The sequence below is a fragment of the Pristiophorus japonicus genome, unplaced genomic scaffold, assembly GCF_044704955.1.
Source record: "Pristiophorus japonicus isolate sPriJap1 unplaced genomic scaffold, sPriJap1.hap1 HAP1_SCAFFOLD_82, whole genome shotgun sequence".
Taxonomy (NCBI): domain Eukaryota; kingdom Metazoa; phylum Chordata; class Chondrichthyes; family Pristiophoridae; genus Pristiophorus; species Pristiophorus japonicus.
In genome coordinates this window covers 331,325-619,682 of record NW_027254740.1, presented here as the reverse complement: position 1 = coordinate 619,682, position 288,358 = coordinate 331,325, and the positions used below count along the sequence as shown (strand labels likewise).

The window sequence follows — 288,358 nt, the reverse complement described above, 5'->3', positions numbered from 1 at the left end:
TGACCTGGAGAGTACAATAAATCTTGACCTGGAGAGTACAATAAATACTGACCAGGAGAGTACAATAAAAACGGACCTGGAAAGTGCAATAAATACTGACATGGAGAGTACAATAGATATTGACCTGGAGAGTACAATACATATTGAATTGGTGAGCACAATAAATACTGACCTGGAGAGTACAATAAATACTGACCGGAAAGAGGGTAATAAAAACTTACCTGGAGAGTACAATAAATACTGCCCTGGAGAGCACAATAAATACTGACCTGGAGAGTACAATAAATACTGACCTGGAGAGCACAATAAATACTGACCTGGAGAGTACAACAAATACTGACGTGCAGAGGGTAATAAATACTGACCTGTAGAGTACAGTAAATACTAACCTGGAGTGTACAATAAATAGTGACCTGGAGATTACAATAAATAGTGACCTGGAGAGTACAATAAATACTGACCTGGAGATTGTAGTAAATACTGACCTGGAGAGTGCAATAAATACTGACCTGGAGAGTACAATAAATACTGACCTGGAGAGCACAATAAATACTGAACTGGAGAGTACAATAAAAACTGACCTGACGAGTACAGTAAATACTGACCTGGAGAGTATAATAAAAAGTGACCTGGAGAGGGTAATAAATACTTACCTGGAGAGGGCAATAAATACTGACCTGGAAAGTACAATAAATTCTGACCTGGAGAGTACAATATATACTGACCTGGACAGTACAATAAATACTTACCTGGAGAGGGTAATAAATACTGGCCTGGAGAGGGTAATAAATACAGACATGGCGAGTACAATAAATACTGACCTGGAGAGGACAATAAATAGTGACCTGGACAGTACAATAAATACGGACCTGGAGAGTACAATAAATACTGACCTGGAGAGTACAATAAAGACGGACCTGGAGAGTGCAATAAATACTGACCTGGAGAGTACAATAAATACTGACCTGGAGAGTACAATAAATACTGACCTGGAGTGTATAATAAATAATGACCTGGAGAGTACAATAAATACTAATCTGTAGAGTACTATTAATACTGACCTGCAGAGTACAATAAATAATGACCTGGAGAGGGCAATAAATATTGACCTGGAGAGTACAATAAATACTGACCAGGAGAGTACAATAAAAACTGACCTGGAAAGTGCAATAAATACTGACCTGGAGAGCACAATAAATACTGACCTGGAGAGTACAATAAATCTTGACCTGGAGAGTACAATAAATACTGACCAGGAGAGTACAATAAAAACGGACCTGGAAAGTGCAATAAATACTGACATGGAGAGTACAATAGATATTGACCTGGAGAGTACAATACATATTGAATTGGTGAGCACAATAAATACTGACCTGGAGAGTACAATAAATACTGACCGGAAAGAGGGTAATAAAAACTTACCTGGAGAGTACAATAAATACTGCCCTGGAGAGCACAATAAATACTGACCTGGAGAGTACAATAAATACTGACCTGGAGAGCACAATAAATACTGACCTGGAGAGTACAACAAATACTGACGTGCAGAGGGTAATAAATACTGACCTGTAGAGTACAGTAAATACTAACCTGGAGTGTACAATAAATAGTGACCTGGAGAGTACAATAAATAGTGACCTGGAGAGTACAATAAATACTGACCTGGAGATTGTAGTAAATACTGACCTGGAGAGTGCAATAAATACTGACCTGGAGAGTACAATAAATACTGACCTGGAGAGCACAATAAATACTGAACTGGAGAGTACAATAAAAACTGACCTGACGAGTACAGTAAATACTGACCTGGAGAGTATAATAAAAAGTGACCTGGAGAGGGTAATAAATACTTACCTGGAGAGGGCAATAAATACTGACCTGGAAAGTACAATAAATTATGACCTGGAGAGTACAATATATACTGACCTGGACAGTACAATAAATACTTACCTGGAGAGGGTAATAAATACTGGCCTGGAGAGGGTAATAAATACAGACATGGCGAGGACAATAAATACTGACCTGGAGAGGACAATAAATAGTGACCTGGACAGTACAATAAATACGGACCTGGAGAGTACAATAAATACTGACCTGGAGAGTACAATAAAGACGGACCTGGAGAGTGCAATAAATACTGACCTGGAGAGTACAATAAATACTGACCGGGGGACTACAATAAATACTGACATGGAGAATACAATAAATACTGACCTTGAGAGTACAATAAATACTGACCTGGAGTGTACAATAAATACTGACCTGGAGAGGACAGTAAATACTGACCTGGATAGTACAATAAACACTGACCTGGTGAGTACAATAAAAACTGACCTGGAGAGTACAATAAATATTGACCTTGAGAGTACAATAAATACTGACCTGGAGCGTACAATAAATACTGACCTGGAGAGGACAGTAAATACTGACCTGGATAGTACAATAAACACTGACCTGGTGAGTACAATAAAGACTGACCTGGAGAGTACAATAAATACTGACCTGGAGAGTACAATAAAGACTGACCTGGAGAGTACAATAAATACTGACCTGGAGAGTACAATAAATACTGACCTGGAGAGTACAATAAATACTGACCTGGAGATTACAATAAAAACTGACCTGGAGAGTACAATAAATACTGACCTTGAGAGTACAATAAATACTGACCTGGAGCGTACAATAAATACTGACCTGGAGAGGACAGTAAATACTGCCCTGGACTGTACAATAAACACTGAGCTGGAGAGTACAATAAATACTGACCTGGAGAGTACAATAAATACTGACCTGGAGTGTAGAATAAATAATGACCTGGAGAGTACAATAAATACTAATCAGTAGAGTACTAAAATAATGACCTGCAGAGTACAATAAATACTGACCTGGATAGGGCAATAAATATTGACCTGGAGAGTAAAATAAATACTGACCAGGAGAGTACAATAAAAACGGACCTGGAAAGTGCAATAAATACTGACCTGGAGAGTACAATTAATACTGACCTGGAGAGTACAATACATATTGACCTGGAGAGCACAATAAATACTGACCTGGAGAGTACATTAAATACTGACCGGAAAGAGGATAATAAAAATTGACCTGGAGAGTACAATAAATACTGACATGGAGAGCACAATAAATACTGACCTGGAGAGTACAATAAATACTGACTTGCAGAGGGTAATAAATACTGACCTGGAGAGTAGAGTAAATGCTGACCTGGAGTGTACAATAAATAGTGACCTGGAGAGTACAATAAATAGTGACCTGGAGAGTCCAATAAATACTGACCTGGAGAGTGTAATAAATACTGACCTGGAGAGGGTAATAAATACAGACATGGAGAGTACAATAAATACTGACCTGGTAAGGGTCATAAATACTGATCTGGAGAATACAATAAAAACTGACCAGGAGAGTGCAATAAATACTGAACTGGAGAGTGCAATAAATACTGACCTGGAGTGGCCAATAACAAATGACCTGGAAAGTACTACAAATACTGTCCTGGAGAGTACATTAAATGCTGACCTGGAGTGTACAATAAATACTGACGGAGAGTACAATAAATACAATAATTACTGACCTGGAGAGTACAATAAATACTGACCTGGAGAGTACCATAAAAAATGACCTGGAGAGGGTAATAAATAATGACCTGGAGAGTACAATAAAAACTGACCTGCAGAGTACAATAAATACATACCTGGAGAATATAATAAATACTGATTTGGAGAATACAATAAATACTGACCTGGAGAGTACAATAAATATAGACCTGGAGAGTATAATATATACTGACCTAAACAGGGCAATAAATACTGCCATAGAGAGGGCAATAAATACTGACCTGGAGAGTACAATAAAGACTGACCTGGAGAGTACAATAAATACTGACCTGGAGAGTACAATAAATACTGACCTGGAGAGTACAATAAATACTGACCTGGAGATTACAATAAATACTGATCTGGAGAATACAATAAATACTGACCTGGAGAGTACAATAAATACTAATCTGGAGAGGGCAATAAATACTGACCTGGAGAGGGCAATAAATATTGACCTTGTGAGTGCGATATATACAGACCTGGAGAGTACAATAAATACTGACCTGGAGAGTACAATAAATACTGACCTGGAGAGTACAATAAATACTGACCTGGAGAGGTTAATAAATACTGACCTGGAGAGGGCAATAAATACAGACCTGGAGAGTACAATAAATACAGACATGGAGAGGACAATAAATACTGTCCTGGATTGCACAATAAAAACTGAGCTGGAGAGTATAATAAATACTGACCTGGAGAGTACAATAAATACTGACCTGGAGAGTACAATAAATACTGACCTGGAGTGTACAATAAATAATGACCTGGAGAGTACAATAAATACTAATCTGTAGAGTACTATTAATACTGACCTGCAGAGTACAATAAATAATGACCTGGAGAGGGCAATAAATATTGACCTGGAGAGTACAATAAATACTGACCAGGAGAGTACAATAAAAACTGACCTGGAAAGTGCAATAAATACTGACCTGTAGAGCACAATAAATACTGACCTGGAGAGTACAATAAATCTAGACCTGGAGAGTACAATAAATAATGACCAGGAGAGTACAATAAAAACGGACCTGGAAAGTGCAATAAATACTGACCTGGAGAGTACAATAAATATTGACCTGGAGAGTACAATAAATATTGACCTGGTGAGCACAATAAATACTGACCTGGAGAGTACAATAAATACTGACCGGAAAGAGGGTAATAAAAACTTACCTGGAGAGTACAATAAATACTGCCCTGGAGAGCACAATAAATACTGACCTGGAGAGTACAATAAATACTGACCTGGAGAGCACAATAAATACTGACCTGGAGAGTACAACAAATACTGACGTGCAGAGGGTAATAAATACTGACCTGTAGAGTACAGTAAATACTAACCTGGAGTGCACAATAAATAGTGACCTGGAGAGTACAATAAATAGTGACCTGGAGAGTACAATAAATACTGACCTGGAGATTGTAGTAAATACTGACCTGGAGAGTGCAATAAATACCGACCTGGAGAGTACAATAAATACTGACCTGGAGAGCACAATAAATACTGAACTGGAGAGTACAATAAAAACTGACCTGACGAGTACAATAAATACTGACCTGGAGAGTATAATAAAAAGTGACCTGGAGAGGGTAATAAATACTTACCTGGAGAGGGCAATAAATACAGACCTGGAAAGTACAATAAATTCTGACCTGGAGAGTACAATATATACTGACCTGGACAGTACAATAAATACTGACCTGGAGAGGTTAATAAATACTGGCCTGGAGAGGGTAATAAATACAGACATGGAGAGTACAATAAATACTGACCTGGAGAGTACAGTAAATACTGACCTGGAGTGTACAATAAATAGTGACCTGGAGAGTACAATAAATAGTGACCTGGAGAGTACAATAAATACCGACCTGGAGAGTGTAGTAAATACTGACCTGGAGAGTACAATAAATACTGACCTGGAGAGTATAATAAATACTGACCTGGAGAGCACAATAAATACTGAACTGGAGAGTACAATAAAAACTGACCTGACGAGTACAGTAAATACTGACCTGGAGAGTATAATAAAAAGTGACCTGGAGAGGGTAATAAATACTTACCTGGAGAGGGCAATAAATACTGACCTGGAAAGTACAATAAATTCTGACCTGGAGAGTACAATATATACTGACCTGGACAGTACAATAAATACTTACCTGGAGAGGGTAATAAATACTGGCCTGGAGAGGGTAATAAATACAGACATGGCGAGTACAATAAATACTGACCTGGAGAGGACAATAAATAGTGACCTGGACAGTACAATAAATACGGACCTGGAGAGTACAATAAATACTGACCTGGAGAGTACAATAAAGACGGACCTGGAGAGTGCAATAAATACTGACCTGGAGAGTACAATAAATACTGACCGGGGGACTACAATAAATACTGACATGGAGAATACAATAAATACTGACCATGAGAGTACAATAAATACTGACCTGGAGTGTACAATAAATACTGACCTGGAGAGGACAGTAAATACTGACCTGGATAGTACAATAAACACTGACCTGGTGAGTACAATAAAAACTGACCTGGAGAGTACAATAAATACTGACCTTGAGAGTACAATAAATACTGACCTGGAGCGTACAATAAATACTGACCTGGAGAGGACAGTAAATACTGACCTGGATAGTACAATAAACACTGACCTGGTGAGTACAATAAAGACTGACTTGGAGAGTACAATAAATACTGACCTGGAGAGTACAATAAAGACTGACCTGGAGAGTACAATAAATACTGACCTGGAGAGTACAATAAATACTGACCTGGAGAGTACAATAAATACTGACCTGGAGATTACAATAAATACTGACCTGGAGCATACAATAAATACTGACCTGGAGAGTACAATAAATACTAATCTGGAGAGGGCAAAAAATACTGACCTGGAGAGGGCAATAAATATTGACCTTGTGAGTGCGATATATACTGACCTGGAGAGTACAATAAATACTGACCTGGAGAGTACAATAAATACTGACCTGGAGAGTACAATAAATACTGACCTGGAGAGGGTAATAAATACTGACCTGGAGAGGGCAATAAATACAGACCTGGAGAGTACAATAAATACTGACATGGAGAGGACAATAAATACTGCCCTGGGCTGTACAATAAACACTGAGCTGGAGAGTACAATAAATACTCATCTGGAGAGTACAATAAATACTGACCTGGAGTGTAGAATAAATAATGACCTGGAGAGTACAATAAATACTAATCAGTAGAGTACAAAAATACTGACCTGCAGAGTACAATAAATACTGACCTGGATAGGGCAATAAATATTGACCTGGAGAGTACAATAAATACTGACCAGGAGAGTACAATAAAAACGGACCTGGAAAGTGCAATAAATACTGACCTGGAGAGCACAATAAATACTGACCTGGAGAGTACATTAAATACTGACCGGAAAGAGGGTAATAAAAATTGACCTGGAGAGTACAATAAATACTGACATGGAGAGCACAATAAATACTGACCTGGAGAGTACAATAAATACTGACTTGCAGAGGGTAATAAATACTGACCTGGAGAGTAGAGTAAAAACTGACCTGGAGTGTACAATAAATAGTGACCTGGAGAGTACAATAAATAGTGACCTGGAGAGTCCAATAAATACTGACCTGGAGAGTGTAATAAATACTGACCTGGAGAGGGTAATAAATACAGACATGGAGAGTACAATAAATACTGACCTGGTAAGGGTCATAAATACTGACCTGGAGAATACAATAAAAACTGACCAGGAGAGTGCAATAAATACTGAACTGGAGAGTGCAATAAATACTGACCTGGAGTGGCCAATAACAAATGACCTGGAAAGTACTACAAATACTGTCCTGGAGAGTACATTAAATGCTGACCTGGAGAGTACAATAAATACTGACGGAGAGTACAATAAATACAATAATTACTGACCTGGAGTGTACAATAAATACTGACCTGGAGAGTACCATAAAAAATGACCTGGAGAGGGTAATAAATAATGACCTGGAGTGTACAATAAAAACTGACCTGCAGAGTACAATAAATACATACCTGGAGAATATAATAAATACTGATTTGGAGAATACAATAAATACAGACCTGGAGAGTACAATAAATAAAGACCTGGAGAGTATAATATATACTGACCTAAACAGGGCAATAAATACTGCCATAGAGAGGGCAATAAATGCTGACCTGGAGAGTACAATAAATACTGACCTGGAGAGTACAATAAATACTGACCTGGAGAGTACAATAAATACTGACCTGGAGTGTACAATAAATAATGACCTGGAGAGTACAATAAATACTAATCTGTAGAGTACTATTAATACTGACCTGCAGAGTACAATAAATAATGACCTGGAGAGGGCAATAAATATTGACCTGGAGAGTACAATAAATACTGACCAGGAGAGTACAATAAAAACTGACCTGGAAAGTGCAATAAATACTGACCTGGAGAGCACAATAAATACTGACCTGGAGAGTACAATAAATCTTGACCTGGAGAGTACAATAAATACTGACCAGGAGAGTACAATAAAAACGGACCTGGAAAGTGCAATAAATACTGACATGGAGAGTACAATAGATATTGACCTGGAGAGTACAATACATATTGAATTGGTGAGCACAATAAATACTGACCTGGAGAGTACAATAAATACTGACCGGAAAGAGGGTAATAAAAACTTACCTGGAGAGTACAATAAATACTGCCCTGGAGAGCACAATAAATACTGACCTGGAGAGTACAATAAATACTGACCTGGAGAGCACAATAAATACTGACCTGGAGAGTACAACAAATACTGACGTGCAGAGGGTAATAAATACTGACCTGTAGAGTACAGTAAATACTAACCTGGAGTGTACAATAAATAGTGACCTGGAGATTACAATAAATAGTGACCTGGAGAGTACAATAAATACTGACCTGGAGATTGTAGTAAATACTGACCTGGAGAGTGCAATAAATACTGACCTGGAGAGTACAATAAATACTGACCTGGAGAGCACAATAAATACTGAACTGGAGAGTACAATAAAAACTGACCTGACGAGTACAGTAAATACTGACCTGGAGAGTATAATAAAAAGTGACCTGGAGAGGGTAATAAATACTTACCTGGAGAGGGCAATAAATACTGACCTGGAAAGTACAATAAATTCTGACCTGGAGAGTACAATATATACTGACCTGGACAGTACAATAAATACTTACCTGGAGAGGGTAATAAATACTGGCCTGGAGAGGGTAATAAATACAGACATGGCGAGTACAATAAATACTGACCTGGAGAGGACAATAAATAGTGACCTGGACAGTACAATAAATACGGACCTGGAGAGTACAATAAATACTGACCTGGAGAGTACAATAAAGACGGACCTGGAGAGTGCAATAAATACTGACCTGGAGAGTACAATAAATACTGACCTGGAGAGTACAATAAATACTGACCTGGAGTGTATAATAAATAATGACCTGGAGAGTACAATAAATACTAATCTGTAGAGTACTATTAATACTGACCTGCAGAGTACAATAAATAATGACCTGGAGAGGGCAATAAATATTGACCTGGAGAGTACAATAAATACTGACCAGGAGAGTACAATAAAAACTGACCTGGAAAGTGCAATAAATACTGACCTGGAGAGCACAATAAATACTGACCTGGAGAGTACAATAAATCTTGACCTGGAGAGTACAATAAATACTGACCAGGAGAGTACAATAAAAACGGACCTGGAAAGTGCAATAAATACTGACATGGAGAGTACAATAGATATTGACCTGGAGAGTACAATACATATTGAATTGGTGAGCACAATAAATACTGACCTGGAGAGTACAATAAATACTGACCGGAAAGAGGGTAATAAAAACTTACCTGGAGAGTACAATAAATACTGCCCTGGAGAGCACAATAAATACTGACCTGGAGAGTACAATAAATACTGACCTGGAGAGCACAATAAATACTGACCTGGAGAGTACAACAAATACTGACGTGCAGAGGGTAATAAATACTGACCTGTAGAGTACAGTAAATACTAACCTGGAGTGTACAATAAATAGTGACCTGGAGAGTACAATAAATAGTGACCTGGAGAGTACAATAAATACTGACCTGGAGATTGTAGTAAATACTGACCTGGAGAGTGCAATAAATACTGACCTGGAGAGTACAATAAATACTGACCTGGAGAGCACAATAAATACTGAACTGGAGAGTACAATAAAAACTGACCTGACGAGTACAGTAAATACTGACCTGGAGAGTATAATAAAAAGTGACCTGGAGAGGGTAATAAATACTTACCTGGAGAGGGCAATAAATACTGACCTGGAAAGTACAATAAATTATGACCTGGAGAGTACAATATATACTGACCTGGACAGTACAATAAATACTTACCTGGAGAGGGTAATAAATACTGGCCTGGAGAGGGTAATAAATACAGACATGGCGAGGACAATAAATACTGACCTGGAGAGGACAATAAATAGTGACCTGGACAGTACAATAAATACGGACCTGGAGAGTACAATAAATACTGACCTGGAGAGTACAATAAAGACGGACCTGGAGAGTGCAATAAATACTGACCTGGAGAGTACAATAAATACTGACCGGGGGACTACAATAAATACTGACATGGAGAATACAATAAATACTGACCTTGAGAGTACAATAAATACTGACCTGGAGTGTACAATAAATACTGACCTGGAGAGGACAGTAAATACTGACCTGGATAGTACAATAAACACTGACCTGGTGAGTACAATAAAAACTGACCTGGAGAGTACAATAAATATTGACCTTGAGAGTACAATAAATACTGACCTGGAGCGTACAATAAATACTGACCTGGAGAGGACAGTAAATACTGACCTGGATAGTACAATAAACACTGACCTGGTGAGTACAATAAAGACTGACCTGGAGAGTACAATAAATACTGACCTGGAGAGTACAATAAAGACTGACCTGGAGAGTACAATAAATACTGACCTGGAGAGTACAATAAATACTGACCTGGAGAGTACAATAAATACTGACCTGGAGATTACAATAAAAACTGACCTGGAGAGTACAATAAATACTGACCTTGAGAGTACAATAAATACTGACCTGGAGCGTACAATAAATACTGACCTGGAGAGGACAGTAAATACTGCCCTGGACTGTACAATAAACACTGAGCTGGAGAGTACAATAAATACTGACCTGGAGAGTACAATAAATACTGACCTGGAGTGTAGAATAAATAATGACCTGGAGAGTACAATAAATACTAATCAGTAGAGTACTAAAATAATGACCTGCAGAGTACAATAAATACTGACCTGGATAGGGCAATAAATATTGACCTGGAGAGTAAAATAAATACTGACCAGGAGAGTACAATAAAAACGGACCTGGAAAGTGCAATAAATACTGACCTGGAGAGTACAATTAATACTGACCTGGAGAGTACAATACATATTGACCTGGAGAGCACAATAAATACTGACCTGGAGAGTACATTAAATACTGACCGGAAAGAGGATAATAAAAATTGACCTGGAGAGTACAATAAATACTGACATGGAGAGCACAATAAATACTGACCTGGAGAGTACAATAAATACTGACTTGCAGAGGGTAATAAATACTGACCTGGAGAGTAGAGTAAATGCTGACCTGGAGTGTACAATAAATAGTGACCTGGAGAGTACAATAAATAGTGACCTGGAGAGTCCAATAAATACTGACCTGGAGAGTGTAATAAATACTGACCTGGAGAGGGTAATAAATACAGACATGGAGAGTACAATAAATACTGACCTGGTAAGGGTCATAAATACTGATCTGGAGAATACAATAAAAACTGACCAGGAGAGTGCAATAAATACTGAACTGGAGAGTGCAATAAATACTGACCTGGAGTGGCCAATAACAAATGACCTGGAAAGTACTACAAATACTGTCCTGGAGAGTACATTAAATGCTGACCTGGAGTGTACAATAAATACTGACGGAGAGTACAATAAATACAATAATTACTGACCTGGAGAGTACAATAAATACTGACCTGGAGAGTACCATAAAAAATGACCTGGAGAGGGTAATAAATAATGACCTGGAGAGTACAATAAAAACTGACCTGCAGAGTACAATAAATACATACCTGGAGAATATAATAAATACTGATTTGGAGAATACAATAAATACTGACCTGGAGAGTACAATAAATATAGACCTGGAGAGTATAATATATACTGACCTAAACAGGGCAATAAATACTGCCATAGAGAGGGCAATAAATACTGACCTGGAGAGTACAATAAAGACTGACCTGGAGAGTACAATAAATACTGACCTGGAGAGTACAATAAATACTGACCTGGAGAGTACAATAAATACTGACCTGGAGATTACAATAAATACTGATCTGGAGAATACAATAAATACTGACCTGGAGAGTACAATAAATACTAATCTGGAGAGGGCAATAAATACTGACCTGGAGAGGGCAATAAATATTGACCTTGTGAGTGCGATATATACAGACCTGGAGAGTACAATAAATACTGACCTGGAGAGTACAATAAATACTGACCTGGAGAGTACAATAAATACTGACCTGGAGAGGTTAATAAATACTGACCTGGAGAGGGCAATAAATACAGACCTGGAGAGTACAATAAATACAGACATGGAGAGGACAATAAATACTGTCCTGGATTGCACAATAAAAACTGAGCTGGAGAGTATAATAAATACTGACCTGGAGAGTACAATAAATACTGACCTGGAGAGTACAATAAATACTGACCTGGAGTGTACAATAAATAATGACCTGGAGAGTACAATAAATACTAATCTGTAGAGTACTATTAATACTGACCTGCAGAGTACAATAAATAATGACCTGGAGAGGGCAATAAATATTGACCTGGAGAGTACAATAAATACTGACCAGGAGAGTACAATAAAAACTGACCTGGAAAGTGCAATAAATACTGACCTGTAGAGCACAATAAATACTGACCTGGAGAGTACAATAAATCTAGACCTGGAGAGTACAATAAATAATGACCAGGAGAGTACAATAAAAACGGACCTGGAAAGTGCAATAAATACTGACCTGGAGAGTACAATAAATATTGACCTGGAGAGTACAATAAATATTGACCTGGTGAGCACAATAAATACTGACCTGGAGAGTACAATAAATACTGACCGGAAAGAGGGTAATAAAAACTTACCTGGAGAGTACAATAAATACTGCCCTGGAGAGCACAATAAATACTGACCTGGAGAGTACAATAAATACTGACCTGGAGAGCACAATAAATACTGACCTGGAGAGTACAACAAATACTGACGTGCAGAGGGTAATAAATACTGACCTGTAGAGTACAGTAAATACTAACCTGGAGTGCACAATAAATAGTGACCTGGAGAGTACAATAAATAGTGACCTGGAGAGTACAATAAATACTGACCTGGAGATTGTAGTAAATACTGACCTGGAGAGTGCAATAAATACCGACCTGGAGAGTACAATAAATACTGACCTGGAGAGCACAATAAATACTGAACTGGAGAGTACAATAAAAACTGACCTGACGAGTACAATAAATACTGACCTGGAGAGTATAATAAAAAGTGACCTGGAGAGGGTAATAAATACTTACCTGGAGAGGGCAATAAATACAGACCTGGAAAGTACAATAAATTCTGACCTGGAGAGTACAATATATACTGACCTGGACAGTACAATAAATACTGACCTGGAGAGGTTAATAAATACTGGCCTGGAGAGGGTAATAAATACAGACATGGAGAGTACAATAAATACTGACCTGGAGAGTACAGTAAATACTGACCTGGAGTGTACAATAAATAGTGACCTGGAGAGTACAATAAATAGTGACCTGGAGAGTACAATAAATACCGACCTGGAGAGTGTAGTAAATACTGACCTGGAGAGTACAATAAATACTGACCTGGAGAGTATAATAAATACTGACCTGGAGAGCACAATAAATACTGAACTGGAGAGTACAATAAAAACTGACCTGACGAGTACAGTAAATACTGACCTGGAGAGTATCATAAAAAGTGACCTGGAGAGGGTAATAATTACTTACCTTGAGAGGGCAATAAATACTGACCTGGAGAATACAATATGTACTGACCTGGACAGTACAATAAATACTGACCTGGAGAGGGTAATAAATACTGGCCTGGAGAGGGTAATAAATACAGACATGGAGAGTACAATAAATACTGACCTGGAGAGGACAATAAATAGTGACCTGGACAGTGCAATAAATATGGACCTGGAGAGTACAATAAATACTGACCTGGAGAGTACAATAAAGACGGACCTGGAGAGTGCAATAAATACTGACCTTGAGAGTACAATAAATACTGACCTGGAGTGTACAATAAATACTGACCTGGAGAGGACAGTAAATACTGACCTGGATAGTACAATAATCACTGACCTGGTGAGTACAATAAAAACTGACCTGGAGAGTACAATAAATACTGACCTGCAGAGGGTAATAAATACTGACCTGGAGAGTGCAATATATACTGACCTGGAGAGCACAATAAATACTGACCTGGAGAGGGTAATAAATACTGGCCTGGAGAGGGTAATAAATACAGACATGGAGAGTACAATAAATACTGACCTGGAGAGTACAGTAAATACTGACCTGGAGTGTACAATAAATAGTGACCTGGAGAGTACAATAAATAGTGACCTGGAGAGTACAATAAATACTAACCTGGAGAGTGTAGTAAATACTGACCTGTAGAAGGTAATAAATACTTACCTGGAGAGGGCAATAAATTCTGACCTGGAGAATACAATATATACTGACCTGGACAGTACAATAAATACTGACCTGGAGAGGGTAATAAATACTGGCCTGGAGAGGGTAATAAATACTGACCTGGAGAGTACAATATATACTGACCTGGAGAGCACAATAAATACTGACCTGGAGAGGGTAATAAATACTGGCCTGGAGAGGGTAATAAATACAGACATGGACAGTACAATAAATACTGACCTGGAGAGTACAATAAAGACTGATCTGGAGAGCACAATAAATACTGAACTGGAGAGTACAATAAAAACTGACCTGACGAGTACAGTAAATACTGACCTGGAGAGTATAATAAAAATTGACCTGGAGAAGGTAATAAATACTTACCTGGAGAGGGCAATAAGTTCTGACCTGGAGAGTACATTAAATACTGACCTGGAGAGTACAATAATCACTGACCTGGTGAGTACAATAAAAACTGACCTGGAGAGTACAATAAATACTGACCTGCAGAGGGTAATAAATACTGACCTGGAGAGTGCAATATATACTGACCTGGAGAGCACAATAAATACTGACCTGGAGAGGGTAATAAATACTGGCCTGGAGAGGGTAATACATACTGACTTGGAGAGGACAATAAATAGTGACCTGGACAGTACAATAAATACGGACCTGGAGAGTACAATAAATACTGACCTGGAGAGTACAATAAAGACGGACCTGGAGATTGCAATAAATACTGACCTGGAGAGTACAAAAAATACTGACCGGGGGACTACAATAAATACAGACATGGAGAGTACAATAAATACTGACCTTGAGAGTACAATAAATGATGACCTGGAGTGTACAATAAATACTGACCTGGAGAGGACAGTAAATACTGACCTGGATAGTACAATAAACACTGACCTGGTGAGTACAATAAAAACTGACCTGGAGAGTACAATAAATACTGACCTGCAGAGGGTAATAAATACTGACCTGGAGAGTGCAATATATTCTGACCTGGAGAGTACAATAAATACTGACCTGGAGAGCACCATAAATACTGACCTGGAGAGTACAATGAATACTGACCTGGCGCGGGTAATAAATACTGACCTGGAAAGTACTATAAATACTGACCTGGAGAGTACATTAAATGCTGACCTGGAGAGTACAATAAATACTGACCAGGAGATTACAATAAATACTGACCTGGAGAGTACAATAAATACAATAATTACTGACCTGGAGAGTACAATAAATACTGACCTGGAGAGTACAATATATACTGACCTGGACAGTACAATAAATGCAGACCTGGAGAGTAAAATAAATACTGACGGAGAGTACAATCAATACAATAATTACTGACCTGGAGAGTACAATAAATACTGACCTGGAGAGTACCATAAAAAATGACCTGGAGAGGGTAATAAATAATGACCTGGAGAGTACAATTAAAACTGAAATGGAGAGTACAATAAATACTGACCTGCAGAGTACAATAAATAAAGACCTGGAGAGTATAATAAATACTGACCTAAACAGGGCAATAAATACTGCCCGAGAGAGGGCAATAAATACTGACCTGGAGAGTACAATAAATACTAATCTGGAGAGGGCAATAAATACTGACCTGGAGAGGGCATTAAATATTGACCTTGTGAGTGCGATATATACTGACCTGGAGAGTACAATAAATACTGACCTGGAGAGTACAATAACTACTGACCTGGAGAGTACAATAAATACTGACCTGGAGAGGGTAATAAATACTGACCTGGAGAGGGCAATAAATACAGACCTGGAGAGTACAATAAATACAGACATGGAGAGGACAATAAATACTGTCCTGGACTGTACAATAAACACTGAGCTGGAGAGTATAATAAATACTGACCTGGAGAGTACAATAAATACTGACCTGGAGAGTACAATAAATACTGACCTGGAGTGTACAATAAATAATGACCTGGAGAGTACAATAAATACTAATCTGTAGAGTACTATTAATACTGACATGCAGAGTACAATAAATAATGACCTGGAGAGGGCAATAAATATTGACCAGGAGAGTACAATAAATACTGACCAGGAGAGTACAATAAAAACGGACCTGGAAAGTGCAATAAATACTGACCTGGAGAGCACAATAAATACTGACCTGGAGAGTACAATAAATATTGACCTGGAGAGTACAATAAATACTGACCAGGAGAGTACAATAAAAACGGACCTGGAAATGCAATAAATACTGACCTGGAGAGTACAATAAATATTGACCTGGAGAGTACAATAAATATTGACCTGGTGAGCACAGTAAATACTGACCTGGAGAGTACAATAAATACTGACCGGAAAGAGGGTAATATAAATTTACCTGGAGAGTACAATAAATACTGACCTGAAGAGCACAATAAATACTGACCAGGAGAGTACAATAAAGACTGACCTGGAGAGCACAATAAATACTGACCTGGAGAGTACAACAAATACTGACTTGCAGAGGTAATAAATACTGACCTGGAGAGTACAGTAAATACTGACCTGGAGTGTACAATCAATAGTGACCTGGAGAGTACAATAAATAGTGACCTGGAGAGTACAATAAATACTGACCTGAAGAGTGTAGTAAATACTGACCTGGAGAGTGCAATAAATACTGACCTGGAGAGTACAATAAATACTGACCTGGAGAGCACAATAAATACTGAACTGGAGAGTACAATAAAAACTGACCTGACGAGTACAATAAATACTGACCTGGAGAGTATAATAAAAAGTGACCTAGAGAGGGTAATAAATACTTACCTGGTGAGGACAATAAATACAGACCTGGAAAGTACAATAAATTCTGACCTGGAGAGTACAATATATACTGACCTGGACAGTACAATAAATACTGACCTGGATAGGGTAATAAATACTGGCCTGGAGAGGGTAATAAATACAGACATGGAGAGTACAATAAATACTGACCTGGAGAGTACAGTAAATACTGACCTGGAGTGTACAATAAATAGTGACCTGGAGAGTACAATAAATAGTGACCTGGAGAGTACAATAAATACTGACCTGGAGAGTGTAGTAAATACTGACCTGGAGAGTACAAAAAATACTGACCTGGAGAGTACAATAAATACTGACCTGGAGAGCACAATAAATACGGAACTGGAGAGTACAATAAAAACTGACCTGACGAGCACAGTAAATAATGACCAGGAGAGTATAATAAAAAGTGACCTGGAGAGGGTAATAAATACTTACCTTGAGAGGGCAATAAATACTGACCTGGAGAATACAATATATACTGACCTGGACAGTACAATAAATACTGACCTGGAGAGGGTAATAAATACTGGCCTGGAGAGGGTAATAAATACAGACATGGAGAGTACAATAAATACTGACCTGGAGAGGACAATAAATAGTGACCTGGACAGTGCAATAAATACGGACCTGGAGAGCGCAATAAATACTCCCCTAGAGAGGGCAATGAATATTGACCTGGAGAGTACAATAAATAATGACCTGGAGAGTACAATAAATACTGACCTGGTGAGTACAATAAATACTGACCTGGAGAGTACATTAAATACTGACCTGGAGAGTACAATAAATACTGACCTGGAGAGGGCAATAAATACTGTCCTGGCGAGAGCAATACAGACTGACCTGGAGAGTAGGATAAATACTGACCTGGAGAGTACATTAAATACTGACCTGGAGAGTACAATAAATACTGACCTGGAGATTACAATAAATACTGACCTGGAGAGTACAATAAATACAAAGTTACTGACCTGGAGAGTACAATAAATACTGACCTGGACAGTACAATAAATACTGACCTGGACAGTACAATAAATACTGACCTGGATAGGGTAATAAATACTGACCTGGAGAGGGTAATAAATACAGACATGGAGAGTACAATAAATACTGACCTGGAGAGGACAATAAATAGTGACCTGGACAGTACAATAAATACGGACCTGGAGAGTACAATAAATACTGACCTGGAGAGTACAATAAAGACGGACCTGGAGAGTGCAATAAATATTGACCTGGAGATTACAATAAATACTGACCGGGGGACTACAATAAATACTGACATGGAGAGTACAATAAATACTGACCTTGAGAGTACAATAAATACTGACCTGGAGTGTACAATAAATACTGACCTGGAGAGGACAATAAATACTGACCTGGATAGTACAATAAACACTGACCTGGTGAGTACAATAAATACTGACCTGGAGAGTACAATAAATACTGACCCGGATAGGGTAATAAATACTGACCTGGAGAGTGCAATATATACTGACCTGGAGAGTACAATAAATACTGACCTGGAGAGCACAATAAATACTGACCTGGAGAGTACAATAATACTGACCTGGCGAGGGTAATAAATACTGACCTGGAGAGTACAAAAAAAACTGACCAGGAGAGTGCAATAAATACTGACCTGGAGAGGGCAATAACTAATGGCCTGGAAAGTACTATAAATACTGACCTGGAGAGTACATTAAATGCTGACCTGGAGAGTACAATAAATACTGATCTGGAGAGTACAATATATACAATAATTACTGACCTGGAGAGTACATTAAATACTGACCAGGAGAGTACCATAAAAAATGACCTGGAGAGGGTAATCAATAATGACCTGGAGAGTACAATAAACACTGATCTGGAGAGTACAAAAATACTGACCTGGCGAGTAAAATAAATACTGACCTGAAGAGGGTAATAAATACTGAACTGGAGAGTACAATAAAAACTGAAATGGAGAGTGAAATAAATGCTGACCTGCAGAGTACAATAAATAAAGACCTGGAGAGTATAATAAATACTGACCGAGAGACGGCAATAAATACTGCCCGAGAGAGGGCAATAAATACTGACCTGGAGAGTACGATAAATACTGACCTGGAGAGGGTAATAAATACTGACCTGGCGAGTGCAATAAATACTGACCTGGAGAGTACAATAAATACTGACCTGGAGAGCACAATAAATACTGACCTGGAGAGTACAATAAATACTGACCTGGAGAGGGAAATAAATACTGAACTGGAGACTGCAATAAATGGTGACCTGGAGACTGCAATAAACACTGAACTGGAGAGTACAATAAATACGGACCTGTAAAGTGCAATAAATACTGACCTGGAGAGTACAATAAATACTGACTTGGAGAGTACAATATATATTGACCTGGAGAGCACAATAAATACGGACCTGGAGAGTACACTAAATCCTGACCGGAAAGAATGTAATAAAAACTGACCAGGAGAGTACAATAAATACTGACCTGGAGAGCACAATAAATACTGACCTGGAGAGTACAATAAATACTGACCTGGATAGCACAATAAATACTGACCTGGAGAGTACAATAAATACTGACCTGGAGAGGGTAATAAATACTGACCTGGAGAGTACAGTAAATACTGACCTGGAGTGTACAATAAAAAATGACCTGGAGAGTACAATAAATAGTGACCTGGAGAGTACAATAAATACTGACCTGGAGAGTGTTGTAAATACTGACCTGGAGAGTGCAATAAATACTGGCCTGGATGGTACAATAAATGCTGACCTGGAGAGCACAATAAATACTGAACTGGAGAGTACAATAAATACTGACCTGACGAGTACAATAAATGCTGACCTGGAGAGAACAATAAAAAGTGACCTGGAGAGGGTAATAAATACTTACCTGGAGAAGGCAATAAATACTGACCTGGAAAGTACAATAAACTCTGACCTGGAGAGTACAATATATACTGACCTGGACAGTACAATAAATACTGACCTGGAGAGGGTAATAAATACTGACCTGGAGAGGGCAATAAATAGTGACTGGACAGTACAATAAATACTGACATGGAGAGTACAATAAATACTGACCTGGAGAGGACAATAAATAGTGACTGACAGTACAATAAATACGGACCTGGAGAGTACAATAAATACTGACCTGGAGAGTACAATAAAGACGGACCTGGAGAGTGCAATAAATACTGACCTGGAGAGTACAATAAATACTGACCGGGGGACTACAATAAATACTGACCTGGAGAGTACAATAAATACTGACCTTAAAAGTACATAAATACTGACCTGGATAGTGCAATAAACACTGACCTGGAGAGTACAATATATTGTGACCTGGAGAGTACAACAAATACTGACCTGGAGAGGGTAATATATACTGACCTGGAGAGTGCAATAAATACTGACCTGGAGAGTACAATAAATACTGACCTGCAGATTGCAATAAATACTGCGCTGGAGAGTGCAATAAATGCTGACCTGGAGACTGCAATAAATACTGACCTGGAGAGCACAATAAATACTGACCTGCAGTGTACAATAAATACTGACCTGCAGATTACAATAAATATTGACCTGGAGAGGGTAATAAATACAGACCTGGAGAGTACAATAAATACTGACCTGGAGAGGACAATAAAAACAATGGGCCTTCAAGGACAGCAGTTCCCTTTCAAAAGAATAAAGTGGGATTTCTATCATTCCTGAAGGCAATTGTTTTGTGCGTGAATGAGCGCGGGTCTCAGGACCATGCGGGGCTGGGACGGTTGTTGAAGCCACAGGTGATAGACAGGCAGGAAGGAGGGAGGGAAGTAAAACCAACCCAGAAAAAAAGACAATTTAAAACATATATATATTTTCATAATAAGAAAATAAATAAATTCACAATTTTATTGCAAAAAATTGTATTTGATTTGATTTAAATAAATAAATAATTGTTTCTTAATCTATATATTTTTGATTGACCAAAGGCTGTGTGACTGCATGAAATCCACTGGAAATCGGCGTGCATTCAGTAAATTCCCAAACACCGTAAGCCCATGGTGTAAGACAAGCCACGAGGGAAGATGTGGGCAACAAAGACGATCTTTAAAAGTCGCGCGTGCCTTTCTGCAGGATCAGACTGCAGCTGCGTGTGCTGTGAAAGAGGTCAAATGTAATAGAGCCAATGCAGGCAGAACAGAAAAAGCACATTTATTGTGAAGATTAAAAAGTCGGGAATGTATATAAATATACGCATATATAAATATTTATACATATATTTAGATAAACAAAGTCAGTCAGTCAGTCATGTCTTGTCTTGTATTGATTTGATTTGTATTTGAAAATAAGGCGGAAGGAGCTCATCATGTCACACAGTCCATCCGCAAGCTCTCGCTAAAATCGCTATGTTTCATAGAAACATAGAAAATAGGTGCAGGAGCAGGCCATTCAGCCCTTCTAGCCTGCACCGCCATTCAATGAGTTCATGGCTGAACATGAAACTTCAGTACTACCTTGTATAATTTGCCTTCATTCAGATGTGGAATAGCAAAATCTCACAGCAGATTCTTCTCCTGTCAGGCAGTCCTCGAATGCGTGTTGAATCAAATCAGTGTGGCTTCAAGTTGCATTTAATGCACTTTTTCGGCCATGACTTGAAATGCATAGTAAGATCGCGCAGTACGTTTGCACGTACTCCCTCGCTTACACAAACACACCAACAAACTAAAATTCCTTAACCCTCCAAAGGCAGTTTTTGAAATTTGAAATTTGAAATCCGGGACAGACAGCACATTTCTTTTAAACAGATACATAATGATCCGATACAGATAGCATACCATTTTGGAGAGACAGAGAATGACCCCGGGCAGACCAGCACATCACCTTAAAAGGGATACAGAAACACAATGAACAAAAACAAAGAATGCTGTAAAACTCAGCAGGTCGTGAACATTCTGTGGATGAAGAACCCGGGCTCACGTTCAGTCAGATGTTCATTCCGATATATTAAGTTAAATGTAAAGTTTACCGATTTTTTTCCACGAAAATAGCGCCTGGAAATAAATAGGCAGCGAGGAAGGACAAAAGGGAATGTCTGTGATACAGTGGAGCGTAGGAGTGATTGAATATAAATAGCACAATGCGAAAAGACAAAGTGGGTGGTAAGCTGGCAATAAATGACAAAGGATGGACCAGAGCAGGATTTAGTGGGAACAGCAGAACCATTAGCAGACAATGGGAGCGGTGCTTATGATCCGAATGTTGAGGCCAGAACACTATAACATGCCTGGAATGGAGGCTGTGAACGCCTTTTAATCAGAGCAGGCAGATTGGTCACGCCGGATTGATTTCCTGTACGGTTTAAATTCGGCAACCAAGGGACTAAATCCAAAGCCAGCTTCTCACATCTTTTCAGCGCTAGAGAAAGAGGACGCACACGAATTCAGATCATAGTCTGTTTCACGTTGAAGTGGAGATTGACGCTGAATGTATGCTTATCCCAATGGAGGTGAGCTCATGCGTGCAGAAAGGAAGATATACTGATCAAGTATTGGCCGGAATCAAACACGGGTTTCGGTTGTCCAATGAGACACAGAGCCGAGTGCATCTGAGATGCATGAACTTTACTCAGTTCGGTGAGTTTCACTTTGCTACTGGCAATCTCCAGGATTTTGAGACGCTGTGGGGATAACGGAGCGCAATCACACGTTTTAATTTGAAACATGTCAGTTTGCTCACATGTCGACCGGCTGAGAACTGGTATTTTGACTAAACGATGGCAAAGTTCGTCCAGGATTTGAACCACGGACCTCTCGCATTTCAATTATTAAAATCCCAAAGCCAGAATCATACCCCTAGACCAACGAGCCGCCGACAGTGCGGGACGTAGCTCTCAGATTCTGACGTTAGTTTGCTATTCGGCCCATCTTGCCTGTGCTGACTCTCAGGGGCGTATCTCATGAGTCCCCCTCTCCATAGTCCTGCTAATGTTTTCCCTTTGATGAATAGATTATTTTTTGAGACATCACTTCACCAACGAGCTGCATCCTTGTCAGTAAAAGGTGAATTTGGCAATGAGGTTCAATGTGTGACGAAATAAAACGAGGGGAAAATGTTTAACACAATAACGACGAAGCTGGGGGCATACTGGATCAGCAGTCCATTGCCTTAACCTCTCAGTCACCTTGTCTCCTATTTACTGCAACGTCAGACATCCATCCCCTTTTCTTTGCATTCAAACATAAATAATGTGCACGAAAGTCTACTTCACCGCTTTTTGTGCCCGTGCAACCAGATCGATAGTGATGAAAATTTACCATTATCTTCAAAAAGCAAACAGCCTTCCTTTACTTCAGGTGAGTAACTGTACGAGATGGTTGGTTTTGAGGCAGAATCAAAACAAAGACTATAAAATGTCAAGCTACGAGTTTGACTGCAGTAGGACTCGAACCTTTAATATTCTGATAACATCATGGTTATAATTGAAGTCAGACGCCTTGTCCATTAGGCCATTGGCACACATTTGTTGCTTTTTATATTGAGAGCAAATTTGGGATAAGGGTTATTTCAAGGAATGGATGTAGGAAAACATGAGCATATTTCGAGTAATGAATAGATGCTCTGCGATATGGATGCGCACGGGCACAGGCAACGTCAATGTAGCTTCAAACACAACAGTTTCACAATTCGGTCACCGCAGCTGAAAACACACACCTTTTAAAACTATACAGAATGATCCGGATTATGAGAAAATACGTCATATAGGGGCAAATTATGAACCGGAACTGACAATCATCCCGTTTAAGCAGACACCGAATGATCCTGAACAGCTGGCACATCCCAATTACAAAGATGTAGAAAGACCCTTGACTGACACAGTACGCTTTTAAAAGAATAACGTGGGATTTCTGTCATTCTTGAAAGCAATTGTGCTGTGCGTGAGTGAGCGTGGAGCTCAGGACCAGTCGGGGCTGGGACGGTTGTTGAAGACACAGATGATAGACAGGCAGGAAGGAGGGAGGGAAGTAAAACCAACCCAGACAAAAATACAATTTAAAACATATATATATTTATCATAGTAAGAAAATAATTAATTTTACAATTTTATTGCAAAAAATTGAATTTGATTTGATTTGAATAAATAAATAATTGTTTCATAATCTATATATTTTTTATTGAAGGAAGGCTGTGTGACTGGACGAATTCCACTGGAAATCAGGTGGTGCAGTCATTAAATACCCAAACTCAGTAAGCCCATGGTGGAAGACAAGCCACGATGGAAGATGTGGGCAACAAAGGTGATCTTTCATAATCGCGAGTGCCTTTTCGCTGGGTCTGACAGCAGCTGCGTGTGCTGTGAAAGAGGTCAAATGTAATAGAGCACAGTGCAGGCAGAACGGAAAATGTACATTTATTGTGAAAGTTAAAAAGTAGGGAACGTATATAAATACACGTACATATAAATATGTATATACATATATATAGAAACAAAGTCAGTCAGTCAGTCATGTCTTGTCTTGTCTTGATTTGATTTGTATTTGAAAATAAGGGTGAAGGAGGTCATCATGTCACACAGCCCATACGCAAGCTATCGCTAAAATCGCTATGTTTCTAACTTATGTCATTTGCCTTCTTTCAGATGTGGAATTGCAAAATAGCAAAGCAGATTCTGCTCCAGTTAGGCAGTCCTCGAATGTGTGTTCAATCAAATCAGAATGGCTTCAAGTTGCATGTGATGCCTTTTTTCTCACGTGACATGATTGCACAGTACGATCGCGCAGCACATTTGCACGCACTCTCTCGCTTACACAAACACACAAACAAACGAATATTCCTGCACCCTCCAAAAGCAGTTTTTGAAATTTGAAATTTGATATCTGGGAGAGTCAGCACAATCCCTTTCAAACAGGAAGGACAAAAGGGAATGTCTTTGATACAGTGGAGCTTAGGAGTGATTGAATAATAAATGGGACAATGCGAAAAGGTAAAGTGGGTAAAATGAAAAATATTGTATGTTACATTTTCCCAGGGTCTAGTTACTCTCTGCTGATGTTAAAATGGTAAGCGGGCAAAAAAGTAAAAAAGAATGGTATAGAGCAGGTGTTAGTGGGAACAGCAGAACCATTACCAGACAATGCGAGCGGTGCTTATGATCCGATAAGCTGGACGTAATGTTGAGGCCAGAAGACTATAACATGCCTGAAATATAGGGTTTGAACCCCTTTTAATCAAACCAGGCAGCTTGGCCACCCCGGATTGATTTCCTGTACGGTGTGAATACGGCAGCCAAGGGACTAATTCAAAAGCCAACTTCTCACGACTTTTCGGCACGAGAGAAACAGGATGCACTCATATTCAGGGCAGAGTATGTTTCACGTTGAAGTGGAGATTGACGCCGAATGTATGCTTATCCCAATGGAGGTGAGCTCATGCATGCAGAAATGAAGATATACTGATCAATTATTGGCCGGAACCAAACACGGGTTTAGTTTGTCCAATGAGACACAGAGCCGAGTACATCTGAGATAATTTAACTTTACTCAGTTAGGTGAGTTTCACTTTGCTCCTGGGAACCTCCAGGATTTGGACTCTGTGGGAACAACGGAGCGAAATCACACGTTTTAATTTGAAATATGTACATTTTCTCACATTTCGACCTGCTCAGAAGAAGTTATTTTACTAAAAGTTGGCAGGGCTCGTCGGGGATTTGAACACGGGACCTCTTGCATTTCAATTTTGAAAATCCCAAAGCGAGAATCATACCCTTGGACCAACGAGCCGCGTAGCCCTCAGATTCTGACGGTAGTTTACTATTCGGCCCATCGTGCCTGTGCTGAATCTCAGAGAGCTATCGAATGAGTCCCCCTATCCATCGTCCTGCTAATGTTTTCCCTTTGATGAATATATTATTAATTTGAGACATTACATCACCAAAGAGCTTCATCCTTGTCAGTAAAAGGTGAATTTGGCAATGTGGTTGACAAAAAAACCAGAGGGATCAAATTTTTAACGCAATAACGACGAGGGTGGGAGCACACTGGATCAGCAGTCCATCGCCTTAAGCTCTCGGCTACCTCGTCTCCTATTTACAGCAAGGTCAGACATCCATCCCCTACTTTTTGCATCCAAACAGAAATAATGTGCAAGGATGTCTACTTCACCACCTGTTCTGCCCGTGCAACCAGATCGGCAGTGATGAAAATGTGCCATTAGCTTCTGAAAGCAAACAAACTTCCTTTACTTCAGGTGAGTGACTGTCCGAGATGGTCGATTTTGAGGCACAATCAAAACAAAGAATATAACATTTCACGCAGCGAGTTAGTTGACCGGTGTAGGAGTCGAACCTGTAGTTTTCTGATAACATCGTGGTTACAATTGAAGTGAGGTGCCTTATCCATTAGGCCACGCAGCCGCTGCCATCAGCATAAAATTTGTTGTTTTTATATTGAGAGCAAACTTGGGACAAGGGTGATTTCAAGGAATGGATGCAGGAAAACATGAGCAGATATCGAGTAATGAATAGATGCGCTTCGATATGGATGTGCACGGGCATAGGCAACGTCAATGTAGCTTGAAACACAACAGTTTAACAATTCGGTCATCGTAGCTGAAATCACACTCCTTTTAGAACTATACAGAATGATCCGGATTATGAGAAAATACGTCATAAAGGAGCAAATTATGAACCGGAACTGACAACCATCCCGTTAAAGCAGACATCGAATGATCCTGAACTGCAAACACATCCCTATTACAAAGATATAGAATGACCCTTGACTGACAGCAGTTCGCTTTTAAAAGAATAAAGTAGTAATTCTATCAGTCTTGAAGGCAATTCTGCTGTGCGTGAGTGAGCGTGGGGCTCAGGACCAGTCGGGGCTGGGACGGTTGTTGAAGCCACAGGTGATAGACAGGCAGGAAGGAGGGAGGGAAGCAAAATCAACCCAGACAAAAAGACAAATTGAAAATTCTATATATTTATCATAATAAGAAAATAAATAAATACTTTTTCAATTTAATTGCAAAACGCTGAATTTGATTTGATTTAAATAAATAAATAATTGTTTCATAATCTATTTATTTTTTATTGAACGAAGGCTGTGTGACTGGATGAATTCCACTGGAAATCAGGGGGTGCAGTCACTAAATGCGGAAACTCAGTAAGCCCATGGTGGAAGACAAGCCACGATGGAAGATGTGGGCAACAAAGGCGATCTTTTAAAGTCGCGCGTGCCTTTCTGCTGCATCTGACAGCAGCTGCATGTGCTGTGAAAGAGGTCAAATGTAATAGAGCCAATGCAGGCAGAACAGAAAAAGCACATTTATCGTGAAAGTTAAAAAGTAGGGAATGTATATAAATATACGTATATATATAAATATTTATATACATATACATATTAACAAAGTCAGTCAGTCAGTCATGTCTTGTCTTGTCTAGATTTGATTTGTATTTGAAAATAACGGGGAAGGAGGTCATCATGTCACACAGCCCATACGCGAGCTCTCGCTAAAATCGCTATGTTTCGAACTTATGACATTTGCCTTCTTTCAGATATGGAAGAGCAAAATCCCACAGCTGATTCTTCTCCTGTCAGGCAGTCCTCGAATGCGTGTTCAATCAAATCAGTGTGGCTTCAAGTTGCATGTCATGCCTTTTTTCTCACGTGACATGAAATGCACAGTAAGATCGCGACGCACGTTTGCATGCACTCTCTCGCTTACACAAACACACAAACAAACTAACATTCCTGTACCCTCCAAAGGCAGTTTTTGAAATTTCAAATTTGAATTCCTGGACAAACAGCACAGCCCTTTTAAACAGACACAGAACGAATCGGGACTGATCGCACACCATTTTAGAGAGAGACAGAGAATGACCCGACCATCAGCACATCACCTTAAAAGGGATTCGGAACCAGAAGGAACAAAAACAGAGAATTCTGTGAAACTCAGCAGGTCGTGCATATTCTGTGGATGAAGATCCCGGGTTCACGTTTAATTAGATGATCATTCCGATATTTTGGGAAAAATGTTAAGTTTACAGATTTTTTCAACAAAAATAGCGCCTGGAAAAAAATAGGCAGCGAGGAAGGACAAAAGGGAATGTCTGTGATACAGTGGAGTGTACGAGTGATTGAATAATAAATGGCACAATGCGAAAAGGCAAAGTAGGTGGTAAGCGGGCAATAAAGTAACAAAGAATGGACCAGAGGACGTGTTAGTGGGAACAACAGCACCATTACCAGATAATGGGAGCGGTGCTTATGATCCGATACTCTGAACCTGATGTTGAGGCCAGAAGACTATAACATGCCTGAAATATAGGGTCTGAACGCCTTTATAATCAGACCAGGCAGCTTGGCCTCCCCGGATTGATTTCCTGTCCGGTTTGAATTCGGCAGCCAAGGTACTAATTCAAAAGCCAGCTTCTCACATCTTTTCAGCACAAGAGAAACAGGACGCAATCATATTCAGGGCAGAATATGTTTCACGTTGAAGTGGAGATCGACGCCGAATGTATGCTTATCCCAATGGAGGTGTGCTCATGCATGGAGAAATGAAGATACACTGGTCAAGTATTGGCCGGAACCAAACACATGTTTAGGTTGTCCAATGAGACACAGAGCCGAGTGCATCTGAGAAACTTTATAACTTTACAAAGTTCGGTGAGTTTCACTTTGCTCGTGGGAAACTCCAGGATTTGGACGCTGTGGGTTCAATGTAGCGAAATCACACGTTTTAATTTCAAATATTTCCGCTTTTTCATTGTCGACCGGCTCAGAAGCGGTTCCTTGACCTGAAATTGACAGGGCTCGTCCTGGTTTTGATCCCGGGTCTTCTAGCATTTCAATTTTGAAAATCCATAAGCCAGCATCGTACCACTAGACCACCTCGCCGCCGACAAGGAAGAGCGTAGCTCTCAGATTCTGATGGTCGTTTACTTTTCTGCCCATCGTGCCTGTGCCGACTCTCAGAGACCTATCGAATGAGTTACCCTATCCATAGTCGTGCTAATGTTTTCCATTTGATGTATATATTATTACTTTGAGACATTACATCATCAAAGAGCTGCATCCTTGTCAGTAAAAGGTGAATTTGGCAATGAGGTTAAATGTGATTGAAAATAAAACCTGAGGGATCACATTTTTAACACAATAACGACGAGGGTGGGAGCACAGTGGATTAGCAGTCCATCGCCTGACCCTTTTGGCCACCTTGTCTCCTATTTACAGCAACGTCAGACATCCACCCCCTACTTTTTCATCCAAACAGAAATAACGTGCAAGGAAGTCTACATCACCGCCTGTTCTGCCCGTGCAACCAGATCGAGATTGATGAAAATGTGCCATTAGCTTCTTAAAGCAAACAGCCTTCCTTCACATCAGGTGAGTGACTGGAAGAGATGGTTGATTTTGAGGCTAAATCAAAACAAAGAATATAACATTTCACGCAGCGAGTTAGTTGGCCGCGGTAGGACGCGAACATGTAATCTTCTGATAACATCAGAGTTACGACCTAAGTCAGATGCCTTATCCATTATGCCACGCAGCTGCTGCTAGCGGCACAAATGTTGTTGTTTTTTATATTGAGAGCAAATTTGGGACAAGGGTTATTTCAAATAATTGATGTCGGAAAACATGAGCATAATTCGAGTAATGAATAGATGCGCTGCGATATGGATGCGCACGGGCAAATGCAACGTCAATGTAGCTTGATCACAACAGTTTATCAATTCGGTCATCGCAGCTGACATCACACTCCTTTAAAAACTATACAGAATGATCCGGATTTTGAGAAAATACGTCATAAATGGGCAAATTATGAACCCGAACTAACAACCATCCCGTTTAAGCAGACACCGAATGATTCTGAACTGCAAACACATCCCTATTACAAAGATGTAGAATGACCCTTGACTGACAGCAGTTCGCTTTTAAAAGAATAAAGTGGGAATTCTATCATTCTTGAAGGTAATTGTGCTGTGCCTGAGTGAGTGTGGGGCTCAGGACCAGTCGGGGCTGGGACGGTTGTTGAAGCCAAAGGTGATAGACAGGCAGGAAGGAGGGAGGGAAGTAAAACCAACCCAGACAAAAAGACAATTTATAATATCTATATATTTATCATAATAAGAAAATAAATAAATTTGCAATTATATTGCAAAAAACTGAATTTGATTTGATTTGAATAAATAAATAATTGTTTCATAATCTATATATTTTTGATTGAGCGAAGGCTGTGTGATTGGATAAATTCCACTAGAAATCAGGTGGTGCAGTCAATAAATACCCAAACACAGTAATCCCATAGTGGAAGACAAGCCACGATGGAAGATGTGGGCAACAAAGGCGATGTTTTAAAGTCGCGAGTGCCTTTCTGCTGGATCTGACAGCAGCTGCGTGTGCTGTGAAAGAAGTCAAATGTAATAGAGCCCGGTGCAGGCATAACAGAAAAAGTACATTTATTGTAAAAGTTAAAAAGTAGGGAATGTATGTAAATATACGTATATATCAATATGTATATACATATATATATATACATATATATATGTACATATAAACAAAGTCAGTCAGTCAGTCATGTCTTGATTTGATTTGTATTTGAAAATAATGGGGAAGGAGGTCATCATGTCGCACAGCCCATACGCAAGCTCTCACTAAAATCGCTATGTTTCTAACGTATGTCATTTGCCTTCTTTCAGATGTGGAAGAGCAAAATCCCACAGCAGATTCTTCTCCAGTCAGGCAGTCCTCGAATGCGTGTTCAATCAAATCAGTATGGCTTCAAGTTGCATGTAATGCCTTTTTTCTCAGGTGACATGAAATGCACAGTTAGAAAGCGAAGCACGTTGGCCCGCACTCTCTCGCTTACACAAACACAGAAACAAGCTAACATTCCTGCACCCTCCAAAGGCAGTTTTTGAAATTTGAAATTTGAAATCCGGGACAGACAGCACATCCCTTTTAAACAGACACAGAACGAACCGGGACTGATAGCATACCATTTTAGAGAGGCATAGAATGACCACGGCGATCAGCATATCACCTTAAAAGGGATACGGAAACAGAATGAACAATAACAGAGAATTCTGTAAAACTCAACAGTCTTGCACATGCTGTGGATGAAGATCCCACGTTCACGTTCAGTCAGATGATCATTCCGATATTTTAGGAAAAATGTAAAGTTTACAGATTTTATCAACAAAAATAGCGCCTTGTAAAAAATAGGCAGGGAGGAAAGACAAAAGGGATTGTCTGTGATACAGTGGAGCTTAGGAATGATTGAATAATAAATGGCACAATGCGAAAAGGCAAAGTGGGCGGTAAGAGGGCAATAAAGTAACAATGGATGGTCCAGAGGAGGAACAGTAGAACCATTACCAGACAATGGGAGCGGTGCTTATGATCCGATAAGCTGGACCAAATGTTGTGGCCAGAAGACTATAACATGCTTGAAATATCGGGTGTGAACGCCTTTTAATCTGACCAGACAGTTTGGCTACCCCGGACTGATTTCCTGTACGGTTTGAATTCGGCAGCCAAGGGATGAATTTAAAAGCCAGCTTCTCACATCTTTTCGGCGCGAGAGAAACAGGACGCATTCATCTTCAGGGCAGAGTATGCTTGACGATGAAGTGGAGATTGACGCTGAATCTATGCTTATCCCAATGGAGTTGAGCTCATGCGTGGAGAAATGAAGATATACTGATCAACTATTGGCCGGAACCAAACACGGGTTTAGGTTGTCCAATGAGACACAGAGCCGAGTACATCTGAGATACTTTAACTTTACTCAGTTCGGTGAGTTTCACTTTGCTGCTGGGAAACTCCAGGATTTGGACGATGTGGGAACAACGGAACGAAATCACACGTTTCAATTTGAAATATGTCCGTTTTCTCACATGTGGACCGTCTCAGAAGTCGTTCTTTGACGAAAAGTTGGCAGGGCTCGTGCGGGATTTGAAAACGGGAACTCTCGCATTTCAATTTTGAAAATTTCTAAGCGAGAATCATACCCCTAGACCAACGAGCCTGAGACAGTAAGGGATATATCTCTCAGATTCTGACGGTAGTTTACTATTCGGCCCATCGTGCCTCTGATGACTCTCAGAGACCTATCGAATAAGTCCCCCTCCCCATTGTTCTGCTAATGTTTTCCCTTTGATGAATATATTATTAATTTGGGAAATTAATTTACCAAAGAGCTGCATCCTTGTCAGTCAAGGGTGAATTTGGCAATGGGGTTAAATGTGATTGACAAAAAAACCAGAGGGGTCAAATGTTTAACACAATAACGACGAGGGTGGGAGCACACTGGATTAGCAGGCCATCGCCTGAACCTCTCTGCCACCTCGTCTCCTATTTACAGCAAGGTCAGACAACCATCCCCTACTTTTTGCTTCCAAACAGAAATAATGTGCAAGAAAGTCAACTTCACCGCCTGTTCTGCCCGTGCAACCAGATGGGCAGTGAGGAAAATATGCCATTAGCTTCTTAAAGTAAACAACCTTCCTTTACTTCAGGTGAGTGACTGTTCGAGATAGTTGGGCTTGAGGCAGAATCAAAATAAAGAATATAAAATTTCACACGGCGAATAAGTTGACCGCGGCAAGACTCGAACCTGCAATCTTCTGATAACATCACAGTTACAATCGAAGTCAGGCGCCTTCGTTGACGCAACATTTGTTGTTTTTGACATTGAGAGGAAATTTGGGACAAGGTTTTTTCAAGGAATGGATGTAACATCGTGGTTACAATTGAAGTCAGTCGATTTGTCCATTAGGCCATTGGCACACATTTGTTGTTTCTCATATTGAGAGCAAATTTGGCATAAGGGTTATTGCAAGGAGTGGATGTAGTAAAACATGAGCATATTTCGAGTAATGAATAGATGCGCTGCGATATGGATGCGCACGGGCACAGGAAATGTCAATGTAGTTTGAAACACAACAGTTTAACAATTCGGTCATCGCAGCTGAAATCACACTTCTTTTAAAACTATACAGCATGATCCGAATTATGATAAAATACATATAAAAGGGCAAATCAATGAGACATTAGATCATCAAAGAGCAGCATCCTTGTCAGTAAAAGGTGCATTTTGCAATGAGGTTAAATGTGATTGACAAAAAAATCAGAGGGGTCAATTGTTTAACACAATAACGACGAGGGTGGAAGCATACTGGATTAGCAGTCCATCGATGAACCTCTCCGCCACCTCGTCTCCTACTTACAGCAATGTCAGACATCCATCCCCTACTATTTGCATCCAAACAGAAATAATGTGCAAGAAAGTCTACTTCACCGCCTGTTCTGCCATTGCAAACAGATCGGCAGTGAAGAAAATGTGCCATTAGCTTCTTAAATCAAACAGCCTTCCTTTACTTCAGGTGAGTGACTGTACGAGATGGATGGTTTTGAGGCAGAATCAAAATTTCACGCGACGAGTAAGTTGACCGAGGCAAGACTCGAAACTGCAATCTTCTGAAATCATTGCGGTTACAATCGAAGTCAGAGGCCTTATCCATTCGGGAAAGCGGCCGCTGCTGTTAACGCAACATTTGTTGTTTATTATATTGAGAGCAAATTTGGGACAAGGGTTATATCAAGGAATGGATTTAGAAAAACATGATCATATTTCGAGTAATGAATAGATGCGCTGCGATATGGATGCGGACGGGCACAGGCATCGTCAATGTAGCTTGAAACACAACAGTTTCACAATTCGGTCATCGCAGCTGAAATCACACTTCTTTTAAAACTATACAGAATGATCCGGCATTCTGAGAAAAAACGTCTTAAAAGGGCAATTTATGAACCGGAACTGACAACCGCCCCGTTTAAACAGACAACGAATGATCCGGGACTGCAAGTACATCCCTCTTTCAGATGTAGAATGACGCTTGACTGACAGCAGTTCCCTTTTAAAAGAATAAAGTGGGATTTCTATCATTCCTGAAGGCAATTGTTCTGTGCGTGAGTGAGCGTGGGGCTCAGGAGCACGCCTGGTTGGGACAGTAGTTGAAGCCACAGATGATAGACAGGCAGGAAGGAGGGAGGGAAATAAAACCAACGCAGACAAAAAGCCAATTTTCACGTTTTCACTTTCAGTCGGGTAATCATTCCGATGTTTTGGGGAAAAGTTAAAGATTACTGATTTTTTTCAACAAAAACAGCACCTGGAGAATATAGGCAACGAGAAACGACAAAAGGGAGCTTCTGTGATACAGTGGATCGCAGGAGTGATTAAATAATAAATGGCACAACGGGAAACAGCAAAGTGGGTGGTTATCGGGGAATAAGGTAACAAAGGATCGTCCAGGAACGGTGTTAGTGGGAACAGCAGAACCATTATCAGACAATGGGAGCGGTCCTTATGATCCGACATGTTCCAGCTAATGTTGAGGCTAGAAGTCTATAAAATGCCTAAAATATAGGGAGTAAACTCCTTTTAATCAGACCAGGCAGCTTGGCCTCCCCAGATTGATTTCCTGTACGTTTGGAATTCAGCAGCCAAGGGACTAAATCCAAAGCCAGCTTCTCACATCTTTTCAGCGCTAGAGAAACAGGACGCACTCATATTCAGGGCAGAGTATGTTTCACCTTGAAGTTAAGATTGACGCTGAATGTATGCTTATCCCTGTGGAGGGGAGCTCATGCGTGCAGAAAGGAAGATCTACTGATCAAGTATTGGCCTTAATGAAACACGGGTTTAGATTGTCCAATGAGACACAGAGCCGAGTATATCTGAGATACTTTAATTTTACTCAGTGAGTAAAATTCACTTTGCTCCTGGGAATCTCTGGGATTGGGACGCCGTGGGAACAGCTGCGCGAAATCACACGTTTTCATTCGAAATATTTCTGTTTTCGTACATGTCGACCGGCTGTGAGAAGCGGATCTTTGACTAAAAGATGGCAGAGTTTGTCCGGGATTTGAATCTGTGACCTCTTGCATTTCAATTATGAAAAATCCCGAAGCAAGAATCCTCAACCGAGACCAACGAGCCACGTAGGTCTTAACCTCTGACGGTAGTTCACTATTCGGCCCAAGCTGATGTGCTGTCTCTCAGAGAACTATCTAATTAGTCCCCATGACCATAGCCCTGCTTATGTTATCCCTTTGATCAATATACTATTAATTTGAAACATTACATGACCAAAGTGCAGCATCCTTGTCACTAAATGTTGAATTTAGTCATGAGATTAAATATGATTGAAAAAATAACCGAAGGGGTTAATTGCTTTACCTCATTACGACGAGGATGTGATTCGAACCCACGCATGCACAACACACTGGATCAACAGATCATCGCCTGAAGTTCTCGGCCATCTCGTCTCCTATTACTAGCTACATCAGCAATTGATTTTGCTGTTTGTTGCATCCAAACAGAAACAATGTTGAAGAAAGTCGACTTCACTGCTTGTTCTGCCCGTGCAACCAGATCGACAGTGAAAATGTGCCATTAGCTTCTTGAAGCATGCAGTCTTTCTTTTCTTCAGGTGAGTGATTGTACGAGATGGCTGGTTTTGCGGCAGAACGACAACAAAGAATATCACATTGCACACAGTGAGTTAATTTACGGCGGCAAGACACGAACCTGCAAATTTCTGATAATATTGCGGTTACAATCGAAGTCAGACGCCTTAACCATTACGCAACGCGGCTGCTGCCAGAAGGAAAAAAATTGTTGTTGTTTATATTAGGAGCAATTTCGGGGCAAAAGCTATGCCAAGGAGTGGGTTTTGGAAAAGATGATCATATTTCAAGTAAATGAACAGATGCGCTGCGATCTGGGTGCGCACCTTAGCTGGGCTTGAAACTTGGAACACAAAGCTTAATAATTCGGTCATCACAGCTGAAATCACACTCCTTTTCAAAATATACATGGTGATCCGGGACGATGAGAAAATCTGTCTTAAAGGGAAAGGTTATGAACCGGAACTGACAATCATCCCTTTTAAACAGACACAGAATAATCAGGGACTGCAAGCACATCCCTTTTTACACAGACGCAGAATGACGCTTGACTGACAGCAGTTCCCTTTTAAAAGAATAAAGTGAGATTTCTATCATCCCTGAAGGCAATTGTGCACTGAGTGAGCGTGGGGCTCAGGACCACGCGGGACTGGAACGGTGATTGAAGCCCCAGGTGATCGACAGGCAGGAAGGAGGGAGGGAAGTAAAATCAATCCAGACAAAAAGCCAATTTCATAAAATTTATATACTTAATTTTGTAAGGAATGTATACATGTGAAATGTATTAAACAAAAATTGAATTTGATTTGTTTTCATTAAATATATCATCAATTAATAATGTATTTCTTTTTTGATTGAACGATGGAGATAAGGGTGTGCATGCAGTAAATAACAACAGACACAGTCAGCCCATGGTGGTAGACAAGCCACGAGGGAAGATGTGGGATGTAATGGTGATCTTTTAAAGTGACGTGTGTCTGTCTGCTGTTTTTCAGATATGCAATGTCAGGATCCGACAGCAGCTGCTTGTGCTGTGAAAGTGGACAAAAGCAATAGAGCCCAGTGCAGGCAGATCAGTAAAAGCACATTTTTTGTGAAAGTTAAAAAGCGGGGAGGTATACATTGGACATAAGTATACACTCACACACACACACACACACACACACACACACACGTATATACTTATAAATATATATATAAATATATATATATATATATATATATATATAAACAAAGTCAGTCAGTCATGTCTTGACTTGTCTTGTCCTGTTTTGATTTGACTTGAATTTGAAAATAAGGTGGATGAACTCATCATGTCACAAAGCCCACACGCAAATCCTGGCTGGAATCCGTATGTTTCTAACTTGTGTTTTTTGCATTTTTTCAGATGTGGAATGGGAAAATCCTTCAGCAGATTCTTCTCCTGTACGATATTCCGCGAAGGAGTGTTCAAGCTAATCGGCATGGCTTCAAATTCCATGTAATGCCTTTTTTCACACATGTTATGAAATGCCAAGCACGATCGCACAACGCGTTTGCACTCTCTCCCTCTCTCTCTTACACAAACTCACAAACAAACTTAAATTCCTACACCCTCCAAAGACAGTTTTTGAATTTTGAAATTTGAAATCTGGAATAGACAGCACATCCCATTTAAACAGGCACAGAATGATCCGGGACTGATAGCATATCCCTTTTAAACAGACACATACATTTGCGGGACTGAATGCAAATCCCTGTGAAGCAGATATAGAATGTGCTTGAACTGAGAGATCTTTTATTTTAAACCGACCCAGAATGACCCGGGACTGAAAGCAAATCCTTTGAAAACAGACACAGATTGAGTCTGGACTGACAGCAAATCGGTTTAGACAGACACAAACTGATCTGTGACCTCTCGCATTTCCACTGTGAAAATCACAAAGAGAGATTCATATCCCTCGACCAAGGAGCAGCCGACATTAAAGTGCGTAACCCTTTCTATTTTAAAGCGGCATATTCTGACGGTAGTGAAGAAAGCTATTCGGCCCAACGTGGCTGTGCTGTGTCTCTGAGAGAGCGATCAGATTAGTTCCCCTCTCCATAGTCCTGCGAATAAGAATGTAAGAATGTAAATTTTACCTTTGATGAATATATTGGGCCTGAAGTCATTGTGCTGGGCTTCCCCCAGACGCTCGGCTGCAAATAGTGACAAAGTTCCACACCTACCTTTTGCTCCTGCACACTCCGCACCTGAGGCCTTCTCTTCGCGCGCTTCGCAGCGCATTCACGTCTTGCAGCTGCGGAGGGAGAAGTTGGATTCACCTGGCTCTGGATAGCCAATGAAGGTCATAATAGCATCTCCGTTAGTAGGGATTCTCAGTATTATGAATGAAAACGCCCCCATCACCCAAACACACATAAAATGTAAAAAAAAATAGTCACGTATTTAATATTAATTTAAATTAAAGTTAACAAATTTATAGAAAAAAATATATTGTTCGGATTTTTTTTAAAGTTTGATATTTAGGGTTTAAAATAAACCTTCCTTAATGGATAGAGTTTTTAAACATAAAAATGTTATTACATTTTATTTCTATATGTTTTTTTTAATATTTTTTACATGTTTTAAAACTCTTACGCTGAAAAAAGTAGGCTATGCACCTGCTTTTCCCAGGCCCAAGCAATTTAAGGACATTAGCTGGGCAATTGATGGACGAATGGCGCATAATCACGCGAATGTCCTTCTTCTGAAGAAGCGTTGGGTCTGTCAAGCAAGAATTTGACATTGGAAAACCTGGTTTTCAGTGCATGCGCCTCGCACCCCAAAAAAGGGCTTTTGTGGATCATTGCCGCTTGCGTACGTACTCCGTACAGACCCAGTGAGGCCGTAATTACAGGCCCTATATTCATTTGAGACATGACATGACCAAAGTACAGCATCCTTGAAAGTAAAAGGCAAATTTGGCCATGAGGTTTTATGTGATTGACAAAACAACAAGTGGCTTCAAACGTTTTACACAATAAGGACGATTATGGGATTCGGAGCCACGCATGCAGATCACAATGGATTAGTAGTTATTCGCGTTAAACTCTGGGCCAGCTCCTCTCCCGTTTGAAACAACGCTAGGCATTCAATTGCCTGCTTTTTGCATCCAAACAGAAATATTCTGCAAGAATGTCCAATTCACCGCTTGTCCTGCCTATGCAAGCAGATCGACAATGTTAAAAATGTGCCATCAGCTTATTTAAGCAAACTGCTTTCATTACTTCAGGTGGTGTACACACGTGGAATTAAATGCACCAGATACAGCAGAAGTAGGAGTTTCTGAAACAGCGGAGTTAGGATATTCATAAAAAGAATGAATTGGGATGGGGCAGCAGAAACAGGGGAACTAGGAGCTGCAGAAACAGGGGAATTAGGAGCTCCGGAAACAAGGAAATTAGGAGCTCCAGAAACATCAGCATTGGTTGATCTCCAGAAACAACGGAATGAGGGTGCCCTAGAATGACAGGAAATAGGATCAAGAAACATTTGAATTAGGATCTACAGAAATAGGAATAATTAGGAACAACAGAAAAAGTGGAATTCGGACCTCCAAGGTCGGGGGAATTAGGAGACCGTAACAGAAACCTGAAAATTAGTAGAGAGCTCCATAAACAGAGAAATTACGATACAGCTACAGTTACAATGAAATTCTTAGATCCAAATACTGGGAAGTTAGGAGAGGGCATCATAATCACGGAAAGTAGGAGCGCCATAAATAGGGTAATTAAGAATAGGAAAATTAAGAGCTCCAGCACTTTACCTTATAAAGCAGGGGAATTAGGAGCAGCAGAAAAGGAGAGTTAGCAGTTGAAGAAAGAGTTGAATTAGGATCACCTGATACAGGGGAATTATGAGCTCCAGTAACAGGGGCATTATTTACTACAAAACATGGGACAAAGATACTACTGAAACATTAGAGCAAGGAGCTACAGAAACAGTGTAATTTGAGCGCCAGAAAGAGGATAATCTAGATTTCCTGACACAGGGAAATGAGGAGCACCTGAAACTGGAGAATTAGAAGCTGCTGAAATAGAGAAATGAGGTGTGCAAGAAAATGGAGAATTCAGAGCTCCAGAAACATAGGGATAAGGAGCTCCTGAAACAGAGGGATAAGGAGCTCCAGAAACAGCTGAATTAGGAGTTCCTGAATCAGAGGGATAAGGAGCTCCAGAAACAGGAATTTGGAGCTCCTGAAACAGAGGGATGAGTAGCTCCTGAAACAGAGGAATTAGGAGCTATTGAAACATGAGGAATTCACTGCTCCGGGTACATGGAAATAAGGAGTTTCAGAAACAGGGGCATTTTGTGTTCAAAAGACAGGGAAATTATGACCACCAAAAACAGGGGGATTTGGAGAGATTTCAGTACTTGCACCGCTAAATATCATTCTCAGGCACAGTTTCTCAGTATAATATACTCTGATCCATCTTTCTTTGGTTCAATATCAAATAATTTACACTTCGTCACTGGGACCTATATCTGCATAGTTATTTTCACAAGCACTTAATAAGCGTCTCTTTGCAACATTATGTTCCACGACACTATTTACAGTGCCAGTTACATTTTTATTCACTAAAATTGGACGAGACCGGGACTGAAAAGAGTCTCCCCGTTTGTTTTTCTTTCTCTTTCTCCTCATGTCTGTCTTTCTTTCTGTCTCCCCATCTGTTTCCAAAACTCTCTTGCCCAACCTATCACTCCGCGGTCTTTCTCGCCACTTGTCTAACCCCCGTCTGTCTTTCTCTGTGCCCCTCCCGCCTTTCTCTCCGTCTGACTCCCACTGTCTTTTACTTTCCTCTGCTGTTATCTCTATTCTGTTTCCCCATCTGTGCCCATCAGTCTCTCCCCCTCCATCCCTCTGTCTCTGTCTCTCGAGTCTGTCCCTTGCACTTCTCGGTCCGTCTGGCCCCGCAGTCTGTCAACCTATCTCTCTCACTGTCTGTCTCTGTCGTTACCTCCCTGTCTCCCTCCTGTTTAACTCCCCCGTTTGTCACCCTCTCTGTCTCCCCAGTCTGGCCCTCTCTCTCCCTAACTTCTCTGTGTCTGTCTGATTCGTCTGTTCTATTTCTGTCTTCCTCGTTTCCATCAGGTGTATCTCTCTCCCCTTCTACATCCTCCCGTCTGTCTACCACCATCAGCCTCACACACTCTGTCTCCTTCTTTTACATTTCCAGTCGGTTATCTCCACCACACGGTCTGTCGCTCTCTCTCTATCACCTCCTGTAGGTCACTCTCTCCCTCTGCCCCCACCCCCCGCCACCCCCACCGCCCCTCTCTATCTCCTTCCTTTCTCTCACCTGTCTTTCTATCGCTCTCTCTGCCGCCCCTCTGGCTCACCAGTTTTCCTGTTCCCGTCGAGCACCGTCTCAGCTTTTGTCTTTGTAATATATCATCTATCTACCGCAGCCTGTCGCAATGCACCATTCTTCCAGTCAATCTCTATCACACCACATCCAATTTGTTGCTGCCTCTCTCTTTCTCTCGCTCCCCAAGCTCTTTTTCTTTGTCTACCACGTTTTCTCCCTGTTTTTCCGGGTCTGTTTTCTGCCCATTTCTCTCCTGCGTCTGTCCCACTCTAACCCTCCGCACGTGTATTCACTTCTGTCTATCCACAGCTGTATCCCCATCTTTCATTCTCGCTGTCACCCCCAAATGTTTATCTCTCTTTACTTCGCCGATCTGTCTATCTGACTCCGCCTTCTGATTCTCTCCCTCTTTCTCTCCATGTCTGCCTCCCTGCTGTCGCTTCATCTCTCTCACTCTGTTTGACCAATCGATTACCCCGCCGTCTGCCTCTGTCTCTATTTCACTCTCTGTCGGCCTCTTTCCCTATCTCCCATGTTTTTTAAAAAATTAATTCAGAAATGTGGGCGTAGCTACCAAGGCCTTCCTTCCTTTATTGCCCTTCTGAAACTGCCCCGGAGAAGGTGGTGCGGAGCTGAGTATTTGTAACCGCTGCAGTCCGTGTGGTGAAGAGACTCCCGCAGTGCCGACTTTGTCGCTGCAGTTTGCTTCAACTGAGTGTCTCGCTGGGCCATTGTAGAGGGCATTGAAGTGTCAACCACATTGCTCTGCGTCTGGAATCACGTATAGCCCAGACCAGGAAAGGACGGCATATTTCATCCCCGAAAGGACATTAGTGAACCAGATGGATTATTATGACAATCCAGTATTGTCATGATCATTTCCGATACTAGCTCTTTAAATCCAGATTCATGTAATTAACTCAATTTAAATTCTTCAGCTGCCGTGGCAGGATTTGAACTTACATCTCGGCGATCTTTAGACCAGGTCTCTAGATTAGTAGTTCAGTAACATTCCCACTCTGCTCCGTATGGTTTCTCTCTCGCTCTCTCTCGGTGTTTTCCCGGTCTGTCTCCTCCTTCTTGGTTGGCATGCAGGTACAGCAGGCGGTTAAGAAAGCAAATGGCATGTTGGCCTTCATAGCGAGGGGATTTGAGTACAGGGGCAGGGAGGTGTTGCTACAGTTGTACAGGGCCTTGGTGAGGCCACACCTGGAGTATTGTGTACAGTTTTGGTCTCCTAACTTGAGGAAGGACATACTTGCTGTTGAGGGAGTGCAGCGAAGATTCACCAGACTGATTCCCGGGATGGTGGGACTGACCTATCAAGAAAGACTGAATCAACTGGGCTTGTATTCACTGGAGTTCAGAAGAGTGAGAGGGGACCTCATAGAAACGTTTAAAATTCTGACGGGTTTGGACAGGTTGGATGCAGGAAGAATGTTCCCAATGTTGGGGAAGTCCAGAACCAGGGGTCACAGTCTAAGGATAAGGGGTAAGCCATTTAGGACCGAGATAAGGAGAAACTTCTTCACCCAGAGAGTGGTGAACCTGTGGAATTCTCTACCACAGGAAGTAGTTGAGGCCAATTCACTAAATATATTCAAAAGGGAGTTAGATGAAGTCCTTAGTACTCGGGGGATCAAGGGGTATGGCGTGAAAGCAGGAAGTGGGTACTGAAGTTTCATGTTCAGCCATGAACTCGTTGAATGGCGGTGCAGGCTAGAAGGGCTGAATGGCCTGCTCCTGCACCTATTTTCTATGTTTCTATGTTTCTATGTTTCTTTCTCCCCCACCTGCCTCTCTCTGTCTTGCCATCTGTATTTTTCCACCGCCTGTTTCCATCACTCTATCTCTCTCCCCACCCTCCTACCCGTGTCTGTCTCTCGGTCTGATCCGCCGTATATCTCTCTCATTCTGCCTCCTCGTATGTCTTTCTGGTCCTGTCTCTCCTGTATGCCTCTCTCTCTGTCTATATCTCCTCATCTGACTGCCGTTGCTGTCTGCCCCATCAGTATCTCTCGCCGTTTCGCCCTGTTTGCCCCGATTGTTTCACCACACTCTCTATTTATCTGTCTCTTACACGTTTGTCTCACCCCCTCTCTCTCACTCTCACTGCCTCACCCCGCCTTTTGTCTCTCTCTCTTTATCTCTATCTCAGCCCAGTGTGTTATCTTTCTGGCTAACCCCCGTCTGCCTCCCCTGTCTGTCAATTACTGTCCCCTTCCACCATTCAACCTTGTCTTCCCCTGTCTGTCGCTCTCTATCTGCCCTCCTTCAGTCTTCCCTTTCTGCCTCCCCTGTCTGTCACGCACTTCCCCCTTCCATCATTCTCCGCCGTCTCCCTCCTCCCTTCTGACTTCCACGTCTCCCTCTCTCTTTGTCACCCATCATATCGCTCACCCACCCAGTTTGTCTCCATCCGTTTCTCACCCTGTCAGTCGGTTTTGCCGCCCCTCCCCCCTCAGTATTGTCGCATTCTATAACCCCCACCATAATTAACTCAATCTGTCTCCCCTCCCCCTAGTCTGTCGCTCTCTCTCTCTCTCTCTTTCAAAATCTGTTTGTCTCGCTTTCTGTCTCTCCGGACTGTCTCCTCTCAATCACAACCCCCTGTCTGTCTCTCTCTTTCTGTGACATGCACGTAACTGTCTTCCCCTGCCTATCTATCTCTCTGTCACCCTTACGAGGCGTAAGATTTTGAAGGAGATCTTCTAGGCAAGAGTTGTGAAAATAGCGCAAATTTCCGACCGCAATGACCCTTCTCTCGGGGATGCTTTGGATCTGTCAAAAGCCATTTGGCTGTCCCAGTGCCAGTTTTCGGCGCTCGCACATCGCGCTCTGACAAGTGCACTTGAGGGGCTTCGACGGGTGCGTGCTGACATCATACTTGCCCTTAGAGACCGCAATTGTTGGAAGTTTGGCAGGCTCTCTGTTGCCATGTATTTCCCTCAGTCTGAAACAGAACGTGACAAGTTGTCAATGGCGATAGCAATAATTATTCATCTTTCACAGAATGTTATGTAATTAATTTAATAAGCTTCATTTTAATTTAATAAATCCCGGAATATGCATCGAACCTGTGCCGACGAGGAGAGAGCGCTGCATCCTTACCACTAGGTGGCGGTCACAGGAGTGAGTAAACGTTGATGTCGAGAACTCGTGAACCAGTCAGACGGCCTCTGTGAGAATATTTAAAGGGAGAATGTTCAAAGTAAACTAGTCGCAACAGCAATGAATTGCAATTAAAAAAAACAGCCAAAACCTGTGTTTTTCCCCGGCAGACATGGCGGAAATTAAACGGTGGAAGTTAACCGTTTTGAAGATTGAATGTCTTTTGGAACTGGCTCGTTTTATTAATTGTAAAACATATGATTTATCTTAAAGACTTGGATATTTCATTGCAGTCCTCTGCTATTGCGACTTTACCAGAACAACAACAACAATTTAGCTCCCAGATTAATGCGTGGTAGCCGGATTGGTTTCAATACCCACAAACTGGCGCTTGGGGATTACAATATCGGAACGTATCTGGATTCCATTGTTGACGCTTCACGTCAATGACATTTAATCACAACTCCGTCATCAGAAATATTTCCAGAGATGCTGCCTGACTGGCTGAGTATATCCAACATTTCCTGATTTCATTTCAGGCTTACAGGATTCGCAGTACTTTGCTTTTGAAACTAAAAAGTAAGATAAGATGACGTCATTGGCGATTCGAAAGTCAGTACCTTTCTGCAACGACAAACGTGAGTCATGCATGGTGTGTATCCTCCCTTCTGCCAGGTAAAGAACATCACTGAGTGGTTGCAGAACATTTTGAGGGGCGAAGGGGAGCAGCATAAGCCGTGATCTATGTGCTAACCAATGACATAAGGAAACAAGGGGATGAGTTCCTTCAATCAGAGTTTCAGGTCCAATTGAGGAAATTAACGAGCAGGACCACAAAGGTATTCTATGGATTATTCCCAGTGCCCCGCGCTATTGAGTTTAGAAATAGCAACGTATGTCTGGATAAATGGTGCACGAGTTTGGGCTACAGAATCCGGGGCATTGGGACCAGTTCTGGCGCAGGAGGGACCTGTTACAGTAGATCGGGTAGTACATCAATAGAGCTTGGACCAATGTCCTCGCGGGAAGTTTAACAACTGGGGCGGGTGAGCCGTTGAACTAATTTGGCAGTGGATTTGTGTACCAGGATGAAACATCTGTAGATGTTGTAATTATGCCTTTATACACAAGTCCAGACGATTATTATATATCAACTACAGCAGTGAACGTGGCCTCAGACAGCGCATTTCAGCCCATCCTTGGGAAAAGATATATCACGGCACAGCCAAACCTTCTCCGACACCGAGCACAAGCAGAGGAAATACAGGCACAGCAAAATTTGGTGAGGACCGTAGAGAGTAAAATGTTCTTTGATCAGTGATAGCTCTAAATATATGTTGGTGTCTCTGTGTTAAGTTGCAATATGTTCTGTGGGATATAAATATATTTTGTATATCTGTGTTCGTGTTTATGTATTTGAATGCAACAAAGTTATTTATAATAGTATTGTGGAGCATCTATGTTTGTTATAAATGTATTTTCTGTGTATACCTTTGTATCTATGCTAATTATAAACACCTCGCAAATAAACGTAAATACGATTATAAGCACAGAGATACTTAGAGATAAATTCATAACGGAAACAGACATAAAAACAAATAGATTTATAATAACACATATATGAACACATATAATTTGATTATCAATGTTCCACACTATTTAATTTACAACTCACAGATAGATGCACAAATATATTTATAAAGTTCCCGCACAGACATCCAAATTCATTACAAATAACAAAACATTGCACAAATAATAAAACACATCTATGGTGAAAATCTATGGAGTCTCAATAACTGAAGGCTTTTTGCAGAGAGCCGGCATCGACACGATGGGATGAAAAGCTTCCTTCTGTGTTGAATGATTCGATGAATCATTGTCTTCTTTCTTGTTAGACAGGTGGAAGAGGCAGCTGTGTGATGGGAGCACAAAGATCACAGGACATGCAGCTCTAGTGGCGCAATTGGTTAGCGCGGGGTACTTATGTGACAGTACAGGCTTGGGAAATGCCGAGGTTGTGAGTTCGAGCCTCACCTGGAGCAGCTGATGTTTTTGCATGTGATATTTGCACTTTTCAGAGTCTGAGGCCGTTTTCTGTTCATCCATCTCTCTTGTCGATTCCGCCATTTACCACGGTGCTGTCTGTCTCTCTCGCTGCGGTTATTCCTGTGTCAATCTGTGGGTTATTTCTGATTGAATACACGTGCCTGTTCCCCACATGAAATAAATGAGGGGATCAAACAATTCCTCATCTGGCACTAGGGCGCGAATGAACCAAAATTTATAAGACGATATAATTTATTGTAAATATAACATTCCCTCTTGAGTGATATAGGTTCAATTCTGTACAAAACCAAACTATGATCACAACGTGTTTCCAATAAGCCACCTTTTACTGTATTGTCGCAAGCGCTACCATTGTAGCTCAAGGAGATTCTTAATTAATAAGCGTAGAAATCAAGCAATGAAACGGTAGAGATTGTTCTGAGAATGTGGAATGCCCTCGCCCAGACCAACATTTAAAACAATGTTTAAAAACTGGCAGCGTGCAGGAGGAAGGGAAGAGAGGAAAGAGAGCGACAGAAAAGCCACGGGAGTTTCGGAAGCTCAGGGCGTTTTTCTCTGACCACAGCATAGTTGCACATGGCACGGATATTGTTGCTGTTAAATATGATTAAAATGCAACGCTTGTTTGCAGCTGTTTCTGTTTCTGTCCCTTTTAACTAATTCTTAATTTAATTTGCCTGCGATGATTCCATAAATCTTCGTAACCTTGCCGAACAAAAATCGATCAATGTGAAACTTGAAAATGTCGATTGCCCCAAACCTCGATAGATTTTTAGGGGAGGAATTATAAGACAGGTGGAATAGGCAGCTGTAACAAAAAGGGCCACTGAATATAAAGGGGCTGCAGGAGGGGTCAGAACTAAAAATCATTGTTTAAAAACTAGGATTAAAACACTCTACCTAAATGCACGCAGCATTCAAAATAAAGTAAATGAGTTGACGGCACAAATCATTACAAATGGGTATGATTTGGTGGCCATTACAGGAACGTGATTGCAGGGTGGCCAAGACTTAGAATTAAACATACAGGGGTATCTGACGATTTGGAAAGATAGACAAGAAGGGAAAGGAGGTCGGGGAGCTCTGTTAATAAAGGATGATGTCAGGGCAGTTGTGAGAGACGATATTGGCTCTAATGAACAAAATGTTGAATCATTGTGGGTGGAGATTAGAGATAGTAAGGGGAAAAAGTCACTGGTGGGCGAAGTTTATAGGCTCCCAAATAATAACTTCACGGTGGGGCGGGCAATACTCAAGGGAATAATGGAGGCATGCGAAAAAGGAACGGGCAGTAGTCATGGGCGATTTTAACCTATATATCGATTGGTCAACTCAAATCGCACGGGGTAGCCTGGAAAAGGAAGTCATAGAATGCATACGGGATTGTTTCTTAGAACAATATGTAACAGAAACTGCAAGGGAACAAGCTATCTTCGATCTGGTCCTGTGTAATGAGACAGGAAAAATAAACGATCTCTGAGTAAAAGATCATCTCGGAATGTGTGATCACAGTATGATTGAATTTGTAATACAGATTGAGGGTGAGGAGGTTGTGTCAGAAACGAGTGCACTATGCTTAAACAAAGGGGATTACTGTGGGATGAGGGCAGAGTTGGTAAAAGTAGATTGGAAACACAGACTAAACGGTGGCACAATTGAGGAACAGTGGAGGACTTTTAAGGAGCTCTTTCATAGTGCGCAACAAAAATATATTCCAGTGAAAAAGAAGGGCGGTAAGAGAATGGATAACCAGCCGTGGATAACCAAGGAAATAAAGGAGAGTATCAAATCAAAGATCAATGCGTATAAGTGGCCAAGGTTAGTGGGAAACTAGAGGATTGGGAACATTTTAAACAAAAGCAAAGAATGACTAAAAAAGCAATAGAGAAAGGAAAAATAGATTACGAAGGTAAACTTGCGCAAAACATAAAAACAGATAGTAAAAGCTTTTACAGATATATAAAACGGAAAAGAGTGACTAAAGTAAATGTTGGTCCCTTAGAAGATGAGAAGGGGGATTTAATAATGGGTAATGCGGAAATGGCTGAGACCTTAAAATTATTTTGCTTCGGTCTTCACAGTGGAAGACGAAAAAACCATGCCAAAAATTGCAGGTCACAGGAATGTGGGAAGGGAGGACCTTGAGACAATCACTATCACTAGGTGGGTAGTGCTAGACAGGCTAATGGGACTCAAGGTAGACAAGTCCCCTGGTCCTGATGAAATGCATCCCAGAGTATTAAAAGAGATGGCGGAAGTTATAGCAGATGCATTCGTTATAATCTAACAAAATTCTCTGGACTCTGGGAGATACCAGCGGATTGGAAAGCAGCTAATGTAACGCCTCTGTTTAAAAAAGGGGGCAGACAAAAGGCAGGCAACTACAGGCCGGTTAGTTTAACATCTGTAGTGGGGAAAATGCTTGAAACCATCATTAAGGAAGAAATAGCGGGATATCTAGATGGGAATAGTGCACCCAAGCAGACGCAGCATGGATTCATGAAAGGGAAATCATGTTTAACTAATTTACTGGAATTCTTTGAGGATATAACGAGCATGGTGGATAGAGGTGTACCGATGGATGTGGTGTATCTAGATTTCCAAAAGGCATTCGATAAGGTGCCAAATAAAAGATTACTGCAGAAGATAGAGGTACACGGAGTCAGAGGATATGTATTAGCATGGATAGAGAATTGGCTGGCGAACAGAAAACAGAGAGTCGGGATAAATGGGTCCTTTTCGGGTTGGAAATCGATGGTTAGTGGTGTGCTACAGGGATCAGTGCTGGGACCACAACTGTTTACAATATACATAGATGACCGGGAAGAGGGGACAGAGTGTAGTGTAACAAAATATGCAGATGACACAAAGATTAGTGGAAAAGCGGGTTGTGTAGAGGATACAGAGAGGCTGCAAGGTGATTTGGACAGGTTAAGCGAATGGGCTAAGGTTTGGCAGATCGAATACAATGTCGGAAAGTGTGAGGTCATCCACCTTGGGAAAAAAAACAGTAAAAGGGAATATTATTTGAATGGGGAGAAATTACAACATGCTGAGGTGCAGAGGGACCTGGGGGTTGTGCATGAATCCCAAAAAGTTAGTTTGCAGGTGCAGCAGGTAATCTGGAAGGCGAATGGAATGTTGGCCTTCATTGCGAGAGGGATGGAGTACAAAAGCAGGGAGGTCCTCCTGCAACTATATCGGGTATTGGTAAGGCCGCACCTGGAGTACTGAGTACAGTTTTGGTCACCTTACTGAAAAAAGTAGATACTGGCTTTGGAGGGGGCACAGAGACGTTTCACTCGGGTGATTCCGCAGATGAGGGGGTTGCCATATGATGATAGATTGAGTAGACTGGGTCTTGACTCGTTGGAGTTCACAAGGCTGACGGGTGATCTTTTGGAAACATTTAAAATTATGAAAGGGATAGACAAGATAGAGGCAGAGACGTTGTTTCCACTAGGGGAGACTAGAACTAGGGGGCACAGCCTCAAAATACGGGGTAGCCAATTTAAAACCGAGTTGAGAAGGAATTTCATCTCCCAGAGGGTTGTGAATTTGTGGAATTCTCTGCCCAAGGAAGCAGTTCAGGCTAGCTCATTGAATGTATTCAAGTCACAGATAGATAGATTTTTAACCAATAAGGGAATTAAGGGTTACGGGGAGAGGGCGGGTAAGTGGAACTGAGTCCACGGCCAGATCAGCCATGATCATATTGAATGACGGAGCAGGCTCGAGGGGCTAGATGGCCTACTCCTGTTCCTAATTCTTATGTTCTTATGTTCTTATGTATGATGGGAGCACGAATACCACACAGCATTCGCATCCAATTCCAGCGACGGAATCGGATAGACGCCGTACTTATATGACAGTGTAAGCACCCAGAAAGGCCGAGGTTGTGAGCTGGAGCCTCACCTAATACAGCTGATGGCTTTGCTTGTGACATTTCGACAGTATTCAAAGGTACAATTGATGTACCACCAAACGTTACCTATATATTCACTGTTTTATTCCAGCACACAATATTGCAATGGAGGATGAAAATTGTACGTACTTGTGAGATGGAGTGGAGGCGTTTTGACATTTAATCAATAACTCTGATGTAAATAATAATGTGCCGGAAACACACTCGATTTCAAAGAGAAGATATGTAAACACATTGGTTATCTCTACATAATTCCTGCACCACATTCAACAGAAACAAGGATTTTCCTGAACATTTCACTAAAAATGTTGTGCTCCGTGTTGCAATGGCTCTTGCATTGGACTTCTCGCTGATTCTGTTCTAAAGAAATATTCAAACTTGTCGATTCGAGTCCCATAAAAGTCCAAATGTAAATTAATAGAATGATTACCGCACAGCAGGAGGCCATTCGTCCCATCCAGAGCGTGCCAGCTCTCAGCGAGTCCCACTCCCTCGCCCTTTCCCCATAGCCCTGCAGGACAGGTTTGGCTGGTTCCGAGGCTGGAAATTAAAAGTTTGCAGCAAACCGCAACTGTCTGTGATAGCCGGAAGGTTTATTGTTTTGGGCCTGAAATCCACTCAGGTTTACATGCTCGCTGCTACAATGTTTAAAGCTCCATTCAGTGCTTGAATAGCTGGGAGCTGCAGGTGCCGGGCTGCCTTTACCTCTGTCAGAGCGTGAGCTCCGCCAGGGAGGGAGCACGTTTAAACTGTCGCCCAATTATCTTTTATGGTTTTACAACATTTCAAGAAAGCAAAAGGATTCCCCTCAAGCTGCAATGATCTTTTCTGTTACTGTCTTCGCATGCATCTTTCTAACTCTCCCTATCTCTGCCTCTTGTATTTCTTTGGTTTTCGCTGATTGACTTCTCAGGTTTAAATGGACGGCCTGGGTTGATCTAACCTGCAACAAGGAAAGCAATGTGCAAAGAAATACGTGGACTATAGCACAGCAATGTTGTAAATTCGGGCAAATATCTTCATCGATATGTTCCTTCGCGCTCGCAGTGAAATAAAGCAGCACCGATTACAGTTGTCTTAAGGTAGAGTGTACCTTATGTGGATGCCGACACAGACGACAATATAGAGTTATTAATGCTGTAAAATCTTACTTGATAAAACAGGTCACATATTCAAAACTAGTTATGTAAAGGCATTCTAATATTGTTGACGTGGAATAGTCAGCAATGCTCGCACGGCAATGGGATGCTTCTGCCCAGTTGGAAAGCTGTCTGAGCAATGCAGAACAATGAATTTGCTGAGCAGACCATGAGCCTACTTCTTGAAAATGGTTCTCCGGTCCCGCTAAGAGGGGATTAAGCACCATGAAAGTTGGATAGGACTGTGCCCACTTGTATAGCAGGACGTGTAGGGGGTATTTTCCCTTCCTTAAAGAACACTAATGACTCAGTTGCAGAATTTGCTCGCACCACTCGCAATTCGGCCCAAGGATGAGCCGTGCCGATCACGTGGAGTTAATACAATTCCTCCAGTCAGGAAATTCATTTGGGATATCAAGAAAAAATAAGAAATCGCCGTGACTTAGTCAGTGAGCGCGTAGCATAATGGATAAGGTGGTTATTTAAGGTAAGTACCATAATGTTATCAGGAAATTGCAGTTTTGCGGAGATTTTGATTCAAAGCCGAATTTATGTAAGATTCAGTCAAATGCTTGGAAGGTTTATCAGCAACAAACGCTTAACAAAGTAAATGAGCACAATCCATTAGCAGTCCATCGCCTTAACCTCTCGTCTGCCAACTAGCACAACTCAGCTATTCCATTTCAGGCTTTTTGCATCCATATAGAAATACGCTGCAAAAAGTCCCCATCACGACGTGTCCTGCCCGTGCAACCAGATCGACAATGTTGAAATTGTACAATCAGCTTCTGTAAGCAAACGGCCTTCAGTTACTACAGGATGGCTGTGAAATGTCTACTCAAATGATGAGGTGCGGGCCCGTTTTAGTTAGACCTGGCATCCTGGCCACGCCGGTTTCAAACCCGACCAATGCAGAACTCTCTACAGTTAGACCACATTAGGCGGACTGTGTGCAATTCTGGTCGCTATATTATAAAAGAAACTAGTGGGGCACTGGATCGGGTGCAGAGAAGATGGAACTCTATCAGGAAAGAATCGACAGGCTCAATTTATTTTGTCGTGAAACAAGAAGTTTGAGGGATAACCTAATCGAGCTCTTTAATATCTTGAAAGATTTTGATAGAGTTGATATAGTGTTTACACTTCTGGAGAAAGTATTACTAGAGACCATCAATATAAGGAAAATCAGCAACAAATCAAATTGGGAATTAAGAAGAATCTTCTTTACGCAGAGAGTGGTAAGGATGTAGAACTCACTACCACCAGAGAAGTTAATCAAGTATTATAGATGCATGTAAGGAGCGGTTTGATAAAAATATGAGGGAGAACTAAATGGAGGGCTATGCTGATAGTGCTGGATACGGAAAGAGGGGAGGATGGTCCAGTGGACCACAAACGTCGATATTGACAGGTTGGGCCGAATAGCCTGTTTTTGCATTCAATATCCTATGTAATCGTATGATGTCGACACCATGGGTCCAATTCAAAAGCCAACTTCTCACAACTTTCAGACCTAGAGGAAATAACACTGATTAATATTCCTGGTTGGGATGTTTCAAAAAGATGTCAAGATTGATGCACCTTAAAGCCTACCTCGTTGACCAAGCTTTGGGGCATCTGTCGTAAATTCTCTTTTATGCGGTTCGGTGTCAGCGTTGTTTGATTTGTCTTAAGCTTTCGTGGAGCGCCCTGTAGCGTCTTACTATGTTAAAGGCGCTACGTAAATGCAAGTTGTTGTTGTAATATTTACATTGTCTCCCTGTTTCAGGTTTCACAGAAAACGTGCTGGTTGAGAAGGCATTCGGCATACCTATCTTTATTAGCCGAGATATATAGTACAACAGCAGTGAAGTTATGCTTGAGCTATATAAAACATTATTTGGGCCACAGCTAGATTATTGCGTACACATCATTACAGGAAAGATGTAATTGCACGAGAGAGGGTGCAAAAGAGATTTAATAGGATGTTGCCTGGACTGGAGAATTTTGGATATGAGTAATGATTCGATAGGCTGGGTTTTTTTTCATTGGAACATAGGTAACTGAGGGAAAACAAAATTATGAGGGGCCTGGAGAGAGTGGATAGGAAGGGCCTATTTTTCTGAGCAGAATGGTAAACAACCAGGGGACATAGAATTAAAGTCATTGGTAGCAAGTTTAGAGGGGATTTGACGGGTAATGTTTTCACCCAGAGCAAGTTGGTAGGCTGGAACTCACTGCCTGAAAGGGTGGTAGAGGCAGAAACCCTCACCGCATTTAAAACACGCTTGGATATGCACTTGAAGTGCAATAACCTACAGGGCTATGGACCAAAAGCTGGAACATGGGATTCCGCTGGATAGCTCTTTGTTAGCCGGCGTTGACCGGATGGGCTGAAATATCCTTCTTCCGTGCTGTAAATAACTATGATTCTATGATTCAGTTCTAAGCGAGTATCTAACTACAGATAAGCCGGAGGTGGAGACTTTATGGTAAAATTAAGAGATAGGAAAGGATTTAAGACAATAGTGGGAGTTGTGTATAGGCCCCCTTGTCACAGCTGTGAAGTACTAGAATATATAAATTTAGAGATTAGACAAGCGGGCAGTGGTTTTAATAGGGGATTTAAATGTTCATATATATTGGGATAATCGGAATAACACCTGTCAGAAAGATTGTGTATTTCTTGAGTGTGTCCGGTCTAGTTCGACAACAATATGTTCCAGAACAAACAAGGGACATGCCAATTTACATTTAGTAATGAGTAACGAGCCGGGTTTATTCAAAGCCTAAGCGTAAGTGAACATGATCGACTTCAACGTAACGTTTGACAGGAAGAAACGAGAAAAAGCTACTACCATTCCAGATTTCGGTAAGACCGACTGCAAGGGGCTGAGGCAGAGGCTGTCCACAACAAACTGGAAAAATCTGTGAATTGGTAAAACGATCGGAGGTAGTAAAAATAATTCAATGTGATACAGAATCAGTGTATACCCCTGGGGGCCAAAAAAAACAGGCATGGGCGACTAAAGAGGTAAGGGACCACGTTAAACTAAAATTAAAAGCGTACACAAATTGAAAAAATAGCACAGATCCTAGTGAATGGGAAAGTTACAAAGAAAAGCTAAGGGGCACAAAGCAGATAGTAATTGCTACAAAGAGGGAGTAAGAAAATAACCGACTGGTGAAATGAACAGACACATAGCAGATGTAAGTTAACGCAGAGAATTGTGAAGTGATACATTTTGGTAGGATGAGGAGAGGCAATATGAAATAATGATACTATTTTAAAGGGGCCAGATTTATACATGAACAGTTAAATCCCCTATTAAGCATCCGCCTCTGGAGATCAATGATCCCGAAACCGGTCAGAATGCTCTCCCTGTATTGTATCAACCAGCTCTAAATCGTACAATTTTAAAGAGGGGGCAGGATCTGGAAGACATGAGGACTTTTCCTTTGTTAATAGACGAATAGGGTATAAAAACAAGGAAGTTATGCCAAACAATTATGTGGCCTTAGCTGCAATATTGCGTTCAGTTCGTGACAACACGCTTTAGGGAAGAAGTCAAGCCTTTGGCAGAATAGATTTACTAGAATACTGCCAGAGTTGGGGACCTCATTTATACGAAGAGACTGGTGAAGCTGGGATTTATCTCCTTAGAATAGAAAGTCGAACCCATGATCTTCGGTTTACGGGACCGACGCCTTACCACTTGGCCACCGCGCCTTGATAAGCTATGTGACTTGCGTTGAATTGCTACCGAATCCCACATCATTTCAATTCCGTTGTCGAAGCACAGACGCATATACAAAAAAATAAAGTGGATAGTGGAACGGGCAAATGACCGGCGTCATTTATATGAAACTATCATAAAACATTTCATTAAATCATACATTACCGATGGAGAACCAGTTGATGTGGTATATTTGGACTTTCAGAAGGCGTTCGACAAGGTCCCACACAAGAGATTGATGTGCAAAGTTAAAGCACATGGGATTGGGGGTAGTGTGCTGACATGGATTGAGAACTGGTTGTCAGACAGGAAGCAAAGAGTAGGAGTAAATGGGTACTTTTCAGAATGGCAGGCAGTGACTAGTGGGGTACTGCATTGTTCTGTGCTGGGGCCCCAGCTGTTTACACTGTACATTAATGATTTAGATGAGGGGATTAAATATAATATCTCCAAATTTGCGGATGACACTAAGTTGGGTGGCAGTGTGAGCTGCGAGGAGGATGCTGTGAGGCTGCAGAGCGACTTGGATAGGTTAGGTGAAGGGGCAAATGCATGGCACATGAAGTATAATGTGGATAAATGTGAGGTTATCCACTTTGGTGGTAAAAACAGAGAGACAGACTATTATCTGAATGGTGATAGATTAGGAAAAGGGGAGATGCAAAGAGACCTGGGTGTCATGGTACATCAGTCATTGAAGGTTGGCATGCAGGTGCAGCAGGCGATTAAGAAAGCAAATGGCATGTTGGCCTTCATAGCAAGGGGATTTGAGTACAGGGGCAGGGAGGTGTTGCTACAGTTGTACAGGGCCTTGGTGAGGCCACACCTGGAGTATTGTGTGCAGTTTTGGTCTCCTAACCTGAGGAAAGACATTCTTGCTATTGAGGGAGTGCAGCGAAGGTTCACCAGACTGATTCCCGGGATGGCGGGACTGACCTATCAAGAAAGACTGGATCAACTGGGCTTGTATTCACTGGAGTTCAGAAGAATGAGAGGGGACCTCATAGAAAATTCTGACGGGGTTATACAGGTTAGATGCAGGAAGAATGTTCCCAATGTTGGGGAAGTCCAGAACCAGAGGTCACAGTCTCAGGATAAGTGGTAAGCCATTTAGGACCGAGATGCGGAGGAACTTCTTCACCCAGAGAGTGGTGAACCTGTGGAATTCTCTAGCACAGAAAGTTGTTGAGGCCAATTCACTAAATATATTCAAAAAGGAGTGAGATGAGGTCCTTACTACTAGGGGCATCAAGGGGTATGGCGAGAAAGCAGGAATGGGGTACTGAAGTTGAATGTTCAGCCATGAACTCATTGAATGGCGGTGCAGGCTGGAAGGGCCGAATGGCCTACCTCTGCACCTATTTTCTATGTTTCTATGTTTCTATGTACTCTTGAACGAGCTATCCAATTAGACCCAGCTCTTTCCACAACGCCCTGCAAAATGTGCCTGTTCAAGCATTTATCCAATTCCATTTTGAGGGTTACAATTGAATCTGCAGTGCTACGGGGAAATGACAGGGGGTGAGAATAGCCGAGAGTCAGCACGGGCTCGACGGGCTGAATTGTCTTCTTCCGTGCTGTAACAATTCTAAGAATCGATGACTCTATGATTCACCACCGTTTCAGGCAGTGCTTTACAGATCACAACAACTCACAGTTTCAAAACAAACAATTCTCCTCCACTTCCATTTGTTTCCTCTGTTGTGCACTGGATGTTCACAGGACTGGATAGTTTTGTTTATGGGGAAAGATTGGGGTTGTTTTTTTTCGAACAGATGAGGATAAGGGGTGACATAATTGATGTGTATAACATTATGCGGGGCCGAGATAGTGTGTAGAAGAAACACCGATACCCCTGAGCAGAGAGTTCAATAACCACGGGGCATAGATTTAAAGAAATTGGTAAAAGGATTACACGAGAGTCGAGGAGAAATGTTTTCGGCCAGAATGAATTTGGGTCTGGAGCTCACTGACTGAAAAGTTTGTGGAGACACAATCCCTCATCACATTTAAGCAGTACTTGTATATGGATTGAATGACCCTAATCTGCAACGCTACAGATCAGGAGCTGGGAAATGCGATTAGGCTTGATAATTCTTTCGATTGGCCGAGACAGGATGGGCCGAATGCCCTCCTTCCCTGATGCAAACTTCTCCGATTCTATGATTTTATGAGGTGGGGAATGCTATTTTGTTTCATGCACATATCTGTATCGATGGCATCTTGCTGTGTGGTAATTGGCTGCCGTATTGCCCTACAGCACATCCAGTGACTACACTTCAAGAAGTGTTTCATTGTCTGTAAAGCACGTTTGAATAAAATATTAATTCAGTGGATGTGGGCGTAGCTAGGAAGGCTGATATTTATTGCTCATCCCGAATTGCGTTTAAGAAGGTAGTGATGTACAAACCTCGTGAACCACTGCCATACTTGGATATGCACTTGATGGCTATGGTCCAAGAGCTCGAAATTGGATTTGGCAGGATAGTGCTTTGTCCACCAGCAAGGACGCGATGGGCTAAATGGTTTCCTTTTGTGCTGTAAATTTCTATGGCTCTGTGGTTCAGTCACTGAGGTGATGGTACTGCCAATGTGCTGTTGTCGAAGGAGTTCCAAGATTTTCAACCCGCACAATAATGGAAAGGCGATATAATTCATGGTTCATTATCTGCGGAGTTGATACTCGAGTTGTAAAAAATCAATCTTTAGCGATCATGCCCACTTCTGACCTGATGATGGAGGGCAGGTCATTGATGAAGCAGGTGATGATGATATCCTGCAGCGATATCCTGGGCTGAGATGATTGGCGTCGAAAAACCACAACCATCTTCTTTTAGGCTAGGTATGTCTCCAGCAGTGAAGATTAACCACGCAATGACTTCAACGTTAGCAGGTTCCTTGATGAAACATTCGGTCAAATACTGCTTTGATGTCAAGGCCAATCACTCTCGCCTCATTTTAGAATTAATCACTTTTGGCATTATTTGGACCAAGGCTGTAATGATGTCTGGAGGCTGGTGGTCCTGTCGGAACTCAAACTGAGCAATGGCGGGCAATTGGGTCATTCTATGTTCGTGAAAGATGCTACGGGAATGCAAGCTCGTGCTGTTACTGTCTGAAAACAGCGCACAGTTGCATGATGTATATTTGTAGGATCAGATGGGTCATCGGCCTGAAATCTTACTCCTACCTTCCTCTTCCGACATACCCTACCAGGGCTTCAAAGCATGGCACATTTTAAAATGTCAGTGTTAAAAACATTGTTTCATTCTATATTTCTTAAACATTAAGACACAACTGGCAGCGAGATATCCAGTTTGCCGATAATGCAAATATTGGTGATATAGTAATTAGTGCAGATGTTAGCGTATACTTATAAAGATATATTGATAGATTAAATGAACGGACGATTCAGTGGCAGATAGATTCCAAACAGGTAATTGTGTGGTCATCCATTTTAGCTCACAAATATAAATCTGAGTACGAATTAAATGGAGCACAGCTCGGAGGGATGGAGTTCCAAAGTCGTTTTCAGTCCAAGTGCGCATACCACTAAAATGCAGTTGCAAGTTACAAATATATTCAAAACAACTAATGGCGTGTTAGGCTTTATAACTATGGGTTAGACTATAAAGCCATGGAAGTTTTTCTTCAACTGTACAGAGATGTAGTTAGGCTATATCTGGAGTACGCTAAGTTATAGAATATAATAGATTCATAGACGTTTACAGCACGGAAGGAGACAATTTCGGCCCATCCTGTCCATGCCACGGTTATCCAGCCTAATCCCACTTTTCAGCTCTAGGTCCATAACCCTGCACGTTACGGCCCTTCAGGTGCACATCCAAATACGTTTTAAATGTGCTAAAGGTTTCTGCCTCTACCAATCTTTCAGGCAGTGCGTTTTAGACAACCACAACTATCTGCGTGTGGAAATTTCCCATCACATCTCCTGTAAACCTTCTCTAATTACTATAAATTTATGCCCGCTTGTTGTTAAGCACACTGCTAAGGGCAATAAGCCGTTTCTACCCATTATATCTAGTCCCCTTATGGGCACAGCCCCTTGTAAACGATCGGCTGGATTGGAATGTTAGCTGTTCATGCTCACCAGAATGTTACCAGGATGCCACGGGTTAAATTATGAGGAGAAATTACATAAACTAGGCCTGTACTCCCTGGAATATAAAAGGTTAAGTGTCGATTTGATTGAGATTTTTAAGGTTTTGATACAAATTGATAAGATAGATAGAGATAAAGCTTTTTTCACCGTTCGTGGGAAAGTTTTTGACAAGAGGACATAATGTTAAAATCAGAGGCAGGACATTCGACAGGGAAGTTAGGAAAATCTTCTTCATGCAAAGGGTGAAGGATTTATCTTCTACAAAAGGCAGGATATACTAGCTCAATTAAAAATGTTAATTTTAGATTGATAGTTTTTGGTAGACACTGGTAAAAATGATGAGGAGCAAATGTAGAGTTAAGATAGAGCTCAGCCAAGAATTAACAGAATGGCGAATAGGCACAAGGAGCGGAATGGCCTAATGCTGTTCCTATGTTCAGTCAATTGGCAGAACGCCTATTATAAATAAAGAAACGTTGTCTTGAAGGGTGAATTAAAATATATTATTTGCAAAGATTATGGACCGCTTCCACGCTTTCATAACAAACAAGCATTAAGTCTAATTCTCAAATCAGTTGTTTGAATATTTACAAGGAGCAGAGACACGTCAGTTGAATTTTAATTCCAACGCATTAACATCTCGGCCATCCTGGTCATGGGCACGCTGCAGTGCAGTGCTTGGAAATTCGGCAAATCGCTTACAGACTCAAAATTTAGTTTTCAGCGCAGAGCAAACTACACGTCTGCATACTCTGCAAACGTGGGAGATTATATGCCTTGTTTCTAACTGTGGATGGTGAAAAGTTGAACCGCAAAAGCACAACAGTTAGGCAAATAACGCAATGAACTGACCGTCTGTAACTAGAAAAGAAACCCCATTGCTTTAACCCACAGAACATGTAATCTTCCCGTCAACACTGAACATCTTTGAATGAATAATGTTAAAATGCACGTCAACCACCCAGTATCAACAAGCTCAGACTGAACCAGCACTTAAAGTGATAACGCATAAGGTATGGAGAAAACTGAAGTGGGGAGCGATGGAGAGAGTGACAGAGAGAAAGTCATATTTGGACAGATATACCGATCCCCAATGAGAAAAGCGTACAGAAATTGACTGCAACTGAGATAGACATAAAGCGAGACTGACACAGAAAGAAAGTTAGAGTAATAGAGAAATAGAATAAATGATAGAGAGAGGAAAAGAGAACCAGCACATTAAATGTGAGAAAATACCTGCTGGCAGGGCCGGGAATTAAATCCGTGAACTGAGGTTTACAGGTAAAAATACAAGCTCACTGAGAGAGAGGATTGTAGCATCCCATGAGACACTTTCCCCAGAGCCCTGCAAACTGTTCGCCATCAACTATTTACCCAATTCCCTTTTAGAGGTGGTCACCCCGCTGCTTAAGAGGTAGAGAGGGAGTGGGTGATCAGCAGACAGAATAGGAGGACTAGGCAGGTAGTGCACGAGCCCCCGAGTCCATCTCGCTCGCCAACAGCGTGGAACCAGATCCAAATCCACGGCAACGAAGGTGGTTCAGCTGCACAGGGGAGGAGAGAGAACAATGGAAGAGCTATAATGGTAGGGGTTTCAATAATCAGGGGAGCAGATAGGCGTTTCTGCAGCCGCAGACGTGACACCAGAATGATATGTTGCCTTCCTGGAGGCAAGGATGTCACCAAACGGCTGCAGGACATTCTGATGGAGGAGGGTGATCAGTCAGCGGTCATTGTCCATATGTTACCAATGACATAGGTAGAAAGAGGGGTGAAGTCCTGCAGGCAGAGTTTGCGGAGCTATGAGAGAGGTTAAAAAACAGGAGCTGAAAGGTAGTAATCTCCGGAATACTCCAGGTGCCACGAACGAGTGAGTACAGAAATAGGAGGGTAGAGCACATGGATGCATGGCTGGAGAAATGGTGCAGGAGGGAGGGCTTTAGTTTCCTGAGACATTTGGACTGCTTTTGGCGGAGTTGGTACCTGTACAAGCCAGACGGGTTTCCCCTCAACAGAGCCTGGACCAATAACCTCGAGTGGCGGCGGGCTGGGGGGAGGCGGTGGTTCCTCGTGCTGTTGGGGAGGGTTTAAACTAGTTTGGCAGGGGGATGGGAACCTTAGAATAGATTCAATAGGGATGGGAGTAGAGTTGGAATTAAAAAGCAAAAAGGTAGATAGTTAGTTTGTAGGATAGAGGAAATAAGTGTAAAAAACAAATTTAAAAAGCTTTTTGTGTAAATGCACGTAGCATTCGTCAAAAAACAGATGAGTTGACGGAACAAATAAATACAAATGAGTACGATCTGATAGTAATTACAGAGACGTGGTTGCAAGGTGACCAGGACTGGAAACTAATTATTCAAGGGTATTTGACATTTCGGAAGGACAGACAAAAAGGGAAAGTAGGTCGGGTAACATTGTTAATAAAAGATGGGATTAGTGCGTTCATGAGAAACGACATTGGCTCAGATGGTCAAGAGGTTGAATCAGTTTGGGTGGAGATAAGAAACAATAACGGGAAAAAGTCGCGGCTGGGCATAGTCTATTGGCCCCCAAACAGTGGTTACACGTTTGGGTGGAGTATAAATCAAGAAATATTAGAGGCTTGGAAAAAAGGAACGGCAATAATGATAGGGGCTTTTAACCTTTATATTTACTGGATAAACCTAATTGACCTGGCTAGATTTGAGGAGGCGTTCATGGAGTGTATCCGGGAGACTTTATTTCTACAAGGAGCAGGCTATCTTAGATCTAGTACTGCGTAATGAGGCAGGATTAATAAATGGTCTCATAGTAAAAGATCGTATTGGATTGAGTGACCACAATATGGTTGAATTTCAAATTCAGTTGGAGGAATAGAAATTTGTTTCTCCAACCAGTGTCCCAAGGTTAAATAAAGGAGACTACAAAGGTATGATGACAGAGGTGGATAAAGTTGACTGGGAAAGTAACCTAAGGTGTGGGCGGTTGATGAGCAGTGGCAGACATTTAAGGAGATATTTTATAACACGGAACAAAAAATTACCCAATGAGAAGGAAAGGCTGTGAGAGAAGGGATAACCATCCGCATCTAACTAAGGAAATAACGGAGGGTATAATATTGAAATCAAAGGCATACAATGTGGCCAAGACTAGTGGGAGACGAGAGCAGCGCATTGGGAATTGTTTTAAGCCAGCAGAGAAAGATTAAAAACATTATTAAAGAGGGAAGATAGATTATGAAATTAAACTAGCACGAAATATAAAAACAGATAATAAGAGTTTCTACAAATACATAAAAAGGAAAAGATTTGCTCATGTGAATGTTGGCCCCCTGGAGGATGACACTGTGGAATTAATAATGGATAACAGGGAAATGGCAGAGACGTTGAACAAATATTTTGTATTGGTCTTTCAAGTAGATGACACTAATAAACAACCCAATAGTGGAAAATAAAGCGGGTATAGGCAGGGATGAATTAATACTATCACTATCACGAACGAAGTAGTACTAGTAAAATAACTGCCCTAAAGGCAGACAAGTCCCCTGGACCAGATGGCTTACATCCTAGGGTCTTAAGAGAAGTGGTTGCAGAGGTAGTGGATGTATTCGTTATAATTTCTCAAAATTCCCTGCATTCTGGAGCGGTCCCAGTGGATTGGAAAACTGCAAATGTAATGCCCCTTAAATACGAGTCAAGTAAAAAGCAGGAAACTATAGAACATGCTGGAGTCCATTATTAAGGAAGCAGTAGCGGGACATTTGGAAAAGCATGATTCAATCAAGCAGAATCAGCATTCATTTATAAAAAGGAAATCATGTTTAACAAATCTGCTGGAGTTTTTGAGGATGTAGCGTGTGGATAAGGGGAAACCAATAGATGTGGTGTATTTGGATTTCCAGAAGGCATTAGATAATGTGCCACATAAGAGGTTACTGCACAAGATAACAGCTCACGGGGTTGGGAGTAAATTATTAGCATGGAGATAGGCTTTGCTAAATAACAGAAAACAGAGCGTTGGGCTAAATGCGTAATTCTCCATTTGGCAAGCAGTGACTACTGGGGTGACTCAGGTATCGGTGCTGGGTCCACAACTATTAACAATCTATATTAATGACTTGCATGAAAGGACCGAGTGTAAAGAAGCTAAGTTTGCTGATGAGACAAAGATGGGTAGGAAAGCAAATTCTGAGGAGGACACAAGAAATCTGCAAAGGGATATAGACAGGCTAAATGAGTGGGCAACAATTTGGCAGTTGCAATAAAATGTGTGAAAATGTGACGATACCAACTGTGGCAGAAAGAATAGAAAAGCAAATTATAATTTAAATGGAGAAAAGTTGTAAAGTGCTGAAGTAGTGGGACACCTGGGGGTCCTTGTGCAAGAAACACAAAAATTAGTGTGCAGGTGCAGCACTTAATCAGGAAGACAAATGGAATATGCGTTTATTGCAAGTGAGATGGTTTATAAAGGCAGATTAGACCTGCTACAATTGTACCGCGTATTAGTGAGGCCACACCTGGTGTACGGCGTACAGTTTTAGTCTCCGTATTTAAGGAAGGATATACTTGGAGACTGTTCAGAGAGGGTTCACTAAGTTGATTTCGGAGATGGGGAGGGTTGACTTATGAAGATAGGTTAAGTAGGTTGGGACTATCCACACTGGAGTACAGAAGAATGAGAGGTAATCTTATCGAAACGTATAAGATAATGAGGACGCTCGACAAGGTGGATGCAGAGAGCATATTTGCACTCATACGGGAAACTAAAAATAGTGGACATAGACTTAGAATAAGGGACCGCCAATTTATAAGAACATTAGAACATGTGAAAAATGAGCAGCAATAAGCCATACGGCTCCTCGAGTCTGCACCGCCATTTAATACGATAATTGCTGATCGGATCATGGACTCAGGTCCACTTTCCTACCTGCTCCCCATAACTCCCTAATCCCTTATTGGTTAAGAAACTGTCTCTGACTTAAATTTATTCAATGTCCCGGCTCCCACGGCGCTCTGAGGCAGCCAAATCCACAGATGTACAACCCTCTGAAAGACGAAATTCCTCCTCCTCTCAGTTTTAAATGGGCGGCCTCTGTTTCTAAGATGTTGCCCCCGAGTTCTCGTCTCCCCTATCAATGGAAACCTCCTCTTTGCATCCACCTTGTCAAGCCCCCTCATAAACTTATACTTTTCGATAAGATCACCTCTCATTCTTCTGCATTCCAATGAGTAATGGCTGAACCTTCTCAATCTTTCATCATAGATCAACCCCCTCATCTCCGAATGAACCTAGTGAACCTTCTCTGAATTGCCCCCAAAGCAAGTATCCTTTCGTAAATATGGAAACCAAAACTATACACTGTATTTCAGGTGTGGCCTTACAATACCCGATATAGATGTAGCAAGACTTCCCTGCTGTTATACTCCATCTCCTTTTTAATAAACGCCATGATTCCATTGGCCTTCCTGATTATTTGCTGCAACTGCATACTAACCTTTTGTGTTTCATACACAACTACCCATAGTTCCTGCTGTATTGCAGCACGTTGCAATATTTCTTCATTTAAATAATAGCTTGCTCTTTTCTGTCAAAGTTTTTTTCTGTCAAATTTCATGACCTCACACTTTCCAACATTATACTCATACATTGCTTTTCATCACAACTTTTCATCGTCAGCAAACGTGGCTACGTTATACTCGCTCCCTTCTTCCCAGTCGTTTATGCAGATTTAAAACTGAGATGAGAAGAAACTTCTATTCTCAGTTCGTTTTAAATCTATGGAATTCTCTCCCCCAGAGAGCCGTGGAGGCTGGGTCAATGAATATATAAAATCGGAGATAGACACATTTTTGAACGATCAGGGAGTAAAGGTTTATTGGGAGCAGTCAGGGAAGTGGAGCTGAGTCCTTGATTAGATTATCCATGATCTTATTCAATGGCGGAGCAGGCTCGAGGGGCCTAATACTCCTGCCCCTAATTCTTATGTTCTTATATACTTAAGAAAGTTCTGATCGCATCTGTGCCAACCAACTGTTCAGGTAATGCATTCCAAACCTGAACTAATTGGAGAATAATTAAATAATCTCCATATCTCAACTCCGGTTCATTTGTCAAATAAATTGCTAATTTAAATCTGAGATTGATAGATTCTTACTGGATACTGGTAGGAATTGATTTGGAGTAAAAGCAGATGGATGAGTTTAAGTAATTTTCAAAAAGTATCTCACTGAACGACTCGAGGGTTCAACGACCCCTGCTCTTATTTTCCATCAATCGGCAGAGCACCTCTTGTAAATGTAGGATCGCTTCCTGGAAATGTAAAATATAAATACAGAACCTTCCTTTCCAATGATTATAATATTTTAACAAGTTATCGTAATAGACACCATCCGCTAGTACTGGAGCTCAAACTCATACCAACATTCGCACATTTGATGTTCAGTCCAAAACTTATTACTCACTCAGCCATCCTGACGATTGAAGCAAAAAATGCAATTTTCGACAATTCAGCAAATTCATTCCACACCAAATACCAATGCATTGATAATGCCAATGATTGGAAAGCTGCTGTAGAATAAAAGTAACATCAGTTACTTTTCAGTTTCCTGGCTCTCAATCTCCCTGTCACTATGGTCGTCCAATCACTCTGGTCATCCATTCCCCACCAGGACGGCTTGAGGCCCCTCCGCTTCTTCATTGAAAGGACGCTCAACCAATATCCATCCACCATCAATTCATCCGCCTGGCGGAACTTGATTTAAACTGGCATTGGACAACTTCTCCTTTGACTCCACACACTTACTCCAAATTAAATGTGTTGCTATGGTAACCCGCATGCGGCCTAGATATGCCTATATTTCAATGGTATAAGTGCAACATTCTTTGTTCTAGTCCTACTCAGGTCTCATCCATCACCTCGTTTTCTGGAACATTGATGATTTTATCTGTGCCATTGCCAGCTTTAGCAGTGAACAAGACGTTTAGTCAACTTTGCTTTAAATTTCCACCCTTCCCTGCCCTTCACATGGCCCATCTCAGACTTTTCCCTTCCCCTCCTGATTTCGCTACCTCCATTGCTGGGGAGAGTCGGCCGACCAATATCTACTATAACCCCATTGATTCCCACATCTACCTTAATTACACTTTATCCCACTCGCTTTCTATAAGGACTCTATTCCATTCTCCCAGTTTCTCCATCTCCATCGTATGTGTCCTGACGATGGCAAAGTCAATACCAGTACTACCGATATGTAGCTAAATGATTCTCCAGCAAGAAAAACCCTCAACCCGAGTGCACATGACCCTCGACCTTGCCCGGCACATTTCCCGCATTTCTGCACTCATCCCTTCTCCTCCCTTCGCATAACCACAATAGGGTTCCACTTGTGCTTAACATTTACCCCACGAACCGTCACATTCAATGGATCATCCTCCCCCATTGCTGACACATCCATCGTGGACCCACCATTAAATACTTCTTACCATCCCCTCTCTTTTCAGCAGTACAAAGGGACCAGTCTATCCGGCATGCCCTGGTCCACTATCCAATCACCACCAACAACGCTTTCCTTCCCACAGCACCTTCCCGTGCAAGCGCAGGAGAAGCAACACGTGGCCATTTCCTCCTCCCTTCCCACAGTCCAGGCCAGTATAGGTGAAATGACGTACTTGTACTTCTTTCAACATAGTATACTGTATCGACTGAAATCTCCTCTACATTGGGGCGACCAGACACATACTAGCTGAGCATTTTACCGAGCAGCTCATTCAGTCCGCAACGAGAACCCCAAGCTTTCGGTCACCTGTCTCGTCCTCCTATACTGTTCCTATGAAGCTCAACGTAAGATCGAGGAACAGCAGCTCATCTTTCCATTCGGCATTTTACAGCCTTCCGGGCTCAAAGTTGAATTCAACAATTTCAGATTCTAAACACTGCTCCCATTTTCTCTGACAGTAGCTGTTCGTAATGATTTTGCTATTCCCTCTTACCCTTTCTCTAAACGCATATTTGTTTCTTGCAATATCGCATTATCATGCACTTTTGCTTTTGTCATGAAATCTTTCCTGCTTTCCACCATGTCACAGGCCTTCCTTTTCGTTCCTTCCTCCCCTCCACCTTTCCCTGCTTAAGTATCTGCTTAAAATCTGTTACACCTCCAACTTCTGACAGTTTTGATGAAATATCTTCGACGTGAAACATTATCTCTGTTTCTCACTTCACTAATGCTGCTTGTCCTGCTGAATATGTTCAGCAATTTCTGTTGCATTTCCAATTCCCAGCATCCATAGTAAATTGCTTCAGAAAAAATAACATCAGTGCTATGGATGAGAAGGTTCGTTATCAAGTGGTGATGTCGCCGTCCTGTAAACCGGAAAATATGGGTTCAACTCCCGTCTGCGCTTTCATACAAGTGCCCGGAGGATCTCCTGTTGTTCCGAACAGCCCCTAATAATCTCAAATGTTAATAGCTCAGCAAGTCCACTGAACCGAGAGTTTGAAGAGCCATTGAATGTTTCTGAGTCCGTTAATGTTCCCAATCTTTTGCTAAATGTATTAATCTGAAGTCACATGCAAAACATTATTATCCGTTTCCCACAGGACTAAACGAATCAAACCGAGGTAGGCGATGAGTATCCGAGAGTGCCAGAACTGAAGGAGACTTTATGTACCATCATGACTCAGCCGGCTTTGTGAAAATGCTATCCAATTAGACCCACTCCCGACACTTTCAACACAGCCCTGCAATTGATTCCTATCAAATGTTATCCAATTCACGTTTGATGGCAAGCATTTCAAGAAAATGTGATAATTCGCTACAATGCACATTCCTTGAAGGAATAATAACACAAAACTAAAAATGTTCCAACGGTGGCTATCAAGAGAAATTAAAGATAGTATTAGATTCAAGGAAGAGATTAATAATATTGCCAAAAAGAGTAGTAAGCCTGAACATAAGGGGCTTTTTATAATTTAAAAAGCTGTATGCTTTCAGTCCCGGATCACGCTGTGTCTGTTTAAAAGGTATGTGCTCTCAGTGCCGGGTCATTCTGTGTCTGTTTAAAAGGGATGTGTTTTAAGTCCTGGGCCATTTTGTGTCTGTTAAAAAGGGATGTGCTGTCAGATCCGGATCATGCTGTGTCTGTTTAAAAGGGTTGTGCTCTCAGTCCCGGATCATTCTGTGTTTGTCGAAATGGGATATGCTATCTATCCTGGATCTTTCTTTGCCTGTTTAAAATGGATATTTTCTCTGTCCCGGGTCATTCTGTGCCTGTGTAAAAGGGAAGTGCTCTCAGTCTGGGATCATTCTGTGTGTATGTAAAAGGGACGGGCTATCAGTCCCGGATCATTCTGTGTGTGTGTAAAAGGGATATTCTCTCTGTCCCGGATCATTCTGTGCCTGTTTAAATGGGATATTTTTTCTGTGCCGGATCATTCTGTGTGTGTGTAAAAGTGATATTCTCTCAGTCCCGGATCATTCTGTGTATGTGTAAAACGGATGTGCTCTCTGTCCCAGATCATTCTCTGTGTGTGTAAAAGGGATATTCTCTCAGTTCGGGATCATTCTGTGTGTGTGTAAAAGGGATATTGTCTCAGTGCTGGATCATTCTGTGTGTGTGTCAAAGGGAAATCCTCTCAGTCCTGGATCATTCTGTGTTTGTGTAAAATTGATATGCTCTCAGTCCGGGACCATTCTATGTTTGTGTCTGTTTCAATGGAGCGCGATTACAGTTGTGATTACCGAATATTTAATGTGATGTAATCGAAAGCGCATTTGGTTTACCTGCGTATGTGCGGACCTACTTTGCAATGCTTCTGTTCAGTAATTCAATATATGTTTATCTTTACGTGAAACATATTTTTATCATAATAGTGGCCCTGAAAAAGTTCACAATTCTCTTCACACCAATGCATATCATCGAATCATTGCATTTTATAGTATGGAAGGAGGCCATTCCGGCCCATCGTGTCCACGTTTGCCGAACAGGAGCTATCTAGCCTCATCCCACTTTCCAGTACTTGTTCCGTACTCTTGTAGGTAACGACACTTTAAGTGCAAATCCAAGTACTTTTTTGAAACGTGGGCAGGGAATCTGCCTCGACCATCCTTTCAGCAGTGTGCTACAGAACCCTATGGGTGAATATTTGTCCCCATAAATCACCTCTAAGCCTCCTACCAATTACAATAAATTCATGCCTCCTCTTTGTTGACTGCTCTGCTAAGGGAAATAGGTCCGCCTTAACACCTCTACCTAGTCCACTTATATTTGTGCATGCCTGAATATCGTCTTTCCTCAGCCTCCTCTGTTCCACAGAAAACTAACACAGCCTATCTAATCGTTCCTCAAAGCTCAAGTTCTCTGTTCCAGGCAACATTCTCATAAATCTCCTCTGTATTCTCTCCAATGCAATTACATCTTTCCTGTAATGTGCTGAAACAGTACTCTAGTGGTGGCCTAACTAGTGTTGTATGCAGTTCAAGCATAACCCCTCTGCTCTTGAATACTATGTCTCCACTGGGAAAAGCAAGTATTCCATATTCTTTATCAACCACGTTATCTACCTCGCCTGCAACGTTAAGGGACCTGTGGACCTGCACTCCAAGGTCCATTTGTTTCACTACACTTCTTAATGTTCTACAATTTATTGTGTATTTTCTTGCCTTATTTTCCCATTAAAGTATATATTAATAATTTGAGACATGTCATGAGCTGAGTGTAGCAAGCTAGGGAAAAAAGGTGAATTTGGATAAGAATTTTCAGGTGATTGACAAAAGAACCACATGCATCAAATATTTAACACACTAACCACGAGGATGGGAATGGATCTACGTGTGCAGAATACAATGGATTCATAGTCCATCGCGTTATCAAGTCGGTCACCTAGTGTCGCAACACGATCAGCCATTCCGTTTATTTATTTTTGCATCCAAACAGAATTCGCCTGTGACAACGTGCCTTCGCCGCTTGTCCTGCCCGTGCACCCAAATCGACAATATTGAAAATCTACAATCAGCTTCTGTAAGCAAAGGGCCTTCCGTTACTTCAAGTGAGCGACTTTCAGAAATGGTCGGTTTTGAGACAGATTCAGAACGGAAAAAAAGATGTTTCGCCCGGTGAGTTAAATGACCATGACAAGACCTCCATAGCATTGAAGCAAATCACCTTCATCATTCAGCCTCGCACCAGTGCCATCACCAGACAAACTGTTGCGGGGAGAATTGTGAGCAAAGTAAAGGAGTGCGATTGATTGTGGGAGAAGAGGTGGGTTTGAAGGAGTAAATATGTTTCCACCGCTAAAAACGTAATATCTGTTTAATTTAGTAAGGATAGATGTTTGGCTGTGTTCTATCAGCAGGTGCTATAGTGAATAAAATAAATAAAGCGAGATGTGCCATGACTCGGATTCGAACCGAGGTTGCTGCGGCCACAACACAGAGTACTAACCACTGTACGATCACGGCGCCACACACCAGCTGTCACGGTTTTATTCTGATTGCAGCAAAGTTACTCACGGCGCTGGTCAGAAAATATATAGTTTTTTGATGAGGCCAAATTCGACCCCGCCAGAAATTATAGCAGCGGTGGTATGCGACCAAGGCCACGCACTGAATAGGGCCTTAATCCAGAATGGGAACTAGTGCAACCCCAGTTACGTTGAAAACGATTGCAGCTCTGTTCCATGGCAAAAAACTCACCCTTTGTGAATCATGAAGATAGTAAGTGCCAGCCCCGCTGTGAGTCAAACCGAGCATCTTTTTTACTAGATAGGCGCTTTGACTAGTTAAGCCACAGATTCAAACCACGCCTTTATTCTATCGCCTCCACTCACTCATATCTATCAGCCACCTGTCACTTCCATTTAGAGCTTGAGTCAATTTTGTATTTAAGCATCTCTCTTGTCTATTCCGCCATGTGTGCCAATGCTGCCTGTATCTCTCGCTGCATTTATCTCGATGTCAATCCGTGCGTTGATTCTGAATGGATACCTATGTTTGTCTCTAACGTGAAATAAATAAAGGACGCAGACAATTCCTCCTCTGACACCAGGGAAATGAGGAGCCAACATTTATAACAAGATATTGTTTATTGTGATCCAGAAAATACAATATTCCAACTTGAACGATTTAGATTCAGTTCTGTGCGAACCAGATTATGACCCTAACGTGTTTCCAATAAGCCATATTTTAAATCGATGTCCAAAGCAGTCCCATTTCACCTCAACGAGATTCATAACAATAAACATAGATGCAAGCAGTGAAACGATATTTGCAGAAAGAATTGTGAGACTGCAGAATGCACTGGCTCAGAGCAGCAGATTTAAAACAAGGTTTAAAAACATGCAGCGTGTGGGATCAAGGGGTGAGAGAGGCAAGCGAGCAACAGGAAAGTCGGGGGAGTTCTTCCCTGACAACAGCATCATTGCGCGTGGCATAGTTATTTTGCTGTTAAATATGAAAAAAATGCAACGTGTGTTTGCAGCTGTTTCTGTTTCTGTCCTGTTACGTTCATAGGAAAATAGAAACAGGAGGTGGCTATTCAGCCTCTCAAGCTTGCTCCGACATTTAATTAGATCAGGGCTGGCCTGTGCGATGATTCCATACACCTTCATAACCTTGTCTAACAACAATCTATCAATCACTAGTTTGAAATTGTCAATCAACCCCCAACATCAACCGATTTTTAGGGAAGGAAGTTCCACGATTTCCCTACCTTCTGTGAGCAAATCGATTCCTTTCATCATCCTTGGACAGGTTAGCTCTAATTTTACGTGTAGCTCCCATTGAACTGGACCCTCCCACTACGGAAAATATTTCTCTCTATCTTTCACCTATTTGTTTGCAGCCCTGACCGAATTCCATACCCCACAACATTACCTGTTCCCCTGATGCTGTCCCTCTAATTTGTATTTTGAGATCATGCCACTTTCTCTGATGATTCTCTGCGCCCTATCTCTACAATTGGATTAGTTGTCGATCATTGGCAGCAGGCGGCAGAAGTGAGCGGGATATGGAACCTGACAGAGAATGCTGCTTCACATGGTTGCCTTATACCCCGCGGAAGCTTGCGGGGATTGGAAAACCTTCATGTGTCACAAAGTTAGAATTAAGGAAGCGATGTCTCAAAGTGCCACTATGTAGAAGAAGCGCCTCATTGTATGGGGGTATTTGAGACACAACAGGATTGTATCCGTCTGACTCCAGATGATAAGACTGCGTGATCGTATCACACCTGTGTCGCGGCGGCCTTTACTCCAGATGTCTGTCCGAATAAATGAAATCTCTTCACAGTAAATACTGTCATCTTTTCACGTTTAGAGAACGGGTTTCTCGGAGCAATGTGCCTGTTCTCTCATTAATGCGTTGCTGAAAAGACAGAGGTTAAATGATTTGCAGAGATACCTTCAAAACATATAAAATCTTACATTCACTAACATGAAGCACAAAGTCACTAATTCAGAAATGTATTCTGTATTTGGCCCTGTGTCGCAATCTGTAGCACATTCGATTTCTAGGTAAACTTCAAACAATCATTCAAAGGTTGTGGGTTCGCGTTCCACCCGTGTTGTTACTTATTCAAGTTTCGGTGAGGAACTTTTGCAGCGCACCTACAACTCATTCATTACTGTGGGTCATTGAATTGTAATTGCCGGAATAGCGCAGTTGGCAGCGCGTTTTGCTGAAGACGTAAAGATTCCGGGCTTCGGAAGTTTTTAGTTATTTTGTGTCTCTTTCTTTGGTCCGATTCTCGAAATAGTGCGGCCGGAATGAAGACAGATGAGGTTTTGCTCCACATGTTCACTTCCGGTGTCCTGAACACCAAACCCTGCCTAATATTTGAGCCGATAACCTTTGAATGTGTCTGTATAATAGAATGATATAAATGGTCAATGCAATACCCATTGCGCCACAAAGCCGCTCCCGAGCCCTAACACCTCAACGGTCCGCTCCCGAGCCCTAACACCTCAACGGTTTTAATGTGTTTCTTGCAGCACCATTGCCAACATCTGCCTAATTGTTTAAATCAAAAAAACGCTGAAAATCCTATAAATGGCAGTGGTAGTCTGAGGAGTCGGGTTGCTCCCAGCGAGCGTGGCGGTTTGTCCGCTCCCGTCAAACTTCATTTCCCACCTCTAATTGATCGCTTGCAAACGTCGAACACATGTGATGATCTTTATCGAAATTCTCAACAAGTTGTTCAGCGGAATTCTTGCTTGTGTTGAATATTATGTCGGAAGCTTATACAGATACTCCGTGTGTTTACACATATTCCACTTTGTGCCAAAACCATTGTCAGAGCGTTAAATTAGAGTCTGTTTCTAGATATTTTTTCCTAACTTTGGAGTTACTGATTTATGAATGGAAACGGCCCCGCTCCCTCCTATAAATCTGTAATACAAAAACGCTATTGTAAAACTCTCACCTGCAATTGCAATATTGCGGCCCAGAGGAACTTAACTGCTCACATGGAAACTCTAATAAGTAGATAAAGTTTGGGAACCGACCAAGTGTACCTTCAACTCCGCTGCACATGTTACTAGCAAAACCATTGTCTGTTAGAGTTGAGGCATTTCGCGTGCCTGTACTGTCATATAAATACTGCGCACTAATCGATCATGCCACTAGAGCCACATGCAGATGCTGTGCGGTATCAGTGCTCCCAGCATACAGCTGCCTTTTCAGCTGTCTTATAAAAAATAAGACATAGAATCATCGAATCATTCAGCACAAAATGGGGCTGTCCATCCATCGCGTCTGTTCCGGCTCTGTAAATTACACGCATACCAATTATTTTTCGCCGTAGTACTGGTTTGTAATTGTGTTGTTTCTGTTCATTATTTATAATGCAGGAAATAAATATTCATATTTGAGTGAGTGCAATGTAATTCAAGAGGAATTAAACCCGGACTCGAGGAGAACTTACGAGGAGAGGATTACAAAAATAAGCGTTGTATGATATTGAATTTGTAAGATTAATTGTGATTTGATTGAAGTTGTCACGATATTAAGGGGAACTGATAGTATAACCAGAGAATCTGTTTATGCTGGTTGGATTTTCGCGGACTCCTGTCTCTGCGGTTTCCCTGTGCAGCTTTGATCCCTGCTCGCAGCGGGTACTTTCTCTATTGAAATCAATTATCCAAATCGTTTAATTTCTTCAATCGGAACCCTCTGGAGGGTTTTGGAGATTTAAAGACCTGTTCTGAGGAAACAAAAGGTTTCAGGAGAGACCTGGAATATTTACGTACTTCAAGAAGGCATGCTGTGACGGCTGACCTATTTCCAAAGTTATTCTGCAGATTGCCTGGAAGTTTCAGAAAAGGAGGCCTCGAGACAATGCGGATCACCATCACCTTCTCAAGGACAATGAGAGATGGGCAATAAGTGCTGGTGTTGGCCGCGATACCTACATCCCAGGAATGGCGGTGCAGGCTAGAAGGGCTGAATGGCCTGCTCCTGCACGTATTTTCTATGTTTCTATGTTTCTATGAATTAAAAAATCAATTTTGCGACGAACGACGCCGATTTAAAAAATATTTTTTTTTGTGAAGAGTTTGTCTCATTCGATATCTTACTAAAGTTTCCAGCAATTTTTATTTTTTGGTTTTAACATTGCAACTCTGAGTTCGTTTAAAAACACCAATATAAAGTAAACTATGACAGCGGTGGGTTTCTAACACAAACACTCTCGGGATCTGGAACATAAATCCAGCGCCTTAGATCGCTCAGCCACGCTACAATGCAAAAGGCAATTCATATGATGCTGGTGATAGATAATTGAAAGCTAGCTCTCCCGTTGCTTCATTTGAGTCCAGGCCTTTGCATTGAGAAAGAAGGAAATAAAAGAGCTTCCTGAGCTGTGTTCACGGGTCAAGGTGGTTGAGAGGTTTAAGTGATGGGCTGCTAATCGACTGTGTGTGGTTTCCAATTCTATTGTTTTTGCATTGAATAATATTATTATTTGCTTTTTTCTACTCATTCAAGACTCCTCCGTCTGAGTTCCATTCTTGCCCAAGCCGCAGTGGGGGAGTTTTATTTTGCTCCCTTAATCTCTTTGCTCAAAACAGCAAAGTCCGAATTCCATCCACAACTTTTGATTCCACGGAGTGGTTGGAATTGTAAGATATGAACTACGTGAAGTATAAATCAAAGTGGAAGTGAGGTCCTGGGAAAAGCAATATTTGTCCACCGATGATGCCTGAGCTGCTGAATGTTGCCAGCACTTTCTGTTTATAATTTTGTGCTTTCACTATAGCAGTTTACCAGACAACTCAAAACTTGCCGCAAGGGCGCAAGTCCTAGCTGAACGTTTCTGTGCTCTTCTCAAACACAAGTTCTAAATTAACGTTGCTACTCACCAGCTGTAAAGTCAGCCATTTCTCCTTGCATTAACCTTCACCCAGGCATTCAAAATAGACTTTGCTCATGGTATCGGGTAGTCTCAGAATTTCTTATTGGGGATTCTGAGAGCAAGGGGATCTCAGAGGATCTGTGGGAATTGAAGGGTTCCTGAAATTGTGTCATGTGATTATGAGGGTTCTCAGTAGATATCAGAGAGAGTAACTGACTCTCAAAATATTTTGGAGAAATTAAGGGACCTCAGAGGATATCAGAGCGGTTAATCAACGCTTAGTCGGTATCAAAGATAGTAAGGGAAGCTCAGGATTTATTAATAACGCTGAGGAGGTATTGGAGTGAGTCAGGCTAGCTCGGGATCTATCAGAGAGCGTATGCGAAACTTTTGATGCTTCAGAAAGTCTAATGTAACATGAGTAGTTATCTTCTGAACATCACATTTTATAAATATCAGCATGGCTAATTAAAGCAAACGTTGAAATCGAATGTCACAGATGGTTTGCCGTCTCCCAATTCGGGGATATGAGATGGTCGATTGAGGCCAGACTGAACATTTGAAGAGCTCAAAAATACATTGATAACTAACACAGATCCTCCACCCCAATGCATTAAATAACAATATAGTTACGGTTAATTACATTAGAATAATCAGAGACGCAAACACCGTTGCATTTAACACAATAACAACTCACAAAAAGATGTGTTCCTAACGTGGAGACACTCAAGTGTATTAACAAAAATCACAGGTAATTGATTGCTGTAAGAGAACTTTAATTGAGTTATTTTTTAACCATGCTGAAAATATGAAAGTTTATGTGAACTTTCTTCAAAAGCCGCTGTAGATTTCTGTGGAATGATTTAACTCCTATCCGATAATTAATGATGTTGATTACTGCAACATTTGAGACCAATGGATTGATTCTTAGCAGAATGATCTTAAATAAACTAGTTTCCAAAGCTATGCAGAGTTGGCTAAAGTTGATAGGTTAAATAGATTAAAGTGTAAGAATGTTGATGAGCAATGGCGGATATTTAAGTTGATATTTCCAAACTCTCCACAACAATATATTCCTGTCAGAAGGAAAGAAATTAAGAGAAGGGAGAACCAACCGTGGCTAACTAAGGCAGTAAAGGATGGTATCAAATTAAAAACAATGGCATACAATGTAGGCAAGATAAGTGGAAGGCCAGCGTATTTAAAAATAACAGCAAAGGACGACTGCAAAAATAATAGAGTGAACATGGATTATGAGAATAAAGAAACAAGAAATATATAAACAGATATTAAGAGGTTCTACAGGTATATAAAAGATGAAGAGAATTGCGCAAGAGGTTGAGACTAGGAAATAAATAATGGGGAGCAGAAAAATGGGAGAGACTTTGATCAGATATTTTGTACCAGTATTCTCGGTAGAAGATACTAAGAATATCCCAATAATAGATAATTAAGGGCCTATATTGAGGAGTCAATTAATACAATCACTATCACTAAAGAAAATGAGTTCAGTAAAATAATGGAACTAAAGCCAGCCACGCCTATTGGAGCTGATTGTCTGCAGCCTCGGGTCTTAAAAGAAGATGCTGCAGAGATATTGTTTGCAATCTACCAAAAATCACTGGAGTTTGGAGAGATCCCAGCTGATTGGAAACCTGAAAATGTTAAGTCCCCATATAAAAAAGAAGGGAGGCAGACAGCAGGAAACTGTAGACCAGTTAGCCTAATATCTGTTGTTTGGAAATTGATGGAATTCATTGTAAAGGAACCTGTACCAGCAGAGTTGCAAATTAATAATGCAGTCAAACAGAGTCAGCCTAGTTTTATGAAAGGGAAATCATGTTTGACAAATTTTCTGAGTTATCTGCGGATGTAACGAGCGGGTTGTTTCAGGGGAACCAGTGGTTGAGGTATATTTGGATTTACAGAAGGCATTCAATAAGATGCCAAGTAAAATGGTACTGCGAAAGATAATAGCTCACGTGTTGGAGGTAACATATTAGCATGGATAAAAGATTGCCTAAATAACAGAAACAGAGAGTGACGATAAATGAGTCACTATCCGCTTGCAAACAGTGACTAGTGAGGTGCCACAGGGATCAGTGCTGGGGCCTCAACTATTTACAATCTATATCAATGACTTGGATGAAGGGACCGAGTGTAATTTAGCCAAGTTTGCTGGTGAAGCACAGATGGATTGGAAAGCAATTTCTGAAAATTAAACAAGAAATCTACAAAGGCTTATACACAGGCTAAGTAAACATTTGGCAGAAGCAATATAATGCGTGAAATTGTGAAGTTATCCACTTGTCAGAAAACATAACAAAGCAAATTATTACTTAAATGGAGAGAGATTACAAAATGCTGCAGTACATAGGGACCTTAGGGTCCCTGTGCATGAAACATAACAAAACAGTATGCACAAGAGCAAGTAATCAGGAATGTTGTCCTTTATTGTAAGGGGGATGGAGTATAAAAGCAGAGAAGTCCTCTTACAACTGTACAGGATAGTGGTGAGACCGCACCTAGCAGAGTACTGCTTACAATTTTGTTCACCTTATTAAAACATTTCATAGAAGGTGCACTTGGTTGATTCCTGCAATAAAGGGGTTGGCTTATGATAAAAGGGTGAGCAGATTTCGCCTATTCTCATTGGAGTTTATAAGAAAGAGAGGTGATCCTATTTAAATAAATAAGATAATGAGGGGACTCACTCAATATGGTAGTTGCCGATAGGGCATTTCCACTAGTGGGGGAATCTAAAACTAGGGGGCATACTTTAAGAATAAGGATTCGCCCATTTAGAACAGATCAGCAGGAATTTCTTCTCTCAGATGGTCGGATATCTGTGGAATTAGCTAGCCCAGAGAGCTGTGGAGGCTGGGTCATTGAATAAATTTAAGTTGGAGATCGACAGACTTTTGGACGATAAGTTAGTGAAGCGTTACGGGCACACAGCAGGGAAGTGGAACTGAGTCCTAGATCTGATCAGCCTTGATCTTATTGAATGGCAGAGCAGGCTCCCAGGGGGCAAATGGCCTTATCCTGATCGTATTTCTTATGTTTTTATTCCACTGGCCCTATTCTGCTGACCCCAATACAATACATACTTACAACTAATAAAACAAACTTGCCGTGGATGCAAGGCGACATCGTTTCCTGGAAGGTATAAATCAACTGCGCCGAAAATGCAGAAACTACATAAAAAGATTCTGTACAAGGAAATGTTTATATGTCAAATGTAAGATTCGAAGCCACGTCTCCAGAAGAGACTGCAATCTGACTGGAGAGCATTAAACCGTTCGGCATTCCTGAGCTCATCATCCATACATCATTGTCCCTAGATTTACCCCCGAGGTTAATAAAACATATAATTCACTTCGCTAAATGTTGCTGGAAGGCCGAAGGGCCAGTACAGAATCTCCCTTGATTTTATGAACCGCAGTTGTCACAGCACAGATCGCTGTAGAACAGCACCTCCCATGGTTTACTACAATTACACCCTACTGTTTGTTTACTAATATATAACTAGCTGGTTATCCATTCTTCGATTTCCTTACTTTCTATCATAGTTTTGCTGCATCTGTCTTTAAAGGGACAACATTTTGTCTTGCCTCTCCTATTCTCTTAATATACTCAAATAAACATTTATTGCTAACTTGTATATTCTTTGCACGTTATTTGACATCTGCTTTTATTACATTTGGCATCCCTTCAGAATAGTCTTACTTTGAGTTGAAAACGTGGTTTCTGACTCCATTATGCCTCAGTAACAATTGTAATCATATTACCTACATCATTAGCAAGACGTTCAGTTGATAACTGATTCTGGTCGATTGTTCACCATTAAATCTAGTTTCACAGGTTCCTTTTACGGCTCCAATTTCTATTGTAGAAACTGTCCCATCGACATTAAGACATTCATTGCCTTTCCTGCTTAAACTTTTCTGCTTCTCTCAGGCTGTGAAATAAGCATCTCCCATTAACATGAAATAAATTTGTCGTGGAGCAAATGTAATATACATGTGCAACAGACTTAGCGATATTATGACGGATAAAGGAAATGTTTAGGTAATTGATTTAGGCTAAATGAAGACAAAGTGCCGGCATCTGAAAGGTTATATCCCAGGAATCTGAAGGAGATGAGGGAAGAAATTCCCACGGCCCCAGAAACTCTATCTCAGGAATCAAGAGTGTGTGGCTCTATGCTGGGTAACTCAAGTGTGGAAAATGTAGTAACAATGTTTTTACAGGCAGATAGAGCTAAGCTGGTTAATTACAGGACAGTTGCATTAACAACTGCAGTATGGAACCTTTCCGAATCTCTGTTTTAGAAAGAATTTTCCACTTGCCGAGATAAAGCGTTATAGGATAGAATTTGCCAATGCAAATTTCATAGGACGGTCATGCATTTTAAACCTCATATAATTCTTTGAGCAGGTTAAAAAAAAAAACACGGTAGCTGGGGAAATACAGTGGTTGTGTGATAATGGAGTTTAGAAAACAACTTTGACAAGGTATAACACGCGGGATAGTTGTCGACGATGGCGGGTTATGGAGTGAAGAACAGGTTAGAAAACTAGAGTAAAATTGGTTTTGAGGATACAAAGGAGAATTTAAGAGTTAAGGACAGTTTATCGGGGTGGTTGTGGCTAGTAGAGTCCCATGTTTTCAGTCCTGTTGACTGTGTATTGATGAATGGAATATAGACTGAATGTATCAAGATATAGAGCGGTTATCGCCGAAAATTGTAGTCAAAACCAAACTGTCAAACACGAAAACTGAGAGAGCAAAAAGTAACAATTTACCTTTATAATCAACAACGAATTTCTATCTTAGTTAAAAATTGTGAAAAATGTGACAAATATACATGTACACTTACACAATTTATATCTAAATAGTCCACTCATATTTACACACCGAATGTTTATAATACAACAGCGCACTCCTACATACCGACCTCGTTTATATCTAGCCCATGTTCTGGTTGCAGCTTTGACCCAAGGCCACACATTGACCTTTTGCAATTTCCAGATTCTGTCCGTCCTGTTTTGCATATTCACCATTGGATGTGCTACAGTCCATGAAATACTCAAAGTCTAAACAATGATCGTTTAACGGTTTCCAGATACGGTCGGTCCTGATTTGCATTGTAGGATCGGATATGCTGCAGCCCGCTGAAAACAGGCGGTTAAACCGAGCAAGATTTAGGCTCTGGTGGTGAATGCTGCTTCTGACGGATTTCTAGGTGTCCTGCCGGTGGTGGGGATTGGAAAGCTCTTGTGTCACACTGAGTAAAACTGGAAGTCACCAATATAAGGAAGTCGCTCATGAAGCCAATAGGGAGATCAGGAGAAAGAGAGGTTAAAATGTGGAGCTAGCTACCACAGGGAGTCGTTGAGGTGAATAGCAGATAGGCGTTTAAGGAGGAACTGGATACGAACATGAGCGACATGGCAATCGAAGGATATGCTGCTAGACTTAGATGAAGTAGAGTTGGAGAATGATCCTGTGGAGCAAAATAGCCTGAAAAGACCAATTGTGGCGAATGGCCTCTTCATGTCCTGTACAGCAGATGTAAAATATCTGAATGCTTCATAGATCCATAGCTGCTTTAGGCTCCAACCCATAATGCAATTATTTTCACGAAAGCCTGTTACCAACCTTATGTCCTTGACTTTCGACGTCTCAGGCGCAAGGAGCAACTGCCTCCACAACGCACCACCTCCCCGCCTCCCCCGCACCCCCGAGACTTCCAACATTTATCAATTCTACCGGAGCACTTATCGCGGGAGCAGCAATTCCTTCATTTTGCGATTTTGAAATAGGACAGTGACTCTAATCTGTTTCTTTCATTGACCATGTGGTTCGCTATTCTGTCGGTATTCGGGAGAGAGAGAGAGAGAAGGACGCAGGCGAAGAGGTAGTCCGTGGGGATGAGATGGACAAATAGAGAGGCAGAGACAGAAAGAGATTGGAACAAAGAGAGACAGAGAGAGCGAGAGAGAGGGGCAAAGACAGAGAAAGAAAAAAAAAGGGAGAGGGACAAGGAGAGACAGAGCGAGCGAGAGAGAGGACCAAAGGCAGAGACAGGGACAGAAAGGGAGACGGACAAGGAGAGACAGAGAGAGCGAGAGAGAGGGACAAAGGCAGAGGCAGAGACAGAAAGGGAGAGGGACAAGGAGAGACAGAGCGAGCGAGAGAGAGGGCGAAAGACAGTGACAGAGGCAGATAGAGAGAGGGAGAAGGAGATACAGAGAGAGCAAGAGAGAGGGCCAAAGGTAGAGACAGAGACAGAAAGGGAGAGGGACAACGAGAGACAGAGAGAGTGAGAGAGAGGGCCAAAGACAGAGTCAGAGACAGAAATGGAGCAGGGCAAGGAGAGACAGAGAGAGGGAGAGAGAGGGCCAAAGACAGAGACAGAGACAGAAAGGGAGAGGGACAAGGAGAGACAGAGGGAGCGAGAGAGAGGGCCAAAGACAGAGGCAGAGACAGAAAGGGAGAGGGACAAGGAGAGACAGAGTGAACGAGAGAGAGGGCCAAAGACAGAGACAGAGACAGAAAGGGAGTGGGACAAGGAGAGACAGAGAGAGCAAGAGAGAGGGCCAAAGATAGAGAAAGAGACAGAAAGCGAGAGGGACAAGGAGAGACAGAGAGAGCGAGAGAGAGGGCCAAAGATACAGACAGAGACAGAAAGGCAGACCGACAAGGAGAGTCAGTGAGAGCGAGAGAGAGGGCCAAAGATACAGACAGAGACAGAAAGGGAGAGGGACACGGAGAGTCAGAGAGAGCGAGAGAGAGGGCCAAAGACAGAGACTGAGACAGAAAGGGAGAGGGACAAAGAGATAGACAAACATCCTTATCAACCTGTTTAATTGTTATCCCTCGCAGTTTGTAAATATGATGAACCAAATGACTTACATTTTGTCGTGCCTTTCACGATTCGAAACGTGAAAAAACGGAATTGTGTTGGAACTTCGTGTTCCTGCCCTGGATTTGGTAAAATATAGCAAATTCGCGGCAGTTTCTTTCTGTCTATTTCTCTCTCTCTCCCTCACTCCCTCTCCCTCGGCCCCCACCCTCCCGCCTCCCTCGCTCGCTCTCGCTCTCTCTCGCTTTCTGTCCCTTTGTTTTTCTCTCACGCACCATCATTCTTTCTCTTTCTCTCCCTTCCCCTTTCTCTATCTCTCTCTCTCTCGCTCTATCCCTTTCCACCTCTCTGTCATCCTCACTCTCCCTTGCACTATCCCTCATCCCTCTCTCTATTTGTTTCCCTCTCACGCACCCTCATTCTCTCATTTTCTCTCATTCTATATCCCCCTCCATCACTATCTCTCTCTCTCGCTCTCTCACTCTTTATCTCTGTTTCTCTCTCTCTCTGTCTGTTTCGTGTCCTTCGTATCCCGGATAAACTCTATGAACGTCTCCTCAAGTCTATCCTGACCAATTAATTTTATCCAGAAGCTATGAAGGTAAAAGCCCCTATGATTATTGCCGTGCCTTTTTTACAAGCCTCCATTATTTCTTGATTTATACTCCGTCCAACCGTGCAGCTGTTCTTTGGGGGTCGATGGACTACGCCCAACAGCGACTTTTCCCCGTTATTGTTTCTTATTTCCACCCAAACTGATTCAATCTCTTGATCCTCTGAGCCAATATCGTTTCCCACTAACGCACTGATACCATGTTTTATTAACAGTGTTACCCCACCTCCTTTTCCTTTTTGTCTGTCCTTCCGAAATGTCAAACACCACTGAATATTTAGTTTCCAGTCCTGGTCACGTTGCAACTACGTCTATGTAATGACTATCAAATCATACTCGTTTGTATCTATTTGTGCCGTCTGTTTTGTTACGAATGGTAGGTTCATTTAGACAAAATTCTTTTACAATTTGTTTTTTTACACTTTTTTCCTGCTTGTTTCCTCTGTCCTACAAACTCACTTTATACATTTTTGCTTTTTAATTCAAACTCTACTCCCCTCCCTATTGAATCTATTCTAAGGTTCCCATCCCCCTGCCAAACTAGTTTAAACCCTCCCCAACAGCACGAGCAACCACCACCTCCCCCGGCCCACCGCAATGCGAGGTTATTAATTTTGGCTCTGTTGAGGTGCAACCCGTCCGGCTTGTACAGGTCCCAACTCCGCCAAAAGCAGTCCAAATGTCTCAGGAAATTAAACCCTTCCTCCTGCACCATCTCTCCAGCCATGCATTCACGTGCTCTTTCCTCCTATTACTCGACTCACTAGTTCGTATCAACTGGCGTATTCCGGACATAACTACCTTTCTGGTCCTACTTTTTAACTTCCCTCGTAGCTGCCCAAACTCTGCCTGCAGACCTCACCCCTCTTTCTCCCTATGTCATTGGTAATAGTATGGACAATGACCTCTGGCTGATGACCCTCCTCCATCAGAATGGCCTGCAGCCGCTCGGTGACATCCTTGCCTCCAGGAAGGCCAAATATTATTCTGGTGTCACATCTGCGGTGGCAGAAACGCCTGTCTTCTCCCCTGATTATTGAAACCCCTACCATTATAGCTCTTCCATTCTTCTCTCTCCTCCCCTGTGCAGCTGAACCACCTTCGGTGCCATGGATTTGGATCTGGCTGCACTCGATATAAGCACTATGTCCACACCGATGCTCAGAAGATAATATCTGCTTGCGAGCGAGATGGACTCGGGGGCTGGTCCTCCTATTCTGTCTGTTCATCACCCAATCCCTCTTTACCTGCTCTTAAGCTGCGGGATGACCACCTCTAGAAGGTAATTGGGTAAATAGTTGATGGTGAACAGTTTGCCGAGCTCTGGGGAAAGTGTCTCATTCCATGCTTCTGTGATGCTACAATCCTCTCTCTCAGTGAGCTTGTATTTTCACCTGTAAACCTCACGGATTTAATTCCAGGCCGTGCCGGCAGGGATTTTCTCACATTTAGTGTGCTGGTTCTCATTTTCTCTCGCTCTCATTCATTCTATTTTTCTCTGACTCTAACTTTCTTTCCGTGTGTCAGTGTCGCTTTATGTCTATCTCAATTGCAATCAATTTCTGTCCGCTTTTCTCATTGGGGATCTGTTTATCCGTCCAAATATGACTTTCTCTCTGTCACTCTCTCCATCGTCCCCCCATATCAGTTTACTCCATACCTTATGAGTTATCCCTTCGCTGCTGGTTCAGTCTGAGATTGCTGATACTGGGTGGTTGACGTGCATTTTAACATTATTCATTCAAAGATGTTCAGTGTTGACGGGAAGATTACATGTTCTGTGGTCAAACCAAGGGGGTTTGTTATCTCGTTACGGACGACCAGTTCAATGCGTTATTTGCCTAAGTGCTGTGTTTTGCAGTTCAGCTTTTCACCATCCACAGTTTTTACAAGATATATATCCTCCCATGTTTGCAGCGTAATCGGACGTGTAGTTTGCTCTGGGCTGAAAACTAAATTTTGAGTCTCCAAGCGATTTGCAGAATTTTCAAGCATTGCACTGCAGCGTACCCATGACAAGGATGGCCGAGTTGTTAAGGCGTTGGATTTAAAATCCAACTGATGTATGTCTGCGTGGGTTCCAACCCACTCCAAGTAAATGTTCAATCAACTGCTTTGACAAATAGACTTAATGCTTGATTGTTATTAAAGCGTGGAAGCGATCCATAATCTCTGCAAATGATATATTTGTAATTCTTCCTTCAAGACAACGTTTCTTTCTTTATAATAGGTGTTCTGCCAATTGACTGAACATAGGAACATGATTAGGCTATTTCGCCCCTCGTGCCTATTCGCTATTCTGTTAATTCTTGGCTGAGCTCTATCGTAACTCCATCCATCTGCTTTGGCTACACATCATTTTAACCAATGACTAGCAAAAACTATTAAACTAAAATTAAAATTTTTAACCGAGCTAGTATATCCTGCATTTTGTAGAAGATAAATCCATCACCCTTTTGTGTGAAGAAGATTTTCAGAACTTCTCTGCCGAATAGCCTGCCTCTGATTTTAACATTATGTCCTCTTGTCGTAAACTCCCCCACGAACGGTAAAAAAAAGCTTTAAATCTATCTATCTTATCAATTCGTTTCAAAACCTTAAAAATCTCAATAAAATCACCACATAACCTTCTATATTCCAGGGAGTACAGGTCTAGTTTATGTAATCTCTCCTCATAATTTAACCCGTGGCAGTCTGGTAAAATGCTGCTGAGTATGAACTGTACACATTCCAATCCAGCCTATCATTTCTAAGGGACCGTGCCCTTAAGGGGACTAGATATAACGGATAGAAACGGCTTATTTCGCTTAAAAGAGGGCTCAACAACCAGCGGGCATACATTTATAGTAATTGGAGAAGGTTTACAGGAGATGTGATGGGAAATTTCCACGCGTAGATAGTTGTGGTTGTGTAAAACGCACTGCCTAAAGAGTGGTAGAGGCAGAAACCTTTAGCACATTTGAAAATTATTTGGATGTGCACCTGAAGTGCCGTAACGTGCAGGGTTATGGAGCTTAAGGTGGAAAGTGGGATTAGGCTGGATAACAGTGGCGTAGACAGGATAGGCCGAAATTGCCTCTTCCCTGCTGTAAACTTCTATGAATCTCTTAAATTCTACAACTTAGAGTACTCCAGATATAGTCTAACTGCATCTCTGTGCAGTTGAAGAAAAACTTCAGTTGCTTTATAGTCTAACTCCTAGTTATAAAGCCTAACATGCCATTAGTTGTTTCGAATATATTTGTACCTTGCTACTGCATTTTAGCGGTATGCGCACTTGGACTGCAAACTACTTTGGAACTCCATCCCTCCGAGCTGTGCTCCATTTAATTAGTACTCGGATCTAAACTTTGTGATCTAAAATGGGTGACCACACAATTACCTGTTGGAATCTATCTGCCACTGAATCGTCCATTCATTCAATCTATCAGTATATATTTATAAGTATACGCTAACGTCTGCACTAATTACTATATCACCAATATTTGCATCATCGGCAAACTGGGATATATGGCTGCCTGTTGTGCCTTCTTAATCTTTAAGAAATATAGAATGAAACAATTTTCTTAACACTGATATTTTAAAACGTGCAAAGCTTTGAAGCCCTGATAGGGTCTGTGCGAAGAGTAAGGTAGGAGGAAGATTTTAGCTCGATGACCCATTTGATCCTACAAATACACATCATGCAAGTGTGCGCTGTTTTCAAACAGTAAAGGCACGAGCTTGCATTCCCGTAGCATCTTTCACGAACATAGCATGACCCGACTGCTCTCCGTTGCTCAGTTTGAGTTCCGACAGGACCGCCAGCCTTGGTCCAAATATGGCCAAAAGTGATTAATTGTAAAATGTGGCGAGAGTGATTGTCCTTGACATCAAAGCAGCATTTGGCCGAATGTTTCATCAAGGAGGCTTCTAACGTTAAAACATGGCGGGGTTAATCTCCACTGCTGGAGACATACCTAGCCTAAAATATGTTGGTTGTTGTTGTTCGACGCCAATCATCTCAGCCCAGGATATCTCTTCAGGAGTTCATCTTCACCTGCTTTATCAATGACCTGCCCTTCATCATAAGTTCAGAAGTGGGCATGATCGTTCAAGATTGATTTTTCCAACTCGAGTATCAACTCCGCAGATAATGAAACAGGAAATATATCGCCTTTCCATTATTGTGGTGTGGTGAAAATCTTGGAACTCCTTCTATAACAGCACATTGGTAGTAACATCACCTCAGTGACTGAACCATACAATCATAGAAATTTACAGTACAGAAGGAAACCATTTAGCCCACCATGTCCTTGCTAGTTGACAAAGCACTAGGTTTTCAGGGGTGCAGTGGCCAAGTGGTAAGGCGTCGGTATCATAAACCAAAGATGATGGGCTTGACCCCCATCTGCGCCTATCGAGTCTTTAACACATTAAATTACATTTTAAAGCTTTTTCCTTTTTAACCATCAAGATACTTCATAATTTCGAACTTATGTCATAAATCGCCTCTAAACGTTTTCTATTCGAAGGAGAAAAATCTTTCTGACAGGTTCTAGTCCGATTATCCCAATATATAGGAAAATGTAAATCTCCTATTAAAACCACACTGTCTTGACTACACGCTTTTCTAATCTCCACATTTATATATTCTAGTACTTCACAGCTGCGACTAGCGGGCCTATGCACAACTCCCACTGTTGTCTTAAATCCTTTGCTATCTCTTAATTCTACCCATAACGTCTCCACGTCCGGCTTATCTGTAGTTAGACCCTCGGTTAGAACTGAATCATAGAATCATAGTTATTTACAGCACGGAAGAAGGAGAGTTCGGCTCATCCGGTCAATGCCGGCCAGCAAAGAGCTATCCAGCGGAATCCCATGTTCCAGCTTTTGGTCCGTAACTCCGTAGGTTATTGCACTTCAGGTGCATATCCAAGCGCGTTTTAAATGTGGTGATGGTTTCTGTCTCATCCACCATTTCAGGCACTGAGTCCCAGACTCCCAACTTGCTCTGGGTGAAGAAATTTCACGTCAAATCCCCTCTAAACTTGCTACCAATGACTTTAAATCTATGTCCCCTGTTTGTTGCTCAGAAAAATAGGTCCTTTCTTTCCACTCTGTCTATACCCCTCATAATTTTGAACACATCAATTATGTTTCCCCTCAGCTTCCTATGTTCCAATGAAAACAAACCCAGCCTATCGAATCATTACTCATAGCTAAAATTCCCCAGTCCAGGCACATCCTCGTAAATCTCTTTTGCACCCTCTCTGGTGCAATTACGTCTTTCCTGTAATTACGTCTATTCTAGCTGTTACCCAAGTAATGTTTTATATAGTTCAAGCATAACTTCACTGCTCTTGTACAATATCTCTCGGCAAATAAAGGTAAGTATGCCGCATGCCTTCTCAACTAGCGCGTTTTCTTTGCAACGTGAAACAGGGAGACAATGATGTAAATACTACAACAACAGCTTGCATTTATGTAGCGCCTTTAACAGAGTAAGACGTCACACGGCGCTCCACAAAAGCTTCAGACAAATGAAATAACGCTGACACGGAGCCACATAAAAGAACAATTACGGCAGATGCCCCAAAGCTTTGTTTTAAGGAGCATCAATTTAGACATCGTTTTGAAATACCCTAGGCCAGGAATATTAATCAGTGTTATGTCCTCCAGGTCTGAAAGTTGTGAGAAGTTGAATTTTGAATTGGACCCATGGGTGTCGATTTCACACGATTACATTGGATATTCAATGCAAAAACAGGCTATTCAGCCCAACCTGTCAATATCGACGTTTGTGGTCCACTGGAGCATCCTCCCCTCTTTTCACATCCAGCACTTTCAGCATAGCCCTCCATTCAGTTCTCTCTCATAGATTTATCTAACCGCTACTTACATGCATCTATAATATTTGATTCAATCACTCTGGTGGTAGCGAGTTCTACATCCTTGCCACTCTCTGGCTAAAGAAGATTCTTCTTAATTCCCAATTTGATTTATTGCTGATTTTTCTTTTATTGATGGTCTCTAGTAATAAGAACATAGAACATAAAAATTAGGAACAGGAGTAGGTCATCTAGCCCCTCGAGCCTGCTCCGCCACTCAACAAGATCATGGCTGATCTGGCCGTGGACTCAGCTCCACTTACCCGCCCGCTCCCAATAACCCTTAATTCCCTTATTAGTTAAAAATCTATCTCTCTGTGATTTGAATACATTCAATCAGCTAGGCTCAGCTGCTTCCCTAGGCAGAGAATTGCACAGATTCACAACCCGCTGGGAGAAGAAATTTCTTCTCAACTCGGTTTTAAATTGGCTCCCCCGTATTTTGAGGCTGTGCTCCCTAGTTCTAGTCTCCCCGATCAGTGGAAACAACCTCTCTGCCTCTATCTTGTCTATCCCTTTCATTATTTTAAATGTTTCTATAAGATCACCACTCATCCTACTGAACTCCAACGAGTAAAGATCCAGTCTACTCAATTTATCATCATAAGGTAACCCCCTCCTCTCCGGAATCAGTCTAGTGAATCGTCTCTGTACCCCCTCCAAAGCTAGTATATCCTTCCTTAAGTAAGGTGACCACAACTGCACGCAGTACTCCAGGTGCGGCCTCACTAATATCCTGTACAGTTACAGCAGGACCTCCCTGCTTTTGTACTCCATCTCTCTCGCAATGAAGTCAACATTCCATTCACCTTCCTGATTATCTGCTGCACCTGCAAACTAACTCGGGGGCCGGCGCCTCACAACTTGAGCCGCCTCGAGGAAATCCCCTCCGTGCCTTTCAGTTCCGCGTGGAGGGGTTTCCTGTACGGGCTGCACCTGCACACTCTCAACATTGCCATCCTCGCCTGCCGTCCGGACACGCCATGGCGTACCATCTTGCTGTCTGCAGGAGGTGGGGGTCCCAGACGGAGGGCACTCTACACGGGGGTCCTCCCCCTGTTTATCGGGGACTTGGCCTGGAGGGTGGTGCACGGAGCAGTGCCGTGCAATAAATTTTTACGCCGGTTCACGGGCTCCCAAGCCGCCTGCAATTTCTGCGGCCTGGAAGATTCGTGTTCCATGTTTTTATTGAGTGCACGAGGTTGCAGCCCCTGTTTTGTTATTTAAAGGGGCTGCTCCTGAAATACTGGCTGCACTTCAGTCCCACACTCCTGATCTTTGGGCACCCTGTGCGGAGGGGAGCGGGTAGGTCCGAGGGCCACCTCGTAGGACTGCGCCTGGGCACGGCCAAGGGCGCCATCAGCCGGTCCAGGCAGCGGGCGGTCGAGGGGGTCGTTCAGCCGGACTGCCTGCCTCTCTTCCGCGTGTAAATCCGGTCCAGGGTGTCCTTGGAGTGGAGCACACGGTGTCCACCGGTAAGCTCGCTGCCTTCCGCGAGAGTTGGGCACCGGAGTGACTGGAGTGCATCATCACGCCCGGCAACCAAATTTTAATTTGAGTTTATGTTTTTAAGTTAATTTGTTTTAATTGCCGGTGCTGTTAGTGTCCCCGTCCCCTTTTATAGGGGGCACTTGGAGAAAAAATACGATTTTGTGCCCAAAAAAAAACATACAAAAAATAAAAGTGCCTTGTAAATGCTTGGTGTTTCCCCCAGATCGGGGGGCACGGTTTAATGTTTTTTGTTTGCTCCTAAAAGAGTTCATGCACAAGGACCCCCAGGTCCCTCTGCACCGAAGCATGTTGTAATGTCTCCCCATTCAAATAATATTCCCTTTTACTGTTTATTTTCCCAAGGTGGATGACCTCACATTTTCTGACATTGTATTCCATCTGCCTAACAATAGCCCATTCGCTTAACCTATCTAAATCTCGTTGCAGTTTCTCTGTGCCATCTACACAACCCGTTTTCCCACTAATCTTTGTGTCATACTTTCCCCACAAGTGGAAACACTCTGTATCTACTCTATCAAAATCTTTCAAGCTATTATCGAGCTCTATTAGTTCACCCCTCAGACTTCTCGTTTCGCGACACAATAAATTGAGCTTGTCGATTCTTTCCTGATAGTATACCATCTTCTCTGCACCCTATCCAGTGCCTCGCTAGTTTATTGTATAAGAAAGCGACCAGAATTGCACACAGTACTCCTAATGTGGTCTAACTGTAGAGAGTTCTATATTGGTCGGTTTTGGAACCGGCTTGGTCAGGCTGCCTGGTCTATTTAAAAGGGGCCCGCACCTCATCTTTTCAGGAAACAGTTCACAGGCATCCTGTAGTACCTGAAGGCCGTTTGCTTACAGAAGCTGATTGTCGATCTGGGTGCACGGGCAGGACACGTCGTGACGGGGACTTGTTGCAGCGTATTTCTGTACGGATGCAAAAAGCCTGAAATGGAATCGCTGAGTTGTGCTAGATTGCAGACGAGAGCTTAAGGCGATGGACTGCAAATCGATTGTGTTAATTTACTTTGTTAAGCGTTTGTTGCTGATAAACCTTCCAAGCATTTGACTGAATATTACATAAATTAAGCTTTGAATCCAAATCTCATCAAAACTGTAATTTCCTGGTAACGTTATGGTACATAGCATAAATAAACACCTTATCCATTATGCTGCGCGCTCACTGACTAAGTCACAGTGATTTCTTACGTTTTTCTTGATATGCCAACTGAATTTACTGACTGAAGGAATTGTATTAACTCCACGTGATCGGCTCGGCTCATCCTTGGGCCGAATTGCGAGTGGTGCGAGTAAATTCTGCAACTGAGTCATTACTGTTCTTTAAAGAAGGGAAAAAGCCCTTACACGTCCTGCTATACACGTGGGCACAGTCCCATCCAACTCTCATGATACTTAATCCCCTCTTAGCGGGACTGGAGAACCATTTTCAAGAAGTAGGCTCATGGTCTGCTCAGCAGAAAGTTAATGTTCTGCATCTTCTTTCAGACAGCTTTCCAACTGGCATCAAATTGCCGTGCGAGCATTGCTAACTATTCCAATTCAACAATATTGGAATGTCTTTACAAAACTAGTTTTGAATACGTGATCTGTATTATCAAATAAGCTTTTGAAGCATTAATAGCTCTATATTGTCGTCTGTGTCGGCATCCACTTAAGGTACACTCTACCGTAAGACAACTGTATTCGGTGCTGCTTTATTTCTCTGCGAGCGCGAAGGGACATATCTGTGAAGATATTTGCCCCTAATTTACACCATTCCTGTCCTATAGTCCACGTCTTTCTTTACCCATTGCTGTCCTTGTTGCAGGTTAGATCAGCCCAGGCCTTCCAATTAAACCTGAGAAGTCAATCAGCGAAAACCAGATAAATACAAGAGGCAGAGAAGGGGAGAGATAGAAAGATGCATGCGAAGTCAATAACAGAAAAGATCGTTGCAACTTGAGGGGAAATCCTTTTGCTCTCTTGAAATGTTGTAAAAGCGTAAAAGATAATTGGGCGACAGTTTAAACATGCATCCCGCCCTAGCGGATCTCTCAGGCTCTGAGAGAGGGAAATGCAGCACGTCAGCTACAGCTCTTAGTTATTCAAGCACTGAACGGAGCTTTAAACAGTGCAGCGGCGAACAGGTAAACCTGAGTAGATTTAAGGCCCAAAACATTAAACTTCCGGCTAATGCAGACAGTTGCGGTTTGCTGCAAACAATTACTTTCCAGCCTCGGAACCAGCCAACCCTGTCCTGCAGGGCTATGGGGAAAGGACGGCGAAGTGGGACTAGCTGAGAGCTAGCACACTCTCGATGGGACGAATGGCCTCCTGCTGTGCGGTAACCATTCCATTCATTTATATTTGATCTTTGATGGGACTCGAATCGATAAGTTTGAATGTTTCTCTCGAACAGAATCAGCGAGAACTCCAATGCACGAGCCATTGCAACACGGAGCACAACATTTTTAGCGAAATGTTCAGGAAAATACTCATTTCTTTTGAATGTGTTGTCGGAATTATGTCGAGATAAACAATGCGTTTACATATTTTCTCTTTGAAATCGAGTGTGTTTTCGGCACATTATTATTTACATCGGAGTTATTGATTAAATATCTAAACGCCTCCACTCCATCCCACAAATACGTACAATTTTCATCCTCCGTTGCAATATTTTGTGCTGGAATAAAACAGTGAACATGTAGGTAAGGTTTGTGGATACATCAATTGCACCTTCGATTACTGTCGCAATGTCACAAGCAAAGCCATCAGCTGTAACTAGGAGAGGATCGAGCTCACAACCTCGGCCTTCCAAGGTGCATGATACTATCATATAAGTACGGTGCTCTATCCGATTCCGTCGCTGGAATTGGATGCGAATGTTGTGTGGTATTTGTGCTCCCATCATACAGCTGCCAATTCCACCTGTCTTATAATTCCTCCCCTAAAAATCTATCGAGGTTGGGACAATTGACATTTTCAAGGTTCACATTGATCGATTTTTGTTACGCAAGGATACGAAGATTTATGGAATCATCGCAGGCAAATGGAATTAAGAATTAGGTAAAAGGGACAGAAACGGAAACAGCTGAAAACAAACGTTGCATTTTATTCATATTTAACAGCAACAATATCCGTGCCGTGCGCAACTATGCTGTGGTCAGAGACAAACGCCCTTAGCTTCCGAAACTCCCGTGGCTTTTCTGTGGCTCTGTTTCCTCTCTTCCCTTCCTCCTGCAAGCTGCCAGTTTTTAAACCTTGTTTTAAATGTTGCTCCGGGCGAGGGCATTCCACAGTCTCAGAACCATCTCTACCGTTTCATTGCTTGATTTCTATGTTTAGTAATTATGAAACTCCTTGAGCTACAATGGTAGCGCTTGCGACAATACATTAAAAGGCGGCTATTGGAAACCGTTGTGATCATAGTTTCGTTTTGTACAGAATTGAATCTATATCACTCAAGAGAGAATGTTATATTTACAATAAACTATATCTTCTTATAAATGTTGGTTCATTCGCTCCCTCGTGCCAGATGAGGAATTGTTTGATCACCTCATTTATTTAATGTGGGGAACAGGCACGGGTAACCCACAGATTCACATTGAGATAACTGCAACGAGAGAGACAGAGTGCAGCGTGGTACATGGCGGAATCGACAAGAGAAATGGATAAATAGAAAACGGCCTCAGACTCTGAAAAGTACAAACATCACGTGCAAAAGCATCGCCTGCTCCAGGTGAGGCTCGAACTCACAACCTCGGCATTTCCCAAGCAGTGTACTCTCATATAAGTACCATGCGATAACCGATTGCGCCACTAGAGCTGCATTTGTACGGCCTTATTGCTCCCGTCATACAGCTGACTGTCCTACCTGTGTTTCAAGGAAGAAGACAAAGAATCATCGAATCATTCAACACAGAAGGAAGCTTTTCATCCCATCGTGTCGATGCCGGCTCTCTGCAAGAAGCCTTCAGTTATTGAGACTCCATAGATTCTCGCCGTAGACGTGTTTTATTTTTTGTGTAATGTTTTGTTATTTCTAATGAATTTCGATGTCCATGCGGGAAATTTATAATTTATATTTGTGCATCTATCTGTGAGTTGTAAATTAAATTGTGTGGAACATTGATAATCAAATTATTTGTGTTCGTATATGTGTTATTATGAATTTATCTCTAAGTATCTCGGTGCTATAATTGTATTTGCGTTTATTTGCGAGGTGTTTACAAGTAACATAGATACAAAAATGTACACAGAAAATACATTTATAACAAACACAGATGCTCCACAATACTATTATAAATAACTATGTTGCATTCAAATACATAAACACTAACACAGATATACAAAATATATTTATAACACACAGAACAAATTGCAACTTAACACAGAGACACCAAAATATATTTGGAGCTATCACTGATCAAATAGCATTTTACTCTCTACGGTCCTCAGCAAAGTCTGCTGTGCCTGTGTTTCCTCTGCTTGTGCTCGGTGTAAGGGAAGGTTTTGCCGAGCCGTGGTATATCGTTTCCCAAGGATGGGCTGAAATGCGCTGTCTGAGGCCAAGTTCACTGCTATAGTTGATATTTAATAATCGTCTGGAATTGTGTATAATGCATAATTACAACATCTACAGATGCTTCATTCTGGTACACAAATCCACTGCCAAATCAGTGCAACTCCTCACCCGCCCCAGTTGTTAAACTTCCCGCGTGGACATTGGTCCAAGCTCTATTGATGTGCAACTCGACCGACTGCAAAGGGTCCCTCCTGCGCCAGAACTGGTCCCAATGCCCCGGATTCTGTAGCCCAACCTCGTGCACCTTTTATCCAGACACACGTTGCTTTTTCCAAACTCAATAGCGCTGGGCACTGGGACTAATCCATAGAATACCTTTGTGGTCCTGCTCATTAATTTCCTCAATTGCACCTGAAACTCTGACTGAAGGAACTCATCCCCTTGTTTCCTTAGTCATTGGTTAGCACATCGATCACGACTTATGCAGCTCCCCTTCGCCTCTCAAAATGTTCTGCACCCATTCAGTGATGTTCTTTACCTGGCAGAAGGGAGGATACACACCACGCATAACTCACGTTTGCCGTTGCAGAAAGGTACTGACTTTCGAATCCCCAATGACGTCAACTCATGTTACTTTTTAGTTTCAAAAGCAAAGCACTGCGAATCCTGTAAGCCTGAAATGAAATCAGGAAATGTTGGATATACTCAGCCAGTCAGGCAGCATCTCTGGAAAGATTTCTGATGAAGGGGTTGTGATTAAATGTCATTTACATGAAGCGTCAACAATGAAATCCAGATACGGTCCGATATTGTAATCCCAAAGCGCCATTTTGTGGGTATTGAAACCAATCCGGATACCACGCGTTAATCTGGTAGCTAAATTTTTGTTGTTGTTCTAGTAAAGTCGCAATAGCAGAGGACTGCAATGAAATATCCATGTCTTTAAGATAAATCATATGTTTTACAATTAATAAAACGAGCCTGTTCCAAATGACATTCAATCTTCAAAACGGTTAACTTCCGCCGTTTAATTTCCGCCATGTCTGCCGGGGAAAAACACAGGTTTTCGCTGTTTTTTTTGATTGCAGTTCATTGCTGTTGCGACTAGTTTACTTTGAACATTCTTCCTTTAAACATTCTCACAGAGGCCGCATAATTGGTTCACGAGTTCTTGACATCAACGTTTACTTACCCCTGTGACCCCCACCTAATGTTAGGATGCAGTGCTCTCTCCTCGTCAGTACAGGTTCGATGCCCATTCCGCGATTTATTAAATTAAAATGATGCTTATTCAATTAATTTTATAACATTCTGTGTAAGATTAATAATTATTGCAATCGCCATTGATAACTTGTCACGTTTGTTTCAGACTGAGGGACATACATGGTAACAGAGAGCCTGCCAAACTTCCAACAATTGCGGTCTCTAAGGGCACGTATGATGTCAGCACACACCCGTCGAGGCCTCTCAAGTGCGCTTCTCAGAGCGTGATGTGCGTGCGCTGAAAACCGGCACTGGGACAGTCAAAATGGCTTTTGACAGATCCAACGCACACCCGAGAGAAGGGTCATTGCGGTCGGAGATTTGCGCTATTTTACCAACTCTTGCCGAGAAGATCTCCTTCAAAATCTTACGCCTGGTAAAGGTGACAGAGAGATAGATCGGCAGGGGGAGACAGTTATGTGCATGTCACAGAAAGAGAGAGACAGACAGATGGTTTTGATGGAGAGGAGACAGTCCGGAGAGACAGAAAGCGAGGCAGACAGATTTTGAAAAAAAGAGAGAGAGAGCGACAGACTAGGGGGTGGGGAGACAGAGTGAGTTAATTATGGTGGGGGATATAGAGAGCGACAATACTGAGGCGAGGGGGCGGCAAGACCGACCGACAGGGTGAGAAACGGATGGAGACAAACTGGGTGGGTGGGAGATATGATGGGTGACAAAGAGAGAGATAGACGTGGAAGGCAGAAGGGCGGAGGCATACTGCGGAGAATGATGGAAGGGATAAGTGGGTGATAGACAGGGGAGGCAGAAAGGGAAGACTGACGGAAGGCAGATAGAGAGCGACAGACAGGGGCAGACGGGGTTGAATGGTGGAATGAGACAGTAATTGACAGACAGGAGAGGCAGACCGGGATTAGCCAGAAAGATAACACACTGGGCTGAGATAGAGAAAAAGAGAGAGAGACAGACGGTGGGGTGAGGCAGTGAGAGTGAGAGAGAGGGGGTGAGACAGACGTGTAAGAGACAGATAAATAGAGAGTTTGGTGAAACAATCGAGGCAAACAGGGCAAAACGGCGAGAGATACAGATGGGGCAGACAGCAACGGCAGACAGATGAGGAGATATAGACAGAGAGAGAGGCATATAGGAGAGACAGGACCAGAAAGACATACGAGGAGGCAGAATGAGAGAGACATACGACGGATCAGATTGAGAGACAGTCACGGGTAGGTGGGTGGGGAGAGAGATGGAGTGATGGAGACAGGCGGTGGAAAAAGACAGATGGCAAGACAGAGAGAGGCAGGTGGGGGAGAAAGAAGGAGGAGACAGACCGGGAAAATACCAAGAAAGAGAGCGAGAGAAACCATGCCATAGCAGAGTGGGAATGTTACTGAACTACCAATCCAGAGGCCATGTCTGAAGATCGCCGAGACGTTAGTCCAAATCCTGCCACGGCAGCTGAAGAATTTAAATTGAGTTAATTACATGAATCTTGATTTAAAGAGCTAGTATCAGAAATGACCATGGTAATACTGGATTGTCATAATAATCCATCTTGTTCACTAATGTCCTTTTGGGGATGAAATAAGCCGTCCTTTCCTGGTCTGGGCTGTCGGTGATTCCAGACGCAGAGCAATGTGGTTGACACTTTAATGCCCTCGACAATGGCCCAGCGAAACACTCAGTTGAATCAAACTGCAGCGACAAAATCGGCACTGTGGGAGTTCCTTCACCACACGGACTGCAGCGGTTACAAATAGTCGGCTCACCACCATCTTCTCCGGGGCAGTTTCAGAAGGGCAATAAAGGAAGGAAGGCCTTGGTAGCGACGCCCACGTTTCTGATTTAATTTTTTTAAAAACCTTGAAGACAGGGAAAGAGGCCGACAGAGAGAGATATAGAGACAGAGGCAGACGGCGGGTAATCGATGGGTCAAACAGAGTGAGAGTGATGAAGAGACAGCAGGGAGATAGACGTGGGGAGAAAGAGGGAGAGAACCAGATGGCGGAGTCAGATAGACAGATCGGCGATGTAAAGAGAGTTAACATTTGGCGGTGGCAGAGAGAATGAGAGATGGGGAGACAGCTGTGGATAGACAGAATTGAGTACACGTGCAGAGGGTTAGAGTGGGACAGAGGTGGGAGAGAAATGGGCAGAAAACAGACCCGGAAAGACAGGGAGAAAACGACGTGGTGGACGAAGAAAAAGAGCTGGGGGAGCGAGAGACAGAGTGAGAGAGAAAGAGCAACAAATTGGGTGTGATGGGATAGAGATTGACTGGACGAATAGTGCATTGCGACAGGCTGCGGTAGATAGATGATATGTTACAAAGACAAAGGCTGAGACGGTGCTAGACGGGAGCAGGCAAACTGGTGAGCCAGAGGGGCAACAGAGAGAGTGAGAGAAAGACAGGCGAGAGATAGGAAGGAGATAGATAGGGGCGGGGGACAGAGAGAGAGAGACCTACAGGAGGTGATAGAGCGAGAGCGGCAGACCGTGTGGTGGAGATAACCGACTGGAAATGTAAAAGAAGGAGACAGAGTGGGTGAGACTGATGGTTGTAGATAGACTGGAGGATGGAGAAGGGGCGAGAGATACAGCAGAGGGAAATGGGCAAGACAGAAATAGAACAGACGCATCAGACAGACACAGAAAAGTTAGGGAGAGAGAGAGCAAGACTGGGGCGACAGAGAGGATGACAAACGGGGGAGTTAAACAGGAGGGAGGCAGGGAGGTAACGACAGAGACAGACAGTGAGAGAAATAGGTTAACAGACTGCGGGGCCAGACGGAACGTGAAATGCAAGGGACAGACTCGAGAGGCAGACGGCATAGGGGTGGATGGGGAGAGACTGACGGGCACAGACGGGGAGACAGAAATAGAGATAACAGCAGAGGAAAGAAAAAGACAGTGGGAGTCAGACGGAGAGACAGGCGGCAGGGGCACAGAGAAAGACAGACGGGGGTTACACACGTGGCGAGAAAGACGGCGGAGTGATAGGTTGGGCAAGAGAGTGTTGGAAACAGATGGGGAGACAGAAAGAAAGACAGACGTGAGGAGAGAGAACACGAAAAACAAACGGCGAGGCACTTTCCAGTTCCGCACTCTCGTCCAATTTTAGTGAATAAAAATGTAATTGGCAGTGTAAATAGTATCGTGAAACCTAAAGTTGCAAAGAGACGCTTATTAGGTATGTGGGACAATAACTATGCAGATATTGGTCCCAGTGACGGAGTGTAAATTATTTCTTATTGAACCTACGAAAGATGGGTCAGAGTATATTATATTAGAAACTGTGCCTGACAATGATATTTAGGGGGGCAAGTAGTGAAATTTCTCCTAATCCCCCTGTTTTTGGTTGTCATAATTCCCGTCTTTTGAACACCAAATGCCCCTGTTTCTGAAACTCCTAATTTCCATGTACCCGGAGCTCTGAATTCCCCATGTTTCAAGAGCTCCTAATTCCTCTGTTTCAGGAGCTCCTTACGCCTCTGTTTCTGCATCTCCGAATTCTCCATTTTCTTGCATTCCTCATTTCTCTATTTCAGCAGCTTCTAATTCTCCAGTTTCAGGTGCTCCTCATTTCCCTGTGTCAAGAACTCCAGATTACCCTCTTTCTGGCGCTCCAATTACACTGTTTCTGCAGCTCTTCGTTCTAATGTTTCAGTAACATCTTTGTCCCATGTTTTGGAGTAAATAATGCCCCTCTCACTGGAGCTCATAATTCCCCTGTATCAGGTGAACCTAGTTCACCTCTTTCTTTAATGGCTAACTCTCCTTTTCTGCTGCTCCTAATTCCCCTGCTTTATAAGGTAAAGTGCTGGAGCTCTTAATTTTCCTCTTCCTAATAACCATACTTCTGGCGCTCCTACTTTCCCTGATTATGATGCCCTCTCCTAACGTCCCAGTTTTTGGAGTTAAGAATTACATTGTAACTGTAGCTGTTTCGTAATTTCCCTGTGTATTTAGCTCTCTACTAATTTTCAGGTTTCTGTTACGGTCTCCTAATTCCCCCATACCTTGAGGTCCTAATTCCTCTGTTTCTGTTGATCCTAATTCTCCGTATTTCTGGAGATCCTAATTCAACTGTTTCTTGATCCTTTTTCCCGTCATTCTCGGGCACTCTGATTCCGTTGTTTCTGGAGATCAAGCAATGCTGATGTTTCTGGAGCTCCTAATTTCCTTGTTTCCGGAGCTCCTAATTCCCGTTTCCGGAGCTCCTAGTTCCCCTGTTTCTGCTGCCCCATTCCAATTCATTCTTTTTATGAATATCCTAACACCGCTGTTTCAGCATTCCTACTTCTGCTGTATCTGGTGCATTTAATTCCACGTGTGAACACCACCTGAAGTAATGGAAAGCCCTTTGCTTTAAGAAGCTGATGGCACATTTTCAACATTGTCGATCTGCTTGCATAGGCAGGACAAGCGGTGAATTGGACATTCTTGCAGAATATTTCTGTTTGGATGCAAAAAGCAGGAAATTGAATGCCTAGCGTTGCTTCAAACGGGAGAGGAGGTGGCTCAGAGTTTAAGGCGAATACCTGCTAATCCATTGTGATCTGCATCCGTGGCTCCGAATCCCATACTCGTCCTTATTGTGTAAAACGTTTGAAGCCTCTTGTTGTTTTGTCAATCACATAAAAACTCGTGGCCAAATTTGCCTTTTACTGTCAAGGATGCTGTACTTTGGTCATGTCATGTCTCAAATTAATATAGGGCCTGTACTTCCGGCCTCACTGGGTCTGTACGGAGTACGTACGCAACCGGCAAGCACCCACAAAAGCCCTTCTTTGGCGTGCGAGGCGCATGCACTGAAAACCAGGTTTTCCAATGTCAAATTCTTGCTTGACAGACCCAACGCTTCTTCAGGAGAAGGACATTCGCGTGAGTATGCGCTATTCACCCATTAATTGCCCAGCTAATGTCCTTAATTGCTTGCGCCTGGGAAAAGCAGGTGCACAGCCTAATTTTATCAGCGTAAGAGTTTTTAAACATGTAAAAAATATAAAAACATATAGAAAGAAAATGTAATAACATTTTTATGTTAAAAAACTATGTCCACTAAGGAATGTTTATTTTAAAACGTAAATATCAAACTTAAAAAAAAATCCGAATAATATATTTTTTTCTAATATATTTGTTAACTTTAATTTAAATTAATATTACATACGTGAGGTGTTTTTTTTTTTACTTTTTATGTGTGTTTGGGTGAAGGTGGCGTTCTGATTCGTAATACTGAGAACCGCTGCTTACGGAGATGCTATTATTACGAATGATAATACTGTACCTTCATTGGCTGTCCAGAGCCAGGTGAATCCAGCTTCTCCCTCCGCAGCTCCAAGACGTGAACGCGCTGCGAAGCGCGGGAAGAGAAAGCCTCAGGTGCGGAGGGTGCAGGAGCAAAAGTTAGGTGTGGAACGTTATCACTATTTGCAGCCGAGCGCCTGGGGGAAGCCTAGCACAATGACTTCAGGCCCAATATATTCATAAAAGGTAAAATTTACGTTCTTATGTTGTTATTCGCAGGACTATGCAGAGGGGGACTAATTTGATCGCTCTCTTAGGGACACAGCACAGCCACGTTGGGCCGAATAGCTTTCTTCACTACCGTCAGAATATGCCGTTTTAATATAGAAAGGGTTACGCATTTTACTGTCGGCGGCACATTGGTCGAGGACTATGATACTCTCTTTGTCATTTTCACAGTGGAAATGCGAGAGGTCACGGATCAGTTAGTGTCAGTCTAAACCGATTTGCTGTCAGTCCAGGATCAATCTGTGCCTGTTTTCAAAGGGATTTGCTCTCAGTCCCGGATCATTCTGGGCCGGTTTAAAATTAAAGAACTTTCAGTCCAAGAATATTCTATATCTGCTTCACAGGGATTTGCTTTCAGCCACGCAAATCTCTGTGTCTGTTTAAAAGGGATATGCTATCAGTCCCGAATCATTCTGTGTCTGTTTAAAAGAGATGTGCTGTCTATTCCAGATTTAACATTTAAAATTTCAAAAATTGTCTTTGGAGGGTGTAGGAATTCAAGTTTGTTTGTGAGTTTGTGTAAGAGAGAGAGGGAGAGACTGCAAACGTGTTGTGCGATCTTGCTTGGCATTTCATATCATATGTGAAAAAACACTGTACATGGAATTTGAAGCCATGCGATTTGCTTGAACACTCCTTCGCGGAATATCTTACAGGAGAAGAATCTGCTGTGGTATCTTGACATTCCACATCTGAAAAAATGCAAAAAACACAAGTTAGAAACATACGGATTTCAGCCAGGGCTTGCGTGTGGGCTTTGTGTCAGGATGACCTTAACCACCTTATTTTCAAATTCAAATCAAATCAAAACAGGACAAGACAAGACATGACTGACTGACTGACTTTGTTTATATATATATATTTATATATATATTTATAAGTATATAAGTGTGTGTGTGTGAGTGTATACTTATATACAATGTATACCTCCCCGCTTTTTAAATTTCACAATAAATGTGCGTTTTTCTGATCTGCCTGCACTGGGCTCTATTGCTTTTGTCCACTTTCACAGCAGAAGCAGCTGCTGTCGGATCCTGACATTGCACATCTGAAAAACAGCAGACAGACACACGTCACTTTAAAAGATCGCCGTTGTCTCCCACATCTTCCCTCGTGGCTTGTCTTCCACCATGGGCTGACGGTGCGTGTCCGTATTTACTGCGTGCACATCCTTATCTCCAATAGTAAACATCCAGACACCCAGCCTTCGTTCAAGCAAAAAATAAATACATTATTAATTAATGATATATTTATTTAAAACAAATGAAATTCAATTTTTGTTTAATAAATTTCACATGTATACATTCCTTAAAAAATTTAGTATATAAATTTTATTAGATTGGCTTTTTGTCTGGGTTGGTTTTGCTTCCCTCCTTCCTTCCTGCCTGTTTATCACCTGGGGCTTCAATCACCGTCCCAGTCCCGCGTGGTCCTGAGCCCCACGCTCACTCACTGCCTTGAGGGATGATGGAAATCTCACTTTATTCTTTTAAAAGTGAACTGCTGTAAGTCAAGTGTCATTCTGCATCTGTGTAAAAACGGATGTGCTTGCTGTCCCGGATCATTCTGTGTCTGTTTAAAAGGGATGGTTGTCAGTTCCGGTTCATAATCTTTCCCTTTAAGACAGATTTTCTCATAGTCCCGGATCACCATGTATATTTTGAAAAGGAGTATGATTTCAGCTGTGATGACCGAATTGTTAAGCTTTGTGTTCCAAGTTTCAAACCCAGCTAAAGTGCGCACCCAGATCGCATCACATCTGTTCATTTACTTGAAATATGCTCACATTTTCCAAAACCCACTCCTAGGTATAGCTTTTGCCCCGAATTTGCTCCTAATATAAACGACAACAAATTGTTTTCCTCACGGCAGCAGCCGCGTGGTAGAATGATTGAGGTGTCTGACTTCGATTGTAACCGCGACGTTATCAGAAATTTGCAGGTTCGCGTCTTGCCGCCGTAAATTAACTCGTTAGGCGAAATGTGCTATTTTTTGCTGTAATTCTGCCACAAAACGAGCCATCTCGTACTGTCACTCATCTGAAGAAAAGAAATGCTGTTTGCTTTAAGAAGCTAATGGCACATTTTCACTGTCGATCTGATTGCACGGGCAGAGCAAGCAGTGAAGTCGACTTTCTTCAACTTTATTTCTGTTTGGATGCAAAAAGCAACAAATTCAATTGCTGACAGAGCTCGTAATAGGAGACGAGATGGCCGAGAACTTCAGGCGATGATCTGCTTATCCAATGTGTTGTGTATGCGTGGGTTCAAATCCCACTCTCGTCGTTATCAGGTTAAACAATTAACCCCTTCGGTTACTTTTTCAATCATATTTAATCTCATGGCTAAATTCAATATTTAGTGACAAGGATGCTGCACTTTGGTCATGTAATGTTTCAAATTAATAATATATTGATCAAAGGGAAAACATAAGCAGGGCTATTGTCATGGGGACGAATTAGGTAGGTCTCTGAGAGACAGCACATGCAGCATGGGCCGAATAGTGAACTACGGTCAGTGGCTGAGACCGACGTGGCTCGTTGGTCTAGGTTTAGAGATTCTTACTTCGGGATTTTCATAATTGAAATGCAAGAGGTCACGGGTTGAAATCCCCGACGAAATCCGCCGTCTTTTAGTCAAAGATCCGCTTCTCACAGCCGGTCGACATGTGCGAAAACAGAAATATTTCAAATGAAAACGTGTGATTTTGCGCAGCTGTTCCCACGGCGTCCCAATACCAGAGTTTCACAGGAGCAAAGTGAAATTTACTCACTGAGTAAAATTAAAGTATCACAGATGTATTCGGCTCTGTGTCTCATTGGACAACCTAAACCCGTGTTTAATTCCGGCCAATACTTGATCAGTATATCTTCCTCACTGCATGCTTGAGCTGACCTCCACTGGGATAAGCGTACATTCAGCGTCAATCTTAACTTCAACGTAAAACATACTCTGCCCTGAATATGAGTGCGTCCTGTTTCTCTTGCGTTGAAACGCTGTGAGAAGCTAGCTTTTGAATTAATCCCTTGGCTGTCGAATTCCAACCAGACAGGAAATCAATCCGGGGAGGCCAAGCTGCCTGGTCTGATTAAAAGGCGTTGACTCGCTATATTTTAGGCAGTTTATAGACTTCTAGCCTCAACATTAGCTGGAACATATCGGATCAAAAGGACCGCTCCCATTGTCTATTAATCGTTCTGCTGTTCCCAATAACGTCCTTCCTGGACCATCCTTTGTTACTTTATTCCCTGATTACCATCCACTTTGTCGTTTCCCGTTGTGCCATTTATTATTTAATCACTCCTGCGTTCCACTGTATCACAGACGCTCCCTTTTGTTTTTTCTCGCTGCCTAAATTTTCCAGGTGCTGTTTTTGTTGAAAAAATCAATAATCTTTAACTTTTCCTCAAAACATCGGAATGATTATCCGACTGAACGTGAAAACGTGAAAATTGGCTTTTTGTCTGGGTTGGTTTTACTTTCTTCCCTCATTCCTGCCTGTCTATCATCTGTGGCTTCAACAACCATCCCAACCCAGCGTGCTCCTGAGCCCCACGCTCACTCACGCACAGCACAATTGCCTTCAGGGATGATAGAAATCCCACTTTATGCTTTTAAAACGGAACTGCTGTCAGTCAGTGTCATTCTACATCTGTGAAAGACGGATGTGCCAACAGTCCCGAATCATTCGGTGTCTGTTAAACCGGACGGTTGTCAGTTCTGGTTCATAATTTGCCCCTTTAAGACGTATTTACTCAGAATGCCGGATCATTCTGTATAGTTTTAAAAGGAGTATCATTTCAGGTGCGAGGACCGAATTGTTAAACTCTTGTGTTTCAAGATACATTGAAGTTACCTGAGCCCGTGCGCACCCATATCGCAGCGCATCTATTCATTACTCGCAATATGCTCATCTTTTCCCAAATTCACGACATGATGAAAACCTTGTCCCAAATTTGCTCTCAATATAAACAACAACAAATACCATGCCGACTACAATGGCCGCGTGGCCAAATGATGAGGGCATCTAACTTCAGTTTTAACCGCAGTTTTATCAGAAGATTGCAGGTTCGAGTCCGGCCGCGGTCAACTAACTCGCCGTGTAGAATTTTATATTTTTTGTTTCGATTCTGCCTCAAAACCAACCATCTCGTACAGTCACTCACCTGAAGTAAAGGAGGGTTGTTTGCTTTCAAAAGCTAATGGCACATTTTCATCACTGTCGATCTCGTTGCACGGGCAGAACAAGCGCTGAAGTGGACTTTCTTGCGCGTTATTTCTGTTTGGATGCAAAATGTAGGGGATGTAAATAGGAGACGAGGTGGCCTAGAGGTTCAGACCATATATTGCCAAGCCAGTGTACTCCCACCCTCGTCGTTATTGTGTTAAACATTTCACCCCTCTGGTTTTTCTGGCAATCACATTTAACCTCATGGCAAAATTCAACCTTCACTGACAAGGATGCTGCAATTTGATAATATAATGTCTCAAATTAATAATATTTTCATCAAAGGGAAAACATTTGAAACATAGCAACATAGAAAATAAATGCAGGAGAAGGCCATTCGGCCCTTCGAGCCTGCACCGCCATTCAATGAGTTCATGGCTGAACATTCAGCTTCAGTTCCCCCTTCCTGCTTTCTCGCAATACCCCTTGATCCCCCGAGTAGTAAGGACTTCAGCTAGCTTTCTCTTAAATATATTTAGTGAATTGACCTCAACTACTTTCTGTGGTAGAGAATTCCACAGGTTCACCACTCTCTGGGTGAAGAGGTTTTTCCTCATCTCGGTCCTAAATGGCTTACCCCTTATCCTTAGACTGTGACCCCTGATTCTGGACTTCCCCAACATTGGGAACATTCTTCCTGCATCTAACCTGTCGAAATCCGTCAGAATGTTAAACGTTTATATGAGGTCCCCTCTAATTAATCTGAACTCCAGTGAATACAAGCCCAGTTGATCCAATCTTTCTTGATAGGTCAGTCCCACCATCCCGGGAATCAGTCTGGTGAATCTTCGCTGCACTCCCTCAATAGCAAGAATGTCCTTCCTCAAGTTAGGAGACCAAAACTGTACACAATACTCCAGGTGTGGCCTCACCAAGGCTCTGTACAACTGTAGCAACACCCCCCTGCCCTTGTACTCAAATCCCCTCGCTATGAAGGCCAACATGCCATTTGGTTTCTTAACCGCCTGCTGTACCTGCATGCCAACCTTCAATGACTGATGTACCATGACACCCAGGTCTCGTTGCACCTCTCCTTTTCCTAATCTGTCACCATTCAGATAATAGCCTGTCTCTAAGTTTTAACCACCAAAGTGGATAATCTCACATATATCCACATTATACTTCAGCGGCCATGCATTTACCCACTCACCTAACGTATCCAAGTCACACTGAAGCCTCATAGCATCATCCTCGCAGCTTACACTGCCACCCAACTTAGTGTCGTCCGCAAATTTGGAAATCCTGCATTTAATCCCTTCATCTAAATCATTAATGTACAATGCAAACAGCTGAGGCAGCAGCACAGAACCTTGCGGTACCCCACTAGTCACTGCCTGCCATTCTGAAAAGTCCCCATTTACTTCTACACTTTGCTTCCTGTCTGACAACCAGTTCTCAATCCATGTCAGCACACTACCCCCAATCCCATGTGCTTTAACTTTGCACGTTAATCTCTTGTGTGGGACCTTGTCGAAAGCTTTCTGAAAGTCCAATTATACCACACCAACTGGTTCTCCCTTGTCCACTCTACTGGAAACATCCTCAAAAAATTCCAGAAGATTTGTCAAGCACGATTTCCCTTTCACAAATCCATGCTGACTTGGACCTATCATGACACCTCTTTCCAAATGCGCTGCTATGACATCCTTAATAATTGGTTCCATCATTTTACCCACTACTGAGGTCAGGCTGACCGGTCTATCATTCCCTGTTTTCCCTCTCCCTCCTTTTTTAGAAAGTGGCGTTACATTGGCTACACTCCACTCCATAGGAGCTGATCCAGAGTCAATGGAATGTTGGAAAATGACTGTCAATGCATCCGCTATTTCCAAGGCCACCTTCTTATGTACTCTGAGATGCAGTCCATCAGGCCCTGGGGATTTATCGGCCTTCAATCCCATCAATTTCCCCAAGACAATTTCCCGACTAATAAGGATTTCCCACAGTTCCTCCTCCTTACTAGACCCTCTGACCACTTTTATATCCGGAAGGTTGTTTGTGTCCTCCTTAGTGAATACCGAACCAAAGTAATTGTTCAATTGTTCTGCCATTTCTTTGTTCCCCGTTATGACTTCCCCTGATTCTGACTGCACGGGACCTGCATTTGTCTTTACTAACCTTTTTCTCTTTACATATCTATAGAAACTTTTGCAATCAGCCTTAATGTTCCCTGCACGCTTCTTCTCGTACTCCATTTTCCCTGCCCTAATCAAACCCTTTGTCCTCCTCTGCTGAGTTCTTAATTTCTCCCAGTCACCGGGTTCGCTGCTATTTCTGGCCAATTTGTATGCCACTTCCTTGGCTTTAATACTATCCCTGATTTCCTTTGATAGCCACGTTTGAGCCACCTTCCCTTTTTTATTTTTTCCGCCAGACAGGAATGTACAATTGTTGTAGTTCATCCATGCGGTCTCGACATGTCTGCCATTGCCCATCCACAGTCAACCCCTTAAGTATCATTCGCCAATCTATCCTAGCCAATTCACGCCTCATACCTTCAAAGTTACCCTTCTTTAAGTTCTGGACCATGGTCTCTGAATTAACTGTTTCATTCTCCGTCCTAATGCAGAATTCCACCATATTATGGTCACTCTTCCCCAAGGGGTCTCGCACAACGAGATTGCTAATTAATCCTCTCTTATTACACAACACCCAGTCTAAGATGGCCTCCCCTCTAGTTGGTTCCTCGACATATTGGTCTAGAAAACCATCCCTTATGCAATCCAGGAAATCCTCCTCCACCGTATTGCTTCCAGTTTGGTTAGCCAAATCTATGTGAATATTAAAGTCAGCCATTATAACTTCTGCACCCTTATTGCATGGAACCCTAATTTCCTGTTTGATGCCCTCCCCAACATCACTACTACTGTTTGGAGGTCTGTACACAACTCCACTACTAACGTATTTTGCCCTTTGGTGTACTGCAGCTCTACCCATATAGATTCCACATCATCCAATCTAATGTCCTTCCTAACTATTGCATTAATCTCCTCCTTAACCAGCAATGCTGCCCTATCTCCTTTTCCTTTTATTCTATCCTTCTTGAATGTTGAATACCCCTGGATGTTGAGTTCCCAGCCCTGATCATCCTGGAGCCACGTCTCTGTAATCCCAATCACATCATATTTGTTAACATCTATTTGCACAGTTAATTAATCCACCTTATTGCGGATACTCCTTGCATTAAGACACAAAGCCTTCAGGCTTGTTTTTTTAAAACCCTTTGTCATTTTAGAAGTTTGCTGTACAGTGGCCCTTTTTGTTCTTTCCCTTAGGTTTCTCTGCCCTCCACTTTTCCTCATCTCCTTTCTGTCTTTTGCTTTTGTCTCCTTTGTGTTTCCCTCTGTCTCCCTGCATTGTTTCCCATCCCCCTGCCATATTAGTTTAACTCCTCCCCAACAGCACTAGCAAACACTCCCGCTAGGACATTGCTTCCGGTCCTGCCCAGGTGCAGACCGTCCGGTTTGTACTGGTCCCACCTCCCCCAGAACCGGTTCCAATGCCCCAGGAATTTGAATCCCTCCCTGCTGCATCACTGCTCAAGCCACGTATTCTTCTGCGCTATCCTGCGATTCCTACTCTGACGCGCACGTGGCACTGGTAGCAATCCCGAGATTACTACTTTTGAGGTCCTACGTTTTAATTTAGCTCCTCGCTCCTTAAATTCGTTTCGTAGGACCTCATCCCTTTTTTAACCATGTCGTTGGTACCAATGTGCACCACGACAACTGGCTGTTCTCCCTCCCTTTTTAGAATGTCCTGCACTCGCACCGAGACATCCTTGACCCTTGCACCAGGGAGGCAACATACCATCCTGGAGTCTTGGTTGCGGCCGCAGAAACGCCTATCTATTCCCCTTGCAATTGAATCCCCTATCACTATCGCTCTCCCACTATTTTTCCAGCCCTCTTGTGCAACAGAGCCAGCCACGGTGCCATGGACTTGGCTGCTGCTGCCCTCCCCTGATGAGTCATCCCCCTCAACAGTACTCTGAGCAGCGTATCTGTTTTGCAGGGGGATGATCACAGGGGACCCCTGCACTACCTTCCTTGCACTGCTCTTCCTGCTGGTCATCCATTCCATGACTGGCTGTGGACCCTTTACCTGCGATATGACCAACTCGCTGCACGTGCTACTCACCTCATTCTCAGCATCGTGGATGCTCCAGATTGAATCCACCCTCAGCTCCAACCCCGCAACGCGGTCCGCCAGGAGCTTGAGGCGGATACACTTCCCGCATACATAGTCGTCAGGAACACAGGTGTCGTCCCTGAGTTCCCACATGGATAAGGAGGAGCATAACACGCGACCGAGCTGTCCTGCCATGACTTAACCCTTAGATAGGCAACAACAATGCTAAAGTTTACTCACTGTTATCGAAGAGAAAAAAGAAAACTACTCACCAATCACCAGCCAATCACTTACCCCCTAGGCTGTGACGTCTCTTTTCTGTTTCTTTCTACTTCTCTTTTGCCTTCTCCCTGTAGCTGCACAAGTACGCCTTTTATAGACCTCTCCACGCACCTCTCGCCGATTTGTAAGTTTGACCCGAACACCCTACTCCCCTCTTTGGCCACGGCAGAGCCAGGAAGCAATTTTGGACCTTGTCCCTAGTTCTAAACAAATAAAGGATCACGTGACACATTTGCGCTACCATGATATGTACTTTGTTGAAGCCACCTGCTCTCCATCTGTTCATGTAGATCAGAATGGACTAACGAGAGCCTCGTCTTAAAAGCCCTTTTCATGAGCAGTTCAGCGGCTGGAAATCCAATGAGCGAGTGTGGTCTCGTGTGGTAACTAAGCAGGACTCGCGATAGGAGAGTCTGCAGTGAGCCTACAGTTACCCCTACAGCTCTATTTCATTGTTTGCACTACTCTCTCTGGCTGATAATTGAATGCTGGTTTGAACGGGGCAGATGTTATATGTTTGATTCCATTGCGCGTCATGATCTCTTTGAACTGGGCACTGGTGAAACACAGCCCGTTATCACTCACAAGAGCATCCGGCAGACCGTGCATGGCAAACATGGCCCGCAGGCTTTCAGTGGTGGCAGCGCCTACTCAGCCATCGACAGACTTGTGGATGCATAAGCAACCGGTTGCAATTTCCCAGATTCATTAGCTTATTGCATGACACACCCGACACCATATGAGGACGCATCACATGCTAGTACCAAACGCAGACATGGATCATACAACACAAGCAATTTGAGCATAATAGGTTTCTCGCTTTTACAAAGGCATTTTCTTAGCTTTTACCCCTAACCCATTCGTCTCCTTTACAGAGTAAGGCATGCAATGGTTCTGACTGTGTGCTGAGACCCGATAGAAAGTTACCAAAGTAGTTCAGGAGTACCAGAAACGACCGCAGCTCCGTCACGTTCTGTGGCCTTAGTGCGTTCTCGATTGCCTCCGTCTTCGAATCTGTTGGCGTGATGCCGTCCACTGAAATTCTTCTCCCCAGGAACTCCACTTTAGGTGCCAGGAAAATGCACTTCGATCGTTTTAACCTGAGCCCCACGTGATTAAACCGATTAAGAACCTCCTCCAGGTTCTGCAAATGCTCCATTGTGTCACAACCTGCAACCAAAATGTCATCCTGGATGACCACGGTGCTTGGGACCGACATCAGTAAACTTTCCATGTTTCTCTGGAATATCGCCGCAGCTGATCGACTCCCAAACGGGCATCTGTTGTAAATGAAGAGACCTTTGTGCGTGTTGACGCAGATAAGGCCCTTCGATAATTCTCCCAGCTCCTGTGTCATTTAGACCGAGATCGATTCCATCTTCATGAACATCTTTCCTCTTGCCAGCGTCAGAAAAAGTTCGTCTGCCTTTGGAAGTGGGTATTGATCCTGCAGGGAGAAACGATTGATAGCTACTTTGTAATCACCACAGATTCTGAGTGTGCCATCTCCCTTGAGGACTGGAATAATCGGACTGGCCCACTCATTGAAATCGATCCGAGAAATGATGCCTTCTCATTGCAGCCGGTCCAGCTCGATCTCCACCCTCATTCTCTCATCATGTTCAGTACTGCTCCCACCTTGTGGTGAAAGGGTCGCGCCACTGGAATTATGTGGATTTGCACTTTTGCTCCTTGGAACTTCCCGATGTCTGGTTCAAACAGCGAGAGGAACTTGTTTAAGACCTCGGCACATGAAGTGTTGTTGATGGACGAGAGCGCTCGGACGTCGTCCCAGTTCCAGCATATCGACCCCAGCCAGCTCCTGCTGAGCAGCTTGGGACCATCGCCCGGTAGCACCCAGACTGTAAACTTGTGTACCGCTCCATCGCAGGAGAGCTTTACAGTAGCACTGCCGATTATGAGAATCAGTTCCTTTGTGTAAGTTCTCAGTTTAGTGTGAATGGGTGTCAGGTCTGGCCTTGAGGCCTTGCTGCAGCTCAATTTATCGGAAGTCTTTTTGCTCATAATGGACTCGCTCGCGCCCGTGTCCAGCTCTATTGACACCAACAGTTCATTTAATTCAATCTTCAGCTTTATCGGGGACACTTTGTGGTAAATGTGTGCACCGCATATACCTCTGCCTCCTCAGTCTGAGGCTTTGGTACCTCATGATCCACCCTGGATCTGTCCTCCTCTGCAACATGGTGGTTTGCAGGATTAGTAGGGTTTGCAGCTCGCCTGCACATACGTTGGATGTGTACCATTGATCCACAGCCCTTGCAAACGTAGCCATTGAAGTGGCATGAATGGAAATGATGATCACAACCACAGCGCCAACAAGATGTTAATGGCCTAGCATTCATCACCCTTGATGGTGGACTTTGAGACATCTGCGGACGTGCAGCTGCATGCATATGGGGACTGCCCTGTGCGTTACGATTCAAAAACAACATACTTTGTTCACAGTACTTGTACCAACACGGTGAGATTTACTTGTTATCGTCACTGGTGGCGATGAACGCTATGGCTTTACTCCAGGTTAGGTTCTCTACAGTCCAAATTTTGTGAAGTATTATTTCATGGTCAATGTTCAGTAAGAAATCGTCCCTGAGCATGTGCCCCAATTGTCCTTCAAATTTGCAATGTCCTGCAAGACATCTTAGCTCGGCGACATAACTCGCCACTTCCTGACCTTCAGACCCTTTGTACGTATAGAACCAGTACCTCAGCATCAGAACGCTTTCCTTTGGATTAAGATGTTCTCGAACCAGTGTGCTCAATACATCACAGGATTTCTCTGTGGTTTTCGCTGGAACAAGTTGATTTTTCATGAGGCCATACGTTGGTGCCCCGTAAATGGTGAGGAGAATCGCCTTTTTTTGGCAGCATTTACTTCTCCTTCCAGCCATTGGCCACGAAGTATTGGTCGAGTCATTCCACGAAGGTTTCCCAATCATCTCCCATCCAAAAATTTCTCCTGGATGCCCACTGTTCTATGCATCATTGCGATGGGGTCCGTCATCTGTATCTCGTCGCCATTGTTATGTATGATAAAGAGTCAGACCAGATACTGTGAGCTCAAAGTAAAGTGTGACCTTCGTCTTTTATTGCTCGTCTCCAGAGTGCCTCTCAGCCTGTGAGTCCTTCTTAAGTACAGCTGCTCCCAAGGGATTGTGGAATCCCTTGGGATTCCAGGGGATGAGCCCTCTGGTGGTTGAATAAGGTATTTACAGGTTTACATACAGAACACAAACAAAGGCTAAGAACATAAGAAATACGAGCAGAAGTAGGCCATCTGGCCCCTTGAGCCCGCTCTGCCATTCAACAAGTTCATGGCTGATCTGATCATGGCCTCAATTCCACTTCCCTGCTATCTCCCCATAAGCCTTGACTCCCCTATTTTTCAAAAATAAGTATATCTGCAATTTAAACCTATTCAAGAGTGCAGCCTCCGCTGCTCTCTGGGGTAGAGAATTTCAAAAAATCACGATCCTGAGAAGAAATTCCTCTTAATTTCCATTTTCAATGGGCGACCCCTTATTCTCAGACTATGCCATCTAGTTCTATGTTCCCCGCAAGAGGAAGCAGAGATCAGTGGAGGAGCTAAAGACCTGATAATGGAAGCAGTTAAACAATTATTTTGGTGCAAGGAATACTGCAAGGTATGTTAGTAACAAGTAATTATAATCAACAAGCCCATCAAAATTAGCAAAGGCAATTACAAAGACCAGAACATTTCAAAGGCGATCTCATACAGTAAGTGTCGAGTTCTTCTAACTACTTTCAAAAATCGTTAAACAATACAGAAAATAACAGATTTCCAGTCTTAAGCAAGATAGTTCTTTCAAGGATTGGTTTAAAGGAACGTCAAATGAGTGTAAATTGAGGCACACCGGTTCAGTCAATGACACCCACAAGCCGTATACTCAAACAAAAAAAGCTTGGGATTTCATGTGGTAAAAGATGAACTTCGTGAGAAGTGAAGTAATCTCGAGTAAGAAAAGGCCCAAAATGGAAGGAAAGGGAACATTAATTAATCTCCTCATATTATGGAGAAATCAAATAATCAACACACGGTGTTTGAAATAAGCTGAAATATTCAATATTTATACAGAACAATAATCTCCAGCTCAGTTATGACGATCAGCAAAAACAAAATCTAACTGCCAGAATCAGTACCCAATGCAATCAGAGTCATCATTATAGGCAGTCCTTCGAAGCGAGGATGACTTGCTTCCACGCCAAAAAAGAATGAGTTCACAAGTGTTTCAATGAAGGACCTAATTTTCGAGATCTCAAACTACATTTTGGAGGGTGGAAGATGCCTTTGCTTGGAATTTGTTTCAACGTGTGGTGGCCGTTGCTCTTGGTCCAGTGGCAAGGGTTAACCAAGACGACTGGAGACCAGCTCTGCTGCACGGACGGAGTGCCATCCCCTAGTCTGGGCAAAAGACTCACGCCTTTCCTGGGCCCCAGTCACTTCCTTCTACAAACTCTTAGCGTTCCTGTTCCCCTCCTGCTGTAACTGCTCGCACTGCACTCAGCGATGTGACTTGGCAGCCATCGCCCTCCTGCAGTGGTATGGCGCCGCACGCTGCTCTCTCTGATGGCCCCGGCCTGCTGATGGTCTTGCAGGCCGGGACCGCGCCCATTTCCGGGCCGGGCCGCCGCACGCTGCTCCCTCTAATGCAGCCTTTCAATCACAGTAAATCATCGAATAGTCACTAACATGGCCTTTCAATGGCGGTTTATTTAACCAGCATTCCCCGCGGCGGTCAATGTGCCGCACCCGGACGACAGGCGTCCAGTGCGCATGCGCGGTAGCAAGCTGAGTTTGGAGCATGCGCAGTACGTGTAATGGCGGAGTGCATGCGGTGAACATCTGCTGCGTAAAAGAGCGCTTTTTCAGCGGGGCAGAGAGGAGTAATGGACCAGCCGGTAGCCGAGGAGTCTTCATAAATAACTGGTGCCCGTCGTAAGCCCGGAATAATAAGCGGAATATTGGCGGCGGCAGCCTCGAGGCTTTCTCCCGGTCACAGGCCCAGTGTAATGCCGGCCACCTTTGTACAGGAAGGTAAGTTCAGCGGCCGCCATCTTGATTCAGTGAGTAGCAACGCGCATGCGCGGCTATCTTGGTGCAGGAACAACGTGTCTTTCCCACCGGTCCTCCAGGGTAAAGCAACAATTAGTAATTTTATGCTCACTCCACACCTCGGATTTTTCACCATCTCCGAAAGGCGCTGCTCAGTGCTCAGCTTCCGGTTTACGTCCCAGACAATTGTAACAGGAATGCCCCAGAGCTGTTCACTCCCAGGGTTAGAGTCCCCATGTACAGTCCCAGGGTATGAATCCCTGTGCACAGTCCCAGGGTTGGAATCCCTGTGCACAGTCCCAGGGTTGGAATCCCTGTATACAGTCCCAGGGTTGGAATCCCTGTGCACAGTCCCAGGGTTAGAGTCCCCATGTACAGTCCCAGGGTTAGAATCCCCATGTACAGTCCCAGAGTTATTATCTCATAAGAACATAAGAAATTGGTGCAGGAGGAGGTCATCTGGCACCTCGAGCTTGCTCTGCCATTCAATAAGATCATGGCTGATCTGATCATGGACTCAGCTCCACATTCCCGCCCGCTCCCCATAACTCTTCATTCCCTTATCACTCAAAAATCTGTCTACCTCTGCCTTAAATATATTCAATGACCCAGCCTCCACAGCTCTCCGGGGAAGATAATTCCATAGATTAACACCGCTCTGAGTGAAGAAATTTCTCCTCATCTCAACTTTAAATGGGTGACCCCTTATCCTAAGATCATGCCCTCTAGTTCTAGTGTCCCCCACCATTGGAAATATCCTCTCTGCATCCATCTTGTCGAGGCTCCTCGTTATCTTATATGTTTTGATAAGATCACCTCTCATTCTTTTGAACTCCAATGTGAATGTGTATAGGTCCAACCTATTCAACCTATCCTCATAAGACAACCCTGTTCATCTCTGGAATCAACCTCTGAACAGCCTCCAATGCAAGGATATCCTTCCTTAAATACTGAGACCAAAATCACACACAATACTCCAGTTGTGGCCTCACCAATACCCTGCAAAGAAGTAGCTTACACTTCTGCTTTTATATTTCCTGATTACTTGCTGTACCTGCATACTAAATTTTTGTATTTTATGCACAAGGACCCCCAGGTCCCTCTGTACTCTGTACTTTGCAATTGTTCTCCATTTAAATTATAATTTGCTTTTCTATTATTTCTGCCAAAGTGGATAACTTCATGTTTTCCCACATTATACTCCATCTACCAAAGTTTTGCCCACTCATTTAGCCTGTTCATATTCCTTTTCAGATTTTATGTGTCCTGACAATTTTCTTTCCCACCCATCTATGTATCATCAGCAAACTTGGCGACATTACACTCGGTCCTTTAACCAATCATTAGTATAGATTGTAATTAGTTGAGGACCCAGCACCAATCCCTGCGGCAGCACACTAGTCAACATTTGCCAACCAGAAAATGACCCATTTATCCCGACTCTCTGTTTTCAGTTAGTTAATCAAACCTCAATCCATGCAAATATACTCCCCCCAACCCCATGAGCATTTACCTTGTGCCGTTAACCTCTTATGTGGCACCTTATCGAATGCCTTCTGGAAATCCAAATGCACCACATCAATTGGTCCCCCTTATCCACCCTGCTTCTTACATCGTCAAAAAACTCCAGTAAATTTGTCCAACATGATTTCCCCTTTCGTAAATCCATGCTGACTCTGCTTGATTGAATCATGCTTTTTCAAATATTCTGCTGCTGCTTCTTTAATAATGGACTCCAGCATTTTCCCAACGACAGATGTTAGGCTAACTGGTCTATAGTTTCCTGCTTTTTGTCTGTGTCCTTTTTTTAAATAGAAGCATTACATTTGCGGTTTTCCAATCTGCTGGGACTGCCCCAGAATCCAGGAAATTTTGCTAGATTACAACCAATGCATCCACTATTTCTACAGCCACTCCTCTTAAGACCCTAGGATGGAAGCCATCAGGTCCAGGTGAATTGTCCACCTTCATTCCCATTATATTACCGAGTACTACTTCATTAGGGATAGGGATTGTACTAAGTTCCTGCCTCCCTCGAGCCGCTTGATTATCCACTTAGAAATATAGAAACTTGGAAAATAGTTGCAGGAGTAGGCCCTTCGAGCCAGCACCACCATTCAATAAGATCATGGCTGATCATTCACCTCAGTATCCATTTCCTGCTTTCTCTCCATACCTCTTGATCACTTCAGCCATATGGACGATATCTAACTCCCTCTTGAATGTATCCAATGAACTGCCATCAACAAATCTCTGCGGTAGGCAGTTCCACAGGTTGACAACTCTGAGTAAAGAAATTTCTCCTCATCTCATTCATAAATGGTTTACCCCTTATCCTTAGACTATGTCCCCTGGTTCTGGACTTCCCCAACATCGGGAACATTCTTCCTGCATCTAACCTGTCCAGTCCTGTCAGAATTTTACATGTTTCTCTGAGATCCCATCTCATCCTTCTAAACTTCAATGAATACAGGCCCAATCAATCCAGTCACTCCTCAAACATCTGTCATGCCATCCCGGGAATCAATCTGGTGAACCTTCGCTGCACTCCCTAATAGCAAGAACGTCCTTCCTCAGATTAGGAGACCAAAACTGAACACAATATTCCAGGTGAGGCCTCACTAAGGCCCTGTACAACTGCAGTAAAACTTCCCTGCTCCTATACTCAAATCCCGTAGCTATGAAGGCCAACATAACATTTGCCATCTTCACTGCCTATTGTACCTGCATGCCAACTTTCAATGACTGATGTACCATGACACCCAGGTCTCGTTGCACCTCCCCTTTTCCAAATCTGCCGCCATTCAGATAATATTGTGCCTTCATGTTTTTGCCACCAAAGTGGATAACCTCACATTTATCCACATTATACTACATCTGCCATGCGTCTACACACTCACCTAACCTGTTCAAGTCACCCTGCAGCCTCTTAGCGTCCTCCTCACAGCTCACACCACCACCCAGATTCGTGCCATCTGCAGGCTTGGAGATATTGTACTCATTTCCTTCATCCAAATCATTGTAAAGAGCTGGGGTGTCAGCACTGGGCCCTGATGCACCCCACTAGTCACTGCCTAACATACTGAAAAGGACCCGTTTATCCTGACATTCCACTTCCTGTCTGCCAACCAGTTCTCTATCCACGTCAGTACATTAACCCCAATACCATGTGCTTAAATTTTACACACTAATCTCTTGAGTGGGACCTTGTCAAAAGCCTTTTGAAAGTCCAATACACCACATCCACTGATTCTGCCTTGTCCACTCTACTAGTTACATTTTCAAAAAATTCTAGAAGGTTTGTCAAGCAACCTTTCATAAATCCATGCTGACTTGGACTGATCCCATCACTGCTTTCCAAATGCGCTGCTATTTCATCTTTAATAATTGATTCCAACATTTTCCCCACTACTGATGTCAGACGTTTTCTCACTCCCTCCTTTCTTAAAAAGTGGTGTTACATTAGCTGCCCTCCAGTCCATAGGAACTGATCCAGAGTCGATACACTGTTGGAAAACGATCACCAATGTATCCACTATTTCTAGAGCTACTTGCTTAAGTACTCTGGGATGCAGACGATCAGGCCTTGGAGATTTAATGGCCTTTAATCCCATCAATATCCCTAACACAATTTCCTACCTAATAAGGATTTCCTTCAGTTCCTCCTTCTCACTAGACCCTCGGTCCCTTAGTACTTCCGGAAGGTTACTTGTTTCTTCCTTTGAAGCAAATATCCGTTTAACTGGTCCGCCATTTCTTTGTTCCCCATTATAAATTCACCTATATCTGATTGCAAGGGACCTAAATTTGTCTTCACTAATTTTTTTCTCTTCAAATAGATACAGAAGCTTTTGCAGTCAGTTATGTTCCCAGCAAGCTTCTCCTCATACTCTATTTTCCCCCTCCTAATTAAACCCTTTGTCCTCTTCTGCTGTATGATAAAATTCTTCCAGTTTTCCGGTTTGATGCTTTTTCTGGTCAATGTAAATGGCTCTTCCTTGGATTTAACACAATCCTTAATTTCCCTTGAGAGCCACAGTTGAGCCACCTTCCCCATTTTATTTTTACTCCAGACAGGGATGTACAATTGTTGAAGTTCATCCATGTGATCTTTAAATGTTTGCCATTGTGTATCCACCGTCAACCCTTTAAGTATCAGTCGCCAGTGTATTCTAGCCAATTCACGTCTCATACCTTCAAAGTTACCTTTCCTTAAGTTCAGGACTCTAGTCTCTGAATTAACTGCGTCACTCTCCTTAATAAAGAATTCTACCATATTATAGTCACTCTTCCCCAAGGGGCCTCGCACAACAAGATTGCTAATTAGTCCTTTCTCATTACACATCACCCAGTCTAGGATGGCCAGCCCTCTATGTTGATTCCTCGATATCCTGGAAAACCATCCCTAATACATTCCAGGAAATCTTCCTCCACCGCATTGCTACCAGTTTGGTGAGCCCAATCTATATGTAAATTAAAGTCGCCCATGATAACTGCTGTACCTTTATTGCACACATCTCTAAATTCTTGTTTGATGCTGTGCCCAACCTCACTACTACTGTTTGGTGGTCTGTACACAACTCCCACTAGCATTTTCTGCCCTTTGGTATTCCGTATTCCATAGCTCCACCCATACATAAGTATTACTCTCAGTGACCGAGTGTTTTACTCTAATTAAACTAATCACGGACTGTATCTGTCTAATATTAACTCCTGCACAGTCCTAGGAAACACTCCCACTCCCTCGTCCCTCCGATGTTTCTGCAGGATTGTTTTGTGAAGACGGGCTCATGGTGAGAAACACCCTGCATGGGATGATCCCAAATTGAGCATCTCCAAGGGACAAGACTCCCAGCTTTAATCATTCTCTGTCCTTCCCCCCACTCCCCAGGCCCAGTTCCTTTGCTCAGATTCTGATAAAAGTAAGTTGGGAAAAGTGTGCTTTGATTTTTACAGGCTGAATTATTGCAGAGAGCTGCGCATGTTCGGTTCAGCCCTGCCCCCTGTGTCGATTCCAAGTGAGCAGAAGAGCACATGCGCCCTCCCCTCCCCCATCCCTGCCTGTGATCACCATTCACTCAGGTAGTGGAAGAAGATGGTTCAAAACAGCCGGGAATGGAGACACTGCGGCCCCGGTGTAAGGCAGCGAGCAGCAGCCTCCTTACAGCAGCACAGCGCTTTGGGAGCGTGTCTGCAGATGGGCTCAGAGATCGGCATTGAGTCCGGGGGGAGTTCAGGGAGAGTCGGGGGCTGTGTGTAAGAGGCAGAGTGGAGCAAGAACCAGTCTCAGTGCGTGGTGTGAGTGGGGGAAGGGAGAGGCCATTCTCGGGCTGTGTGTGGACAGTGTGTGACCAGGGTAAGGGAGACAGAATGGTCAGAATCACCTATTTACAATCTGCTGCTTTCTCTCTCCAAACCAGTAGTGAACGTTCCTGGTTTAGTTCCCTCGGGGGCTGTGTGTAAGAGGCAGAGTGGAGCAGGAACTAGTTCCGGAACATGATGTGAGTAGGGGAAGGGAGAGGGCATTCTCGGGCTGTGTGTGGACAGTGTAAGGTAACAGAGAAAGTAAATCACCTCGCTCTTTCAAATCATTGCTGCTTTCTTTCCCAAATCAGTCGTGAATTTTCCTGATTCAGTTCCAATCTCACCGTGTCTGTTGTTCTTGGGCAGTGAGCAGTGGAAACACAGCCTGACAGTGAGGATGTGAGGAGTTTCACAAAGTTCATCTATTGCAGGCACCAGGAGAGGAGAGTGGGATAAGATATTTTAAAGACGGGTTATATTGTTTTGGTGAACTGAGTTCCCCAGAACCATGTTGCTTGTGATCGAGAGATACATTGTCACTCCTTAGATACATCAAATTCTCCCCGCATCCATATCTTAGAACTAATAATGTTCTCGTATTATTATTCTCAGAACAAAATTCTTTATCCAGCCTGAACAAATGTGATCTTTCCTCCACCCGGAACACAAGGAACAGTGCAGGCAGCTCCTTCTCACACACAGTAAGTAGATTATCACTCACAGAGCGCAGAGACACAGAACTGGCCTCAATCCTATTGTCACAGGCAGCATAAGCTGTCAGTCCCACAGTGATCTGAAGTGGCAGAATTACATTGTGAATCTTACAGCCACATGGAACAGTAGAATCAAATGCTGTTTCACCATTGAAACAGATCACACTTACAGATACATTAAACACCCACACTCAATTGCCAGAAACTGGCAGGTAGAGAATAAAAAACACAATCGCCGATTGGAAAACATGTCAAACAGAAAGTATAAAAACACTCGCATATCAGAAGCTGATGGGTACAGAGCAAAAGCCATATTCATGTTTCAGAATCTGATGGATTCAGTATTTAACCACTTGAACACACCAGGAGATGACAGGTGCAGAAGAAACCCCACATTCCTGTATTATAGACTGACAGATACAGTATACAACACAAACGCACATATATGAAAGTGACAGTAATAGAATAAAATCCCTACTTGCATACCAGAGAATGACAGGTAACGTGTAAATCCCATGGGCACATATCGAAAAACTGAAAGGCAGTACGTAAAATTGTTACTTGCATTGCAGAAACTGATAGGGGCAGAGTAAAACCCACACACACATCAGAACAATGACAGGTAGAAGGCAAAATCTTCACTCACATATCAGAAATACAGGTAAAATGTAAAATTGATTCTCACGTTCACATACCAGAGACTGGCAAATACAGATTAAACCCAGACCACCATAGCTGAAACTGAGAGGCACAGATTAAACCTCAACATACACCAAAACCTAACAGTTACAGAAAAATACATACACTTGGATATCAGAGACTGAGAGGTACAGTATAAAACCCATACTCACATATCAGAGTCTGACATATTAAAATCCATATTCCCATAACATAAATTGACAGATACAGTGACATGCCCATAGTCACTCACCAGTAATCAGTACAGGTTAAAGACCTCTCTACCACACCAGAAACTGACAGGTACAAACGAAAGTCCACTCACAATTAAGCAGAAAAAGGCAGAAATAGAGGAAGGCCCATAATCAAGTATCAGAACTTGACAGGTACAGAATAAAACCGAGACTCCCACAACAGAAATGGAGATACAGAGAAAGGCCCACACTCACATACCTGAGACAGAGTAAAACTCAGATTCATTTCCCAGAGACTGACAGATTCAGGAAAAACACTCACCTCCACAACAAAAATTGACAGTGAGAAAGTAAAATTAATATTCTATCAGGAATTGGTGGTACACAGTAAAACAACACTAACACACTGGAGAATGACGGGTATGGAGTCGAGCTCACATTCAGATAACAGAGATGGACAGATACAGCACAAAACACACACTCACACACCAAGCATGGAAAGGTGCAGAATGAAACCCACAGTCAATTACCAGCAATTGACAGGTACAGGATAAAACCCACGCTCTTGTATCAGAAACTGAAAGATAGAGTAAAACACTCATTCACATAGCAGAGATGGACAGATACAGATTCAAATCCACCATAGCAGATACCCACAATATTAATTCTATATTTACCTGTCAATAGATCAGAGAGTGAAAGTGTCAGTATCTATCCGAGAATCACCGGTCAGTCCCACACTGACACTGCACCAGAGATTGAAAGTGGCAGTGTCCAGCTTACACTGACCTGTCAATCAGAATCTGTCACATCGTGTCAGAGAATGAGAGAAGCAGTATCTATCCAACACTCACCTGTCACATTGTGTCAGATAATGAGAGAGGCATTATCTATCCAACACTCACCTGTCACATAGTGTCAGAGAATGAGAGAGGCAGTATCTATCCAACACTCACCTGTCACATAGTGTCAGAGAATGACAGAGGCAGTATCTATCCTCCACTCACCTGTCACACTGTATCAGAGAATGAGAGAGGCAGTATCTATCCGACCGTCACCTGTCACATAGTGTCAGAGAATGAGTGAAGTAGTATCTATCTAACACTTACCTGTCACATAGTGTCAGAGAATGAGAGAGGCAGTATCTATGCATCACTCACCTGTCACAAAGTGTCAGAGAATGAGAGAGTCAGTATCTATCCAACACTCACCTGCCACATAGTGTCAGAGAATGAGAGAGGCAGTATCTATCCAAAACTCACCTGTCACATAGTGTCAGAGAATGAGAGGCAGTATCGATCCAACACTCACCTGTCACATAGTGTCAGAGAATGAGAGAGGCAGTATCTATGCATCACTCACCTGTCACAAAGTGACAGATAATGAGAGAGGCAGTATCTATCCAACACTCACCTGTCACATCGTGTCAGAGAATGAGAGAGGCAGTATCTATCCAACACTCAACTGTCACATAGTGTCAGAGAATGAGAGAGGCTGTATCTATCCAACACTCACCTGTCACATAGTGTTAGAGAATGAGAGAGGCAGTATCTATCCAACACTCACCTGTCACATAGTGTCAGAGAATGAGAGAGGCAGTATCTATCCAACACTCACCTGTCACATGGTGTCAGAGAATGAGAGAGGCAGTATCTATGCATCACTCACCTGTCACACAGTGTCAGAGAATGAGAGAGGCAGTATCTATTCAACACTCACCTGTCACACTGTATCAGAGAATGCGAGATGCAGTATCTATCCAACACTCACCTGTCACGTAGTGTCAGAGAATGACAGAGGCACTATCTATCCTCCACTCACCTGTCACACTGCATCAGAGAATGAGAGTGTCAGTATCTATCTGACCGTCACCTGTCACATAGTGTCAGAGAATGACAGAGGCAGTATCTATCCAACACTCACCTGTCACAGAGTGTCAGAGAATGAGAGAGGCAGTATCTATCCAACACTCACCTGTCACACAGTTTCAGAGAATGAGAGAGGCAGTATCTATGCAACACTCACCTCTCTCGGAGTGTCAGAGAATGAGAGAGGCAGTATCTATCCAACACTCACCTGTCACGTAGTGTCAGAGAATGACAGAGGCAGTATCTCTCCTGCACTCACCTGTCACACTGCATCAGAGAATGACAGAGACAGTTTCTATCCAACACTCACCTGTCACATAGTGTTAGAGAATGAGAGAGGCAGTATCTATCCAACACTCACCTGTCACATAGTGTCAGAGAATGAGAGAGGCAGTATCTATCCAACACTCACCTGTCACATGGTGTCAGAGAATGAGAGAGGCAGTATCTATCCAACACTCACCTGTCACATGGTGTCAGAGAATGAGAGAGGCAGTATCTATGCATCACTCACCTGTCACACAGTGTCAGAGAATGAGAGAGGCAGTATCTATCCAACACTCACCTGTCACATGGTGTCAGAGAATGAGAGAGGCAGTATCTATGCATCACTCACCTGTCACACAGTGTCAGAGAATGAGAGAGGCAGTATCTATCCAACACTCACCTGTCACACAGTGTCAGAGAATGAGAGAGGCAGTATCTATCCAACACTCACCTGTCACACTGTATCAGAGAATGCGAGATGCAGTATCTATCCAACACTCACCTGTCACGTAGTGTCAGAGAATGACAGAGGCACTATCTATCCTCCACTCACCTGTCACACTGCATCAGAGAATGAGAGTGTCAGTATCTATCTGACCGTCACCGGTCACATAGTGTCAGAGAATGACAGAGGCAGTATCTATCCAACACTCACCTGTCACATAGTGTCAGAGAATGAGAGAGGCAGTATCTATCCAACACTCACCTGTCACACAGTTTCAGAGAATGAGAGAGGCAGTATCTATGCAACACTCACCTCTCTCGGAGTGTCAGAGAATGAGAGAGGCAGTATCTATCCAACACTCACCTGCCACGTAGTGTCAGAGAATGACAGAGGCAGTATCTCTCCGGCACTCACCTGTCACACTGCATCAGAGAATGACAGAGACAGTATCTATCCAACACTCACCTGTCACATAGTGTCAGAGAATGAGAGATGTAGTATCGATCCAAAACTTACCTGTCACATCGTGTAAGAGAGTGAGAGAGACAGTTTCTATATCACACTTACGTGTCACTTAGTGCCAAAAAATGAGAGAGGCAGTATCTATCCAACACTCACCTGTCACACAGTGTCAGAGAATGAGAGAGGCAGTATCTATCCAGCACTTACCTGTCACATAGTATCAGAGAATGAGAGAGGCAGTATCTATCCAACACTTACCTGTCACATAGTGTCAGAGAATGAGAGAGGCAGTATCTATCCAACACTCACCTGTCACATAATGTCAGAAAATGAGAGAGGCAGTATCTATCAAACACTCACCTGTCACATAGTGTCACAGAATGAGAGAGGCTGTATCTATCCAACACTCACCTGTCACATAGTGTTAGAGAATGAGAGAGGCAGTATCTATCCAACACTCACCTGTCACATAGTGTCAGAGAATGAGAGAGGCAGTATGTATCCAACACTCACCTGTCACATTGTGTCAGAGAATGAGAGAGGCAGTATCTATCAAACACTCACCTGTCACATGGTGTCAGAGAATGAGAGAGGCAGTATCTATGCATCACTCACCTGTCACACAGTGTCAGAGAATGAGAGAGGCAGTATCTATCCAACACTCACCTGTCACATGGTGTCAGAGAATGAGAGAGGCAGTATCTATGCATCACTCACCTGTCACACAATGTCAGAGAATGAGAGAGGTAGTATCTATCCAACACTCACCTGTCACATTGTGTCAGAGAATGAGAGAGGCAGTATCTATGCATCACTCACCTGTCACACAGTGTCAGAGAATGAGAGAGTCTGTATCTATCCAAAACTCACCTGTCACATGGTGTCAGAGAATGAGAGAGGTAGTATCTATCCAACACTCACCTGTCACATAGTGTCAGACAATGTGAGAGGCAGTATCGATCCATGCTCACCTGTCACACGGTTTCAGAGAATGAGAGAGGCAGTATCTATGCATCACTCACCTGTCACACAGTGTCAGAGAATGAGAGAGGTAGTATCTATCCAACACTCACCTGTCACATTGTGTCAGAGAATGAGAGAGGCAGTATCTATGCATCACTCACCTGTCACATAGTGTCAGAGAATGAGAGAGGCAGTATCTATCCAACACTCACCTGTCACACAGTTTCAGAGAATGAGAGAGGCAGTATCTATGCAACACTCACCTGTCACATCTTGTCAGAGATGAGAGAGGCAGTATCTATCCTCCACTCACCTGTCACGCTGTGTCAGAGAATGACAGAGGCAGCATCTATCCAACACTCACCTGTCACCTAGTGTCAGAGAATTACAGAGACAGTATCTATCCAACACTCACCTGTCACATAGTGTCAGAGAATGAGAGATGTAGTATCGATCCAAAACTTACCTGTCACATCGTGTAAGAGAGTGAGAGAGACAGTTTCTATATCACACTTACGTGTCACTTAGTGCCAAAGAATGAGAGAGGCAGTATCTATCCAACACTCACCTGTCACATAGTGTCAGAGAATGAGAGAGGCAGTATCTATCCAACATTTACCTGTAACATCGGGTCAGAGAATGAGAGAGGCAGTATCTATCCAACACTCACCTGTCACATAGTGTCAGAGAATGAGAGAGGCAGCATCTATCCAACAATCACCTGTCACATAGTGTCAGTGAATGAGAGAGGTAGTATCTATCCAACACTCACCTGTCACACAGTGTCAGAGAATGAGAGAGGCAGTATCTATCCAACACTCACCTGTCACATAGTGTCAGAGAATGAGAGAGGCAGTATCTATCCAACACTCACCTGTCACATAATGTCAGAGAATGAGAGAGGCAGTATCTATCCAACACTCACCTGTCACATAATGTCAGAGAATGAGAGAGGCAGTATCTATGCATCACTCACCTGTCATAAAGTGACAGCGAATGAGAGAGGCAGTATCTATCCAACACTCACCTGTCACATCGTGTCAGAGAATGAGAGAGGCAGTATCTATCCAACACTCACCTGTCACATAGTGTCACAGAATGAGAGAGGCTGTATCTATCCAACACTCACCTGTCACATAGTGTTAGAGAATGAGAGAGGCAGTATCTATCCAACACTCACCTGTCACATAGTGTCAGAGAATGAGAGAGGCAGTATCTATCCAACACTCACCTGTCACATTGTGTCAGAGAATGAGAGAGGCAGTATCTATCCAACACTCACCTGTCACATGGTGTCAGAGAATGAGAGAGGCAGTATCTATGCATCACTCACCTGTCACACAGTGTCAGAGAATGAGAGAGGCAGTATCTATCCAACACTCACCTGTCACATGGTGTCAGAGAATGAGAGAGGCAGTATCTATGCATCACTCACCTGTCACACAGTGTCAGAGAATGAGAGAGGTAGTATCTATCCAACACTCACCTGTCACATTGTGTCAGAGAATGAGAGAGGAAGTATCTATGCATCACTCACCTGTCACACAGTGTCAGAGAATGAGAGAGGCAGTATCTATCCAAAACTCACCTGTCACATGGTGTCAGAGAATGAGAGAGGTAGTATCTATCCAACACTCACCTGTCACATAGTGTCAGACAATGTGAGAGGCAGTATCGATCCATGCTCACCTGTCACACGGTGTCAGAGAATGAGAGAGGCAGTATCTATCCAAAACTCACCTGTCACGGAGTGTCAGAGAATGAGAGAGGCAATATCTATCCAACACTCACCTGTCACGTAGTGTCAGAGAATGACAGAGGCAGTATCTATCCTCCACTCACCTGTCACACTGTATCAGAGAATGAGAGAGGCAATATCGATCCAAAACTCACCTGTCACATGGTGTCAGAGAATGAGAGAGGTAGTATCTATCCAACACTCACCTGTCACATAGTGTCAGACAATGTGAGAGGCAGTATCGATCCATGCTCACCTGTCACACGGTGTCAGAGAATGAGAGAGGCAGTATCTATGCATCACTCACCTGTCACACAGTGTCAGAGAATGAGAGAAGCAGTATCTATCCAACACTCACCTGTCACATAGTGTCACAGAATGAGAGAGGCAGTATCTATCCAACACTCACCTGTCACATAGTGTCAGAGAATGAGAGAGGCAGTATCTATCCAACACTCACCTGTCACATAGTGTCACAGAATGAGAGAGGCAGTATCTATCCAACACTCACCTGTCACATAGTGTCAGAGAATGAGAGAGGCAGTATCTATCCTCCACTCACCTGTCACACTGTGTCAGAGATGAGAGAGGCAGCATCTATCCAACACTCATCTGTCACAAAGTGTCAGAGAATGAGAGAGGCAGTATCTATCCAACACTCACCTGTCACATTGTGTCAGAGAATGAGAGAGGCAGTATCTATCCAACACTCACCTGTCACATGGTGTCAGAGAATGAGAGAGGCAGTATCTATGCATCACTCACCTGTCACACAGTGTCAGAGAATGACGGAGGCAGTATCTATCCAACACTCACCTGTCACATAGTTTCAGAGAATGAGAGAGGCAGTATCTATCCAACACTCACCTGTCACCTAGTGTCAGAGAAAGAGAGAGGCAGTATCTCCCCAACACTCACCTGTCACACAGTTTCAGAGAATGAGAGAGGCAGTATCTATGCAACACTCACCTCTCTCGGAGTGTCAGAGAATGAGAGAGGCAGTATCTATCCAACACTCACCTGTCATACTGTATCAGAGAATGCGAGAAGCAGTATCTATCCAACACTCACCTGTCACATAGTGTCAGAGAATGACAGAGGCAGTATCTATCCTCCACTCACCTGTCACACTGCATCAGAGAATGACAGAGACAGTATCTATCCAACACTCACCTGTCACATAGTGTCAGAGAATGAGAGATGTAGTATCGATCCAAAACTTACCTGTCACATCGTGTAAGAGAGTGAGAGAGACAGTTTCTATATCACACTTACGTGTCACTTAGTGCCAAAGAATGAGAGAGGCAGTATCTATCCAACACTCACCTGTCACATTGTGTCAGAGAATGAGAGAGGCAGTATCTATCCAACATTTACCTGTCACATAGGGTCAGAGAATGAGAGAGGCAGTATCTATCCAACACTCACCTGTCACATAGTGTCAGAGAATGAGAGAGGCAGCATCTATCCAACAATCACCTGTCACATAGTGTCAGTGAATGAGAGAGGTAGTATCTATCCAACACTCACCTGTCACACAGTGTCAGAGAATGAGAGAGGCAGCATCTATCCAACACTTACCTGTCACATAGTGTCAGAGAATGAGAGAGGCAGTATCTATCCAACACTTACCTGTCACATAGTGTCAGAGAATGAGAGAGGCAGTATCTATCCAACACTCACCTGTCACAGAATGTCAGAGAATGAGAGAGGCAGTATCTATGCATCACTCACCTGTCACACAGTGTCAGAGAATGAGAGAGGTAGTATCTATCCAACACTCACCTGTCACATTGTGTCAGAGAATGAGAGAGGAAGTATCTATGCATCACTCACCTGTCACACAGTGTCAGAGAATGAGAGAGGCAGTATCTATCCAAAACTCACCTGTCACATGGTGTCAGAGAATGAGAGAGGTAGTATCTATCCAACACTCACCTGTCACATAGTGTCAGACAATGTGAGAGGCAGTATCGATCCATGCTCACCTGTCACACGGTGTCAGAGAATGAGAGAGGCAGTATCTATCCAAAACTCACCTGTCACGGAGTGTCAGAGAATGAGAGAGGCAATATCTATCCAACACTCACCTGTCACGTAGTGTCAGAGAATGACAGAGGCAGTATCTATCCTCCACTCACCTGTCACACTGTATCAGAGAATGAGAGAGGCAATATCGATCCAAAACTCACCTGTCACATGGTGTCAGAGAATGAGAGAGGTAGTATCTATCCAACACTCACCTGTCACATAGTGTCAGACAATGTGAGAGGCAGTATCGATCCATGCTCACCTGTCACACGGTGTCAGAGAATGAGAGAGGCAGTATCTATGCATCACTCACCTGTCACACAGTGTCAGAGAATGAGAGAAGCAGTATCTATCCAACACTCACCTGTCACATAGTGTCACAGAATGAGAGAGGCAGTATCTATCCAACACTCACCTGTCACATAGTGTCAGAGAATGAGAGAGGCAGTATCTATCCAACACTCACCTGTCACATAGTGTCACAGAATGAGAGAGGCAGTATCTATCCAACACTCACCTGTCACATAGTGTCAGAGAATGAGAGAGGCAGTATCTATCCTCCACTCACCTGTCACACTGTGTCAGAGATGAGAGAGGCAGCATCTATCCAACACTCATCTGTCACAAAGTGTCAGAGAATGAGAGAGGCAGTATCTATCCAACACTCACCTGTCACATTGTGTCAGAGAATGAGAGAGGCAGTATCTATCCAACACTCACCTGTCACATGGTGTCAGAGAATGAGAGAGGCAGTATCTATGCATCACTCACCTGTCACACAGTGTCAGAGAATGACGGAGGCAGTATCTATCCAACACTCACCTGTCACATAGTTTCAGAGAATGAGAGAGGCAGTATCTATCCAACACTCACCTGTCACCTAGTGTCAGAGAAAGAGAGAGGCAGTATCTCCCCAACACTCACCTGTCACACAGTTTCAGAGAATGAGAGAGGCAGTATCTATGCAACACTCACCTCTCTCGGAGTGTCAGAGAATGAGAGAGGCAGTATCTATCCAACACTCACCTGTCATACTGTATCAGAGAATGCGAGAAGCAGTATCTATCCAACACTCACCTGTCACATAGTGTCAGAGAATGACAGAGGCAGTATCTATCCTCCACTCACCTGTCACACTGCATCAGAGAATGACAGAGACAGTATCTATCCAACACTCACCTGTCACATAGTGTCAGAGAATGAGAGATGTAGTATCGATCCAAAACTTACCTGTCACATCGTGTAAGAGAGTGAGAGAGACAGTTTCTATATCACACTTACGTGTCACTTAGTGCCAAAGAATGAGAGAGGCAGTATCTATCCAACACTCACCTGTCACATTGTGTCAGAGAATGAGAGAGGCAGTATCTATCCAACATTTACCTGTCACATAGGGTCAGAGAATGAGAGAGGCAGTATCTATCCAACACTCACCTGTCACATAGTGTCAGAGAATGAGAGAGGCAGCATCTATCCAACAATCACCTGTCACATAGTGTCAGTGAATGAGAGAGGTAGTATCTATCCAACACTCACCTGTCACACAGTGTCAGAGAATGAGAGAGGCAGCATCTATCCAACACTTACCTGTCACATAGTGTCAGAGAATGAGAGAGGCAGTATCTATCCAACACTTACCTGTCACATAGTGTCAGAGAATGAGAGAGGCAGTATCTATCCAACACTCACCTGTCACAGAATGTCAGAGAATGAGAGAGGCAGTATCTATGCATCACTCACCTGTCACAAAGTGACAGAGAATGAGAGAGGCAGTATCTATCCAACACTCACCTGTCACATCGTGTCAGAGAATGAGAGAGGCAGTATCTATCCAACACTCACCTGTCACATAGTGTCACAGAATGAGAGAGGCTGTATCTATCCAACACTCACCTGTCACATTAGTGTTAGAGAATGAGAGAGGCAGTATCTATCCAACACTCACCTGTCACATAGTGTCAGAGAATGAGAGAGGCAGTATCTATCCAACACTCACCTGTCACTTTGTGTCAGAGAATGAGAGAGGCAGTATCTATCCAACACTCACCTGTCACATGGTGTCAGAGAATGAGAGAGGCAGTATCTATGCATCACTCACCTGTCACACAGTGTCAGCGAATGAGAGAGGCAGTATCTATCCAAAACTCACCTGTCACATGGTGTCAGAGAATGAGAGAGGCAGTATCTATGCATCACTCACCTGTCACACAGTGTCAGAGAATGAGAGAGGTAGTATCTATCCAACACTCACCTGTCACATTGTGTCAGAGAATGAGAGAGGCAGTATCTGTGCATCACTCACCTGTCACACAGTGTCAGAGAATGAGAGAGGCAGTATCTATCTAACACTCACCTGTCACATGGTGTCAGAGAATGAGAGAGGTAGTATCTATCCAACACTCACCTGTCACATAGTGTCAGACAATGTGAGAGGCAGTATCGATCCATGCTCACCTGTCACACGGTGTCAGAGAATGAGAGAGGCAGTATCTATCCAAAACTCACCTGTCTCGGAGTGTCAGAAAATGAGAGAGGCAATATCTATCCAACACTCACCTGTCATGTAGTGTCAGAGAATGACAGAGGCAGTATCTATCCTCCACTCACCTGTCACACTGTATCAGAGAATGAGAGAGGCAATATCGATCCGAACGTCACCTGTCACATTGTGTCAGAGAATGACAGAGGCAGTATCTATCCAACACTCACCTGTCACATAGTGTCAGAGAATGAGCGAGGCAGTATCTATCCAACACTCACCTGTCACATAATGTCAGAGAATGAGAGAGGTAGTATCTATCCAACACTTACCTGTCACATCGTGCAGAGACTGAGAGGGACAGTTTCTATATCTTACTTACGTGTCACTTAGTTTCAAAGAATGAGAGAGGCAGTATCTATCCAAAACTCAACTGTCACATTGTGTCAGAGAATGAGAGAGGCAGTATCTATCCAACACTCACCTGTCACACAGTGTCAGAGAATGAGAGAGACAGTATCGATCCAACACTCACCTGTCACATAGTGTCAGAGAATGAGAGAGGCACTATCTATCCAACACTCACCTGACACATAGTGTCAGAGAATGAGAGAGGCAGTATCTATCCAAAACTCACCTGTCACACAGTGTCAGACAATGAGAGATGCCGTATCTATCCAACACTCACCTGTCACGTAGTGTCAGAGAATGACAGAGGCCGTATCTATTCTCCACTCACCTGTCACACTGCATCAGAGAATGAGAGTGTCAGTATCTATCTGACCGTCACCTGTCACATTGTGTCAGAGAATGACAGAGGCAGTATCTATCCAACACTCACCTGTCACATAGTGTCAGAGAATGAGAGAGGCAGTATCTATCCAACACTCACCTGTCACACAGTGTCAGAGAATGAGAGAGGCAGTATCTATCCAACACTCACCTGTCACACAGTGTCAGACAATGAGAGAGGCAGTATCTATCCAACACTCACCTGTCACATAGTTTAAGTGAATGAGAGGGGCAGTATCTATCCAACACTCACCTGTCACAGTGTATCAGAGAATGAGAGATGTAGTATCTATCCAAAACTTACCTGTCACATCGTGTAAGAGAGTGAGAGAGACAGTTTCTATATCACACTTACGTATCACTTGGTGCCAAAGAATGAGAGAGGCAGTATCTATCCAACATTTACCTGTCACATAGGGTCAGAGAATGAGAGAGGCAGTATCTATCCAACACTCACCTGTCACATAGTGTCAGAGAATGAGAGAGGCAGCATCTATCCAACAATCACCTGTCACATAGTGTCAGTGAATGAGAGAGGGAGTATCTATCCAACACTCACCTGTCACACAGTGTCAGAGAATGAGAGAGGCAGTATCTATCCAACACCTACCTGTCACATAGTGTCAGAGAATGAGAGAGGCAGTATCTATCCAACACTTACCTGTCACATGGTGTCAGAGAATGAGAGAGGCAGTATCAATCCAACACTCACCTGTCACATAATGTCAGAGAATGAGAGAGGCAGTATCTATCCAACACTCACCTGTCACATGGTGTCAGAGAATGAGAGAGGCAGTATCTATGCATCACTCACCTGTCACACAGTGTCAGCGAATGAAAGAGGCAGTATCTATCCAAAACTCCCCTGTCACATGGTGTCAGAGAATGAGAGAGGCAGTATCTATGCATCACTCACCTGTCACACAGTGTCAGAGAATGAGAGAGGTAGTATCTATCCAACACTCACCTGTCACATTGTGTCAGAGAATGAGAGAGGCAGTATCTATGCATCACTCACCTGTCACACAGTGTCAGAGAATGAGAGAGGCAGTATCTATCTAACACTCACCTGTCACATGGTGTCAGAGAATGAGAGAGGTAGTATCTATCCAACACTCACCTGTCACATAGTGTCAGACAATGTGAGAGGCAGTATCGATCCATGCTCACCTGTCACACGGTGTCAGAGAATGAGAGAGGCAGTATCTATCCTCCACTCACCTGTCACACTGTATCAGAGAATGAGAGAGGCAATATCGATCCGAACGTCACCTGTCACATTGTGTCAGAGAATGACAGAGGCAGTATCTATCCAACACTCACCTGTCACATAGTGTCAGAGAATGAGCGAGGCAGTATCTATCCAACACTCACCTGTCACATAGTGTCAGAGAATGAGAGAGGTAGTATCTATCCAACACTTACCTGTCACATCGTGCAGAGACTGAGAGGGACAGTTTCTATATCTTACTTACGTGTCACTTAGATTCAAAGAATGAGAGAGGCAGTATCTATCCAAAACTCACCTGTCACATAGTGTCAGAGAATGAGAGAGGCAGTATCTATCCAACACTCACCTGTCACACAGTGTCAGAGAATGAGAGAGACAGTATCGATCCAACACTCACCTGTCACATAGTGTCAGAGAATGAGAGAGGCACTATCTATCCAACACTCACCTGTCACATAGTGTCAGAGAATGAGAGAGGCAGTATCTATCCAAAACTCACCTGTCACACAGTGTCAGACAATGAGAGATGCAGTATCTATCCAACACTCACCTGTCACGTAGTGTCAGAGAATGACAGGGGCCGTATCTATCCTCCACTCACCTGTCACACTGCATCAGAGAATGAGAGTGTCAGTATCTATCTGACCGTTACCTGTCACATTGTGTCAGAGAATGACAGAGGCAGTATCTATCCAAAACTCACCTGTCACATAGTGTCAGAGAATGAGAGAGGCAGTATCTATCCAACACTCACCTGTCACACAGTGTCAGAGAATGAGAGAGGCAGTATCTATCCAACACTCACCTGTCACACAGTGTCAGACAATGAGAGAGGCAGTATCTATCCAACACTCACCTGTCACATAGTTTCAGTGAATGAGAGGGGCAGTATCTATCCAACACTCACCTGTCACAGTGTATCAGAGAATGAGAGATGTAGTATCTATCCAAAACTTACCTGTCACATCGTGTAAGAGAGTGAGAGAGACAGTTTCTATATCACACTTACGTATCACTTGGTGCCAAAGAATGAGAGAGGCAGTATCTATCCAACATTTACCTGTCACATAGGGTCAGAGAATGAGAGAGGCAGTATCTATCCAACACTCACCTGTCACATAGTGTCAGAGAATGAGAGAGGCAGCATCTATCCAACAATCACCTGTCACATAGTGTCAGTGAATGAGAGAGGGAGTATCTATCCAACACTCACCTGTCACACAGTTTCAGAGAATGAGAGAGGCAGTATCTATCCAACACCTACCTGTCACATAGTGTCAGAGAATGATAGAGGCAGTATCTATCCAACACTTACCTGTCACATGGTGTCAGAGAATGAGAGAGGCAGTATCAATCCAACACTCACCTGTCACATAATGTCAGAGAATGAGAGAGGCAGTATCTGTCCAACATTTACCTGTCACTTAGGGTCAGAGAATGAGAGAGGCAGTATCTATCCAACACTCACCTGTCACATTGTGTCAGAGAATGAGAGAGGCAGTATCTATGCATCACTCACCTGTCACACAGTGTCAGAGAATGAGAGAGGCAGTATCCATCTAACACTCACATGTCACATGGTGTCAGAGAATGAGAGAGGTAGTATCTATCCAACACTCACCTGTCACATAGTGTCAGACAATGTGAGAGGCAGTATCGATCCATGCTCACCTGTCACACGGTGTCAGAGAATGAGAGAGGCAGTATCTATCCAAAACTCACCTGTCTCGGAGTGTCAGAGAATGAGAGAGGCAATATCTATCCAACACTCACCTGTCACGTAGTGTCAGAGAATGACAGAGGCAGTATCTATCCTCCACTCACCTGTCACACTGTATCAGAGAATGAGAGAGGCAATATCGATCCGAACGTCACCTGTCACATTGTGTCAGAGAATGACAGAGGCAGTATCTATCCAACACTCACCTGTCACATAGTGTCAGAGAATGAGCGAGGCAGTATCTATCCAACACTCACCTGTCACATAGTGTCAGAGAATGAGAGAGGTAGTATCTATCCAACACTCACCTGTCACAGTGTATCAGAGAATGAGAGATGTAGTATCTATCCAAAACTTACCTGTCACATCGTGTAAGAGAGTGAGAGAGACAGTTTCTATATCACACTTCCGTATCACTTGGTGCCAAAGAATGAGAGAGGCAGTATCTATCCAACATTTACCTGTCACATAGGGTCAGAGAATGAGAGAGGCAGTATCTATCCAACACTCACCTGTCACATAGTGTCAGAGAATGAGAGAGGCAGCATCTATCCAACAATCACCTGTCACATAGTGTCAGTGAATGAGAGAGGGAGTATCTATCCAACACTCACCTGTCACACAGTGTCAGAGAATGAGAGAGGCAGTATCTATCCAACACCTACCTGTCACATAGTGTCAGAGAATGAGAGAGGCAGTATCTATCCAACACTTACCTGTCACATGGTGTCAGAGAATGAGAGAGGCAGTATCAATCCAACACTCACCTGTCACATAATGTCAGAGAATGAGAGAGGCAGTATCTATCCAACATTTACCTGTCACTTAGGGTCAGAGAATGAGAGAGGCAGTATCTATCCAACACTCACCTGTCACATTGTGTCAGAGAATGAGAGAGGCAGTATCTATGCATCACTCACCTGTCACACAGTGTCAGAGAATGAGAGAGGCAGTATCTATCTAACACTCACCTGTCACATGGTGTCAGAGAATGAGAGAGGTAGTATCTATCCAACACTCACCTGTCACATAGTGTCAGACAATGTGAGAGGCAGTATCGATCCATGCTCACCTGTCACACGGTGTCAGAGAATGAGAGAGGCAGTATCTATCCAAAACTCACCTGTCTCGGAGTGTCAGAGAATGAGAGAGGCAATATCTATCCAACACTCACCTGTCACGTCGTGTCAGAGAATGACAGAGGCAGTATCTATCCTCCACTCACCTGTCACACTGTATCAGAGAATGAGAGAGGCAATATCGATCCGAACGTCACCTGTCACATTGTGTCAGAGAATGACAGAGGCAGTATCTATCCAACACTCACCTGTCACATAGTGTCAGAGAATGAGCGAGGCAGTATCTATCCAACACTCACCTGTCACATAGTGTCAGAGAATGAGAGAGGTAGTATCTATCCAACACTCACCTGTCACAGTGTATCAGAGAATGAGAGATGTAGTATCTATCCAAAACTTACCTGTCACATCGTGCAAGAGAGTGAGAGAGACAGTTTCTATATCACACTTACGTATCACTTGGTGCCAAAGAATGAGAGAGGCAGTATCTATCCAACATTTACCTGTCACACAGGGTCAGAGAATGAGAGAGGCAGTATCTATCCAACACTCACCTGTCACATAGTTTCAGAGAATGAGAGAGGCAGCATCTATCCAACAATCACCTGTCACATAGTGTCAGTGAATGAGAGAGGGAGTATCTATCCAACACTCACCTGTCACACAGTGTCAGAGAATGAGAGAGGCAGTATCTATCCAACACCTACCTGTCACATAGTGTCAGAGAATGAGAGAGGCAGTATCTATCCAACACTTACCTGTCACATGGTGTCAGAGAATGAGAGAGGCAATATCAATCCAACACTCACCTGTCACATAATGTCAGAGAATGAGAGAGGCAGTATCTATCCAACATTTACCTGTCACTTAGGGTCAGAGAATGAGAGAGGCAGTATCTATCCAACACTCACCTGTCACATTGTGTCAGAGAATGAGAGAGGCAGTATCTATGCATCACTCACCTGTCACACAGTGTCAGAGAATGAGAGAGGCAGTATATATCTAACACTCACCTGTCACATGGTGTCAGAGAATGAGAGAGGTAGTATCTATCCAACACTCACCTGTCACATAGTGTCAGACAATGTGAGAGGCAGTATCGATCCATCCTCACCTGTCACACGGTGTCAGAGAATGAGAGAGGCAGTATCTATCCAAAACTCACCTGTCTCGGAGTGTCAGAGAATGAGAGAGGCAATATCTATCCAACACTCACCTGTCACGTAGTGTCAGAGAATGACAGAGGCAGTATCTATCCTCCACTCACCTGTCACACTGTATCAGAGAATGAGAGAGGCAATATCGATCCGAACGTCACCTGTCACATTGTGTCAGAGAATGACAGAGGCAGTATCTATGCAACACTCACCTGTCACATAGTGTCAGAGAATGAGAGAGGTAGTATCTATCCAACACTCACCTGTCACATAGTGTCAGAGAATGAGAGAGGTAGTATCTATCCAACACTCACCTGTCACATAGTGTCAGAGAATGAGCGAGGCAGTATCTATCCAACACTCACCTGTCACATAGTGTCAGAGAATGAGAGAGGTAGTATCTATCTAACGCTTACCTGTCACATCGTGCAGAGACTGAGAGGGACAGTTTCTATATCTTACTTACGTGTCACTTAGTTTCAAAGAATGAGAGAGGCAGTATCTATCCAAAACTCACCTGTCACATAGTGTCAGAGAATGAGAGAGGCAGTATCTATCCAAAACTCACCTGTCACACAGTGTCAGACAATGAGAGATGCAGTATCTATCCAACACTCACCTGTCACGTAGTGTCAGAGAATGACAGAGGCCGTATCTATCCTCCACTCACCTGTCACACTGCATCAGAGAATGAGAGTGTCAGTATCTATCTGACCGTCACCTGTCACATTGTGTCAGAGAATGACAGAGGCAGTATCTATCCAACACTCACCTGTCACATAGTGTCAGAGAATGAGAGAGGCAGTATCTATCCAACACTCACCTGTCACACAGTGTCAGACAATGAGAGAGGCAGTATCTATCCAACACTCACCTGTCACATAGTTTCAGTGAATGAGAGGGGCAGTATCTATCCAACACTCACCTGTCACAGTGTATCAGAGAATGAGAGATGTAGTATCTATCCAAAACTTACCTGTCACATCGTGTAAGAGAGTGAGAGAGACAGTTTCTATATCACACTTCCGTATCACTTGGTGCCAAAGAATGAGAGAGGCAGTATCTATCCAACATTTACCTGTCACATAGGGTCAGAGAATGAGAGAGGCAGTATCTATCCAACACTCACCTGTCACATAGTGTCAGAGAATGAGAGAGGCAGCATCTATCCAACAATCACCTGTCACATAGTGTCAGTGAATGAGAGAGGTAGTATCTATCCAACACTCACCTGTCACACAGTGTCAGAGAATGAGAGAGGCAGTATCTATCCAACATTTACCTGTCACATAGGGTCAGAGAATGAGAGAGGCAGTATCTATCCAAAACTCACCTGTCACATAGTGTCAGCGAATGAGAGAGGCAGCATCTATCCAACAATCACCTGTCACATCGTGTCAGTGAATGAGAGAGGTAGTATCTATCCAACACGCACCTGTCACACAGTGTCAGAGAATGAGAGAGGCAGTATCTATCCAACACTTACCTGTCACACAGTGTCAGAGAATGAGAGAGGCAGTATCTATCCAACACTTACCTGTCACATGGTGTCAGAGAATGAGAGAGGCAGTATCAATCCAACACTCACCTGTCACATAGTGTCAGAGAATGAGAGAGACAGTATCTATCCAACACTTACCTGTCACATAGGGTCAGAGAATGAGAGAGGCAGTATCGATCCAACACTCACCTGTCACTTAGTGTAAGAGAATGAGTGAGGCAGTATCCATCCAACACTCACCTGTCACATAGTGTCAGAGAATGAGAGAGGTAGTATCTATCCAACACTTACCTGTCACTTCGTGCAGAGAGTGAGAGGGACAGTTTCTATATCACACTTACGTGTCACTTAGTGTCAAAGAATGAGAGAGGCAGTATCTATCCAACACTCACCTGTCACATAGTGTTAGAGAATGAGAGAGGCAGTATCTATCCAACACTCACCTGTCACATAGTGTCAGAGAATGAGAGAGGCAGTATGTATCCAACACTCACCTGTCACATGGTGTCAGAGAATGAGAGAGGTAGTATCTATCCAACACTCACCTGTCACATTGTGTCAGAGAATGAGAGAGGCAGTATCTATGCATCACTCACCTGTCACACAGTGTCAGAGAATGAGAGAGGCAGTATCTATCTAACACTCACCTGTCACATGGTGTCAGAGAATGAGAGAGGTAGTATCTATCCAACACTCACCTGTCACATAGTGTCAGACAATGTGAGAGGCAGTATCGATCCATGCTCACCTGTCACACTGTATCAGAGAATGCGAGATGCAGCATCTATCCAACACTCACCTGTCACACTGTATCAGAGAATGAGAGAGGCAATATCGATCCGAACGTCACCTGTCACATTGTGTCAGAGAATGACAGAGGCAGTATCTATCCAACACTCACCTGTCACATAGTGTCAGAGAATGAGCGAGGCAGTATCTATCCAACACTCACCTGTCACATAGTGTCAGAGAATGAGAGAGGTAGTATCTATCCAACACTTACCTGTCACATCGTGCAGAGACTGAGAGGGACAGTTTCTATATCTTACTTACGTGTCACTTAGATTCAAAGAATGAGAGAGGCAGTATCTATCCAAAACTCACCTGTCACATAGTGTCAGAGAATGAGAGAGGCAGTATCTATCCAACACTCACCTGTCACACAGTGTCAGAGAATGAGAGAGACAGTATCGATCCAACACTCACCTGTCACATAGTGTCAGAGAATGAGAGAGGCACTATCTATCCAACACTCACCTGTCACATAGTGTCAGAGAATGAGAGAGGCAGTATCTATCCAAAACTCACCTGTCACACAGTGTCAGACAATGAGAGATGCAGTATCTATCCAACACTCACCTGTCACGTAGTGTCAGAGAATGACAGAGGCCGTATCTATCCTCCACTCACCTGTCACACTGCAATAGAGAATGAGAGTGTCAGTATCTATCTGACCGTTACCTGTCACATTGTGTCAGAGAATGACAGAGGCAGTATCTATCCAAAACTCACCTGTCACATAGTGTCAGAGAATGAGAGAGGCAGTATCTATCCAACACTCACCTGTCACATAGTTTCAGTGAATGAGAGGGGCAGTATCTATCCAACACTCACCTGTCACAGTGTATCAGAGAATGAGAGATGTAGTATCTATCCAAAACTTACCTGTCACATCGTGTAAGAGAGTGAGAGAGACAGTTTCTATATCACACTTACGTATCACTTGGTGCCAAAGAATGAGAGAGGCAGTATCTATCCAACATTTACCTGTCACATAGGGTCAGAGAATGAGAGAGGCAGTATCTATCCAACACTCACCTGTCACATAGTGTCAGAGAATGAGAGAGGCAGCATCTATCCAACAATCACCTGTCACATAGTGTCAGTGAATGAGAGAGGGAGTATCTATCCAACACTCACCTGTCACACAGTTTCAGAGAATGAGAGAGGCAGTATCTATCCAACACCTACCTGTCACATAGTGTCAGAGAATGATAGAGGCAGTATCTATCCAACACTTACATGTCACATGGTGTCAGAGAATGAGAGAGGCAGTATCAATCCAACACTCACCTGTCACATAATGTCAGAGAATGAGAGAGGCAGTATCTGTCCAACATTTACCTGTCACTTAGGGTCAGAGAATGAGAGAGGCAGTATCTATCCAACACTCACCTGTCACATTGTGTCAGAGAATGAGAGAGGCAGTATCTATGCATCACTCACCTGTCACACAGTGGCAGAGAATGAGAGAGGCAGTATCCATCTAACACTCACCTGTCACATGGTGTCAGAGAATGAGAGAGGTAGTATCTATCCAACACTCACCTGTCACATAGTGCCAGACAATGTGAGAGGCAGTATCGATCCATGCTCACCTGTCACACGGTGTCAGAGAATGAGAGAGGCAGTATCTATCCAAAACTCACCTGTCTCGGAGTGTCAGAGAATGAGAGAGGCAATATCTATCCAACACTCACCTGTCACGTAGTGTCAGAGAATGACAGAGGCAGTATCTATCCTCCACTCACCTGTCACACTGTATCAGAGAATGAGAGAGGCAATATCGATCCGAACGTCACCTGTCACATTGTGTCAGAGAATGACAGAGGCAGTATCTATCCAACACTCACCTGTCACATAGTGTCAGAGAATGAGCGAGGCAGTATCTATCCAACACTCACCTGTCACATAGTGTCAGAGAATGAGAGAGGTAGTATCTATACAACACTCACCTGTCACAGTGTATCAGAGAATGAGAGATGTAGTATCTATCCAAAACTTACCTGTCACATCGTGTAAGAGAGTGAGAGAGACAGTTTCTATATCACACTTCCGTATCACTTGGTGCCAAAGAATGAGAGAGGCAGTATCTATCCAACATTTACCTGTCACATAGGGTCAGAGAATGAGAGAGGCAGTATCTATCCAACACTCACCTGTCACATAGTGTCAGAGAATGAGAGAGGCAGCATCTATCCAACAATCACCTGTCACATAGTGTCAGTGAATGAGAGAGGGAGTATCTATCCAACACTCACCTGTCACACAGTGTCAGAGAATGAGAGAGGCAGTATCTATCCAACACCTACCTGTCACATAGTGTCAGAGAATGAGAGAGGCAGTATCTATCCAACACTTACCTGTCACATGGTGTCAGAGAATGAGAGAGGCAGTATCAATCCAACACTCACCTGTCACATAATGTCAGAGAATGAGAGAGGCAGTATCTATCCAACATTTACCTGTCACTTAGGGTCAGAGAATGAGAGAGGCAGTATCTATCCAACACTCACCTGTCACATTGTGTCAGAGAATGAGAGAGGCAGTATCTATGCATCACTCACCTGTCACACAGTGTCAGAGAATGAGAGAGGCAGTATCTATCTAACACTCACCTGTCACATGGTGTCAGAGAATGAGAGAGGTAGTATCTATCCAACACTCACCTGTCACATAGTGTCAGACAATGTGAGAGGCAGTATCGATCCATGCTCACCTGTCACACGGTGTCAGAGAATGAGAGAGGCAGTATCTATCCAAAACTCACCTGTCTCGGAGTGTCAGAGAATGAGAGAGGCAATATCTATCCAACACTCACCTGTCACGTCGTGTCAGAGAATGACAGAGGCAGTATCTATCCTCCACTCACCTGTCACACTGTATCAGAGAATGAGAGAGGCAATATCGATCCGAACGTCACCTGTCACATTGTGTCAGAGAATGACAGAGGCAGTATCTATCCAACACTCACCTGTCACATAGTGTCAGAGAATGAGCGAGGCAGTATCTATCCAACACTCACCTGTCACATAGTGTCAGAGAATGAGAGAGGTAGTATCTATCCAACACTCACCTGTCACAGTGTATCAGAGAATGAGAGATGTAGTATCTATCCAAAACTTACCTGTCACATCGTGCAAGAGAGTGAGAGAGACAGTTTCTATATCACACTTACGTATCACTTGGTGCCAAAGAATGAGAGAGGCAGTATCTATCCAACATTTACCTGTCACACAGGGTCAGAGAATGAGAGAGGCAGTATCTATCCAACACTCACCTGTCACATAGTGTCAGAGAATGAGAGAGGCAGCATCTATCCAACAATCACCTGTCACATAGTGTCAGTGAATGAGAGAGGGAGTATCTATCCAACACTCACCTGTCACACAGTGTCAGAGAATGAGAGAGGCAGTATCTATCCAACACCTACCTGTCACATAGTGTTAGAGAATGAGAGAGGCAGTATCTATCCAACACTTACCTGTCACATGGTGTCAGAGAATGAGAGAGGCAATATCAATCCAACACTCACCTGTCACATAATGTCAGAGAATGAGAGAGGCAGTATCTATCCAACATTTACCTGTCACTTAGGGTCAGAGAATGAGAGAGGCAGTATCTATCCAACACTCACCTGTCACATTGTGTCAGAGAATGAGAGAGGCAGTATCTATGCATCACTCACCTGTCACACAGTGTCAGAGAATGAGAGAGGCAGTATCTATCTAACACTCACCTGTCACATGGTGTCAGAGAATGAGAGAGGTAGTATCTATCCAACACTCACCTGTCACATAGTGTCAGACAATGTGAGAGGCAGTATCGATCCATCCTCACCTGTCACACGGTGTCAGAGAATGAGAGAGGCAGTATCTATCCAAAACTCACCTGTCTCGGAGTGTCAGAGAATGAGAGAGGCAATATCTATCCAACACTCACCTGTCACGTAGTGTCAGAGAATGACAGAGGCAGTATCTATCCTCCATTCACCTGTCACACTGTATCAGAGAATGAGAGAGGCAATATCGATCCGAACGTCACCTGTCACATTGTGTCAGAGAATGACAGAGGCAGTATGTATGCAACACTCACCTGTCACATAGTGTCAGAGAATGAGAGAGGTAGTATCTATCCAACACTCACCTGTCACATAGTGTCAGAGAATGAGAGAGGTAGTATCTATCCAACACTCACCTGTCACATAGTGTCAGAGAATGAGCGAGGCAGTATCTATCCAACACTCACCTGTCACATAGTGTCAGAGAATGAGAGAGGTAGTATCTATCCAACGCTTACCTGTCACATCGTGCAGAGACTGAGAGGGACAGTTTCTATATCTTACTTACGTGTCACTTAGTTTCAAAGAATGAGAGAGGCAGTATCTATCCAAAACTCACCTGTCACATAGTGTCAGAGAATGAGAGAGGCAGTATCTATCCAAAACTCACCTGTCACACAGTGTCAGACAATGAGAGATGCAGTATCTATCCAACACTCACCTGTCACGTAGTGTCAGAGAATGACAGAGACCGTATCTATCCTCCACTCACCTGTCACAATGCATCAGAGAATGAGAGTGTCAGTATCTATCTGACCGTCACCTGTCACATTGTGTCAGAGAATGACAGAGGCAGTATCTATCCAACACTCACCTGTCACATAGTGTCAGAGAATGAGAGAGGCAGTATCTATCCAACACTCACCTGTCACACAGTGTCAGACAATGAGAGAGGCAGTATCTATCCAACACTCACCTGTCACATAGTTTCAGTGAATGAGAGGGGCAGTATCTATCCAACACTCACCTGTCACAGTGTATCAGAGAATGAGAGATGTAGTATCTATCCAAAACTTACCTGTCACATCGTGTAAGAGAGTGAGAGAGACAGTTTCTATATCACACTTCCGTATCACTTGGTGCCAAAGAATGAGAGAGGCAGTATCTATCCAACATTTACCTGTCACATAGGGTCAGAGAATGAGAGAGGCAGTATCTATCCAACACTCACCTGTCACATAGTGTCAGAGAATGAGAGAGGCAGCATCTATCCAACAATCACCTGTCACATAGTGTCAGTGAATGAGAGAGGTAGTATCTATCCAACACTCACCTGTCACACAGTGTCAGAGAATGAGAGAGGCAGTATCTATCCAACATTTACCTGTCACATAGGGTCAGAGAATGAGAGAGGCAGTATCTATCCAAAACTCACCTGTCACATAGTGTCAGCGAATGAGAGAGGCAGCATCTATCCAAGACTCACCTGTCACATAGTGTAAGAGAATGAGAGAGGTAGTATCTATCCAACACTTACCTGTCACTTCGTGCAGAGAGTGAGAGGGACAGTTTCTATATCACACTTACGTGTCACTTAGTGTCAAAGAATGAGAGAGGCAGTATCTATCCAACACTCACCTGTCACATAGTGTTAGAGAATGAGAGAGGCAGTATCTATCCAACACTCACCTCTCACATAGTGTCAGAGAATGAGAGAGGCAGTATGTATCCAACACTCACCTGTCACATGGTGTCAGAGAATGAGAGAGGCAGTATCTATCCAACACTCACCTGTCACATGGTGTCAGAGAATGAGAGAGGCAGTATCTATGCATCACTCACCTGTCACACAGTGTCAGAGAATGAGAGAGGCAGTATCTATCCAACACTCAACTGTCACATGGTGTCAGAGAATGAGAGAGGCAGTATCTATGCATCACTCACCTGTCACACTGCATCAGACAATGAGAGTGTCAGTATCTATCTGACCGTCACCTGTCACATAGTGTCAGAGAATGAGAGAGGCAGTATCTATCCAACATTCACCTGTCACATAGTGTCAGAGAATGAGAGAGGCAGTATCTATCCAACACTCACCTGTCACATAGTTTCAGTGAATGAGAGAGGCAGTATCTATCCAACACTCACCTGTCACACTGTATCAGAGAATGAGAGAGCAAGTATCTATCCATCACTCACCTGTCATGTAGTGTCAGAGAATGACGGAGGCAGTATCTATCCAACACTCACCTGTCACATAGTGTCAGAGAATGAGAGAGGCAGTATCTATCCAACACTCACCTGTCACCTAGTGTCAGAGAATGAGAGAGGCAGTATCTATCCAACACTCACCTGTCACACAGTTTCAGAGAATGAGAGAGGCAGTATCTATGCAACACTCACCTCTCTCGGAGTGTCAGAGAATGAGAGAGGCAGTATCTATCCAACACTCACCTGTCACGTAGTGTCAGAGAATGACAGAGGCAGTATCTATCCTCCACTCACCTGTCACACTGCATCAGAGAATGAGAGTGTCAGTATCTATCTGACCGTCACCTGTCACATAGTGTCAGAGAATGACAGAGGCAGTATCTATCCAACACTCACCTGTCACATAGTGTCAGAGAATGAGAGAGGCAGTATCTATCCAACACTCACCTGTCACCTAGTGTCAGAGAATGAGAGAGGCAGTATCTATCCAACACTCACCTGTCACACAGTTTCAGAGAATGAGAGAGGCAGTATCTATGCAACACTCACCTCTCTCGGAGTGTCAGAGAATGAGAGAGGCAGTATCTATCCAACACTCACCTGTCACCTAGTGTCAGAGAATGAGAGAAGCAGTATCTATCCAACACTCACCTGTCACACAGTTTCAGAGAATGAGAGAGGCAGTATCTATGCAACACTCACCTCTCTCGGAGTGTCAGAGAATGAGAGAGGCAGTATCTATCCAACACTCACCTGTCATACTGTATCAGAGAATGAGAGAGGCAGTATCTATCCAACACTCACCTCTCACACAGTTTCAGAGAATGAGAGAGGCAGTATCTCTGCAACACTCACCTCTCTCGGAGTGTCAGAGAATGAGAGAGGCAGTATCTATCCAACACTCACCTGTCACGCAGTGTCAGAGAATGACAGAGGCAGTATCTCTCCTGCACTCACCTGTCACACTGCATCAGAGAATGACAGAGACAGTATCTATCCAACACTCACCTGTCACATAGTGTCAGAGAATGAGAGATGTAGTATCGATCCAAAACTTACCTGTCACATCGTGTAAGAGAGTGAGAGAGACAGTTTCTATATCACACTTACGTGTCACTTAGTGCCAAAGAATGAGAGAGGCAGTATCTATCCAACACTCACCTGTCACATAGTGTCAGAGAATGAGAGAGGCAGTATCTATCCAACACTCACCTGTCACATAGTGTCAGAGAATGAGAGAGGCAGTATCTATCCAACATTTACCTGTAACATCGGGTCAGAGAATGAGAGAGGCAGTATCTATCCAACACTCGCCTGTCACATAGTGTCAGAGAATGAGAGAGGCAGCATCTATCCAACAATCACCTGTCACAAGTGTCAGTGAATGAGAGAGGTAGTATCTACCCAACACTCACCTGTCACGTCGTGTCAGAGAATGACAGAGGCAGTATCTATCCTCCACTCACCTGTCACACTGTATCAGAGAATGAGAGAGGCAATATCGATCCGAACGTCACCTGTCACATTGTGTCAGAGAATGACAGAGGCAGTATCTATCCAACACTCACCTGTCACATAGTGTCAGAGAATGAGCGAGGCAGTATCTATCCAACACTCACCTGTCACATAGTGTCAGAGAATGAGAGAGGTAGTATCTATCCAACACTCACCTGTCACAGTGTATCAGAGAATGAGAGATGTAGTATCTATCCAAAACTTACCTGTCACATCGTGTAAGAGAGTGAGAGAGACAGTTTCTATATCACACTTACGTATCACTTGGTGCCAAAGAATGAGAGAGGCAGTATCTATCCAACATTTACCTGTCACACAGGGTCAGAGAATGAGAGAGGCAGTATCTATCCAACACTCACCTGTCACATAGTGTCAGAGAATGAGAGAGGCAGCATCTATCCAACAATCACCTGTCACATAGTGTCAGTGAATGAGAGAGGGAGTATCTATCCAACACTCACCTGTCACACAGTGTCAGAGAATGAGAGAGGCAGTATCTATCCAACACCTACCTGTCACATAGTGTCAGAGAATGAGAGAGGCAGTATCTATCCAACACTTACCTGTCACATGGTGTCAGAGAATGAGAGAGGCAGTATCAATCCAACACTCACCTGTCACATAATGTCAGAGAATGAGAGAGGCAGTATCTATCCAACATTTACCTGTCACTTAGGGTCAGAGAATGAGAGAGGCAGTATCTATCCAACACTCACCTGTCACATTGTGTCAGAGAATGAGAGAGGCAGTATCTATGCATCACTCACCTGTCACACAGTGTCAGAGAATGAGAGAGGCAGTATCTATCTAACACTCACCTGTCACATGGTGTCAGAGAATGAGAGAGGTAGTATCTATCCAACACTCACCTGTCACATAGTGTCAGACAATGTGAGAGGCAGTATCGATCCATCCTCAAATGTCACACGGTGTCAGAGAATGAGAGAGGCAGTATCTATCCAAAACTCACCTGTCTCGGAGTGTCAGAGAATGAGAGAGGCAATATCTATCCAACACTCACCTGTCACGAAGTGTCAGAGAATGACAGAGGCAGTATCTATCCTCCACTCACCTGTCACACTGTATCAGAGAATGAGAGAGGCAATATCGATCCGAACGTCACCTGTCACATTGTGTCAGAGAATGACAGAGGCAGTATCTATGCAACACTCACCTGTCACATAGTGTCAGAGAATGAGCGAGGCAGTATCTATCCAACACTCACCTGTCACATAGTGTCAGAGAATGAGAGAGGTAGTATCTATCCAACGCTTACCTGTCACATCGTGCAGAGACTGAGAGGGACAGTTTCTATATCTTACTTACGTGTCACTTAGTTTCAAAGAATGAGAGAGGCAGTATCTATCCAAAACTCACCTGTCACATAGTGTCAGAGAATGAGAGAGGCAGTATCTATCCAAAACTCACCTGTCACACAGTGTCAGACAATGAGAGATGCAGTATCTATCCAACACTCACCTGTCACGTAGTGTCAGAGAATGACAGAGGCCGTATCTATCCTCCACTCACCTGTCACACTGCATCAGAGAATGAGAGTGTCAGTATCTATCTGACCGTCACCTGTCACATTGTGTCAGAGAATGACAGAGGCAGTATCTATCCAACACTCACCTGTCACATAGTGTCAGAGAATGAGAGAGGCAGTATCTATCCAACACTCACCTGTCACACAGTGTCAGACAATGAGAGAGGCAGTATCTATCCAACACTCACCTGTCACATAGTTTCAGTGAATGAGAGGGGCAGTATCTATCCAACACTCACCTGTCACAGTGTATCAGAGAATGAGAGATGTAGTATCTATCCAAAACTTACCTGTCACATCGTGTAAGAGAGTGAGAGAGACAGTTTCTATATCACACTTACGTATCACTTGGTGCCAAAGAATGAGAGAGGCAGTATCTATCCAACATTTACCTGTCACATAGGGTCAGAGAATGAGAGAGGCAGTATCTATCCAACACTCACCTGTCACATAGTGTCAGAGAATGAGAGAGGCAGCATCTATCCAACAATCACCTGTCACATAGTGTCAGTGAATGAGAGAGGTAGTATCTATCCAACACTCACCTGTCACACAGTGTCAGAGAATGAGAGAGGCAGTATCTATCCAACATTTACCTGTCACATAGGGTCAGAGAATGAGAGAGGCAGTATCTATCCAAAACTCACCTGTCACATAGTGTCAGCGAATGAGAGAGGCAGCATCTATCCAACAATCACCTGTCACATTGTGTCAGTGAATGAGAGAGGTAGTATCTATCCAACACGCACCTGTCACACAGTGTCAGAGAATGAGAGAGGCAGTATCTATCCAACACTTACCTGTCACATAGTGTCAGAGAATGAGAGAGGCAGTATCTATCCAACACTTACCTGTCACATGGTGTCAGAGAATGAGAGAGGCAGTATCAATCCAACACTCACCTGTCACATAGTGTCAGAGAATGAGAGAGACAGTATCTATCCAACACTTACCTGTCACATAGGGTCAGAGAATGAGAGAGGCAGTATCTATCCAACACTCACCTGTCACGTAGTGTCAGAGAATGACAGAGGCAGTATCTATCCTCCACTCACCTGTCACACTGCATCAGAGAATGAGAGTGTCAGTATCTATCTGACCGTCACCTGTCACATAGTGTCAGAGAATGACAGAGGCAGTATCTATCCAACACTCACCTGTCACATAGTGTCAGAGAATGAGAGAGGCAGTATCTATCCAACACTCACCTGTCACCTAGTGTCAGAGAATGAGAGAGGCAGTATCTATCCAACACTCACCTGTCACACAGTTTCAGAGAATGAGAGAGGCAGTATCTATGCAACACTCACCTCTCTCGGAGTGTCAGAGAATGAGAGAGGCAGTATCTATCCAACACTCACCTGTCACCTAGTGTCAGAGAATGAGAGAAGCAGTATCTATCCAACACTCACCTGTCATACTGTATCAGAGAATGAGAGAGGCAGTATCTATCCAACACTCACCTCTCACACAGTTTCAGAGAATGAGAGAGGCAGTATCTATCCAACACTCACCTGTCATACTGTATCAGAGAATGAGAGAGGCAGTATCTATCCAACACTCACCTCTCACACAGTTTCAGAGAATGACAGAGGCAGTATCTCTCCTGCACTCACCTGTCACACTGCATCAGAGAATGACAGAGACAGTATCTATCCAACACTCACCTGTCACATAGTGTCAGAGAATGAGAGATGTAGTATCGATCCAAAACTTACCTGTCACATCGTGTAAGAGAGTGAGAGAGACAGTTTCTATATCACACTTACGTGTCACTTAGTGCCAAAGAATGAGAGAGGCAGTATCAATCCAACACTCACCTGTCACATAGTGTCAGAGAATGAGAGAGGCAGTATCTATCCAACACTCACCTGTCACATAGTGTCAGAGAATGAGAGAGGCAGTATCTATCCAACATTTACCTGTAACATCGGGTCAGAGAATGAGAGAGGCAGTATCTATCCAACACTCGCCTGTCACATAGTGTCAGAGAATGAGAGAGGCAGCATCTATCCAACAATCACCTGTCACAAGTGTCAGTGAATGAGAGAGGTAGTATCTACCCAACACTCACCTGTCACGTCGTGTCAGAGAATGACAGAGGCAGTATCTATCCTCCACTCACCTGTCACACTGTATCAGAGAATGAGAGAGGCAATATCGATCCGAACGTCACCTGTCACATTGTGTCAGAGAATGACAGAGGCAGTATCTATCCAACACTCACCTGTCACATAGTGTCAGAGAATGAGCGAGGCAGTATCTATCCAACACTCACCTGTCACATAGTGTCAGAGAATGAGAGAGGTAGTATCTATCCAACACTCACCTGTCACAGTGTATCAGAGAATGAGAGATGTAGTATCTATCCAAAACTTACCTGTCACATCGTGTAAGAGAGTGAGAGAGACAGTTTCTATATCACACTTACGTATCACTTGGTGCCAAAGAATGAGAGAGGCAGTATCTATCCAACATTTACCTGTCACACAGGGTCAGAGAATGAGAGAGGCAGTATCTATCCAACACTCACCTGTCACATAGTGTCAGAGAATGAGAGAGGCAGCATCTATCCAACAATCACCTGTCACATAGTGTCAGTGAATGAGAGAGGGAGTATCTATCCAACACTCACCTGTCACACAGTGTCAGAGAATGAGAGAGGCAGTATCTATCCAACACCTACCTGTCACATAGTGTCAGAGAATGAGAGAGGCAGTATCTATCCAACACTTACCTGTCACATGGTGTCAGAGAATGAGAGAGGCAGTATCAATCCAACACTCACCTGTCACATAATGTCAGAGAATGAGAGAGGCAGTATCTATCCAACATTTACCTGTCACTTAGGGTCAGAGAATGAGAGAGGCAGTATCTATCCAACACTCACCTGTCACATTGTGTCAGAGAATGAGAGAGGCAGTATCTATGCATCACTCACCTGTCACACAGTGTCAGAGAATGAGAGAGGCAGTATCTATCTAACACTCACCTGTCACATGGTGTCAGAGAATGAGAGAGGTAGTATCTATCCAACACTCACCTGTCACATAGTGTCAGACAATGTGAGAGGCAGTATCGATCCATCCTCAAATGTCACACGGTGTCAGAGAATGAGAGAGGCAGTATCTATCCAAAACTCACCTGTCTCGGAGTGTCAGAGAATGAGAGAGGCAATATCGATCCGAACGTCACCTGTCACATTGTGTCAGAGAATGACAGAGGCAGTATCTATGCAACACTCACCTGTCACATAGTGTCAGAGAATGAGCGAGGCAGTATCTATCCAACACTCACCTGTCACATAGTGTCAGAGAATGAGAGAGGTAGTATCTATCCAACGCTTACCTGTCACATCGTGCAGAGACTGAGAGGGACAGTTTCTATATCTTACTTACGTGTCACTTAGTTTCAAAGAATGAGAGAGGCAGTATCTATCCAAAACTCACCTGTCACATAGTGTCAGAGAATGAGAGAGGCAGTATCTATCCAAAACTCACCTGTCACACAGTGTCAGACAATGAGAGATGCAGTATCTATCCAACACTCACCTGTCACGTAGTGTCAGAGAATGACAGAGGCCGTATCTATCCTCCACTCACCTGTCACACTGCATCAGAGAATGAGAGTGTCAGTATCTATCTGACCGTCACCTGTCACATTGTGTCAGAGAATGACAGAGGCAGTATCTATCCAACACTCACCTGTCACATAGTGTCAGAGAATGAGAGAGGCAGTATCTATCCAACACTCACCTGTCACACAGTGTCAGACAATGAGAGAGGCAGTATCTATCCAACACTCACCTGTCACATAGTTTCAGTGAATGAGAGGGGCAGTATCTATCCAACACTCACCTGTCACAGTGTATCAGAGAATGAGAGATGTAGTATCTATCCAAAACTTACCTGTCACATCGTGTAAGAGAGTGAGAGAGACAGTTTCTATATCACACTTACGTATCACTTGGTGCCAAAGAATGAGAGAGGCAGTATCTATCCAACATTTACCTGTCACATAGGGTCAGAGAATGAGAGAGGCAGTATCTATCCAACACTCACCTGTCACATAGTGTCAGAGAATGAGAGAGGCAGCATCTATCCAACAATCACCTGTCACATAGTGTCAGTGAATGAGAGAGGTAGTATCTATCCAACACTCACCTGTCACACAGTGTCAGAGAATGAGAGAGGCAGTATCTATCCAACATTTACCTGTCACATAGGGTCAGAGAATGAGAGAGGCAGTATCTATCCAAAACTCACCTGTCACATAGTGTCAGCGAATGAGAGAGGCAGCATCTATCCAACAATCACCTGTCACATTGTGTCAGTGAATGAGAGAGGTAGTATCTATCCAACACGCACCTGTCACACAGTGTCAGAGAATGAGAGAGGCAGTATCTATCCAACACTTACCTGTCACATAGTGTCAGAGAATGAGAGAGGCAGTATCTATCCAACACTTACCTGTCACATGGTGTCAGAGAATGAGAGAGGCAGTATCAATCCAACACTCACCTGTCACATAGTGTCAGAGAATGAGAGAGACAGTATCTATCCAACACTTACCTGTCACATAGGGTCAGAGAATGAGAGAGGCAGTATCTATCCAACACTCACCTGTCACGTAGTGTCAGAGAATGACAGAGGCAGTATCTATCCTCCACTCACCTGTCACACTGCATCAGAGAATGAGAGTGTCAGTATCTATCTGACCGTCACCTGTCACATAGTGTCAGAGAATGACAGAGGCAGTATCTATCCAACACTCACCTGTCACATAGTGTCAGAGAATGAGAGAGGCAGTATCTATCCAACACTCACCTGTCACCTAGTGTCAGAGAATGAGAGAGGCAGTATCTATCCAACACTCACCTGTCACACAGTTTCAGAGAATGAGAGAGGCAGTATCTATGCAACACTCACCTCTCTCGGAGTGTCAGAGAATGAGAGAGGCAGTATCTATCCAACACTCACCTGTCACCTAGTGTCAGAGAATGAGAGAAGCAGTATCTATCCAACACTCACCTGTCACACAGTTTCAGAGAATGAGAGAGGCAGTATCTATGCAACACTCACCTCTCTCGGAGTGTCAGAGAATGAGAGAGGCAGTATCTATCCAACACTCACCTGTCATACTGTATCAGAGAATGAGAGAGGCAGTATCTATCCAACACTCACCTCTCACACAGTTTCAGAGAATGAGAGAGGCAGTATCTCTGCAACACTCACCTCTCTCGGAGTGTCAGAGAATGAGAGAGGCAGTATCTATCCAACACTCACCTGTCACGCAGTGTCAGAGAATGACAGAGGCAGTATCTCTCCTGCACTCACCTGTCACACTGCATCAGAGAATGACAGAGACAGTATCTATCCAACACTCAGCTGTCACATAGTGTCAGAGAATGAGAGATGTAGTATCGATCCAAAACTTACCTGTCACATCGTGTAAGAGAGTGAGAGAGACAGTTTCTATATCACACTTACGTGTCACTTAGTGCCAAAGAATGAGAGAGGCAGTATCTATCCAACACTCACCTGTCACATAGTGTCAGAGAATGAGAGAGGCAGTATCTATCCAACACTCACCTGTCACATAGTGTCAGAGAATGAGAGAGGCAGTATCTATCCAACATTTACCTGTAACATCGGGTCAGAGAATGAGAGAGGCAGTATCTATCCAACACTCGCCTGTCACATAGTGTCAGAGAATGAGAGAGGCAGCATCTATCCAACAATCACCTGTCACAAGTGTCAGTGAATGAGAGAGGTAGTATCTACCCAACACTCACCTGTCACGTCGTGTCAGAGAATGACAGAGGCAGTATCTATCCTCCACTCACCTGTCACACTGTATCAGAGAATGAGAGAGGCAATATAGATCCGAACGTCACCTGTCACATTGTGTCAGAGAATGACAGAGGCAGTATCTATCCAACACTCACCTGTCACATAGTGTCAGAGAATGAGCGAGGCAGTATCTATCCAACACTCACCTGTCACATAGTGTCAGAGAATGAGAGAGGCAGTATCTATCCAACATTTACCTGTAACATCGGGTCAGAGAATGAGAGAGGCAGTATCTATCCAACACTCGCCTGTCACATAGTGTCAGAGAATGAGAGAGGCAGCATCTATCCAACAATCACCTGTCACAAGTGTCAGTGAATGAGAGAGGTAGTATCTACCCAACACTCACCTGTCACGTCGTGTCAGAGAATGACAGAGGCAGTATCTATCCTCCACTCACCTGTCACACTGTATCAGAGAATGAGAGAGGCAATATCGATCCGAACGTCACCTGTCACATTGTGTCAGAGAATGACAGAGGCAGTATCTATCCAACACTCACCTGTCACATAGTGTCAGAGAATGAGCGAGGCAGTATCTATCCAACACTCACCTGTCACATAGTGTCAGAGAATGAGAGAGGTAGTATCTATCCAACACTCACCTGTCACAGTGTATCAGAGAATGAGAGATGTAGTATCTATCCAAAACTTACCTGTCACATCGTGTAAGAGAGTGAGAGAGACAGTTTCTATATCACACTTACGTATCACTTGGTGCCAAAGAATGAGAGAGGCAGTATCTATCCAACATTTACCTGTCACACAGGGTCAGAGAATGAGAGAGGCAGTATCTATCCAACACTCACCTGTCACATAGTGTCAGAGAATGAGAGAGGCAGCATCTATCCAACAATCACCTGTCACATAGTGTCAGTGAATGAGAGAGGGAGTATCTATCCAACACTCACCTGTCACACAGTGTCAGAGAATGAGAGAGGCAGTATCTATCCAACACCTACCTGTCACATAGTGTCAGAGAATGAGAGAGGCAGTATCTATCCAACACTTACCTGTCACATGGTGTCAGAGAATGAGAGAGGCAGTATCAATCCAACACTCACCTGTCACATAATGTCAGAGAATGAGAGAGGCAGTATCTATCCAACATTTACCTGTCACTTAGGGTCAGAGAATGAGAGAGGCAGTATCTATCCAACACTCACCTGTCACATTGTGTCAGAGAATGAGAGAGGCAGTATCTATGCATCACTCACCTGTCACACAGTGTCAGAGAATGAGAGAGGCAGTATCTATCTAACACTCACCTGTCACATGGTGTCAGAGAATGAGAGAGGTAGTATCTATCCAACACTCACCTGTCACATAGTGTCAGACAATGTGAGAGGCAGTATCGATCCATCCTCAAATGTCACACGGTGTCAGAGAATGAGAGAGGCAGTATCTATCCAAAACTCACCTGTCTCGGAGTGTCAGAGAATGAGAGAGGCAATATCTATCCAACACTCACCTGTCACGAAGTGTCAGAGAATGACAGAGGCAGTATCTATCCTCCACTCACCTGTCACACTGTATCAGAGAATGAGAGAGGCAATATCGATCCGAACGTCACCTGTCACATTGTGTCAGAGAATGACAGAGGCAGTATCTATGCAACACTCACCTGTCACATAGTGTCAGAGAATGAGCGAGGCAGTATCTATCCAACACTCACCTGTCACATAGTGTCAGAGAATGAGAGAGGTAGTATCTATCCAACGCTTACCTGTCACATCGTGCAGAGACTGAGAGGGACAGTTTCTATATCTTACTTACGTGTCACTTAGTTTCAAAGAATGAGAGAGGCAGTATCTATCCAAAACTCACCTGTCACATAGTGTCAGAGAATGAGAGAGGCAGTATCTATTCAAAACTCACCTGTCACACAGTGTCAGACAATGAGAGATGCAGTATCTATCCAACACTCACCTGTCACGTAGTGTCAGAGAATGACAGAGGCCGTATCTATCCTCCACTCACCTGTCACACTGCATCAGAGAATGAGAGTGTCAGTATCTATCTGACCGTCACCTGTCACATTGTGTCAGAGAATGACAGAGGCAGTATCTATCCAACACTCACCTGTCACATAGTGTCAGAGAATGAGAGAGGCAGTATCTATCCAACACTCACCTGTCACACAGTGTCAGACAATGAGAGAGGCAGTATCTATCCAACACTCACCTGTCACATAGTTTCAGTGAATGAGAGGGGCAGTATCTATCCAACACTCACCTGTCACAGTGTATCAGAGAATGAGAGATGTAGTATCTATCCAAAACTTACCTGTCACATCGTGTAAGAGAGTGAGAGAGACAGTTTCTATATCACACTTACGTATCACTTGGTGCCAAAGAATGAGAGAGGCAGTATCTATCCAACATTTACCTGTCACATAGGGTCAGAGAATGAGAGAGGCAGTATCTATCCAACACTCACCTGTCACATAGTGTCAGAGAATGAGAGAGGCAGCATCTATCCAACAATCACCTGTCACATAGTGTCAGTGAATGAGAGAGGTAGTATCTATCCAACACTCACCTGTCACACAGTGTCAGAGAATGAGAGAGGCAGTATCTATCCAACATTTACCTGTCACATAGGGTCAGAGAATGAGAGAGGCAGTATCTATCCAAAACTCACCTGTCACATAGTGTCAGCGAATGAGAGAGGCAGCATCTATCCAACAATCACCTGTCACATTGTGTCAGTGAATGAGAGAGGTAGTATCTATCCAACACGCACCTGTCACACAGTGTCAGAGAATGAGAGAGGCAGTATCTATCCAACACTTACCTGTCACATAGTGTCAGAGAATGAGAGAGGCAGTATCTATCCAACACTTACCTGTCACATGGTGTCAGAGAATGAGAGAGGCAGTATCAATCCAACACTCAGCTGTCACATAGTGTCAGAGAATGAGAGAGACAGTATCTATCCAACACTTACCTGTCACATAGGGTCAGAGAATGAGAGAGGCAGTATCTATCCAACACTCACCTGTCACGTAGTGTCAGAGAATGACAGAGGCAGTATCTATCCTCCACTCACCTGTCACACTGCATCAGAGAATGAGAGTGTCAGTATCTATCTGACCGTCACCTGTCACATAGTGTCAGAGAATGACAGAGGCAGTATCTATCCAACACTCACCTGTCACATAGTGTCAGAGAATGAGAGAGGCAGTATCTATCCAACACTCACCTGTCACCTAGTGTCAGAGAATGAGAGAGGCAGTATCTATCCAACACTCACCTGTCACACAGTTTCAGAGAATGAGAGAGGCAGTATCTATGCAACACTCACCTCTCTCGGAGTGTCAGAGAATGAGAGAGGCAGTATCTATCCAACACTCACCTGTCACCTAGTGTCAGAGAATGAGAGAAGCAGTATCTATCCAACACTCACCTGTCACACAGTTTCAGAGAATGAGAGAGGCAGTATCTATGCAACACTCACCTCTCTCGGAGTGTCAGAGAATGAGAGAGGCAGTATCTATCCAACACTCACCTGTCATACTGTATCAGAGAATGAGAGAGGCAGTATCTATCCAACACTCACCTCTCACACAGTTTCAGAGAATGAGAGAGGCAGTATCTCTGCAACACTCACCTCTCTCGGAGTGTCAGAGAATGAGAGAGGCAGTATCTATCCAACACTCACCTGTCACGCAGTGTCAGAGAATGACAGAGGCAGTATCTCTCCTGCACTCACCTGTCACACTGCATCAGAGAATGACAGAGACAGTATCTATCCAACACTCACCTGTCACATAGTGTCAGAGAATGAGAGATGTAGTATCGATCCAAAACTTACCTGTCACATCGTGTAAGAGAGTGAGAGAGACAGTTTCTATATCACACTTACGTGTCACTTAGTGCCAAAGAATGAGAGAGGCAGTATCTATCCAACACTCACCTGTCACATAGTGTCAGAGAATGAGAGAGGCAGTATCTATCCAACACTCACCTGTCACATAGTGTCAGAGAATGAGAGAGGCAGTATCTATCCAACATTTACCTGTAACATCGGGTCAGAGAATGAGAGAGGCAGTATCTATCCAACACTCGCCTGTCACATAGTGTCAGAGAATGAGAGAGGCAGCATCTATCCAACAATCACCTGTCACAAGTGTCAGTGAATGAGAGAGGTAGTATCTACCCAACACTCACCTGTCACGTCGTGTCAGAGAATGACAGAGGCAGTATCTATCCTCCACTCACCTGTCACACTGTATCAGAGAATGAGAGAGGCAATATCGATCCGAACGTCACCTGTCACATTGTGTCAGAGAATGACAGAGGCAGTATCTATCCAACACTCACCTGTCACATAGTGTCAGAGAATGAGCGAGGCAGTATCTATCCAACACTCACCTGTCACATAGTGTCAGAGAATGAGAGAGGTAGTATCTATCCAACACTCACCTGTCACAGTGTATCAGAGAATGAGAGATGTAGTATCTATCCAAAACTTACCTGTCACATCGTGTAAGAGAGTGAGAGAGACAGTTTCTATATCACACTTACGTATCACTTGGTGCCAAAGAATGAGAGAGGCAGTATCTATCCAACATTTACCTGTCACACAGGGTCAGAGAATGAGAGAGGCAGTATCTATCCAACACTCACCTGTCACATAGTGTCAGAGAATGAGAGAGGCAGCATCTATCCAACAATCACCTGTCACATAGTGTCAGTGAATGAGAGAGGGAGTATCTATCCAACACTCACCTGTCACACAGTGTCAGAGAATGAGAGAGGCAGTATCTATCCAACACCTACCTGTCACATAGTGTCAGAGAATGAGAGAGGCAGTATCTATCCAACACTTACCTGTCACATGGTGTCAGAGAATGAGAGAGGCAGTATCAATCCAACACTCACCTGTCACATAATGTCAGAGAATGAGAGAGGCAGTATCTATCCAACATTTACCTGTCACTTAGGGTCAGAGAATGAGAGAGGCAGTATCTATCCAACACTCACCTGTCACATTGTGTCAGAGAATGAGAGAGGCAGTATCTATGCATCACTCACCTGTCACACAGTGTCAGAGAATGAGAGAGGCAGTATCTATCTAACACTCACCTGTCACATGGTGTCAGAGAATGAGAGAGGTAGTATCTATCCAACACTCACCTGTCACATAGTGTCAGACAATGTGAGAGGCAGTATCGATCCATCCTCAAATGTCACACGGTGTCAGAGAATGAGAGAGGCAGTATCTATCCAAAACTCACCTGTCTCGGAGTGTCAGAGAATGAGAGAGGCAATATCTATCCAACACTCACCTGTCACGAAGTGTCAGAGAATGACAGAGGCAGTATCTATCCTCCACTCACCTGTCACACTGTATCAGAGAATGAGAGAGGCAATATCGATCCGAACGTCACCTGTCACATTGTGTCAGAGAATGACAGAGGCAGTATCTATGCAACACTCACCTGTCACATAGTGTCAGAGAATGAGCGAGGCAGTATCTATCCAACACTCACCTGTCACATAGTGTCAGAGAATGAGAGAGGTAGTATCTATCCAACGCTTACCTGTCACATCGTGCAGAGACTGAGAGGGACAGTTTCTATATCTTACTTACGTGTCACTTAGTTTCAAAGAATGAGAGAGGCAGTATCTATCCAAAACTCACCTGTCACATAGTGTCAGAGAATGAGAGAGGCAGTATCTATCCAAAACTCACCTGTCACACAGTGTCAGACAATGAGAGATGCAGTATCTATCCAACACTCACCTGTCACGTAGTGTCAGAGAATGACAGAGGCCGTATCTATCCTCCACTCACCTGTCACACTGCATCAGAGAATGAGAGTGTCAGTATCTATCTGACCGTCACCTGTCACATTGTGTCAGAGAATGACAGAGGCAGTATCTATCCAACACTCACCTGTCACATAGTGTCAGAGAATGAGAGAGGCAGTATCTATCCAACACTCACCTGTCACACAGTGTCAGACAATGAGAGAGGCAGTATCTATCCAACACTCACCTGTCACATAGTTTCAGTGAATGAGAGGGGCAGTATCTATCCAACACTCACCTGTCACAGTGTATCAGAGAATGAGAGATGTAGTATCTATCCAAAACTTACCTGTCACATCGTGTAAGAGAGTGAGAGAGACAGTTTCTATATCACACTTACGTATCACTTGGTGCCAAAGAATGAGAGAGGCAGTATCTATCCAACATTTACCTGTCACATAGGGTCAGAGAATGAGAGAGGCAGTATCTATCCAACACTCACCTGTCACATAGTGTCAGAGAATGAGAGAGGCAGCATCTATCCAACAATCACCTGTCACATAGTGTCAGTGAATGAGAGAGGTAGTATCTATCCAACACTCACCTGTCACACAGTGTCAGAGAATGAGAGAGGCAGTATCTATCCAACATTTACCTGTCACATAGGGTCAGAGAATGAGAGAGGCAGTATCTATCCAAAACTCACCTGTCACATAGTGTCAGCGAATGAGAGAGGCAGCATCTATCCAACAATCACCTGTCACATTGTGTCAGTGAATGAGAGAGGTAGTATCTATCCAACACGCACCTGTCACACAGTGTCAGAGAATGAGAGAGGCAGTATCTATCCAACACTTACCTGTCACATAGTGTCAGAGAATGAGAGAGGCAGTATCTATCCAACACTTACCTGTCACATGGTGTCAGAGAATGAGAGAGGCAGTATCAATCCAACACTCACCTGTCACATAGTGTCAGAGAATGAGAGAGACAGTATCTATCCAACACTTACCTGTCACATAGGGTCAGAGAATGAGAGAGGCAGTATCGATCCAACACTCACCTGTCACTTAGTGTAAGAGAATGAGTGAGGCAGTATCCATCCAACACTCACCTGTCACATCGTGTCAGAGAATGAGAGAGGTAGTATCTATCCAACATTTACCTGTCACATCGTGCAGAGAGTGAGAGGGACAGTTTCTATATCACACTTACGTGTCACTTAGTGTCAAAGAATGAGAGAGGCAGTATCTATCCAACACTCACCTGTCACATAGTGTTAGAGAATGAGAGAGGCAGTATCTATCCAACACTCACCTGTCACATAGTGTCAGTGAATGAGAGAGGCAGTATGTATCCAACACTCACCTGTCACATGGTGTCAGAGAATGAGAGAGGCAGTATCTATCCAACACTCACCTGTCACATGGTGTCAGAGAATGAGAGAGGCAGTATCTATGCATCACTCACCTGTCACACAGTGTCAGAGAATGAGAGAGGCAGTATCTATCCAACACTCAACTGTCACATGGTGTCAGAGAATGAGAGAGGCAGTATCTATGCATCACTCACCTGTCACACAGTGTCAGAGAATGAGAGAGGCAGGATCTATCCAACACTCACCTGTCACACTGTATCAGAGAATGCGAGATGCAGCATCTATCCAACACTCACCTGTCACGTAGTGTCAGAGAATGACAGAGGCACTATCTATCCTCCACTCACCTGTCACACTGCATCAGACAATGAGAGTGTCAGTATCTATCTGACCGTCACCTGTCACATAGTGTCAGAGAATGAGAGAGGCAGTATCTATCCAACATTCACCTGTCACATAGTGTCAGAGAATGAGAGAGGCAGTATCTATCCAACACTCACCTGTCACATAGTTTCAGTGAATGAGAGAGGCAGTATCTATCCAACACTCACCTGTCACACTGTATCAGAGAATGAGAGAGCAAGTATCTATCCATCACTCACCTGTCATGTAGTGTCAGAGAATGACGTAGGCAGTATCTATCCAACACTCACCTGTCACATAGTGTCAGAGAATGAGAGAGGCAGTATCTATCCAACACTCACCTGTCACCTAGTGTCAGAGAATGAGAGAGGCAGTATCTATCCAACACTCACCTGTCACACAGTTTCAGAGAATGAGAGAGGCAGTATCTATGCAACACTCACCTCTCTCGGAGTGTCAGAGAATGAGAGAGGCAGTATCTATCCAACACTCACCTGTCACGTAGTGTCAGAGAATGACAGAGGCAGTATCTATCCTCCACTCACCTGTCACACTGCATCAGAGAATGAGAGTGTCAGTATCTATCTGACCGTCACCTGTCACATAGTGTCAGAGAATGACAGAGGCAGTATCTATCCAACACTCACCTGTCACATAGTGTCAGAGAATGAGAGAGGCAGTATCTATCCAACACTCACCTGTCACCTAGTGTCAGAGAATGAGAGAGGCAGTATCTATCCAACACTCACCTGTCACACAGTTTCAGAGAATGAGAGAGGCAGTATCTATGCAACACTCACCTCTCTCGGAGTGTCAGAGAATGAGAGAGGCAGTATCTATCCAACACTCACCTGTCATACTGTATCAGAGAATGCGAGAAGCAGTATCTATCCAACACTCACCTGTCACGTAGTGTCAGAGAATGACAGAGGCAGTATCTATCCTCCACTCACCTGTCACACTGCATCAGAGAATGAGAGTGTCAGTATCTATCTGACCGTCACCTGTCACATAGTGTCAGAGAATGACAGAGGCAGTATCTACCCAACACTCACCTGTCACATAGTGTCAGAGAATGAGAGAGGCAGTATCTATCCAACACGCACCTGTCACCTAGTGTCAGAGAATGAGAGAGGCAGTATCTATCCAACACTCACCTCTCACACAGTTTCAGAGAATGAGAGATGCAGTATCTCTGCAACACTCACCTCTCTCGGAGTGTCAGAGAATGAGAGAAGCAGTATCTATCCAACACTCACCTGTCACATAGTGTCAGAGAATGACAGAGGCAGTATCTCTCCTGCACTCACCTGTCACACTGCATCAGAGAATGACAGAGACAGTATCTATCCAACACTCACCTGTCACATAGTGTCAGAGAATGAGAGATGTAGTATCGATCCAAAACTTACCTGTCACATCGTGTAAGAGAGTGAGAGAGACAGTTTCTATATCACACTTACGTGTCACTTAGTGCCAAAGAATGAGAGAGGCAGTATCTATCCAACACTCACCTGTCACATAGTGTCAGAGAATGAGAGAGGCAGTATCTATCCAACATTTATCTGTAACATCGGGTCAGAGAATGAGAGAGGCAGTATCTATCCAACACTCGCCTGTCACATAGTGTCAGAGAATGAGAGAGGCAGCATCTATCCAACAATCACCTGTCACAAGTGTCAGTGAATGAGAGAGGTAGTATCTACCCAACACTCACCTGTCACACAGTGTCAGAGAATGAGAGAGGCAGTATCTATCCAACACTTACCTGTCACATAGTGTCAGAGAATGAGAGAGGCAGTATCTATCCAACACTCACCTGTCACATAGTGTCAGAGAATGAGAGAGGCAGTATCTATCCAACACTCACCTGTCACATAATGTCAGAGAATGAGAGAGGCAGTATCTATGCATCACTCACCTGTCACAAAGTGACAGCGAATGAGAGAGGCAGTATCTATCCAACACTCACCTGTCACATCGTGTCAGAGAATGAGAGAGGCAGTATCTATCCAACACTCACCTGTCACATAGTGTCACAGAATGAGAGAGGCTGTATCTATCCAACACTCACCTGTCACATAGTGTTAGAGAATGAGAGAGGCAGTATCTATCCAACACTCACCTGTCACATAGTGTCAGAGAATGAGAGAGGCAGTATCTATCCAACACTCACCTGTCACATTGTGTCAGAGAATGAGAGAGGCAGTATCTATCCAACACTCACCTGTCACATGGTGTCAGAGAATGAGAGAGGCAGTATCTATGCATCACTCACCTGTCACATAGTGTCAGAGAATGAGAGAGGCAGTATCTATCCAACACTCACCTGTCACACAGTGTCAGAGAATGAGAGAGGCAGTATCTATCCAACACTCACCTGTCACACAGTGTCAGAGAATGAGAGAGACAGTATCTATCCAACACTCACCTGTCACATAGTGTCAGAGAATGAGAGAGGCAGCATCTATCCAACAATCACCTGTCACATAGTGTCAGTGAATGAGAGAGGTAGTATCTATCCAACACTCACCTGTCACACAGTGTCAGAGAATGAGAGAGGCAGTATCTATCCAACATTTACCTGTCACATAGGGTCAGAGAATGAGAGAGGCAGTATCTATCCAAAACTCACCTGTCACATACTGTCAGCGAATGAGAGAGGCAGCATCTATCCAACAATCACCTGTCACATCGTGTCAGTGAATGAGAGAGGTAGTATCTATCCAACACGCACCTGTCACACAGTGTCAGAGAATGAGAGAGGCAGTATCTATCCAACACTTACCTGTCACATAGTGTCAGAGAATGAGAGAGGCAGTATCTATCCAACACTTACCTGTCACATGGTGTCAGAGAATGTGAGAGGCAGTATCAATCCAACACTCACCTGTCACATAGTGTCAGAGAATGAGAGAGACAGTATCTATCCAACACTTACCTGTCACATAGGGTCAGAGAATGAGAGAGGCAGTATCGATCCAACACTCACCTGTCACTTAGTGTAAGAGAATGAGTGAGGCAGTATCCATCCAACACTCACCTGTCACATAGTGTCAGAGAATGAGAGAGGTAGTATCTATCCAACACTTACCTGTCACATCGTGCAGAGAGTGAGAGGGACAGTTTCTATATCACACTTACGTGTCACTTAGTGTCAAAGAATGAGAGAGGCAGTATCTATCCAACACTCACCTGTCACATAGTGTTAGAGAATGAGAGAGGCAGTATCTATCCAACACTCACCTGTCACATAGTGTCAGAGAATGAGAGAGGCAGTATGTATCCAACACTCACCTGTCACATGGTGTCAGAGAATGAGAGAGGCAGTATCTATCCAACACTCACCTGTCACATGGTGTCAGAGAATGAGAGAGGCAGTATCTATGCATCACTCACCTGTCACACAGTGTCAGAGAATGAGAGAGGCAGTATCTATTCAACACTCAACTGTCACATGGTGTCAGAGAATGAGAGAGGCAGTATCTATGCATCACTCACCTGTCACACAGTGTCAGAGAATGAGAGAGGCAGGATCTATCCAACACTCACCTGTCACACTGTATCAGAGAATGCGAGATGCAGCATCTATCCAACACTCACCTGTCACGTAGTGTCAGAGAATGACAGAGGCACTATCTATCCTCCACTCACCTGTCACACTGCATCAGACAATGAGAGTGTCAGTATCTATCTGACCGTCACCTGTCACATAGTGTCAGAGAATGAGAGAGTCAGTATCTATCCAACATTCACCTGTCACATAGTGTCAGAGAATGAGAGAGGCAGTATCTATCCAACACTCACCTGTCACATAGTTTCAGTGAATGAGAGAGGCAGTATCTATCCAACACTCACCTGTCACACTGTATCAGAGAATGAGAGAGCAAGTATCTATCCATCACTCACCTGTCATGTAGTGTCAGAGAATGACGGAGGCAGTATCTATCCAACACTCACCTGTCACATAGTGTCAGAGAATGAGAGAGGCAGTATCTATCCAACACTCACCTGTCACCTAGTGTCAGAGAATGAGAGAGGCAGTATCTATCCAACACTCACCTGTCACACAGTTTCAGAGAATGAGAGAGGCAGTATCTATGCAACACTCACCTCTCTCGGAGTGTCAGAGAATGAGAGAGGCAGTATCTATCCAACACTCACCTGTCACGTAGTGTCAGAGAATGACAGAGGCAGTATCTATCCTCCACTCACCTGTCACACTGCATCAGAGAATGAGAGTGTCAGTATCTATCTGACCGTCACCTGTCACATAGTGTCAGAGAATGACAGAGGCAGTATCTATCCAACACTCACCTGTCACATAGTGTCAGAGAATGAGAGAGGCAGTATCTATCCAACACTCACCTGTCACCTAGTGTCAGAGAATGAGAGAGGCAGTATCTATCCAACACTCGCCTGTCACACAGTTTCAGAGAATGAGAGAGGCAGTATCTATGCAACACTCACCTCTCTCGGAGTGTCAGAGAATGAGAGAGGCAGTATCTATCCAACACTCACCTGTCATACTGTATCAGAGAATGCGAGAAGCAGTATCTATCCAACACTCACCTGTCACGTAGTGTCAGAGAATGACAGAGGCAGTATCTATCCTCCACTCACCTGTCACACTGCATCAGAGAATGAGAGTGTCAGTATCTATCTGACCGTCACCTGTCACATAGTGTCAGAGAATGACAGAGGCAGTATCTACCCAACACTCACCTGTCACATAGTGTCAGAGAATGAGAGAGGCAGTATCTATCCAACACGCACCTGTCACCTAGTGTCAGAGAATGAGAGAGGCAGTATCTATCCAACACTCACCTCTCACACAGTTTCAGAGAATGAGAGAGGCAGTATCTCTGCAACACTCACCTCTCTCGGAGTGTCAGCGAATGAGAGAGGCAGTATCTATCCAACACTCACCTGTCACATAGTGTCAGAGAATGACAGAGGCAGTATCTCTCCTGCACTCACCTGTCACACTGCATCAGAGAATGACAGAGACAGTATCTATCCAACACTCACCTGTCACATAGTGTCAGAGAATGAGAGATGTAGTATCGATCCAAAACTTACCTGTCACATCGTGTAAGAGAGTGAGAGAGACAGTTTCTATATCACACTTACGTGTCACTTAGTGCCAAAGAATGAGAGAGGCAGTATCTATCCAACACTCACCTGTCACATAGTGTCAGAGAATGAGAGAGGCAGTATCTATCCAACATTTATCTGTAACATCGGGTCAGAGAATGAGAGAGGCAGTATCTATCCAACACTCGCCTGTCACATAGTGTCAGAGAATGAGAGAGGCAGCATCTATCCAACAATCACCTGTCACAAGTGTCAGTGAATGAGAGAGGTAGTATCTACCCAACACTCACCTGTCACACAGTGTCAGAGAATGAGAGAGGCAGTATCTATCCAACACTTACCTGTCACATAGTGTCAGAGAATGAGAGAGGCAGTATCTATCCAACACTCACCTGTCACATAGTGTCAGAGAATGAGAGAGGCAGTATCTATCCAACACTCACCTGTCACATAATGTCAGAGAATGAGAGAGGCAGTATCTATGCATCACTCACCTGTCACAAAGTGACAGCGAATGAGAGAGGCAGTATCTATCCAACACTCACCTGTCACATCGTGTCAGAGAATGAGAGAGGCAGTATCTATCCAACACTCACCTGTCACATAGTGTCACAGAATGAGAGAGGCTGTATCTATCCAACACTCACCTGTCACATAGTGTTAGAGAATGAGAGAGGCAGTATCTATCCAACACTCACCTGTCACATAGTGTCAGAGAATGAGAGAGGCAGTATCTATCCAACACTCACCTGTCACATTGTGTCAGAGAATGAGAGAGGCAGTATCTATCCAACACTCACCTGTCACATGGTGTCAGAGAATGAGAGAGGCAGTATCTATGCATCACTCACCTGTCACATAGTGTCAGAGAATGAGAGAGGCAGTATCTATCCAACACTCACCTGTCACACAGTGTCAGAGAATGAGAGAGGCAGTATCTATCCAACACTCACCTGTCACACAGTGTCAGAGAATGAGAGAGACAGTATCTATCCAACACTCACCTGTCACATAGTGTCAGAGAATGAGAGAGGCAGCATCTATCCAACAATCACCTGTCACATAGTGTCAGTGAATGAGAGAGGTAGTATCTATCCAACACTCACCTGTCACACAGTGTCAGAGAATGAGAGAGGCAGTATCTATCCAACATTTACCTGTCACATAGGGTCAGAGAATGAGAGAGGCAGTATCTATCCAAAACTCACCTGTCACATAGTGTCAGCGAATGAGAGAGGCAGCATCTATCCAACAATCACCTGTCACATCGTGTCAGTGAATGAGAGAGGTAGTATCTATCCAACACGCACCTGTCACACAGTGTCAGAGAATGAGAGAGGCAGTATCTATCCAACACTTACCTGTCACATAGTGTCAGAGAATGAGAGAGGCAGTATCTATCCAACACTTACCTGTCACATGGTGTCAGAGAATGTGAGAGGCAGTATCAATCCAACACTCACCTGTCACATAGTGTCAGAGAATGAGAGAGACAGTATCTATCCAACACTTACCTGTCACATAGGGTCAGAGAATGAGAGAGGCAGTATCGATCCAACACTCACCTGTCACTTAGTGTAAGAGAATGAGTGAGGCAGTATCCATCCAACACTCACCTGTCACATAGTGTCAGAGAATGAGAGAGGTAGTATCTATCCAACACTTACCTGTCACATCGTGCAGAGAGTGAGAGGGACAGTTTCTATATCACACTTACGTGTCACTTAGTGTCAAAGAATGAGAGAGGCAGTATCTATCCAACACTCACCTGTCACATAGTGTTAGAGAATGAGAGAGGCAGTATCTATCCAACACTCACCTGTCACATAGTGTCAGAGAATGAGAGAGGCAGTATGTATCCAACACTCACCTGTCACATGGTGTCAGAGAATGAGAGAGGCAGTATCTATCCAACACTCACCTGTCACATGGTGTCAGAGAATGAGAGAGGCAGTATCTATGCATCACTCACCTGTCACACAGTGTCAGAGAATGAGAGAGGCAGTATCTATCCAACACTCAACTGTCACATGGTGTCAGAGAATGAGAGAGGCAGTATCTATGCATCACTCACCTGTCACACAGTGTCAGAGAATGAGAGAGGCAGGATCTATCCAACACTCACCTGTCACACTGTATCAGAGAATGCGAGATGCAGCATCTATCCAACACTCACCTGTCACGTAGTGTCAGAGAATGACAGAGGCACTATCTATCCTCCACTCACCTGTCACACTGCATCAGACAATGAGAGTGTCAGTATCTATCTGACCGTCACCTGTCACATAGTGTCAGAGAATGAGAGAGGCAGTATCTATCCAACATTCACCTGTCACATAGTGTCAGAGAATGAGAGAGGCAGTATCTATCCAACACTCACCTGTCACATAGTTTCAGTGAATGAGAGAGGCAGTATCTATCCAACACTCACCTGTCACACTGTATCAGAGAATGAGAGAGCAAGTATCTATCCATCACTCACCTGTCATGTAGTGTCAGAGAATGACGGAGGCAGTATCTATCCAACACTCACCTGTCACATAGTGTCAGAGAATGAGAGAGGCAGTATCTATCCAACACTCACCTGTCACCTAGTGTCAGAGAATGAGAGAGGCAGTATCTATCCAACACTCACCTGTCACACAGTTTCAGAGAATGAGAGAGGCAGTATCTATGCAACACTCACCTCTCTCGGAGTGTCAGAGAATGAGAGAGGCAGTATCTATCCAACACTCACCTGTCACGTAGTGTCAGAGAATGACAGAGGCAGTATCTATCCTCCACTCACCTGTCACACTGCATCAGAGAATGAGAGTGTCAGTATCTATCTGACCGTCACCTGTCACATAGTGTCAGAGAATGACAGAGGCAGTATCTATCCAACACTCACCTGTCACATAGTGTCAGAGAATGAGAGAGGCAGTATCTATCCAACACTCACCTGTCACCTAGTGTCAGAGAATGAGAGAGGCAGTATCTATCCAACACTCACCTGTCACACAGTTTCAGAGAATGAGAGAGGCAGTATCTATGCAACACTCACCTCTCTCGGAGTGTCAGAGAATGAGAGAGACAGTATCTATCCAACACTCACCTGTCATACTGTATCAGAGAATGCGAGAAGCAGTATCTATCCAACACTCACCTGTCACGTAGTGTCAGAGAATGACAGAGGCAGTATCTATCCTCCACTCACCTGTCACACTGCATCAGAGAATGAGAGTGTCAGTATCTATCTGACCGTCACCTGTCACATAGTGTCAGAGAATGACAGAGGCAGTATCTACCCAACACTCACCTGTCACATAGTGTCAGAGAATGAGAGAGGCAGTATCTATCCAACACGCACCTGTCACCTAGTGTCAGAGAATGAGAGAGGCAGTATCTATCCAACACTCACCTCTCACACAGTTTCAGAGAATGAGAGAGGCAGTATCTCTGCAACACTCACCTCTCTCGGAGTGTCAGCGAATGAGAGAGGCAGTATCTATCCAACACTCACCTGTCACATAGTGTCAGAGAATGACAGAGGCAGTATCTCTCCTGCACTCACCTGTCACACTGCATCAGAGAATGACAGAGACAGTATCTATCCAACACTCACCTGTCACATAGTGTCAGTGAATGAGAGATGTAGTATCGATCCAAAACTTACCTGTCACATCGTGTAAGAGAGTGAGAGAGACAGTTTCTATATCACACTTACGTGTCACTTAGTGCCAAAGAATGAGAGAGGCAGTATCTATCCAACACTCACCTGTCACATAGTGTCAGAGAATGAGAGAGGCAGTATTTATCCAACATTTATCTGTAACATCGGGTCAGAGAATGAGAGAGGCAGTATCTATCCAACACTCGCCTGTCACATAGTGTCAGAGAATGAGAGAGGCAGCATCTATCCAACAATCACCTGTCACAAGTGTCAGTGAATGAGAGAGGTAGTATCTACCCAACACTCACCTGTCACACAGTGTCAGAGAATGAGAGAGGCAGTATCTATCCAACACTTACCTGTCACATAGTGTCAGAGAATGAGAGAGGCAGTATCTATCCAACACTCACCTGTCACATAGTGTCAGAGAATGAGAGAGGCAGTATCTATCCAACACTCACCTGTCACATAATGTCAGAGAATGAGAGAGGCAGTATCTATGCATCACTCACCTGTCACAAAGTGACAGCGAATGAGAGAGGCAGTATCTATCCAACACTCACCTGTCACATCGTGTCAGAGAATGAGAGAGGCAGTATCTATCCAACACTCACCTGTCACATAGTGTCACAGAATGAGAGAGGCTGTATCTATCCAACACTCACCTGTCACATAGTGTTAGAGAATGAGAGAGGCAGTATCTATCCAACACTCACCTGTCACATAGTGTCAGAGAATGAGAGAGGCAGTATCTATCCAACACTCACCTGTCACATTGTGTCAGAGAATGAGAGAGGCAGTATCTATCCAACACTCACCTGTCACATGGTGTCAGAGAATGAGAGAGGCAGTATCTATGCATCACTCACCTGTCACATAGTGTCAGAGAATGAGAGAGGCAGTATCTATCCAACACTCACCTGTCACACAGTGTCAGAGAATGAGAGAGGCAGTATCTATCCAACACTCACCTGTCACACAGTGTCAGAGAATGAGAGAGACAGTATCTATCCAACACTCACCTGTCACACAGTGTCAGAGAATGAGAGAGACAGTATCGATCCAACACTCACCTGTCACATAGTGTCAGAGAATGACAGAGGCAGTATCTATCCTCCACTCACCTGTCACACTGTATCAGAGAATGAGAGAGGCAGTATCTATCCGACCGTCACCTGTCACATAGTGTCAGAGAATGAGAGAGTCAGTATCTAACCAACACTCACCTGCCACACAGTGTCAGTGAATGAGAGAGGCAGTATCTATCCAACACTCACCTGTCACATAGTGTCAGAGAATGAGAGGCAGTATCGATCCAACACTCACCTGTCACATAGTGTCAGAGAATGAGAGAGGCAGTATCTATGCATCACTCACCTGTCACAAAGTGACAGAGAATGAGAGAGGCAGTATCTATCCAACACTCACCTGTCACATCGTGTCAGAGAATGAGAGAGGCAGTATCTATCCAACACTCACCTGTCACATAGTGTCAGAGAATGAGAGAGGCTGTATCTATCCAACACTCACCTGTCACATAGTGTTAGAGAATGAGAGAGGCAGTATCTATCCAACACTCACCTGTCACATCGTGTCAGAGAATGAGAGAGGCAGTATCTATCCAACACTCACCTGTCACATAGTGTCAGAGAATGAGAGAGGCTGTATCTATCCAACACTCACCTGTCACATAGTGTTAGAGAATGAGAGAGGCAGTATCTATCCAACACTCACCTGTCACATAGTGTCAGAGAATGAGAGAGGCAGTATGTATCCAACACTCACCTGTCACATGGTGTCAGAGAATGAGAGAGGCAGTATCAATCCAACACTCACCTGTCACATAGTGTCAGAGAATGAGAGAGACAGTATCTATCCAACACTTACCTGTCACATAGGGTCAGAGAATGAGAGAGGCAGTATCGATCCAACACTCACCTGTCACTTAGTGTAAGAGAATGAGTGAGGCAGTATCTATCCAACACTCACCTGTCACATAGTGTCAGAGAATGAGAGAGGTAGTATCTATCCAACACTTACCTGTCACATCGTGCAGAGAGTGAGAGGGATAGTTTCTATATCACACTTATGTGTCACTTAGTGTCAAAGAATGAGAAAGGCAGTATCTATCCAACACTCACCTGTCACATAGTGTCAGAGAATGAGAGAGGCACTATCTATCCAACACTCACCTGTCACATAGTGTCAGAGAATGAGAGAGGCAGTATCTATCCAACACACACCTGTCACACAGTGTCAGACAATGAGAGAGGCAGTATCTCTCCAACACTCACCTGTCACATCATGTCAGAGTGTGACAGAGACAGTATCTATATCACACTTACCTGTCACTTCATGTCAGAGAATGAGAGAGGCAGTATCCATCCAACACTCACCTGTCACATAGTTTCAGTGAATGAGAGGGGCAGTATCTATCCAACACTCACCTGTCACACTGCATCAGAGAATGAGAGAGCAAGTATCTATCCAACACTCACCTGTCACATAGTGTCAGAGAATGAGAGAGGCAGTATCTATCCAACACTCACCTGTCACATAGTGTCAGAGAATGAGAGAGGCAATATCTATCCAACACTCACCTGTCACACAGTTTCAGAGAATGAGAGAGGCAGTATCTATGCAACACTCACCTCTCTCGGAGTGTCAGAGAATGAGAGAGGCAGTATCTATCCAACACTCACCTGTCACATAGTGTCAGAGAATGAGAGAGGTCGTATCTATCCAACACTTACCTGTCACATCGTGCAGAGAGTGAGAGGGACAGTTTCTATATCACACTTACGTGTCACTTAGTGTCAAAGAATGAGAGAGGCAGTATCTGTCCAACACTCACCTGTCACATAGTGTCAGAGAATGAGAGAGGCAGTATCTATCCAACACTCACCTGTCACACAGTGTCAGAGAATGAGAGAGACAGTATCGATCCAACACTCACCTGTCACACAGTGTCAGAGAATGAGAGAGGCACTATCTATCCAACACTCACCTGTCACATAGTGTCAGAGAATGAGAGAGGCATTATCCATCCAACACTCAACTGTCACAGTGTCAGACAATGAGAGAGGCAGTATCTCTCCAACACTCACCTGTCACATCATATCAGAGTGTGACAGAGACAGTATCTATATCACACTTACCTGTCACTTCGTGTCAGAGAATGAGAGTGGCAGTATCTATCCAACACTCACCTGTCACATAGTTTCAGTGAATGAGTGAGGCAGTATCTATCCAACACTCACCTGTCACACTGTATCAGAGAATGAGAGATCAAGTATCTATCCATCACTCACCTGTCATGTAGTGTCAGAGAATGACAGAGGCAGTATCTATCCAACACTCACCTGTCACATAGTGTCAGAGAATGAGAGAGGCAGTATCTATCCAACACTCACCTGTCACATAGTGTCAGAGAATGAGAGAGGCAGTATCTATCCAACACTCACCTGTCACACAGTTTCAGAGAATGAGAGAGGCAGTATCTATGCAACACTCACCTCTCTCGGAGTGTCAGAGAATGAGAGAGGCAGTATCTATCCAACACTCACCTGTCATACTGTATCAGAGAAAGCGAGATGCTGTATCTATCCAACACTCACCTGTCACGTAGTGTTTGAGAATTACAGAGGCAGTATCTATCCTCCACTCACCTGTCACACTGCATCAGAGAAAGAGAGAGTCAGTATCTATCTGACCGTCACCTGTCACATTGTGTCAGAGAATGACAGAGGCAGTATCAATCCAACACTCACCTGTCACATAGTGTCAGAGAATGAGAGATATCGTATCGATCCAAAACTTACCTGTCACATCGTGTAAGAGAGTGAGAGAGACAGTTTCTATATCACACTTACGTGTCACTTAGTGCCAAAGAATGAGAGAGGCAGTATCTATCCAACACTCACCTATCACATCGTGTCAGAGAATGAGAGAGGCAGTATCTATCCAACATTTACCTGTCACATAGGGTCAGAGAACGAGAGAGGCAGTATCTATCCAACACTCACCTGTCACATAGTGTCAGAGAATGAGAGAGGCAGCATCTATCCACCAATCACCTGTCACATAATGTCAGTGAATGAGAGAGGTAGTATCTATCCAACACTCACCTGTCACACAGTGTCAGAGAATGAGAGAGGCAGTATCGATCCAACACCCACCTGTCACTTAGTGTAAGAGAATGAGTCAGGCAGTATCTATCCAACACTCACCTGTCACATAGTGTCAGAGAATGAGAGAGGTAGTATCTATCCAACACTTACCTGTCACATCGTGCAGAGAGTGAGAGGGACAGTTTCTATATCACACTTACGTGTCACTTAGTGTCAAAGAATGAGAGAGGCACTATCTATCCAACACTCACCTGTCACATCGGATCAGAGAATGAGAGAGGCAGTATCTATCCAACACTCACCTGTCACACAGTGTCAGACAATGAGAGAGGCAGTATCTATCCATCACTCACCTGTCATGTAGTGTCAGAGAATGACAGAGGCAGTATCTATCCAACACTCAACTGTCACATAGTGTCAGAGAAAGAGAGAGGCAGTATCTATCCAACACTCACCTGTCACATAGTGTCAGAGAATGAGAGAGGCAGTATCTATCCAACACTCACCTGTCACACAGTTTCAGAGAATGAGAGAGGCAGTATCTATGCAACACACACCTCTCTCGGAGTGTCAGAGAATGAGAGAGGCAGTATCTATCCAACACTCACCTGTCATACTGTATCAGAGAATGCGAGATGCTGTATCTATCCAACACTCACCTGTCACGTAGTGTCAGAGAATTACAGAGGCAGTATCTATCCTCCACTCACCTGTCACACTGCATCAGAGAATGAGAGAGTCAGTATCTATCTGACCGTTACCTGTCACATTGTGTCAGAGAATGACAGAGGCAGTATCTATCCAACACTCACCTGTCATATAGTGTCAGAGAATGAGAGAGGTAGTATCTATCCAACACTTACCTGTCACATCGTGCAGAGAGTGAGAGGGACAGTTTCTATATCTTACTTACGTGTCACTTAGTTTCAAAGAATGAGAGAGGCAGTATCTATCCAACACTCACCTGTCACACAGTGTCAGAGAATGAGAGAGACAGTATCGATCCAACACTCACCTGTCACATAGTGTCAGAGAATGAGAGAGGCACTATCTATCCAACACTCACCTGTCACATAGTGTCAGAGAATGAGAGAGGCAGTATCTATCCAACACTCACCTGTCACACAGTGTCAGACAATGAGAGAGGCAGTATCTCTCCAACACTCACCTGTCACATCATGTCAGAGTGTGACAGAGACAGTATCTATATCACACTTACCTGTCACTTCGTGTCAGAGAATGAGAGAGGCAGTATCTATCCAACACTCACCTGTCACATAGTTTCAGTGAATGAGAGGGGCAGTATCTATCCAACACTCACCTGTCACACTGTGTCAGAGAATGAGAGAGCAAGTATCTATCCAACACTCACCTGTCACATAGTGTCAGAGAATGAGAGAGGCAGTATCTATGCAACACTCACCTCTCTGAAAGTGTCAGAGAAAGAGAGAGGCAGTATCTATCCAACACTCACCTGTCATACTGTATCAGAGAATGCGAGATGCAGTATCTATCCAACACTCACCTGTCACGTAGTGTCAGAGAATGACAGAGGCAGTATCTATCCAACACTCACCTGTCACATAGTGTCAGAGAATGAGAGAGGCAGTTTCTATCCAACACTCACCTGTCACATAGTGTCAGAGAATGAGAGAGGCAGCATCTATCCAACAATCACCTGACACATAGTGTCAGTGAATGAGAGAGGTAGTATCTATCCAACACTCACCTGTCACACAGTGTCAGAGAATGAGAGAGGCAGAATCTATCCAACACCTACCTGTCACATAGTGTCAGAGAATGAGAGAGGCAGTATCTATCCAACACTCACCTGTCACACAATGTCAGCCAATGAGAGATGCAGTATCTCTCCAACACTCACCTGTCACATCATGTCAGAGTGTGACAGAGACAGTATCTATATCACACTTACCTGTCACTTCATGTCAGAGAATGAGAGAGGCACTATCTATCCAACACTCACCTGTCACATAGTGTCAGAGAATGAGAGAGGCATTATCCATCCAACACTCAACTGTCACAGTGTCAGACAATGAGAGAGGCAGTATCTCTCCAACACTCACCTGTCACATCATATCAGAGTGTGACAGAGACAGTATCTATATCACACTTACCTGTCACTTCGTGTCAGAGAATGAGAGTGGCAGTATCTATCCAACACTCACCTGTCACATAGTTTCAGTGAATGAGTGAGGCAGTATCTATCCAACACTCACCTGTCACACTGTATCAGAGAATGAGAGATCAAGTATCTATCCATCACTCACCTGTCATGTAGTGTCAGAGAATGACAGAGGCAGTATCTATCCAACACTCACCTGTCACATAGTGTCAGAGAATGAGAGAGGCAGTATCTATCCAACACTCACCTGTCACATAGTGTCAGAGAATGAGAGAGGCAGTATCTATCCAACACTCACCTGTCACACAGTTTCAGAGAATGAGAGAGGCAGTATCTATGCAACACTCACCTCTCTCGGAGTGTCAGAGAATGAGAGAGGCAGTATCTATCCAACACTCACCTGTCATACTGTATCAGAGAAAGCGAGATGCTGTATCTATCCAACACTCACCTGTCACGTAGTGTTTGAGAATTACAGAGGCAGTATCTATCCTCCACTCACCTGTCACACTGCATCAGAGAAAGAGAGAGTCAGTATCTATCTGACCGTCACCTGTCACATTGTGTCAGAGAATGACAGAGGCAGTATCAATCCAACACTCACCTGTCACATAGTGTCAGAGAATGAGAGATATCGTATCGATCCAAAACTTACCTGTCACATCGTGTAAGAGAGTGAGAGAGACAGTTTCTATATCACACTTACGTGTCACTTAGTGCCAAAGAATGAGAGAGGCAGTATCTATCCAACACTCACCTATCACATCGTGTCAGAGAATGAGAGAGGCAGTATCTATCCAACATTTACCTGTCACATAGGGTCAGAGAACGAGAGAGGCAGTATCTATCCAACACTCACCTGTCACATAGTGTCAGAGAATGAGAGAGGCAGCATCTATCCACCAATCACCTGTCACATAATGTCAGTGAATGAGAGAGGTAGTATCTATCCAACACTCACCTGTCACACAGTGTCAGAGAATGAGAGAGGCAGTATCGATCCAACACCCACCTGTCACTTAGTGTAAGAGAATGAGTCAGGCAGTATCTATCCAACACTCACCTGTCACATAGTGTCAGAGAATGAGAGAGGTAGTATCTATCCAACACTTACCTGTCACATCGTGCAGAGAGTGAGAGGGACAGTTTCTATATCACACTTACGTGTCACTTAGTGTCAAAGAATGAGAGAGGCACTATCTATCCAACACTCACCTGTCACATCGGATCAGAGAATGAGAGAGGCAGTATCTATCCAACACTCACCTGTCACACAGTGTCAGACAATGAGAGAGGCAGTATCTATCCATCACTCACCTGTCATGTAGTGTCAGAGAATGACAGAGGCAGTATCTATCCAACACTCAACTGTCACATAGTGTCAGAGAAAGAGAGAGGCAGTATCTATCCAACACTCACCTGTCACATAGTGTCAGAGAATGAGAGAGGCAGTATCTATCCAACACTCACCTGTCACACAGTTTCAGAGAATGAGAGAGGCAGTATCTATGCAACACACACCTCTCTCGGAGTGTCAGAGAATGAGAGAGGCAGTATCTATCCAACACTCACCTGTCATACTGTATCAGAGAATGCGAGATGCTGTATCTATCCAACACTCACCTGTCACGTAGTGTCAGAGAATTACAGAGGCAGTATCTATCCTCCACTCACCTGTCACACTGCATCAGAGAATGAGAGAGTCAGTATCTATCTGACCGTTACCTGTCACATTGTGTCAGAGAATGACAGAGGCAGTATCTATCCAACACTCACCTGTCATATAGTGTCAGAGAATGAGAGAGGTAGTATCTATCCAACACTTACCTGTCACATCGTGCAGAGAGTGAGAGGGACAGTTTCTATATCTTACTTACGTGTCACTTAGTTTCAAAGAATGAGAGAGGCAGTATCTATCCAACACTCACCTGTCACACAGTGTCAGAGAATGAGAGAGACAGTATCGATCCAACACTCACCTGTCACATAGTGTCAGAGAATGAGAGAGGCACTATCTATCCAACACTCACCTGTCACATAGTGTCAGAGAATGAGAGAGGCAGTATCTATCCAACACTCACCTGTCACACAGTGTCAGACAATGAGAGAGGCAGTATCTCTCCAACACTCACCTGTCACATCATGTCAGAGTGTGACAGAGACAGTATCTATATCACACTTACCTGTCACTTCGTGTCAGAGAATGAGAGAGGCAGTATCTATCCAACACTCACCTGTCACATAGTTTCAGTGAATGAGAGGGGCAGTATCTATCCAACACTCACCTGTCACACTGTGTCAGAGAATGAGAGAGCAAGTATCTATCCAACACTCACCTGTCACATAGTGTCAGAGAATGAGAGAGGCAGTATCTATGCAACACTCACCTCTCTGAAAGTGTCAGAGAAAGAGAGAGGCAGTATCTATCCAACACTCACCTGTCATACTGTATCAGAGAATGCGAGATGCAGTATCTATCCAACACTCACCTGTCACGTAGTGTCAGAGAATGACAGAGGCAGTATCTATCCAACACTCACCTGTCACATAGTGTCAGAGAATGAGAGAGGCAGTTTCTATCCAACACTCACCTGTCACATAGTGTCAGAGAATGAGAGAGGCAGCATCTATCCAACAATCACCTGACACATAGTGTCAGTGAATGAGAGAGGTAGTATCTATCCAACACTCACCTGTCACACAGTGTCAGAGAATGAGAGAGGCAGAATCTATCCAACACCTACCTGTCACATAGTGTCAGAGAATGAGAGAGGCAGTATCTATCCAACACTCACCTGTCACACAATGTCAGCCAATGAGAGATGCAGTATCTCTCCAACACTCACCTGTCACATCATGTCAGAGTGTGACAGAGACAGTATCTATATCACACTTACCTGTCACTTCATGTCAGAGAATGAGAGAGGCAGTATCTATCCAACACTCACCTGTCACATAGTTTCAGTGAATGAGAGGGGCAGTATCTATCCAACACTCACCTGTCACACTGTATCAGAGAATGAGAGAGCAAGTATCTATCCATCACTCACCTGTCATGTAGTGTCAGAGAATGACAGAGGCAGTATCTATCCAACACTCACCTGTCACATAGTGTCAGAGAATGAGAGAGGCAGTATCTATATAACACTCACCTGTCACATAGTGTCAGAGAATGAGAGAGGCAGTATCTATCCAACACTCACCTGTCACATAGTTTGAGAGAATGAGAGAGGCAGTATCTATGCAACACTCACCTCTCTCGGAGTGTCAGAGAATGAGAGAGGCAGTATCTATCCAACACTCACCTGTCACATAGTGTCAGAGAATGAGAGAGGTAGTATCTATCCAACACTTACCAGTCACATCGTGCAGAGAGTGAGAGGGACAGTTTCTATATCACACTTACGTGTCACTTAATGTCAAAGAATGAGAGAGGCAGTATCTATCCAACACTCACCTGTCACACAGTGTCAGACAATGAGAGAGGCAGTATCTCTCCAACACTCACCTGTCACTTCATGTCAGAGTGTCACAGAGACAGTATCTATATCACACTTACCTGTCACTTCCTGTCAGAAAATGAGAGAGGCAGTATCTATCCAACACTCACCTGTCACATAGTTTCAGTGAATGAGAGGGGCAGTATCTATCCAACACACACCTGTCACACTGTATCAATGAGAGATGTAGTATCTATCCAAAACTTACCTGTCACATCATGTAAGAGAGTGAGAGAGACAGTTTCTATATCACACTTACGTATCACTTAGTGCCAAAGAATGAGAGAGGCAGTATCTATCCCACATTTACCTGTCACATAGGGTCAAAGAATGAGAGAGGCAGTATCTATCCAACACTCACCTGTCACATAGTGTCAGAGAATGAGAGAGACAGCATCTATCCAACAATCACCTGTCACATAGTGTCAGTGAATGAGAGAGATAGTATCTATCCAACACTCACCTGTCACACAGTGTCAGAGAATGAGAGAGGCAGGATCTATCCAGCACTTACCTGTCACATAGTGTCAGAGAATGAGAGAGACAGTATCTATCCAACACTTAACTGTCACATAGGGTCGGAGAATGAGAGAGGCAGTATCGATCCAACACTCACCTGTCACTTAGTGTAAGAGAATGAGTGAGGCAGTATCTATCCAACACTCACCTGTCACATAGTGTCAGAGAATGAGAGAGGTAGTATCTATCCAACACTTACCTATCACATCGTGCAGAGAGTGAGAGGGAAAGTTTCTATATCACACTTACGTGTCACTTAGTGTCAAAGAATGAGAGAGGCAGTATCTATCCAACACTCACCTGTCACATAGTGTCAGAGAATGAGAGAGGCACTATCTATCCAACAATCACCTGTCACATAGTGTCCGAGAATGAGAGAGGTAGTATCTATCCAACACTCACCTGTCACACAGTGTCAGACAATGAGAGAGGCAGTATCTCTCCAACACTCACCTGTCACATCATGTCAGAGTGCGACAGAGACAGTAACTATATCACACTTACCTGTCACTTCATGTCAGAGAATGAGAGAGCAAGTATCTATCCATCACTCACCTGTCATGTAGTGTCAGAGAATGACAGAGGCAGTGTCTATCCAACACTCACCTGTCACATAGTGTCAGAGAATGAGAGAGGCAGTATCTATCCAACACTCACCTGTCACATAGTGTCAGAGAATGAGAGAGGCAGTATCTATCCAACACTCACCTGTCACACAGTTTCAGAGAATGAGAGAGGCAGTATCTCTCCAACACTCACCTGTCACATCATGTCAGAGTGCGACAGAGACAGTAACTATATCACACTTACCTGTCACTTCATGTCAGAGAATGAGAGAGGAAGTATCTATCCAACACTCACCTGTCACATAGTTTCAGTGAATGAGAGGGGCAGTATCTATCCAACACTCACCTGTCACACTGTATCAGAGAATGAGAGAGCAAGTATCTATCCATCACTCACCTGTCATGTAATGTCAGAGAATGACAGAGGCAGTATCTATCCAACACTCACCTGTCACATAGTGTCAGAGAATGAGAGAGGCAGTATCTATCCAACACTCACCTGTCACATAGTGTCAGAGAATGAGAGAGGCAGTATCTATCCAACACTCACCTGTCACACAGTTTCAGAGAATGAGAGAGGCAGTATCTATGCAACACTCACCTCTCTCGGAGTGTCAGAGAATGAGAGAGGCAGTATCTATCCAACACTCACCTGTCACATAGTGTCAGAGCATGAGAGAGGTAGTATCTATCCAACACTTACCTGTCACATCGTGCAGAGAGTGAGAGGGACAGTTTCTATATCACACTTACGTGTCACTTAATGTCAAAGAATGAGAGAGGCAGTATCTATCCAACACTCACCTGTCACATAGTGTCAGAGAATGAGAGAGGCAGTATCTATCCAACACTCACCTGTCACACAATGTCAGCCAATGAGAGATGCAGTATCTCTCCAACACTCACCTGTCACATCATGTCAGAGTGTGACAGAGACAGTATCTATATCACACTTACCTGTCACTTCATGTCAGAGAATGAGAGAGGCAGTATCTATCCAACACTCACCTGTCACATAGTTTCAGTGAATGAGAGGGGCAGTATCTATCCATCACTCACCTGTCATGTAGTGTCAGAGAATGACAGAGGCAGTATCTATCCAACACTCACCTGTCACATAGTGTCAGAGAATGAGAGAGGTAGTATCTATCCAACACTTACCTGTCACATCGTGCAGAGAGTGAGAGGGACAGTTTCTATATCACACTTACGTGTCACTTAATGTCAAAGAATGAGAGAGGCAGTATCTATCCAACACTCACCTGTCACACAGTGTCAGACAATGAGAGAGGCAGTATCTCTCCAACACTCACCTGTCACTTCATGTCAGAGTGTCACAGAGACAGTATCTATATCACACTTACCTGTCACTTCCTGTCAGAAAATGAGAGAGGCAGTATCTATCCAACACTCACCTGTCACATAGTTTCAGTGAATGAGAGGGGCAGTATCTATCCAACACACACCTGTCACACTGTATCAATGAGAGATGTAGTATCTATCCAAAACTTACCTGTCACATCATGTAAGAGAGTGAGAGAGACAGTTTCTATATCACACTTACGTATCACTTAGTGCCACATTTACCTGTCACATAGGGTCAAAGAATGAGAGAGGCAGTATCTATCCAACACTCACCTGTCACATAGTGTCAGTGAATGAGAGAGGTAGTATCTATCCAACACTCACCTGTCACACAGTGTCAGAGAATGAGAGAGGCAGGATCTATCCAGCACTTACCTGTCACATAGTGTCAGAGAATGAGAGAGACAGTATCTATCCAACACTTAACTGTCACATAGGGTCGGAGAATGAGAGAGGCAGTATCGATCCAAAACTCACCTGTCACTTAGTGTAAGAGAATGAGTGAGGCAGTATCTATCCAACACTCACCTGTCACATAGTGTCAGAGAATGAGAGAGGTAGTATCTATCCAACACTTACCTATCACATCGTGCAGAGAGTGAGAGGGAAAGTTTCTATATCACACTTACGTGTCACTTAGTGTCAAAGAATGAGAGAGGCAGTATCTATCCAACACTCACCTGTCACATAGTGTCAGAGATTGAGAGAGGCACTATCTATCCAACAATCACCTGTCACATAGTGTCCGAGAATGAGAGAGGTAGTATCTATCCAACACTCACCTGTCACACAGTGTCAGACAATGAGAGAGGCAGTATCTCTCCAACACTCACCTGTCACATCATGTCAGAGTGCGACAGAGACAGTAACTATATCACACTTACCTGTCACTTCATGTCAGAGAATGAGAGAGCAAGTATCTATCCATCACTCACCTGTCATGTAGTGTCAGAGAATGACAGAGGCAGTATCTATCCAACACTCACCTGTCACATAGTGTCAGAGAATGAGAGAGGCAGTATCTATCCAACACTCACCTGTCACATAGTGTCAGAGAATGAGAGAGGCAGTATCTATACAACACTCACCTGTCACACAGTTTCAGAGAATGAGAGAGGCAGTATCTCTCCAACACTCACCTGTCACATCATGTCAGAGTGCGACAGAGACAGTAACTATATCACACTTACCTGTCACTTCATGTCAGAGAATGAGAGAGGAAGTATCTATCCAACACTCACCTGTCACATAGTTTCAGTGAATGAGAGGGGCAGTATCTATCCAACACTCACCTGTCACACTGTATCAGAGAATGAGAGAGCAAGTATCTATCCATCACTCACCTGTCATGTAGTGTCAGAGAATGACAGAGGCAGTATCTATCCAACACTCACCTGTCACATAGTGTCAGAGAATGAGAGAGGCAGTATCTATCCAACACTCACCTGTCACATAGTGTCAGAGAATGAGAGAGGCCGTATCTATCCAACACTCACCTGTCACACAGTTTCAGAGAATGAGAGAGGCAGTATCTATGCAACACTCACCTCTCTCGGAGTGTCAGAGAATGAGAGAGGCAGTATCTATCCAACACTCACCTGTCACATAGTGTCAGAGAATGAGAGAGGTAGTATCTATCCAACACTTACCTGTCACATCGTGCAGAGAGTGAGAGGGACAGTTTCTATATCACACTTACGTGTCACTTAATGTCAAAGAATGAGAGAGGCAGTATCTATCCAACACTCACCTGTCACATAGTGTCAGAGAATGAGAGAGGCAGTATCTATCCAACACTCGCCTGTCACACAGTGTCAGAGAATGAGAGAGGCAGTATCTATCCAACACTCAACTGTCACTCAGTGTCAGACAATGAGAGAGGCAGTATCTCTCCAACACTCACCTGTCACATCATGTCAGAGTGTCACAGAGGCAGTATCTATATCACACTTACCTGTCACTTCATGTCAGAGAATGAGAGAGGCAGTATCTATCCAACACTCACCTGTCATATAGTTTCAGTGAATGAGAGGGGCAGTATCTATCCAACACTCACCTGTCACACTGTATCAGAGAATGAGAGATGTAGTATCTATCCAAAACTTACCTGTCACATCGTGTAAGAGAGTGAGAGAGACAGTTTCTATATCACACTTACGTATCACTTAGTGCCAAAGAATGAGAGAGGCAGTATCTATCCAACATTTACCTGTCACATAGGATCAGAGAATGAGAGAAGCACTATCTATCCAACACTCACCTGTCACATAGTGTCAGAGAATGAGAGAGGCAGCATCTATCCAACAATCACCTGTCACATAGTGTCAGTGAATGAGAGAGGTCGTATCTATCCAACACTCACCTGTCACACAATGTCAGAGAATGGGAGAGGCAGTATCTATCCAACACTTACCTGTCACATCGTGCAGAGAATGAGAGGGAAAGTTTCTATATCACACTTACGTGTCACTTAGTGTCAAAGAATGAGAGAGGCAGTATCTATCCAACACTCACCTGTCATATAGTGTCAGAGAATGAGAGAGGCAGTATCTATCCAACACTCACCTGTCACATAGTGTCAGAGAATGAGAGAGGCAGTATCTATCCAACACTCACCTGTCACACAGTGTCAGACAATGAGAGAGGCAGTATCTCTCCAACACTCACCTGTCACATCATGTCAGAGTGTGACAGAGACAGTATCTATATCACACTTACCTGTCACTTCATGTCAGAGAATGAGAGAGGCAGTATCTATCCAACACTCACCTGTCACATAGTTTCAGTGAATGAGAGGGGCAGTATCTATCCAACACTCACCTGTCACACTGTATCAGAGAATGAGAGAGCAAGTATCTATCCATCACTCACCTGTCATGTAGTGTCAGAGAATGACAGAGGCAGTATCTATCCAACACTCACCTGTCACATAGTGTCAGAGAATGAGAGAGGCAGTATCTATCCAACACTCACCTGTCACATAGTGTCAGAGAATGAGAGAGGCAGTATCTATCCAACACTCACCTGTCACACAGTGTCAGAGAATGAGAGAGGCAGTATCTATCCAACACTCACCTGTCACATAGTTTCAGTGAATGAGAGGGGCAGAATCTATCCAACACTCACCTGTCACATCGTGTCAGAGAGTGAGAGAGACAGATTCTATATCACACTTACGTATCACTTAGTGCCAAAGAATGAGAGAGGCAGTATCTATCCAACACCTACCTGTCACATAGTGTCAGAGAATGAGAGAGGCAGTATCTATCCAACACTTACCTGTCACATGGTGTCAGAGAATGAGAGAGGCAGTATCAATCCAACACTCACCTGTCACATAGTGTCAGAGAATGAGAGAGGCAGTATCTATCCAACACTCACCTGTCACACAGTTTCAGAGAATGAGAGAGGCAATATCTATGCAACACTCACCTCTCTCGGAGTGTCAGAGAATGAGAGAGGCAATATCTATCCAACACTCACCTGTCATACTGCATCAGAGAATGCGAGATGCAGTATCTATCCAACACTCAACTGTCACTCAGTGTCAGACAATGAGAGAGGCAGTATCTCTCCAACACTCACCTGTCACATCATGTCAGAGTGTCACAGAGGCAGTATCTATATCACACTTACCTGTCACTTCATGTCAGAGAATGAGAGAGGCAGTATCTATCCAACACTCACCTGTCATATAGTTTCAGTGAATGAGAGGGGCAGTATCTATCCAACACTCACCTGTCACACTGTATCAGAGAATGAGAGATGTAGTATCTATCCAAAACTTACCTGTCACATCGTGTAAGAGAGTGAGAGAGACAGTTTCTATATCACACTTACGTATCACTTAGTGCCAAAGAATGAGAGAGGCAGTATCTATCCAACATTTACCTGTCACATAGGATCAGAGAATGAGAGAAGCACTATCTATCCAACACTCACCTGTCACATAGTGTCAGAGAATGAGAGAGGCAGCATCTATCCAACAATCACCTGTCACATAGTGTCAGTGAATGAGAGAGGTCGTATCTATCCAACACTCACCTGTCACACAATGTCAGAGAATGGGAGAGGCAGTATCTATCCAACACTTACCTGTCACATCGTGCAGAGAATGAGAGGGAAAGTTTCTATATCACACTTACGTGTCACTTAGTGTCAAAGAATGAGAGAGGCAGTATCTATCCAACACTCACCTGTCATATAGTGTCAGAGAATGAGAGAGGCAGTATCTATCCAACACTCACCTGTCACATAGTGTCAGAGAATGAGAGAGGCAGTATCTATCCAACACTCACCTGTCACACAGTGTCAGACAATGAGAGAGGCAGTATCTCTCCAACACTCACCTGTCACATCATGTCAGAGTGTGACAGAGACAGTATCTATATCACACTTACCTGTCACTTCATGTCAGAGAATGAGAGAGGCAGTATCTATCCAACACTCACCTGTCACATAGTTTCAGTGAATGAGAGGGGCAGTATCTATCCAACACTCACCTGTCACACTGTATCAGAGAATGAGAGAGCAAGTATCTATCCATCACTCACCTGTCATGTAGTGTCAGAGAATGACAGAGGCAGTATCTATCCAACACTCACCTGTCACATAGTGTCAGAGAATGAGAGAGGCAGTATCTATCCAACACTCACCTGTCACATAGTGTCAGAGAATGAGAGAGGCAGTATCTATCCAACACTCACCTGTCACACAGTGTCAGAGAATGAGAGAGGCAGTATCTATCCAACACTCACCTGTCACATAGTTTCAGTGAATGAGAGGGGCAGAATCTATCCAACACTCACCTGTCACATCGTGTCAGAGAGTGAGAGAGACAGTTTCTATATCACACTTACGTATCACTTAGTGCCAAAGAATGAGAGAGGCAGTATCTATCCAACACCTACCTGTCACATAGTGTCAGAGAATGAGAGAGGCAGTATCTATCCAACACTTACCTGTCACATGGTGTCAGAGAATGAGAGAGGCAGTATCAATCCAACACTCACCTGTCACATAGTGTCAGAGAATGAGAGAGGCAGTATCTATCCAACACTCACCTGTCACACAGTTTCAGAGAATGAGAGAGGCAATATCTATGCAACACTCACCTCTCTCGGAGTGTCAGAGAATGAGAGAGGCAATATCTATCCAACACTCACCTGTCATACTGCATCAGAGAATGCGAGATGCAGTATCTATCCAACACTCACCTGTCACGTAGTGTCAGAGAATGACAGAGGCAGTATCTATCCTCCACTCACCTGTCACACTGCATCAGAGAATGAGAGAGTCAGTATCTATCTGACCGTCACCTGTCACATTGTGTCAGAGAATGAGAGAGGTAGTATCTATCCAACACTCACCTGTCACACAGTGTCAGAGAATGAGAGAGGCAGTGTCTATCCAACATTTACCTGTCACATAGGGTCAGAGAATGAGAGAGGCAGTATCTATCCAACAGTCACCTGTCACACAGTGTCAGAGAATGAGAGAGGCAGTATCTATCCAACACTTACCTGTCACATAGTGTCAGAGAATGAGAGAGGCAGTATCTATCCAACACTTACCTGTCACATGGTGTCAGAGAATGAGAGAGGCAGTATCAATCCAACACTCACCTGTCACATAGTGTCAGAGAATGAGAGAGGCAGTATCTATCCAACATTTACCTGTCACTTCGTGTCAGAGAATGAGAGAGGCAGTATCGATCCAACACTTACCTGTCACATAGTGCCAGAGAATGAGAGAGGCAGTATCTATCCAACACTCACCTGTCACACTGTATCAGAGAATGAGAGAGGCAATATCGATCCAACACTCACCTGTCTCGGAGTGTCAGAGAATGACAGAGGCAGTATCTATCCAACACACACCTGTCGCAGTATCAGAGAATGAGAGAGGCAGTATCTATGCATCACTCACCTGTCACACAGTGTCAGAAAATGAGAGAGGCAGCATCTATCCAACACTCACCTGTCACATGGTGTCAGAGAATGAGAGACGCAGTATCTATGCATCACTCACCTGTCACACAGTGTCAGAGAATGAGAGAGGCAGTATCTATCCAACCCTCACCTGTCACATGGTGTCAGAGAAAGAGAGATGCACTAATCTATCCAACACACACCTGTCACATAGTGTCAGAGAATGAGTGAGGCAGTATCTATCCAACACTCACCTGTCATACTGTTTCAGAGAATGCGAGATGCAGTATCTATCCAACACTCACCTGTCACGTAGTGTCAGAGAATGACAGAGGCAGTATCTATCCTCCACTCACCTGTCACACTGCATCAGAGAATGAGAGAGTCAGTATCTATCTGACCGTCACCTGTCACATTGTGTCAGAGAATGACAGAGGCAGTATCTATCCAACACTCACCTGTCACATAGTGTCAGAGAATGAGAGATGTAGTATCTATCCAAACCTTACCTGTCACATCGTGTCAGAGAGTGAGAGAGGCAGCATCTATCCAACAATCACCTGTCACATAGTGTCAGTGAATGAGAGAGGCAGTATCTATCCAACATTTACCTGTCACATAGGGTCAGAGAATGAGAGAGGCAGTATCTATCCAACACTCACCTGTCACATAGTGTCAGAGAATGAGAGAGGTAGTATCTATCCAACACTCACCTGTCACACAGTGTCAGAGAATGAGAGAGGCAGTATCTATCCAACACTTACCTGTCACATAGTGTCAGAGAATGAGAGATGTAGTATCTATCCAAACCTTACCTGTCACATCGTGTAAGAGAGTGAGAGAGGCAGCATCTATCCAACAATCACCTGTCACATAGTGTCAGTGAATGAGAGAGGCAGTATCTATCCAACATTTACCTGTCACATAGGGTCAGAGAATGAGAGAGGCAGCATCTATCCAACAATCACCTGTCACATAGTGTCAGTGAATGAGAGAGGTAGTATCTATCCAACACTCACCTGTCACACAGTGTCAGAGAATGAGAGAGGCAGTATCTATCCAACACTTACCTGTCACATAGTGTCAGAGAATGAGAGAGGCAGTATCTATCCAACACTCACCTGTCCCATAGTGTCAGAGAATGAGAGAGACAGTATCTATCCAACACTTACCTGTCACAGAGGGTCAGAGAATGAGAGAGGCAGTATCGATCCAACACTAACCTGTCACTTAGTGTAAGAGAATGAGTGAGGCAGTATCTATCCAACACTCACCTGTCACATAGTGTCAGAGAATGAGAGAGGCAGTATCTATCCAACACTCACCTGTCACATAGTGTCAGAGAATGAGAGAGACAGTATCTAAATCACACAAAACTGTCACTTCATGTCAGAGAATGAGAGAGGCAGTATCGATCCAACACTCACCTGTCACATAGTGCCAGAGAATGAGAGAGGCAGTATCTATCCAACACTCACCTGTCACACTGTATCAGAGAATGAGAGAGGCAATATCTATCCAACACTCACCTGTCTCGGAGTGTCAGAGAATGAGAGAGGCGGTATCTATCCATCACTCACCTGTCACATGGTGTCAGAGAATGAGAGAGGCAGTATCTATCCAACATTCACCTGTCATATGGTGTCAGAGAATGAGAGAGGCAGTATCTATGCATCACTCACCTGTCACACAGTGTCAGAAAATGAGAGAGGCAGTATCTATCCAACACTCACCTGTCACATGGTGTCAGAGAATGATAGAGGCAGTATCTATGCATCACTCACCTGTCACACAGTGTCAGAGAATGAGAGAGGCAGTATCTATCCAAAACTCACCTGTCACATTGTGTCAGAGAATGAGAGAGGCTGTATCTATGCATCACTCACCTGTCACACAGTGTCAGAGAATGATAGAGGCAGTATCTATCCAACACTCACCTGTCACATGGTGTCAGAGAATGAGAGAGGTAGTATCTATCCAACACTCACCTGTCACATAGTGTCAGACAATGAGAGAGGCAGTATCTATCCAACACTCACCTGTCTCGGAGTGTCAGAGAATGAGAGAGGCAGTATCTATCCAACACTCACCTGTCACTTAGTGTCAGAGAATGACAGAGGCAGTATCTATCCTCCACTCACCTGTCACACTGTATCAGAGAATGAGAGAGGCAATATTGATCTGACCGTCACCTGTCACATAGTGTCAGAGAATGAGAGAGGTAGTATCTATCCAACACTCACCTGTCACATAGTGTCAGAGAATGAGAGAGGCAGTATCTATCCAACACTTACCTGTCACATAGGGTCAGAGAATGAGAGAGGCAGTATCGATCCAACACTAACCTGTCACTTAGTGTAAGAGAATGAGTGAGGCAGTATCTATCCAACACTCACCTGTCACATAGTGTCAGAGAATGAGAGAGGCAGTATCTATCCAACACTCACCTGTCACATAGTGTCAGAGAATGAGAGAGACAGTATCTAAATCACACAAAACTGTCACTTCATGTCAGAGAATGAGAGAGGCAGTATCGATCCAACACTCACCTGTCACATAGTGCCAGAGAATGAGAGAGGCAGTATCTATCCAACACTCACCTGTCACACTGTATCAGAGAATGAGAGAGGCAATATCTATCCAACACTCACCTGTCTCGGAGTGTCAGAGAATGAGAGAGGCGGTATCTATCCATCACTCACCTGTCACATGGTGTCAGAGAATGAGAGAGGCAGTATCTATCCAACATTCACCTGTCATATGGTGTCAGAGAATGAGAGAGGCAGTATCTATGCATCACTCACCTGTCACACAGTGTCAGAAAATGAGAGAGGCAGTATCTATCCAACACTCACCTGTCACATGGTGTCAGAGAATGAGAGAGGTAGTATCTATCCAACACTCACCTGTCACATAGTGTCAGACAATGAGAGAGGCAGTATCTATCCAACACTCACCTGTCTCGGAGTGTCAGAGAATGAGAGAGGCAGTATCTATCCAAAACTCACCTTTCTCGGAGTGTCAGAGAATGAGAGAGGCAGTATCTATCCAACACTCACCTGTCACTTAGTGTCAGAGAATGACAGAGGCAGTATCTATCCTCCACTCACCTGTCACACTGTATCAGAGAATGAGAGAGGCAATATCGATCTGACCGTCACCTGTCACATAGTGTCAGAGAATGAGAGAGGTAGTATCTATCCAACACTCACCTGTCACGTAGTGTCAGAGAATGAGAGAGGCAGTATCTATCCAACACTTACCTGTCACATAGGGTCAGAGAATGAGAGAGGCAGTATCGATCCAACACTAATCTGTCACTTAGTGTAAGAGAATGAGTGAGGCAGTATCTATCCAACACTCACCTGTCACATAGTGTCAGAGAATGAGAGAGGCAGTATCTATCCAACACTCACCTGTCACATAGTGTCAGAGAATGAGAGAGACAGTATCTAAATCACACAAAACTGTCACTTCATGTCAGAGAATGAGAGAGGCAGTATCGATCCTACACTCACCTGTCACATAGTGCCAGAGAATGAGAGAGGCAGTATCTATCCAACACTCACCTGTCACACTGTATCAGAGAATGAGAGAGGCAATATCTATCCAACACTCACCTGTCTCGGAGTGTCAGAGAATGACAGAGGCAGTATCTATCCAACACACACCTGTCGCAGTATCAGAGAATGAGAGAGGCAGTATCTATCCATCACTCACCTGTCACATGATGTCAGAGAATGAGAGAGGCAGTATCTATCCAACACTCACCTGTCATATGGTGTCAGAGAATGAGAGAGGCAGTATCTAAGCATCACTCACCTGTCACACAGTGTCAGAAAATGAGAGAGGCAGTATCTATCCAACACTCACCTGTGACATGGTGTCAGAGAATGAGAGAGGCAGTATCTATGCATCACTCACCTGTCACACAGTGTCAGAGAATGAGAGAGGCAGTATCTATCCAACACTCACCTGTCACATTGTGTCAGAGAATGAGAGAGACTGTATCTATGCATCACTTACCTGTCACACAGTGTCAGAGAATGATAGAGGCAGTATCTATCCAACACTCACCTGTCACATGGTGTCAGAGAATGAGAGAGGTAGTATCTATCCAACACTTACCTGTCACATAGTGTCAGACAATGAGAGAGGCAGTATCTATCCAACACTCACCTGTCTCGGAGTGTCAGAGAATGAGAGAGACAGTATCTATCCAAAACTCACCTGTCTCGGAGTGTCAGAGAATGAGAGAGGCAGTATCTATCCAACACTCACCTGTCACTTAGTGTCAGAGAATGACAGAGGCAGTATCTATCCTCCACTCACCTGTCACACTGTATCAGAGAATGAAGAGGCAATATCGATCTGACCGTCACCTGTCACATAGTGTCAGAGAATGAGCGAGGCAGTATCTATCCAACACTCACCTGTCACATAGTGTCAGAGAATGGGAGAGGTAGTATCTATCCAACACTTACCTGTCACATCGTGCAGAGAGTGAGAGGGACAGTTTCTATATCACACTTACGTGTCACTTTGTGTCAAAGAATGAGAGAGGCAGTATCTATCCAACACTCACCTGTCACATATTGTCAGAGAATGAGAGATGCAGTATCTATCCAACACACACCTGTCACACAGTGTCAGAGAATGAGAGAGACAGTATCGATCCAACACTTACCTGTCACATAGTGTCAGAGAAAGAGAGATGCACTAATCTATCCAACACACACCTGTCACATCGTGTCAGAGAATGAGAGAGGCAGTATCTATCCAACACTCACCTGTCACATAGTGTCAGAGAATGAGAGAGGCAGTATCTATCCAACACTCACCTGTCACACAGTGTCAGACAATGAGAGAGGCAGTATCTATCCAACACTCATCTTTCACATTGTGTCAGAGAATGAGAGAGGCAGTATCTATCCAACACTCACCTGTCACATAGTGTCAGAGAATGAGAGAGGCAGTATCTATCCAACACTCACCTGTCACACAGTTTCAGAGAATGAGAGAGGCAGTATCTATCCAACACTTACCTGTCATACTGTATCAGAGAATGCGAGATATAGTATCTATCCAACACTCACCTCTCACGTAGTGTCAGAGAATGACAGAGGCAGTATCTATCCTTCACTCACCTGTCACACTGCATCAGAGAATGAGAGAGTCAGTATCTATCTGACCGTCACCTGTCACATAGTGTCAGAGAATGAGAGAGGCAGTATCTATCCAACACTCACCTGTCACATAGTGTCAGAGAATGAGAGAGACAGTATCTAAATCACACAAAACTGTCACTTCGTGTCAGAGAATGAGAGAGGCAGTATCGATCCAACACTTACCTGTCACATAGTGTCAGAGAATGAGAGAGGCAGTATCTATCCAAAACTTACCTGTCACATCGTGTAAGAGAGTTAGAGAGACAGTTTCTATATCACACTTACGTGTCACTTTGTGTCAAAGAATGAGAGAGGCAGTATCTATCCAACACTCACCTGTCACACAGTGTCAGAGAATGAGAGAGGCAGTATCGATCCAACACTTAACTGTCACATATTGTCAGAGAAGGAGAGATGCACTAATCTATCCAACACTCACCTGTCACATATTGTCAGAGAATGAGAGAGGAAGTATCTATCCAACACTCACCTGTGACATCATGTCAGAGAATGAGAGAGGCAGTATCTATCCAACACTCACCTGTCACATAGTGTCAGAGAATGAGAGAGACAGTATCTAAATCACACAAAACTGTCACTTCGTGTCAGAGAATGAGAGAGGCAGTATCGATCCAACACTTACCTGTCACATCGTGTCAGAGAATGAGAGAGGCAGTATCTATCCAAAACTTACCTGTCACATCGTGTAAGAGAGTTAGAGAGACAGTTTCTATATCACACTTACGTGTCACTTTGTGTCAAAGAATGAGAGAGGCAGTATCTATCCAACACTCACCTGTCACACAGTGTCAGAGAATGAGAGAGGCAGTATCGATCCAACACTTACCAGTCACATAGTGTCAGAGAAAGAGAGATGCACTAATCTATCCAACACTCACCTGTCACAAATTGTCAGAGAATGAGAGAGGCAGTATCTATCCAACACTCACCTGTCACATAGTGTCAGAGAATGAGAGAGGCACGATGTATCCAACACTCACCTGTCACACAGTTTCAGACCATGAGAGAGGCAGTATCTCTCCAACAATCACCTGTCACATCATGTCAGAGTGTGACAGAGACAGTATCTACATCACACTTACCTGTCACACTGTATCAGAGGATGAGAGAGCAAGTATCTATCCATCACTCACCTGTCACGTAGTTTCAGAGAATGACGGAGGCAGTATCTATCCAACACTCACCTGTCACATAGTGCCAGAGAATGAGAGAGGCAGTATCTACCCAACACTCACCTATCACACAGTTTCAGAGAATGAGAGAGGCAGTATCTATGCAACACTCACCTCTCTCGGAGTATCAGAGAATGCGAGAGGCAGTATCTTACCAACACTCACCTGTCACGTAGTGTCAGAGAATGACAGAGGCAGTATCTATCCTCCACTCACCTGTCACACTGCATCAGAAAATGAGAGAGGTAGTATCTATCCAACACTCACCGGTCACACAGTGTCAGAGAATGAGAGAGGCAGTATCTATCCAACACTTACCAGTCACATGGTGTCAGAGAATGAGAGAGGCAGTATCAATCCAACACTCACCTGTCACATAGTGTCAGAGAATGAGAGATACAGTATCTATCCAAAACTTACCTGTCACATAGGGTCAGAGAATGAGAGAGGCAGTATCTATACTACACTCACCTGTCACATAGTGTCAGAGAATGACAGAGGCAGTATCTATCCAACACTCACCTGTCACATAGTGTCAGAGAGTGAGAGTGGCAGTATCTATCCAACACTCAAATGTCACAAAGTGTAAGAGAAAGAGAGAGGCAGTATCTATTCAACACTCACCTGTCAAATAGTTTCAGAGAAAGAGAGCGGCAGTATCTATCCAACACTCACCTGTCACATAGTGTCAGAGAATGACAGAGGCAGTATCGATCCAACACTCATATGTCACGTAGTGTCAGAGAATGACAGAGGCTGTATCCATCCTCCACTCACCTGTCACACTGTATCAGAGAATGAGAGAGTCAATATCTATCCGACCGTCACCTGTCACATAGTGTCAGAGAATGAGAGAGGCAGTATCTATCCAACACTTACCTGTCACATCGTGTAAGAAAGTGAGAGAGACAGTTTCTACATCACACTTACATGTCACTTAGTGTCAAAGAATGAGAGAGGCAGTATCTATCCAACACTAACCTGTCACATGGTGTCAGAGAATGAGAGAGACAGTATCTATCCAACACTCACCTGTCACATAGTGTCAGAGAATGAGAGAGGCAGTAGCTATCCAACATTCACCTGTCATATAGTGTCAGAGAATGAGAGAGGCAGTATCTATCCAATACTCACCTGTCACATAGTGTCAGAGAATGAGAGAGACAGTATCTAAATCACTCTAAACTGTCACTTCGTGTCAGAGAATGAGAGAGGCAGTATCGATCCAACACTCACCTGTCACGTAGTGTAAGAGGATGAGTGAGGCAGTATCTAGCTAACACTCACCTGTCACATAGTGTCAGAGAATGAGAGAGGCAGTATCTATCCAACGCTCACCTGTCACATATTGTCAGAGAAGGAGAGAGACAGTATCTAAATCACACAAAACTGTCACTTCGTGTCAGAGAATGAGAGAGGCAGTATCGATCCAACACTTACCTGTCACATAGTGTCAGAGAATGAGAGAGGCAGTATCTATCCAACACTCACCTGTCACACTGTATCAGAGAATGAGAGAGGCAATATCTATCCAACACTCACCTGTCTCGGAGTTTCAGAGAATGACAGAGGCAGTATCTGTCCAACACACACCTGTCGCAGTATCAGAGAATGAGAGAGGCAGTATCTATCCCACACTCACCTGTCACATAGTGTCAGAGAATGACAGCGGCAGTATCTATCCAACACTCACCTGTCACATAGTGTCAGAGAGTGAGAGTGGCAGTATCTATCCAACACTCACATGTCACATAATGTCAGAGAATGAGCGAGGCAGTATCTATCCAACACTCACCTGTCACATAATGTCAGAGAATGAGAGAGGCAGTATCTATCCAACACTCACCTGTCACAATGTGTCAGAGAAAGAGAGAGGCAGTATCTATCCAACACTCACCTGTCAAATAGTTTCAGAGAAAGAGAGAGGCAGTATCTATCCATCACTCACCTGTCACATAGTGTCATAGAATGACAGAGGCAGTATCGATCCAACACTCACCTGTCACATAGTGTCAGAGAATGAGAGAGACAGTATCTAAATCACACAAAACTGTCACTTCGTGTCAGAGAATGAGAGAGGCAGTATCGATCCAACACTTACCTGTCACATAGTGTCAGAGAATGAGAGAGGCAGTATCTATCCAACACTCACCTGTCACACTGTATCAGAGAATGAGAGAGGCAATATCTATCCAACACTCACCTGTCTCGGAGTGTCAGAGAATGACAGAGGCAGTATCTGTCCAACACACACCTGTCGCAGTATCAGAGAATGAGAGAGGCAGTATCTATCCTACACTCACCTGTCACATAGTCTCAGAGAATGAGAGATGCAGTATCTATCCAACACTCACCTGTCACAAAGTGTCAGAGAAGTAGATAGGCAGTATCTATCCCACACTCACCTGTCACATAGTGTCATTGAATGAGAGAGGCAGTATCTATCCTGCACTCACCTGTCACATAGTGTCAGAGAATGAGAGAGGCAGTATCTATCCAACACTTACGTGTCACATAGTGTCAGAGAATGAGAGAGGCAGTATCTATCCAACACACACCTGTCGCAGTATCAGAGAATGAGAGAGGCAGTATCTATCCAACACTCACCTGTCACCTAGTCTCAGAGAATGAGAGAGGCAGTTACTATCCAACACTCACCTGTCATATAGTCTCAGAGAATGAGAGAGGCAGTATCTCTACAACACTCACCTGTCACATGGTGTCAGAGAATGAGAGAGGTAGTATCTATCCAACACTCACCTGTCACATAATGTCAGACAATGTGAGAGGCAGTATCGATCCATGCTCACCTGTCACACAGTGTCAGAGAATGAGAGAGGCAGTATCTATCCAAAACTCACCTGTCTCGGAGTGTCAGAGAATGAGAGAGGCAGTATCTATCCAACACTCACCTGTCACGTAGTGTCAGAGAATGACAGAGGCAGTATCTATCCTCCACTCACCTGTCACATAGTGTCAGAGAATGAGAGAGGCAGTATCTATCCAACACTCACCTGTCACATAGTGTCAGAGAATGAGAGAGGGAGTATCTATCCAACACTTACCTGTCACATCGTGCAGAGAGTGAGAGGGACAGTTTCTATATCACACTTATGTGTCATTAATGTCAATGAATGAGAGAGGCAGTATCTATCCAACACTCACCTGTCACATAGTGTCAGAGAATGAGAGAGGCAGTATCTATCCAACACTCACCTGTCACACAGTGTCAGAGAATGAGAGAGACAGTATCGATCCAACACTTACCTGTCACATAGTGTCAGAGAAAGAGAGATGCACTAATCTATCCAACACACACCTGTCACTTCGTGTCAGAGAATGAGAGAGGCAGTATCTATCCAACACTCACCTGTCACATAGTGTCAGAGAATGAGAGAGGCACTATCTATCCAACACTCACCTGTCACATCATGTCAGAGTGTGACAGAGACAGTATCTATATCACACTTACCTGTCACTTCGTGTCAGAGAATGAGAGAGGCAGTATCTATCCAACACTCACCTGTCACATAGTTTCAGTCAATGAGAGGGGCAGTATCTATCCAACACTCACCTGTCACACTGTATCAGAGAATGAGAGAGCAAGTATCTATCCATCACTCACCTGTCATGTAGTGTCAGAGAATGACAGAGGCAGTATCTATCCAACACTCACCTGTCACATAGTGTCAGAGAATGAGAGAGGCAGTATCTATCCAACACTCACCTGTCACATCGTGTCAGAGAATGAGAGAGGCAGTATCTATGCAACACTCACCTGTCACACAGTTTCAGTGAATGAGAGAGGCAATATCTATCCAACACTCACCTGTCTCGGAGTGTCAGAGAATGACAGAGGCAGTATCTATCCAACACTCACCTGTCGCAGTATCAGAGAATGAGAGAGGCAGTATCTATCCCACACTCACCTGTCACATAGTGTCAGAGAATGAGAGAGGCAGTATCTATCCTACACTCACCTGTCACATAGTCTCAGAGAATGAGAGAGGCAGTATCTATCCAACACTTCCCTGTCACATAGTGTCAGAGAATGAGAGAGGCAGTATCTATCCAACACACACCTGTCGCAGTATCAGAGAATGAGAGAGGCAGTATCTATCCAACACTCACCTGTACCTAGTCTCAGAGAATGAGAGAGGCAGTTACTATCCAACACTCACCTGTCATATAGTCTCAGAGAAAGAGAGAGGCAGTATCTCTCCAACACTCACCTGTCACATGGTGTCAGAGAATGAGAGAGGTAGTATCTATCCAACACTCACCTGTCACATAATGTCAGACAATGTGAGAGGCAGTATCGATCCATGCTCACCTGTCACACAGTGTCAGAGAATGAGAGAGGCAGTATCTATCCAACACTCACCTGTCACGTAGTGTCAGAGAATGACAGAGGCAGTATCTATCCAAAACTCACCTGTCACATAGTGTCAGAGAATGAGAGAGGCAGCATCTATCCAACAATCACCTGTCACATAGTGTCAGAGAATGAGAGAGGCAGCATCTATCCAACAATCACCTGGCACATAGTGTCAGAGAATGAGAGAGGTAGTATCTATCCAACACTCACCTGTCACATAGTATCAGAGAAAGAGAGAGGCAGTATCTATCCAACACTCACCTGTCACATAGTGTCAGAGAATGTCAGAGGCAGTATCGATCCAACACTCACCTGTCACAGAGTGTCAGAGAAAGAGAGAGGCAGTATCTATCCAACACTCACCTGTCACATAGTGTCAGAGAATGTCAGAGGCAGTATCGATCCAACACTCACCTGTCACATAGTGTCAGAGAATGAGAGAGACAGTATCTATCCAACACTCACCTGTCACATAGTGTCAGAGAATGAGAGAGGCAGTATCTATCCAACACTCACCTGTCACATAGTGTCAGAGAATGAAAGAGGTAGTATCTATCCAACACTTACCTGTCACATCGTGCAGAGAGTGAGAAGGACAGTTTCTATATCACACTTACGTGTCACTTAGTGTCAAAGTACGAGAGAGGCAGTATCTATCCAACACTCACCTGTCACATAGTGTCAGAGAATGAGAGAGGCAGTATCTATCCAACACTCACGTGTCACACAGTGTCAGAGAATGAGAGAGACAGTATCTATCCAACACTCACCTGACACATAGTGTCAGAGAAAGAGAGAGGCAGTATCTATCCAACACTCACCTGTCACATAGTGTCAGAGAATGACAGAGCCAGTACCGATCCAACACTCACCTGTCACATCGTGTCAGAGAATGAGAGAGGCAGTATCGATCCAACACTTAACTGTCACACATTGTCAGAGAATGAGAGAGGCAGTATCTATCCAAAACTCACCTGTCTCGGAGTGTCAGAGAATGAGAGAGGCAGTATCTATCCAACACTCACCTGTCACATAGTGTCAGAATGAGAGAGGTAGTATCTATCCTCCACTCACCTGTCACATCGTGCAGAGAGTGAGAGGGACAGTTTCTTTATCACACTTACGTGTCACTTAGTGTCAAAGAACGAGAGAGGCAGTATCTATCCAACACTCACCTATCACATAGTGTCAGAGAATGAGAGAGGCAGTATCTATTCAACACTCACCTGTCACATAGTGTCAGAGAAAGAGAGAGGCAGTATCTATCCAACACTCACCTGTCACATAGTTTCAGTGAATGAGAGAGGCAGTATCTATGCAACACTCACCTGTCACACAGTTTCAGTGAATGAGAGAGGCAATATCTATCCAACACTCACCTGTCTCATCGTGTCAGAGAATGTCAGAGGCAGTATCGATCCAACACTCACCTGTCACATCGTGTCAGAGAATTAGAGAGGCAGTATCGATCCAACACTTACCTTTCACATAGTGTCAGAGAATGAGAGTGGCAGTAACTATCCAACACTCACCTGTCTCACTGTATCAGAGAATGCGAGAGGCAGTATCTATCCAACACTCACCTGTCACCTAGTGTCATAGAATGACAGAGGCAGTATCTATCCTCCACTCACCTGTCACACTGCATCAGAGAATGAGAGAGTCAGTATCTATCCAACACTCACCTGTCACATAGTGTCAGAGAATGAGAGATGTAGTATGTATCCAAAACTTACCTGTCACATCGTGTCAGAGAGTTAGAGAGACAGTTTCTATATCACACTTACGTGTCACTTTGTGTCAAAGAATGAGAGAGGCAGTATCCATCCAACACTCACCTGTCACACAGTGTCAGAGAATGAGAGAGGCAGTATCAATCCAACACTTACCTGTCACATCGTGTCAGAGAAAGAGAGATGCACTAATCTATCCAACGCTCACCTGTCACATATTGTCAGAGAATGAGAGAGGCAGTATCTATCCAACACTCACCTGTCACATAGTGTCAGACAATGAGAGAGGCAGTATCTCTCCAACACTCACCTGTCACATCATGTCAGAGTGTGACAGAGACAGTATCTATATCACACTTACCTGTCACTTCGTGTCAGAGAATGAGAGAGGCATTATCTATCCAACACTCACCTGTCACATAGTTTCAGAGAATGAGAGGGGCAGTATCTATCCAACACTCACCTGTCACACTGTTTCAGAGAAAGAGAGAGCAAGTATCTATCCATCACTCACCTGTCACGTAGTGTCAGAGAATGAGAGAGGCAGTATCTATCCAACACTGACCTGTCACATAGTTTCAGGGAATGAGAGATGCAGTATCTATGCAACACTCACCTGTCACATAGTGTCAGAGAATGAGAGAGGCAGTATCTATCCAACACTCACCTTTCACATAATGTCAGAGAGTTCGAGAGACAGTATCTATATTACACTGACCTGTCACTTCGTGTCAGAGAATGAGAGAGGCAGTATCTATCCAACACTCACCTGTCACACAGTGTCAGAGAATGAGAGAGGTAGTATCTATCCATCACTCATCTGTCACATGGTATTAGAGAATGAGAGAGGCAGTATCTATCCAACACTTACCTGTAACATAGTGTCAGAGAATGAGAGAGGCAGTATCTATCCAACACTTACCTGTAACATAGTGTCAGAGAATGAGAGAGGCAGTATCTATCCAACGCTCACCTGTAACACAATGTCAGATAATGAGAGAGGTAGTATCTATCCAACATTTACCTGTCACATCATGTCAGTGAGTGAGAGAGACAGTTTCTATATCACACTTACCTGTCACTTAGTGTCAAAGAATGAGAGAGGCAGTATCTATCCAACACTCACCTGTCACATAGTATCAGAGAATGAGAGAGGCAGTATCTATCCCACACTCACCTGTCGCACTGTATCAGACAATGAGAAAGGCAGTATCTATCCTACACTCACCTGTCACAGAATATCAGAGAATGAGGGAGGCAGTATCTGTCCAACACAAATCTGTCACGTAGTTTCAGAGAATGAGAGGCAGTATCTAGCCAACAATCACCTGTCACATAGTGTCAGAGAATGAGAGAGGCAGTATCTATACAACACTTAGCTGTCACATAGTCTCAGAGAATGACAAAATCAGTATCTATCCAAGCCGCACCTGTCAGATCGTGTCGGCGAATGAGTGAGACAATATCTATCCAACACTCACCTGTCACACAGTGTCAGAGAATGAGAGAGGCAGTATCTATCCAACACTTAGCTGTCACATACTGTCAGAGAATGAGAGGCAGTATCTATCCAACACTCACCTGTCACATGGTATCTGAGAATGAGAGAGGCAGTATCTATCCAACACTCACCTGTCACATAGTGTCTGAGAATGAGAAAGGCAGTGTCGATCCAACACTCACCTGTCACAAAATATCAGAGAATGTTAGAGGCAGTATCTATCCAACACTCACCTGTCAGAAAGTATCAGAGAATTCAAGAGGCAGTGTCGATCCAACACTCACCTGTCACATCGTGTCAGAGAATGAGAGAGGCAGTATCTATCCAACACTCACCTGTCAGAAAGTATCAGAGAATTCGAGAGGCAGTATCTCTCCAACACTCACCTGTCACATAGTGTCAGAGAGTGAGAGAGGCAGTATCTCTCCAACACTCACCTGTCACATAGTGTCAGAGAATGAGAGAGGCAGTATCTATGCAACACTCACCTGTCACATAGTGTCAGAGAATGAGAGAGGCAGTATCTATCCAACACTCACCTGTCACATAGTGTCAGAGAATAAGAGAGGCAGTATCTATCCTCCACTCACCTGTCACATAATGTCAGAGAATGAGAGAGGCAGTATCTATCCAACAGTCACCTGTCACTTAGTCTCAGAGAATTAGAGAGACAGTATCTATCCAACACTCACCTGTCACATAGTGTCAGAGAATGAGAGAGGCAGTATCTATCCAACAATTAGCTGTCACATAACGTCAGAGATTGAGAAGCATTATCTATCCAACACTCACCTGTCACGTATTGTCTGAGAATGTGAGAGACAGTATCTGTCCATCACTCATCTGTCACATGGTATTAGAGAATGAGAGAGGCAGTATCTATCCAACACTTACCTGTAACATAGTGTCAGAGAATGAGAGAGGCAGTATCTATCCAACACTCATCTGTCACATAATGTCAGAGAATGAGAGAGGCAGTATCTATCCAACACTTACCTGTACCATAGTGTCAGAGAATGAGAGAAACAGTATCTATCCAACACTCACCTGTCACACAGTGTCAGAGAATGAGCGAGGCAGTATCTATCCGACACTGACCTGTCACATAGTTTCAGGGAATGAGAGATGCAGTATCTATGCAACACTCACCTGTCACATAGTGTCAGAGAATGAGTGAGGCAGTATCTATGCAACACTCACCTGTCACATAGTGTCTGAGAAAGAGAGAGGCAGTATCTCTCCGACACTGACCTGTCACATAGTTTCAGAGAATGAGAGGCAGTATCTATCCAACAATCACCTGTCACATCGTGTCAGAGAATGAGAGAGGCAGTATCTATACAACAATTAGCTGTCAAATAGTCTCAGAGAATGACAAAATCAGTATCTATCCAACCCGCACCTGTCAGATCGTGTCGGAGAATGAGTGAGACAGTATCTATCCAACACTTACCTTTCACATAATGTCAGAGAGTTCGAGAGACAGTATCTATATAACACTTACCTGTCACTTCGTGTCAGAGAATGAGAGAGGCAGTATCTATCCAACACTCACCTGTCACACAGTATCAGAGAATGAGAGAGGCAGTATCTATCCAACACTCACCTGTCACACAGTGTCAGAGAATGAGAGAGGTAGTATCTATCCAACACTCACCTGCCACACAGTGTCAGAAAATGAGAGAGTCAGTATCTGTCCAAAAAGCACCTGTCACATAGTGTCAGAGAATGAGAGAGGCAGTGTCGATCCAACACTCACCTGTCACACAGTGTCAGAGAATGAGAGAGGCAGTATCTATCCAACACTCAGCTGTCACACAGTGTCAGAGAATGAGAGAGTTTGTGTCTATCCAACACTCACCTGTCACATAGTGTCAGAGAATGAGAGAGGCAATATCTATCCAACACTCACCTGTCACACAGTATCTGAGAATGAGAGAGGCAGTATCTATGCAACACTTACCTTTCACATCGTATCAGAGAATGAGAGATGCAATATCTATCCAAAAGTCACTTGTCACACAGTGTCAGAGAATAAGAGAGGCAGTTTCAATCCAACACTCACCTGTCACATCGTGTCAGAGAATGAGAGAGGCAGTATCTGTACAACACTCACCTGTCCAATGTATCAGAGAATGAGAGAGGCTGTATCTATCCAAAACTCACCTGTCACACAGTGTCAGAGAATGAGAGAGGCAGTATCTATCCAACACTCACCTGTCACATAGTGTCAGAGAATGAGCGAGGTAGTATCTATCCAACACTCACCTGTCACATAGTGTCAGAGAGTGAGAGAGACAGTATCTATATCACACTTACCTGTCACTTAGTGTCAGAGAATGAGAGAGGCAGTATCTATCCAACACTTACCTGTGAGATGGTGTCAGAGAATGAGAGATGCACTAATCTATCCAACACTCACCTGTCACATAGTGTCAGAGGATGAGAGAGGCAGTATCTATCCAACATTCACAAGTTTCATAGTGTCAGAGAATGAGAGACGCAATATCTATCCAACACTCACATGTCTCATCGTGTCAGAGAAAGAGAGATGCAGTATATATACAACACTCACCTGTCACACAGTGTCAGAGAATGAGAGAGGCAGTATCTATCCAACATTCACATGTCTCATATTGTCAGAGAATGAGAGACGCAGTATCTATCCAAAACTCACCTTACACATGGTGTCAGAGAATGAGAGAGGCAGTATCATTCCAACACTCATCTGCTTCATAATATCAGAGAATGAGAAAGGCAGTATGTATCCAACACTCACCTGTCACGTAGTGTCAGAGAATGAGACAGGCAGTATCTATCCAAAACTCACCTTACACATGGTGTCAGAGAATGTCAGAGTTAGTATCTATCCTCCACTCACCTGTCTCACTGTGTCAGAGAATGAGAGAGGCAATATCTATCCAAAACTCACCTGTCACACTGTATCAGAGAATAAGAGAGGCAGTACATATCCAACACTTACCTGTCACATCTTGTCAGAGAATGAGAGAGGCAGTATCTATACAACACTCACCTGTCTCGGAGTGTCAGAGAATGAGAGAGGCAGTATCTATCCAACACTCACCTGTCACATAGTGTCAGAATGAGAGAGGTAGTATCTATCCTCCACTCACCTGTCACATCGTGCAGAGAGTGAGAGGGACAGTTTCTTTATCACACTTACGTGTCACTTAGTGTCAAAGAACGAGAGAGGCAGTATCTATCCAACACTCACCTATCACATAGTGTCAGAGAATGAGAGAGGCAGTATCTATCCAACACTCACCTGTCACATAGTGTCAGAGAAAGAGCGAGGTAGTATCTATCCAACACTCACCTATCACATAGTGTCAGAGAATGAGAGAGGCAGTATCTATCCAACAATTACCTGTGAGATGGTGTCAGAGAATTAGAGATGCACTAATCTATCCAACACTCACCTGTCACATAGTGTCAGAGAATGAGAGAGGCAGTATCTATCCAACATTCACATGTCTCATAGTGTCAGAGAATGAGAGACGCAATATCTATCCAACACGCACATGTCTCATCGTGTCAGAGAAAGAGAGATGCAATATCTATCCAAAACTCACCTTACACATGGTGTCAGAGAATGAGAGAGGCAGTATCTATCCAACACTCACCTGCCTCATAATATCAGAGAATGAGAAAGGCAGTATGTATCCAACACTCACCTGTCACGTAGTGTCAGAGAATGAGAGAGGCAGTATCTGTCCAACACTCACCTGTCACATAGTCTCAGAGATAAGAGAGGCAGTATCTATCCAACACTCACCTGTCACATCGTGTCAGAGAATGAGAGAGGCAGTTACTATCCAACACTCACCTGTCACATAGTCTCAGAGAATCAGAGAGGTAGTAGCTATCCAACACTTATCTGTCACATCGTGTCAGAGAGTGAGAGAGACAGTTGCTATATCACACTTACCTGTCACTTTGTGTCAAAGAATGAGAGAGGCAGTATCTATCCAACACTCACCTGTCACTAAGTGTCAGAGAATGAGAGAGGCAGTATCTATCCAACACTCACCTGTCACTAAGTGTCAGAGAATGAGAGAGGCAGTATCTATCCAACACTCACCTGTCACATAGTGTCAGAGAATGAGAGAGACAGTATCTATCCAAAACTTACCTGTCAAATAGTGTCAGAGAATGTGAGAGGCAGTATATATCCAACACTTACCTGCCAAATAGTGTCAGAGAATGTGAGAGGCAGTATCTATCCAACACTCACCTGTCACATAGTGTCAGAGAATGAGAGAGGCAGTACCTATCCAACACTCACCTGTCACATAGTGTCAGAGAATGAGAGAGGCAGTATCTATCCAACACTCACCTGTCACACAGTATATGAGAATGAGAGAGGCAGTATCTATCCAACACTTACCTGTCACATAGTGTCAGAGAATGTGAGAGGCAGTATCTATCCAACACTCACCTGTCACATAGTGTCAGAGAATGAGAGAGGCAGTATCTATCCAACACTCACCTGTCACATAGTGTCAGAGAATGAGAGAGGCAGTATCTATCCAACACTCACCTGTCACACAGTATATGAGAATGAGAGAGGCAGTATCTATGCAACACTTACCTTTCACATCGTATCAGAGAATAAGAGAGGCAGTCTCTATCCAACACTCTCCTGTCACACAGTATCAGAGAATGAGAGAGGCAGTATCTATCCAACACTCACCTGTTGCATAGTGTCAGAGAATGAGAGAGACCGTATCTATCCAACACTCACGTGTCACACACTCTCAGTGAATGAGAGATGCAATATCTATCCAAAAGTAACTTGTCACACAGTGTCAGAGAATAAGAGAGGCAGTTTCAATCCAACACTCACCTGTCACACAGTGTCAGAGAATGAGGGAGGCAGTATCTATCCTCCACTCACCTGTCCAATGTATCAGAGAATGAGAGAGGCAGCATCTATCCAAAATTGACCTGTCACACAGTGTCAGCGAATGAGAGAGGCAGTATCTATCCAACAATTACCTGTCACATCGTGTCAGAGAAAGAGAGAGGCAGTATCTATGCAACACTTACGTTTCACATCGTATCAGTGAAAGAGAGAGGCAGTATCTATCCAAAACTCACCTATCACACAGTGTCAGAGAATGAGAGAGGCAGTATCTATCCAACACTTACCTGTAACATAGTGTCATAGAATGAGAGAGGCAGTGTCTATCCAACACTTATCTGTCACATCGTGTCAGAGAGTGAGAGAGACAGTTTCTATATCACACTTACTTGTCACTTAGTGTAAAAGAATGAGAGAGGCAGTATCTATCCAACACTCACCTGCCTCATAATATCAGAGAATGAGAAAGGCAGTATGTGTCCAACACTCACCTGTCACGTAGTGTCAGAGATTGAGAGAGGCAGTATCTCTCCAACACTCACCTGTCACATAGTCTCAGAGAATGAGAGAGACAGGATCTATCCAACACTCACCTGTCACATAGTGTCAGAGAATGAGAGAGGCAGTATCTATCCAACACTCACCTGACGCACAGTCTCAGTGAATGGAAGAGGCAATATCTATCCAAAAATCACTTGTCACATCTTGTCAGAGAATGAGAGAGGCAGTATCTATACAACACTCACCTGTCACACTGTATCAGAGAATGAGAGAGGCAGTATCTATCCAACACTCACCTGTCACATAGTGTCAGAGAATGAGAGAGGCAGTATCTATCCAAAACTCACCTGTCCCATAGTGTCAGAGAGTGAGAGAGCAGTATCTATATCACACTTACCTGTCACTTAGTGTCAGAGAATGAGAGAGGCAGTATCTATCCAACACTTACCTGTGAGATGGTGTCAGAGAATGAGAGAGGCAGTATCTATCCAACATTCACATGTAACATAGTGTCATAGAATGAGAGAGGCAGTGTCTATCCAACACTTATCTGTCACATCGTGTCAGAGAGTGAGAGAGACAGTTTCTATATCACACTTACTTGTCACTTAGTGTAAAAGAATGAGAGAGGCAGTATCTATCCAACACTCACCTGCCTCATAATATCAGAGAATGAGAAAGGCAGTATGTATCCAACACTCACCTGTCACGTAGTGTCAGAGAATGAGAGAGGCAGTATCTCTCCAACACTCACCTGTCACATAGTCTCAGAGAATGAGAGAGACAGGATCTATCCAACACTCACCTGTCACATAGTGTCAGAGAATGAGAGAGGCAGTATCTATCCAACACTCACCTGACGCACAGTCTCAGTGAATGGAAGAGGCAATATCTATCCAAAAATCACTTGTCACATCTTGTCAGAGAATGAGAGAGGCAGTATCTATACAACACTCACCTGTCACACTGTATCAGAGAATGAGAGAGGCAGTATCTATCCAACACTCACCTGTCACATAGTGTCAGAGAATGAGAGAGGCAGTATCTATCCAACACTCACCTGTCCCATAGTGTCAGAGAGTGAGAGAGCAGTATCTATATCACACTTACCTGTCACTTAGTGTCAGAGAATGAGAGAGGCAGTATCTATCCAACACTTACCTGTGAGATGGTGTCAGAGAATGAGAGAGGCAGTATCTATCCAACATTCACATGTCTCATAGTGTCAGAGAATGAGAGACGCAATATCTATTCAACACGCACATCTCATAGTGCAAGAGAAAGAGAGATGCAATATCTATACAACACTCACCTGTCACGCAGTGTCAGAGAATGAGAGGCAGTATCTATCCAACATTCACCTGCCTCATAATATCAGAGAATGAGAAAGGCAGTATGTATCCAACACTCACCTGTCACGTAGTATCAGAGAATGTCAGAGGTAGTATCTATCCTCCACTCACCTGTCTCACTGTATCAGAGAATGAGAGAGGCAGTATCTATCCAAAACTCACCTGTCACATAGTGTCAGAGAATTAGAGAGGCAGTATCTATACAACACTCACCTGTCACATAGTCTCAGAGATAAAAGAGGCAGTATCTATCCAACACTCACCTGTCACATAGTGTCAGAGAATGAGAGAGGCAGTTACTATCCAACACTCACCTGTCACATAGTCTCAGAGATAAGAGAGGCAGTATCTATCCAACACTCACCTGTCACATCGTGTCAGAGAGTGAGAGAGACAGTTTCTATATCACACTTACCTGTCACTTAGTGTCAAAGAATGAGAGAGGCAGTATCTATCCAACACTCACCTGTCACTAAGTGTCAGAGAATGAGAGAGGCAGTATCTATCCAACACTCACCTGTCACATAGTGTCAGAGAATGAGAGAGACAGTATCTATATCACACTGAACTGCCACTTCATGTCAGAGAATGAGAAAGGCAGTATCTATCCAACACTTACCTGTCAAATAGTGTCAGAGAATATGAGAGGCAGTGCCTATCCAACACTCACCTGTCACATAGTGTCAGAGAATGTGAGAGGCAGTATCTATCCAACACTTACCTGTCACATAGTGTCAGAGAATGTGAGAGGCAGTATCTATCCAACACTAACCTGTCACATAGTGTCAGAGAATGTGAGAGGCAGTATTTCTCCAACACTCACCTGTCACATAGTGCCAGAGAATGTGAGAGGCAGTGTCTATCCAACACTCACCTGTCACAAAGTATCAGAGAATGAGAGAGGCAGTATCTATCCAACACTCACCTGTCACATAGTGTCAGAGAATGAGAGAGGCAGTATCTATCCAACACTCACCTGTAACATAGTATCAGAGAATGTGAGAGGCAGTATCTATCCAACACTCACCTGTCACATAGTGTCAGAGAATGAGAGAGGCAGTATCTATCCAACACTCACTTGTAACACAGTATCTGAGAATGAGAGAGGCAGTATCTCTGCAACACTTACCTTTCACATCGTATCAGAGAATGTGAGAGGCAGTATCTATCCAACACTCAACTGTCACACAGTATCAGAGAATGACAGAGGCAGTATCTATCCAACACTCACCTGTTACATAGTGTCAGAGAATGAGAGAGACAGTATATATCCAACACTCACGTGTCACACACTCTCAGTGAATGAGAGATGCAATATCTCACCAAAAGTCACTTGTCACACATTGTCAGAGAATAAGAGAGGCAGTTTCAATCCAACACTCACCTGTCACACAGTGTCAGAGAATGAGGGAGGCAGTATCGATCCTCCACTCACCTGTCCAATGTATCAGAGAATCAGAGAGGCAGTATCAATCCAAAACTCATCTGTCACACAGTGTCATAGAATGAGAGAGGCAGTATCTATCCAACATTCACATGTCTCATAGTGTCAGAGAATGAGAGACGCAATATCTATCCAACACGCACATGTCTCATAGTGTCAGAGAAAGAGAGATGCAATATCTATACAACACTCACCTGTCACACAGTGTCAGAGAATGAGAGAGGCAGTATCTATCCAACATTCACCTGCCTCATAATATCAGAGAATGAGAAAGGCAGTATGTATCCAACACTCACCTGTCACGTAGTGTCAGAGAATGTCAGAGGTAGTATCTATCCTCCACTCACCTGTCTCACTGTATCAGAGAATGAGAGAGGCAGTATCTATACAACACTCACCTGTCACATAGTCTCAGTGATAAGAGAGGCAGTATCTATCCAACACTCACCTGTCACATAGTGTCAGAGAATGAGAGAGGCAGTTACTATCCAACACTCACCTGTCACATAGTCTCAGAGAATGAGAGAGGGAGTAGCTATCCAACACTTATCTGTCACATCGTGTCAGAGAGTGAGAGAGACAGTTTCTATATCACACTTACCTGTCACTTAATATCAAAGAATGAGAGAGGCAGTATCTATCCAACACTCACCTGTCACTAAGTGTCAGAGAATGAGAGAGGCAGTATCTATCCAACACTCACCTGTCACATAGTGTCAGAGAATGAGAGAGACAGTATCTATATCACACTGAACTGCCACGTCGTGTCAGAGAATGAGAGAGGCAGTATCTTTCCAACACTTACCTGTCAAATAGTGTCAGAGAATGTCAGAGGCAGTATATATCCAACACTCACCTGTCATTAAGTGTCAGAGAATGAGAAAGTCAGCATCTATCCAACAATCACCTGTCACATAGTGTCAGAGAATAAGAGAGGCAGTATCTATCCAACACTTACCTGTCACATAGTGTCAGAGAATGTGAGAGGCAGTATCTATCCAACACTCACCTGTCACATAGTGTCAGAGAATGAGAGAGGCAGTATCTATCCAACACTCACCTGTCACATAGTGTCAGAGAATGAGAGAGGCAGTATCTATCCAACACTCACCTGTCACACAGTATATGAGAATGAGAGAGGCAGTATCTATGCAACACTTACCTTTCACATCGTATCAGAGAATAAGAGAGGCAGTCTCTATCCAACACTCTCCTGTCACACAGTATCAGAGAATGAGAGAGGCAGTATCTATCCAACACTCACCTGTTGCATAGTGTCAGAGAATGAGAGAGACCGTATCTATCCAACACTCACGTGTCACACACTCTCAGTGAATGAGAGATGCAATATCTATCCAAAAGTAACTTGTCACACAGTGTCAGAGAATAAGAGAGGCAGTTTCAATCCAACACTCACCTGTCACACAGTGTCAGAGAATGAGGGAGGCAGTATCTATCCTCCACTCACCTGTCCAATGTATCAGAGAATGAGAGAGGCAGCATCTATCCAAAATTGACCTGTCACACAGTGTCAGCGAATGAGAGAGGCAGTATCTATCCAACAATTACCTGTCACATCGTGTCAGAGAAAGAGAGAGGCAGTATCTATGCAACACTTACGTTTCACATCGTATCAGTGAAAGAGAGAGGCAGTATCTATCCAAAACTCACCTATCACACAGTGTCAGAGAATGAGAGAGGCAGTATCTATCCAACACTTACCTGTAACATAGTGTCATAGAATGAGAGAGGCAGTGTCTATCCAACACTTATCTGTCACATCGTGTCAGAGAGTGAGAGAGACAGTTTCTATATCACACTTACTTGTCACTTAGTGTAAAAGAATGAGAGAGGCAGTATCTATCCAACACTCACCTGCCTCATAATATCAGAGAATGAGAAAGGCAGTATGTGTCCAACACTCACCTGTCACGTAGTGTCAGAGATTGAGAGAGGCAGTATCTCTCCAACACTCACCTGTCACATAGTCTCAGAGAATGAGAGAGACAGGATCTATCCAACACTCACCTGTCACATAGTGTCAGAGAATGAGAGAGGCAGTATCTATCCAACACTCACCTGACGCACAGTCTCAGTGAATGGAAGAGGCAATATCTATCCAAAAATCACTTGTCACATCTTGTCAGAGAATGAGAGAGGCAGTATCTATACAACACTCACCTGTCACACTGTATCAGAGAATGAGAGAGGCAGTATCTATCCAACACTCACCTGTCACATAGTGTCAGAGAATGAGAGAGGCAGTATCTATCCAAAACTCACCTGTCCCATAGTGTCAGAGAGTGAGAGAGCAGTATCTATATCACACTTACCTGTCACTTAGTGTCAGAGAATGAGAGAGGCAGTATCTATCCAACACTTACCTGTGAGATGGTGTCAGAGAATGAGAGAGGCAGTATCTATCCAACATTCACATGTAACATAGTGTCATAGAATGAGAGAGGCAGTGTCTATCCAACACTTATCTGTCACATCGTGTCAGAGAGTGAGAGAGACAGTTTCTATATCACACTTACTTGTCACTTAGTGTAAAAGAATGAGAGAGGCAGTATCTATCCAACACTCACCTGCCTCATAATATCAGAGAATGAGAAAGGCAGTATGTATCCAACACTCACCTGTCACGTAGTGTCAGAGAATGAGAGAGGCAGTATCTCTCCAACACTCACCTGTCACATAGTCTCAGAGAATGAGAGAGACAGGATCTATCCAACACTCACCTGTCACATAGTGTCAGAGAATGAGAGAGGCAGTATCTATCCAACACTCACCTGACGCACAGTCTCAGTGAATGGAAGAGGCAATATCTATCCAAAAATCACTTGTCACATCTTGTCAGAGAATGAGAGAGGCAGTATCTATACAACACTCACCTGTCACACTGTATCAGAGAATGAGAGAGGCAGTATCTATCCAACACTTACCTGTGAGATGGTGTCAGAGAATGAGAGAGGCAGTATCTATCCAACATTCACATGTCTCATAGTGTCAGAGAATGAGAGACGCAATATCTATTCAACACGCACATCTCATAGTGCAAGAGAAAGAGAGATGCAATATCTATACAACACTCACCTGTCACGCAGTGTCAGAGAATGAGAGGCAGTATCTATCCAACATTCACCTGCCTCATAATATCAGAGAATGAGAAAGGCAGTATGTATCCAACACTCACCTGTCACGTAGTATCAGAGAATGTCAGAGGTAGTATCTATCCTCCACTCACCTGTCTCACTGTATCAGAGAATGAGAGAGGCAGTATCTATCCAAAACTCACCTGTCACATAGTGTCAGAGAATTAGAGAGGCAGTATCTATACAACACTCACCTGTCACATAGTCTCAGAGATAAAAGAGGCAGTATCTATCCAACACTCACCTGTCACATAGTGTCAGAGAATGAGAGAGGCAGTTACTATCCAACACTCACCTGTCACATAGTCTCAGAGATAAGAGAGGCAGTATCTATCCAACACTCACCTGTCACATCGTGTCAGAGAGTGAGAGAGACAGTTTCTATATCACACTTACCTGTCACTTAGTGTCAAAGAATGAGAGAGGCAGTATCTATCCAACACTCACCTGTCACTAAGTGTCAGAGAATGAGAGAGGCAGTATCTATCCAACACTCACCTGTCACATAGTGTCAGAGAATGAGAGAGACAGTATCTATATCACACTGAACTGCCACTTCATGTCAGAGAATGAGAAAGGCAGTATCTATCCAACACTTACCTGTCAAATAGTGTCAGAGAATATGAGAGGCAGTGCCTATCCAACACTCACCTGTCACATAGTGTCAGAGAATGTGAGAGGCAGTATCTATCCAACACTTACCTGTCACATAGTGTCAGAGAATGTGAGAGGCAGTATCTATCCAACACTAACCTGTCACATAGTGTCAGAGAATGTGAGAGGCAGTATTTCTCCAACACTCACCTGTCACATAGTGCCAGAGAATGTGAGAGGCAGTGTCTATCCAACACTCACCTGTCACAAAGTATCAGAGAATGAGAGAGGCAGTATCTATCCAACACTCACCTGTCACATAGTGTCAGAGAATGAGAGAGGCAGTATCTATCCAACACTCACCTGTAACATAGTATCAGAGAATGTGAGAGGCAGTATCTATCCAACACTCACCTGTCACATAGTGTCAGAGAATGAGAGAGGCAGTATCTATCCAACACTCACTTGTAACACAGTATCTGAGAATGAGAGAGGCAGTATCTCTGCAACACTTACCTTTCACATCGTATCAGAGAATGTGAGAGGCAGTATCTATCCAACACTCAACTGTCACACAGTATCAGAGAATGACAGAGGCAGTATCTATCCAACACTCACCTGTTACATAGTGTCAGAGAATGAGAGAGACAGTATATATCCAACACTCACGTGTCACACACTCTCAGTGAATGAGAGATGCAATATCTCACCAAAAGTCACTTGTCACACATTGTCAGAGAATAAGAGAGGCAGTTTCAATCCAACACTCACCTGTCACACAGTGTCAGAGAATGAGGGAGGCAGTATCGATCCTCCACTCACCTGTCCAATGTATCAGAGAATCAGAGAGGCAGTATCAATCCAAAACTCATCTGTCACACAGTGTCATAGAATGAGAGAGGCAGTATCTATCCAACATTCACATGTCTCATAGTGTCAGAGAATGAGAGACGCAATATCTATCCAACACGCACATGTCTCATAGTGTCAGAGAAAGAGAGATGCAATATCTATACAACACTCACCTGTCACACAGTGTCAGAGAATGAGAGAGGCAGTATCTATCCAACATTCACCTGCCTCATAATATCAGAGAATGAGAAAGGCAGTATGTATCCAACACTCACCTGTCACGTAGTGTCAGAGAATGTCAGAGGTAGTATCTATCCTCCACTCACCTGTCTCACTGTATCAGAGAATGAGAGAGGCAGTATCTATACAACACTCACCTGTCACATAGTCTCAGTGATAAGAGAGGCAGTATCTATCCAACACTCACCTGTCACATAGTGTCAGAGAATGAGAGAGGCAGTTACTATCCAACACTCACCTGTCACATAGTCTCAGAGAATGAGAGAGGGAGTAGCTATCCAACACTTATCTGTCACATCGTGTCAGAGAGTGAGAGAGACAGTTTCTATATCACACTTACCTGTCACTTAATATCAAAGAATGAGAGAGGCAGTATCTATCCAACACTCACCTGTCACTAAGTGTCAGAGAATGAGAGAGGCAGTATCTATCCAACACTCACCTGTCACATAGTGTCAGAGAATGAGAGAGACAGTATCTATATCACACTGAACTGCCACGTCGTGTCAGAGAATGAGAGAGGCAGTATCTTTCCAACACTTACCTGTCAAATAGTGTCAGAGAATGTCAGAGGCAGTATATATCCAACACTCACCTGTCATTAAGTGTCAGAGAATGAGAAAGTCAGCATCTATCCAACAATCACCTGTCACATAGTGTCAGAGAATAAGAGAGGCAGTATCTATCCAACACTCACCTGTCACAGTATCAGAGAATGAGAGAGGCAGTATATATCCAACACTCACCTGACACATATTGTAAGAGAATGAGAGAGGCCGTTACTATCCAACACTCACCTGTCACATAGTCTCAGAGAATAAGAGAGGCAGTATCTATCCAACACTTAGCTGTCACATACTGTCAGAGAATGAGAGGCAGTATCTATCCAACACTCACCTGTCACATAGTATCAGAGAATGAGAGAGGCAGTATCTATCCAACACTCACCTGTCACACTGTATCAGAGAATGGGAGAGGCCGTATCTATGCAACACTGACCTTTCCCACAGTATAAGAGAATGAGAGATTCAGTATCTATCCAATACTCTCCCGTCACACAGTATCAGAGAATGAGAGAGGCAGTATCTATCCAACACTCACCTGACGCACAGTCTCAGTGAATGGAAGAGGCAATATCTATCTAAATGTCACTTGTCACACAGTGTCAGAGAATGAGAGAGGGCAGTTTCAATCCAACACTCACCTGTCACACTGTATCAGAGAATGAGAGAGGCAGTATCTATCCAACACTTACCTGTCACATCTTGTCAGAGAATGAGAGAGGCAGAATCTATACAACACTCACCTGTCACACAGTGTCAGAGAATGAGAGAGGCAGTATCTATCCAACACTCACCTGTCACATAGTGTCAGAGAATGAGCGAGGTAGTATCTATCCAACACTCACCTGTCACATAGTGTCAGAGAATGAGAGAGACAGTATTTATATCACACTTACCTGTCACTTAGTGTCAGAGAATGAGAGAGGCAGTATCTATCCAACATTCACATGTCTCATAGTGTCAGAGAATGAGAGACGCAATATCTATCCAACACGCACATATCTCATAGTGCCAGAGAAAGAGAGATGCAATTTCTATACAACACTCACCTGTCACACAGTGTCAGACAATGAGAGGCAGTATCTATCCAACATTCACCTGCCTCATAATATCAGAGAATGAGGAAGGCAGTATGTATCCAACACTCAGCTGTCACGTAGTGTCAGAGAATGTCAGAGGTAGCATCTATCCTCCACTCACCTGTCTCACTGAATCAGAGAATGAGAGAGACAGTTTCTATATCACACTTACCTGTCACTTAGTGTCAAAGAATGAGAGAGGCAGTATCTATACAACACTCACCTGTCACATAGTCTCAGAGATAAGAGAGGCAGTATCTATCCAACACTCACGTGTCACATAGTGTCAGAGAATGAGAGAGACAGTATCTATATCACACTGAACTGCCACTTCGTGTCAGAGAATGAGAGAGGCAGTATCTATCCAACACTCACCTGTCACAAAGTATCAGAGAATGAGAGAGGCAGTATCTATCCAACACTGACCAGTCAAATAGTGTCAGAGAATGTCAGAGGCAGTATATATCCAACACTCACCTATCACATAGTGTCAGAGAATGTGAGAGGCAGTATCTATCCAACACTTACCTGTCACATAGTGCCAGAGAATGTGAGAGGCATTATCTATCCAACACTCACCTGTCACATCGTGTCAGAGAATGAGAGAGGCAGTATCGATCCAACAATCACCTGTCACAGTATCAGAGAATGAGAGAGGCAGTATCTATGCAACACTTACCTTTCACATCGTATCAGAGAATGAGAGAGGCAGTATCTATCCAATACTCTCCTGTCACACAGTATCAGAGAATGAGAGAGGCAGTATCTATCCAACACTCACCTGTTACATAGTGTCAGAGAATGAGAGAGACAGTATCTATCAAACACTCATGTGTCACACACTCTCAGTGAATGGGAGATGCAATATCTATCCAAAAGTCACTTGTCACACAGTGTCAGAGAATAAGAGAGGCAGTTTCAATCCAATATTCACCTGTCACACAGTGTCAGAGAATGAGGGAGGCAGTATCTATCCTCCACTCACCTGTCACATAGTGTCAGAGAATGAGAGAGGCAGTTACTATCCAACACTCACCTGTCACATAGTCTCAGAGAATGAGAGAGGTTGTAGCTATCCAACACTTATCTGTCACATCGTGTCAGAGAGTGAGAGAGACAGTTTCTATATCACACTTACCTGTCACTTAGTGTCAAAGAATGAGAGAGGCAGTATCTATCCAACACTTACCTGTCACTAAGTGTCAGAGAATGAGAGAGGCAGTATCTATCCAACACTCACTTGTCACATAGTTTCTGAGAATGAGAGAGGCAGTATCTATCCAACACTTACCTGTAACATAGTGTCAGAGAATGAGAGAGACAGTGTCTATCCAACAATCACCTGTCACATAGTTTCAGAGAATGAGAGAGGCAGTATCTATCCAACACTCACCTGTCACAGTATCAGAGAATGAGAGAGGCAGTATCTATGCAACACTTACCTTTCCCATAGTGTCAGAGAATGAGAGAGGCAGTATCAATCCAACACTCTCCTGTCACACAGTATCAGAGAATGAGAGACGCAGTATCTATCCAACACTCACCTGTCGCACAGTCTCAGTGAATGAGAGAGCCAGTATCTATCCAAAAGTCACTTGTCACACAATGTCAGTGAATGAGAGAGGCAGTTTCAATCCAACACTCACCTGTCGCACAGTCTCAGTGAATGAGAGAGGCAGTATCTATCCAAAACTCACCTGTCACATCGTGTCAGAGAGTGAGTGGGACAGTTTCTACATCACACTTACCTGTCACTTAGTGTCAAAGAATGAGAGAGACAGTATCTATCCAACACTCACCTGTCACTAAGTGTCAGAGAATGAGAGATTCAGTATCTATCCAATACTCTCCCGTCACACAGTATCAGAGAATGAGCGAGGCAGTATCTATCCAACATTCACCTGTTACATAGTGTCAGAGAATGAGAGAGGCAGTATCTATCCAACACTCATCTGACGCACAGTCTCAGTGAATGGAAGAGGCAATATCTATCCAAAAGTCACTTGTCACACAGTGTCAGAAAATGAGAGAGGCAGTTTCAATCCAACACTCACCTGTCACACTGTATCAGAGAATGTGAGAGGCAGTATCTATCCAACACTTACCTGTCACATCTTGTCAGAGAATGAGAGAGGCAGTATCTATACAACACTCACCTGTCACATAGTGTCAGAGAAAGAGAGTGGCAGTATCTATCGAAAACGCACCTGTCACACAGTGTCAGAGAATGAGAGAGGTAGTATTTATCCAACACTCACCTGTCACATAGTGTCAGAGAATGAGCGAGGTAGTATCTATCCAACACTCACCTGTCACATAGTGTCAGAGAGTGAGAGAGACAGTATCTATATCACACTTACCTGTCACTTAGTGTCAGAGAATGAGAGAGGCAGTATCTATCCAACACTTACCTGTGAGATGGTGTCAGAGAATGAGAGATGCACTAATCTATCCAACACTCACCTGTCACATAGTGTCAGAGAATGAGAGAGGCAGTATCTATCCAACATTCACATGTCTCATAGTGTCAGAGAATGAGAGACGCAATATCTATCCAACAAGCACATGTCTCATAGTGTCAGAGAAAGAGAGATGCAATATCTATACAACACTCACCTGTCACACAGTGTCAGAGAATGAGAGAGGCAGTATCTATCCAACATTCACCTGCCTCATAATATCAGAGAATGAGAAAGGCAGTATGTATCCAACACTCACCTGTCTCGTAGTGTCAGAGAATGTCAGAGATAGTATCTATCCTCCACTCACCTGTCTCACTGTATCAGAGAATGAGAGAGGCAGTATCTATCCAAAACTCACCTGTCACATAGTGTCAGAGAATGAGAGAGGCAGTATCTACCCAAAACTCACCTGTCACATAGTGTCAGAGAATGAGAGAGGTAGTATCTATCCAACACTTACCTGTCACATCATGTCAGAGAGTGAGAGAGACAGTTTCTATATCACACTTACCTGTCACTTAGTTTCAAAGAATGAGAGAGGCAGTATCTATCCAACACTCACCTGTCACATAGTGTCAGAGAATGAGAGAGGCAGTTACTATCCAACACTCACCTGTCACATAGTCTCAGAGAATGAGAGAGGTAGTAGCTATCCAACACTTACCTGTCACATCATGTCAGAGAGTGAGAGAGACAGTTTCTATATCACACTTACCTGTCACTTATTGTCAAAGAATGAGAGAGACAGTATCTATATCACACTGAACTGCCACTTCATGTCAGTGAATGAGAGAGGCAGTATCTATCCAACACTCACCTGTCACACAGTATATGAGAATGAGAGAGCTAGTATCTATGCAACACTTACCTTTCACATCGTATCAGAGAATGAGAGAGGCAGTATCTATCCAACACTCTCCTGTCACATAGTGTCAGAGAATGAGAGAGACAGTATCTATCCAACACTCACGTGCCACACACTCTCAGTGAATGAGAGATGCAATATCTATCCAAAAGTCACTTGTCACACAGTGTCAGAGAATAAGAGAGGCAGTTTCAATCCAACACTCACCTGTCACACAGTGTCAGAGAATGAGGGAGGCAGTATCTATCCTCCACTCACCTGTCCAATGTATCAGAGAATGAGAGAGGCAGTATCTATCCAAAACTCATCTATCACACAGTGGCAGAGAATGAGAGAGGCAGTATCTATCCAACAATTACCTGTCACATCCTGTCAGAGAAAGAGAGAGGCATTATCTATGCAACACTTACGTTTCACATCGTATCAGAGAATGAGAGAGGCAGTATCTATCCAACATTCACCTGTCACATCGTGTGAAAGAATGACAGGGGCAGTAACTATCCAACACTCACCTGTCACACAGTGTCAGAGAATGTGAGAGGCAGTATCTATCCAACACAAACCTGTCACGTCGTGTCATAGAATGAGAGAGGCAGTATCTATCCAACACTCAATTGTCACATAGTTTCTGAGAATCAGAGAGGCAGTATCTATCCAACACTTACCTGTAACATAGTGTCAGAGATGAGAGAGGCAGTGTCTATCCAACAATCACCTGTCACGTAGTGTCAGAGAATGAGAGAGGCAGTATCTATCCAACACTCACCTGTCAAAGTATCAGAGAATGAGAGAGGCAGTATCTATCCAACACTCACCTGTCACAGTATCAGTGAATGAGAGAGCCAGTATCTATCAAAAAGTCACTTGTCACACAGTGTCAGAGAATGAGAGAGGCAGTTTCAATCCAACACTCACCTGTCGCACAGTCTCAGTGAATGAGAGAGGCAGTATCTATCCAAAAGTCACTTGTCACACAGTGTCAGAGAATGAGAGAGGCAGTTTCAATCCAACACTCACCTGTCACACAGTGTCAGAGAATGAGAGGGTCAGTATCTGTCCTCCACTCACCTGTCACACTGTATCAGAGAATGAGAGAGGCAGTATCTATCCAACACTTACCTGTCACATCATCTCCGAGAAAGAGAGAAGCACTAATCTATCCAACACTCACCTGTCACACAGTGTCAGAGAATGAGAGAGGCAGTATCTATACAACACTTACCTGTCACATAGTGTCAGAGAATGTGAGAGGCAGTATCTATCCAACACTCACCTGTCACATAGTGCCAAAGAATGTGAGAGGCAATGTCTATCCAACACTCACCTGTCACAATGTATCAGAGAATGAGAGAGGCAGTGTCGATCCAACACTCACCTGTCACATAGTGTCAGAGAATGAGAGAGGCAGTATCTATCCAAAACTCACCTGTCACATAGTGTCAGAGAATGTGAGAGGCAGTATCAATCCTACACTCACCTGTCACACAGTATCTGAGAATGAGAGAGGCAGTATCTATGTAACACTTACCTTTCACATCGTATCAGAGAATGAGAGAGGCAGTATCTATCCAACACTCTCCTGTCTCACTGTATCAGAGAATGAGAGAGGCAGTATCTATCCAACATTCACCTGTTACATAGTGTCAGAGAATGAGAGAGACAGTATCTATCCAACACTCACGTGTCACATAATGTCAGAGAATGAGAGAGGCAGTATCTATCCTCCACTCACCTGTCCAATGTATCAGAGAATGAGAGAGGCAGTATCTAAACAACACTCACCTGTCACTTAGTGTCAGAGAATGACAGAGGTAGTATCTATACAACACTCACCTGTCACTTAGTGCAAGAGAATGAGAAAGGCAGTATCTATACAAAGCTTAACTGTCACATAGTGTCAGAAAAGAGAGAGGCAGTATCTATAAAACACTCACCTGTCACATAGTGTCAGAGAATGATAGAGGCAGTATCTAACAAACATTCACATGTCTCATAGTGTCACAGAATGAGAGAGGCAGTATCTATACAACACTCAACTATCACTTAATGTAAGAGAATGAGAGAGGCAGTATGTATCCAAAACTCACCTGTCACATAGTGTCTGAGAATGAGAGAGGCAGTGTCGATCCAACACTCACCTGTCACATAGTGTCACAGAATGAGAGAGGCAGTATCTATCCAAAACTCACCTGTAACATAGTGTCAGAGATGAGAGAGGCAGTGTCTATCCAACAATCACCTGTCACGTAGTGTCAGAGAATGAGAGAGGCAGTATCTATCCAACACTCACCTGTCAAAGTATCAGAGAATGAGAGAGGCAGTATCTATCCAACACTCACCTGTCACAGTATCAGTGAATGAGAGAGCCAGTATCTATCAAAAAGTCACTTGTCACACAGTGTCAGAAAATGAGAGAGGCAGTTTCAATCCAACACTCACCTGTCGCACAGTCTCAGTGAATGAGAGAGGCAGTATCTATCCAAAAGTCACTTGTCACACAGTGTCAGAGAATGAGAGAGGCAGTTTCAATCCAACACTCACCTGTCACACAGTGTCAGAGAATGAGAGGGTCAGTATCTGTCCTCCACTCACCTGTCACACTGTATCAGAGAATGAGAGAGGCAGTATCTATCCAACACTTACCTGTCACATCATCTCCGAGAAAGAGAGAAGCACTAATCTATCCAACACTCACCTGTCACACAGTGTCAGAGAATGAGAGAGGCAGTATCTATACAACACTTACCTGTCACATAGTGTCAGAGAATGTGAGAGGCAGTATCTATCCAACACTCACCTGTCACACAGTGCCAAAGAATGTGAGAGGCAATGTCTATCCAACACTCACCTGTCACAAAGTATCAGAGAATGAGAGAGGCAGTGTCGATCCAACACTCACCTGTCACAGAGTGTCAGAGAATGAGAGAGGCAGTATCTATCCAAAACTCACCTGTCACATAGTGTCACAGAATGTGAGAGGCAGTATCAATCCTACACTCACCTGTCACACAGTATCTGAGAATGAGAGAGGCAGTATCTATGTAACACTTACCTTTCACATCGTATCAGAGAATGAGAGAGGCAGTATCTATCCAACACTCTCCTGTCACACTGTATCAGAGAATGAGAGAGGCAGTATCTATCCAACATTCACCTGTTACATAGTGTCAGAGAATGAGAGAGACAGTATCTATCCAACACTCACGTGTCACATAATGTCAGAGAATGAGAGAGGCAGTATCTATCCTCCACTCACCTGTCCAATGTATCAGAGAATGAGAGAGGCAGTATCTAAACAACACTCACCTGTCACTTAGTGTCAGAGAATGACAGAGGTAGTATCTATACAACACTCACCTGTCACTTAGTGCAAGAGAATGAGAAAGGCAGTATCTATACAAAGCTTAACTGTCACATAGTGTCAGAAAAGAGAGAGGCAGTATCTATAAAACACTCACCTGTCACATAGTGTCAGAGAATGAGAGAGGCAGTATCTATCCAACATTCACATGTCTCATCGTGTCACAGAATGAGAGAGGCAGTATCTATACAACACTCAACTATCACTTAATGTAAGAGAATGAGAGAGGCAGTATGTATCCAAAACTCACCTGTCACATAGTGTCTGAGAATGAGAGAGGCAGTGTCGATCCAACACTCACCTGTCACATAGTGTCACAGAATGAGAGAGGCAGTATCTATCCAAAACTCACCTGACACATGGTGTCAGAGAATGAGAGAGGCAGTATCTATCCAAAACTCACCTGACACATGGTGTCAGAGAATGAGAGAGGCAGTATCTATCGAACACTCACCTGCCTCATAATATCAGAGAATGAGAGAGGCAGTATCTATCCAACACTCACCTGTCACGTAGTGTCAGAAAATGTCAGAGGTAGTATCTATCCTCCACTCACCTGTCTCACTTTATCAGAGTATGAGAGAGGCAGTATCTATCCAACCGTCACCTGTCACATTGTGTCAGAGAATGACAGAGGCAGTATCTATCCAACACTTACCTGTCACATCTTGTCAGAGAAAGAGAGATGCACTAATCTATCCAACACTCACCTATCACACAGTGTCAGAGAATGAGAGAGGCAGTATCTATTCAACACTTACCTGTCACATAGTGTCAGAGAAAGAGCGAGGCAGTATCTATCCAGCACTTACCTTTCACATCGTATCAGAGAATGAGAGAGGCAGTATCTATCCAAAACTCACCTGTCACACAGTGTCAGAGAATGTGAGAGGCAGTATCTATCAAACACTCACCTGTCACATAGTGTCAGAGAATGTGAGAGGCAGTATCTATCCAACACTTACCTGTCACATAGTGCCAGAGAATGTGAGAGGCAGTATCTATCCAACACTCACCTGTCACGTAGTGTCAGAAAATGTCAGAGGTAGTATCTATCCTCCACTCACCTGTCTCACTTTATCAGAGTATGAGAGAGGCAGTATCTATCCGACCGTCACCTGTCACATTGTGTCAGAGAATGACAGAGGCAGTATCTATCCAACACTTACCTGTCACATCTTGTCAGAGAAAGAGAGTTGCACTAATCTATCCAACACTCACCTGTCACACAGTGTCAGAGACTGAGAGAGGCAGTATCTATTCAACACTTACCTGTCACATAGTGTCAGAGAAAGAGAGTGGCAGTATCTATCCAACACTTACCTTTCACATCGTATCAGAGAATGAGAGAGGCAGTATCTATCCAAAACTCACCTGTCACACAGTGTCAGAGAATGTGAGAGGCAGTATCTATCAAACACTCACCTGTCACATAGTGCCAGAGAATGTGAGAGGCAGTATCTATCCAACACTCACCTGTCACATAGTGTCAGAGAATGAGAGAGGCAGTATCTTTCCAACACTCACCTGTCACACAGTATCTGAGAATGAGAGAGGCAGTATCTATGCATCACTTACCTTTCACATCGTATCAGAGAATGAGAGAGGCAGTATCTATCCAACACTCTCCTGTCACTCAGTATCAGAGAATGAGAGAGGCAGTATCTATCCAACACTCACCTGTTACATAGTGTCAGAGAATGAGAGATGCAATATCTATCCAAAAGTCACTTGTCACACAGTGTCAGAGAATAAGAGAGGTAGTTTCAATCCAACACTCACCTGTCACATAGTGTCAGAGAATGAGAGAGGCAGTATCTATCCTCCACTCACCTGTCCAATGCATCAGAGAATGAGAGAGGCAGTATCTATCCAAAATTCACCTGTCACACAGTGTCAGAGAATGAGAGAGGCAGTATCTATCCAACATTCACCTGTCACATCGTGTGAAAGAAAGACAGGGGCAGTAACTATCCAACACTCACCTGTCACACAGTGTCAGAGAATGTGAGAGGCAGTATCTATCCAACACACACCTGTCACGTCGTGTCATAGAATGAAAGAGGCAGTATCTATCCAACACTCACTTGTCACATTGTTCCTGAGAATGAGAGAGGCAGTATCTATCCAACACTTAGCTGTAACATTGTGTCAGAGAATGAGAGAGGCAGTGTCTATCCAACAATCACCTGTCACATCGTGTCAGTGAATGAGAGAGCCAGTATCTATCCAAAATTCACTTGTCATACAGTGTCAGAGAATGAGAGAGGCAGTTTCAATCCAACACTCACCTGTCACATAGTGTCAGAGAATGAGAGAGGCAGTATCTAAACAACACTCAGCTGTCACATCTTGTCAGAGAAAGAGAGATGCACCAATCTATCCAACACTCATCTGTCACACAGTGTCAGAGAATGAGAGAGGCAGTATCTATAAAACACTCACCTGTCACATAGTGTCAGAGAATGAGAGAGGCAGTATCTATCCAACATTCACATGTCTCATAGTGTCACAGAATGAGAGAGGCAGTATCTATACAACACTCACCTGTCACTTAATGTAAGAGAATAAGAGAGGCAGTATCTATCCAAAACTCACCTGACACATGGTGTCAGAGAATGTGAGAGGCAGTATGTATCCAAAACTCACCTGTCACATAGTGTCAGAGAATGAGAGAGGCAGTATCTATCGAACACTCACCTGCCTCATAATATCAGAGAATGAGAGAGGCAGTGTCGATCCAACACTCACCTGTCACATAGTGTCAGAGAATGAGAGAGGCAGTATCTATCCAAAACTCACCTGACACATGGTGTCAGAGAATGAGAGAGGCAGTATCTATCCAAAACTCACCTGACACATGGTGTCAGAGAATGAGAGAGGCAGTATCTATCGAACACTCACCTGCCTCATAATATCAGAGAATGAGAGAGGCAGTATCTATCCAACACTTGCCTGTCACATCTTGTCAGAGAAAGAGAGATGCACTAATCTATCCAACACTCACCTGTCACACAGTGTCAGAGAATGAGAGAGGCAGTATCTATCCAACACTTACCTGTCACATAGTGTCAGATAAAGAGAGAGGCAGTATCTATACAACACTTACCTTTCACATCGTATCAGAGAATGAGAGAGGCAGTATCTATCCAAAACTCACATGTCACACAGTGTCAGAGAATGAGAGAGGCATTATCTATACACCACTTACCTGTCACATAGTGTCAGAGAATGTGAGAGGCAGTATCTATCCAACACTTACCTGTCACATTTTGTCAGAGAAAGAGAGATGCACTAATCTATCCAACACTCACCTGTCACACAGTGTCAGAGAATGAGAGAGGCAGTATCTATAAAACACTCACCTGTCACATAGTGTCAGAGAATGAGAGAGGCAGTATCTATCCAACATTCACATGTCTCATAGTGTCACAGAATGAGAGAGGCAGTATATATACAACACTCACCTGTCACTTAATGTAAGAGAATGAGAGAGGCAGTATCTATCCAAAACTCACCTGACACATGGTGTCAGAGAATGAGAGAGGCAGTATCTATCCAAAACTCACCTGACACATGGTGTCAGAGAATGAGAGAGGCAGTATATATCGAACACTCACCTGCCTCATAATATCAGAGAATGAGAGAGGCAGTATCTATCCAACACTCACCTGTCACGTAGTGTCAGAAAATGTCAGAGGTAGTATCTATCCTCCACTCACCTGTCTCAGTTTATCAGAGCATGAGAGAGGCAGTATCTATCCAACCGTCACCTGTCACATTGTGTCAGAGAATGACAGAGGCAGTATCTATCCAACACGTACCTGTCACATCTTGTCAGAGAAAGATTGATGCACTAATCTATCCAACACTTACCTTTCACATCATATCAGAGAATGAGAGAGGCAGTATCTATCCAAAACTCACCTGTCACACAGTGTCAGAGAATGAGAGAGGCAGTGTCTATACAACACTTACCTGTCACATAGTGTCGGAGAATGTGAGAGGCAGTATCTATCCAACACTCACCTGTCACATAGTGTCAGAGAATGTGAGAGGCAGTATCTATCCAACACTTACCTGTCACATAGTGCCAGAGAATGTGAGAGGCAGTATCTATCCAACACTTACCTGTCACATAGTGCCAGAGAATGTGAGATGCACTAATCTATCCAACACTCACCTGTCACATAGTGTCAGAGAATGAGAGAGGCAGTATCTATCCAACACTCTACTGTCACACAGTATTAGAGAATGAGAGAGGCAGTATCTATCCAACATTCACCTGTTACATAGTGTCAGAGAATGAGAGAGACAGTATCTATCCAACACTCACGTGTCACACACTCTCAGTAAATGAGAGATGCAATATCTATCCAAAAGTCACTTGTCACACAGTGTCAGAGAATGAGAGAGGCAGTTTCAATCCAACACTCACCTGTCACATAGTGTCAGACAATATGAGAGGCAGTATCTATCCTCCACTCACCTGTCCAATGTACCAGAGAATGAGAGAGGAAGTATCGAAACAACACTCACCTATCACATATTGTCAGAGAATGAAGAGGCATTATCTATCCAACACTTACCTGTCACATAGTGTCAGAGAATGAGAGAGGCAGTATCTATACAACACTCACCTGTCACTTCGTGCAAGAGAATGAGAATGGCAGTATCTATACAAAACTTAACTGTCACATAGTTTCAGAGAAAGAGAGAGGCAGTATCTATAAAACACTCACCTGTCACATAGTGTCAGAGAATGAGAGAGGCAGTATCTATCCAACATTCACATGTCTCATAGTGTCACAGAATGAGAGAGGCAGTATCTATACAACACTCACCTGTCACTTAATGTAAGAGAATGAGAGAGGCAGTATCTATCCAATACTGAGCTGTCATTAGTGTCAGAGAATGAGAGAGGCAGTATCTATCCAAAACTCACCTAACACATGGTGTCAGAGAATGAGAGAGGCAGTATCTATCCAAAACTCACCTGACACATGGTGTCAGAGAATGAGAGAGGTAGTATCGATCGAACACTCACCTGCCTCATAATATCAGAGAATGAGAGAGGCAGTATCTATCCAACACTCACCTGTCACGTAGTGTCAGAAATTCTCAGAGGTAGTATCTATCCTCCACTCACCTGTCTCACTTTATCAGAGCATGAGAGAGGCAGTATCTATCCAACCGTCACCTGTCACATTGTGTCAGAGAATGGCAGAGGCAGTATTATCCAACACTCACCTGTCACAAAGTGTCAGAGAATGAGAGAGGTAGTATCTATCCAACATTTACCTGTCACATCATGTCAGAGAGTGAGAGAGACAGTTTCTATATCACACTTACCTGTCACTTAGTGTCAAAGAATGAGAGAGGCAGTATCTATCCAACACTCACCTGTCACAGAGTATCAGAGAATGAGAGAGGCAGTATCTATCCCACACTCACCTGTCGCACTGTATCAGACAATGAGAGAGGCAGTATCTAAACAACACTCACCTGTCACATAGTGTCAGAGAATGAGAGAGGCAGTATCTATCCAACATTCACATGTCTCATAGTGTCACAGAATGAGAGAGGCAGTATCTATACAACACTCACCTGTCACTTAATGTAAGAGAATGAGAGAGGCAGTATCTATCCAATACTTAGCTGTCACTTCGTGTCAGAGAATGAGAGAGGCAGTATCTATCCAAAACTCACCTGACACATGGTGTCAGAGAATGGCAGAGGCAGTATCTATCCAAAACTCACCTGTCACATAGTGTCTGAGAATGAGAGAGGCAGTGTCGATCCAAAACTCACCTGACACATGGTGTCAGAGAATGAGAGAGGCAGTATCTATCAAACACTCACCTGCCTCATAATATCAGAGAATGAGAGAGGCAGTATCTATCCAACACTCACCTGTCACGTAGTGTCAGAAATTGTCAGAGGTAGTATCTATCCTCCACTCACCTGTCTCACTTTATCAGAGCATGAGAGAGGCAGTATCTTTCCGACCGTCACCTGTCACATTGTGTCAGAGAATGGCAGAGGCAGTATTATCCAACACTCACCTGTCACAAAGTGTCAGAGAATGAGAGAGGTAGTATCTATCCAACATTTACCTGTCACATCATGTCAGAGAGTGAGAGAGACAGTTTCTATATCACACTTACCTGTCACTTAGTGTCAAAGAATGAGAGAGGCAGTATCTATCCAACACTCACCTGTCACATAGTATCAGAGAATGAGAGAGGCAGTATCTATCCCACACTCAACTGTCGCACTGTATCAGACAATGAGAGAGGCAGTATCTAAACAAAACTCACCTGTGACATAGTGTCACAGAATGAGAGAGGCAGTATCTATACAAAACTCACCTGTCACTTTATGTAAGAGAATGAGAGAGGCAGCATCTATACAAAATTCACCTGTCACTTAGTGCAAGAGAATGAGAAAGGCAGTATCTATACAAAACTTAACTGTCACATAGTGTCAGAGAAAGAGAGAGGCAGTTTCAATCCAACACTCACCTGTCACATAGTGTCAGAGAATGAGAGAGACAGTATCTATCCTCCACTCACCTGTCCAATGTATCAGAGAATGAGAGAGGCAGTATCTAAACAACACTCACCTGTCACATATTGTCAGAGAATGAAAGAGGCAGTATCTATCCAACACTCACCTGTCACATAGTGTCAGAGAATGAGAGAGGCAGTATCTATACAACACTCACCTGTCACTTGGTGCAAGAGAATGAGAAAGGCAGTATCTATACAAAACATAACTGTCACATAGTGTCAGAGAAAGAGAGAGGCAGTATCTATAAAACACTCACCTGTCACATAGTGTCAGAGAATGAGAGAGGCAGTATCTATCCAACATTCACATGTTTCATAGTGTCACAGAATGAGAGAGGCAGTATCAATACAACACTCACCTGTCACTTAATGTAAGAGAATGAGAGAGGCAGTATCTATCCAATACTCACCTGACACATGGTGTCAGAGAATGAGAGAGGCAGTATGTATTCAAAACTCACATATCACATAGTGTCAGAGAATGAGAGAGGCAGTATCTATAAAACACTCACCTGTCACTTAGTGTCAGAGAATGAGAGAGGCAGTATCTATTCAAAACTCACCTGTCACATAGTGTCTGAGAATGAGAGAGGCAGTATCTATCCAAAACTCACCTGACACATGGTGTCAGAGAATGAGAGAGGCAGTATCTATCGAACACTCACCTGCCTCATAATATCAGAGAATGAGAGAGGCAGTATCTATCCAACACTCACCTGTCACATAGTGTCAGAAAATGTCAGAGGTAGTATCTATCCTCCACTCACCTGTCTCACTTTATCAGAGCATGAGAGAGGCAGTATCTATCCAACACTTACCTGTCACATAGTGTTAGAGAATGAGAGAGGCAGTTTCTATCCAACACTAACCTGTCACATAGTGTCCGAGAATGAGAGAGACAATATCTGTCCAACACTCACTCTGTCACATAGTGTCAGAGAATGAGAGAGGCAGTATCTATCCAACACTTACCTTTAACATAGTGTCAGAGAATGAGAGAGGCAGTATCTATCCATCACTCATCTGTCACTTGGTATCAGAGAATGAGAGAGGCAGTATCTATCCAACACTTACCTGTAACATAGTGTCAGAGAATGACAGAGGCAGTATCTATCCAACACTCACCTGTCACATAGTTTTAGAGAATGAGAGAGACAGTATCTATCCAACACTCACCTGTCACACAGTGTCAGTGAATGTGAGAGACAGTATCTATCCAACACTTACCTGTCCCTTCGTGTCAGAGAATGAGAGAGGCAGTATCTATCCAACATTTACCTGTCACATCATGTCAGAGAGAGAGAGAGACAGTTTCTATATCACACTTACCTGTTACTTAGTGTCAAAGAATGAGAGAGGCAGTATCTATCCAACACTCACCTGTCACATGGTATCAGAGAATGAGAGAGGCAGTATCTATCCCACACTCACCTGTCGCACTGTATCAGACAATGAGAGAGGCAGTATCTATCCAACACTCACCTTTCACATCATATCAGAGAATGAGAGAGGCAGTATCTATCCAACACTCTCCTGTCACACAATATCAGAGAATGAGAGAGGCAGTATCTATCCAACATTCACCTGTTACATAGTGTCAGAGAATGAGAGAGAGTATCTATCCAACACTCACGTGTCACACACTCTCAGTGAATGAGAGATGCAATATCTATCCAAAAGTCACTTGTCACACAGTGACAGAGAATGAGAGAGGCAGTTTCAATCCAACACACACCTGTCACATCGTGTCAGAGAATGAGAGAGGCAGTATCTATCGTCCACTCACCTGTCCAATGTATCAGAGATTGAGAGAGGCAGTATCTAAACAACACTCACCTGTCACATAGTGTCAGAGAATGAGAGAGGCAGTATCTATCCAACATTCACATGTTTCATAGTGTCACAGAATGAGAGAGCAGTATCTATACAACACTCACCTGTCACTTAGTGCAGGAGAATGAGAAAGGCAGTATCTATACAAAACTTAACTGTCAAATTGTGTCAGAGAAAGAGAGAGGCAGTATCTATAAAACACTCACCTGTCACATAGTGTCAGAGAATGAGAGAGGCAGTATCTATCCAACATTCACATGTTTCATAGTGTCACAGAATGAGAGAGGCAGTATCTATACAACACTTACCTGTCACATAGTGTCAGAGAATGTGAGAGGCAGTATCTATCCAACACTCACCTGTCACATAGTGTCAGAGGATGTGAGAGGCAGTATCTATCCAACACTTACCTGTCACATATTGCCAGAGAATGTGAGAGGCAGTATCTATCCAACACTTACCTGTCACATAGTGTCAGAGAATGAGAGAGAGTATCTATCCAACACTCACGTGTCACACACTCTCAGTGAATGAGAGATGCAATATCTATCCAAAAGTCACTTGTCACACAGTGTCAGAGAATGTGAGAGGCAGTTTCAATCCAACACTCACCTGTCACATCATGTCAGAGAATGAAAGAGGCAGTATCTATCCAACACTCACCTGTCACATAGTGTCAGAGAATGAGAGAGGCAGTATCTATACAACACTCACCTGTCACTTGGTGCAAGAGAATGAGAAAGGCAGTATCTATACAAAACATAACTGTCACATAGTGTCAGAGAAAGAGAGAGGCAGTATCTATCCAACACTTACCTGTCACATAGTGTCAGAGAAAGAGAGAGGCAGTATCTATACAACACTTACCTTTCACATCGTATCAGTGAATGAGAGAGGCAGTATCTATCCAAAACTCACCTGTCACAGAGTGTCAGAGAATGAGAGAGGCAGAATCCATACAACACTTACCTGTCACATAGTGTCAGAGAATGTGAGAGGCAGTATCTATACAACACTCACCTGTCACACAGTGTGAGAGAATGTGAGAGGCAGTATCTATCCAACACTTACCTGTCCCTTCGTGTCAGAGAATGAGAGAGGCAGTATCTATCCAACACTTACCTGTCACATAGAGTTAGAGAATGAGAGAGGCAGTTTCTATCCAACACTAACCTGTCACATAGTGTCCGAGAATGAGAGAGACAATATCTCTCCAACACTCACCCTGTCACATAGTGTCAGAGAATGAGAGAGGCAGTATCTATCCAACACTTACCTTTAACATAGTGTCAGAGAATGAGAGAGGCAGTATCTATCCTCCACTCACCTGTCCAATGTATCAGAGAATGAGAGAGGCAGTATCTAAACAACACTCACCTGTCACATATTGTCAGAGAATGAAAGAGGCAGTATCTATCCAACACTCACCTGTCACATAGTGTCAGAGAATGAGAGAGGCAGTATCTATACAACACTCACCTGTCACTCAGTGCAAGAGAGTGAGAAAGGCAGCATCTATAAAAGACATAACTGTCACATAGTGTCAGAGAAAGAGAGAGGCAGTATCTATAAAACACTCACCTGTCACATAGTGTCAGAGAATGAGAAAGGCAGTATCTATCCAACATTAACATGTTTCATAGTGTCACAGAATGAGAGAGCCAGTATCTATCCAACACTTACCTGTAACATTGTGTCAGAGAATGACAGAGGCAGTATCTATCCAACACTCACCTGTCACATAGTTTTAGAGAATGAGAGAGACAGTATCTATCCAACACTCACCTGTCACACAGTGTCAGTGAATGTGAGAGACAGTATCTATCCAACACTTACCTGTCCCTTCGTGTCAGAGAGAGAGAGAGACAGTTTCTATATCACACTTACCTGTCACTTAGTGTCAGAGAAAGAGAGAGGCAGTATCTATGCAACACTTACCTTTCACATCGTATCAGAGAATGAGAGAGGCAGTATCTATCCAACACTCACCTTTCACATTGTGTCAGAGAATGAGAGAGGCAGTATCTATCCAACGCTCACCTGTCACATAGTATCAGAGAATAAGAGAGGCAGTATCTTTCCCACACTCACCTGTCGCACTGTATCAGACAATGAGAGAGGCAGTATCTATCCAACACTCACCTTTCACATCGTATCAGAGAATGAGAGAGGCAGTATCTATCCAACACTCTCCTGTCACACAGTATCAGAGAATGAGAGAGGCAGTATCTATCCAACATTCACCTGTCACATAGTGTCAGAGAATGAGAGAGGTAGTATCTATCCTCCACTCACCTGTCTCACTTTATCAGAGTATGAGAGAGGCAGTATCTATCCGACCGTCACCTGTCACATTGTGTCAGAGAATGACAGAGGCAGTATCTATCCAACACTTACCTGTCACATCTTGTCAGAGAAAGAGAGATGCACTAATCTATCCAACACTCACCTGTCACACAGTGTCAGAGACTGAGAGAGGCAGTATCTATTCAACACTTACCTGTCACATAGTGTCAGAGAAAGAGAGAGGCAGTATCTATCCAACACTTACCTTTCACATCGTATCAGAGAATGAGAGAGGCAGTATCTATCCAAAACTCACCTGTCACACAGTGTCAGAGAATGTGAGAGGCAGTATCTATCAAACACTCACCTGTCACATAGTGCCAAAGAATGTGAGAGGCAGTATCTATCCAACACTCACCTGTCACATAGTGTCAGAGAATGAGAGAGGCAGTATCTTTCCAACACTCACCTGTCACACAGTATCTGAGAATGAGAGAGGCAGTATCTATGCATCACTTACCTTTCACATCGTATCAGAGAATGAGAGAGGCAGTATCTATCCAACACTCTCCTGTCACTCAGTATCAGAGAATGAGAGAGGCAGTATCTATCCAACACTCACCTGTTACATAGTGTCAGAGAATGAGAGATGCAATATCTATCCAAAAGTCACTTGTCACACAGTGTCAGAGAATAAGAGAGGTAGTTTCAATCCAACACTCACCTGTCACATAGTGTCAGAGAATGAGAGAGGCAGTATCTATCCTCCACTCACCTGTCCAATGCATCAGAGAATGAGAGAGGCAGTATCTATCCAAAATTCACCTGTCACACAGTGTCAGAGAATGAGAGAGGCAGTATCTATCCAACATTCACCTGTCACATCGTGTGAAAGAAAGACAGGGGCAGTAACTATCCAACACTCACCTGTCACACAGTGTCAGAGAATGTGAGAGGCAGTATCTATCCAACACACACCTGTCACGTCGTGTCATAGAATGAAAGAGGCAGTATCTATCCAACACTCACTTGTCACATTGTTCCTGAGAATGAGAGAGGCAGTATCTATCCAACACTTAGCTGTAACATTGTGTCAGAGAATGAGAGAGGCAGTGTCTATCCAACAATCACCTGTCACATCGTGTCAGTGAATGAGAGAGCCAGTATCTATCCAAAATTCACTTGTCATACAGTGTCAGAGAATGAGAGAGGCAGTTTCAATCCAACACTCACCTGTCACATAGTGTCAGAGAATGAGAGAGGCAGTATCTAAACAACACTCACCTGTCACATCTTGTCAGAGAAAGAGAGATGCACCAATCTATCCAACACTCATCTGTCACACAGTGTCAGAGAATGAGAGAGGCAGTATCTATAAAACACTCACCTGTCACATAGTGTCAGAGAATGAGAGAGGCAGTATCTATCCAACATTCACATGTCTCATAGTGTCACAGAATGAGAGAGGCAGTATCTATACAACACTCACCTGTCACTTAATGTAAGAGAATGAGAGAGGCAGTATCTATCCAAAACTCACCTGACACATGGTGTCAGAGAATGAGAGAGGCAGTATGTATCCAAAACTCACCTGTCACATAGTGTCAGAGAATGAGAGAGGCAGTATCTATCGAACACTCACCTGCCTCATAATATCAGAGAATGAGAGAGGCAGTGTCGATCCAACACTCACCTGTCACATAGTGTCAGAGAATGAGAGAGGCAGTATCTATCCAAAACTCACCTGACACATGGTGTCAGAGAATGAGAGAGGCAGTATCTATCCAAAACTCACCTGACACATGGTGTCAGAGAATGAGAGAGGCAGTATCTATCGAACACTCACCTGCCTCATAATATCAGAGAATGAGAGAGGCAGTATCTATCCAACACTTGCCTGTCACATCTTGTCAGAGAAAGAGAGATGCACTAATCTATCCAACACTCACCTGTCACACAGTGTCAGAGAATGAGAGAGGCAGTATCTATCCAACACTTACCTGTCACATAGTGTCAGAGAAAGAGAGAGGCAGTATCTATACAACACTTACCTTTCACATCGTATCAGAGAATGAGAGAGGCAGTATCTATCCAAAACTCACATGTCACACAGTGTCAGAGAATGAGAGAGGCATTATCTATACACCACTTACCTGTCACATAGTGTCAGAGAATGTGAGAGGCAGTATCTATCCAACACTTACCTGTCACATTTTGTCAGAGAAAGAGAGATGCACTAATCTATCCAACACTCACCTGTCACACAGTGTCAGAGAATGAGAGAGGCAGTATCTATAAAACACTCACCTGTCACATAGTGTCAGAGAATGAGAGAGGCAGTATCTATCCAACATTCACATGTCTCATAGTGTCACAGAATGAGAGAGGCAGTATATATACAACACTCACCTGTCACTTAATGTAAGAGAATGAGAGAGGCAGTATCTATCCAAAACTCACCTGACACATGGTGTCAGAGAATGAGAGAGGCAGTATCTATCCAAAACTCACCTGACACATGGTGTCAGAGAATGAGAGAGGCAGTATATATCGAACACTCACCTGCCTCATAATATCAGAGAATGAGAGAGGCAGTATCTATCCAACACTCACCTGTCACGTAGTGTCAGAAAATGTCAGAGGTAGTATCTATCCTCCACTCACCTGTCTCAGTTTATCAGAGCATGAGAGAGGCAGTATCTATCCAACCGTCACCTGTCACATTGTGTCAGAGAATGACAGAGGCAGTATCTATCCAACACGTACCTGTCACATCTTGTCAGAGAAAGATTGATGCACTAATCTATCCAACACTTACCTTTCACATCATATCAGAGAATGAGAGAGGCAGTATCTATCCAAAACTCACCTGTCACACAGTGTCAGAGAATGAGAGAGGCAGTGTCTATACAACACTTACCTGTCACATAGTGTCGGAGAATGTGAGAGGCAGTATCTATCCAACACTCACCTGTCACATAGTGTCAGAGAATGTGAGAGGCAGTATCTATCCAACACTTACCTGTCACATAGTGCCAGAGAATGTGAGAGGCAGTATCTATCCAACACTTACCTGTCACATAGTGCCAGAGAATGTGAGATGCACTAATCTATCCAACACTCACCTGTCACATAGTGTCAGAGAATGAGAGAGGCAGTATCTATCCAACACTCTACTGTCACACAGTATTAGAGAATGAGAGAGGCAGTATCTATCCAACATTCACCTGTTACATAGTGTCAGAGAATGAGAGAGACAGTATCTATCCAACACTCACGTGTCACACACTCTCAGTAAATGAGAGATGCAATATCTATCCAAAAGTCACTTGTCACACAGTGTCAGAGAATGAGAGAGGCAGTTTCAATCCAACACTCACCTGTCACATAGTGTCAGACAATATGAGAGGCAGTATCTATCCTCCACTCACCTGTCCAATGTACCAGAGAATGAGAGAGGAAGTATCGAAACAACACTCACCTATCACATATTGTCAGAGAATGAAGAGGCATTATCTATCCAACACTTACCTGTCACATAGTGTCAGAGAATGAGAGAGGCAGTATCTATACAACACTCACCTGTCACTTCGTGCAAGAGAATGAGAATGGCAGTATCTATACAAAACTTAACTGTCACATAGTTTCAGAGAAAGAGAGAGGCAGTATCTATAAAACACTCACCTGTCACATAGTGTCAGAGAATGAGAGAGGCAGTATCTATCCAACATTCACATGTCTCATAGTGTCACAGAATGAGAGAGGCAGTATCTATACAACACTCACCTGTCACTTAATGTAAGAGAATGAGAGAGGCAGTATCTATCCAATACTGAGCTGTCATTAGTGTCAGAGAATGAGAGAGGCAGTATCTATCCAAAACTCACCTGACACATGGTGTCAGAGAATGAGAGAGGCAGTATCTATCCAAAACTCACCTGACACATGGTGTCAGAGAATGAGAGAGGTAGTATCGATCGAACACTCACCTGCCTCATAATATCAGAGAATGAGAGAGGCAGTATCTATCCAACACTCACCTGTCACGTAGTGTCAGAAATTCTCAGAGGTAGTATCTATCCTCCACTCACCTGTCTCACTTTATCAGAGCATGAGAGAGGCAGTATCTATCCAACCGTCACCTGTCACATTGTGTCAGAGAATGGCAGAGGCAGTATTATCCAACACTCACCTGTCACAAAGTGTCAGAGAATGAGAGAGGTAGTATCTATCCAACATTTACCTGTCACATCATGTCAGAGAGTGAGAGAGACAGTTTCTATATCACACTTACCTGTCACTTAGTGTCAAAGAATGAGAGAGGCAGTATCTATCCAACACTCACCTGTCACAGAGTATCAGAGAATGAGAGAGGCAGTATCTATCCCACACTCACCTGTCGCACTGTATCAGACAATGAGAGAGGCAGTATCTAAACAACACTCACCTGTCACATAGTGTCAGAGAATGAGAGAGGCAGTATCTATCCAACATTCACATGTCTCATAGTGTCACAGAATGAGAGAGGCAGTATCTATACAACACTCACCTGTCACTTAATGTAAGAGAATGAGAGAGGCAGTATCTATCCAATACTTAGCTGTCACTTCGTGTCAGAGAATGAGAGAGGCAGTATCTATCCAAAACTCACCTGACACATGGTGTCAGAGAATGGCAGAGGCAGTATCTATCCAAAACTCACCTGTCACATAGTGTCTGAGAATGAGAGAGGCAGTGTCGATCCAAAACTCACCTGACACATGGTGTCAGAGAATGAGAGAGGCAGTATCTATCAAACACTCACCTGCCTCATAATATCAGAGAATGAGAGAGGCAGTATCTATCCAACACTCACCTGTCACGTAGTGTCAGAAATTGTCAGAGGTAGTATCTATCCTCCACTCACCTGTCTCACTTTATCAGAGCATGAGAGAGGCAGTATCTTTCCGACCGTCACCTGTCACATTGTGTCAGAGAATGGCAGAGGCAGTATTATCCAACACTCACCTGTCACAAAGTGTCAGAGAATGAGAGAGGTAGTATCTATCCAACATTTACCTGTCACATCATGTCAGAGAGTGAGAGAGACAGTTTCTATATCACACTTACCTGTCACTTAGTGTCAAAGAATGAGAGAGGCAGTATCTATCCAACACTCACCTGTCACATAGTATCAGAGAATGAGAGAGGCAGTATCTATCCCACACTCAACTGTCGCACTGTATCAGACAATGAGAGAGGCAGTATCTAAACAAAACTCACCTGTGACATAGTGTCACAGAATGAGAGAGGCAGTATCTATACAAAACTCACCTGTCACTTTATGTAAGAGAATGAGAGAGGCAGCATCTATACAAAATTCACCTGTCACTTAGTGCAAGAGAATGAGAAAGGCAGTATCTATACAAAACTTAACTGTCACATAGTGTCAGAGAAAGAGAGAGGCAGTTTCAATCCAACACTCACCTGTCACATAGTGTCAGAGAATGAGAGAGACAGTATCTATCCTCCACTCACCTGTCCAATGTATCAGAGAATGAGAGAGGCAGTATCTAAACAACACTCACCTGTCACATATTGTCAGAGAATGAAAGAGGCAGTATCTATCCAACACTCACCTGTCACATAGTGTCAGAGAATGAGAGAGGCAGTATCTATACAACACTCACCTGTTACTTGGTGCAAGAGAATGAGAAAGGCAGTATCTATACAAAACATAACTGTCACATAGTGTCAGAGAAAGAGAGAGGCAGTATCTATAAAACACTCACCTGTCACATAGTGTCAGAGAATGAGAGAGGCAGTATCTATCCAACATTCACATGTTTCATAGTGTCACAGAATGAGAGAGGCAGTATCAATACAACACTCACCTGTCACTTAATGTAAGAGAATGAGAGAGGCAGTATCTATCCAATACTCACCTGACACATGGTGTCAGAGAATGAGAGAGGCAGTATCTATAAAACACTCACCTGTCACTTAGTGTCAGAGAATGAGAGAGGCAGTATCTATTCAAAACTCACCTGTCACATAGTGTCTGAGAATGAGAGAGGCAGTATCTATCCAACACTCACCTGACACATGGTGTCAGAGAATAAGAGAGGCAGTATCTATCAAACACTCACCTGCCTCATAATATCAGAGAATGAGAGAGGCAGTATCTATCCAACACTCACCTGTCACATAGTGTCAGTAAATGTCAGAGGTAGTATCTATCCTCCACTCACCTGTCTCACTTTATCAGAGCATGAGAGAGGCAGTATCTATCCAACACTTACCTGTCACATAGTGTTAGAGAATGAGAGAGGCAGTTTCTATCCAACACTAACCTGTCACATAGTGTCCGAGAATGAGAGAGACAATATCTCTCCAACACTCACTCTGTCACATAGTGTCAGAGAATGAGAGAGGCAGTATCTATCCAACACTTACCTTTAACATAGTGTCAGAGAATGAGAGAGGCAGTATCTATCCATCACTCATCTGTCACTTGGTATCAGAGAATGAGAGAGGCAGTATCTATCCAACACTTACCTGTAACATAGTGTCAGAGAATGACAGAGGCAGTATCTATCCAACACTCACCTGTCACATAGTTTTAGAGAATGAGAGAGACAGTATCTATCCAACACTCACCTGTCACACAGTGTCAGTGAATGTGAGAGACAGTATCTATCCAACACTTACCTGTCCTTTCGTGTCAGAGAATGAGAGAGGCAGTATCTATCCAACATTTACCTGTCACATCATGTCAGAGAGAGAGAGAGACAGTTTCTATATCACACTTACCTGTCACTTAGTGTCAAAGAATGAGAGAGGCAGTATCTATCCAACACTCACCTGTCACATAGTATCAGAGAATGAGAGAGGCAGTATCTATCCCACACTCACCTGTCGCACTGTATCAGACAATGAGAGAGGCAGTATCTATCCAACACTCACCTTTCACATCGTATCAGAGAATGAGAGAGGCAGTATCTATCCAACACTCTCCTGTCACACAGTATCAGAGAATGAGAGAGGCAGTATCTATCCAACATTCACCTGTTACATAGTGTCAGAGAATGAGAGAGAGTATCTATCCAACACTCACGTGTCACACGCTCTCAGTGAATGAGAGATGCAATATCTATCCAAAAGTCACTTGTCACACAGTGACAGAGAATGAGAGAGGCAGTTTCAATCCAACACACACCTGTCACATCGTGTCAGAGAATGAGAGAGGCAGTATCTATCGTCCACTCACCTGTCCAATTTATCAGAGATTGAGAGAGGCAGTATCTAAACAACACTCACCTGTCACATAGTGTCAGAGAATGAGAGAGGCAGTATCTATCCAACATTCACATGTTTCATAGTGTCACAGAATGAGAGAGCAGTATCTATACAACACTCACCTGTCACTTAATGTCAGAGAATGAGAGAGGCAGTATCTATACAACACTCACCTGTCACTTAGTGCAAGAGACTGAGAAAGGCAGTATCTATACAAAACTTAACTGTCAAATAGTGTCAGAGAAAGAGAGAGGCAGTATCTATAAAACACTCACCTGTCACATAGTGTCAGAGAATGAGAGAGGCAGTATCTATCCAACATTCACATGTTTCATAGTGTCACAGAATGAGAGAGGCAGTATCTATACAACACTTACCTGTCACATAGTGTCAGAGAATGTGAGAGGCAGTATCTATCCAACACTCACCTGTCACATAGTGCCAGAGGATGTGAGAGGCAGTATCTATCCAACACTTACCTGTCACATAGTGTCAGAGAATGTGAGAGGCAGTATCTATCCAACACTTACCTGTCACATAGTGTCAGAGAATGAGAGAGAGTATCTATCCAACACTCACGTGTCACACACTCTCAGTGAATGAGAGATGCAATATCTATCCAAAAGTCACTTGTCACACAGTGTCAGAGAATGTGAGAGGCAGTTTCAATCCAACACTCACCTGTCACATCATGTCAGAGAATGAGAGAGGCAGTATCTATCCGCCACTCACCTGTCCAATGTATCAGAGAATGAGAGAGGCAGTATCGAAACAACACTCACCTGTCACTTATTGTCAGAGAATGAAAGAGGCAGTATCTATCCAACACTCACCTGTCACATAGTGTCAGAGAATGAGAGAGGCAGTATCTATACAACACTCACCTGTCACTTGGTGCAAGAGAATGAGAAAGGCAGTATCTATACAAAACATAACTGTCACATAGTGTCAGAGAAAGAGAGAGGAGTATCTATAAAACACTTACCTGTCACATAGTGTCAGAGAAAGAGAGAGGCAGTATCTATACAACACTTACCTGTCCCTTCGTGTCAGAGAATGAGAGAGGCAGTATCTATCCAACACTTACCTGTCACATAGTGTTAGAGAATGAGAGAGGCAGTTTCTATCCAACACTAACCTGTCACATAGTGTCCGAGAATGAGAGAGACAATATCTCTCCAACACTCACCCTGTCACATAGTGTCAGAGAATGAGAGAGGCAATATCTATCCAACACTTACCTTTAACATAGTGTCAGAGAATGAGAGAGGCAGTATCTATCCATCACTCATCTGTCACATGGTATCAGAGAATGAGAGAGGCAGTATCTATCCAACACTTACCTGTAACATTGTGTCAGAGAATGACAGAGGCAGTATCTATCCAACACTCACCTGTCACATAGTTTCAGAGAATGAGAGAGACAGTATCTATCCAACACTCACCTGTCACACAGTGTCAGTGAATGTGAGAGACAGTATCTATCCAACACTTACCTGTCCCTTTGTGTCAGAGAGAGAGAGAGACAGTTTCTATATCACACTTACCTGTCGCACTGTATCAGACAATGAGAGAGGCAGTATCTGTCCAACACTCACCTTTCACATCGTATCAGAGAATGAGAGAGGCAGTATCTATCCAATACTCTCCTGTCACACAGTATCAGAGAATGAGAGAGGCAGTATCTATCCAACATTCACCTGTCACATAGTGTCAGAGAATGAGAGAGGCAGTATCTATCCAACATTCACATGTTTCATAGTGTCACAGAATGAGAGAGGCAGTATCTATACAACACTCACCTGTCACTTAATGTAAGAGAATGAGAGAGGCAGTATCAATACAACACTCACCTGTTACTTAGTGCAAGAGAATGAGAAAGACAGTATCTATACAAAACTTAACTGTCACATAGTGTCAGAGAAAGAGAGAGGCAGTATCTATAAAACACTCACCTGTCACATAGTGCCAGAGATTGAGAGAGGCAGTATCTATCCAACATTCACATGTTTCATAGTGTCACAGAATGAGAGAGGGAGTATCTATACAACACTTACCTGTCACATAGTGTCAGAGAATGTGAGAGGCAGTATCTGTCCAACACTCACCTGTCACATAGTGTCAGAGGATGTGAGAGGCAGTATCTATCCAACACTTACCTGTCCAATGTATCAGAGAATGAGAGAGGCAGTATCTAAACAACACTCACCTGTCACATAGTGTCAGAGAATGAGAGAGGCAGTATCTATCCAACATTCACATGTTTCACAGTGTCACAGAATGAGAGAGGCAGTATCTATACAACACTCACCTGTCACTTAATGTAAGAGAATGAGAGAGGCAGTATCTATACAACACTCACCTGTCACTTAGTGCAAGAGAATGAGAAAGACAGTATCTATACAAAACTTAACTGTCACATAGTGTCAGAGAAAGAGAGAGGCAGTATCTATAAAACACTCACCTGTCACATAGTGCCAGAGATTGAGAGAGGCAGTATCTATCCAACATTCACATGTTTCATAGTGTCACAGAATGAGAGAGGCAGTATCTATACAACACTTACCTGTCACATAGTGTCAGAGAATGTGAGAGGCAGTATCTATCCAACACTCACCTGTCACATAGTGTCAGAGGATGTGAGAGGCAGTATCTATCCAACACTTACCTGTCACATAGTGCCAGAGAATGTGAGAGGCAGTATCTATCCAACACTTACCTGTCCCATAGTGTCAGAGAATGAGAGAGAGTATCTATCCAACACTCACGTGTCACACACTCTCAGTGAATGAGAGATGCAATATCTATCCAAAAGTCACTTGTCACACAGTGTCAGAGAATGTGAGAGGCAGTTGCAATCCAACACTCACCTGTCACATAGTGTCAGAGAATGAGAGAGGCAGTATCTATCCTCCACTCACCTGTCCAATGTATCAGAGAATGAGAGAGGCAGTATCTAAACAACACTCACCTGTCACATATTGTCAGAGAATGAAAGAGGCAGTATCTATCCAACACTCACCTGTCACATAGTGTCAGAGAATGAGAGAGGCAGTATCTATACAACACTCACCTGTCACTCAGTGCAAGAGAGTGAGAAAGGCAGCATCTATAAAAGACATAACTGTCACATAGTGTCAGAGAAAGAGAGAGGCAGTATCTATAAAACACTCACCTGTCACATAGTGTCAGAGAATGAGAGAGGCAGTATCTATCCAACATTAACATGTTTCATAGTGTCACAGAATGAGAGAGGCAGTATCTATACAACACTCACCTGTCACTTAATGTAAGAGAATGAGGGAGGCAGTATCTATCCAATACTGAGCTGTCACTTAGTGTCAGAGAATGAGAGAGGCAGCATCTATCCAAAACTCACCTGTCACATAGTGTCTGAGAATTAGAGAGGCAGTGTCGCTCCAACACTCACCTGTCACATAGTGTCAGAGAATGAGCGAGGCAGTATCTATCGAACACTCACCTGCCTCATAATATCAGAGAATGAGAGAGGCAGTATCTATCCAACACTCACCTGTCACGTAGTGTCAGAAATTGTCAGAGGTAGTATCTATCCTCCACTCACCTGTCTCACTTTATCAGAGCATGAGAGAGGCAATATCTATCCGACCGTCACCTGTCACTTTGTGTCAGAGAATGACAGAGGCAGTATCTATCCAACACTTACCTGTCACATCTTGTCAGAGAAAGAGAGATGCACTAATCTATCCAACACTCACCTGTCACATAGTGTCAGAGAAAGAGAGAGGCAGTATCTATCCAACACTTACCTTTCACATCGTATCAGAGAATGAGAGAGGCAGTATCTATCCAAAACTCATCTGTCACACAGTGTCAGAGAATGAGAGAGGCAGTATCTATCCAACACTTACCTGTCACATCTTGTCAGAGAAAGAGAGATGCACTAATCTATCCAACACTCACCTGTCACATAGTGTCAGAGAATGAGAGAGGCAGTATCTATCCAAAACTCATCTGTCACACAGTGTCAAAGAATGAGAGAGGCAGAATCCATACAACACTTACCTGTCACATAGTGTCAGAGAATGTGAGAGGCAGTATCTATCCAACACTCACCTGTCACACAGTGTGAGAGAATGTGAGAGGCCGTATCTATCCAACACTTACCTGTCACATAGTGCCAGAGAATGTGAGAGGCAGTATCTATCCAACACTTACCTGTCACATAGTGTTAGAGAATGAGAGAGGCAGTTTCTATCCAACACTTACCTCTTTAACATAGTGTCAGAGAATGAGAGAGGCAGTATCTATCCATCACTCATCTGTCACATGGTATCAGAAAAATGAGAGAGGCAGTATCTATCCAACACTTACCTGTAACATAGTGTCAGAGAATGACAGAGGCAGTATCTATCCAACACTCACCTGTCACATAGTTTCAGAGAATGAGAGAGACAGTATCTATCCAACACTCACCTGTCACACAGTGTCAGTGAATGTGAGAGACAGTATCTGTCCAACACTTACCTGTCCCTTCGTGTCAGAGAGAGAGAGAGAGACAGTTTCTATATCACACTTACCTGTCACTTAGTGTCAAAGAATGAGAGAGGCAGTATCTATCCAACACTCACCTGTCACATAGTATCAGAGAATGAGAGAGGCAGTATCTATCCCACACTCACCTGTCGCACTGTATCAGACAATGAGAGAGGCAGTATCTATCCAACACTCACCTTTCACATCGTATCAGAGAATGAGAGAGGCAGTATCTATCCAACACTCTCCTGTCACACAGTATCAGAGAACGAGAGAGGCAGTATCTATCCAACATTCACCTGTTACATCGTGTCAGAGAATGAGAGAGAGTATCTATCCAACACTCACGTGTCACACACTCTCAATGAATGAGAGATGCAATATCTATCCAAAAGTCACTTGTCACACAGTGACAGAGAATGAGAGAGGCAGTTTCAATCCAACACTCACCTGTCACATCGTGTCAGAGAATGAGAGAGGCAGTATCTATCCTCCACTCACCTGTCCAATGTATCAGAGAATGAGAGAGGCAGTATCTAAACAACACTCACCTGTCACATAGTGTCAGAGAATGAGAGAGGCAGTATCTATCCAACATTCACATGTTTCACAGTGTCACAGAATGAGAGAGGCAGTATCTATACAACACTCACCTGTCACTTAATGTAAGAGAATGAGAGAGGCAGTATCTATACAACACTCACCTGTCACTTAGTGCAAGAGAATGAGAAAGACAGTATCAATACAAAACTTAACTGTCACATAGTGTCAGAGAAAGAGAGAGGCAGTATCTATAAAACACTCACCTGTCACATAGTGCCAGAGATTGAGAGAGGCAGTATCTATCCAACATTCACATGTTTCATCGTGTCACAGAATGAGAGAGGCAGTATCTATACAACACTTACCTGTCACATAGTGTCAGAGAATGTGAGAGGCAGTATCTATCCAACACTCACCTGTCACATAGTGTCAGAGGATGTGAGAGGCAGTATCTATCCAACACTTACCTGTCACATAGTGCCAGAGAATGTGAGAGGCAGTATCTATCCAACACTTACCTGTCACATAGTGTCAGAGAATGAGAGAGAGTATCTATCCAACACTCACGTGTCACACACTCTCAGTGAATGAGAGATGCAATATCTATCCAAAAGTCACTTGTCACACAGTGTCAGAGAATGTGAGAGGCAGTTGCAATCCAACACTCACCTGTCACATAGTGTCAGAGAATGAGAGAGGCAGTATCTATCCTCCACTCACCTGTCCAATGTATCAGAGAATGAGAGAGGCAGTATCTAAACAACACTCACCTGTCACATATTGTCAGAGAATGAAAGAGGCAGTATCTATCCAACACTCACCTGTCACATAGTGTCAGAGAATGAGAGAGGCAGTATCTATACAACACTCACCTGTCACTTAGTGCAAGAGAATGAGAAAGGCAGTATCTATAAAAGACATAACTGTCACATAGTGTCAGAGAAAGAGAGAGGCAGTAACTATAAAACACTCACCTGTCACATAGTGTCAGAGAATGAGAGAGGCAGTATCTATCCAACATTAACATGTTTCATAGTGTCACAGAATGAGAGAGGCAGTATCTATACAACACTCACCTGTCACTTAATGTAAGAGAATGAGAGAGGCAGTATCTATCCAATACTGAGCTGTCACTTAGTGTCAGAGAATGAGAGAGGCAATATCAATCCAAAACTCACCTGACACATGGTGCCAGAGAATGAGAGTGGCAGTATCTATTCAAAACTCACCTGTCACATAGTGTCTGAGAATGAGAGAGGCAGTGTCGATCCAACACTCACTTGTCACATAGTGTCAGAGAATGAGAGAGGCAGTATCTATCCAAAACTCACCTGACACATGGTGTCAGAGAATGAGAGAGACAGTATCTATCCAACACTCACCTGACACATGCTGTCAGAGAATGAGAGAGGCAGTATCTATCGAACACTCACCTGCCTCATAATATCAGAGAATGAAAGAGGCAGTATCTATCCAACACTCACCTGTCACGTAGTGTCAGAAAATGTCAGAGGTAGTGACTATCCTCCACTAACCTGTCTCACTTTATCAGAGCATGAGAGAGGCAGTATCTATCCAACATTCACATGTTTCATAGTGTCACAGAATGAGAGAGGCAGTATTTATACAACGCTCACCTGTCACTTAATGTAAGAGAATGAGAGAGGCAGTATCTATCCAATACTGAGCTGTCACTTAGTGTCAGAGAATGAGAGAGGCAGTATCTATCCAAAACTCACCTGTCACATAGTGTCTGTGAATTAGAGAGGCAGTATCTATCCAACACTCACCTGTCACATAGTGTCAGAGAATTAGAGAGGCAGTATCTATCCAACACTCACCTGTCACATAGTATCAGAGAATAAGAGAGGCAGTATCTTTCCCACACTCACCTGTCGCACTGTATCAGACAATGAGAGAGGCAGTATCTATCCAACACTCACCTTTCACATCGTATCAGAGAATGAGAGAGGCAGTATCTATCCAACACTCTCCTGTCACACAGTATCAGAGAATGAGAGAGGCAGTATCTATCCAACATTCACCTGTCACATAGTGTCAGAGAATGAGAGAGGCAGTATCTATCCAACATTCACATCTTTCATAGTGTCACAGAATGAGAGAGGCAGTATCTATACAACACTCACCTGTCACTTAATGTAAGAGAATGAGAGAGGCAGTATCTATACAACACTCACCTGTTACTTAGTGCAAGAGAATGAGAAAGACAGTATCTATACAAAACTTAACTGTCACATAGTGTCAGAGAAAGAGAGAGGCAGTATCTATAAAACACTCACCTGTCACATAGTGCCAGAGATTGAGAGAGGCAGTATCTATCCAACATTCACATGTTTCATAGTGTCACAGAATGAGAGAGGGAGTATCTATACAACACTTACCTGTCACATAGTGTCAGAGAATGTGAGAGGCAGTATCTATCCAACACTCACCTGTCACATAGTGTCAGAGGATGTGAGAGGCAGTATCTATCCAACACTTACCTGTCACATAGTGCCAGAGAATGTGAGAGGCAGTATCTATCCAACACTTACCTGTCACATAGTGTCAGAGAATGAGAGAGAGTATCTATCCAACACTCACGTGTCGCACACTCTCAGTGAATGAGAGATGCAATATCTATCTAAAAGTCACTTGTCACACAGTGTCAGAGAATGTGAGAGGCAGTTGCAATCCAACACTCACCTGTCACATAGTGTCAGAGAATGAGAGAGGCAGTATCTATCCTCCACTCACCTGTCCAATGTATCAGAGAATGAGAGAGGCAGTATCTAAACAACACTCACCTGTCACATATTGTCAGAGAATGAAAGAGGCAGTATCTATCCAACACTCACCTGTCACATAGTGTCAGAGAATGAGAGAGGCAGTATCTATACAACACTCACCTGTCACTCAGTGCAAGAGAGTGAGAAAGGCAGCATCTATAAAAGACATAACTGTCACATAGTGTCAGAGAAAGAGAGAGGCAGTATCTATAAAACACTCACCTGTCACATAGTGTCAGAGAATGAGAGAGGCAGTATCTATCCAACATTAACATGTTTCATAGTGTCACAGAATGAGAGAGGCAGTATCTATACAACACTCACCTGTCACTTAATGTAAGAGAATGAGGGAGGCAGTATCTATCCAATACTGAGCTGTCACTTAGTGTCAGAGAATGAGAGAGGCAGCATCTATCCAAAACTCACCTGTCACATAGTGTCTGAGAATTAGAGAGGCAGTGTCGCTCCAACACTCACCTGTCACATAGTGTCAGAGAATGAGCGAGGCAGTATCTATCGAACACTCACCTGCCTCATAATATCAGAGAATGAGAGAGGCAGTATCTATCCAACACTCACCTGTCACGTAGTGTCAGAAATTGTCAGAGGTAGTATCTATCCTCCACTCACCTGTCTCACTTTATCAGAGCATGAGAGAGGCAATATCTATCCGACCGTCACCTGTCACTTTGTGTCAGAGAATGACAGAGGCAGTATCTATCCAACACTTACCTGTCACATCTTGTCAGAGAAAGAGAGATGCACTAATCTATCCAACACTCACCTGTCACATAGTGTCAGAGAAAGAGAGAGGCAGTATCTATCCAACACTTACCTTTCACATCGTATCAGAGAATGAGAGAGGCAGTATCTATCCAAAACTCATCTGTCACACAGTGTCAGAGAATGAGAGAGGCAGTATCTATCCAACACTTACCTGTCACATCTTGTCAGAGAAAGAGAGATGCACTAATCTATCCAACACTCACCTGTCACATAGTGTCAGAGAATGAGAGAGGCAGTATCTATCCAAAACTCATCTGTCACACAGTGTCAAAGAATGAGAGAGGCAGAATCCATACAACACTTACCTGTCACATAGTGTCAGAGAATGTGAGAGGCAGTATCTATCCAACACTCACCTGTCACACAGTGTGAGAGAATGTGAGAGGCCGTATCTATCCAACACTTACCTGTCACATAGTGCCAGAGAATGTGAGAGGCAGTATCTATCCAACACTTACCTGTCACATAGTGTTAGAGAATGAGAGAGGCAGTTTCTATCCAACACTTACCTCTTTAACATAGTGTCAGAGAATGAGAGAGGCAGTATCTATACAACACTCACCTGTCACTTAATGTAAGAGAATGAGAGAGGCAGTATCTATACAACACTCACCTGTCACTTAGTGCAAGAGAATGAGAAAGACAGTATCTATACAAAACTTAACTGTCACATAGTGTCAGAGAAAGAGAGAGGCAGTATCTATAAAACACTCACCTGTCACATAGTGCCAGAGATTGAGAGAGGCAGTATCTATCCAACATTCACATGTTTCATAGTGTCACAGAATGAGAGAGGCAGTATCTATACAACACTTACCTGTCACATAGTGTCAGAGAATGTGAGAGGCAGTATCTATCCAACACTCACCTGTCACATAGTGTCAGAGGATGTGAGAGGCAGTATCTATCCAACACTTACCTGTCACATAGTGCCAGAGAATGTGAGAGGCAGTATCTATCCAACACTTACCTGTCACATAGTGTCAGAGAATGAGAGAGAGTATCTATCCAACACTCACGTGTCACACACTCTCAGTGAATGAGAGATGCAATATCTATCCAAAAGTCACTTGTCACACAGTGTCAGAGAATGTGAGAGGCAGTTGCAATCCAACACTCACCTGTCACATAGTGTCAGAGAATGAGAGAGGCAGTATCTATCCTCCACTCACCTGTCCAATGTATCAGAGAATGAGAGAGGCAGTATCTAAACAACACTCACCTGTCACATATTGTCAGAGAATGAAAGAGGCAGTATCTATCCAACACTCAGCTGTCACATAGTGTCAGAGAATGAGAGAGGCAGTATCTATACAACACTCACCTGTCACTTAGTGCAAGAGAATGAGAAAGGCAGTATCTATAAAAGACATAACTGTCACATAGTGTCAGAGAAAGAGAGAGGCAGTAACTATAAAACACTCACCTGTCACATAGTGTCAGAGAATGAGAGAGGCAGTATCTATCCAACATTAACATGTTTCATAGTGTCAGAGAATGAGAGAGGCAATATCAATCCAAAACTCACCTGACACATGGTGTCAGAGAATGAGAGAGGCAGTATCAATTCAAAACTCACCTGTCACATAGTGTCTGAGAATGAGAGAGGCAGTGTCGATCCAACACTCACTTGTCACATAGTGTCAGAGAATGAGAGAGGCAGTATCTATCCAAAACTCACCTGACACATGGTGTCAGAGAATGAGAGAGACAGTATCTATCCAACACTCACCTGACACATGCTGTCAGAGAATGAGAGAGGCAGTATCTATCGAACACTCACCTGCCTCATAATATCAGAGAATGAGAGAGGCAGTATCTATCCAACACTCACCTGTCACGTAGTGTCAGAAAATGTCAGAGGTAGTGACTATCCTCCACTAACCTGTCTCACTTTATCAGAGCATGAGAGAGGCAGTATCTATCCAACATTCACTTGTTTCATAGTGTCACAGAATGAGAGAGGCAGTATTTATACAACGCTCACCTGTCACTTAATGTAAGAGAATGAGAGAGGCAGTATCTATCCAATACTGAGCTGTCACTTAGTGTCAGAGAATGAGAGAGGCAGTATCTATCCAAAACTCACCTGTCACATAGTGTCTGTGAATTAGAGAGGCAGTATCTATCCAACACTCACCTGTCACATAGTGTCAGAGAATTAGAGAGGCAGTATCTATCCAAAACTCACCTGACACATGGTGTCAGAGAATGAGAGAGGCAGTATCTATCCAACACTCACCTGTCACATAGTGTCAGAGGATGTGAGAGGCAGTATCTATCCAACACTTACCTGTCACATAGTGCCAGAGAATGTGAGAGGCAGTATCTATCCAACACTTACCTGTCACATAGTGTCAGAGAATGAGAGAGAGTATCTATCCAACACTCACGTGTCACACACTCTCAGTGAATGAGAGATGCAATATCTATCCTAAAGTCACTTGTCACACAGTGTCAGAGAATGTGAGAGGCAGTTGCAATCCAACACTCACCTGTCACATAGTGTCAGAGAATGAGAGAGGCAGTATCTATCCTCCACTCACCTGTCCAATGTATCAGAGAATGAGAGAGGCAGTATCTAAACAACACTCACCTGTCACATATTGTCAGAGAATGAAAGAGGCAGTATCTATCCAACACTCACCTGTCACATAGTGTCAGAGAATGAGAGAGGCAGTATCTATACAACACTCACCTGTCACTTAGTGCAAGAGAATGAGAAAGGCAGTATCTATAAAAGACATAACTGTCACATAGTGTCAGAGAAAGAGAGAGGCAGTAACTATAAAACACTCACCTGTCACATAGTGTCAGAGAATGAGAGAGGCAGTATCTATCCAACATTAACATGTTTCATAGTGTCAGAGAATGAGAGAGGCAATATCAATCCAAAACTCACCTGACACATGGTGTCAGAGAATGAGAGAGGCAGTATCAATTCAAAACTCACCTGTCACATAGTGTCTGAGAATGAGAGAGGCAGTGTCGATCCAACACTCACTTGTCACATAGTGTCAGAGAATGAGAGAGGCAGTATCTATCCAAAACTCACCTGACACATGGTGTCAGAGAATGAGAGAGACAGTATCTATCCAACACTCACCTGACACATGCTGTCAGAGAATGAGAGAGGCAGTATCTATCGAACACTCACCTGCCTCATAATATCAGAGAATGAGAGAGGCAGTATCTATCCAACACTCACCTATCACGTAGTGTCAGAAAATGTCAGAGGTAGTGACTATCCTCCACTAACCTGTCTCACTTTATCAGAGCATGAGAGAGGCAGTATCTATCCAACATTCACTTGTTTCATAGTGTCACAGAATGAGAGAGGCAGTATTTATACAACGCTCACCTGTCACTTAATGTAAGAGAATGAGAGAGGCAGTATCTATCCAATACTGAGCTGTCACTTAGTGTCAGAGAATGAGAGAGGCAGTATCTATCCAAAACTCACCTGTCACATAGTGTCTGTGAATTAGAGAGGCAGTATCTATCCAACACTCACCTGTCACATAGTGTCAGAGAATTAGAGAGGCAGTATCTATCCAAAACTCACCTGACACATGGTGTCAGAGAATGAGAGAGGCAGTATCTATCGAACACTCACCTGCCTCATAATATCAGAGAATGAGAGAGGCAGTATCTATCCAACACTCACCTGTCACGTAGTGTCAGAAAATGTCAGAGGTAGTATCTATCCTCCACTCACCTGTCTCACTTTATCAGAGCATGAGAGAGGCAGTATCTATACAACACTCACCTGTCACTTAATGTAAGAGAATGAGAGAGGCAATATCTATCCAAAACTCACCTGCCACATGGTGTCAGAGAATGAGAGAGGCAGTATCTATCCAACATTCACATGTTTCATAGTGTCACAGAATGAGAGAGGCAGTATCTATACAACACTCACCTGTCACTTAATGTAAGAGAATGAGAGAGGCAGTATCTATACAACACTCACCTGTCACTTAGTGCAAGAGAATGAGAAAGACAGTATCTATACAAAACTGAACTGTCACATAGTGTCAGAGAAAGAGAGAGGCAGTATCTATAAAACACTCACTTGTCATATAGTGCCAGAGATTGAGAGAGGCAGTATCTATCCAACATTCACATGTTTCATAGTGTCACAGAATGAGAGAGGCAGTATCTATACAACACTTACCTGTCACATAGTGTCAGAGAATGTGAGAGGCAGTATCTATCCAACACTCACCTGTCACATCGTGTCAGAGGATGTGAGAGGCAGTATCTATCCAACACTTACCTGTCACATAGTGCCAGAGAATGTGAGAGGCAGTATCTATCCAACAATTACCTGTCACATCGTGTCAGAGAATGAGAGAGAGTATCTATACAATACTCACGTGTCACACACTCTCAGTGAATGAGAGATGCAATATCTATCCAAAAGTCACTTGTCACACAGTGTCAGAGAATGTGAGAGGCAGTTGCAATCCAACACTCACCTGTCACATAGTGTCAGAGAATGAGAGAGGCAGTATCTATCCTCCACTCACCTGTCCAATGTATCAGAGAATGAGAGAGGCAGTATCTAAACAACACTCACCTGTCACATATTGCCAGAGAATGAAAGAGGCAGTATCTATCCAACACTCACCTGTCACATAGTGTCAGAGAATGAGAGAGGCAGTATCTATCCAACACTCACCTGTCACATAGTGTCAGAGAATGAGAGAAGCAGTATCTATACAACACTCACCTGTCACTTAGTGCAAGAGAATGAGAAAGGCAGTATCTATAAAAGACATAACTGTCACATAGTGTCAGAGAAAGAGAGAGGCAGTATCTATAAAACACTCACCTGTCACATAGTGTCAGAGAATGAGAGAGGCAGTATCTATCCAACATTAACATGTTTCATAGTGTCACAGAATGAGAGAGGCAGTATCTATACAACACTCACCTGTCACTTAATGTAAGAGAATGGGAGAGGCAGTATCTATCCAATACTGAGCTGTCACTTAGTGTCAGAGAATGAGAGAGGCAATATCTATCCAAAACTCACCTGACACATGGTGTCAGAGAATGAGAGAGGCAGTATCTATTCAAAACTCACCTGTCACATAGTGTCTGAGAATGAGAGAGGCAGTATCTATCCAACATTAACATGTTTCATAGTGTCACAGAATGAGAGAGGCAGTATCTATCCAACACTCACCTGTCACGTAGTGTCAGAAAATGTCAGAGGTAGTGTCTATCCTCCACTAACCTGTCTCACTTTATCAGAGCATGAGAGAGGCAGTATCTATCCGACCGTCACCTGTCACTTTGTGTCAGAGAATGAGAGAGGCAGTATCTATCCAACATTCACATGTTTCATAGTGTCACAGAATAAGAGAGGCAGTATCTATACAACGCTCACCTGTCACTTAATGTAAGAGAATGAGAGAGGCAGTATCTATCCAATACTGAGCTGTCACTTAGTGTCAGAGAATGAGAGAGGCAATATCTATCAAAAACTCACCTGACACATGGTGTCTGAGAATGAGAGGCAGTATCTATCCAATACTGAGCTGTCACTTAGTGTCAGAGAATTACAGAGGCAGTATCTATCCAAAACTCACCTGACACATGGTGTCAGAGAATGAGAGAGGCAGTATCTATCCTACACTCACCTGACACATGCTTTCAGAGAATGAGAGAGGCAGTATCTATCGAACACTCACCTGCCTCATTATATCATAGAATGAGAGAGGCAGTATCTATCCAACACTCACCTGTCACGTAGTGTCAGAAAATGTCAGAGGTAGTATCTATCCTCCACTCACCTGTCTCACTTTATCAGAGCATGAGAGAGGCAGTATCTATACAACATTCACATGTTTCTTGGTGTCACAGAATGAGAGAGGCAGTATCTATACAACACTCACCTGTCACTTAATGTAAGAGAATGAGAGAGGCAGTATCTATCCAATACTGAGCTGTCACTTAGTGTCAGAGAATGCGAGAGGCAATATCTATCAAAAACTCACCTGACACATAGTGTGTGAGAATGAGAGGCAGTGTCGATCCAACACTCACTTGTCACATAGTGTCAGAGAATGAGAGAGGCAGTATCTATCCAAAACTCACCTGACACATGGTGTCAGAGAATGAGAGAGACAGTATCTATCCAACACTCACCTGACACATGCTGTCAGAGAATGAGAGAGGCAGTATCTATCGAACACTCACCTGCCTCATAATATCAGAGAATGAGAGAGGCAGTATCTATCCAACACTCACCTGTCACGTAGTGTCAGAAAATGTCAGAGGTAGTGTCTATCCTCCACTAACCTGTCTCACTTTATCAGAGCATGAGAGAGGCAGTATCTATCCGACCGTCACCTGTCACATTGTGTCAGAGAATGAGAGAGGCAGTATCTATCCAACATTCACATGTTTCTTGGTGTCACAGAATGAGAGAGGCAGTATCTATACAACGCTCACCTGTCACTTAATGTAAGAGAATGAGAGAGGCAGTATCTATCCAATACTGAGCTGTCACTTAGTGTCAGAGAATGAGAGAGGCAGTATCTATCCAAAACTCACCTGTCACATAGTGTCTGAGAGATTAGAGAGGCAGTGTCGCTCCAACACTCACCTGTCACATAGTGTCAGAGAATTAGAGAGGCAGTATCTATCCAAAACTCACCTGACACATGGTGTCAGAGAATGAGAGAGGCAGTATCTATCCTACACTCACCTGACTCACTTTATCAGAGCATGAGAGAGGCAGTATCTATACAACACTCACCTGTCACTTAATGTAAGAGAATGAGAGAGGCAGTATCTATCCAATACTGAGCTGTCACTTAGTGTCAGAGAATGAGAGAGGCAATATCTATCCAAAACTCACCTGACACATGGTGTCAGAGAATGAGAGAGGCAGTATCTATTCAAAACTCACCTGTCACATAGTGTCTGAGAATGAGAGAGGCAGTGTCGATCCAACACTCACTTGTCACATCGTGTCAGAGAATGAGAGAGGCAGTATCTATCCTACACTCACCTGACACATGCTGTCAGAGAATGAGAGAGGCAGTATCTATCGAACACTCACCTGCCTCATAATATCAGAGAATGAGAGAGGCAGAATCTATCCAACACTCACCTGTCACGTAGTGTCAGAAAATGGCAGAGGTAGTATCTATCCTCCGCTCACCTGTCTCACTTTATCAGAGCATGAGATAGGCAGTATCTATCCGACCGTCACCTGTCACTTTGTGTCAGAGAATGACAGAGGCAGTATCTATCCAACACTTACCTGTCACATCTTGTCAGAGAAAGAGAGAGGCAGTATCTACACAACACTTACCTTTCACATCGTATCAGAGAATGAGAGAGGCAGTATCTATCCAAAACTCACCTGTCACACAGTGTCAGAGAATGAGAGAGGCAGAATCTATACAACACTCACCTGTCACATAGTGTCAGAGAATGTGAGAGGCAGTATCTATCCAACACTCACCTGTCACACAGTGTCAGAGAATGTGAGAGGCAGTATCTATCCAACACTTACCTGTCACATCATGCCAGAGAATGTGAGAGGCAGTATCTATCCAACACTTACCTGTCACATAGTGTTGGAGAATGAGAGAGGCAGTATCTATCCAACACTAACCTGTCACATAGTGTCCGAGAATGAGAGAGACAATATCTCTCCAACACTCACCCTGTCACATAGTGTCTGAGAATGAGAGAGGCAGTATCTATCCAACACTTACCTTTAACATAGTGTCAGAGAATGAGAGAGGCAGTATCTATCCATCACTCATCTGTCACATGGTATCAGAGAATGAGAGAGGCAGTATCCAATTCTTACCTGTAACATAGTGTCAGAGAATGACAGAGGCAGTATCTATCCAACACTCACCTGTCACATAGTTTCAGAGAATGAGTGAGACAGTATCTATCCAACACTCACCTGTCACACAGTGTCAGTGAATGTGAGAGACAGTATCTATCCAACACTTACATGTCCCTTCATGTCAGAGAATGAGAGAGGCAGTATCTATCCAACACTCACCTGTCACACATTGTCAGTGAATGTGAGAGACAGTATCTATCCAACACATACCTGTAACACAGTGTCAGAGAATAAGAGAGGCAGTATCTATCCTCCACTCACCTGTCACATAATGTTAGAGAATGAGAGAGGCAGTATCTATCCAACACTCACATATCACATAGTCTCAGAGAATGAGAGAGGAAGTATCTATCCTCCACTCACCTGTCACATAATGTCAGAGAATGAGAGAGGCAGTATCTATCCAACACTCACCTGTCACTTAGTGTCAGAGAATGAGAGAGACAGTATCTATCCAACACTCACCTGTCACATAGTGTCAGAGAATGCGAGAGGCAGTATCTATCCAACAATTAGCTGTCACATAATGTCAGAGAATGAGAAGCATTATCTATCCAACACTCACCTGTCACGTAGTGTCAGAGAATGAGAGAGGCAGTATCTATCCAACACTCACCTGTCACAAAGTATCAGAGAATGAGAGAGGCAGTATCTATCTAACACTCACCTGTCACATAGTGTCAGAGAATGAGAGAGGCAGTATCTACCCAACACTCACCTGTCACATAGTGTCAGAGAATGAGAGAGGCAGCATCTATCCTACAATCACCTGTCACATACTGTCAGGCAATGAGAGAGACAGTATCGATATCACACTTACCGGTCACTTAGTGTCAGAGAATGAGAGAGGCAGTATCTATCCAACACTCACATGTCTCATAGTGTCAGAGAATGAGAGAGGCAGTATCTATCCAACACTCACCTGTCACATAGTGTCAGAGAATGAGAGAGGCAGTATCTATCCAAAACTTACCTGTCACATAGTGTCAGAGAAAGAGAGAGGCAGTATCTTTCCAACACTCACCTGTCACATAGTGTCAGAGAATGAGAAAGGCAGTATCTATCCAAAACTTACCTGTCACATAGTGTCAGAGAATGAGAGAGGCAGTATCTTTCCAACACTCACCTGTCACATAGTGTCAGAGAATGAGAGAGGCAGTATCTATACAACACTCACCTGTCACTTAGTGTAAGAGAATGAGAAAGGCAGTATCTATACAACACTTACCTGTCACATCGTGTCAGAGAATGAGTTAGACAGTTTCTATATCACACTTGCCTGTCACTTAGTTTCAAAGAATGAGAGAGGCAGTATCTATCCAACACTCACCTGTCACAGAGTATCAGAGAATGAGAGAGGCAGTTACTATCCAACACTCACCTGTCATATCGTGTTAGAGAATGAGAGAGGCAGTATCTATCCAACACTCACGTGTCTCTTTATTGTCAGAGAATGAGAGAGTCAGTATCTATCCAACAATCACCTGTCACATAGTGTCAGAGAATGAGAGAGGCAGTATCTATCCAACACTCACCTGTCACAGTATCAGAGAATGAGAGAGGCAGTATATATCCAACACTCACCTGACACATAGTGGCAGAGAATGAGAGAGGCAGTTTCTATCCAACACTCACCTGTCACATAGTGTCAGGGAATGAGAGAGGCAGTATCCATCCTACACTCACCTGTCACATAGTATCATGGAATGAGAGAGGCAGTATCTATCCAACACAAACCTGTCACAGTATCAGAGCATGAGAGATGCAATATCTATCCAACACTCACATGTCACATAGAGTCAGTGAATGAGAGAGGCAGTATCTATCCAACACTTACCTGTCACACAGTGTCAGAGAATGAGAGAGGCAGTATCAATCCAACACTCACCTGTCACATAGTGTCGGAGAAAGAGAGAGGCAGTATCTATCCAACCATCACCTGTCACATAGTTTCAGAGAATGAGAGAGGCAGTATCTCTCCAACACTGACCTGTCATCAGAATTTGTCACGTAGAATGAGCGAAAAACAGGAGCAGCATCTGTAAAAAAAAAACTCAACTGGAAATCCAACTCTGCCTCACTGTGCCAGAGATTGAGAGATGCAATACCTGTCCTATGTCAACCAAGATATCTGAATGGTGACAGAGTCGGAAAAGGGGAGGAGCAACGAGACCTAGGTGTCAAGGTGTATCAGTCACTGAACGTGGGCATGCAGGTACTGCAGGCGGTTAAGAAAGCAAATGGCAAGTTGGCCTTCATAGCGAGGGGATTTGAGTGCAGTAGCAGGGAGGTTTTACTACAGTTGTACAGGGCCTTGGTGAGGCCACACCTGGAGTATTGTGTACAGTTTTGGTCTCCAAACTTGAGAAAGCACATTGTTGCTATTGAGGGAGTGCAGCGAAGGTTCACCAGACTGATTCCCGGGATGGCGGGATTGACATCACAAGAAAGACTGGATCAACTGGGCTTGTATTCACTGGAGTTCAGACGAATGAGAGGGGATCTCATAGAAACATTTAAAATTCTGACAGGTTTTGACAGGTTAGATGCAGGAAGAATGTTCCCAATGTTGGGGAAGTCCAGAACCAGGGGTCACAGTCCAAGGATAATGGGTAAGCCACTTGATGAGGAGAAACATCTTCACCCAGAGAGTGGTGAACCTGTGGAATTCTCTACCACACAAAGTTGTTGAGGCCAATTCACTAAATATATTCAAAAAGGAGTTAGATGTAGTCCTTCAAATTAGGGGGAGCAAGGGGTATGGCGATAAAGCAGGAATGGGGTACTGAAGTTGCATGTTCAGCCATGAACCCATTGAATGGCGGTGCAGGCTCGAAGGGCCGAATGGCCTTTCCCTGCATCTATTTTCTATGCTTCTATGTTTCTATGTTTCTATGTTTCTATCCCAAACTGATAGCAATATCACAGAATGAAATGTACAGTGTCAATCCCATATTCAGCAGTCAATCTCACACTGACACACAGTACCAGAGAGTGAGTGGCAGTGTCTGTCCTATACACACCTGTCTATCCTACAATGACACACAGTACCAGAGAGTGAGTGACGGGGTCTTTCATATATTCTCCCTCTATCCCACACTGACGCATTTTTTCAGAGAGTAAAACATCGGTCGTTTTTGGAAAAATAATATATTTATCAGTTTGGTCACACTGTATTGCAGAATGGGAGTTAAAGTATCTGCATTTTGTATTCCACTGACAATCAAACACTGCCACACAGTAACAGAGAGTGACAGGTAAACTATCTATCCTATAGTCAACAACAATACCCAAACTGATATGTATGACCAAAGAGTGAGTGGCAGCTATTTGTTGTCCACAACTGTCAATCCCAGACTGGCACACAGTACCAGAGAGTGAGTGACAGTGTCTGTCCAATACACACATGTCAATCTCACACTGACACACAGTACCAGAGAGTGAGTGACAGTATCTGTCCTATACACACATGTCAATCTCACACTGACACACGGTACCAGAGAGTGAGTGACAGTGTCTGTCCGATACACACCTGTCATTCTCACACTGACACACAGTACCAGAGAGTGAGTGACAGTGTCAGTCCTATACACACATGTCAATCCCACACTGACACACAGTACCAGAGAGTGAGTGGCAGTGTCAGTCCTATGCACACATGTCAATCCCACATTGACACACAGTACCAGAGAGTGAGTGGCAGTGTCTGTCCTATACACACCTGTCAATCACACACTGGCACACAGTACCAGAGAGTGAGTGGCAGTGTCAGTCCTGTACACACATGTCAATCCCACACTGACACACAGTACCAGAGAGTGAGTGGCAGTGTCTGTCCTATACACACCTGTCAATCTCACACTGACGCACAGTACCAGGGAGTGAGTGACAGTGTCTGTCCTATACACACATGTCAATCCCACACTGACACACAGTACCAGAGAGTGAGTGACAGTGTCTGTCCTATACACACCTGTCAATCACACATTGACACACAGTACCAGAGAGTGAGTGGCAGTGTCAGTCCTATACACACATGTCAATCACACACTGACACACAGTACCAGAAAGTGACTCATAAAGTATCTAGTCTACCCTAACCAAGCAATTTGAAACTGCCCCATTGTCCCATTGAGTGACAGAAACAATATCAATCCCTTTTCATCGGACCAGTGAGTGTAGAACATGGTATTGGGGGTAATGGTTTGACGTGGATAGAGATCTCGTTGGCAGACAGGAAGCAGAGAGTCAGGATAAATGGGTCATTTCAGAATGGCAGGCAGAGACTAGTTAGGTGCCGCAGGGCTCAGTGCTGTGACCCCAGCTATTTACAATATACATCAATGATTAAGAGGAAGGAATCGAGAGTAATATCTCCAAGTTTGCAGATGACACTAAGCTGAGTGGTGGTGTGAGCTGTGAGGAGGATGCGAAGAGGCTGCAGGGTGACTTGGACAGGTTAGTTGAATGGGCAAGTGCATGGCAGATGCTGTATAATGTGAGCTTATCCACTTCGGTGGCAAAAACATGAAGGCAGAATATTAACTGAACGGCGGCAGTTTAAGAAAAGGGCAGGTGCAACGAGATCTGGGTGGCATGGTACCTCAAGCATTGAAGGTTGGCGTACAGTTTGGCGCAGCTGGTGAAGAAGGCAAAAGGCATGTTGGCCTTCATAGCTCAGGGATTTGAGTATAGGACCAGGGAGATCTTACTGCAGTTGTACAGGGCCTTGCTGAGGCCTCACCTGGAATATTGTGTTCAGTTTTGGTCTCCTAATCTGAGGAAGGCCGTTCTTGCTATTGAGGGAGTGCAGCGAAGGTTCACCAGACTGATGCCAGGGATGGCAGGACTGAAATATGAGGAGAGATTGGATCAACTGGGCCTGTATTCACTGGAGATTAGAAGAATGAGAGGGGATCTCAGAGAAACATATAACATTCTGACAGGACTGGACAGGTTAGAAGTGGGAAGAATGTTCCCGATGTTGGGGAAGTCCAGAACCAGGGGACACAGTCTAAGGTTAAGGGGCAAGCCATTTAGCAATTAGTTGAAGAGAAACTTCTTCACTCAGAGAGTTGTGAACCTGTGGCATTTTCTTCTACAGGTAGTTGTTGATGCCAGGTCATTAGATATATTCAAGAGGGAGTTGGATATGGCCCTTATGGCTAAAGGGATCAAGGGGTATGGAGAGAAAGCAGGAAAGGGGTACTGAGGTGAATAATCAGCCATGATCTTATTGAATGGTGGTGCAGGCTCGAAGGACCGAACGGCCTACTCCAGCACCTATTTTCTATGTTTCTATGAACCCAGCCAGAGTCAGTACCTTTAGGGGAGGGGAACCAGTGAGTGTAGAACTGAACCCAGCCTGAGTCAGTACCTTCAGGGGAGGGGAACCAGTGAGTGTGGAACTGTACCCAGCCAGAGTCAGTACCTACAGGGGAGGGGAACCAGTGAGTGTAGAACTGAACCCAGCCAGAGTCAGCATATTCAGGGAAGGGGAACCAGTGAGTGTAGAACTGAACCCAGCCAGAGATGGTGATGAAAATTCGGAGCAGAGGACAAGCTGAATTTCAGGACAGGAATGCGGAAGAGAGTATGGAGTGGGGATTTACTGCTTTCTGGAACAAGAGAGGAAAGAATGTTCTCTAGAATCTAGAATTGTCTGTTCTGAATTTCTGTCCTGTACTTGCAGTAATGATTTTTGTAAACTCCTTTTCCAGGTTATTCGAGGGGCAGGATTTGAAGGCGGGGAAATCAAACCAAACATCACGTCAAGATCTGACGGAATCACTCGATTCCTCAGGACCTGAATATCATCAGCGTTTCAATGTGGAAGGAGAAAAGTTTGTCTGTTCTGTCTGTGGGAACAGATTTCAAACATTAGTGATACTGGAAAAGCACCGAGACACACACACCCGAGTGAGAGTGTTCCAGTGCACTGACTGTGGAAAGAGCTTTAACCAGTTACACAGACTGACAAAACATCGCAGCATTGACAGTGGGGAGAACCTGTACACGTGTTCTGTGTATGGACCAGGCTTCAACTGATCGTCCAACCTGGAGAGACACAAGGACACCGCCACCACAGAGAAACCGTGGGAATGTGGGGACTGTGGGAAGGGATTCAATTACCCGTCTGAGCTGGAAGTTCATCGACACAGTCATACTGGGGAGAGGTCGTTCACCTGCTCTGAGTGTGGGAAGGGATTCACTGCCCATTGCAACCTGTTGAAACACCAGCGAGTTCACACAGGGGAGAAGTCATTCACCTGCTCTGAATGTGGGCAGGGATTCACTCAGTCATCCCATCTTCTAACTCACCAGCGAGTTCATACTGGGGAGAGGCCGTTCACCTGATCTGACTGTGGGAAGGGATTCACACAGTTCTCCCACCTTGTAGCTCACCAGCGAGTTCACACTGGGGAGAGGCCATTCATCTGCTTCGAATGTGGGAAGGCATTCACTCGGTCATCCCACCTGCTGACACACCAGCGAGTTCACACTGGGAAGAGGCCATTCATCTGCTCTGAGTGTGGGAAGGGATTCACTCAGTTATCCCACCTGCTGATACACCAGCAAGTTCACACTGGAGAGAGGCTGTTCATCTGCTCCGAGTGTGGGAAGGGATTCACTCGGTCATCTGACCTGCTGATACACCAGCGAGTTCACACTGGAGAGAGGCCATTCATCTGCTCCGAGTGTGGGAACGGATTCACTACATCATCCAACCTGCTGACACACCAGCAAGTTCAGAAGTGACTGCAGGGTTTGGATTCGCTGTTGTCCCAGACTGAATCGTGTCCATTCTGACAGTTGGGCTTTCATTCTGCTGCTACTGATTACCCCTATAACTGGACTGGAGTTTAATATTCGGGATATTTGACAAAATAATCAATGGGAAAAGGGTCAGATAAAAAAATAACGCTGATTGTGTTTACAGCCATACTTCATCCTTTAAAAAACATAAGAAATAGGAGCAGGAGAAGGCCATTGTCCACTCGAACCTGTTCTGCTGTATAATAAGATCATGGCTGATCTAATCTTGGCCATAGCTCCACTTCCTTGCCTGATCACCATAACCCTTCAGACCATTATCGCTCAAAAGTCTGGCTATCTCCACTTTAAATATTTTCAATGACCCTGCCTCTGGGGTAGGAAACTCCAAAGTTTTACGACACTCCAAGAGAAGAAAATTCTCTTCATCTCAGTTCTAAATCGGCTACCCGTTATTCTTAAACCATGCCCCTAGTTCCAGATTCCCCACGAGTGGAAACATCCTCTCTGCATCTACCTTGTTGAGCCCCCTCAGTATCATGTAGTTCAATAAGATCATCTCTCATTCTTCTAAACTGCAATGAGTGTTGGCTCAGCCTATCTTCCTAAGTCAACTCCTTCATCTCAGAAATTAAACTAGTGAAGGTTCTCTGAACTGTCTCCAATGCAAGTATATCACTCCTTAAATAAGGAGATCAAAATTGTATGCAGTACTCCAGGTGTGGTCTCACCAATACTCTGTACAATCATAGCAGGACTTTCCTGCCTTTATACTCCATCCTCCTCCTTGCAATAAAGGCCAACATTTCTTTGCCTTCATAATTATTTCCTGTACCTGCATACTGACTTTTTGTGTTTCATGCACAAGGATCCCCAGATCCCTCTGTACTGCAGCATTTTGTAATATCTCTCCATTTAAATAATAAATTGTATTATTATTTTTTCTACCAAAGTGGATAACCTCACACTTTCCCACATTACTCTCAATTGGTCCACTCAATTAGCCTGTCTGCATACCGTTGCAGATTATTTCTGTCCTCCACACAATGTGCTTTAACACCCATCTTTGTATCATCAGCAAACTTGGAAACATTACACTCGATCCCTTCATCCAAGTCATTAATATAGATTCTCAATAGTTGCAGCCCCAGCAGTAATCCCTATGACCCCCAACTAGTTCCCATTTGACAACCGGAAACTGACCCATTTATCCCGACTCTGTCTTCTGTTAGAACATAAGAACATAAGAATTAGGAACAGCCCCTCGAGCCTGCTCCGCCATTCAACAAGATCATGGCGGATCTGGCCGTGGACTCAGCTCCACTTACCCGCCCACTCCCCATAACCTTAATTCCCTTATTGGTTCAAAATCTATCTGTGACTTGAATACATTCAATGAGGTAGGCTCAACTGCAGAGAATTCCAGATTCACAACCCTCTGGGAGAAGAAATTCCTTTTCAACTCGGTTTTAAATTGGCTCCCCCGTATTTTGAGGCTGTGCCCCCTAGTTCTAGTCTCCCCGACCAGTGGAAACAACCTCTCTGCCTCTATTTTGTCAATCCCTTTCATGATTTTAAATGTTTCTGTAAGATCACCCCTCATCCTTCTGAACTCCAACGAGTAAAGATCCAGTCTACTCAATCTATCATCATAAGGTAACCCCCTCATCTCCGGAATCAGCCTAGTAAATCGTCTCTGTACTCTCTCCAAAGCTAGTATATCCTTCCTTAAGTAAGGTGACCAAAACTGCACGCAGTACTCCAGGTGCAGCCTCACCAATACCCTGTACAGTTGCAGCAGGACCTCCCAGCTTTTGTCCTCCAACCCTCTCGCAATGAAGGCCAACATTCAATTCGCCTTCCTGATTACCTGCTGCACCTGCAAACTAACTTTTTAGGGATTCATGCACAAGGACCCCCAGGTCCCTCTGCACCGCAGCATGTTGTAATTTCTACCCATTCAAATATTATTCCCTTTTACTGATTTTTTTCCAAGGTGGATGAACTCACATTTTCTGACATTGTATTCCTTCTGCCAAACCTTAGCCCATTCGCTTAACTTATCTAAATCTCTTTGCAGCCTCTCTGTGTCCTCTACACAACCTGCTTTCCCACTAATCTTTGTGTCATCTGCAAACTTTGTCACACTACACTCTGTCCCCTCTTCCAGGTCATCTATGTATATTGCAAACAGTTGTGGTCCCAGCACTGATCCCTGTGGCACACCACTAACCACCGATTGCCAACCTGAAAAGGACCCATTTATCCCGATTCTCTGCTTTCTGTTAGTTAGCCAATTCTCTATCCATGGTAAAACATTTCCTCTTACTCTGCGTACTTTATCTTCTGCAGTAACCTTTTGTGTGGCACCTTATCGAATGACTTTTGGAAATCCAAATACATCACATCCATCGGTACACCTCTATCCACCATGCTCATTATATCCTCAAAGAATTCCAGTAAATTATTTAAACATGATTTCCCTTCATGAATCCATGTTGCGTCAGCTTGATTGCACTATTCCTATCTCGATGTCTCGCTATTTCTTCCTTAATGATAGCTTCAAGCATTTTTCTCACTACAGATGTTACACTAACTGGCCGATAGTTACCTGCCTTTTGTCTTCCCCCTTTTTTAAACAGAGGCGTTACATTAGCTGCTTTCCAATCTGATGGTACCTCCCCAGAGTCCAGAGAACTTTGGTTAATTATAACGAAAGCATCTGCTATAACTTCCACCTTCTCTTTTGATACCCTGGGATGCATTTCATCATGATCAGGGGACTTGTCTCCCTTGAGTCCCAATAGCCTGTCCAGCACTACCCCACTAGTTATAGTGATTGTCTCAAGGTCCTCCCTTCCCACATTCCCGTGACCAGCAATTTTCGGCATGGTTTTTGTGTCTTCCATTGTGAAGACCGAAGCAAAATAATTGTTTAAGGTCTCAGCCATTTCCACATTTCACATTATTAAATCCCCCTTCTCATCTTCTGAAGGACCAACATTTACTTTCGTCAATCTTTTCCGTTTTATATGTCGGTAAAAGCTTTTACTATCTGTTTTTATGTTTTGCGCAAGTTTACTTTCATAATCTATCTTTCCTTTCTTTATTGCTTTCTGAATCATTCTTTGCTGTCGTTTAAAATGTTCCCAATCTTCTAGTTTCCCACTAACCTTGGCCACTTTATACACATTGGTTCTTAATTGTTAGTTAGCCCATCCTCTATCCATGCTAATATATTACCCTCAACCCCGTGAAATGTTTTCTTGTGCAGTAACCTGTTATGTTGCACCTTATCGCGTACCTGCTTGAAAACCAAATACACCACATTCATTGGTTCCCCCTTATCCACCTTGCACATTACTTCCTCAATGAGCTCCAGCAAATTTGTCAAACATGGTTTCCCTTTTTTTAGAACCATACTGACTCTGCTTATCTGTATTATGCTTTTCCAAATGTCCTGCTCGTGCTTCCTTAATAATGGACTCCAGCTTTTTCCCAATGACAGAAGTTAGGCTATTTTCTGTCTCCCTCCTTTTTTAAATATTGTTACATTTGTGATTTTCCAATCTCTTGGGACCTCCCTAGAATCCAATGAATTTTGGTAGATTACAACCAATACATCCACTATCTCTGCAGACCCTAGGATGCAAGCCATTGGTCCAGGGAACCTGTCCACTTTAGTCCCATTATTTTACCAAATACTACTTCTTTTGTGATAGTGATAGTTTTTAGTTCCTCCCTCTCTATAGCTTCTTGATTATCTACTATTTGGATGTTTTTAGCATCCTCTACCATGAAGACTGATACACAATATTTGTTCAAAGTCTCTGCCATTTCCCTATACCCCATTATTAATTCCCCAGTCTCATCCTTAAAGGGATCAACATTTACTTTAACCAGTCTTTTACATTTTTTTCCTGGTATTAGTCATAATATAATGAGCTGGATTGGGAGTGGGCTGGCAGTGCGTCGGCAGCAAGCTGTTATGGATGAATTGGGTTGGTTTGGATACCGGTCAGCAGTGAGCTCCCTCAGGATTTGGTGTGGGATATGTTGCTCTTTACTATTTTTATTAATGATCTGGTTGTAGATGATGGCGGCACAATCTATAAATTTGCATAAAGCTATCAAGATTTGTGCGTGTCTTAGGGGCCCGTCTGCTTCAGGCAGATCTTACTGTTTTGGTAAATTGGTCTCCTGACTGGCAAATGGTGTGTAACTTAGATAAGTGCACTGTTATGCATGTGGGCAGGGTAAATGCTCAACAGTCATTCATGCGTCAGTGCTAAGCACTAAAAAAGGTGGAGACAGAGAGAGATTTGGGCATTCTAGCACATACATCTTTAAAGGTTCGAATCTGAGGGCTGCTCAACCATTGGAGCAGGTCGGGGAGCAGAAGGAGCATGCCTAGCCCAGCAGTCTGAGCGGCCCCCAGCCTGTGATCACCATCGATGCGACAAAGTGGCTTTCTCTGGTCCAAATGGAGGATCTCACACTTTCCGCGTTGAATTCCATCTGGCACAGTTTTTCCCCCATTTTCCTGCAGCCAAACCACAGATATTGAATACCAGGAAGTAAAAGCACCGTCCCTCGGTTGTCTCGAGCCACCAATCTTTCGCTTAATAGACGAACGTGCTACCTGATTGCATTACAGAGATGTGCTGAATTATTGGCAACAACATATGACGTTATCAAGCCAAAACTTCAGATCACAGTGAGCAAGTTAACAACTGTCCACTCTCTGTTCAGTTATCCCAATTAAAGGACGTAGTATTCATTGTGGGAACATGCAAATGGTTGATGAAAGAAAACACGTTGAACAAATTGATCAGAAGACCCGCGTCCAGCTATGAGCATGGTTCATCAACCAATTAACAATGTATCTAGTTTTCTCACAACTTTAGGAATCTTTCCACGAGTTCTTCTGCTATAGTATTCTTCAATGTAGGGATCAGATATACACGTGGTTGCTTCACTGCATGCCCTGGGAACCAGGCACTCTAGAGCCGAGGCTAATGATGGGACCCTGCTCTTTCTGCTCCATATGGGGTAAGCAGCATGCAAAGTGAAACAACGTACCACAGGCCTGTAATGGAGCCTCGACCCATCCTGCTCTGTGTGGGTCTTTGTACCACACTGGGTGATGGAGTAACATACCACAGGTGAGGATGTAGTCTGGGCTTTCCCTGATCTGTGTTGGTCTCAGTACCACACTGGGTGACACAGTAACATACCACAGGTGGGGAGTGAGTCTGGGATGTCCCTGCTCTGTGTGGGTCTCAGTACCACACTGGGTGAGATACAGTAAGATACCAGAGGTGGGGAGTGAGTCTGGGCTTTCCTTGCTCTGTGTGGGTCTCAGTACCACACTGGGTGATACAGTAACATACCACAGGTGGGGAGTGTGTCTGGCCTTTCACTTCTCTGTGTGGGTCTCAGTACCACACTGGGTGATAGAGTAACATACCACAGGTGGGGATGGAGTCTGGGCTTTCCCTGCTCTGTGTGGGTATCAGTACCACACTGCATGATAGATAACATACCACAGGTGGGGATTGAGTCTGGGCTTTCCCTGCTCTGTGTGGGTCTCAGTACCACACTGGGTGAGATAGAGTAACATACCACAGGTGGGAATGGAGCCTGGGCATTCCCTGCTCTGTGTGGGGCTCAGTACCACACTGGGTGAGATAGAGTAACATACTACAGGTGGGGATGGAATCTGGGCTTTCCCTGCTCTGTGTGGGTCTCAGTACCACACTGGGTGAGAGAGAGTATCATACCACAGGTGGGGTTGGAGACTGGACTTTTGATGCTCTGTGTGGTCTCAGTACCACACTGGGTGATACAGTAACATACCACAGGTGGGGATGAAGTCTGGGCTTTCCCTGCTCTGTGTGGGTCTCAGTACCACACTGGGTGATAGAGTAACATACCACAGGTGAGGATGTAGCCTGGGCTTTCCCTGCTCTGTGTTGGTCTCAGTACCACACTGGGTGAGATAGAGTAACATACCACAGGTGGGGTTGGGGACTGGACTTTCTGTGCTCTGTGTGGGTCTCAGTACCACACTGGGTGATACAGTAACATACCACAGGTGGGGAGTGAGTCTGTGCTTTCCCTGCTCTGTGTGGGTCTCATTACCACACTGGGTGATAGAGTAACATACCACAGGTGAGGATGGAGTCTGGGCTTTCCCTGCTCTGTGTGGGTCTCAGTACCACACTGGGTGATAGAGTAACATACCAGAGGTGGGGAGTGATTCTGTGCTTTCCCTGCTCTGTGTGGGTCTCAGTACCACACTGGGTGACAGAGTAACATACCACAGGTGGGGAGTGAGTCTGGGCTTTTTCTGCTCTGTGTGGGTCTCAGTATCACACTGGGTGAGATAGAGTAACATACCACAGATGGGGATGGATGCTGGGCTTTCCCTGCTCTGTGTGGGTCTCAGCAGCACACTGGGTGGGATAGAGTAACATACCACAGGTGGGAATGGAGCCTGGGCTTCCCCTGCTCTGTGTGGGGCTCAGTACCACACTGGGTGAGAGAGAGCATCATACCACAGGTGGGGTTGGAGACTGGACTTTCCCTGCTCTGTGTGGGTATCAGTACCACACTGGGTGATAGAGTAACATACCACAGGTGGGGATGGAGTCTGGGCTTTCCCTGCTCTGTGTGGGTATCAGTACCACACTGCATGATAGATAACATACCACAGGTGGGGATTGAGTCTGGGCTTTCCCTGCTCTGTGTGGGTCTCAGTACCACACTGGGTGAGATAGAGTAACATACCACAGGTGGGAATGGAGCCTGGGCATTCCCTGCTCTGTGTGGGGCTCAGTACCACACTGGGTGAGATAGAGTAACATACTACAGGTGGGGATGGAATCTGGGCTTTCCCTGCTCTGTGTGGGTCTCAGTACCACACTGGGTGAGAGAGAGTATCATACCACAGGTGGGGTTGGAGACTGGACTTTTGATGCTCTGTGTGGTCTCAGTACCACACTGGGTGATACAGTAACATACCACAGGTGGGGTAGGAGACTGGGCTTTCCCTGCTCTGTGTGGGTCTCAGTACCACACTGGGTGATACAGTAACATACCACAGGTGAGGATGTAGCCTGGGCTTTCCCTGCTCTGTGTTGGTCTCAGTACCACACTGGGTGAGATAGAGTAACATACCACAGGTGGGGTTGGGGACTGGACTTTCTGTGCTCTGTGTGGGTCTCAGTACCACACTGGGTGATACAGTAACATACCACAGGTGGGGAGTGAGTCTGGCCTTTCCCTGCTCTGTGTGGGTCTCAGTACCACACTGGGTGATAGAGTAACATACCACAGGTGAGGATGTAGCCTGGGCTTTCCCTGCTCTGTGTTGGTCTCAGTACCACACTGGGTGAGATAGAGTAACATACCAAAGGTGGGGTTGGAGACTGGACTTTCCGTGCTCTGTGTGGGTCTCAGTACCACACTGGGTGATACAGTAACATACCACAGGTGGAGAGTGAGTCTGTGCTTTCCCTGCTCTGTGTGGGTCTCATTACCACACTGGGTGATAGATTAACATACCACAGGTGAGGATGGAGTCTGGGCTTTCCCTGCTCTGTGTGGGTCTCAGTACCACACTGGGTGATAGAGTAACATACCACAGGTTGGGAGTGATTCTGTGCTTTCCCTGCTCTGTGTGGGTCTCAGTACCACACTGGGTGATAGAGTAACATACCACAGGTGGGGATGGAGTCTGGGCTTTCCGTGCTCTGTGTGGGTCTCAGTACCACACTGGGTTACAGAGTAACATACCACAGGTGGGGAGTGAGTCTGGGCTTTTTCTGCTCTGTGTGGGTCTCAGTATCACACTGGGTGAGATAGAGTAACATACCACAGATGGGGATGGAGTCTGGGCTTTCCCTGCTCTGTGTGGGTCTCAGCAGCACACTGGGTGAGATAGAGTAATATACCACAGGTGGGAATGGAGCCTGGGCTTCCCCTGCTCTGTCTGGGGCTCAGTACCGCACTGGGTGAGAGAGAGTATCATACCACAGGTGGGGTTGGAGACTGGACTTTCCCTGCTCTGTGTGGGTATCAGTACCACACTGGGTGATACAGTAACATACCACAGGTGGGGTAGGAGACTGGACTTTCCCTGCTTTGTGTGGGTCTCAGTACCACACTGGGTGATACAGTAACATACCACAGGTGGGGATGGATTCTGGGCTTTCCCTGCTCTGTGTGGGTCTCAGTACCACACTGGGTGATAGAGTAACATACCACAGGTGAGGATGTAGCCTGGGCTTTCCCTGCTCTGTGTTGGTCTCAGTACCACACTGGGTGAGATAGAGTAACATACCACAGGTGGGGTTGGAGACTGGACTTTCCGTGCTCTGTGTGGGTCTCAGTACCACACTGGGTGATACAGTAACATACCACAGGTGGAGAGTGAGTCTGTGCTTTCCCTGCTCTGTGTGGGTCTCATTACCACACTGGGTGATAGAGTAACATACCACAGGTGAGGATGGAGTCTGGGCTTTCCCTGCTCTGTGTGGGTCTCAGTACCACACTGGGTGATAGAGTAACATACCACAGGTGGGGAGTGATTCTGTGCTTTCCCTGCTCTGTGTGGGTCTCAGTACCACACTGGGTGACAGAGTAACATACCACAGGTGGGGAGTGAGTCTGGGCTTTTTCTGCTCTGTGTGGGTCTCAGTATCACACTGGGTGAGATAGAGTAACATACCACAGATGGGGATGGATGCTGGGCTTTCCCTGCTCTGTGTGGGTCTCAGCAGCACACTGGGTGGGATAGAGTAACATACCACAGGTGGGAATGGAGCCTGGGCTTCCCCTGCTCTGTGTGGGGCTCAGTACCACACTGGGTGAGAGAGAGCATCATACCACAGGTGGGGTTGGAGACTGGACTTTCCCTGCTCTGTGTGGGTATCAGTACCACACTGGGTGATACAGTAACATACCACAGGTGGGGTAGGAGACTGGACTGTCCCTGCTTTGTGTGGGTCTCAGTACCACACTGGGTGATACAGTAACATACCACAGGTGAGGATATGGTCTGGGCTTTCCCTGCTCTGTGTTGGTCTCAGTACCACACTGGGTGACACAGTAACATACCACAGGTGGGGAGTGAGTCTGGGCTTTCCATACTCTGTGTGGGTCTCAGTACCACACTGGGTGATATAGTAACATACCACAGGTGGGGAGTGAGTCTGGCCTTTCCCTGCTCTGTGTAGGTCTCAGTACCACACTGGGTGATAGAGTAACATACCACAGGTGGGGATGGAGTCTGGGCTTTCCCTGCTCTGTGTGGGTCTCAGTACCACACTGCATGATAGAGTAACATACCACAGGTGGGGATTGAGTCTGGGCTTTCCCTGCTCTGTGTGGGTCTCAGTACCACACTGGGTGAGATAGAGTAACATACCACAGGTGGGAATGGAGCCTGGGCATTCCCTGCTCTGTGTGGGGCTCAGTACCACACTGGGTGAGATAGAGTAACATACCACAGGTGGGGAGTGAGTCTGGGATGTCCCTGCTCTGTGTGGGTCTCAGTACCACACTGGGTGAGATACAGTAAGATACCAGAGGTGGGGAGTGAGTCTGGGCTTTCCTTGCTCTGTGTGGGTCTCAGTACCACACTGGGTGATACAGTAACATACCACATGTGGGGAGTGAGTCTGGCCTTTCCCTGCTCTGTGTGGGTCTCAGTACCACACTGGGTGATAGAGTAACATACCACAGGTGGGGAGTGAGTCTGGGCTTTTTCTGCTCTGTGTGGGTCTCAGTATCACACTGGGTGAGATAGAGTAACATACCACAGATGGGGATGGAGTCTGGGCTTTCCCTGCTCTGTGTGGGTCTCAGCAGCACACTGGGTGAGATAGAGTAATATACCACAGGTGGGAATGGAGCCTGGGCTTCCCCTGCTCTGTCTGGGGCTCAGTACCGCACTGGGTGAGAGAGAGTATCATACCACAGGTGGGGTTGGAGACTGGACTTTCCCTGCTCTGTGTGGGTATCAGTACCACACTGGGTGATACAGTAACATACCACAGGTGGGGTAGGAGACTGGACTTTCCCTGCTTTGTGTGGGTCTCAGTACCACACTGGGTGATACAGTAACATACCACAGGTGGGGATGGATTCTGGGCTTTCCCTGCTCTGTGTGGGTCTCAGTACCACACTGGGTGATAGAGTAACATACCACAGGTGAGGATGTAGCCTGGGCTTTCCCTGCTCTGTGTTGGTCTCAGTACCACACTGGGTGAGATAGAGTAACATACCACAGGTGGGGTTGGAGACTGGACTTTCCGTGCTCTGTGTGGGTCTCAGTACCACACTGGGTGATACAGTAACATACCACAGGTGGAGAGTGAGTCTGTGCTTTCCCTGCTCTGTGTGGGTCTCATTACCACACTGGGTGATAGAGTAACATACCACAGGTGAGGATGGAGTCTGGGCTTTCCCTGCTCTGTGTGGGTCTCAGTACCACACTGGGTGATAGAGTAACATACCACAGGTGGGGAGTGATTCTGTGCTTTCCCTGCTCTGTGTGGGTCTCAGTACCACACTGGGTGACAGAGTAACATACCACAGGTGGGGAGTGAGTCTGGGCTTTTTCTGCTCTGTGTGGGTCTCAGTATCACACTGGGTGAGATAGAGTAACATACCACAGATGGGGATGGATGCTGGGCTTTCCCTGCTCTGTGTGGGTCTCAGCAGCACACTGGGTGGGATAGAGTAACATACCACAGGTGGGAATGGAGCCTGGGCTTCCCCTGCTCTGTGTGGGGCTCAGTACCACACTGGGTGAGAGAGAGCATCATACCACAGGTGGGGTTGGAGACTGGACTTTCCCTGCTCTGTGTGGGTATCAGTACCACACTGGGTGATACAGTAACATACCACAGGTGGGGTAGGAGACTGGACTGTCCCTGCTTTGTGTGGGTCTCAGTACCACACTGGGTGATACAGTAACATACCACAGGTGAGGATATGGTCTGGGCTTTCCCTGCTCTGTGTTGGTCTCAGTACCACACTGGGTGACACAGTAACATACCACAGGTGGGGAGTGAGTCTGGGCTTTCCATACTCTGTGTGGGTCTCAGTACCACACTGGGTGATATAGTAACATACCACAGGTGGGGAGTGAGTCTGGCCTTTCCCTGCTCTGTGTAGGTCTCAGTACCACACTGGGTGATAGAGTAACATACCACAGGTGGGGATGGAGTCTGGGCTTTCCCTGCTCTGTGTGGGTCTCAGTACCACACTGCATGATAGAGTAACATACCACAGGTGGGGATTGAGTCTGGGCTTTCCCTGCTCTGTGTGGGTCTCAGTACCACACTGGGTGAGATAGAGTAACATACCACAGGTGGGAATGGAGCCTGGGCATTCCCTGCTCTGTGTGGGGCTCAGTACCACACTGGGTGAGATAGAGTAACATACCACAGGTGGGGAGTGAGTCTGGGATGTCCCTGCTCTGTGTGGGTCTCAGTACCACACTGGGTGAGATACAGTAAGATACCAGAGGTGGGGAGTGAGTCTGGGCTTTCCTTGCTCTGTGTGGGTCTCAGTACCACACTGGGTGATACAGTAACATACCACATGTGGGGAGTGAGTCTGGCCTTTCCCTGCTCTGTGTGGGTCTCAGTACCACACTGGGTGATAGAGTAACATACCACAGGTGGGGATGGAGTCTGGGCTTTCCCTGCTCTGTGTGGGTCTCAGTACCACACTGCATGATAGATAACATACCACAGGTGGGGATTGAGTCTGGGCTTTCCCTGCTCTGTGTGGGTCTCAGTACCACACTGGGTGAGATAGAGTAACATACCACAGGTGGGAATGGAGTCTGGGCATTCCCTGCTCTGTGTGGGGCTCAGTACCACACTGGGTGAGATAGAGTAACATACTACAGGTGGGGATGGAATCTGGGCTTTCCCTGCTCTGTGTGGGTCTCAGTACCACACTGGGTGAGAGAGAGTATCATACCACAGGTGGGGTTGGAGACTGGAGTTTTGATGCTCTGTGTGGTCTCAGTACCAAACTGGGTGACACAGTAACATACCACAGGTGGGGATGGAGTCTGGGCTTTCCCTGCTCTGTGTGGGTCTCAGTACCACACTGGGTGATAGAGTAACATACCACAGGTGAGGATGTAGCCTGGGCTTTCCCTGCTCTGTGTTGGTCTCAGTACCACACTGGGTGAGATAGAGTAACATACCACAGGTGGGGTTGGGGACTGGACTTTCTGTGCTCTGTGTGGGTCTCAGTACCACACTGGGTGATACAGTAACATACCACAGGTGGAGAGTGAGTCTGTGCTTTCCCTGCTCTGTGTGGGTCTCATTACCACACTGGGTGATAGAGTAACATACCACAGGTGAGGATGGAGTCTGGGCTTTCCCTGCTCTGTGTGGGTCTCAGTACCACACTGGGTGATAGAGTAACATACCACAGGTGGGGAGTGATTCTGTGCTTTCCCTGCTCTGTGTGGGTCTCAGTACTACACTGGGTGACAGAGTAACATACCACAGGTGGGGAGTGAGTCTGGGCTTTTTCTGCTCTGTGTGGGTCTCAGTATCACACTGGGTGAGATAGAGTAACATACCACAGATGGGGATGGATGCTGGGCTTTCCCTGCTCTGTGTGGGTCTCAGCAGCACACTGGGTGGGATAGAGTAACATACCACAGGTGGGAATAGAGCCTGGGCTTACCCTGCTCTGTGTGGGGCTCAGTACCACACTGGGTGAGAGAGAGCATCATACCACAGGTGGGGTTGGAGACTGGACTTTCCCTGCTCTGTGTGGGTATCAGTACCACACTGGGTGATACAGTAACATACCACAGGTGGGGTAGGAGACTGGACTTTCCCTGCTTTGTGTGGGTCTCAGTACCACACTGGGTGATACAGTAACATACCACAGGTGAGGATGTAGTCTGGGCTTTCCCTGCTCTGTGTTGGTCTCAGTACCACACTGGGTGACACAGTAACATACCAGAGGTGGGGAGTGAGTCTGGGCTTTCCTTGCTCTGTGTGGGTCTCAGTACCACACTGGGTGATACAGTAACATACCACAGGTGGGGAGTGAGTCTGGCCTTTCCCTGCTCTGTGTGGGTCTCAGTACCACACTGGGTGATAGAGTAACATACCACAGGTGGGGATGGAGTCTGGGCTTTCCCTGCTCTGTGTGGGTCTCAGTACCACACTGCATGATAGAGTAACATACCACAGGTGGGGATTGAGTCTGGGCTTTCCCTGCTCTGTGTGGGTCTCAGTACCACACTGGGTGAGATAGAGTAACATACGACAGGTGGGAATGGAGCCTGGGCATTCCCTGCTCTGTGTGGGGCTCAGTACCACACTGGGTGAGATAGAGTAACATACTACAGGTGGGGATGGAATCTGGGCTTTCCCTGCTCTGTGTGGGTCTCAGTACCACACTGGGTGAGAGAGAGTATCATACCACAGGTGGGGTTGGAGACTGGACTTTCCCTGCTCTCTGTGGTCTCAGTACCACACTGGGTGATACAGTAACATACCACAGGTGGGGATGGAGTCTGGGCTTTCCCTGCTCTGTGTGGGTCTCAGTACCACACTGGGTGATAGAGTAACATACCACAGGTGAGGATGTAGCCTGGGCTTTCCCTGCTCTGTGTTGGTCTCAGTACCACACTGGGTGAGATAGAGTAACATACCAAAGGTGGGGTTGGAGACTGGACTTTCCGTGCTCTGTGTGGGTCTCAGTACCACACTGGGTGATACAGTAACATACCACAGGTGGAGAGTGAGTCTGTGCTTTCCCTGCTCTGTGTGGGTCTCATTACCACACTGGGTGATAGAGTAACATACCACAGGTGAGGATGGAGTCTGGGCTTTCCCTGCTCTGTGTGGGTCTCAGTACCACACTGGGTGATAGAGTAACATACCACAGGTTGGGAGTGATTCTGTGCTTTCCCTGCTCTGTGTGGGTCTCAGTACCACACTGGGTGATAGAGTAACATACCACAGGTGGGGATGGAGTCTGGGCTTTCCGTGCTCTGTGTGGGTCTCAGTACCACACTGGGTTACAGAGTAACATACCACAGGTGGGGAGTGAGTCTGGGCTTTTTCTGCTCTGTGTGGGTCTCAGTATCACACTGGGTGAGATAGAGAAACATACCACAGATGGGGATGGAGTCTGGGCTTTCCCTGCTCTGTGTGGGTCTCAGCAGCACACTGGGTGAGATAGAGTAACATACCACAGGTGGGAATGGAGCCTGGGCTTCCCCTGCTCTGTGTGGGGCTCAGTACCGCACTGGGTGAGAGAGAGTATCATACCACAGGTGGGGTTGGAGACTGGACTTTCCCTGCTCTGTGTGGGTATCAGTACCACACTGGGTGATACAGTAACATACCACAGGTGGGGTAGGAGACTGGACTTTCCCTGCTTTGTGTGGGTCTCAGTACCACACTGGGTGATACAGTAACATACCACAGGTGGGGATGGATTCTGGGCTTTCCCTGCTCTGTGTGGGTCTCAGTACCACACTGGGTGACAGAGTAACATACCACAGGTGAGGATGTAGCCTGGGCTTTCCCTGCTCTGTGTTGGTCTCAGTACCACACTGGGTGAGATAGAGTAACATACCACAGGTGGGGTTGGAGACTGGACTTTCCGTGCTCTGTGTGGGTCTCAGTACCACACTGGGTGATACAGTAACATACCACAGGTGGGGAGTGAGTCTGTGCTTTCCCTGCTCTGTGTGGGTCTCATTACCACACTGGGTGATAGAGTAACATACCACAGGTGAGGATGGAGTCTGGGCTTTCCCTGCTCTGTGTGGGTCTCAGTACCACACTGGGTGATAGAGTAACATACCACAGGTGGGGAGTGATTCTGTGCTTTCCCTGCTCTGTGTGGGTCTCAGTACCACACTGGGTGACAGAGTAACATACCACAGGTGGGGAGTGAGTCTGGGCTTTTTCTGCTCTGTGTGGGTCTCAGTATCACACTGGGTGAGATAGAGTAACATACCACAGATGGGGATGGATGCTGGGCTTTCCCTGCTCTGTGTGGGTCTCAGCAGCACACTGGGTGGGATAGAGTAACATACCACAGGTGGGAATGGAGCCTGGGCTTCCCCTGCTCTGTGTGGGGCTCAGTACCACACTGGGTGAGAGAGAGCATCATACCACAGGTGGGGTTGGAGACTGGACTTTCCCTGCTCTGTGTGGGTATCAGTACCACACTGGGTGATACAGTAACATACCACAGGTGGGGTAGGAGACTGGACTTTCCCTGATTTGTGTGGGTCTCAGTACCACACTGGGTGATACAGTAACATACCACAGGTGAGGATATGGTCTGGGCTTTCCCTGCTCTGTGTTGGTCTCAGTACCACACTGGGTGACACAGTAACATACCAGAGGTGGGGAGTGAGTCTGGGCTTTCCTTGCTCTGTGTGGGTCTCAGTACAACACTGGGTGATACAGTAACATACCACAGGTGGGGAGTGAGTCTGGCCTTTCCCTGCTCTGTGTGGGTCTCAGTACCACACTGGGTGATAGAGTAACATACCACAGGTGGGGATGGAGTCTGGGCTTTCCCTGCTCTGTGTGGGTCTCAGTACCACACTGCATGATAGAGTAACATACCACAGGTGGGGATTGAGTCTGGGCTTTCCCTGCTCTGTGTGGGTCTCAGTAGCACACTGGGTGAGATAGAGTAACATACGACAGGTGGGAATGGAGCCTGGGCATTCCCTGCTCTGTGTGGGGCTCAGTACCACACTGGGTGAGATAGAGTAACATACTACAGGTGGGGATGGAATCTGGGCTTTCCCTGCTCTGTGTGGGTCTCAGTACCACACTGGGTGAGAGAGAGTATCATACCACAGGTGCGGTTGGAGACTGGACTTTCCCTGCTCTGTGTGGTCTCAGTACCACACTGGGTGATACAGTAACATACCACAGGTGGGGATGGAGTCTGGGCTTTCCCTGCTCTGTGTGGGTCTCAGTACCACACTGGGTGATAGAGTAACATACCACAGGTGAGGATGTAGCCTGGGCTTTCCCTGCTCTGTGTTGGTCTCAGTACCACACTGGGTGAGATAGAGTAACATACCACAGCTGGGGTTGGAGACTGGACTTTCCGTGCTCTGTGTGGGTCTCAGTACCACACTGGGTGATACAGTAACATACCACAGGTGGAGAGTGAGTCTGTGCTTTCCCTGCTCTGTGTGGGTCTCATTACCACACTGGGTGATAGAGTAACATACCACAGGTGAGGATGGAGTCTGGGCTTTCCCTGCTCTGTGTGGGTCTCAGTACCACACTGGGTGATAGAGTAACATACCACAGGTGGGGAGTGATTCTGTGCTTTCCCTGCTCTGTGTGGGTCTCAGTACCACACTGGGTGACAGAGTAACATACCACAGGTGGGGAGTGAGTCTGGGCTTTTTCTGCTCTATGTGGGTCTCAGTATCACACTGGGTGAGATAGAGTAACATACCACAGATGGGGATGGAGTCTGGGCTTTCCCTGCTCTGTGTGGGTCTCAGCAGCACACTGGGTGGGATAGAGTAACATACCACAGGTGGGAATGGAGCCTGGGCTTCCCCTGCTCTGTGTGGGGCTCAGTACCACACTGGGTGAGAGAGAGCATCATACCACAGGTGGGGTTGGAGACTGGACTTTCCCTGCTCTGTGTGGGTATCAGTACCACACTGGGTGATACAGTAACATACCACAGGTGGGGTAGGAGACTGGACTTTCCCTGCTTTGTGTGGGTCTCAGTACCACACTGGGTGATACAGTAACATACCACAGGTGAGGATGTAATCTGGTCTTTCCCTGCTCTGTGTTGGTCTCAGTACCACACTGGGTGACACAGTAACATACCAGAGGTGGGGAGTGAGTCTGGGCTTTCCTTGCTCTGTGTGGGTCTCAGTACCACACTGGGTGATACAGTAACATACCACAGGTGGGGATGGAGTCTGGGCTTTCCCTGCTCTGTGTGGGTCTCAGTACCACACTGCATGATAGAGTAACATACCACAGGTGGGGATGGAGTCTGGGCTTTCCGTGCTCTGTGTGGGTCTCAGTACCACACTGGGTGAGATAGAGTAACATACCACAGGTGGGAATGGAGCCTGGGCTTCCCCTGCTCTGTGTGGGGCTCAGTACCGCACTGGGTGAGAGAGAGTATCATACCACAGGTGGGGTTGGAGACTGGACTTTCCCTTCTCTGTGTGGGTATCAGTACCACACTGGGTGATACAGTAACATACCACAGGTGGGGTAGGAGACTGGACTTTCCCTGCTTTGTGTGGGTCTCAGTACCACACTGGGTGTCAGAGTAACATACCACAGGTGGGGAGTGAGTCTGGGCTTTTTCTGCTCTGTGTGGGTCTCAGTATCACACTGGGTGAGATAGAGTAACATACCACAGATGGGGATGGAGTCTGGGCTTTCCCTGCTCTGTGTGGGTCTCAGCAGCACACTGGGTGATACAGTAACATACCACAGGTGGGAATGGAGCCTGGGCTTCCCCTGCTCTGTGTGGGGCTCAGTACCGCACTGGGTGAGAGAGAGTATCATACCACAGGTGGGGTTGGAGACTGGACTTTCCCTGCTCTGTGTGGGTCTCAGCAGCACACTGGGTGGGATAGAGTAACATACCACAGGTGGGAATGGAGCCTGGGCTTCCCCTGCTCTGTGTGGGGCTCAGTACCGCACTGGGTGAGAGAGAGTATCATACCACAGGTGGGGTTGGAGACTGGACTTTCCCTGCTCTGTGTGGGTATCAGTACCACACTGGGTGATAGAGTAACATACCACAGGTTGGGAGTGATTCTGTGCTTTCCCTGCTCTGTGTGGGTCTCAGTACCACACTGGGTGATAGAGTAACATACCACAGGTGGGGATGGAGTCTGGGCTTTCCGTGCTCTGTGTGGGTCTCAGTACCACACTGGGTTACAGAGTAACATACCACAGGTGGGGAGTGAGTCTGGGCTTTTTCTGCTCTGTGTGGGTCTCAGTATCACACTGGGTGAGATAGAGTAACATACCACAGATGGGGATGGAGTCTGGGCTTTCCCTGCTCTGTGTGGGTCTCAGCAGCACACTGGGTGAGATAGAGTAATATACCACAGGTGGGAATGGAGCCTGGGCTTCCCCTGCTCTGTGTGGGGCTCAGTACCGCACTGGGTGAGAGAGAGTATCATACCACAGGTGGGGTTGTAGACTGGACTTTCCCTGCTCTGTGTGGGTATCAGTACCACACTGGGTGATACAGTAACATACCACAGGTGGGGATGGATTCTGGGCTTTCCCTGCTCTGTGTGGGTCTCAGTACCACACTGGGTGATAGAGTAACATACCACAGGTGAGGATGTAGCCTGGGCTTTCCCTGCTCTTTGTTGGTCTCAGTACCACACTGGGTGAGATAGAGTAACATACCACAGGTGGGGTTGGAGACTGGACTTTCCGTGCTCTGTGTGGGTCTCAGTACCACACTGGGTGATACAGTAACATACCACAGGTGGAGAGTGAGTCTGTGCTTTCCCTGCTCTGTGTGGGTCTCATTACCACACTGGGTGATAGAGTAACATACCACAGGTGAGGATGGAGTCTGGGCTTTCCCTGCTCTGTGTGGGTCTCAGTACCACACTGGGTGATAGAGTAACATACCACAGGTGGGGAGTGATTCTGTGCTTTCCCTGCTCTGTGTGGGTCTCAGTACCACACTGGGTGACAGAGTAACATACCACAGGTGGGGAGTGAGTCTGGGCTTTTTCTGCTCTGTGTGGGTCTCAGTATCACACTGGGTGAGATAGAGTAACATACCACAGATGGGGATGGATGCTGGGCTTTCCCTGCTCTGTGTGGGTCTCAGCAGCACACTGGGTGGGATAGAGAAACATACCACAGGTGGGAATGGAGCCTGGGCTTCCCCTGCTCTGTGTGGGGCTCAGTACCACACTGGGTGAGAGAGAGCATCATACCACAGGTGGGGTTGGAGACTGGACTTTCCCTGCTCTGTGTGGGTATCAGTACCACACTGGGTGATACAGTAACATACCACAGGTGGGGTAGGAGACTGGACTTTCCCTGCTTTGTGTGGGTCTCAGTACCACACTGGGTGATACAGTAACATACCACAGGTGAGGATATGGTCTGGGCTTTCCCTGCTCTGTGTTGGTCTCAGTACCACACTGTGTGACACAGTAACATACCACAGGTGGGGAGTGAGTCTGGGCTTTCCTTACTCTGTGTGGGTCTCAGTACCACACTGGGTGATATAGTAACTTACCACAGGTGGGGAGTGAGTCTGGCCTTTCCCTGCTCTGTGTAGGTCTCAGAACCACACTGGGTGATAGAGTAACATACCACAGGTGGGGATGGAGTCTGGGCTTTCCCTGCTCTGTGTTGGTCTCAGTACCACACTGCATGATAGAGTAACATACCACAGGTGGGGATTGAGTCTGGGCTTTCCCTGCTCTGTGTGGGTCTCAGTACCACACTGGGTGAGATAGAGTAACATACCACAGGTGGGAATGGAGCCTGGGCATTCCCTGCTCTGTGTGGGGCTCAGTACCACACTGGGTGAGATAGAGTAACATACCACAGGTGGGGAGTGAGTCTGGGATGTCCCTGCTCTGTGTGGGTCTCAGTACCACACTGGGTGAGATACAGGAAGATACCAGAGGTGGGGAGTGAGTCTGGGCTTTCCTTGCTCTGTGTGGGTCTCAGTACCACACTGGGTGATACAGTAACATACCACATGTGGGGAGTGAGTCTGGCCTTTCCCTGCTCTGTGTGGGTCTCAGTACCACACTGGGTGATAGAGTAACATACCACAGGTGGGGATGGAGTCTGGGCTTTCCCTGCTCTGTGTGGGTCTCAGTACCACACTGCATGATAGATAACATACCACAGGTGGGGATTGAGTCTGGGCTTTCCCTGCTCTGTGTGGGTCTCAGTACCACACTGGGTGAGATAGAGTAACATACCACAGGTGGGAATGGAGCCTGGGCATTCCCTGCTCTGTGTGGGGCTCAGTACCACACTGGGTGAGATAGAGTAACATACTACAGGTGGGGATGGAATCTGGGCTTTCCCTGCTCTGTGTGGGTCTCAGTACCACACTGGGTGAGAGAGAGTATCATACCACAGGTGGGGTTGGAGACTGGACTTTTGATGCTCTGTGTGGTCTCAGTACCACACTGGGTGATAGAGTAACATACCACAGGTGGGGAGTGAGTCTGGGCTTTCCTTGCTCTGTGTGGGTCTCAGTACCACACTGGGTGATACAGTAACATACCACAGGTGGGGAGTGAGTCTGGCCTTTCCCTGCTCTGTGTGGGTCTCAGTACCACACTGGGTGATAGAGTAACATACCACAGGTGGGGATGGAGTCTGGGCTTTCCCTGCTCTGTGTGGGTCTCAGTACCACACTGCATGATAGAGTAACATACCACAGGTGGGGAGTGAGTCTGGGCTTTCCCTGCTCTGTGTGGGACTCAGTACCACACTGGGTGATACAGTAACATAAAACAGGTGGGGAGTGAGTCTGGGCTTTCCCTGCTCTGTGTGGGTCTCAGTACCACACTGGGTGAGATAGAGTAACATACCACAGGTGGGAATGGAGCCTGGGCATTTCCCTGCTCTGTGTGGGGCTCAGTAACACACTGGGTGAGATAGAGTAACAAACTACAGGTGGGGATGGAATCTGGGCTTTCCCTGCTCTGTGTGGGTCTCAGTACCACACTGGGTGAGAGAGAGTATCATACCACAGGTGGGGTTGGAGACTGGACTTTCCCTGCTCTGTGTGGTCTCAGTACCACACTGGGTGATACAGTAACATACCACAGGTGGAGAGTGAGTCTGTGCTTTCCCTGCTCTGTGTGGGTCTCATTACCACACTGGGTGATAGAGTAACATAAAACAGGTGGGGATGGAGTCTGGGCTTTCCGTGCTCTGTGTGGGTCTCAGTACCACACTGGGTGAGATAGAGTAACATACCACAGGTGGGAATGGAGCCTGGGCTTCCCCTGCTCTGTGTGGGGCTCAGTACCGCACTGGGTGAGAGAGAGTATCATACCACAGGTGGGGTTGGAGACTGGACTTTCCCTTCTCTGTGTGGGTATCAGTACCACACTGGGTGATACAGTAACATACCACAGGTGGGGTAGGAGACTGGACTTTCCCTGCTTTGTGTGGGTCTCAGTACCACACTGGGTGTCAGAGTAACATACCACAGGTGGGGAGTGAGTCTGGGCTTTTTCTGCTCTGTGTGGGTCTCAGTATCACACTGGGTGAGATAGAGTAACATACCACAGATGGGGATGGAGTCTGGGCTTTCCCTGCTCTGTGTGGGTCTCAGCAGCACACTGGGTGAGATAGACTAACATACCACAGGTGGGAATGGAGACTGGACTTTCCCTGCTCTGTGTGGGGCTCAGTACCGCACTGGGTGAGAGAGAGTATCATACCACAGGTGGGGTTGGAGACTGGACTTTCCCTGCTCTGTGTGGGTATCAGTACCACACTGGGTGATAGAGTAACATACCACAGGTTGGGAGTGATTCTGTGCTTTCCCTGCTCTGTGTGGGTCTCAGTACCACACTGGGTGATAGAGTAACATACCACAGGTGGGGATGGAGTCTGGGCTTT

General features: G+C 44.0%; 1 long non-coding RNA gene and 3 other non-coding genes across 4 annotated transcripts; 2 read left to right on the top strand and 2 right to left on the bottom strand.

Moving 5' to 3' along the window:
* The first annotated feature begins 46,165 nt into the window (after positions 1-46,165).
* On the top strand, positions 46,166-46,259 carry trnai-uau (transfer RNA isoleucine (anticodon UAU)). Its single transcript has 2 exons — positions 46,166-46,203; positions 46,224-46,259. It is a non-coding gene; the product is annotated as a tRNA-Ile (tRNA).
* Positions 46,260-70,562: 24,303 nt separating this feature from the next.
* trnah-gug (transfer RNA histidin (anticodon GUG)) lies at positions 70,563-70,634 on the bottom strand. Its single transcript has one exon. It is a non-coding gene; the product is annotated as a tRNA-His (tRNA).
* A 23,473-nt stretch (positions 70,635-94,107) lies between these two features.
* trnai-uau (transfer RNA isoleucine (anticodon UAU)) lies at positions 94,108-94,202 on the bottom strand. Its single transcript has 2 exons — positions 94,165-94,202; positions 94,108-94,143 (listed from the first exon to the last, which is right to left on the bottom strand). It is a non-coding gene; the product is annotated as a tRNA-Ile (tRNA).
* Positions 94,203-115,158: 20,956 nt separating this feature from the next.
* Positions 115,159-268,680, top strand: LOC139257298 (uncharacterized). Its single transcript, XR_011592240.1, has 3 exons — positions 115,159-115,374; positions 121,309-121,397; positions 265,634-268,680. It is a non-coding gene; the product is annotated as an uncharacterized lncRNA (long non-coding RNA).
* Positions 268,681-288,358: the final 19,678 nt, after the last annotated feature.